Raw genomic sequence first — 288,358 nt, 5'->3', positions numbered from 1 at the left:
CAGTAACCTAACAGAAAATAATTTCTAGTGAGACTACAGGGACTCTGGTGCCTGAAACCAAAAGAGAGTTATACACTGCAATCAGACATGCAACATTTACTTTTCAAGACGAAGTCGGGCACCTAGGCCCACTCATGTCAATATTAAGATGTACATATTCTAACTAAAGGTAATAGAAAACATGTAAAACAGTTGTTTCAATAAATATAAGTGTAAAATAATGAGTGTGCACATAAAGGTTCTGGTTAAGCATGTTACGGGTTAACATTTCGTTAAGCTTAAATACATGATAGTGACACTGTGCCACCAGCCTCCATTAATGGGTCTGATAACCAAAAAAGTGTCTCATGTTTGCAAATTGGGACCCTTCTGAGCTTGTAAATACACGCTATAAAAGCGCTTTGCAAGTATAGAAGACTGAATGATTTGAGCTTGCTGCAGGCAATGCTTGTTTTAGGATCAGGGAAATCAAGTCTAAACCTGGCTCAGCAGACCATTAAACAGGCCTACAACCAGCCAATGCACTGACTAGTCAGAACAGTCTTTGGACTTATTGCCCTACAGGCCAGTCCAACCATTGGTGTTACTCTTCTTTATGACACTACCTTGTTAGGGAGGGGCCTGAAGAGCAGTCATTGAGAGATGAGAAATGGGGAAAATGAAATGTGTTTTTTATAGTTTGGACATGTGTTGCCAGGGGTGGTGCACCTCAGCTCTATCAGTACTGGATCTAAGATTAATACCGGTAGGTTACCAGGACATCATAAAACACTTGTGTTAGTGTTATACGAATACATATGTATTATCAGGAATATAATTGTCGGACCTGGTGGAGTTGTTCAAGAGACACCAGAATACATAACAGAAGGTGAGATTTGCTTTTTTTTCCGAGATACTGCAACCGCAATGAAAGTGGCACCGAAACAAAGCATGTAAACCATATTAATGGGATGCATGTTAATGTTCTAACAGTTGAAGCTTCCTTGCCTGTCCGTGCCTCTCGAAAGGAACCGTATTTCTATGCTGCACCTCAAAATCTCAGGAGAGGCACGGAAATACTTCTTAAAAACTCCAAAATATTCAAGAAGAGGGGTATGTACTACTCTAATACCAGTTCTGAAATATTTGGGAAGCTGTTTGTGAGCCTTGTTCATTTACTTCGTTGGCAGTTTTGTATAGTGACTGCATACAAGACCCAAGGGTGACAGCTTACTTTCCATGGGAGTTCTATTTTCCTTAATCACACAGGCTTCTAACAGTTAACATTCCATTCCATCAGGTTTAACACAGCTGAAGCACTAGGTGTAACATATCTCAATATTAAAATTTTAGACAAGAGCAATAACTATTGGTGCATAGTTCTAGCCAAAGTCACATCACAACAGAGTAGTAATATTTATAAAGTGTAAGGACCGAATTCACAAAAGTAAACTGAGATGAAAGTCTAACTTTACGAGTTTTGGTATTCACAAAGGGCCTTTAATTTTTTTTTGTCCTGATCTTGGGACCCCACTTGCCAGACTGATAAGATCTTTTGGGATGGAGGTAGTCTCCTACGCCGACGATACCCAGAGCCTGGTCTCCCTCTCCCAGCCTGTCAGTTCGGCTGCCTCCAATTTTAGATTCTGTATGGAGGCAGTCGCTCAATGTATGATTTACAATTCATTGAAACTAAATGGTGAGAAGACGGAGATCCTGGTGTTTGGAGGAAAGGAGGACATCTGGTCGGCGAATTGGTGGCCTGCTTCATTGGGAGTCTGCCCGGTACCTGCTGCTCTAGCTAAAAATCTAGGAGTCCTGATCAACCCTACCCTCAATATGCGTCAGCAGGTGAATAGAACAGTCTCCACCTGCTGGGGCATAATCCACGTCTTGAGGAAGATTAAACACTATCTTTCCCAGCAGGCGAGAAAGCAAGTCGTGGTGGCACTCATAGGCTCCCGACTTGATTACTGTAATGCGCTGTATGCAGGACTCAACAAGGGGTTGCTGCAGCGACTACAAATGGTCCAGAACGCGGCGGCCAAGTTTGTGTTAGATTTACCCAAACGTGCGTCAGCCACTTCCGCAAGGAAATCTCTACACTGGCTCCCAATTGAGGACAGGATTTCCTTTAAAATGATGTGCCTGACCTATGGCGCCTTAGCTAGAAAAGGGTCAGCCAGGATTGGAGCTCTCCTGGCTCCTTACAGCCCTTCTAGAAATGTGCGTTCCGCGAACAAGTCTCTGCTATCAGTACCCCGCATTCGCAGAGCTAAATGGGGTGGCAGAGCTTTTTCTACCATAGCACCAAAAATGTGGAACGCTCTACCTGTGGAAACTAAGTCCCTTCCCACTATGCAGTCCTTTAGAAAGGCCCTGAAGACTCGGCTATTCGCGAAAGCCTACCTGTAGTTCTGTTTTGCCTTCTTTGTGAATTACTTTGATAGGCGCCTTGATGCCTTTGGGTTTTAGTTGCGCATTACAAGTTTTCTTTCATTTCATTTCATTTCTTGTGCAATAAACGAGGTATAGTAAGACAAAATCCCACTTTTCGAAACTTTACCAGCAAGACCTCACCTCGACAGGTGTAGTAGTAAGCCTTCTTGCTGGAGATGAGGTTCTGTTTATGCTGTCCAAATCCACTGGGAAAATTACCTGTGTCTCCACCACTGTTAAGTCCCGGTTTTGAACTTTTATTGCAATGTTGGTAATCACAGGACTTCCCTTCCTACCATATCCCTTCTCTCTACTCTTTCATATTCCTATCCCAGATCTCCCAAAGTGTCATCTGTTTTTTGTTCTCTCTACTATGATCCACTTTTTAAAAGTTTAGCACTGATGTAAACCATTCTGCTACCATTGGGGAGTTTATAAATATCCATTTCATACAAATCTCCTGTTTAGTGTGTAGAATTAGTACAAACAGTAGGCTTTTTTGTTTATCATTTAACGTGACTAGACCCTTACTTTTTTATCACAACTCCAAAAATACTAACATCTATGCTTCCCTCTATATCTTGTCCCAGTGTTTCATTTATAACCTTACCCACACCAGACCAGAAAGGTCGGAACAGAGGACACTGCCGAAACATGTGGATGTGGTTTGCTTTATCCACTCTGCATTTTGGACATTTCTTCACCACCTGTTTGTTTATCTTTGTTAGCTTTTCCGGGGACCAGTATGCTCTGTGTAACATAAAGAGATGGTTTTCCCTAAGAGGTGCAGATTTTATTATGTGCCATAATGTAATCAAAGATACTTGCCATAAGTATTTTAAATCCCGCAAATCTCTCTCCTTTAGTTCTTTTGGCACCATAAAGCCTTCTTCCCCAGCCTGAATCATTAACCCGTACTACTTTGACACTTTCTTTCATGGTGGGTCTCCTCTTAGTTGGTCCTCCAGTTCCCTATTTCCAGCATAGCTTTCAGCTTACTTTTTACCAACTTGTCAAAGCCCCTGTTTTTTTCAGCTATCCCCACTTCTTTATGCCTGTGTCTCTTATAGAAAATGCCAGCTTGTCTTTTAAGCATTCTGGAGTGCCTGGTGATTTCCAGATTGAAGCGTAGGTGCTATAGTGTGGAATGTTTATCAATTTTCTAATCTTATACCATTGTTTAGAATAGGCACCTAAAACCTTCAACCTAATTATTTTGAAGTATTTTTGGTATCCAAACTTGTATGGAAAAAAACCCCTTCTAGTGTTGTTTTGTAAAAAAGGGGTTTAGAAAGAATAATCTTTAAAAGTAGTAATATTATATTCTGAAATTGGAAAGCGCTATAATATATTAGGAATTCAGGACCGGAAATACATCCTTGTTCTATTTTTCTGTGTATCTTTCTCCATGCTATTTTTACTCCCTTGGGGACCCAGATAAAACTGTTTAATTCACCTTGTATCTTCTGAATCCATTGTATTTTAAGTTTAAGCGGGATAGCATTAAAAGTAAAAGTGCATTTAGGTAGAATAGTCATTTTTATTGCATTTGATCTCCCCATAAAGGACAATGGTAATCAGCTCCAGACTTTTAAGAGTTGCCTTGACTCCTTCACTCTCATATCAAAAGTTGCTTGGGCTATTTCATCAATATGTTTTTGTATCACCATTCCTAGGTATTTTATCCTACTCTGTGCTGAGGGGTTGGGAGTGTGTGGGTTCCATTCCATGATTTTTGTTTTTTGGTGGCTGATCTGGTACCCCGAGACCATACCAAAATCCCCTATTAGCTTAATAATGTTGGCACATTTGGATTACTTGTAATCACCATTAAGTCATCCAAATATAATGACACTTTTATTTCCCAATCTTTATACTGACAAGGAATAACCCCGTGCCCTTCTTAATGAGTTGGCTTATGTAAAATTTAAATTATAATGGCGCGAGTTGTAAACTCCATGTAAAAATTAAATTATAATGGAGCGAGTTGGCATCCTTGGCGAGTACCTCTTTTAATTTGTATATCTTTTGTTAAATTACCATTTACCAGTATTTATTTCATTGGAGATTCGTATATATTGGCAACTGCTTTTAAGAAGATCTCTCCTAGTCCATATAGGTTTATAAATTGAGAGGGGAATGTTCTCTTGGGTGGCTATATCTACGACATCGATTAATTTATGTGTTAGGTTATGTAGCTGCAGTGCCTTGATAGACCCTTTCTGATCTCCATGGACCAAGTGACTAGTTGTTTGTCCCAGTCTAGTTGGTAGGATCTGCGTGTATATTTTGTAGTCATTATTTAAAATGGATATAGGCAAGTATGATTCACATTTCACAGGTTTTTCCTACTTTCAAGATTATAGAAATAGTAGCTTCATTCCAGGATTTTGGCAAACTTTGACCTTCAAGAAAATCTGTATTGAATAGAATCACCAATAAAGGGGACAATACCTCCTTCAAGACCTTGTATAGTTCACATGGTAATGCATCTGGGCCAGCAGCCTTCCCTCTCTTTAGTTTTTTCAAAGCAGCTATTACCTCCTATAGTGTTATCTCTGAGCTAAGTAGACCTCTTTGTTCTTCCTCTAGCTTTGGGATAGGTAACTTATTTAAGTATGAGGCTATTTGATCCTCTGAGGCTCCCAGATCTTCAGGGTATAGGGACTGAAAAAAGTAAAAGACGATCACTAAATCATTCTCCTCCAGCCTCCCCTGCCCGTCTCTCTGTATAGCTACAATCTTGTTTCTATTATGTTTAGTTTTCAGTTTCCAAGCAAGTCATTTCCCTCTCCCTTCCCCATATTTGTAGTTTGATAACACACTGGATTCCCATTTTTTCCTGATTCTGGTATCTAGCATATTGATCAGTTCTTTTTACTTTTCAGTTATTTCATCTTCTATCATTCCTTGTTCATGTGTGGACCCGGTCCCCTCCAATTTTCTATATTGCTCTAAATTTCAGCTTCTAACTGGCAGCTTTTATGCCAAGAGTTCTTATTTCTAGTTGAAGCTAAACTGATAAGAGTACCCCTAATTACAACTTTGTATGCATTCCAGACTATCTGTAAAGAGATGTCTTTATTACTGTTGATTTCAAAGTTTTCCTCTGTTATTACTTTTAAGTTGTCAATCACCTGTTGATCTAAAAGGAGGGTGCGAGCTAAGGTCCATCCAGGCTCTGCCTGGGAAATCTTAATTTTCATTGTCATAGAGACTGGAGAGTGACCAGCGAGGTGGGCAGGTACATGTTCGACTTTGTCAACATTGTTACTTAAAAAATGTTCTTCTTCCACACATGTACCAAACCCAAATCTTCTATATATCTTTTCAGCCGCATCCTCATTTTTGAGGGATTTGAGTCTTTACCTGGGAAAAGTCTGTCCTCTTTAAGATATAACAATAGATTGAAATCTTTTCCATAATTATTGGGGCTGAAACTTCTATTAGTTGAGAATATAAAGCCTGAAATGGAGCAATGTCGTCAGTATTTGGGCTGTAGTATCCTGTCATGATATATAATTTCCCATCCAATTTTACTTTGACTATCACCAATCTTCCCTTTGGATCTGCTGAACCTTCTATGATTGTTGCCTTTGCAGAGTTTTTAAACAGAATTACCACACCTTTAATACAACAAGTTTGGCTAGTGCAGACATAACTATCTACCCACTTTTGATGCCTCATAATCTTATCCCATTCTCTTCTCAGTAGGTTTGCCTCTTGGAGAATTATAACCTCACTGTTCACAAATTTTAGATACTTCAATTTTTTTTTTCTCCTTTTTTGTACTCTGAGGCCGTTCACATTCCAGGACATAATATGTATTGTATTATTTATCATGGGTCTTTTTCACAGCAGGAGTGTCATATATATTTGGACCTCGCCTTTCCTGGTTCTTTGCACATTAGACAAAGACTTTATTTTTTTTATTTTTTCCCCATTTGCTCCCACACCTTGTGAAAAAATTACACTACAATTAAGTGAACCATTCCCTCGTGCCCTCATTTGGAGAACCCTTCCTGTTTCCATCCGACAAACATTGGTTTCCCCTGTTCGAGAGCTGCCATCTCTAGGCAATCAATTAGTCTTGCTTTGTTCTGCACCAAATATCCCAACTACTTCCGTTGGGTCTTGATTAATTCAATACGAGTTGTTACCTCTTTAAGTTCCCTAATGTTGTGCATCTGATTTTTCCACATGATTCTTAGGGAGGCTGGGAATTTCATCTGAACTGTTAAGCCCAACGACCTGGGCTCCTGCATGTGTTGGCCCAGTTCCAACTGCCTGTCCTGCATGGCTCTTGATATGTCAGATCTAATTTTGAAATTACAGTCTCCTCTAATAAAGGTACCTGCCTTCAGGGCTTCGTTCAGGATTTTTTCTTTCAGAGCATACGTTTTTAAATTAACTAGGATTCTCTACACATTTTTCTTTAACTTTCCTTTCTTAAAGGGGTCTCTGTGAGCTCTTTGAATATCTTCCTCTAGTAGTTGACTACATATCTACAAGAGCATGACCTTCTGGATGAGGATAAATTTGGATTCAGATCAGAGCACAGCACTGAAACAGTGCTGAATAAGGCAACTGAGGAAATTAGAACAGTCATGGACATACGGGGCACTGCAGCCCTGATGTTGCTTGACTTGTCGGCGGCCTTCTACACCGTTGATCATAAAACCTTGCTAAAAACTCTGAATTCCATTGGCATCTCCGAAAAGGCATTGACATTGATATCTTTCTTTCTTGAGGATAGGATACAATTGGTGGCCTTAGGGAATCTGACTTCTCCATCCTTCACACTTCCCTGTGGAGTTCCAGAGGGTTCTTCCTTGAGTCCTACTCTTTTTAATGTTTATGTTTTAGAACTGGCATCCCTTATTAGATCTTTTGGGATGAAATTAACATCGTACGCAGACAATACCCAAATTGTGGTATCCGTTACTAAAAATACATCACCACCAGTAAACAGGTTTAGTGACTGCATGACAGCAGTCAGCTCATGGATGAGCTTGCACTGTCTTAAATTAAATTCCGGGAAAACTGAGGTGATCTGAGTTGGCAAATTCTCCCCTACATAGTCACAGATTTAGTGGCCAAATGATTTGGGATCAGTGCCTCTACCGGTTACCAAAGTAAAAAACTTGGGTGTGATTATAGACCAGAGACCGGACTTTGAAGCTCAAGTCAAGTCAGTTTCATCATCTTGCGTCTTCAAGCTAAAAGCCATTAAGAAAAATCCTGCCTCGGATTCCCACCGAAAGCAGAACAATGGCAGTCACATCCCTAGTCCTTTCCAGACTAGATTACTGTAATGGTCTATATCTCGGCATACTAATGGAAGAACTGCAAAGGCTCCAAATGATCCAAAATGCGGCCGCTAGACTTCTCCTGGGGATTCCCAAATTCCAGTCAGTGGGAACTCATCTCCAAAGTCTGCACTGGCTGCCAATAAAAAAGCGGATCAAGATTAATACCCTGTGTATCACATACAAGGCACTTCATGGGACCGGCCCTAAGTTCCTGAGAAATTCCATGCACTGGCACTCCCCAAACAGATGTTTGAGATCACAAGGAGCAAAAGTGATACTTTCTCAGGGAGTTTTTCAATCATACTGGGGTGGTAGAAGATTTATGGTGGGAGCCACCATGCTCTGGAACTCCCTCCCGTTTAACATCAGAAATATTCCCTCTCTGACTCTGTTGAGGAAAGCCATTAAAACCTGGCTGTTCACTGATTAATCTCTCTGTCAGCTTCTCGGTTTGCTAGCGCCAAGACACCTCTGGTAATCGTGCGCTGTATACATTTATAACATAACATAACCCAGGGATAAATTCTTTCAGTATTTTACCAAAAAACTCTTTATATTCTCACCTTCCTGCCCCTCTGATATGTTTAGGATTCTAAGGTTTTTTCATCTCGCATTGTTCTCTAATGTCTCAATCTTAGCTCTTAAGTGCTTCTCATTTGCTTTTAGGGTCAAGATTTCTCCTTGGTTCTCCCTCATTTCTTTCCCCAGCTTCTCTACCGTTGTTTCTACCACTAGAACTCGATCCATTAGTGTGTTAACTTTTAGTTCAAGAGGTTCACAAGTTGTTTGTATTTTTTCTTGATTTTTTGCTGACTTAGCAAAATTTGCCCTCATTTCTACAATCAGGGTTTCCATTAATTTCCACATCGCTGGTTGATGGTCAAGCCATGCTCCAGATTCTGGTGTGAAAAGAAAGTAATCATGTAAACATCAAAGTCCAGAATGAACTAAAACCACTCTGCAGATAAGGAAATTGCCCATTAGGCTGTTGAACAGAAGAGATGTAAAGAGCAGCATGACTTGAAACCACCTTTCCAAAGCTGGGCTATGGAAGTTTACTGTTGTTTACAAAGTGTGAGAAGATGTCATGATTTTAATGTATAGGTATGGGAAGTCATGCATGTCAAAATACCTCTCTACAAGCATGACATCTCCTGAAATGCATAGCATATAGCAAAATGAATAAACCCAATACCTCTGTGAATATAGCACGAATCAAAACACATGTGATATATGACAGAACCAATAAACCATATACAAAAACAAATGATACACAGCAGAAGGAATATACTACTTAGTGAATATTATGAATACCACATTTGCTAAATTGAATAAGGCATACACTAAAATAAAGGTCAACCATACTGAAATGAATATGTGCCCACCTCTGAAAACAATATGGCAGGCACTGAAATAAATATGACATACATTAAAAAGAACATGATATTCTCTGAAGTGATTGTCATGGCCGGAGGAATATGAATCATGTTGAGATTAATCTGATGACCTGAAATGAATATGAGTTTCATATAAATGAAAATGACTCATGTCATAATCAATGTATTGTATTGAAAATATGAAATGATGACAAGAATATGACACACTTTGAAGCAGACATTACAGATAGTATAAGGAAAATGGCTGGTATTGGAATTAACATCACCCATAGTGAATTGAATATGGCACATATTGAAATGAATATGACACAATACCAAACATGTTTCCATGAATATATGCCACATTGAAACAAATATGACTTGTTCAAATGAGTATGAGATATACTGAAATGACTACAACAAGTGTTAAATGACTGTGACCTATGCTAAAATCAGGGCCGGACTGGCTACCGAGCAGTTTGGAATGCTTCCGAGCTGCTGGAAAATTTTACTGCAGTGGAGGCTGATTTCGTACATGGAGACCTGCGTGTACTTCGAAATAATGAAAACAAAACGAGTTTCGTTTAGTACACGCAGGTCCCCATCAACTAAATTAGCCCCCAGCTCAGCAGCATTCCAAACTGCCCGGTAGCCACTCGGGCCCAGGCTTAAATTAATATGGAATGCGTTGAGAGGAGAATGTCACTCATTGAAATTAGCATGAGATTTATATTATTATTGAAATGATACAAATCATTTTAAAATAACGACGAAAATTGCTAAAACCAACAAAATTGTGGACTAAATGACTAAAGTATGCACTGAAACGAATATGACCTCCATTGGAATAAATATGGCATATATTGGCATGGTTGTCTTTTAAAAGGTATATGACATGTATTAAAACAAATAGGATTTATGCTCATATAATTATAGTAAGTGATCAAATGAATATGGCATGCATTAAAAATAATAGGACACCCTTTAGCAGTATTCTGACATGCCTTAAAATGAATATGTCATCCAATGAAATAAATATGATGATCCAAATATTAAAGTGAATATAACATGCACTGAAGTAAGCATAGCACAATTTGGAATGAACATGGCACCTGTAGAAATTAATTTAACTGATGCCAAAATAAATAGTGAAGCAAGTACAAGACACAATTCTTTATTTGCATACAAAAGATATAAATAAAGGTAAAGTTAAAATACAGTACAAGTCAATAATCCATCAATTTCAAGATATAAAAAAATACAAAAACCAATACAGAGTACTTGAAAAAACAGAGCTGCTGGCAGGATTAGTCAATTCAGTTGAGCATGCTTTCTCTTGAATAAACCAAATATTTAAAAAAGAACTGACCCATCCTCATTGTTTAACAATTGCAAATCACAAAGAACCACCCTACACTAAACTAGGCTACATTTCTTTAGTAACGGTATTAAAAACGGTTTGATAAAATCGTGTAAAATCTACAAAAAAGAGGAACCTTTCCCAGCTTCCCATTGCCCATTACAGGTTCCATACCGTCTATTTCCTTTAGGCTAAGATAATACTGCTCTGTTATTTTGCGACATTCAGTGCTCTCCCTCAAAACACGTCTGTTTCTTATAAAAAAAAGGTGTTCACTATTTGCTGTATCTCTTTATGAATGAGAGATGGTGAGTGAAATAGCTTAGGGATGAGTTGACTTAAGCAATTCACACAATAGTTGTTTCCTTATCTTACAGTAAGCAATCCCTAATAATAACCCTATTCAGATTTGCCACAGATTTATTCCAAATTTACAGATTAGTAAAAGTGTGGCCAATTTCATAAAGTCTTTCAAAAATGGAAGATCAAGCTCTCTGTGAAAAAAAAGTATGAACTGGTAGGCAGTAGTTGCAACAAACACCTAAACAGACAGTTTGCCTCCACTTGTAAGGGATGGCTATTTGAGTAACCCCAGCCACACTGAAACTCACATATGGTCAAAAGAGGAGTCAAAAACGTGCGACAAGTTAGCTATGGAAAGCTTAGAAATGCAGAAGCACACCTATAGTCCTACATAGTCTTAAAGAGTTGGCTTAGACTTGTATACCCCATGTGCCCAAGAATTCAAACATGACAACTAACTTGTGTAATGGATTAGGAGTCTGGGTCATTAAAAGTGCATCATCTGCATACAGGAACAAAGCTAGGATAGACGTACTGCCTATCAGAAGATCGTCCTTGGAAGCAATAGTTAAGAATAGACTCAAGTTGTTAATCTATAGATTGAAAAGCAGTTTTGCAAACACACAACCTTGTTGCACACTGCAAGCAAAATTGAATGGTTCGGTAAATTTCCTTTTAGGTCCAAACTGAACCCTGGCCATCAAATCTTCATGCAAAGTATACAGAAAGTGTACCAATGCTACATCCAGGCTCAGATCAAACAACAACCCCCAAAACTTACAGCGATTCACACTGTCGTTTCGTTTCAAAATGCTTTATTCGGTTTGTACAAGTACAACCATGTAGCAACACATAAATACAGTTTAAAATTCATATTTATGTGAATTAGATAATGAAACAGTTAAAATAACAACAATATCCATACCAGTCTTGTTTTGATTCAATTGTAGTGCAGGGATATCAAGTTCAAAAAATCTTTATTTAGGTAAAAGTTTACCATAAAAGACAATTTTATAAAACAATTCATTTAAATGATTTATACAGTGATTTTTAAAATTCATAAAAACATTGCTAGAAAGAAGTCCATATGTACTAGAAGCAGATCCGTGCTCAAGTCTATATTTTAAGGCATTTTCTTCTGATGGACCAGAGGGCGCCCAAGTACTTGGCCATAGCGAACACAATATGGTCTGACAAATCAGTTTTTAAGACTCTAAAAGCGTACAAACACTTCTTGAATCCCAGATTCCTACATAAGGGGAGAATCCAGTGCCTGTGAATCCCATGGTAAGCTGGACAGAAGAAAAGAATGTGGAGCTCACTTTCTTCCGAAATTCTGCATGCTGGACAGGTGCCACTTGGATCGTGACTCCATTTGGTTGTGAAAGTTCTGATGGGGAGAGATCCATGTCTCCACTGGAGATATACTTTCCTCAGTAAGGAGGGATAGATTTTGTCTAGAGTGGGTTCCATATTATAATTCACCTTGTGGGACAGAAAGGAAGCTGTCAATGACCCCAAGTGTTGGTGGCTGAGTATCAGGGAAAGTTTGCTTTCACGGTATAACCTGGCAAGATCCTTCTTAGAAATGATGTAGCACGTATTCTGGGGGTCAGACCACATAGTTGGGAGACCTAAGGCCTCCAGTTCTAGTTTGATGGAATTGAGCCATTTAATTTTTCCGGCACCTGGAGTGGCAAGAACCTCCCGGAGTCCTTCCCTGTAACTGGCCAATTCTGGAGTTGTCCATATTCTACGCCAGAAGGCCAATGGGCGTAGGGCCAGGTCCTCATCAAGCGGGCATAGGCCTAGGTCCATCCTGAGGGGGACGAGGGGGGTGCTCGGTGGTAGTCCAACAAGGTTACGAATAAATTTGTTTTCCACCTTCAACAGTTTTGATGTGTTTTCATTGCCCCAGAGTTCAGAACCATAGATGGCAGCCCCCTTGGCCTGGGATTTGTAAATCTGTAGTGGGGGGCCGATCGGCCTGATTGAGGATTTGTTGTTTGCCAGGAGCTTCATTATACCTCCCGAATGCTGGGTCAATTTCAGTGCAGCTTTCTCCAAATGGGAGCTCCAGGTAAATTTATCATTTAATACGATTCCCAAGTATTCGAAGGTTTTTACCCTTTCCAGCTTAATATGTGCAATGCTTGGGCTGAAGTGAAATTTCTGTGGGGGGTTGAGGACCATGAATTTCGTCTTAGCGGCGTTGATTTCCAACCCATGGGCCTCGCAGAAATCCACAAAGCCATCAAGGATGCGCTGGATGCCTTTTGCCGACTTGGATAAAAGCAGTGTGTCGTCGGCAAACATGATGGCTGACACCCTCTCAGCAGCCAATTTTGGGGCGTCAGAGTTGGGTACGCCCGCTAAGTGAGAGATTACCCCGTTGACATAGAGGCAGAACAGGGTTGGTGCAAGCACACAACCCTGCCTTACCCCCCTGCCAACGGGGAACTTCTCAGACAATTCCCCCATCCTGCCGCATCTAACCTGGGCAAAATTGCTAGTGTGGAGGTGGATTATCATTTTCAAAAGACCTTCGGGGACCCCCAGTTTGTCAAGGACCTCCCACAGCTTGTTCCTCGGGACCAGGTCGAACGCTGCCCTCAGGTCCACAAATACAGTGTAGAGGCTGCCACCCTCCAACTGTACTGTTTTCCAGTGAATGAGGGCGAGACTGAAGACCTGATCCACTGTGGAGACCTTCTCCATAAAGCCTGCTTGGAAAGGGCTAAGGATGTTGAAGTCCCTGATCCACTTGTGTAAGCGATTTAACAGGAGCTTAGAGAACAGTTTCTGGGAAACATCAATTAGGCTTATAGGCCTATAGTTTGCAGGGAGGAGGGGGGACCCCTTTTAGAAAATTGGCACTATTTCTGCCCCTGACCAGGTGGAAGGGATTGGCAGACCTTTCAGAATGGAATTGAATAGTACCCCAAGATAGGGAGCCCAGACTTTGGGTTCGTGCTTGTAAAGATCGCCTGGGAGCCTGTCTAGCCCCGGCGCCTTACCTGCAGACAGGGAGGAAATTGCCAGGGTGACTTCTTCTGTGCTGAAGCCATCAGTGTCAATTAAACCGTTTATGATTTTGGGGGACTCTCCAGCGAGTTCAGTTCTTCCACTATCACTGCTATGTGGTTGATATAGGTTTTTAAAATGATCCTCCCAGACAGATGGTGCTATACAGGCCTCGACTGCTGCAAATGGTTCGGCAGAGCCGTGCCTGACAATTTGCCAAAAGGTCCGTGAGTCATGGCAAGCGAGGGCAGCTGTTATTTTTGTCCAATTGTCCTCGTCCCAGTCTATTTTTGCAGTGTGGAGGGCAGATTTATAGGCTGCTCGTCTCTCCCTAATTATGTTTGGAGCATCTCGTGCTTTCAGTGATTCCAACAATAGGGTTTTTGCTTCCCTGCAAGAGGCATTGAACAAGGTCGCTCTTCTCTGTTTGGGCTTGCGAGGCCTGGCAACTGGGTTCAGTACCTCTGCAAGATTGGTGCATAGCTCCGAATGGATGTTACCAAGAATAGCCAATTGTGCCTGTGTACCCAAGCTACCCGTGGTTTTGGTCTCGGATTCGCTAGCTGGATGGTTCAAGCAGCACTCTACCTTTTCCAGGACGGGGGCGACCAGTGCGTAGAGTCTCTTAATATTGTTGTGGTTTTCCAGCAATTTGGTCCATTTTATTCTACGCCTATTGCTGGATAGCACTAGGTCGGACTGTGAGGGTGCATTATGGTCTACCTTTTCTAATTTTCGATCAGGGATCTGAATTTTAGTGAAAGAAGATTGTGGTCACTATCGTTTCTGGTGATAATTTTAAAATCTTTCACCCTCCTCCAATCCCTGGTTGGGACCATTATATAGACGATCCGTGACTCATGGCCCGGCCTATTAAAGGTGTTTTTAGGGGGTATATCACCCACAGTCCGGCCGTTACACGCCCTCATAGAGTGACTGCAGGGATATCACGTTTGGGAGCAAAATTAAATTTGGTCACTCTGTATATTCTAGCAGCAGTTATTATACAAATGGTAAGTGCAAAAGATGCAGATGTAAAGTGCAAAAATTCAGAGAACCTGTTATATACATAAAGTGCTATTGAGTGCTATTGACATGTCAAATAAATATAAAGTGCAAAAGACTATTTTGTCACTATAAACGTTATAGCAGCAGTTTGTTTACAATAAAGGTTTGTGCAAAAACGCTAGTGCAAAAACGCTAGTGCAAAAGGCAAATACCACTTAAAATGTGACAGTTTAATTTGGTCACTCTGTATATTCTAGCAGCAGTTATTGTACAAAAGGTAAGTGCAAAAGATGCAGATGTAAAGTGCAAAAATTCAGAGAACCTGTTATATACATAAAGTGCTATTGACATGTCAAATAAATATAAAGTGCAAAAGACTATTTTGACACTATAAACGTTATAGCAGCAGTTTGTTTACAATAAAGGTTTGTGCAAAAACGCTAATGCAAAAAACGCTAGTGCAAAAGGCAAGTACCACTTAAAATGTAACAGTCTGGAGGATATTCAGGGGGGAAAGAGGTCATATTATTATAGATTTTCTTTGCCACATACATTTTAGGATATAAGTGGCCACACGATAACACACGTCCGGGGAAGCCAAGTAAAACATCAGTTGCATTGCGGCTCTTGTATTGCACATGTTAAGATCTAAAAATAATTGCTTCAGGTAAAACTTTCTAAAACCAGTATAAAAATTACAAAAAAGTAAAAAGTGGCAGGTGCTCTGTTTGGATTTCCCATCGCATGGGCACAGACATGTTCCAGGTTTTTTTACTGTGGGGAAAGCCACTAGGTGGTGGACTATTCCCAGCCTCAAACGGGCTAGAACAAAACGATGGGAATTGATACTGACAAATGTGAGATAGGAGGAAAGACCTGTACTAAGATTGTATTCCATGTATAATTTGAACGTACTTTGTGTTGCATACTCCTTCATTCTGATCCCTTTTACATGGTCCAGGTAAATGGATTTGAGGTCACGCTTTGTTAAAACTGATTCTGTTAGTAAGTCTTTAAAAATGTCCTGGCCAAAAAGGGTCTTATACCAAGATTGAATGTGTTTTAGCCAGGGGATTTTCGAGTCACGGTCAAGTTTGATACAATCCATAATTACTTCCTGGGTAAACCTGGTTTCTTCTTTGGCCCATATGGACCTCCATAGGGACAGGGGGCGCAATGCAATTAAATCTGTAACATGATTTATGCCTAACTCTCTATGGGTAATCTCATTTGAAGCCGAAGCAGGGAGGCATAATAGTCGTTTTAGGTACTTGTTTTCCTCCTGCTGGATGGACAGGGCAATCTGGGGATTGTATCCCCATATCCCTGCTCCATACAAAGCAGAGGACATGCACCTTGAATTGTAAATGGAGATCATCTCTCGGATTCTACGACCCCCTAGTTTTGAGGCAAATCTGAAAATACAATTTACATTTCTGGTCATTTTCAGGTCAACATTAGATTGTTCATTTACCCATCTCCCATCTCCTGAGAAAGTGATACCTAGGTAACAGAAATATTGAACAGCCTCGAGTTTATCCCCATCTAAAAAGAATGTTTTGTTTTTCTTCGTTTTCTTTCCACAGGTCATAGTTATTATCTTGCCCTTATTGATTTTAAGCTTTCTGCCATGAATAAAAATATGAAATTTCTCAATTAACTTTTGCAGCCCATTCGCGGTCCTAGAAATCAGGATCGCGTCATCCGCGTATAGAAGGACGGGTATTTGCTTTCCATTAATAATGGGGGCATCAGCGTAAGATTCTTGTAAAAATTGGTCAACCTGGTTGATAAAAAGGGAGAATAAAAGAGAGGCTAGCACGCACCCTTGTCGGATCCCTCTGCCAATTTTAAAAAAGGGGGTACATTCACCATCTGTTCCAAATCTAACCTTACTTGAGAGGCTACTGTACATTCTAGCCAAGAGGTGAATGATTTCGGGCAGAGCGCCCATGGCAAGTAGTGTGGGCCAGAGCAGTGCGTGTTCCACCAAGTCAAATGCGGAACTTAGATTGGCAAAGCACATAAACAAATTCCCTTCCTTGGCCTTCGTGTACTTGCCGATGATAAGTTCCAGGTTCACGCACTGCTCCATAGTCCCTAGACCCCTTCGGAACCCGTATTGGATAGGAGAGAGAATGTTATTGTCTTCAACCCTGGACTCTAGTCTTGCCAAGAGTACACGACTCAAAATCTTTAACGACGAGTCCAAAAGTGAAATTGGGCGGTAATTACATGCTTCTGCCCTAGAACCCTTTTTAAAAAGTGGCACAATAATTGATTGTCCCCATGAAGTTGGCAACTTATCTTCAATAGCAGCATTAAAGTAACGGGTCAAAATGGGGGCCCATAGGGTAATCTCAAATTTGTAAAAGTCCACAGGGACCCCATCCGGTCCCGGGGCTTTCCCCCCCTTACTCATCTCAATTGCCTCAATCACCTCGCTTAATGTCACAGAAAACAATATTTTCTCCCATTTAAAACAGGTTGATGTGTCAGGTAAAACATTGGGATTAAAATCAGAAATAGAACCAGGGGTAAATTCAGAGTTAAAAATCCCTGTAAAATGTGCTATCCAGGCCCGGCAACTGACATGTGAAGTTAGCTCGGGAATGTTATCATTCTTCAAGAATGGGCTGTTTACAGTGTCCCAAAAGAGTTTGTGGTCTTTGGTATCAGCAGCCAAATCTAATTTAGCCCATGCCTCGTCCTGTAATTCCTTCTTCCTGATGGAGAGTGCAGTTTTATAGTTGTGACGCTCTTCCCTGATCTTGCTAGCGTCTCTTGGAGTAGCATCAAGTGAGGTTTTCAGCCTTTTTAGTGATTGTGCACAATTATCATCAAACCACACCGCCTTGACCTTCCTTAATTTTCGAACTTTGAATGTCAAGGATTTCTCAATCGCTTTTGTTATATTTAGGAAGTTGGATAGCAAGGTTCGTGGGCATGGATTAGAGGACAAACAATATTCAACCTCTCTGCAACAGTTTGTGATCACGTTAGCTACAAATTGGTTGGGGTCAACTTTTATCCATTTCACCCTCATCCCATTAGGTCTTTCTGCCGCGATGTCCTGGATTGGTTGACCATAGGTGTTCCTTTTGGTTCCCCAGCCCAATAATTCGACGGTTACACTATTATGATCACTGACAGTTTGTTCAATCACCCAGACGTTAATGTAAACTACGGAACAGGATATCATAATATGATCGATGAAAGACCGGCTGTTTCTCCCATGAAATGTCGGACACCTGTCATTGTTTGTGTTCTTGTTGCATTCTAAGAGGTCCAGGTCATATTTGGCAAGTAGTTTATTTAAAGCTCCACCATAGTTATTATGCGGGAAATGATTATATACATTAGTTTCCCTTCCCGTGTACTCCTCCCTGTGGCCGCATGCCCCCTTGAGAGCATAGTTGCATGTTTTGATGTTAAAGTCTCCAGCCCATAGAATTGCAGCTGGTTTGGGTGTACTTGATAAGGTCACATCAATGGCCTGCTCAATATCGGAAATGATCGATCCCCGTTTGTGCCCCACAATATTTTTGTAGAAGTTCACTACTATTAGATCTCTACATCTGCTGTGGGCCATGCGCAGAACGGAAGCGTGCTGTCCTAGTACAACATGATCGCTAACACAAAATTCGGTCAGTGCAGTGGATATCAGAGTCACTAGACCACCCTTGGCTCTACCAGCCTGGGAAGCCACAGCCTGCACATTAAAAGATGTATATCCCTCGACGTGTACATCTTCCCTGTCCCAGGTTTCTTGCAGGCAAATAATGTCGTAACCCTGTTTGATAAAGTCAGCCCAAATGGGGGTGTTGACCTTAGAGGCTAACCCAGCTATGTTCCACGTGATGGCCCTCAAGTTCTCCTCTGTAACTACATGTGGTGGGTTGGTAACTGTTATGGTTGGTGGTGTTGTCTGATTCTCCAGTTTGTTCTCACCATTACGTATGATTACATCTGCCAAGGTTGAATCATCAGAATTTACTACAGCGGTGTCTATTGGGGATTCCTCAGCTGTATTGACGTCCATCAACCTAGGTTCTTCACTTACAGGTGATCCAGCAACAACATTATCCCCCAGTCAGTCATTTTCATCTAGTGAGTTGAATATCTGGAATCTGTTAGATGTTGGGACTGCATATTGACCATAAGCGCTAGTACCTAACCCAGGAGCATTAAAGTTATTGAGATAATTGGGGTTTGATATTCTAAATAAATTCAGTGGTTGCTGTGGTACATATTGGATATTTTGGCCATGGGGAAACATAGAGTGCCCGACTGGTTGCACTGGTGCCTGCTGTACAGGTGGGTGTGGCATGTTTATTACTCTGGGGTGTTTGAAATTCTGCACTGGAACTTTAAATCCCACCTGATTCCTGTAAAAGTAGTCCAATGGGAACAGGGTAGTGTTGTAATCATTATCTGATGGGATCGATGCATTCAAGATGGAGTCTCTTGCCCATTCAGTAGTTTTATAGTTTATAATTACACAGTCCCCACTTATTTCCTTTTTGCTAGGACCCACCCACCCTACCCTTTGTGTTGAAAGAATCTGACTTGCCCCTCTTAAGGGGAATCCACAATTGTGGACAAGCCAGTGCAAAATTTTATTTTTGAGTGTTTCGTTGTTTTCAAATTGGGAGGGTTTAAGTTTCGGAACGTTAGCAAGAATAGCCACATATGGTCTACTTTCTGGCGGGAGATTAATCACTGCAGGAATGATGTTATTATATTGGCTGTGTGCTAGTGAATTACCGTTTGCTGGGATATGACCCGTTGCCTCTCTACCTCTAGCCTCAGAGTGCCCACTTGTCGTATTACTTGTGGTAAGGGTATGCAGGTTACTGGACTTGGCGGTAGTTGCCGTGGGGGCGACATTTCTTACAGAAGGAACCTGTGTGTTGGTTGTGTTAGTTGCAATCACGTTGTCCTTGTTTATATGAGATGCGTGCGAGGAGGTTGAGATGACTTGTGAACCCAGATGTTCAAGGATGTCTAACTTGGCTAGACCTAATTTCTCCAAATTCTCCACCCTTTTACAAATCTGTTCAAGTTTGTCAGATAGGGGGGAAATAAGAAGCTTCATAGCATCTACAATTTGACACGTTAGAGATTCCACATTAGGGGGCCGATCAGGATCGCGGACGGACTTGCGTCCGTCCGCGACCCCAGAGCAGGAGGGAACCTCCGCATGGGCATGCGGAGTTCCCTCCTGTGCAATTAGGATGTGACCGCCACCCTGGCGGTCACATCCTCTATTTTTAACATTGCGGCGGGTGCAGCTTCAAGCTGCACCCGCGGCAATGTTAAAAATGCACGCATTGCTTTTGCATGCAGAAAGAGGCAGGCACCGTGCGGTGCCTGCCGCTTTCTGCATGCAAATGCAGGGGGGTACCATAGGTACCCCCCATGTGCACCCCCCACCCCCCCTTCACCAAGGGGGCCCGCAACGGGCCCCCGCAGTGAAGTTCCGTATGCTTTTCCACGGCGGGAAACGCGCCGCGGAAAAGCATAATTCACTGCCCATCCTAATATGGTGGACGGTGTCTGAGAGACACCGTCACCATATTAGAGCTTTTCCGCCGCGGTTGTAAGCCAACCGCGGCGGAAAAGCTGCGGACGGAAACCAGGACCCACCAGCCATCCTAATGTGGCGGTGGGTCCTTGGTCAGTCCGCTGCGGTTTTTCCGCATCCTCGGGGCCGGCGGTGGCTTCCGCCGGCCCCGAGGATGCGGAAAAACCGCTATCCTGATCGGCCCCCAGATGTGGTAGGATTAATATCGCCTCTTAGCCCAGGGTTTAAACTTAACTGTGGGGGTGGTGGCTCTCCTCTGTTAGCCTGCTCTGATAATGACAAAGTTGCCTTCTTTTTCCTACCCCTTTGTTTCGCACACATCCTACTTGGGGCCAATAGTTTTCTATTGCGTGTGCGTCTGGATCTGCGGTGGGCAGAGCCATGATCAGGCGTGCTGTCTACGCAGCTATTGATGGGTGAATCAGTTATGGGGATAAGATCTTCATTCTCACAGGGAATCAGAACTGCGCTGGACTTAGGCGCATTACTAAGCCCCGGTGCCTCAGGTGGTGTAACATCAATCTGTAAATTTGGCGTTATGGACAACCGGATTTCCCTGTCTTGAAATAATGCAGGAACTATGGGATCTTTTTCCACATGGGTTGGCTCGGAGCCCGGGAAGACCCGTGTAGGATTGCATTAAAATGGAGTCATTTGATAGTGATGTCACATTTATATTATTTATGTTGATTACGCTGCAATCATCGGGTTGTGATATATGCTGAATTAAACAGGCACTAGGTGGTAGGGATAAACGTCTCTCAGTATTTTCAATAGCGTTCGCTACCACCACAATAGTCTGTTGTAACATGCGATCAATTGCAGTTAAAGTTGGTAGCGGTGTTTTTACTGGAGCAGTGTTCCTTGTGACAGAGTGTGTATGGATAGGCGTCTTTTTGACCAGGTTCTTAGTATTTGACTTGGGCTCCATAGGTGCCATATATGTGGAATGTATTAGGCAAGAATGTAAATACCTTATGAATGGTGGCGATTTGGCCAGGGGGTAGTGCCCAGCCCAGACTCCTCAGGCCTCTGAGGGCCACAGAGGGCCTGCCCTTTGCCCGGGCTTAGCCCCGGGCACGGCCCCGCGCGCGGTCCCGCGATGCAGGAAGGCCAGCCCCTTTTACGGCGCCTCCAGGCGCTCAGCCTCAATGCGACTTCCGGGCCAGTCGCGGAGGCTTCTGGGGGCTGTAGTCTCTACTCCCCCGCTCGGCGGCAGACCCGGTGTTGGAGGGCTGCGGCGGGGGGAGGAGACAGCAGAGGCAGTGGAGTGGCAGAAGCTGCTTTCCGGTCGCTCGAATCCCCAGGCAGACGATGCTGTGGCAGGTCAGGATCCCCAAGCGGCAAACAGCGTGCAGGTAGGGACACGAGCTAAACGCCACAGGCTCAGCCGTTTACACACCCGCTCCGCCGCAAGGCCAGCCCCTTTTACGGCGCCTCCAGGCGCTCAGCCTCAACGCGACTTCCGGGCCAGTCGCGGAGGCTTCTGGGGGCTGTAGTCTCTACTCCCCCGCTTGGCGGCAGACCCGGTGTTGGAGGGCTGCGGCGGGGGGAGGAGACAGCAGAGGCGGTGGAGTGGCAGAAGCTGCTTTCCGGTCGCTCGAATCCCCAGGCAGACGATGCTGTGGCAGGTCGGGATCCCCAAGCGGCAAACAGCGTGCAGGTAGGGACACGCGCTAAACGCCACAGGCTCAACCGTTTACACACCCGCTCCGCCGCAAGGCCAGCCCCTTTTACGGCGCCTCCAGGCGCTCAGCCTCAACGCGACTTCCGGGCCAGTCACAGAGGCTTCTGGGGGCTGTAGTCTCTACTCCCCCGCTCGGCGGCAGACCCGGTGTTGGAGGGCTGCGGCGGGGGGAGGAGACAGCAGAGGCGGTGGAGTGGCAGAAGCTGCTTTCCGGTCGCTCGAATCCCCAGGCAGACGATGCTGTGGCAGGTCGGGATCCCCAAGCGGCAAACAGCGTGGAGGTAGGGACACGCGCTAAACGCCAAGCAGAGCAAATGTCCATGAACGCCAGATAGTTAGGACAGCGCCTGGCGGTGGTGTATTTTCCCACAATAAGATGCAGGTTCAGCAACTACTCCACTCTACCCAGCTGCTCCCTAAAGGCATACTGGCTGTATGCTCTGGTCACAGGCCCATTCTGGCAACCTATTAAAAATAACTGACCGAGGTATCAATCGGAGAGCACTTGGGCTCCGACCTAACGCCCTTTTTGAAAATCAGCATGGTCTTTGAGAGGGGCTAGGATCCAAGAAAATTATTTTGGGAGATATTATTAAAAACATTTGTGTGAAGCACAGCCCAAAGCTCAACATTACATTTCACCAGGCCTATGGGTGTCCAGTGGTAGCTGGCAGAGTGTGGGGGTGGTGTGTCGGGAGGGGGAGGGCGGAACTGGGAGATACCAATTTCTTTTTAAATCCACTTACCATTTGCTGATGGTCGGCTGTCTCTCCCCTTTGGTCCATTCAGCCACCTTCTCCTCTTCTTTCGTAGCAGAAGGAAGCAGGAAGCACACAGGCTCCCTCCTCTAAGCCAATCACAACACTGCAATGCAGCGTTGTGATTGGTCTGAGCGCTGTGGTTCAGCACTCAGACGGGACTGGGAGGCTTTGCATGTTTCTCATCAGGCTGTGTAAAGCAAGCCTGGTGAGGAATATGCAAAGTGCGCAGGACTGTTTGGCCAGCTCAAGCAGTCATGCGCACTTGGAGGGGGCAAACCTTTCCAAGTGCGCAATCCCCGCCTCACACTAACCCAGCCCAAAGGGAACAATAAAATTATAATAACCAGGTTATTATCATTTTATTTTTCCGCTGCACTGCTCCTAAATCAGTGGTGTATTGGAGACACATTTGTATTAAAATCTCCACAGATCTTAACTTAATATTCTGCTGCCGGGTAAGACTGGGCTTGTACATTTGTGAGGAAAATGAATGCACAAACATACTATTGGTGCTATTGATAAAATAATTATTGTCAACATTTATCAGTTAATTTGCCTCCACCTCTTATGAGAATGACTTGAAAAGCATGATGTGCAGTGAATCTCGCCCCCGCAACAAGAGTAAGTGAAACTTAGACTCAAAAAGATAAGTCGCTTCCTTTAACTCTACCGAAGTAGGCGGAATGGCAAGGATAGAGTAACATACCTAACCTTCATGAATCACAGGCTCAGTATATCAAGTTTTCTGATATCAAATTCCTCAATGAGGGATAGCAATCCAGGTATCCACAATTTAGATCTAATCCCTGCAACTTCCCAGCTAATAACTGAAAAGCAAGCTCGATTGACATGAGTTGGTGATAAACAGTCTACAGAAGACTTGAGAAGGATAGTGAAGAATCCTCTCCCAGTCTAATAATCTGTGGCATTTAGATCTGAAAAAGCTCCAAATCGATGTGAGATGGTAGGCGGACCATGAAAAATACAAGTGTGTGTAATATGGCTGAATTGCCAAACTTCAGAGGGGGCACTGAGTTGCACATTTATTGGGTATACTGGGAATGTTAGAAAAGAGAAATATCCGGAACTACACAGCCAGAGCCACGGTTTCCGGAAGCCCGCAAGCAAGCGTGTTTGAGCCTTGCATGCCTCTTTCATACAACAGCTAGAAAAACTAGATGCTTATAAAAATAGCCTTGGGGTAGAGTAACACATTGGCCGCACGTTTGCTCCCAGCTTTTGGGGTATGTCAATACATTTCTTACATAGGTTGTATAGTTGAAATTAACAATAATACATTATCTTAGAATATCTTTTTTGGAGTGTCTCATCCAGCCCACTCTTCTTATCACGAGGATTTTGGTTACTATTAGCTTGCAGAAATGTTCTATGATTACTCAACCAATTTAAACCTTGGGAAACATCCTTTACAACATAAATGGTACAACGCGGTACCGTTACTACGCAGCTTTAACAATGAAAGTCGTTACAAAGATTTTTGCTGGAGGGTGCTCTAGGATAGGGGATAGTTTAATTTACTATCCAACACCTTCCCTACTATCCACGGGGACTGGTGTTGGAATAGTAAATTAAACTATTCCCTATCAGCGCCCCATCAACGCAAGTCGTTGTAAAACTGCGTCGTAAAGGGACGCGTTGTAACGGTACACGTTGTACCGTCATACATTCGTAAACCTTTGTTAAAAAGGTGTTCTTGGAATTCCTCCTCGTCCCTTTGGATGGCAGGGTCGCTGGCCAAAACAAGTACCTATGGGCTAGATGCCCATGGAAGATCAATAAAACACATATTACACACTTTCTTTGTGCAGTTTTGGTAACACCAACTACACACTTTACTGTTAGTAGATGATACAGGTGAAGCAGCCGCCTCTTGAGCCGCCTCTTGCAAACACTTCATTACAATGTTCCACCAGTCTTTTGTATTTGTTGATCTCTCAATTTGGTCCAGGGGACATATTTAGCCATCATTTTTCAGTCCTATGCTTCGGAATTGAAAATCTTTGTGCCGAGGTTTCGCCTAAGGTAACAGAGGAGCAACTAACGGGCAAGGGCAGAGTGGATAAGCTAATTATGTGGCTTGCATGTACTGGAAATTCTCGTGTAAAGGCATACCAATGTTCAGAGGTCTGAGGTTGGTGCATGCCTGCAAACCAGGATTCGATCATGGTGATGGGCTCCAAGATAGGTTGCAGCTCATTCAGAATGATATTTGTAAGCCTTTTGCATCAGTCCTCAAATATTATAGGTTGCAGCTCATTCAGAATGATAGCTGTAAGCCTTTTGCTTCTGCCCTCAAATAAGATAGGTTACAGCTCATTTGGAATGATAGTTGTAAGCCTTTTGCATCAGTCCTCAAAGAACTCTCTATCAGTCCTCCCCAGGTTTGTAGGAAATTCATTGAATGATTCACTTATGACTGCTGTGGCCGCCCCTTCTTTTCCTTTTTAGAGCAGGGACGACAGGATATTGAAGGGACTAGGGGCAGGTCTTTCCTTGCAGGCTTCAAACTCTGAGGTAATATGTGGGATTATCAATACCCTGCTGGGCCCCAATTCCATCCAACACAGTGGCAGTCCCTATATTTATCTCCCTCGGCATATGATTAAGCAAAGGACTATGCCCAGTCAGCATGATTTTTGATCGCAACAGACCTCTCCAGCATCTTATCAACTGTGGTACCTTTTGAAGGAGGCAGTAGCATTGCTGGTCACTTTCCTTTTCCCCATGCTATCATCAGGCAAAAACAAATAGAAAATAACTTAATTTTGTGGGGGTCAATACTAGCTGTAACAGAGCGGCCCCAGCCCATCCTCCTCCGGGCTCTGACGGTCTTCTCTCGGACACAGCCCAGTCGCATCCTGCGTGCGTGTCACGCAGCGGTGTAGCATGCCTTCTTTTGTGGTGCTTTGGGCTACCGCCTCCTTCCACCAGCAGCAGCAGCCAAGGACTCTGGGACCTGAAGTCCTTGCTGTGCCTGACACAACCTCCCAAGCAGTGATGTAGAGCACCATATTTTGTGACGTTGTGGACTCCTGCCTCCTTTCACCACCAGGACTTTGGACATTGAACTCATTACTGTGTCAGTCGCAGCATCCAAAATGAATATGATGTGCATTAACATTAATATGATGCTCCTTGAAAATAATATGAAACCCTGTGACATAAAAGTGACCTGCAGTGAAATAAATAAGGCACGTGTAAATAAATGTAACCAACATTTATATGAATAGGACAGGGTTTTGAATTGAATGTGACATGCTGAAATGTAGAGTACATGTCCTTGAATGAATATAACACGCAATGAAATTAATATAAAATGCACTGGAAAGCGACTACAACCTTGAACATGCCGCAGGAAGAGATTGTGGAACAAGAATATGCAGCAAGAGCAGTCTAGAGCACAGAAACAGACTGTTTCCCATGCTCTCCACACCACTGGAGTCAAGCTATCCCGGCTGAAGATGGCTGATAGCCAGAAACCGGTCCTAGGATGCTTGATTCCGGTCCAGTAAAGACATGGCTTGGCAGTTCGAGCTGGACTGCTCCCATGAGGCACAGGGTCAAGGCTAATTTTCATATGGCCATGTCTGAACTGGAGTGGTGTGGAGTGCATAAAAACGATGGATTTAGGCCCAGTTCAGTACAATGGCAAAACATTCACCTTCCATCATCTTGTGTGTTCTGCTTTGTGTTGTGATGCCATGAATGCGCAGCACACCAGGGTCATTGTCATGCCATGTAGTGACTTAAACATGCAGCAAGGGCACAGGTATATATACATTGAAAATTGTGAGTCTTCTGGGTGCTCAATAGGAGGTGCTAATGCATACGTGTCAACATTTTAGAAGAGGGAGATTTTAAAAAACATAGAGGCCTATTAAGATGGCGGACGGACCTGAGTCCGTCCGCCACTCTCGAGGTGGAGGGACCATCCATAGGGGCAGCGGCGGTCACTCCTTACCAATGTGGATGTGACTGCCACCCTGCTGTCACATCCTGTATCTTTAACCTTGCGGTGGGTGCTGCTTGAAGCAGCACCCGCCGCAAGGTTCAAAATGCATGTTTTGCATTTACATGCACAAAGCGGAGGGCACCGCTCAGTGCCTGCTGCTTTGTGCATGTAAATGCAGGTGGGTACCATAGGCACCCCCCATGTGCACCCCCACCCCCTGACACCGTGGGGGCCTGCAAGGGCCCCCCAGAAACAAATCTCCACATGCTTTTCCACGGTGGAAAATCCGCTGTGGAAAAGCAGGTTTGCACACACATGGTAATTTGGCTGGTGGTGTCTTGCAGACACCGCCACCAAATTGCGTTCAATACCCCGCAGATCAGTGGCAGACGGACCTGATGTCCGCCGCTGATCCCACCGCCATCATGATCTGGCGGAGGTGTTTTCAGGTTCCGTGGCGGTGAATCTGCATCCTCCGGGCTGGCGGTAGCTTACACCAGCCCTGAGGATGCAGATTCACCGCAATCATAATCGACCCATAATCAGGAGAATGTATTGCCCCTATGAACCTCTATTGTAGCAGATGGAATTCCAGGTGGGAGATAGCCAAAATGAAGCCATTCTGGCTAAAAAAAATGGGAGTCTTCTGCCTGAATCGGATGTATGCTAATGGACAAGTAGAGTGAAGAGCTTGAGCACATGTTCATACTGTCTGATGAGCTGGAGGCACATGGCAGTGAGCATTTTGAGCAAACAGGGGAGCTTGGTGTTCATTGATATACAAATGGGGGATTTGGGGTCTTTTGGATGCGCAAATGAGAGAGCCTGAGCACATAGAAATTCAAGCATAAGGAGGCTGAGTACTTGGAGCACATGGAGGCAATAGTGAAGATCTGAGGTATGGATACAGTGTATAGATTGGGGTGAATAAATATGCCACATGAGGAGCTTGAGGCACCTGGAGAGATAGCACTTGGGCGAACAGTAAAGATGTAGGGTGTGTATAAAAACAATAAAGGCAGTGAGGAGCTTAGTATGGTGAAAGAGTGCAATTAGGGCCAAAGAGTAAGTGAGGAGCAGCCAGGGATGGAAAGTGACAAATAATAAGGGTTAGGAAAAGTGAGGAATGGGGAAAAAGAATGAGGGTCATGGATGGCGAATGGAGGAAAAGAGCTTGGGGATGAGGGGTGACACATCAAGAGTGAGAGATGAGGAGCAGGGGTGATGAGTGATGGATAATAAACAAGCATTTAAGACTGAGGGGTAAGGAGTGAGAGATGAGAGGTAAGGGGTTAGGAGTGTGCGAAGAGTAAAGGGTGAAGGATGAGGCCCAATGAGAAAAACATGAGAGAGGGATGAGAAAATAAAATTTCAGAAGCTAAATAAAGTTAGATTGTATCATATATCTGTTAGAAAATTATGCTAATTATCCTCAGCATAACTCGTGTTTACTCTTGCACCCACATTTTCACAATGGCAAGTTCAAGACATCATTTCAAATGTGTGCTCTGCACCTTCACTGAACTTCAGTGTGAGTGGCTGCCAGGGTCATGTGCTCTTCAGGATGTGTTATACACATCATTCACCATGTTCCTCGTGATTTCATTCAGTCTCTTATTCATTGCAAGGACTGTGTTATTTACCTTAGTGTGCTTCATAACCATTGATTTTATTTACTTTTGTACCCGTTTCAAGGAGGGAGATATTCCCCTCAATGTGCTTCACATCCATTCATTTTACTCACATTCATAATTGGTTCAGGTTTGTTATTCACCTTACCGTTATTCATAGCCAGTACCCTGTATGCTTGTGTGACCGCTTTGCAAACCCACCTAGAAACATAAACAGTTATATAAAATATATCAATTAGTTTGATTGAGAAAAACAGGTAACCAACCAGAAATAATATTAAGCCATTTAACTTTCCATATATCAATAGAAAAAGAGGTTGAAAGCACATTATTCCAAAATGTTGAGAATATATCAATGTTGGAACCTTGAGAAATAGACATTTTGTTATATAATACAGAAACACCATGAGATAAAGTAGAAACAGTTTGAATAGATATTGATAAATCTGAATGAACATTAGAAGGAATATTATGAGGAATTAATCTAAAATAGAATTACATAAAGATTCATATTTGACAAAATCAGAAGAAGGTAAAATAAATGTTATTTGCAAAGCTTCAAATGATATGAAAGCATTATTGTAATAAATATCTTTAAGGTAAAAAATGCCAGCTTTGATCCATGAATACCAAAATCTAACATTTCTATTAAGTTTTATGACTGGATTATACCATAATAACATGTCTTCAGTAGTGGATATGGGTGATTGAACAATTAAATCTAAATCATTTAAAATTAGTTTGGTGGATTTTAAAATAACAAATGTATGGAGAAATTGAGATTTATTAGACATAGTTAGCAAAGTGAGTAGAGGAAAAGGTTCTATCAAAGTTTTTTTGATAAGAAGCCAATTCGGATGATTACTCAAAAAAGAGTGGTTAAACCAAAAAGAACTTTGTTTTAAAATAAAAGCTTTGTGATGAAGAAAAAAATCATGTAATCCAAAACCCACATTACATTTGAGTATTTTCAATTTTTTTTATAACTAATACGAGCGTATTTGTTAATTCAAAGTAGTTTGAAGAGGATCTTGTCAACAGTTTTATAAAACTGTAAAGTAAATGGAGTAGGAATCATAGCAAGGGTGTAAAAAATAAATGTGCAATAGTCATTTTTATAGAGTCCTGTCTACCCCACCATAAAAGATGGAGTGAAGACCATTTGGAGATTTTATTTTTTATATAATTTAAAATGGAGTCACAATTTATAAATATGGTTGATTTCATAGAGGAAGAGAACATAATACCAAGGTATTTAAATGTATCCTTTTGCCAAATAATTACATTCAAATGTAGCATATAAGGAGTACAATAAATATTTAAAGCAAAGAATTCCGTTTTATTGGTATTTAATTTATATCTGGGAACATTGGAATAAAATGAAATAATTTCCATTACGGAAGGAAAAGAGGATAAAGGAACCCTAATAAATAAAAGTACATCATCTGCATAAGCTAAAGTTTTAACAATCAAATCTTTCATATTGATTCCAATAAATTTGTCACATTTTCTAATGGAAGTAAGTAAGGGTTTGATACCAAGAAGAAACAAAAGCAGGGACAACCTTGTCTTGCACTACTGAAAAGAGATAATTGTTTTGAAATGTGGTCATTAATAAATAAATTGAGCAATTGGTGAAGAATATAAAGCATAAATCATACGGATAAACATGTCACCAAAATTTAACAAAGGAAGAGAACATAATACCAAGGTATTTAAATGTATCATTTTGCAAATAATTACATTCAAAGGTAGCATATAAGGAGTACAATAAATATTTAAAGGAAAGAATTCAGTTTTATTGGTATTTAATTTATATCCGGGAACATTGGAATAAAATGAAATATTTTCCATTAGGGAAGGAAAAGAGGATAAAGGAACCCTAATAAATAAAAGTACATCATCTGCATAAGCTAAAGTTTTAACAATCAAATCTTTGATATTGATTCCAATAATTTTGTCACATTTTCTAATGGAAGTAAGTAAGGGTTTGATACCAAGAAGAAACAAAAGCAGGGAAAGGGCACAACCTTGTCTTGCACCTCTGAAAAGAGATAATTGATTTGCAATTTGGTCATTAATAAATAAATGAGCAATAGGTGAAGAATATAAAGCATAAATCATACGGATAAACATGTTACCAAAATTAAATGATAATAAAGTATGAAATAAAAATTGCCAGTGAATTTTATCATAAGCTTTCTCAGCATCTAAAGCGAGAATTCCTGATGGTAAAGATAAAGTAGATCCTTGTTCAATAACATGTAGCAAAGTTCTTGTATTATTAGCAAAATATCTATTCTTCATAAAACCAGACTGATCCGGATGTATAACAGAGTCTAACACAGAGGATAATCTAGTAGCAAGTATTTTTGCGTACAACTTACAATCTTGGTTTATTAAAGAGATCGGATGGTAATTTGACACAAGAGTAGGGTCTTTCTTAGGCTTGGGTAAAATAATAATTAAAGCCTCAGTAAAAGAACCAGTAGTAATTCCCGTAGAACCAAAAACAAGTAAAACGTTGAAATAAATGAGGAATAAGTTGTAGCTGAAATTCATTATGGAACTCACTGGGAATACCATCTGGTCCAGGGGATTATTTTTTTTTAGGGATTTTATGGCTAATAAAATTTCATCTCGAGTAATGGGCGAGTCAAGCTCAATTTTATCAGATTGCTAATAATCTTCCAGATCTGTTAGCATTAAAACTAAGTGTGGCTTTAGAGTTTGATAAATGAATACCAGCTCTTCTGCTGAGGATTGAATTAAATTCATACCTAAGTTTTTGCAATTTAAATCTATATTGAGAATCATTAGATGAAATAAAAAGTCTTTCATATTTTGCGATTTGTTTCTCTAAATGTTTAATATTTGCATTAAAAGCCTTATTTTAATGGGCCATAAGAGAAATAGAAACACCTCTAATACAGGCGTTAAAAGTGTCCATCTATTCACCATGGAAGTAAAGCTTTCTGGATTAAGAAGGAAGTAATCATGAATAGCATTTAAAAGTTTAGGTTTATTATGTTTATTAAGAACAATACTTGTATTCATTCTCCATCTGGATTGCAAAGTAAAATTTGTATTCAATGTCAAAATGAAAGAAATTAAGGCATGATCCGATATATAAATAGTACCAATAATAGGAGTGACTACAGAGTCAATTAATTGTCTGGAAATAAAAGATAATCAAGCCTGGAGTGAGAGTTGTGAGGGTTAGTAAAAATATCAAAAAATTTTCTGTAGAAACGTGTAATCGCCAAATATCAACTAGTTTTGTAGTTTGAAGAAATTATTTAAAAGCAAAAAATGCTTTAGGAGGTCGAAATTTAGTAAGAGATAATCTATCTAATAAGGGATCAGCTATAATATTGAAATCTCCTCCAACTATAAGAGGAACTTTACCCAATTTCAGAACTTCTGTTGTTAGAGTGGACTAAAAAATAGGATCATCAGCAGTTGAACCATACACATTTAGTAAAAACACAACTGAATCGTGAATTTTAATTTTAGCTATCACATATCTGCCATCAGTATCAGAAAATTCACTCAAAATTTGTCAATGTAGCCTTTTTGCAAAAAGGATAGCAACACCATTTGTTTTGCCATTTGCAGGAGAAGCGACAATACTGTACTGCCCACCCACTTTTTTATCATGTAATCTAAGGCTTTATCATCAATATGAGTTTCTTGAATAAAACAAATATCTTCTTTCCAACTGCCTAAATAATTTAAAATGTTTGAACGCATAACTGGATGGCGTAACCCCTTGACATTTAAAGAGACTATCGTGATATTATGAAAATTAGCCATAAGAAAAAAGAGAAAGAAGAAGATCACGAAGAGGAAAAAGTAAAGAAAGAGAATGAAAAATAGTGGCTCCAGAAACAAATGAAAAGGAGAGAATAGGTAAAAAAGAAAACAAACAAAACACTGAAAAACGATAAACAAGAAACATTAATAACAGGAATGAAACGCATGCATGCTTTACAAGCATGACTGGAACCGTTGGAGCCCTATGAGAAAATAGACCATCAATTTGTCAGAATATACATAATAGTATTATTCAAGTAGCAGAGTCATGAGTATCCATTGAGTGCAGTGAATATTGATCCAGAAACAGTTTTAGTTCTTCAGGACAATGGAAGGATTTAGAGAAATTATCTTCCCAAATACACATTGTTGATGGATCAAAAATACCATATTTGAAACCAAGACTTCTTAGTTGAGGATGAAGAGCAGTGATTTCCTTGCAAATTGAAACAGTTTCCTTAGCAAAATCTTGATGGATAAATATTTTATGTATTGTCTGTTATGATTTTCCATATCTAAAAGGAGTGTAGACATAGGTGATATTTTCAACACAAGTGGAGTAAAAGCTTCAATTTTAACTTTATTATCTTGTATTTGAATTTAATTATCAGAGATTTTCATTGATAAACTAGCCATGTCCTTGCGCACATTTTTAATCTCTGATGCATTTCAAATGTTAAAGAAGGTTCAGTTGACTCTACCACTTTAGATTTAACTGGAGGAGGTGAAACTTGCTCTCCTTTTATTATGAAGAGAGTGAGTATTTTTACTATCCATTTTCTCGTACAAAGAATTACATTTGTAGAACAATATAAAGTTAAGGAGAAGGCAGAGTATTGTTTGAGCAAAAGCCTAAAAATGAGTCGTGCAGCAGCTAAAATAGACTGTGGGAGTGGTTAAGCCAAAGCCAGGCCCTCTCTTGAGCACTTACGCTGCCCCACTGATAGACAAGCCGGGCAATACCTTGATGCAGAGCTGGGTGCTGGAGCCTGAAGTAAGAAAACACCTCTTCCGCTGACTAAAGATGCTGGAAACACTTCAAAACAACAGGTACTGGCTTCAGAAATACAGCGACCTCATAGTGGAAACAATTCTGACTGAAATTCATAATTTATTTATTAAAAACGGGCGAAAACGAGCTGGAGCTCACCGGGAGGTGGCCATCTTGGATCCCGCGCTCACATGTCTCCTACACAAAGTCAACTTCTAAGGTCCTTCAATGATGCCACCCTCCCAGCTCCGAAATCAGAGAAAGGACCATCTCAGGTTGGCAGTCTCAGCCCGCTCCTGCACAAACCCAGCCTCCTCTGCTGCAGGATTTGGTATTGTCCTCAGCTCAGGTGACTGATTTGCACTGCACCTCAGCTCTCCAAAGCAATCAATGCAGTCCACGAGTCACCACCACACACTCCTGAGAGTTCAAGTAGATGCGGCCAGCTGCACGTTTTGGTATTGTCCTCCGTTCAGGTGACTTGTTAGCACTGCACCTCAGCTCTCCAAAGCAATCGATGCAGTCCACGAGTCACCACCATGGACTCCTGAGAGTTCAGGTAGATTCGGCCAGCCAGTGACTACTGTATTCATAGTATTCAACTTCAGCAGTTCAGGAATCTACCCACTGTAATTAGGATTTTTTCATACTCTCATGGTGGTCTCTGAAGATCACCACCATAGAAGTAGCGTGGAGGCCAGGTATCAAGCTACCTCTGGACGAGTCAGTCTGCAGGCATCTTCCTCCATGTTTTCAAAAAATGCCTGGTAATACAGGAAATTCTGATTTTAAAAGGAGATTTAAACTCATTGTACCATGTGACATTATACTTTTGAGAGACCACAACCGCAGCTCACAGCCAATCGACTCATATTTTAGGCTGGCCTCCAAAACTTCCTCTTGCCTATCTGGCATCTACCTAAGCGTGTAAAAGCATTTTGATCACATCACCATCCTGCAAGGTGGCTGAGGAAACCTTACCTATATAGACTAAGGCCCACATTAAAATCGCATCTGCATCCTCCAGGCCGGCGGAAGCCACCGCCGGCCCGGAGGATGCGGATTCTCCGCAGCGGAGCCTCCAATGTTCCTCCACCAGATTAGGATGGCTGGGGGGACGAGAAGTCCGTCTGCCACTTTTACGCCGCGGTCGCCTTCCAACCGCGGCGGAAAAGCTCTAATATGGTGGCGGTGTCTATCAGACACCGCCAACCATATTAGGATGGTGGGAAAGACATGCTTTTCCGTGGCGGCTTTCCCGCCGTGGAAAAGTATACGGACTGTCACTTCGGGGGCCCGTTGCGTGCCCCCTGGTGAAGGGGTGTGGGGGTGCACATGGGCTGCATTTGCGTGCACAAAGCAGCAGGCACCGCGCGGTGCCTGCGGCTTTGTGCATGCAAATGCGATGCATGCATTATTCACCTTGCGGCGGGTGCAGCTTGAAACTGCACCAGCCGCAATGTTAAAGATTGTGGATGTGACCGCCACCCTGGCGGTCACATCCTAATCTGCTCGGAGGGAGCGCCGCAGCCCCTGCGGACGTTCCCTACTCATCAGGGGTCACGGACGGACACAAGTCCGTCCGCGATCCTAATTGGGCCTTTAGTTTGGGGACGATTAAACCTTTTCCCATATCCTTTTGTGCTGTAAGATTTCAAGTCTGGATAGGGCAGACCTCATGCTGTTGTGCAGTGATGGTGTAGAAGAGAGTTCAGTATTCATTCCCTGCTATGATCATTTCCATGTAATTAGCTCAATAAACCACCTCCTTTATTACTGTATATAAGTACCATCTGTCACTAGTTAGTGAACTAAATTTCATGGTATGTGGTGTGTTAGATTAATAACTAGCTTACTCACTCCTACATAAACTGTGGTAACAGCTATAAGAACTTGCAGCTCAGTTGGAGTCTAGTAAGCAAAAATGATTTATAAGCAGGAAGCAGTAAACGCTGAGGAATGCCACACACTTTGAGAACCAGGCCATCAGCTGATATGGTAGCATGGCTGTTCAGATAAAAAACATTAAACAAAAAAATGAAACCAATGAAAAACATTCCTTTCGCACACGCCGTTGAAAAAGGAATGTCGACTGCAGGCAAATTGCCATGCAATCCTGCCCTGTGTATCATGACTTTCTCTCACTAACATTTGTGTGTGTGTGTTGACTGTGTGTTGTGCTCATGGTGCCAACTAGATGCACTTTATGCTATGGGTGCATGCTTGCTATACATCATTGGGATCCATCTTGGGATGCCCGTGGTTTTGACATGACACAAGATGGAGATGATGATAAAGCCTCCCTAGAAAATGGAAGTGTATTGCCTGCTTTCCTGAACTGAAGGGTTTAGCCCCACATAGAGGCTTGTGGAAGGATAGAAACAGGGCTGTCCTTAGAAATTCAATGTTGCCCATTTAGTATGGGATTTCTGATTATTAATCCTGTGCACTGGCATTTCGGTGATGATAGGGGGATAAGGGGGAGTCAGCAGATTCAGTTGCTATAGAGTAAACGTTCTTGACAGGGCCTGGACATTTTGTCTTCCTTTGAGTGGCCCATCCTGGTAGGTGATGACCGTAAGGTGCAGAGCTTCACACTCATTGTGTTCATGTTCTGGGCACTCCTGTGTGGAGCAAGTGTCTTCACTACCTGTTGGAAGTCTTAAATATACACAAAGAAAATGAAGGTATGAAACATAATCCTCACAAACTGGTTCCGAGCTGTAGACAGTGGATTCACATCACCTCCTGTCCAGAAACTATGTATAAAACTGGGCCACAAACCTTCCCATGTGGTTTCAGGTACGTGCTGCTTCCCTGATCAATGACAGCAGTACCTCGCAGAAGGCTGGCATTGCTGAGGGCCAATTTCACCAGAAGGCAGAGGACATTGCCTGAAAGTGAACGTGCTGCTGGAGAAGCTGTGGGTCTGACGTAGACTGAGAGCAGCCCAACTTGTGGAGAGGGGAGGAGAGCACTATGACCTGCAGGAGCTGTCTGCGGATAACCCCAGCCGCCGAGTACAGTAGAGGAGCAGCACAGAAATCCAGCTTGCCAATGGGAGTGAGTCTGGATTCATTTCCAAAGTAAATGTATTTTCTTTGATCTTTCTTAAGTGGCACAAGTAATGGCCTCTCTGATCCTTTGAGATGTGAATCAAGCAATATAATCTGTGTTGCATTCATTGTACCAAAGCGAATTAAAGTAATTCTGTACCTGTGACTTTGGGGAAAGCAATCCAAAGCAGTCTAAAGCCCCAATATCCAAAAACACTCCCACTTGTGAGAATTGTGTGCAGGTGGGGGCGCTGCCAGTGGTATCTGATCACCCTGGGATTCAAAGTGTATAGGATACTGATGTTTTGCAAGTGAGAAACCACTCTATTTACTTTGTTTGACAGTCATAGGCAACATTTCAGAGGATTGTACCGATATGTCTGTTTAGCGGGAGTTGATCCTGATTCACTTCAGATTGTTGTCAGTGTCATATAAACTAACAACAATTCACAGTGAGCTCTGCCTTATTTTGCTGAGTGAGATTTTCCCAGGTTTTTCACAGTTTTAATTATCTTTATGAAAGGGTGATCTGTGGGTATTTCCAGCCATATCTGTAGACTCCTGTGATGTCATCACTGGAATACTGGAGCTCATACTGAGATGAAATAATTAAACCCAGTTAGGAGTAGGAGGGGCAGGGAGAGGAGATCTAAAGAGATAAAGGGGTGGAGGTTGGAAGCTGAAGATATTATGCAGAGACACAATGGGGAGACCTTTATACAGGTAGCACTTAGACTCTTACTTTAGAGAGTTACTCAGGGCCTTTCTCAGGCTTATTTGTGAGGGAGGTCCCATTTTCCTGAAGACCCCTGATGGCATAACAGTGAACAAATCTCCCTTCCTCAGTCAACATTTTGCTGGTGAGAGGTGGACCCTGAGGAAAAACAGTACCTAGATAAATGGACAGGAGTCCACAGTTTAGCAGCATCAAGATGAAATAGTTTTTCTCTGTTACATAGGACCGTCAAGAGGGTCTGTCAGAGGGTGAAGATCAATGTGCTGAGTGGGGGTGGATGAAGGCAGCCATTAAACAAGGTTCAGAAAGCTCTACTATAGAACTGAAACAGGGACTATACTAAGCTTTCCGAAGGAGAACTGCTTCTGCAGACAGGTATAGCACTTTAACACCAAAGTAATCACCTGGGTCAAGCAGGAACATAAGTAATAGATATAATTTAGTGAGTGTCATCAGACATTTATGGGATGGATTTCTAAGCTAATTAAATTTAGACTTATCTTAAATCAAGGTTACTAGTAGGACTTTTAGTTGGTGGTTGGAAAATTTATTATAGCCATTTGTCAGAATTAAGGTGTTATGCACTTCAGCAAAATAACGTAGTAAACAAAAATGGAGAAAGAGTCTCGAACGTATGTATCTTAATTTCCATTTTAAAGAAAATAAACAGTCACAATCTTAATGCAAGTTGTGACAATCCCTACATTGTCCAAATAATCTGTCCTGAAAAGTTAAAATGGTTTGTGTGAAGAATCATGGACAACTGTTAATGGTTTGACATGAGCAGCAAGGCGGTCTTGAGAGAAAATTCAATATATGTTGCTATTGCCCAAAAAACATTGGCGTTAAAAAATAAACAATGTGAAAGTTTGAAACCTAACTAATTAAATATTGAAATAAATAATAGGAAAGAAATCATAAACAGATATAGGAATCAGAATGTATGAACATAAACTACCCCAGTGGTAAGCATATAAACCAGGGGCCTCATTTATGAAAAGTGACGCATCGCTGCGCGAAAACAGCAATGCGTCATTTTTCACTGCGCACTCCTTTCGGCAATCCTGATGCGTCATATTTAATGTATGACGCATCATGTCGCAAGGAGTTACAGATACGTCAGTATTTCAGACGTATCTGTAAGCGTAAAAGTGACGCATTGCTGGAGTGTGTCACAAAAGTGACGCAACTCCAGCAATGCGTCCTTTCACATGGGGAAAGCCCCATGTGAAAGGGCTTGTGTCAGTCTTACGCCTGCTGTGAGGCAGGGGCAAGATTTTGACGCAACAGCGTCCTAAAAGTGACGCAGTGAAATCTCATAGATTTCACTGCGTCACTATTACGAGGCTTTTTGCGGGGGAACGCCCCCCTCTGCATACATTATACCTGACGCAGGTATAATGTGGCTCAGGGGTTTAAAAAGTGACGCATCTACCTAGATGCGTCACTTTTTAAATATGGCACAACGAGGCGCATTTTTTACACCGCTGGTGCGTCACAAAAAGTGACGCACCGGCGGCGCAAAACTGACGCAAGGCCTTCATAAATAAGGCCACAGGTGTTCACTGTAACCCTCTGCAAAATGCCTACAAAATGCGAAGCCAAATGTTAAAGTGCCCGTGAGGTAATTAACTGGTACCTATGTACCATTTGTGGCAGATCAGCAAGCATATGACTGTGACCTGAATGAAGATGTTGGTTGATCCAATGACGTTTTGGACTTCATGTTTTGAAAGTTTTCTGGGGGTAAAAGATCTTTCGAACAAACCCCTAAGATGTGGCTGAACAGGGTTCCATGAGGATGGATCCGACGATAAAGCAGTCCAGCCTTTTCCTGGAACATCTGGCTAAAAGCTCATTCATAAAAAAACATTAGGATGAAGCAACTGAGATCAGGCCTTCTTTTTTCAGGTCTCCAAAACAGTTTGTCCTGAAGTGGATTTTGCTTTCAAGTCCAGACTTTGTGTCCAACCTCTTGCAGTTCTGTTAGCTTAAAGAAAATTGCCCCAGGAGTGACTCTGCAGTCTCCAACACACGTTTCTGGCTGAAGAAGAGTCATCACCACTCTGATTTCAGATACATAAGAAACATAAGAAATGCACATATAAAATGTACAGATCAAAGTGGCCTCTGGAATTAATACAAGCAAGAAACACCTTTCTGTTTTCCAGGATCTTTTACACTCATTAGCCACAGGAGGGAAATGCCATGAGGGACACACGTTAGCAATTCTGTGTTCCAACAATGCACTGAAATACTTACTGGACGACAACAGCTTTCACTGTCTCAAGACTGTCTTCACCCCACAGCCAAAGATTGCCTGTTCCAGTGGGGCAAATAAGTTTTTTTCTGGGTTAGTCCACTGGGTCAGTAATTCTTCTCTCTACAGTTTCAGGCAGAGTCTCTTTATGGAGTGGATCAAGCTGTACATTTTAAAGGACAAACAGTTAATGGTAACGAGGTCCAGCCAATTCCAATTCCAAAATGAATCACCTTACAATTTTACAACAATGCACAATTTGGAACACGCCAGCACTTTTGTCAAGCAACAATTGTTAAACGTTAACAAAAGTTCATGAATAGTACAAACAATGTAAAGTGCTTAGTAAGTGCAGTTGTACAGCAGCAATAAGGGGGTTACTATAGGAGATCACATACTAAAAATCACGTGTTGTGCTTAATATTTAAAAATGTACACATTTAAAACAAACATGTGGCAGGAAGGTCAAAATTGATGTCCATCTCGCACCATAAAATAGTATATCATAATTACAAGTGCCATGCAAAACTTTGATTTTGATTAAACATGAAATCCCCAGATATCAACAGAAAAAAAACCATGGCATAGTGCAAACACAATCCGATCAAGATGCCTCAAAACAGAGAATCTTAAATCTAATAGGCCAGGCACTTTCAAGATATCTTGCAATAGAAATACTATGTAAGGTGTACTGTTGGATCTACAAATTCTCAATACGATCTAAGATTGACCAGGTCATAACATCCAACATAAAGGCACAATCCAATGCTTACGTTGTGTAATATACATTGGACAAAAAAACAGCAGGTGTTTGTTGGATTCCTCCACCTAAAACCAGACTTGGCAAGTTTTAATTCCTTCAGTGGGGCCCTTTCACTTAGCGGTGAAACTTTCGAGAGGGAGGGCACCAAGCCTGAATCTGATATAGAGGTTCGAACCTAGGTATTGTTTTTAATCTTCAGGAATATACAGATAAGTGAGACATTTTTCGGGAGTGGATCATATACCCTCTCTTCTTTCTCCCAGAAAAGGTTCTCAAGCATATGGAAAGAAGAATAGGTAATGGACACCGGTCAGAGCAAAGGGAAATCATGCCCAGGGAGATAAGTGCCTCTTTTTCATACTTAAACCACAGGAGTGGCACTCACACTGCTTCCTCTCCAGAATATCTCTCAAGCCAGCCAGGTATGGTTCAAACTCAGCAGTATACCAAATCCTCAGCCAATAGAAGATTGGTTTGAGTCTCCCCTTTAGGGTAGTTTGAGGGCTGCGCTCAAGAATTTATTTTCAGTAACTCCTAATGCATGGATATTGCAATGACCCCATAATTCTGTTCCATATTTTGGTCTGCCACTGCTTAAACTTTCCGTAGTTCTAAAAGGGGAGATATGGAGTGCAGAGTGATATTTTTTGCAAACTTCAATGTAATTGCCGCCCTGTGATTTAACAGGAGTGTGCTCTTTCTGATCTTCCTAGTTCAAGATTAACTACTCGATAGGCAGATACCCAGATGATTACAATCTGACACTCTCTCAAGATCCACGCCCTCTAATCTTATAACCTGTCTGAAATGCCCATGTGGTTGCATTGGCATGAACATTGCTTGGCAGTATGTATGGCCAAGCCCTGTGTGGAGCAATTTTTTTCAACCGAGTTAATAAGGTTTCTATACCTTTTGGGGTTTTAGACACTATGGGCCCGATTCACACAATGAACTTAAGGCTCAATCCTAAACTTACTACTATTTTGGTATTCACGGAATGCACTTATTACTTTTGGTATTCACAGAAATTAAGATTTTGTCTTAAGTTTGTCTTAAGACAGACTTAAGAGAAACTTAAGACAGACTTAAACAGACTTAAGACAGACTTAAGATAATATCCTAACTTAAGTCTGTCTTAAGTCTGTCTTAAGTTTGACTTAAGACAAATTTAAGACAAAATCGTAACTTCTGTGAATACCAAAAGTAGTAAGTGCATTCTGTGAATACCAAAATAGTAGTAAGTTGCGGATTGACTCTTAAGTTCATTCTGTGAATGCCAAAAGTAGTAAGTGCATTCTGTGAATACCAAAATAGTAGTAAGTTCAGGATTGAGTCTTAAATTCATGCTGTGAATCGGGCCCTAACAGAGCGTTGTCCACAAATAATAATGTGAGAGTTTTTACATCCCCCCAAGACAAGTGATTTGTTATCACAATTCATTAGAAAGTCGGCACACCTATTTTGAAATAAAAGGAAAAGGTTGGGGCAAGAACATAACCTTGACTCGCTCCCTTACCACATTTATTTTATCAGTTGTTTCCCCATTGGGACCCCATTTCACTTGTGCCAAATAGTTGGTGTGTATAAGTACTACGAGCAGAGAAGGTGGAATCCCTAATTGTCTTATAGTGCACCATACCCTCAGGTCAACAAAGGCCACATACAGGCTGCCCCTGTTTAGATCCACCACCTTCCACCTTCGGAGATAAAATCTAAAGACTTGGTGCACTTTGATCATCTTAGAATGAAATCCAACCGGAAAAATGAGAGAGGATCCTGTTGTCTTCCATCCATGTAAGAAGACGATCTAAGATTCGCTTGCAGAAGATTTTCTGTGATGCATCAATAAGGTTTATTCGGTGCTAATTACCTGGGTACGATTTTAATCCTTTTTTAAAGATGAAAATTAACTCAGCTCCTTTCCAGGAGGTAGGGATTTAGGCACCAGCCATGATGGCATCGGCTACAAGGTTTAGATAAGGGGCATAGACAATGGGCTTGGTCCTTAGAAGATCCACGGGGATCTTATCCCGCCCAGAGGCCTTGTCTGCTGTCTGCAAGAAAATTGCTTGATTAGTTTCTGCAAGATAAAAGAAACCTATGTAACCATCTATTTGATATCTGTTGGAGGAGCTGGTCGTTGTGGGATCCCCACCCAAATATTCATGGGGCTCAATGGTGACACAGCATGGGCCAACAGTACCATCACTATAAAGGACTTGAAAATGGTAGACCCAGTCCTGAGGAAGAATGTCAATCCCCAGCCTCATTGTAAAGGTTTTTGAACTGTGGCTCGTTTAGTTATCTTGCAAGTCTTCTTGTACCAAGTATTATTAATAAGAGGAGGCGAACGCTTCTTGGAAAATGGTTTAGTAAAAAAAGTTTTTTTATTTCTAAAAAGCACGTGGCATGAGTGGCTATGATTATCTGGGGGGATAAGTCATGGTCAGTTAAGGCGGACAAGATTTGGCCCAGATCTAAATATATATAGGGATGGGAACCCTTGTTATTAACTGTAGATTCCCATTTTACATTCCTCCTATTATAAGTAACCGATAAAGTGACATAGAGCAGGCGTGATTGCCTATTTAGCTGGCCAAAGTTGCCCCAGAGATTAAGGAGCAAGGGAAGATGATCACTTTCTTATCGTGAATTCATTTCCATGTCAATTAGATTGCTTTAAGAGGGAAAATCCGAAGAGATGTAATCAATATTGTTTTGGTACGAGTTTATTTTATAAGTCGTGTTTCCAGTTATGTAAAGAACAGTACCACCATTGCAAGCTCTCAGGTGACAGCTTAAGCTCCAATCTATAATTTGCAAAGCTGCCTTATCAGGGGACTGTATGTATGAACCTACGGGTTAAGGGGTTCTCCAAATTTGAACTTCCTCACTAGAAATATTCTGCAAGAGAGGTGAAGGTTCAAAAGATATATTAAAGTCTCCATCAACGATGACAACTGCATCCTTGGTTAACCCTTCAATGAGGTCTCTTTATAATAGTCAGAGCGGAGACTCAGAGGCCTTCGGCGCATCTATTGTACAAATAATTTTTTCCCAATCCAGGAAGATACCGCCAACCCTAACAGATCAGGGGTGTCAATATCTAGTTGCTTGGCAGAACAGTCCAGAGTGATGTTGAGCCACAGAGCAAGTCCCCATGTTGGTCTGCCAGCCTGGGACTTTCGAGCTGGTGCAAAAAAGGTTTTATAGCCTTACCTGTGGGAAGGCACTTATTCCCACGTTTCTTTTAACATGATGATATCACTATTGTCAATAAAGGTCCCCCAATCCACTTGGACCTTCTTGTCCCTCTATGCTGCATGACATTAAGGTTAAAATGTCATCCGTAGATCAGGCTGCATCCAGGGAATGCATGTAAAAGCCAAAGCGGCTGACGCTGGAGGGCGGGGGGCGTCATTTGATCCCCCGTACTGGTGGCAGCTCAGCTCAGCATCATGTGACTTTGGGCAATAGCTGACTTAATCTCCCCGAAGGCCTCCAGCGCCTTGAAACCCTTAAGGGGTGATATGTCCGTGCTTTTTATATAGGAATTATTATTCAAAGCGGTGCATTCCTGCCCTTCCAAATTGGCACAGGGCAGCGTAGCAAAAAGACTTGTGGTGCTGCCCTACACCATTTTTTTTAAATGAGGCCCAACATATCCAGGGCAGGTATTGCCAAAACTGTGCCTCAGAAGTATCCTGCTAAGTCTTCTGCTGTTCCTGATGTCTACTTACTGCCTGCATATTGCCTCGAGGGCACGTTTGAGAAATACTTGCTCATAGGGATTTAAAGTGCACCTGCAAATGAGCACCAAAGTGCGTCATGCTACAGACAAAGCACGAAAATATGCAGATGAGAAAACATTGCTGCAGAAACAAACTTGACTACGAAGCCTTATAGTTCATGGCGGACAGTGAGAAATGATTATTCGCATAAAATCCGAACTATGGGCCCGATTCACACAATGAACTTAAGACTCAATCCTAAACTTACTACTATTTTGGTATTCACAGTATGCACTTACTACTTTTGGTATTCACAGAAGTTAGGATTTTGTCTTAAGTTTGTCTTAAGACAAACTTAAGACAGACTTAAGACAGACTTAAGACAAACTTAAGACAGACTTAGACAGACTTAAGATAAAATCCTAACTTAAGTCTGTCTTAAGTTTGACTTAAGACAAATTTAAGACAAAATCCTAACTTCTGTGAATACCAAAAGTAGTAAGTGCATTCTGTGAATACCAAAATAGTAGTAAGTTTAGGATTGAGTCTTAAAATTTATTCTGTGAATCGGGCCCTATCTGTCAAAACTGTATGACGGAAAACATAGGTGTTCCTCCAATGAAGTGGTGAGTTCTGTGCGTGGACTTTCCTGCCCAATAATATCCCTATAACGAGAGAAGTTAAACTGGTGCATTCTACGTTCTTCTTACAGTGAGCTCCTTGCTTGTACCGGTGCCAGAGTCGCCCCACCCACTTACAGCCGCAATACACAAGAATCTGTTTTTATTTTATTTATGTAGATGCACATACCGTGAACAAAGCCTGAAGGTGTAAAAGCTTTTTAGAAGGCAAAGGGCAATTACACCAGAGAAACGAAAAAGACATAAACAGTAGCAAGGAGTAATTGCAAGAAAATAGCAACCAAACAGTTATTTGAAATCATTTGAGAATTGCATCACCTTCTCAACAGTGCCTCGGGTTCACTCTTTTGTTTCTAGCAAAGCCCAGTTAGAAAGCCTGCGGCACTCATGTGCTGATTGAAACAATAAAGTAAAGATGATTAAATGAAGGGTGTCAGCAGGAGGTGTCATATAATTGCAGCCATTCTTCTGTACCGTAAGGTACTGGGCTTAATTGAGGCACTCTGGTGTGCGGCCCTTTTATTTCCTAATATACTTGAGCCTTCCATTGTCACTAATGTAGCAATCCTTTATCGAATTATTGCAGCCAGCAAAGTGTTCTCCCATTACAGAGCTGATCCTAAGCAGCATGATTAAGCCATAAATCAAGGACCCTTGGTAGCCCTTTGAGGTTTCTTTTTTTATGTCGCAACTGTAATTAAGTTTATCCCTGTAGGGAAACCGTGATATTAGTGCTTCTTTGCGGACATTGCAGTCTTGTAATCTGCCACACTGGTCTTCTGCACATGTTGAGAATACATACACATGTATGTAACAAAACACAGACACGCACCCATGGCACAGCCGCACACACAGATGCGCAGGTTCACAACCATGCACTTTCTTTGGCACTCTACATACAAAATATTATGACCCCTCAAATTGTCCGAAAAAACAATAAAGGGCAAAGCTGAGAAAGGATGTTTGTACTGATTATGTAGAGAAATTTGCTTTACAAGGGGGACATCGGTGTACATCCAAAATATGACCACATTCTACTCCATCTTGTGTTTGTGACGCACTACATCTTTTCCAGAAATCTGAAAGTGTGTTCTTGTTTTTTAAACATCGTTGTTTATCAAATGACTTCAAGTAACAGTTTGGTTGCTAGCTTATTTAGTATTTTCATTAAACAAAAAAGCAAGCATCCCAATTCGTCCATGTGTACGATACAACACATTTGTAGAATGCAAGAGCTACCTAAAAAGGTCTCCTGCCACTAGATATATAATTTCCACCTTATCCAAAGGCAAAGTAAGCTAAGAAAGGACTATTGCAGAATCAAGAAGATGTATTTTGAGCTTTTTCCTGAAAACCATTTCAGATGGACAACTTCTCAAGGCCAGAGTTGAGGCATTCCACAGAATGGCTGTCAAGTAAGCTATGGAAGGGATTTAACAATGCAAAGAGTTTGAAATAATTTATAGTTGTTGGAGTGAAGAGGATGCGCCTGGAAGCACAGCTTGAACCGGTGCTTAAAATAGAGTTGTCCCCTTGAATTAAAAATCTTAAAAGCAAAACTAAGGGCCTTAAACTGGATCCTTCCATTGATCAGTAACCAATGACGCTGATGCCAGTGACTTGAGATGGAGCACCAGGGAAGAATTTTCAAGATCAATCGGGTAGCAGTGTTTTGAATGATCTGAAGACTCTCAATAAAAATAGAATGTGTATAAGGTTAAAACCGTCTTACAACTGCATTTGTGCATATGTCACAAGACCCCCTCAACGTTCCCACTGTGATATCCATTTACTATGGTTACCTAGCAGGTGGGACTGAGTTCCCCAGGTTGTGAGCAAAAAGGGACTATCTGTGCCTTTCGTTCTTGGACTCTCTGGGTTGTTGAGACTCTTATGTCTGTGTATCATGTGTGTTAGTCAAAGACTGCAGCATACCTGCTAAAAGCACCAAGCCCTCAGCAGTTTTGTCCACCTTTTCTGGTTGCCCTCATGCTTGAATTCTCTAGTAGTGTTCACTCTATATTTCTATCCAAAGCAATCTCTGTGGGGCTTATTGAAAGTGGGTATACGCCATGGACAGTTCCCACCTTATCACTGTTAATCAACAGAAACTAGAAGACAAGTCAATGCTGCTCCAAGGGTTTTGGTGGTTCCAAAACTATTTGAAAACATTTACAAGTAAGACGATTGCAATGATTAAGCAGATGGGAATTTTCTTGAACTTGATTCCAGGATCCTCACAAAATTTCCATTATCAACTCTCCCATTTATAATATATTCATGAATTAGGAGGCCAACATAAACTTTGTGGAAGATCATTGCAGAATATGGAATGTGCCTGAATGTCACGCCTTTCTAGTAAGATCAGGGATTTGGGTTTCTGCTTTGTAAATACACAAGCACGTCAAAATATAACTACAGAGGGATGACTGAGCTTTTCCATTTCCTTTGAGCTAAGATCCTATTGCTTGATTCTTGTACGTAAAGGACACGTTATTGTAGTACAGTAATGTGTAGCTTATACTATCTTTCATACTAGGAGGGGATCTGATGGTGGAAATAAGTGAGACTGTGCTTGAGGGCCAAAGTTGATAAATTACTGAAGAAAATGCGGCCACCACTACCAAAGCCCTCATTAGCATACCAAGCTTTATATAGATGGGAGACTATTCCAATGATAAACCCAGCCCTTGTTACATTGGTGGCCCAGCTTAAAAACCCCATCCAGACCATTCACCTCCCTGTCCCATAGATTCTTACTTTCTACATTAATCAAATAAAAAAGAAGGGGAAGTAAGAAAAGTTGAATGAAGCAGAGGACTTGAAATTCATAGAGAAAAATGTGTTTTGTTGATACAGTCGTATTTGTCTGGGCGTATGTGTGAACATTACCATTCCAGAAGTGAAGAAACAGCAGCATGATTATTCTGCTTCTTGATTCTAAGCACACAAAATTCATTATGGAGTTATATGAGGGTGAAAGACAGACGCAAGAGAACATGAAGGAGACAATGATTAAGTTATCTGGCCAGACTGTTATCCAATACCTATGAACATTTAAGGAAATATTTAAAAGGGACATGAGTCAAGGAATTCCTGGATGTAGGTTCTATAAAAACATTAAAGGGGGGGGTTGCCTGTGAAGAAGGCAGCAAAAGTTGAGGGACTGCTCAATGTAATATTACCTGATCATGTTTTGTATGCATGCCCTCCAAATCTGCATCTGTACCGTGATAATGCCAGCATCCCAGAACTAAAACAGATGGAATTAGCTGCAGACCGGTGGGTTATCCAGGGGGTGAGCCAAAAGAGACAAAGAGGTGAACAGCCACATATATTGGACATGCCAAACCACCTAGACACATGCTCCGGATTTTGAGGGATTAATGGCCAAAATCAACCATCCCCTCCAAATGATGTCCCCAAATTGCCGTCTGCAGGGCCTAAGCTTGGGGAAGACTAGTACTGGGATTGCTGATGGCCTGTGGTGGTTAGACCAACAGATGGAGTTATTCTAGGTGCTCACAGACAAGATAAACAAGACTGATGACAACAAGAATTCAACATCAGCCAAGAAAGTGTGGGTGTCCCCTTTGAGGACACAGAGGACAATGAATTCTTTATATCCAAGAAAATACAGCATTTCTTGTACAATAGATACATTGACAACAAGGGAGGGTGTTGTGACTATGTGGGGAACACCAGGGCTGTGAACACATAATCTTGTATTCCTCTGCTTTAACATCAAAGCCTCTTTGCACCTATATGTCCCAACATGCACTGATATATTCTATAATCAAATATGAATCTCGTGTTCTTTTTATTTGAAGTGCATTTTAGCCTCAGTGAATCTGCTACGTTTCAAGTCTCTGGTAATTTAGGAACTGAATCAGGTCAACAGACTGTTCACACATTGTATCTCAGCTTCAAAGTTGTGCCACATTTTCTCTGTGAGAAGATTCTGCCATGTGCTCATTAGAAAAATTCCACTGAAAGTGATAAGTTTCTGTCACGTGTTTGCGTACCATAAAATTGTGTTGAGGGAATATGTATATAAATGTATATAAACTGTTTTATTTTGCATGCATTTTAACATTACATACTCCAACTGGTAGTTTTGGGTGAGAGCTCAGGTCTGTTGAAGTGGCAATTGTCTCTTGATTGTTTGCTGTGCTGCTCGTTATTTTTGCTTTAAAGGCATGCTAGAGGTTTGCCTTCCTGATGTGTGGGGCTTTATTTGAACAGGGCTCTTCCCAACATGAGTGATTAGACATACTTTGACCTTAACAGTATTTTGGACGGGTAATATGTTTACCTCATGGCAGCCGATGGCAAAAATAGCTCACTTGATCCCAGTTGCTCTTGTCTTTTTGGAGGAAGGTTTACCGCTGCACACGGAGGGTGCATTTTACAACCAAAGGCTCATTTGCAAGGTCGCGCCGCTGGTGGGAGCTTCTCCGCATTCGGCGGACAGCCTGCATGCTCCCAGCGTGCGCTCGACCTTTAAACTACCTGCTGCCTACACCGGGGGACTGCGAGGACCAGCAGCCTCTACACCTCACAGCTGGTGCCTCTTCCCCCGGCGGCCACGCCCCCCATCAGCTGCCACCTACTTACTTACTTTTCGCGACACCCGCTCCGCGGGTGCCGCTCACTTGATCCCAGTTGCTCTTGCCTTTTTGGAGGAAGGTTTACCGCTGCACATGGAGGGTGCATTTTACAACCAAAGGCTCATTTGCAAGGTCGCGTCGCTGGTGGGAGCTTCTCCGCATTCGGCGGACAGCCTGCACGCTCCCAGCGTGCGCTCGACCTTTAAACTACCTGCTGCCTTCACCGGGGGACTGCGAGGACCAGCAGCCTCTACACCTCACAGCTGGTGCCTCTTCCCCCGGCGGCCACGCCCCCCATCAGCTGCTACTTACTTTTCGCGACACCCGCTCCATGGGTGCCGCTCACTTGATCCCAGTTGCTCTTGCCTTTTTGGAGGAAGGTTTACCGCTGCACACGGAGGGTGCATTTTACAACCAAAGGCTCATTTGCAAGGTCGCGCCGCTGGTGGGAGCTTCTCCGCATTCGGTGGACAGCCTGCACGCTCCCAGCGTGCACTTGACCTTTAAACTACCTGCTGCCTTCACCGGGGGACTGCGAGGACCAGCAGCCTCTACACCTCACAGCTGGTGCCTCTTCCCCCGGCGGCCACGCCCCCCATCAGCTGCTACTTACTTTTCGCGACACCCGCTCCGCGGGTGCCGCTCACTTGATCCCAATTGCTCTTGCCTTTTTGGAGGAAGGTTTACCGCTGCACACGGAGGGTGCATTTTACAACCAAAGGCTCATTTGCAAGGTCGCGCCGCTGGTGGGAGCTTCTCCGCATTCGGTGGACAGCCTGCACGCTCCCAGCGTGCGCTCGACCTTTAAACTACCTGCTGCCTTCACCGGGGGACTGCGAGGACCAGCAGCCTCTACACCTCACAGCTGGTGCCTCTTCCCCTGGCGGCCATGCCCCCCTGCACGAACATAATAACTAGAACAGTCCCTACCGCAACGCGGGACGCGCGCGGGACGAAGCGCGGGGCGAAGCCCGGGCCAAGGGCGGGCCCGTTTAAGCCCGTTCAAGACCGGGTAAGACTGGACTGGGCCACCCTATTGACATTTTTCTCTATTTGACCCTCTTTCTAAGTGATATATTTCTGTCACCCCCTTTGGCGTTCTGTATTTCACCTTGAAATTGTATTTATTGAATTTGTTAATATGTCACCCAGAATCACCAGAAACAGCAAACCTTCGCATGCTGCCCAGGTCATAGGCCCAATAGACCAATTCATTGCAAAAGCAAACAACGCTATAAATCAAGGTGTCCTCCTGCTAGAAAGGAGGGTCTCTTTAGACCTAGCTGCAGCCAAGCGCTCCTCATTGGGACTATTGGCAGCAGCTAAAACTCCACAACGCAACTCAGACCCTGGTTTACATCAAGAGACCCACACGGTCCCAGGCACCGTGGACTTATCAGTGTCCACTGATCTTTCAGCAACACAAATTTCACACTCTCCAACATCCCATCTTTCTCCATCAATTGAGAGAACGCCAACTCTCTTTATGAATCCAACACAGGAGGAACTCCCTTCTCCTAACACTAGGGGTCAGAGGGAAGGTGCTATTCCGAAAAAAAGGAAGGGGGAAAAAAGGAAATAAGAAATCTCCCCAAAACAATCCTGAAACTCGCCAGGATTCTCTGACACAATCCACTGTTCAATCTCCTATTTCAGTCCAACATATATCCCAACCATCGATACCACAACAGCAGACTATCGCCACAACGTCAGACATAATAAATCTTTCATCTGACATATTTAACCCTACCTCTAGTGGTAATACAGGTAGTGGACGGGATCCTACCACTCACGATACTCACACACTGGCCTCTATAGAGGCATTAATTAAACTACATCTGAAACCTATTGAGATATCGTTGTCAAAAATCATTAGCAACGCTAACATCTAATTTAAAAACCAAGAAAAGTTCGATCCCTACTCCTCCTCTCTCCGTGGCCCAATCATACAATCCAAAACCAAAAAATGTGGGGGGAACAATTCCCCAACAAACACCTCAGGCCCACAAATTGGTGACTACCACTGCGGTAGTCCACCAAAAACCAATAAGCACAAGTGTGCAGCAATCAGCAACTAACACCGCTGCAAAAAAGCCTGCTACTTCCTCCCCTCCAGTTCCTCCCGTACCCACGGGTCAACCCACCACCCTACCCACTACATCGATCACAGCAAAAACACCAGCAACCAAAAATGCAGCTTATAACACAAGACGCAACGGAGCTCGCCCTGCTCACCTTCCCCCAGAAGCAACCCCATTCGTCATTATTATGACCGGGGTTCCAGCTCTGCACATTAAGTCTGAAGAACCTGGTTGGTCCTTAAAAAATAAGGTACTTCACTGGTTATCGATGAACAGGCCACTTCCCCCCCACGCCAACAATAGAGTTGTCTCAGTTCGTAGAGTCCCCTGGGTAGGGAAGGAGCCAAAAACGATCCCAGGAGATTGTGTAATAATAAACTTTGAAGATCCCCAAACAGTTGAACATATCGCCTCTTGGGGTTCTCAAATATCTCCAGAAGGAATTGGCACGAAAAGACTAGCCTTTTTCTACCCTCCAGCTAAATCCCGGGCTCCAGGCCCTGAGTGGAACTGGACCCAGGTAGAAAGCTGGAATAGAAATCCGGTTTGGTCAAACTGGACGGGTCAAGGAGGTAGAGACACCACGCCATTTCTTGACTGGAGGGGTGTTCCTACATATAACAGGTTTGATTGCTTGGAGATGGCGGACTGACCACCATCGGCCAACATTCTGTACGATAGGAACTCACCCCCATTTGGTCTATTAACTCCGAAGTCATCAAATTTCTCTCAATCTCCAATCATATCGACTAAAGAGATGCCATTACCAACTACAGTAGTCTCAATTGGTGCAGTAGATGTACACTCTCAACAATGTGCTGACATTCAGTCCTGTCTTTCCACCACATGTGATTGTCGAGGTGATATTTTGCCCTGTTCTCTTAATGCTGACTATCATGTACCCCCTAATATTCCATCCCAAAAAGGAGGTCCAGCACCTAATATTAATATTTCGTCGACCCTGCTAGTACCTATACTATTCTGGAATGTAGCAGGTCTTCGATCAAAGATCTTACTTAAATCCTGGCTGGAATTTGTAACTACACACCAGATAATTTGTTTACAAGAGACCTGGACAATTGACCCATTGCACTTACAAGGCTACAAAACATACCATTCTCCAGCTTGTCCAACCACCCACGGTAGACCTATGGGGGGTCTTGCGGTATACATTTCAAATAACCTTGCAGCACGGAAGATTTCCATCCTCTATACCACTTTGAATTATCAAATACTACTGGTTACTTTTAAAAATGGTACGCCATATTGTCTCATCAACTTTTATAACAACTTATCTCCAGTAGAATGTGCGAAAACTGTGTCTGCAATTTCTCTGTCTGTCAACGCACTAAGCAAATACCATCTGTGTGTAATGTAATATGGGGAGGGGATTTTAATGTTTCATTGTGTCCTAATTACAAGAAAACCAACTGTGGCCTTATAGATGAAAATGATTGCCCACTGACACACTTCACCCACTCCCTTGTTGGAGACTCTTTTAACGATAGTTTAATGTCTCTGGAACTGACGTATGCTAACGAACTTGCAGACCCTCCTGTGGAATTCAAACCTACCTTCCACGGTAGGGGTTGTTCTAGCACCATAGATTTAATATTGTGTTCTTATTCCTTAAAGGGTACACTCTTTCAGTTCAATACAGGATCAGAAATCTCAGGTGATCACTTCCCTAACAGTATTGTTCTTAAGTTGACCATCAACGATTCCCATTCAACTAGGAAGAGCCTACTGACCCAAAAATCATTGAGCATGGATAGAACCAACGGTTTCTCCGTGAAATGGTCAATGATTGATCCACTAATAACAACAAGTAAGGTCATTTCTAAGGCACTCCCATGGATAAATACTTGTCTGGAGGAGGATTCCCCCCCCGAGCAAATTATCTCCAGCTTTGGGGAGATCCTGAAAGTTATTCAGACTGAACTACATCGTAATCATACACCAGGTAACCAGTCTGCGCCAAGGTGGTTTAATACGGCATGTCGAAAAGCTCTAACCGCTTTAAAAAAAGAATTACACAATCCAACTAGAGACAAAAATAAAGTAGCCAAACTAAGATCCGAGTACAAACAGGCCCAAATTAACTGCTAAAAGGACCACAAGAACAAACTGTGGGCCCAACTACATGAGAGCTGCTATAATAAGGATAGCTCCCAGTTCTGGCAGGTAGTCAAATCTCCTTTCCTGCTCGAGGCGAACTCACATCAGCACTTAGACGTAGCTGTGACCGCGGATGAGTGGGTGATTCACTTCTCAAAGATCTTTAGTGACCCCCGCTCGGTCTGCGTCGCACGGCCCGATCCAACAACTGCGTCCTCCAAAAAGGGGGTTTATCCAATAGATCGTCACTTCACACTCAGTGAGGTCATACGCGCTTTATCCTCCTCTAAAACCGGAAAGGCTCCCGGCCCAGATGGTGCCCCACTCGATATATTTGTCTCCAACATCGATTTATGGTCCCCAATTGTCACTCAGCTAATGGCGGCAGTTTTAAATATCGGCCTTTTGGACTCTTGGTCCTCCTCCATACTTCTCCCAATTTTTAAAAAGGGTGAAAGAAACAACCCTGCCTGCTACAGGCCCATCTCCCTCCTGGATTCATTGGGGAAAGTTGCGGGTCACCTAGTCCTGGATCGTCTCCAGGACTGGGCGGCAGAGAAGAACATCATTACCGATCTCCAGTATGGATTCCGGGAGGGACTGGGTACTGTTGAACAGGCCTTAAATCTAACCCTTTTAATAGGAAAGTATGTGGGAGCTAAACGGGGCAACTTATTTATGGTCTACGTCGACCTCAGCGTGGCGTTTGATTGTGTGATCCACGCCAAGCTGTGGTCCATTTTGGAGGAGTTGGGTGTTGATCCTCCTCTCATCAAATTTCTACACGAGCTTTACTCCGATGCCTCGGCTTGCGTAAGATATGGCATGGGTGGAGAATTAACACCCTCTTTTCCAATAACCCGAGGAGTCAGACAGGGCTGTGTCCTGGCTCCCTTCTTGTTTAACCTATACACTAACGGTCTGGAAGCAGCCATGTTAGAAGGGAGCCAGGATTTACCTACCATTAACCACCGCCCTATCCCAGCATTACTCTATGCTGACGACTCCGTAATTTTTGCTAGGACCTTAGTACAACTTCAAAATCAGATGGATAAATATTGTAATTTCATGCATTCACTTGGGTTAAAAGTGAATAAGAGCAAGACTTTCGTCATGCAAACTGGGCCTAAGGTAAAAAGTTCTAAACATCTTTGTATTGAGCAATCCAAACTGGAACGAGTTAGGGAATACCCATACCTGGGTATTTTAATAGATGACCAGTTAACCTGGAAAAGGGCGTTGGTAACAAGAAAACTGCTTTACCAGCGAGCGACCTCTGCCCTCGTCTCATTTTCCAGAAAACTGGGTAAACCCACTCCATCTGTACTGCTTAAAATCCATCAAGCAAAATGTCAGAGCATCGCAACATATGGAGCTGGTGTATGGGGCTACGTAAATACAGTAGACTTGCAAAAAATCCAAAATGGCTTTACCAAATATCTGTTGGCACTCCCACAGAGTGCCCCTACATACGGTTGTCATATCGAGCTTGGAATTGACTACCTAGCAGATTACATTAAATGTCAACCAAAACTCCTATGGCACCGTATTTGGACTAAGCCACAATGCCAACTAACGCGTGCCCTGATCTCTGAATGTTTAGAATTGACATCTTGGAAAAATATCCCATGATTGGTGTATGTTGTCAACTTCCTGAAAGACCTGGACCTCATTCAGTATGTTATTGAACCATCATCTATTACTGAGATAAGTAGAAAAGCCTTGAAGCACCACTGTCTCAATCATTTAAGAGAATTGCGTCTGTCTGGGGAAATAGTTAAGCAATCAAATGCTCATAAATTGATGGTTCAAGTGACCCCAGGTATACAGCCTTACCTGACATTCTATATATCGAACCACGAAAAATACATTTTAACTAGGTTCCGTTTCAATCTGTTTTTCCGACTGGTCACCTTTCCAACAATGTTAAATTGGTCAAACGAATTAGTAAAATGTCCATGTGATCAGGTCTCCCCTCAAACGACTATACATGTAGTGTTGTTTTGTCGATACTATGTTGAAACGCGTAAACGTTGGATTGTACCATTGCTGCGCCAGATGGGGTTGAGGACCTGCCGCCCGGCATTTCTAGCATTGCAACAGCTAGAAACACAATATGTGGCAAAGAATGTAGCAATGTTCTTGAAATCATGCTTAACAATTCGTAAAACCATAGAAATGACGCCTAGCTGAACTTTTGATTATCTGTACCAAACTTTGTATATGACTTAAAGAGTAATCCTTTTTATATCCTTTAAACTTGTAATGTAATGATGTGATTTTATGATGATGTATTTAAATTTATGATGTACTTTTTATGATTATCAAAACGATTAATCGAAAAAAAGATTTTGAAATGAAATGATCACTACAAAAGATATAATTTATACTCTTCTCATTCTGCAGGTCAATGACTAAACTTGTGATGGTTTGTGTTGGACACAATCTTTACTTAGATTGTTTAATAGGCACAACTCTCATGGAGGTGGGAATAATGGATACTGTCTTATGGCATTCCGAAGCAGCTCACATGGAGGTTTCCAAAAGAGCCCCAGAGGGAAAAGATGTAGCACCAAACCACAGTGAACTTCAATTGCACTTGCCAGTGCAGAGTCCACTTGGTAGTCTACTTAGGTTCTAACACAAAAAGAGATGGACACCGATGTGAGGCCAGGAGAATTATTGTCTGACCTAAAGGAATGTCCTTAATAGCAAGACATCCTAAAGGATAAGGCCAAAACAGATTCGAGCTTTTACAAACATTGCAAGAGTGGCCTATCCAGATCGTGTGCAGATGTGTGAGAAATTGGGTTACTGGTTGAGGGTGGTTAAACCCTTCATATGCAGCAACCACATTACTTGCCAGGGTGAGGCACAGGCAAATCCCAAATAAATCTTTGTTTAACCCTCCGGTAACTTGGCACTGATCAGTCAGGCTTAACTTAGTGGTATTGTGTTTAGTATGCATGCAGCAATTTTAACAGTAATAAAGTGAAAATACAACACAACAATATCCATAAAGGTTTTCCACAGATCACCAACACACTGTATAGTCAGAACAAAACCAAACTTCGTAACACTTATTCTCCTAAAGAATTTAATGAACTTACAGAAGAGGACACCTCCGTTCTACTCAATAGGATAAAATTGGGTTCACCAAATGATCCTGCACACTCACAGATCCTTTCTAAAATTGGTCCAGCATTCATCCCCAACCTTACCCATATCTTGAATCTCTCACTCTTAGAATCCACTGTGTCTGCACACTCGAAGAAAGCTATTGTCAGACCTATCTTAAAAAAACTAATAGCTGAGCCCAAACAACACTCCAACTATAGACCCATCTCTCTCCTACCCCTGTTCGGTAAGGTAATGAAAGCAGCAGTTAACCAGCAATTATCAACATATCTGGAAAAAAACAACTTATTGAATCCATCCCAATCAGGCTTCCGATCCTATCATTGTATTGAGACAGCTTTAGTGGAGATCATTGATAACATCAGATTCTCCTTGGATGCCAGACAGTCGGCTATTCTCATCCTGCTAGACTTGTCAGCAGCCTTCAACACCATCTTGCAGGGCATCCTTCTGGAACATCTATGGGAGCTTGGTGTGGAGGGCCCGGCTCTGAAATGGCTTGAGAGCTACTTGTCGGAATGATCTACAAAAGTACAAATAGGGGGCTTCTGTTCCAAGAGTCAACCTATTGATAAAGGCGTTCCCCAGGGATCTATTTTAAGTCCCACACTTTTCAACCTCTACGTGTCGCCCCTGGCCAAAATTATTAGAGACTATGGGGTCCATTAGGATGGCCGGCGGACAAAGGACCGCCCGCCATAAGGGCGGGGGTCCCGTTGTGGGTATTAGGATGTGCCCGCCACATTATTATTATTATTATTATTATTATTGCATTTATTGAGCGCACAGCTACCCGGAGGTTTCCCGGCGCTTGCCTTGGGAACCCGTCCTGGCTTTTCCCTGTGAGATAGCCCCTACAGGGCATCCCCAAGGTGAAAGCCAGGCATCCCGCCGCAGGGGGGCCGTTGTGGAGATTAAGCAAGCTTAATGCCCAGAGTTGCAGAGTGAGAACCCATGACTAGAACAGGCACCGAAGCGAGAATTATCGAGTCCGTGGACATTTGAGCTCAAGACCCTGCCGCGTCGGGAATTGAACCCTGGTCCCGGGTCTGACCTCAGCTTCCGGGTCTGCCTGCTCTACACCGTGAGCCACACTTCTCCACATCCCATATGTTTTACATTGTGGCGGGCGGTGCTCTCTGAACCGGCCGCCACAATGCAAAACATAAGTTGCAGCATTCAGACATGCAAAGCGGCAGGCACCCCGCGGTGCCTGCCGCTTAGCATATGTACATGTAGGGGGGTACCATAGGTACCCCCCATGCACCCCCCGACAGTGGCGCCAACCTGGGGGCCCTGCAGGGGGGCCCGCAGCAATCACCGCATGCCTTTCCGTGGCGGCATTGCCGCCGCGGAAAGGCCCACACATTTTGCCATTGTAATATGGCTGGCATTGTCCATTGGACACCGCCACCATATACATCTATTACCGCCACGGTCACAAGACAACCGTGGCGGTAAAGTGGCAGACGGTCTTTCCGTCCGCCGCTGACCCCTCCGCCATCCTAATCTGGTGGAGGGGTAAACGAGAATGGTTGTCGGGCGGATTGCCTCCGCCAGGGTGGCGGTGGCCACCGCCACCCTGGCGGAGGCATTCCGCCCGATATCCTAATGGAGCCCTATGGCTTTGATACAGTCTCCTACGCCGACTACACGCAGTTGTTCATCACTCTTGACCCAGATCCCACTGACACACAACACAGATTTAAACAGTGCATGTCATCAGAAAATGAATGGATGTCAACTAATCATTTACTCCTAAACACAAGCAAAACAGAAATTATGCTTTTTGGACACGCACAATACGCATGGACCACAGCCTGGTGACCCTCCTCACTGGGACCATGCCCTCCACCCAAAATACCAGTTCGAAATCTAGGAGTTATCATGGATAATAAACTCTCCATTAAGGACCACATTAACTCCTTGGTCCATACCAGTTACGCAATAATGCGCTCCGTAGGGAAAATCTTTAAATGGATTCCCCTCTGCTCTAGGTTGCCCCTTGTACAGGGCTAAATCATCAACCGATTAGATTATCGCAATGCGCTGTTTGCATCCATAAATGAAAGACTCTTGTCAAAACTACAAGTGTTGTAAAACACGGCGGCGAGATTGGTCCTGAATCTGCCTTCCCGATCTCCATCAGCTCCGAGCCTAAAAATCCTCCATTGGTTACCTAAGGAGTAGGATCTCCTTTAAACTGTGTTGCCTGACTCACAAAACCTTAAACAACCAGGACCCAACCTATCTAGCTAAGAAACTGGTTAAATATCAGTCAGGGCGCTCCCTCCACTCATCAAACAAACACTTGTTGAGGATCCCCAAGGTTCGGTCTGTAAAAAATGGGGACAGATCCTTTTCTAAAACTGCATCAGAACTATGTAACTCATGGCTGCTACGATTTCGCCAGGAAAGTAACCATAAAAAATTTCGGAAAGATCTCAAAACATGGTTATTTTAAACTCTGTTTCTCCCTCTAGCTTTTTGTGTTGGCAAAGCGCTATGAGACCTACGGCTGAAATATGCGCTTAATAAATATCTACTACTACTACTACACAACACAAGAAAAATCCTACACCAATTTAGAAAAGTAAAGCAAAATCTAATGAATAAATCAAGATCAAAGCAATAAAAAGCCAATAAGTTGAACCACAGAAATGCAATTTTTAAGATTTAGGTGAAAATTGCTCCAAAGAGCTCAAAGCGTCACTGGCGGCTAACTGGTCATCCTAGACTGGGAGAATGTCACAAGATGAGGCCGACCGCATTCGAGAGCGGGTCAGATACAGTGACCAGGTTAGTCCAGCTGAAAAGTTACCTTCTCAGTTCAGCGCAAAGGGTCCTGTTTGGGGTGGAGGGAGCTGCAAGGAGCAAGAAAGCTATTTGGACTGTTGTTGATGTAGAGCAAAGATCCTGTTTTCGTCCCAGGCGGTCCGGCCAGGGCTTAACAATGGTACTCATTGCATGCAGTAAATACCGTAGAAAAAAGGGTTGGGTTCACTAAACTTCACATTGGCGGGCAGTTTGAGTGACAAGATTTTGGCACCAACCGGCCCGTTCATAGTCACTTAGAGCTCAAAAACTTCATTTCAGCTCCAATGAGCCACATCAAGGATCTAGGACCTGTGTGGCACCACTTGAGGCTCAGGGGCATAATCCAGCTGGATCTGTGTGCTGGTTCAAATAGTTGGAAGCCTGCTGTGTCCCTGAGACTCTGGAGCTCTGAGGCTCTGAACAGGAGGTCAGCAGACTCTGGGAGTACAGATGCATGTCCAGTCCCTCTGGCTCAGGAAGGCGGGCAGCAATTCAGCAAGGTATCAGTCCAGCAAGGCAGTGGTCCAGCATGGCAGCAGTCCAGCAGCAGAGTTCCAGTCCTTTCAGCAGCACAGCAGTTGTTCTTCCTGGCAGAGTATCCACAAGTTTTAATCCAAAGAAAGGGGCTCGGTATTACCCAAAGGGAAATAGAGCACCAGTATACTGTCAAGTAAAGCAAAGTTTTTTCCCAATGGGAGATCAAGTAATCAAGATTCAAAGGAATTCAAAAGAATTATCTCACTCAGCCTGCATCACTCACTCAAGTATCCACATATTGCTGGGGGAACACACATATTGCTCGGGGAACACTTACCAAAGAAAAAACATTATTTATGTAAAAATATACATTTTATTTCAATAAAAAGCACATGAATCCATGTACAGTTGTAATTAAAAACTCACACAATATACAGTAAAACCATCTAGTGTGGAAGTGGAGAAATATGGGAAAAGACTGTAGTATTTGTCTTAATCTTGTTAATTCGGACCCTTTGTTTGACAACACTGGGAAGGATTTCGCTTCCTTGTACCCAATTGTTTGCTGACAACTCCGAATTTAACCCTTCGTAAATGCGTTGACGTGTTTCGGAAGCCTTGAGTGATTATGGCCTCCTTCTTCAGGACAGTGTCTATGGTTTTCTCCACAATCAATGTATCACCTAATACACAAATAAAACACTTCTTTTAGCCCACAATCCATTGACTGGACCTTTACATGCTCTTAAAACAACAAACAATCTTTTCTCTATACAGTAGTATTCACAGTGTTTACATGACCATTGCATGTTTCCAGACTGTAGGCATCTGTGCTTCTCTAAGAGAGGCGTTTAGTAGCTGCATCACTACTCCAAGAGCGGGTTGTTCCATCTGAAGAAGCACTGTGGCTGGAAGCAGATCTCACGGAGAGCCCGATTTAATACTAGTTAAAAATTTTAATAGGGAGCCTGTGTCTATGAGATCCCACTGCTCCAATTTTAGCCGAGAGACTTCTGACCCGGTATAAATCCAGGCAGTGTTCAGCAGGGCCGGGGTTGACGCATCAATTCCCCCAAATTTCTGATGGATTCGTTCAACTTTGTTTATGAAAAACTTGGCAAGGGAATCACATTGAGGTTCATCAAGAACAGATGGACTAGGCTCGTCCCTGAACCTGCCAGGTTTTTGACCATGGAAAACAGAGTCCGCGAGCAATTTTTTGCCCCCAAAATAGACGAAGAAACATAGTCAGCACATACCTTTTTACATAAGGCATGGTATTTTTTCAGTGTGGCTTTATAAATCTGTTTGGCCTCGGGAGCATAGTTCCTTCTCCAACTTCTTTCCACCGCTTTACAAATGCTTTTTTCGGTTTTTAGTTGCTCCGTAAACCACAGCGTAGGGGGGCGATGGTCATTAAATTTTTTAGCCGAAGATGGCAGGCACGCATTGGCCGCGGAGGTAATCCAATTATAAATACTATTCAAAGAAGCTAGAGAAATGGAATCCAGAGCAGGGGCATTGTTTAACAGTATTTGATTGAATTTGGCTATGTCCAATTTTCCCCAATTTCTAGACCTGCCTGATAACTCGGGAAGCAAAGGGGGCAGGTTAAGTAAGCTACTATATTGGAATTTAACCACAAAGTGGTCTGACCAACTCAGTGGCAATGCAAGTGGACAGTTAATGCCAGGCAGGTTAGAAAAAATAGGGTCTAGCAAATGACCAGCTCTATGAGTGGGGCCATCATTGCAAAGAGGAAGATTTAGTGCAGAAAGGTCAGCAATGAGCGCCCTACTTACTGGGCAATCAATGTTCTGCAAATGATGATTTAAGTCTCCTAAAACTGTAAAATTGGCTAGCTTAAGTAGCCAAGGAGCCAGTCGGTCTGACAACTGGGGCACCCAGGGACCAGCTGGTCCTAAGGGATAATAAATCAAGGCCCTAGATAAAGTGAGTTGGGGTGAAAGCATAAGTTTAAACAAGGCAGCTTCACACTCCTGTAGAGGAAAATCCTCAAATTTGCATGAATAGCTCTTTTTGTAAATGATCGCAATTCCACCACCCTTCCTAGGAGTTCTGTCTCTCCTTATTATTGTGTAGTTATCGGGGAGGGCACATGCCACATCAGGTTCTGAACTATCATTCAACCACGTTTCCGTTATGAAGATAGCATCAGGTCCTTCGCTATGTAACAGATTGAAGACATCCTCCCTGTGTTTTGGAAGGGAGCGGCAATTAATGCTAAAAAAATTGTAGGTTTTAGTCTGCGTGCGATACTTGTTGTTTAAGCTAGGGTTATTAAAACCAAATCTACAGCCACTGCACCGAGAGTAAACCTCTAGTGGACATAGTAGATTACACTTATCACCCTTCCTACCCTGCAAGCTCAACAAGTAATCTGACGAGTATTGTAGGGTTGGTTTAGGGGGGGGGGGGGTGATTTTTGGGCATGAATCCTGACCCCTGGTCTCGGACGGTCGCAGACGGTCTTGCCTTTGTTGCGGCTTCATCACGACGTTGGCGTGACCGCTGTGCGAAACCGCTGTGCTTCAGGACCATGGCTCTTAAGTAGTAGCAGGGCCGGTGATCGTGCAAGGACTAGAACGCTGACCTCTGTCAGCGCAGCGCGCGGCAAATTCAAGATGGCCACCCGGGACCAAACCGAGTCCCCCAAGAGACCCAAGCACCGTTATGCAGCCCCCAAGTGAGATGTTGTTCAATAGTGGCAGAGGTTCGCTCCACACGGTAAAAAAACAATGTTTAAAAAAACACTACATTTGGTTTTGTGCAAGAAAGGTATTTTAAAATATGTATACCACAAATTGTACTAATAGCAATTCACAGTCCTCCCAGAAGCTAAATTCCCAATTTACAGATTCTGATATTAGCAGCGAAGCTTCAGTTAAGCAGCCTTGTAGATTCAGGCAGCAAATCTGAGAGACTATGACGCTCTCAGATATTTCTTCATTGTTCTGTGATAACTAACAGGGGACATCTCTGTCCAATGAAAGGCTGGGTGCCACCCAAACGCATGACAACTTCCTCCAAAGTGTGGCATCTTCTTGTCCCACAAAGCACTGCACTTCTAAAATCCTATATGGAGGATTTCTCTCCAGAGGAGTAAGCGCTAGCGAAACCAACCGACTTTGTGACTCATTTCCATTAGCTCTCCTCCCTGGAATTCCTTAGTGACCTTCTCTCTCTTTGAAATCAGTTTGATTTACCCAGCCCTATTTGCAGGACCCATCCTCTCCAGCTGCAGAACTCTCTCCATGAGATAAACTCTGCTCCTGCCAGGCCACTTATCACCTAATCAAAGAAACCTGGCTAAGCCTGTTAAGGCTGATCAATCAGCAGAGACTACTAGAAAGCTGGATTTTAGCTTACAGAAGGGAAAGTTCCATAACTTCTCTACTGTACTAATTATGATAAATTCAACAGTGGCAAGTTGTTGCATTTACCACCATAAATTTTATAAGTCAGTGAACAGTAGTTTCACTCCTTTCCTAACAATATCTATAGCTAAATAAAATATCGCAGTGTTGGCACATGGAGCTGAGTATCTACAATAAGGACAAATAAAGTTGGCAGTTTTTTTTCTCCCACCAGGGCATATAAATAAGTCCCTTGCTTATAGTTACATGACCCCCACCCTTGGGACACCTAGGGGAGACCCTTGGGGTACCTAATATGTAACAATAATTTAGAATATCACTTTTAAAGCACCCATGCCACCAAAGTCGAGATTGCATGCAATTTTACTTTTAAAGACAGTCTGCAAGGCCAGGCTGACTTTAAAATGACAGCAGATACTCAGCAGGGCACACATGCAAGTGCAAGAAATCTGCTGGGCCTCTAAACCTCCATGCCCGATTTTATACTAGGGACTTATAGATAAATTGCAACCCCTGACCCGATTATCTACTAGGGACTTATTCGGTCTGTGTACCCAATTTCATGTACCTTTTTTAACATAGCACTGGCCCAGGGCCTGGTTAGCAGAGCCCAGATTGCAGTCAGAGTCAGTTAACACCAGTATTGTTCAGCAGGAAAATGGGGGTGAATAGGGAAAAGGGTTGACTTTCTAACACAATGTGTAAAGTATTTGTGCACCACTTCAAACAGTAATATTGTAGAAACACAACACAAGAAGAATCCCACAACAAATTAGAACAATAGAGTAAACTTTAGTCAGTGGATCAAGCCCAAAACAACAAAAATCTAATAAGTAAAACCTGAGATATGCAATGTTTAAAGATTTCAGTGAAAATAGCACCAAAAAGCAAAAAGATCCAACTGTGGTCATCTTGTTGAAGCAGGACCAGGACTAAGTCACAGTTGCAAGCCAATCACCTTGGAGCGTGTGCCTGCTATAGGGACCCTCTTAGGTACACTGAACACAGTAGCTTAATTTTGGTTTGCTAAGATGTGGAGTCCTGCGTTAAGGATGTGTTGCAGAGCAGAACTATTGTGAGGCATGAGCGAGGAAATTCATCACCCAGCAGCAGTTCTGGGGGCTCCAAAGCTCAATACAATGTCCTTGTCTAGAGTTGTCTTGCACCATGGCAGACCCAGTGGGCTGTGTTGGGCGAGGCTATGTCCTTATGTGGAGATGTGTCGTACAGCAGTGGTTCCAATGGGTTGAGATGGGCCATGTTAAATCCTCCCATCAGGGAGGTCTGTGCAGCAGAGGCGATGAGTCAGTTCGAGTGCCCATGCATTGTGCAGCAGAGGCAATGCGTCAGTTCTGCTAAATCCACAAATGGGCTGGCAGATCACATTCAGGCCCACTTCCAAAGGTACAGGACTGGGGTGGCACCACTTGGAAGGGCAGGTCTCACAGATGGCCAAGTATAGGTGCTGGGTTCAAGGTGCTTGAAAGTCTGTTCTCTCCCTGAGGCTTCTGATCAGGAGGCCAGCCAATTAGTCCTTGGTGTCATTTTGGGTTTAGAGATGAAGGTCCAGTCCTTCCCACACAGGCAGCAGGGTATCAGGTCAGCACAGCAGCCAAGCAGTTCTTCTGGGCAGCAGTCCAGCAGAGTGGTAGTCCTTTCAACAGCAAAGCAGTCCTTTTTCCTGTCAGGGTGCATAGGTTCAGAAGTGTACTGGAAAGCTGGGTCTAAGGATCCAATATTTGTACCTGGTGGCCACTTTGAAGTGCAAGAAGCTTCTTGTGGTTTCCGCTCCCCTGAGGTGCCAGGCCTCCCCTTTCAAACCTGTCCTGGCGCAAGGTAGTCTGGGGTCCAAATGATTAGTGACAAACCCCTTGTGGGAGTTCTTAGGTAGAATATTTGTGATGTGCAAGAGTGGTAGGTGACAGCTCTTCCCCCGTTAACTCATACTAGCCTATCCTGCTAACACATAGATTCCCTTTATTCATTGTCTGTGACCAACTATCAGGTACACCTAATCATGTGACCCAGGAACAGGCTACAGACATTAAATGGTTAGGACAAGAAAATTGCACCTTTCTACAACTAGCGTTTTCAGAACTGTGAATAAAAATGTGACTTTACCATTAAAGATGGTTTTAAATTGCAATTATTAAGGCACCAAATTATACCTGTGCACCTGCTCCCAATTGGAAGTTGCAGCTTATTAAATGTAAAAAGCTCAAATGCTATCCTATGGGAGAGGCAGGCCTTGCAGTAATGTAAAACGAATGTAAGAGTTTTCACTACCAGGATATGTAAACATTTTCAAATATATTACACTCTGTCCTCTTGGCTGCTCAAGGCCTATGTTAGGGGTGACTTATATGTATTAAAAAAGGAAGATTTGGGCCTGGCAAAATGTTTATTTTGCCAGGTCAAAATAGCAGTTAAAACTGCACACAGAGGCTACAATCACAGGTCTGTGACATATTTAAAGTCCTACTTTAGTGGGTTGCACAATCAGTGCTGCAGGCCCACTAGTAGTATTTAATTTGCAGGTCTCGGGCACATCTAGTACCAGTGTACTAGGGACTTACAAGTAAATTAAATAGGCCAATTTGGTGTGAGCTAATTCTACCATATTTTATGGAGAGAACACAAGCACTATAGCACTGGTTAGCATTGGTAAAGTGTACAGAGTCCAAAAGCCAGCAAAACCAAAGTCAGCAAAACCAGAGGTTTGGAAACAAAAAGTTTGGAGAAAACCATGCCAAGGTTGCCCGGTCTAACACAAAGGTTTACAGCAATTCGGCAATTACCAGAATTCTAATTGTTCCAATATTTAATGTGATAAATGTGAATGCTTTAGTAGTTGATTTTGACCTATCATGTTCTTTTAAAGTGTTCCTTTTTACGTCAGAGGAAGTGAAAGAAAGAAGGTTTGATGGGAGTAACCCTAAACAGAGTATACATATCATAATGGGAGATAATAAAGACACACATATCCCAAAATGTGTTGACACAAGGCAATGGTATATTTCAAAAGCAACTGGTCACTATATTACAAACTCTAAGAGGAGCTCACAATAATCTATACTACTATTATAAAGCGAGAACTGTGAACCTTTGAGGTGGGTAAACTCGAGAACCACAGCGCCAATCCAAACACCCAATACATCATTGGAATTGTCAGGGTCTGCAGAGTGACATAGGCTATATACCACAAAAAAATATACGTTCCTTAAAAAATATACGTTCCAAAAAAAAGTAGTCCCTTCGAAGTAGTGCCGGCCGTGTGCGCTAACGACGTGCGTGCTGACATCATCAGGAGCGCTTGGAGGAGCGGCGGACAGGAGCGTGGGGAGGAGCGGTGAACTTTGGCGGACTGGAGAGGGCTGAGGTAGGTCAAGCAAGGGGAGGAGCGGTTAACTTAGAAGCGCGGGGAGGAGCGGTAAACTTTGGCGGACTGCCTGCGCGATGCCTGATTGCTCCCAGAGGGTCAAGCAAGGGGAGGAGCGGTAAACTTTGGCTGACTGGAGCTGGCCGTTTGGAGCACGGGGAGGAGCGGTAAACCCTGGCAGACTGCCTGCGCGATGCCTGATTGCCCCCGGTGGGTCAAGCATGGGGAGGATCGGTAAACTTTGGCGGACTGGAGCGGGCCGTTTGGAGCGCAGGAAGGAGCGGTAAAGTTTGGCGGACAGCCTACGCGAAGCCTGATTGCTCCCGGACAACGTCGGGCGGGCTGCTAGTGTTATAATATTCTGCAAATGTAACTTTGTGTGTGTTGGTAATGTTGTGCATAGTATTTAGCTGTGTGCATTTTTCAAAGTGGAAGTACTGATTGGACATTGACTTTTCCAGTGTTATTTGCGTTCTTTAATGAGTTCAGAGTTTTAATCCCACACCACCTCCTCAACCCATCCTTAGGCTACTTTGTCTCACTACCCCCAGACAACACAAGTTTGGGGGCCACCCCCTCCCCCCGTTTTACCTGCAAAAGACAAGACACTTGCAAATCGCCAGCCAGCCTAGCCCCCCCGGGAATCGCGGGAATCCACCAGCACCCCCCACTCTCACAGGCCGCCATGGGTGGCAAACGCCAGGGCTGCTACCAGGGGCCAAAGGTCTAGCTACGACACTGGGTGAATGTAGGGCAGTGGTGGCTGGTGACCTGTAAAAGTGGTGAGCATTAAAGTTCTTACTAACTTTCATGGCGTGAGTGAGGCAGCCGTACAGGCCTAAGGTGGACCCTCAAATACCACAACAACAAGGTGATGGATGCAATGCTTGAATTAATATCAGCTACTGGCATTCGCTTGGGCCACATCCTGATCCATCGTTTTTCGCCCAAAATGCCACCTCAGTTTGGACCCAGCCACCTGCAAATCAGCATTTGTTTGAACCAACTTTGTAGTAAATGATACTAAAGACAAATTAAAAAAAATAAAATGCACTAACCCCATTCACTTTAGGCCAATGTAAAGGAGAATATTAAATGTATATTTAAGGCACAGATAGCCATATTTGAGCTACATTAATATATGAACCGTCACACTTAAAAAAAATCTCTGTTACCGTGAAAGATATGCAATTCACTATGTCATAGTTGATGTCTATTTTTACTGATTACACAAAGCAAGGTCCACAGAGAAACAAAGGTAGCAAAAAGTTTATAAAAAATGTCAGGATCTAAAAAGGCAATTTGGATTGTTATTGTGTTCAGGTAAATGACGACGCTTTTCTTTATGCCATTTGCAGGCAGTTACATGGTTGGAATGTTTGTTCAGCAACTCAGGTGTCAGTAAAGGAACTGCAAAGCAGGAATCTGATTGCAAGTTGTTTCTTTTAGTTGTCACTTTACTAGTCAGACAAAATTAAACCTTGAGAAGGCTGATCCGCATCAGTGGACAAACAATGCCTATCAATTTAACTAATGGCCTCACTTCAGAGCAGGAACAGATGACAACAATTGTACTTATGGAGAAGTGCAGTTTTATGCTTTATGTTTTCTTCCATCTTCCCCTAAAAGGCTTCAGTAGGAGTGCATTACAATCGTGACTAGGCCTCACTCACGGCTATATTATGTGTGGCTAATTTAGAACTAAAATGGTCCATGTTCAAAGTGTCAAAGTCATTTTCTCTTTTTCTATATAGGCCATGTGTATTAGAAATGCAACTGACAATTAGAGGCCTATTAGGATGGCAGTCACATCCCGTATCTTTAACCTTGCGGCGGGTGTGGCTTGAAGCAGCACCCGCCGCAAGGTTAAAAATGCATGCTTTGTATTTACATGCACAAAGCGGCAGGCACCGCACGGTGCCTGCCGCTTTGTGCATGCAAATGCAGGGGGGTACCATAGGTACCCCCCATGTGTACCCCCCACCCCCTGACACCCTGGGGGCCCGCAAGGGCCCCCCAGAAGCAAATCTCGACATGCTTTTCCACTGCGGAAAATCCGCAGCGGAAAAGCATGTTTGCACACACATCGTAATTTGGCTGGCGGTCACATCCCGTATCTTTAACCTTTCGGCGGGTGTGGCTTGAAGCAGCACCCGCCGCAAGGTTAAAAATGCATGCTTTGCATTTACATGCACAAAGCGGCAGGCACCGCACGGTGCCTGCCGCTTTGTGCATGCAAATGCAGGGGGGTACCATAGGTACCCCCATGTGCACCCCCCACCCCTGACACCCTGGGGACCCGCAAGGGCCCCCCAGAAGCAAATCTCCACATGCTTTTCCACGGCAGAAAATCTGCAGCGGAAAAGCATGTTTGCACACACATTGTAATTTGGCTGGCGGTGTCTTGCAGACACCACCACCTAATTGCGGTCAACACCCCACGGATCAGCGGCGGACAGACCTGCCGTCCGCCGCTGATCCCACCACCATCATGATCTGGCGGGGGTGTTTTCAGGGTCCGCGGCGGTGAATCCGCATCCTCCGGGCCGGCGATGGCTTCCACCGGCCCGAAGGATGCGGATTCACCGCAATCATAATCGACCCCTTAGTTCCTAACTCTGACACCCATTAATATTATAGCCTTAGAGCGCGACTTGGCGGGCTCTACTGTCCATTGAAGGCACGCTCCAGCGTTAAAGGTCCGTGCCAAAGGCAAGGGCTTTTAACAAGGGAGCAGACTGTTAATGGCCGGTAGAACCCCTCGGAGGGCTCCAAGGCTATTAGATCATTCTGCCCCTAGAGCTCAGAATGTTCTAATTACTAAAAACAATGGCCTCTCGAAGCCCGAGGGGGGTTAAAAACCATAGGGCTCCGAGAACAAAGACATTGGAATGTTGGTATGCGGGCTTCTACCGGCCCGTTGAAGCCTGTAGCAATCCATTGTATTCAATGGAGTGCTCCACATTCCAATGTATTAATTTACCTTTATACGTTGTGGAATAGGTTTAACCTTATTCATGTAATATTAATGTAAGTAGGATTTGTTTATCCATGATGGCAATAATTTGAAATAATGTGTTCATTAGTCACAAATAAGCTGTATTGCAATCTGTGTGCTGTAAAGTTAGCTTTACGGTAGGCCTAAATAATTGTGAATTCATTTCATGACTAGCGCTTAATCTTTCTTTGCTTGTACTGTGAAAGGTAGCATGTATTTTGTGTTCCAACTCCAGGTGGACAAGTCACCATTAGTTAGAAAAATTGTCCATTGTTTAGTTGGCAGAGAGGCCTGAGAAGGAATGCGATCTTGCAGAAGAGATGAGTTTTCATGGGAGATAGAGATGGCACCAAGGACGTGTGGGATGTTTTACTGTGTGAAGCGGGAGGTGGAGAAAGTACCGAAGTAGGATGATGGGATGATGGAAAGTTACCCAAAGCTTGCAGGTGGTGCTTGTATTTGGTGAATGCTTTTTTATTGGCGAAGTTAGGGACAGCGAACACTTCCTTTTAGGACACCTTGAGGTACAGACTTCTCTTGGCGATTGTGGCTTTATGCTGCATGAAGTTGGAGTTACTTATTTTGGAGACTCTGACAGCTGAGACCTTTATGCCTTCCCTTGAACGTTGCTTAAAAAAGTGGTCCTCTTTACATAGTGTAGGGGCAGCTAGGGAAACTGGAGTGTTTTCTTGAAGAAGCCTGATGCAATCGAATTTACATTTTTTTCATTTAAAGACCTAGCTAGCAATAACTGAGTTCGTTGTTTTCCTTTTGTTATATAGGGTCACTCAGTTTAGGAGATTTGGCTTCATCCTATTTTCCCTGTATCTTAACACTATCATGCTGAGATTCATATACTTGAATTTGTTTCAAAACTTTCAATAAAACAACAACCTGGTTGTGAATCTGAGTTCCTGAGAATTTCCTGTCCTTAGGTAGCTAAATTGATGAGTTTCTTACCTCTCATGCTGCTTGAAAAGTACCATTGACCAAGGTTAGAAGTTGAGTTTTGGCATTTTCGCTTACAGACTAAACTAAAAAATATTTGTTTTGGCTCCTAGGTGCTAATGCAAATGTGTTCTGAGGCTCATTCAGTTATCGTTTGCGTTAATTAATTATAATTGTTTACAAGCTCTCTCTGCCCAGGCCCCTGAGGTATGTTTGTTTATTGCTTACTCCTTTTAATGGTGATTCAATTCAAGACTCAAAACGCTAGATAAATAAGAGGCTTTATCAAAATCAAATGACTGGTGATATAAACTCGTTCGGTGGCCAAGGCAGCACATTTGCAGAGGACAGGTACACCGGGTGCGTTTACACAAAATTAGGAAAAAGCCTGACAATCCTATATTTAAAAAAAAATCTAATATGTTTCTGCAACTGTTGTTATTTTTAGCTGTATGTAGAAAACAGATTGTATGACCTCCTGAATTCATAAAATCAAATCCCTTGTACGTAATATCAGTCTAGTGAAGAATATTATTAAAAAACATGACACGGGAAAAGATTTGAGAAAGCAAGTGACTACTTTGAAAGATGTCACCTCTATAAAAGCCATGTTTTAATATTTACAAACTACTCATCACTGGGGATGTGGTCACAGAGTTAGTTCCTATAGTTCACCCCCTTTTTTTTAGAATACACTTTAACATTTACATTCAAGTGACTAAGGTGCGGAACTTTGTGCAATTCCCGCCCTGAAGAAGGAGTTTTTGACTCCGAAACATGTCCATGTAGACGCACTAATGAGGTTGATATACATAATTATACACTAGCAACCTCCCACTGCACCCCCTTTTAATGATACAAGCCGGGGGCTTAATAAAAGTCTATTTTTCACCCCACGAGCCAGGTATTTTTTTAACTCTCACCACTCCACCACTCACATTTATTACCCCACACGCATCCACACATAGTCCACAGATAGTGCTCCCACGTAGTCGTCTGTCGTAGCACGCCGCATCCCGTAGAGGGGTGCGAAGACCCCGATGATGAAGCATGACATCAAGGGGCCTGTTGGTGTGTGAGGGGTAGTTAAACAACACTGTGTGCTCCCCACCATAGCAGGGACCACAAACCCTTCAGTCTTAGTGGATTCCAATTTGTTTATAAAATATACCATGGGAGACTGAATCCACTTTTTCTCTACCGCCCTCCTTTGTTATTTACTTGACTACCTACAGTCAACATAACCTAAGTAATCCAGAAATAAGGCATTATTGGAGTAGAAAGCCAGCTTCTATCTGTTGGATTCTTGAATTAAATTCTTAATGTGTTCTTTGTTTCCACTAGGAAACATTGACAATTAACTTGACAACCAGGGTTGAAGAAGCGAACACCCCAACTTGCTAGCTGTTGTATCAGTCTTTTGAATTGCAGTAGGTGCCTGGACATCAGTATCATCTGTGGGCTGAGACATTCCAGGAACAAAGGAGTTGAGACTCTAATGAACACCCCAGAAATCATAGAAAACCAAAAAGCCTATTTAGCCACGACTCTGTGCCTCTCATTCTACAATTTATGACTGCAAGCAGGTGACTTATTTGTTGAAGTCAAAGTCTTCAAAAAATGTCAACTTTATTTTTCGGTGGTATTAGTCCATACAGGTTCATTTTAGAAACTTATTGCGCATGAACTTCGAAACGCCGGAGAGTATTTGAATGACAAGGATCTTGTGAACTGTTCATCGTAGTGACTAATCCCAAATTCGAAAAAAACCCCTATTAAAACATATTAAAGCATGGGTTATTTTCAGGCAATTCAACAAAGATATGTATGTTCTACATGAAGTCACAAGTACGGCTGGAATTTTAAAGTACCCCTAGCAGCGATTGCCAGTGATGTCTATTATTGGGTCACTTGGAAATACCATTAGCAGCATCTGCACCAATATGGGATGGGATAGAATGGAATCTGTGTCCATCAGCAGTGTGGAAAGATGGCAGTTAAAACTCAGGCTAGTATTGGTATCTGTAGCAAAAACATATATTGAGAGGTTCAAAACAGGTACCATAAATCATCTAGTGCGGCTACTGTATTAGAAATATATATGACGCTATTGTAAAGAAACCAGGGAAAGATAAGAAATTAAATCATTCCAAGTAGAAGGGCAGGCAAAGCCATACTGAACAACTGGCATAGCAGTAATTCCCAGGAGAGTGGAGGATTAGGGGTTGCTTTGGTGGAGCCCGTATCAGTGACACTTTCTGGAACTGAAGAAGGACAGGGTGAAGGACTTCATCACAATCTTGCTGTGGATAATCCCCTGAATAGATAAAAATGGGGGCCTCAAGTCTCCTTTTCTCCCCATTCGCCTGCTCCCTTGGTGCCTTCCCATCTCCCATTTGTAAGGGTAGAATAAGAGTGTTATCAAAGTATACCATTTGAACTTATACTGCCAAATGGTTAAGAAACCAGGTCTGTTGAATCTTTGTGTTTGGCTATTTGCTTCGACTAGTTCAAACCAACAGCAAATAAGCAATAGCAAAGGTGAAGAAACAGTTGGTGGCACTACAGACAGCAAAGTTGCCTAGGCATGCACTGCAGTAAAGTGGCTGACACATTTCATAGTGCTGCTAGGGATATTTATGCATACTGACAAACTCCAGATTCAACCACGATGCTGCCCCAGTGACACTATGGGGGTCATTAGGATGGTGGGCGGACTTTGGCCGCCCGCCATCCTCCCGGGGCTTGGGACCGCCCGTCATAAGGGCGGGGGTCCAGTGGAGGGAATTAGGATGCGCCCGCCACAGTGGCGGGCGCTCCACCATTTTTAACATTGCGGCGGGCGGTGCTCGAAGCACCGCCCGCCACAATGTTAAAAATGCATGGCATGCATTTCCACAGACAAAGCGGCAGGCACCGCGCGGTGCCTGCCGCATTGTGTATGCAAATGCATTGGGGTACCACAGGTACACCCCATGTGCACCCCCCACCTCCCCTTCACCATGGGGGCCCGCAGGGGGCCCCCAAAGTAAAGACCGCCTGCCTTTCCAGGCATCTCCCACAGCCCATCGTATTATGGCTGGTAGTGTCTGATAGACACCGCCACCATGTAAACCCTTTTCCGCCCCGGCCGCAAGGCGACCGGGGCGGAAAAGCCACACATCTTCACAAGAACCCGCTACAGAACTTAGTAATATGGCGGGGGAAATGGGTGGCGGGCGGGCAAGGATGTCGGGCGGATCGCCGTTGCCCACATGGCGGTGGTGATCCGCCCGACATCCTAATGGGCCCCTAAAATTGGGATAAAAATTACTTTTCCCACTCCAAAGAGTGCAACAGTAGGGAAAACGTTTGACAGCGTAGGGGTAAAAATTACTATTCCAACTCCAGAGAGTGCAACAGTGGGGAAAGCTTTGGATAGCATATAGGTAAAAATGACTATTCCCACTCCAGAGAGTGCAACAGTAGGGAAAGCATTGGATAGCGTAGGGGTAAAAATTACTGTTCACACTCCAGAGAGTTCAACAGTGGGGAAAACATTGGATAGCGTAGGGGTAAAAATTACTATTCCCACTCCAGAGAGTGCAACAGTAGGGAAAGCGTTGGATAGCGTAGGGGTAAAAATTACTATTCCAACTCCTGAGAGTGCAACAGTAGGGAAAGCTTTGTATAGCGTAGAGGTAAAAATTACTATTTCCACTCCAGAAGTGAAACAGTATGGACAGCGTTGGATAGCGTAGTATTAAAATGTATTATTCCCACTCCAGAGAGTGCAACAGTAGGGAAAGTGTTGGACAGCGTAGGGGTAAAAATTACTATTCCCACTCCAGAGAGTGCAACAGTAGAGAAAGCATTGGATAGCGTAGGGGTAAGAATTTCTATTCCAACTCCAGAGAGTGCAATAGGGAAAGCGTTGGACAGCGTAGGGGTAAAAATTACTATTCCAACTCCAGAGAGTTCAACAGTAGAGAAAGTGTTGGATAGTGTAAAATTTAATTATAACATACTTATAAATCATTTTTGTATTAAAAAATAATTAATAATTCAATTTTTAACTAACTTGACATCATTTACAAATACCTATTAATAATTATTAAAAACATCATTACAATTGAATAATTAATTAACAATAAATTAACAATAAATACCAATAAATATGAATTAACACATATTAATTAACAAATATTGAACGATAAAATATTTTTCATAACAAATACATAGTAATTATTAAAAATTGATCAACAATTTAAAAATATTAAACACTAAAATGATTTTTAAACCAAAACATACTTTTTATTAAACATGAATTATTAATTAATACAAAAAAAAATCAAATTAATACAAATAATTACCAATAAAAAAATTATTTGGCAATTAAAAAAATGAATTACCAATTTTAAATAAATGATTACCAATTAAAACATTGTATTGCCAATTAAAAACATTAATTACCAATTTAAAAAAATCATTACCAATTAAAAATAATAATTACCAATTAGTAATTAATAAAACAAATGTATCAATACCAATAAATACAAATAATAATTACTTAATTACAAATAAATTACTTCCCACCCAATTCCCCTATAGACCCACAACCCGATTCAGAACTTCAACGCAAAAAATAATTAAAATACATTTATAATTCCTAAAAATTAATAAATAATTTAGTATAATTAAATTACTTCCCACCCAATTCCCCTATAAACCCTCAACCCACTCATGTACTAAAACACAAAATTGACTTAAAAAGAACATTATTAACATATACAAATAGTATACAAATAATTTAAAACCAGTAGAATACTTAACAAAAAACATATAACACATACATATTAAATACATAATAAAATACATAACAATAATGCAAATATCAATATTAGTAACATTGAGATTAGTAACATCGATATATTTGATATCGATATTACTAACTTCGATATTACTTACATCGATATAATAAAATTAGATATTACTTACCTTAGGGTCGATATTCTGCCCAACGATATTCTTGACCTTGATATTCTCTATCTTCGATATTTCCAACTTGATATTACAGTGGGTTGATATTTGGGAATCGATATTTAGACTGTGCACCCTTCCACACAATTGGCATATGCCCCACATTTGTGGGGGAGTCTCTGCCCTCGGGCGGAATCTCCACAATGACAATTCTCATTGCAAAGATTTTGCCCTGAGTGCGTAGACAAACCTGAACATTTTTCATAGTTACAGTGGAGGCTATTTTTCCATTTTGAGCATGACATGTGAAAACTAGTAAATTTAAAAAGATGAAAGCAGACTGTGTCTATCAGATGAAAAAAGATTTACCATTGGTTGTAGATGCAGAGGCACTAGTACTATTTAAAAGTTCATCGTTTCTTAAAAAACACTTTTTTAACAATCTAGTGTTTATGTCTGGCTTAACAGCTTAAGCTGTATGCTTGATATTTTGCAAATAATACACATGAAAAAGATTTAGGTCAGGTGTCATAGTTTTCTTTGTGATTACCTTTTTAAACCATCGCTGAAGTGTCAATAATCTTTTGGATCAGTCTAGAAGAGTGCATCTGTCTCCCTGTCATTGTTTATTCAGTAAATGATTGCACCTAGGGGCCGATTTTGATTCAGGAAACTAATCCGTATGACGATTCGAATTCGTAGCCCTTTCCGTACGAATCATGCAAATCCGTCGGAATCGCGTAGTACGATCCGTAGGAAAAAAATACATCTGAATCTTTGCGAACCGTACGAGAAGCAAGGGAAAATCCAGACGATACAGGACCCTCATGGTGAACCGTATGAATCGTAAACATGCTGTATGACCCGATAAGTACGATCCAGGATTGGGGAATGTGAACGCGATTCGTACGGAAAACTTTGTATGAGCACTTCGTACAGAGAGCCACACAATCACATACGCACTGTACCCCTGCAATCATGGGGGTACGCACCGTACCCCTATGCACCATACCCCTATGCACCTTACCCCCTATGCACCATACCCCTATGCACCGTACCCCTACACACCATACCCCTATGCATCATACCCCTAAGCACCGTACACCTTTGCACCGTACCCCTACACACCATACCCATCCGCACCGTACCCCTGCAATCATGGGGTGTACTCGTGTACCCAGGGGGTCTGTTTCGTACACGGTTCGAGTCAAAATCTGGGGGCCACCCCCTCCCCCCTTTTACCTGCAAAAGACAAGACGCTTACGAATCACCAGCCAGCCTAGCCCCCCCGAGAATTGTGGGAATCCACCAGCACCCGCCACTCTCACAGGCCGCCATGGGTGGCAAATGCCAGGGCCGCTACCGGGGGCCAAAGGTCTAGCTACGCCACTGGGTGAATGTAGGGCAGTGGTGGCTGGTGACCTGTAAAAGTGGTGAGCATTAAAGTTCTTACTAACTTTCATGACGCGAGCAAGGCAGCCATACAGGCCTAAGGTGGACCCTCAAATACCACAACAACAAGGTTATGGATGCAATGCTTGAATTAATATCAGCTACTGGCATTCGCTTGGGCCACATCCTGATCCATCGTTTTTACCCACCATGCCACCTCAGATTGGACCCAGCCACCTGTAAATCAGCATTTGTTTGAACCAACTGTGTAGTAAATGGCACTAAAGACAAATTAAACAAAATAAAATGCACTAACCCCATTCCCTTTAGGCCAATGTAAAGTAGAAAATAAAATACATATTTAAGGCACAGATAGCCATATTTGAGCTACATTAATATATGAACTGTCACACTTAAAAATATCTCTCTTACCGTGAAAGATATGCAATTCACTATGTCATAGTTGATGTCTACTTTTACTGATAACACAAAGCAAGGGCCACAGAGAAACAAATATAGCAAAAAGTTTATTAAAACTGTCAGGATCTACGTAGGCGATTTGGATTGTTATTGTGTTCAGGTAATTGACAACACTTTTCTTAATGCCATTTGAAGGCAGTTACATGGTTGGAATGTTTGTTCAGCAACACAGGTGTCAGTAAAGGAACTGTAAAGCAGGAATCTGATTGCAAGTTGTTTCTTTTAGTTGTCACTTTACTAGTCAGACAAAATGAAACCTTGAGAAGGCTGATCCTCATCAGAGGACAAACAATGCCTATCAATTTGACTAATGGCCCCACTTCAGAGCAGGAACAGATGACAACAATTGTACTTATGGAGAAGTGTAGTTTTATGCTTTATGTTTTCTTCCATCTTCCCCTAAAAGGCTTCAGTAGGAGTGCATTACAATCATGACTAGGCCTCACTCACGTCTATTCTGTGTTTCTAATTAGGAACTAAAAGGGTCTTTGTTCAAAGTGTCAAAGTCATTTGCTCTTTTACTATATATGCCATGTGTATTAGAAATGCAACTGACGACTAAGTTCCTCACTCTGACACCCATGTATAATATATCCTTAGAGCTCAACCTGGCGGGTTCTACCGTCCATTAAAGGCACGCTCCAGCGTTAAAGGTCAGTGCCAAAGGCAAGGGCTTTTAACAAGGGAGCAGACTGTTAATGGCCAGTAGAGCCCCCTAGGAGGGCTCCAAGGCTATTAGATCATTCTGCCCCTAGAGCTCAGAATGTTCTAATTACTAAAAACAAAGGCCTCTCGAAGCCTGAGGGGGTTTAAACACCATAGGGCTCCGAGAACAAAGACATTGTAATGTTGCTCTGTGAGCTTCTACCGGCCCGTTGAAGCCTGTAGCACTCCATTGTATTCAATGGAGTGCTCCACATTCCAATGTATTAATTTACCTTTATACGTTGTGGAATAGGTTTAACCTTATTCATGTAATATTAATGTAAGTAGGATTTGTTTATCCATGATGGCAATAATTTCAAATAATATGTTTCATTAGTCACAAATAAGCTGTATTGTAATCTGTGTGCTGTAAAGTTAGCTTTATGGTTGGCCTATATAATTGTGAATTCATTTAATGACTAGCGCTTAATCTTTCTTTGCTTGTACTGTGAAAGGTAGCATGTATTTTGTGTTCCTCCGGCAGGTGGACAAGCCAACATTAGTTAGAAAAATTGTCCATTGCTTAGTTGGCAGAGAGGCCTGAGAAGGAATGCGATCTTGCAGAAGAGATGAGTTTTCATGGGAGATAGAGATGGCACCAAGGACGTGTGGGATGTTTTACAGTGCGGTGGCAGTGCCTTACGAAGGTGGAAATACGGGGAGTCTCCGGAATGCAGATTTTTCCGGTGTGAAGAAAACCCGCCCCACCGACCTATGAAGTGAAGACAATTGTGCTTTCACATTACAACATCCTGGAAATACCAGGGTAATCCGGTAAATAACCGTGAGTCCTTTCTTTTTCTAGTACACTGAGGTCATGGTACGCCTTAGCGTGTGTATACCGCCCAGTGTCACAGTTTGGTCCTGAAGAAAGCTCGGCTAAAGAGGCCGCCACGAGCAGAAACATGTCGACCATATGAACCAAAAATCAGGACTGTTTGACTCAAATTTATTGTCAAGCCTGTCCGCCAAACCTTTTTAACATCGTGCATGCTTCAACCTTTATTAAAATTAAGTATAGGTTGGAACGCGCACTTTTTTATTCTGACACTTTAAATTCACTATCACTTTTTGCACTGCTTTTATTCTAGTAACCAGCTCCACTGCAGTTGCAGGTGTAGTAGCACACCGGGCATGCACTTGGCATACCCGGTGAACAACCCGATGATGAAGCATGTCACCCAATAGTTGGGTGAGTGAGGGTTTTATAAAAATCACTGTGATTCTTTTTCTTTTACACACCCACGTGCTTTTTCTACGTCTCATCCTGTTATGTCTGACTGTTTGAGTCACTCCTTTGTTGTTTAAAGGATGTTTTACAGTGCGAAGCAGGAGGTGGAGAAGGAACCGAAGAAGGACGATGGGATGATAGAAAGTTACCCAAAGCTTGCAGGAGGTGCTTGCATTTGGTGAAAGCTTTTTCGTTGATGACGTTAGGAACAGCGAACACTTTCTTTTGTGACACCATGAGGTACAGACTTCGCTTGGCGATTGTGGCCTCATGCTGCATGACTCTAGTTGGGGTTTCTTATACTGGAGACTCTGACAGCTGAGACCTTTATGCCTTCCCTTGAACTCTGCTTAAAAAAGTGGTCCTCTTTACATAGTGTGGGGGCAGTTAGGGAAACTGTAGGGTATTCTTGGAGAAGCCTGATGCTATCGAATTTACATTTTGGTCTTTTAGTTACCTACCTAGCAATAACTGAATTAGTTGTTTTCCTTTTGTTACATAGGGTGAATCGGTTTTGGACATTTGGCTTCATCCTATTTTCCCTGTATCTTCACACCATGATGCTGTGATTGATATAATTGAATTTGTTTCAAAACATACAATAAAACAACAACCTGGTTGTGGATCTGAGCTCCTGAGAATTTCCTGTCCTTAGGTTGGTAAATTGAGGAGTTTCTTACCTCTCATGCTGCTTGAAAAGAACCATTGACCAAGGTTAGGAGCTGAGTTTTGGTATTATCGCTTACAGACTAAACTAAAAAATACTTGTTTTGGCTCCTAGGTGCTAATGCAAATGTGTTCTGAAGCTTATTCAGTCATCTTTTGCTTTAATAAATTGTGATTGTTTACAAGCTCTCTCTGCCCAGGCCCCTGAGATATGTTTGTTTATTGCTTACTCCTTTCAATGGTGATTCAATTCAAGACTCAAAATGCTAGATAAATAAGAGGCTTTATCAAAATCAAATGACTAGTGATGTAAACTCGTTCAATGGTAAAGGCAGCACATTTGCAGAGGACCGGTACACCGGGTGCATTTACACAAAATTAGGAAAAAGCCTGACAATCCTATATTTTTAAAAAAAGGCTAATATATTTCTGCAACTGTTGATATTTTCAGCTGTATGGAGAAAACAGATTGTATGACCTCCTGAATTCATAAAATCAAATCCCTTGTACGTAATATCAGTCTAGTGAAGAATTTTATTTAAAAACATGACACAGGAATAGATTTGAGAAAGCAAGTGACTACTTTGAAAGATGTCACCTCTATAAAAGCCATGTTTTAATATTTACAAACTACTGATCACTGGGGATGTGGTCACAGAGCATTGGGTGTTGTCATTGATGCCCCCCTCCTGGGTCGGAGTGATACATTTGGCACAGTTTGCAGCCTTTTTTGTCCCCAAGGGTTCCCTACCTCTGATGCAGGCCCAAGAACAGCTGAGGTGGCATGTTACCATAATGAACAATCCCAAGAGGGCTCAGACAGGGGAGTGGGGCAATAGGGGAGGGGTTCACATACACTGTGGCCACAGGATACCCCTGAGGGGGAAAGTAAATAGGCCTAAAGACTATATCTGTCAATTTTTACTCTTAGGTGTTCATTGCTTAAGAAAAAGCAAACCACTCCAGGGAGATCTCAAATAAGCCCCAGACAGGCTTTGTTGATCCATTTAAATAGTGCAGTTTTTGATACACAAAAAGTGTCAAATGCGATGTGCAGGCAGATGCCATAGCTGGGACGCGTGCGAGAAAGAGAGAGGGTGTTGTGCTTATTCCTTGCAGCTTACTTAGTCTGGCTGGAAGACATGCCTGCAGAGGCAGGTGTGTGCTCCACTCACTCAGGGATGATCGGGCTTTGCATTGTAGCTGGGCCACAATGAAGAGAAGGAACCAGAAGATGGTTGAGTACCTACAGTCAACATAACCTAAGCAATCCAGAAATAAGGCATTATTGGAGTTGAAAGCCAGCTTCTATCTGTTGGACCCTTGAATTAAATTCTTAATTTGTTCTTTGTTTCCACTAGGAAACATTGACAATTAACTTGGCAACCAGGGTTGAAAAAGCGAACAAATAAATATTGAAAAATAAAATATTTTTCATAACAAATACATAGTAATTATTAAAAATTGATTAACAACTTAAAAATATTAAACAATAAAACGATTTTTAAACCAAAAAATACTTTTGATGAAACATGAATTATTAAGTAATAAAAAATCCCAATTAATAAAAATTAGTTACCAATTAAAAAAATAATTGCCAATTAAAATAATTAATTACCAATTTTAAAAAAGGATTACCAATTAAAAAATTGTATTGCCAACTAAAAACATTAATTACCAATTAAAAACATTCATTAAAAATTAAAAAAAATAATTACCAATTAGTAATTAATAAAAAAACTATCAAAACCAATAAATACGAATAATTCATTACTTAATTACAATTAAATTACTTCCCACCCAATTCCCCTATAAACCCACAACCTGCTATAGAACTTAAAAGCAAAAATTAATTAAAATACATTTATAATTCTTAAAAATTAATAATTAATTTAATATAATTAAATTACTTCCCACCCTATTCACCTATAAACCCACAACCCACTCCAAAACTAAAACACAAAATTGACTTAAAAATAACATTATTAACATATAGAAATAGTATACAAATAATTTAAAACCAGTAGAATTCTTAACAAAAAGCATATAACACATACATATTAAATACATAATAAAATACATACCAATAATACAAATATCGATGTTAGTAACATCGAGATTAGTAACATCAATATATTTGATATCGATATTACTAACTTCGATATTACTTACATCGATATAATAAAATTCGATATTACTTACCTTAGGGTCGATATTCTGCCCAATGATATTCTTGACCTCGATATTCTCTACCTTTGATATTTCCAACTCGATATTACAGTGGGTTGATATTTGGAAATCGATATTCAGACTGTGCACCCCTCCACACAATTGGCAGATGCCCCACATTCGTGGGGGAGTCTCTGCACTCGGGCGGAATCTCCACAATGACAATTCTCATTGCAAAGATTTTTCCCTGAGTGCGTAGACAAACCTGACCATTTTTCATAGTTACAGTGGAGGGTATTTTTCCCTTTTGAGCATGACATCTGAAAACTAGTAAATTTAAAAATATGAAAGCAGACTGTGTCTATCAGATGAAAAAAGATTTAGCATTGGTTGTAGATGCAGAGGCACTAGTACTATTAAAAAGTTTATCGTTTCTTAAAAAAACACTTTTTTAATAATCTAGTTTTTATGTCTGGCTTAACAGCTTAAGTTGTATGCTTGATGTTTTGCAAATAATACAAATGAAAAAGATTTAGGTCTGGTGTCTTCAAACATAGTTTTCCTTGTGATTACCTCTTTCAACCATCGCTGAAATGTCAATCATCTTTTGGATCAGTCTAGAAGAGTGCATCTGTCTCCCTGTCATTGTTTTTTAAGTAAATGATTCCACCTAGGGGCCGAATTTGGTTCTGGAAACTAATCCGTACGACGATTCCAATTTTTAGCCCTTTCCGTATGAATCATACATATCCGTCCGAATCGCGTAGTACAATCCGTAGGAAAAAATACGTCCGAATCTTTGTGAACCGTACGAGAAGCAAGGGAAAATCCGTACGATACAGGACCCTCACGGTGAACCGTACGAATCGTAAACATGCTGTATGACCCGATAAGTACGATCCGGACCAGGGAACGTGAACGCTATCCGTACGGAAAACGTTGTATGAGCAATTTGTACGGAGAGCCACACAATCACATACGCACCATCCCCCTGCAATCATGGGGGTACGCACCGTACCCTTATGCACCATACCCCTTTGTACCTTACCCCCTATGCACCATACCCCTATGCACCGTACCCCTATGCACCATACCCCTATGCATCGTACCCCTACGCACCGTACCCCTATACACCGTACCCCTATGAACCATACCCCTACGCACCGTACCCCTGCAATCATGGGGTGTACTTGCGTACCCGGGGGAGTCCACTTCATAAGCGGTTCGAGTAGTCGAAATCTGTTTTTACGGACTTTTTCAGCTCCCGTAGAAAAAGAGTTGTACGGAGAATTGACGTGACGAATCGTACTTGTTGGGTCGGAAAAAGCTGCTTCAATCCATACGGACGTGTACTGCGTGTTCCAAATGCGATTTGTACGGATTTTTAAGTCATATGGTCTTTCGTACGATTCGTACGGAAATCTGGTTTGGGTTTGGATCGTACTTCATTGTTCGTACGGGGACGTTTAAGATGTACCATTCGTACGGGAAATATGCTCCGTACGGCTAGTCGTAGGGGATTTTACTGAATCAGAATTGGCCCCTTAATATGGATGACTTTTACTGAGATGCATGCGGTGCATGGTGTAGCGTGGGTGGGGCCTGGGGGTGCAAAATTCTTAAGGTTGCAAAATGTTCATAGAAAAAGGTGTGAGAGAGGCTGGAGAGAAATCGCTCTTGGCCCCTCCCCCAGGTCTCGCGATTCCTGCTGCAGTTTTAACACTGTGAACACTGATAGGAAGAGGGCAGGGGGTGGTAAGCAGTGACAGCCATGACACAGTCAGTAGGTGGGGTACAGCGCCTTCATAGCAACCAGGGGAGGGGTTGTGACCCAGGGGGTAGAAATCAATAAACATCAGTCTGCAGTAGCCAATGGCTACGTCCCGAAGCCCCTTCCTCCTTTGAGTGGTTAAATGGCGTCCCTGGGCGTGTGCCCTCAGTCAGCTCCTGTGCGGCGCATGCACTCAGGATGGCTTGTGTGTGTGGTGTGCACCCCCTGTCGGTGGTGCATGTCACTCCCCTAGTGAGTGGGTGGGGGGGAGAGGGAGGGGCAGAGGCTGGAGCAGCGCGTTCCTGACCTGATCGGGTTTCCAACAGCTGTCACCCTAACCTGTCATGGAGAGTCGAGGAAGTAGAAGCAAGGAGAGGAACCTGAGGTCACTCCTGTACCCTATGGGGTGACTGCAGCCCAGTGCCCTCAGCCCAGGTGTGTAGCTGTGACATCCTCTTGGAAAAGAGCCCTTTCCATTATAGGATAGTAGGGCGCTTTGTACATGCCAACAGACCCTCGCGATTTTTAAAGCAAAAAAAAAGGTGTTATTATTGATGTTTACCACCTAAAGTTGACTTGTTTTAATGTTAGCAAATGGGGAAAATATTTTCCTACGTTTTTTTTCTCTTTCTTCCACTTTCCATTTTTTAAATGTTGAGTGTATGAGAGTACTACTCCATGTGCTGATAACACATAGGCAAAAGCAGCAAGACCCCTGTGTGCGGACACAATATGGCTGCTAGGACAAAGCAGCAAGAGCTAGAATAATCATTTTGTATTTGTTTGTTTGTAGCACGGCCTGTTATCCCTATGTCCTCCCCTTAGTCATTACTTGCCGAGTGGATCCCGCCTCGTAACAGGAAAAAAGAAGAAAGTAAAAGAAAATAGGCTTTGAGCCCTCCATAACGGGCTTCATAAAGCATAGCTTGCCTATTATCCTCCTTGAGGTTTTTCCTTTCTCGTGAGAGACAAAGAGGTAAGTAAGCATATGGGACCCATGCCGGGCTTGGATTTCCGACTTTACACGACTGAACAAGTGGCATAGCATGGTCATGACCAAAGGGGCGCAACATTTTAAAAGCAAAAAAATGTGTATTCCTAATCTGTTTTTTCCTTTAAAATTTTGCACCAAGAAGTGCTAACGGTCCACGGGTTAGGGGGTGCAATACCTGCCTTGCCCAGGGTGCTGAAAGCCATGATACGCCGCTGATTAGATGCATTGTTTTCAGCAGCTGGTAGGGACTGTTTGATGAAAAGGGAATCCAAAGAAGTCTCCTCTCTTTCGAGCAACACATTCTGCATGATGTCAAAGGTTTAATTGGCATAAGATCTAAGCACTTATGAAAAAACGTTATCAAATTTATCAGGTGTTACATTTTTCAGAGTTTAGCACTTTTTCAGCAATAGACGTTGTGGCAGCCATGATTAGAAGAAATTAAATCCATTTCAGATAGAATTACAAAGGAGAAATGATGAAGTCAACAAGTCTTCTAAAATAATGTTTTGGAGAGCGCTGTTTTGTTTATAGACATTTAAAAAAAAAAATATGTAGCAGTGGTCAAAGTGTGCCAGGGCCTACCTTGGATGAGCACTGATGAAACAAAAAAAGATGACATTGAACCAGGCCCTGCGTGTCCCTTGTCGTCTGCTCTTTGCCACTAGACTGTCTGTCACATGTGAGAGCGGCATTTCAATGTCACTGTAAGTTCCCTTTGTGAAATTGTGACACATGGATGAAGCCTTACAGTGGATACTGTTTGCCATTGTTGACCCAGATCCTACAATACAATTTCATTTTAATTCAATAACCAGTGTATCTACTTTGTGTATTTATTTCCCCAAGGGTATGTCTAGGAGGCAGTCAAGCCACCACTTACGTTTAAATATACTTTCTAAAGTGATTTATTGCTTATGCATCAGGGTAGCGGTGTTACATAAAGTTTTAAGTAAATATCCTGTTGAGTGATGGTTTTATTATTATTTGTCTTCGAAAACTATATTCATCAACTTGACAAACACAGGCTCCGATATATTAGGCTGTGTACTTGGTAACATGGTCAATACTTTCAGTGAAGATTTATTTTAAAATTCCATTTATAAAGCGCAAACGAATCACCCCCGGGACGGTCTCTCGGCGTTACTGCGTGCCAAGATAGGTCAGAAAATACCAGAGAAGTTAGAAGAGAAAGGTTTTGAGAAATGTATTTAATAAGGCTAGGTCAAAACAGGATCGTATATGCAGGGGTGTCCTCTTCCAATGATAGGGGGCCAGATATGAAAATGATGTACCCCCATATCTGGCCATACATATGCGGCGAGGTTATAGTAATGATTGCCCACCGGACCTAAGGTTGTGCGTTGGTACATAAAGCTGTAGCTTATTCCACAGACAGAGATGGCATTTCCGTAAAAAAAAACTTGGGTACTAGGCAGAGGAGAATTAAAAAGGGACACTTTTTTATTGGCAGCTAATGCAAAGATTTGGGTGTGGGCTCCGATGGGGAGCCGGGGACAGATTACAAACCGGGGGCCTCATTTATGAGGCCGTGCGTCACTTTTACGCTGCCGGTGCGTCACTTTTTGTGACGCATCGGCGGCTAAAACATGCCTCCTGTTGCGCACTATTTACAAAGTGACGCATCTAAGCAGATGCATCACTTTGTAAACCCCTTCGCTACATTATACCTGCGTCAGGTATAATGTATGCAGAGGGGGCGTTCCCCAGCAAAAAGCCTCGTAATAGTGACACATTGAAATCTATGAGATTTCACTGCGTCACTTTTAGGACACTGTTGCGTCAAAATCTTGCACATGCCTCACAGCAGGCGTAAGACTGACGCAAGCCCTTTCACATGGGGCTTTCCCCATGTGAAAGGACGCATTGCTGGAGTTGCGTCACTTTTGTGACACACTCCAGCAATGCGTCACTTTTGCGCTTACAGATACGTCAGAAATATTGACATATCTGTAATTCCTTGCGCAATGATGCGTCATATTGTAAATATGACGCATCATTGGGGTCGCAAGGAAGTCGCAATGAAAAGTGACGCATCGCTGTTTTCTCGCTGCGATGCGTCACTTTTCATAAATGAGGCCCCAGGTGGGCAGTCCTGTGTTGTACAAACTGAAGTTTGGCTAAAAGAGCTTCATTCGCTGCAACCATAAAGATGTTTACATAGTCCAGGCGACTCACAATAAGATATAGAAACAAAAATAGCTACTCTAAAATTGTAGTTAATTAAATTACGTTACTGTGTCCCTAATAGCACTACTCAATAGGAGTGCTCGGCATGTCAAAAATTGCGAAGGGCTGTCCTCACACACCATCAGGTGTCATGCTTCATTGTAGGCAGCCCTCGCTCTCTGAAAACATGGTTTGATAGGGAGCGGGCCTACACCTGAAAACAGAAAGGCACTTCTAATTATTTAAATGGGGGCTTGAGAAAGTAGTGAGTCTAAAACCAATGTAATCATCGGAGAGGTGGAGCGGATGTATCTTAGGGCCAGATGTATCAAGATTCCGTTTTGCAAATCCTAAATAGCGATTTTTTGTGAATCGCTATTTAGAATTCGCAAAACGGAATGTATGTACAAAATCGCTATTTTTTTGCGATTCCATATTATTCTTTATTTGCGAATTCGCATTTTGCGAATTCACAAATAAAGAATAATTTCCAATGCATTCCTATGGGCCAGGAGGCCCATAGGAATGATAGTGCAATAATTCTCAAATTGCGAATTCGCAATTTGTTAATCGCAATTTGAGAATTATTTCAAGGGGGCAGGGGTGTCTCAAAGACACCCTGCTGCACCCCTGAAATTTACATGTGTGTGCATGTGGCACACATACATGCCCTATGGGCATGTATGTGTATCACATGCCACCCTCACAAATGCCAAATAGGGCATTTTTAAAAGAAATCGCAAATTACCACCAAGTACAAGTTGGTGGTAATTTGCGATTTCCTAACTCAAAATCGCAATTTCAAAATGTGTCATACATATCATTTAAGGAATCGCAAAATTTGCGATTCCTTAAATGCTATGGAAAAATAAGGAATCGCAAATAATTGCGATTCCTTAAATTGCGATTTTTTCATACATAGGAAAAAATGCAAATCGACCGTTTGCGAGTCGCAAAGGCCAAAATTCAGCGAATTTCGGCCTCTGCGTGTCGCAAAAGCATTGATACATCTGGCCCTAAGTGTACAGCGAGGGACACACATTGAGGCTAGTGTGACTATAGGGGTCCGGAACCCTCCTCCATGACACCCGAAACCCGGACTGGGAGGGTCTAGCAGAAAATGCATTTCCAGGAAAGATGTGAGTGTTTCTTGATTAATGTTTCCATAATTTCTGCAAAGAAAAGGGAGCAGGGACCAATGATATTGGCTGACAGTTTGCAATCTCAAGAGGATTTGAAATGGGTTTAATCTTAGCTAATTTCCATTTTCTGAGAATAGTTTCTGCGTTCAGAGACTGGTTGTACAAGCCAATGATCGTGGGGAGAAGTGCTGGGGCCAAGGTCGCCATGATGTAAGGAGGGGGATCGTCAGGTAAGCCAGATTTGTTCTTATTTATCAAGACCAAGACTTGCTCGGGGATGACTGCAACAAAAGTTTCCAAAAGAGTGAGAGATGTCTCATAACTAAGGGGGCAGGAAAGGGCCTTCCTGTGTAAGACCATTTAAAAGAGTGTGGTAAATGTTGGAGTTTTTTTCTTCAAAATGGTACGGGAGGTCATCACAAAGATGCTGATGCTGGAATTATTATTATTATTAGGGAGTTTTATAAAGCGCCTGGTTTACGTGCACCGGCGTGTCCCCGCGCTATGGTAAGTGGGGTAAGCAGTCCAAGCAGCCATCACAGCCGCCTACCTTCCAAATAGGTGAGTCTACCTTCCAAATAGGTGAGAATGGGAGAAGCACAAGCCGAGAGTTTAGCAAATTCCTTTAGAATCTTATATAAGTCTTCTGTTGCACTTCCTGCATTATTGATTCTGTCCACTATGTGGGTCCTACTTGCCTCTTTAATGATTTTATGGTAGGTGGCTAAAGATGCTTTATAAGTAAGTTTGTAGGCAATAGTTTTAGTGGTTCGCCACTTATATTCCAACTTTCTACGGGCTGCTTTTCCTAAATCTTAGGTCACATCCATTTCGAGTATCTATCCCTTTCCATACCACTTAAAGCACAAGTGAGGCCTGGCTTTGCTGTCAATCAAAGTGTGCGTGAATCACACTCAACACCCAATACTCACTTATAAAACAAAATTAAAGCAACAAAGACTGTCAAGTTGAATGCATGCTTCTCCAAGATCAGAATGCTTCTTTCATCAGGAAGTTTAACCAAACACCAAAGGGCGGAGACATATTTATAGGATTCAAATATTTAAAAAAGGTTCAAAACATTCTTTTTTAAATCACTTACAAAGCTGATCATAAAAGATTACACATACATAAAAAAGGCAAAAAACAGTTAAAACCAACAGGTGTCGGAAATTCATTTTCTTCTAGCCACCATTAAAAGTCGTACAAAAAAGACTAATATTAATAATGCATACATAAAATACCATGAGCCAAACAACTCAATAAAATCAATAAAAAAGAGCACACATATAATAGCATTTAACCCTTACTATCTATGCAAAATATAAAACCATGTAAATAAATCATGGATTTGCAGAAACGTACAGCAGATTTTAGAAATAAACTTACAGCTGAGCAGTTGAGTTGGTGCAAATATATCAAGGCCTGTTTGTACCTATTAAATTTGAACTTGTAAATAAGAAGCACTAAAAATCGTTTTGTGAAGGGCTAGTAAAATTAGCAAAAAAGGTAAAGACAATAAAGACTAGGAAGAAATCTTATAACATGGACAGGTACAGATACTGGATATCCCATATTGACCCTTGGAAAGACAGAGTATCCACCTGATGGGTCTACCGGATAGGTCAACAACACCCGTTCTCATGTGTAGAAGACCAATTTCCAGAAAAGGCTCTATTGTCAACATTACTTGAATCACACAATATTTTCTCACAGATGGCTTTATTAGTTAATCTACCTCCTTCAGTGAGCCAACCTTTATCCTTCTTTCTTAGATTGATAGGGCTCTCAAAGATAGATGGACAACCAAGGGCAATGGTAGAGGCCTACATTTAATGGGGCCAAAGTATTCTATTCCAATTGTTACATCTGAGAAAATCTTTTATTATTTCTTTATTAGAGGCCTGCTTGTTGTAAAGGGTCTAGTTCCATCAGTTCCTCACCATATCCTAGTCCCAGTTCTTGGTGAGTTGCAAAATGTCAACTACTCAGCAGAACACCTTATGCTCTTCTACTTGAATGCAGCCCATGTCCTTGCATCCCCAAATACCTGCACCATATTTTAAAATGGGCATCATTTTTCTCTTATACATTTCCAACAGGGGGCTAATGGGCTATTCCCTATGATGGAAATGAGGGAATAAATGGTGTCATCCGACTACAATAAGTGCTTTTTCTTGTTCATAATACAAATTGCCCAAGTACAGGCATAATCATACATTATCCCCAAATAGGGGAACTGGTTAATTTTCTCAGTTGATCTATCCTTGATGTGGTTACGACTTTTCATATTTTTAGGGCAGCGCAACATGATAAAGGTTTTAGAATAATGTGACTCCAAATGTAGACATTTCATGTAGTCCACGAACAAGAGCACTGGAATCATCGCTGGTAGCCGGTTAATCACCTTGCTACTTCCACCCCGGTCCACCGCAAGCACTTGGCTTGATTGTTGTGGAGGGCGGAAACTGTTCCTGGTTGTAAATTAGCACAATTGGGCAATCTTGTAAATAGAGAGGCGCTCCGACGGTCAGATGACCTAGAGCCCGTCCTCTATTTAAAACTCATGGCAGGCAACCCGTGCAGCGGAAGCACAAACTGAGTAGCGCAGCAGCACGATCTGTAAGTGGCTCTGTTCTGTCTGACTAGCGTACCCTGGGAAGTATTACTGTGTTTGGATTTTAAAACTCCACTGTGCTCACCTTTTATATTCACGTTGCTCATTTTAAATGTGTGAAGGTGCAAATCATCGCTGGTAGCCGGTTAATCACCTTGCTACTTCCACCCCGGTCCACCGCAAGCACTTGGCTTGATTGTTGTGGAGGGCGGAAACTGTTCCTGATTGTGAATTAGCGCCATTAGGCAATCTTGTAAATAGAGGCGGAGCTCCGACGGTCGGATGACCTAGAGACCGTCCTCTATTTAAAACTCATGGCAGGCAAGCCGCAAAGCGGAAGCGCGGAGCGGTCGCGCCTAAGTCGCGCCAAAGACGAGCCTAAGACTGGCACGTCTGTGCCCGTCCGTGTCCGAACGGGCCCAGGGACCAGTCCCCCTGTCCCAACCACCCCCCATAAAATTGTGCTTTAACCTGACCAACTAAGGGAACTTCGACCTCCTCTCTCAAAAGGCTGTCAAACTCTAACTATTAAACACACAGGGACTATAACCTGCAGAAATTGCCAGCTCTCGCTCCTGAATTTACAACCGTACTCCCCCCAAAGCCAAAAATGTTGTACTACAAACGCCCGAACAGAATCCCCCACACGGACAATTTTCTTTTTTACAGTTTGAATTTTCGCTCGCTTCCAAAGCACAAACTGGATATTTTTAACCTCATCTGCGAAGAACAGCCGGATGCCCTTTTCCTGACCGAAACATGGCTACATGATAGCGCTGGCCCTGACATTGCTGCAGCCTTACCACCCAATTATGCCATCGCGCGTAGAGATAGAGCGCAAACAACTGGTGGTGGAATAGCCATTATTTTTAAAAATCACTTGCTTTGCAAATTTGATCCTTTAGACGTTCCCAATTTCGAAGCGGCAGTATTCAAACTAACTCTCAACCCAAATTTTACTTTATCAGGTATGCTGGTCTATCGTCCACCAGGTAACCCTGCACAGTAGACCAACACTGTAGTTGACCACTTAACGCCCTTTCATTTAAATTCTAAGAACTTTTCTCTCATAGGAGATTTAAATCTTCACTTAGAGGACTCATTTAACAATACCTGCACTTGCTTTATTGACGATCTGGAAGCTCATAATATGAAACTTCTCAACTCGGGCCCTACGCATATAGCAGGGCACCTACTTGACCCTATTTTTTCAACTCTTTCTGAAATGATTTGTCCCCCGGCCATCCCAGTCTGCTGGTCAGACCACTACTTATCTAAATTTAGTCTCACCGTATCCAACCCAATCACTTCATCCTTTGTGTCCTCAGAAACGGGGAGTAGGAATTGGAAAAAGTTAGACCTCGCCGCCTTAAATAAAGCCCTTTGCTCCAATGTTCCGTTAGATGAACCACACATGGAAGCTACTGCTGAGGCCACGCATTCCTGGCTTCTCAAAGCCATTGGCTCATGTCTCCCTCTATCACACAGGAAACATAATAATCATCACCCCCCTGCTCCGTGGTTCAATGATGCCCTTAAAATCAAAAAATCTAACTGCAAAACGCTGGAGCGAAAATGGCGGAAAAATTATCTGCCGGAGCTAAAAGTCATTTATAACAAGGCCAGAAACAATTATCACACCTTGTGTATCAAAGCCAAAGCAGCCTATGTCTCAAAAACCATCACAGATGCCTCCAATCGCTCTAAAGCACTCTTTGGCATGGTGAAAGAACTGGCAGGTGCCAAAACAGTGGTGACTCCCCAGCCTTTAAATCACACCCAATGTAATAACCTTGCTCAATTCTTCAAAGGGAAAATTGAAAACATTATTATGGAAATGAAGGTTCCTAATGTTGATGACAACTGCCACAAAGATAGAGCACCCCCTCCTGTCCTTATGGACCATCTATGGGCATGGAGGAATTAAAAATCATTCTTGATAAGATTAAATCAGGATCACCCAATGACCCCCTACCCATTGCCATTATAAAACAACTTGACACCCCTCACTTGCAGGTAATCTTGAACACGCTAAATGCTTCACTTTCACAATCCATTGTACCATCTCGGTGGAAACACGCAATAGGGACTCCCCTTTTAAAAAAGCCTACGGCGGACCCCGAGGTACTGACAAATTATAGACCTATTTCTCTTTTACCAACTTTTTACAAACTTCTTGAAAGACATGTCCACACTTCACTATCGCACTTCGCTGAGATCAACAACTCTCTTCACCCTTCGCAGTCCGGTTTTCAATCTGGCTACTCGACTGAGACAAAATTACTTGGAGTTACGGAAAAACTCCATCAACTTCTAGATGAAGGCCAGACCGTCGCACTGATTCTGTTGGATCTCAGTGCGGCGTTCGACACCATCTCGCATAAATGGCTAGTGCATACGTTAAAAAACTCTGGAATTGGCGGGTCAGCCCTTGATTAGATTATTTCTTTCCTGGACAGTCGCACTTTCCAAATCATGTCTAACACATCCCGCTCCCAAATCTACACTGCACCTCACGGAGTACCTCAAGGATCAATAATCAGCCCACTACTGTTTAATTTTTATGTCAGACCTCTAGCGGATTTAGCTGACCAAGCTGGACAAACGTTATTTTCGTATGCAGACGATTCACAAATTACCTTTTCCCTCACAAACTCCAATCCCCAGGTACCCTCTAATCTCAAATTAGACCTTAGCAATATCTCCAATTGGATGACTCGCAATCAGTTGAAATTAAATGGGGAGAAGACAGAGGTCCTCATTCTGGGCAAACAGAAAGATCTTTGGCAGCTTTCTCACTGGCCAACACAAATGGGTAACCTCCCAAAACACATCAGTCACGTTCGGAACCTTGGTGCCATTATTGATGACACATTGTCTATGCACCAACATACAGTCAAAGTGATGGCACTATGCTTCACCATTCTGAAATGGCTACGAAAAATATTATGGATGTTACCAGGCTGCACTCAAAAAACTGTAGTACATGCACTAATCACGTCCAGACTAGATTACGGCAACATTCTTTACCTGGGGTCAAATAAAGTCGTGGTCCTGAGATTGCAGGTAATTCAAAACTCAGCTGCAAGGCTACTCTGCAAAATTCCTAAGACCTTTAGCATCTCTGGATACCTCCGAGATTTACATTGGCTCAGGGTGGAGAACCGGATTAAGTTCAAAGCCCTGAGCTATATGTTAAAAATCAAACTAGGCATAGCCCTTCAATACCTTAAGGCCCTAGTCCACCCCTACAAACCATCACGATGTTTAAGATCCGAAACTCTAGGTAATTTCTTTGTGCCTAGGTTCAAATGGTCTAGAATAGGTGGAAGATCCTTTTCATATCTGGGCCCATCCATTTGGAATACACTCCCCTTGAGTTTACGTAAAGAAACAGACTACCTCCACTTTCGCAGAAACCTGAAAACTTGGTTGTTCGATCAAAAGATCATCCTCAGGAACTGCGAGCTCTCTCTCTTTGTTTGCTCCTGCGCCAGGAAACCCTTCTTGGGCAGCTGTGCGCAATACAAATTCAATAAATAAAATAAATAAATGGGTTTTTTATTTAGTAAAGGAACATCCATCCCTTTCGTGACAAAAACAGATTCTAACCCATTCAAATAGAGCAGGAACAAAATAAGTGCCAGTATACCTCCCTGCCAAACATCCCACCTTAAAAGGAAACAGCCTCTACATTCTCTCACTTTCCTATGTCTCACCATTGCAATATGGCCAGTATGCAATGCTCTCAAAAAATCTACCATCCCGACCTCAATTCCCACAGATAATTTGACACTGTCAAAAGCAAAGGAAAAGTACATGGACTCTAGATGAAGTGAACAACATTTAGCAGTTTTATATTTGATCACTACCAAGTGCAAATTTAAACATTGTTCAAAGGTTTCAAGGTAATTTCTGACACCATATTAGACCGCAGAAAGAACGTTATTCTTCGTGGTCCAAAACAACGGTCTATCCAAAATATTTCTACTGATTATTTCACCGTGGAATCTATTAAAGAAAACAGGGTGATAGCACTTTGACTCCTGAACACTCCGCCCACGTGGGCGATTTCACCCGTGGACGCGGATCGCATTGACGGCCCGTTCCTAGCCACTTCACGCAAATTTCCTATCAGCTGTGGCTGTCTTGCTGTCAATTCGGCAGACCAATTCCCTAATACTCAGGCTATCGCCCTTCATACCAGCCTTGCAGTACGGGCTAAAAAAGTTAATTGTGACTTTTATTTATAAAAAAAGAAGGCATATATTTGATGTCCTGAAGATGAACCTCTAATAAGTCATAGGTTCGAAACGTCGTCGACCGTGTCACATTATATGTGTATGAATTGTGTTATTTGATGCCAGCAATAGTCTGACTGTGAATTCACAGTCAATCAATATTGTCTGACTGTGAATTGTACTACACAGACTGTTCAAATTGCCTCCAACTCTTTGTTTGTCCCCTTCCTAAATGTGTTAGTTGGACATCGGCTGGTGTTCTGCTGTTATCACATTAGAATTTTTGCTAAAATTGTTTATCAGAAAATAAAACTGTCCGCTGGACAAAGAATATAGTGCCTATTTAGTCTATATTTATCTCCTAAAAATTCCTTTTGTCTAGGGACCACTGTCCTTTATAAAAAAAACTTCACAACCAGGGGCCTCTTATACCTACAGCTTCTTTAGGCATTCCGAAATGGCATGGTGCTCTGACAGATGGGATTTGTCTGACAGAGTATGGGCTGCTGGCATAACAACATCATACTGGGATTCTTTCTTGCCCCAAACCCATGGCACAGCTTATTATTAAATGCATTTGCAACAATTGTTTGTCATATTATTTTGGTTTTCTTGAATTTAGCTCCTTTGTACTCCACAAATAATTCACTATCACGCTTAGAGTTATTCAAATCCGCAAGCAAGGAAAGGCAATTTCCTGGATTTCTCATGTTCAAGCTGGGCCCTCTGAACCTTTCCTCAAGAACACGACTGAAGCCGAATTCATCAAAAGCAGTTTATTTCAACCCAATGCATTTCGGACCTGTCATGGCCCTTCGTCAGGGGTATCTGAAATGAACAATTATACATGTTGTTTAGTGAAACACGTGCTATGTGGGCTGGGCACGTCACCTGTGAGCACGCGACGTTAAGTTTTGAAGGACTAAATAAATGGGATAAACTATTTAAAATAAAGGTGTGCAACCCATACATATATATTTTGATTCACTGCTGGCATAACAACCATATATAATGAATGTATGGTCATGTTTGTGCAAATACTAAGAACACTCTACCATCTATCATACTAGACTGACTGACTTAGGGCCAGATTCTGATGTGGTTAGGAAGGCCTCCTAACGGCATTTGGTCTGTCCAAATCAGATCGGGAATGTGTCTTTACAACCAACTCGGAAAGGTTTCCAACCAACCCAGTATGTGCAAGTTAGGTGTTAGGAATATCCCAATCAAAACCCGACGGCATTTGAAATGGCCAAGCCATGCAGAGTTGAATTGTACGTCTCTACAGGCCGCGTTTCCAAACGACCGAGCACGATGCTGGATTTGGACAGCCTTTCTGAATCATGCCGTCCGACTCAAATCAGCAGTCGGAATTCGACTTTGGGGACCTGTAGTGGGCCCCCCTGCACCTGGAGCCTTCCCAATTTGGCTTTTGGGGGTACCCATGGGTCTTCCCTTACCAGCCATGCACAGTGTGGCAGGCATCAGGGGGTGCCAAATTTTCCCCAGCCACCCCTTTCTTCAATGGGAGCCTATGCATTAGGTTCGAACAAGGGATCCCTTTGAAGTCAATGGGAGTCCAGCCAAATCATATCTGGAAGCACATATATGCATCGTACTCGGCCGGTTGGACTCTCCTGATCTGATTAGTTGGAAAGCATTCCCAAACCCATTCGGTTGGAAAGCTTTCCAAACCGCATTAGAATCAGGCCCAAAGTGTCTTCCCTGATGGGTTCCCTCAGAGTGCCAATCGGCACATTGCATTTGTACTCCTTATTATCTTCTCGTTTAGTACTGAACTCTCTAATATTCTTTTTTCCATTACCAAATTATTCATATGGACATTTTTAACAAATGTATATATATATTAAAATGTAAATTTTATGTTATTGCTCATATATTAATTTTCTAATGATAACTTTTCAAGCAAGTTTTAATATATTAAAGTAGGAAAATTAATTAGGGATACAGAAATAAAGAGCAGCCTTGGTTGTCGTAAGACTTCCAACACTCAGAAGCTGTTTAGATGTGGTATAGACACCATGTGAGGACATAGTGGTTATGGTGACTGCTCTCTGGACCAGAGAGGAAAAACTTTTCCTGAGCACCTAGGGTGATCATGCTTTCTCCCCCACACTTACATAGGCAGCTTGACATGGAGACAAGGAGGGGAAACCCTCTCCCACAATATACCTTAACTGGGCAAGTGTATCCACAGATAACAACGTCACTCCTTTGAAGTGGTGTAGAATAGGTCTGACTTTAATGTGGCTAATATGTCATAATATTATAAATATTGTTTACACCAAATTTTGTCCCAATGAGGCAATATTTGTGAAAACATTATTTAAGATGTGACATTTATGACACATCATACTATGACTACGGTATTCTGTTACCAGACCTTAAAGCACTAATGCATGCAAACCGCATATCTGCTTTCATTTGTTTGCATGTGCTAGCACATAAGAGTCAGAACTATTATCTTTGTCAATGGATGTTTTAGTGTACCTCTAATGTAAGCATGCACCTATTCTTTTCTAGCAGGTAGAAACAATAATGTGTCCATGTTGACATGGTATTTTTTGTTACAGGGTATCCAGCATGGTGTTTTCCATCTAGTAGAACCAGTACAGTTTTACACAGATCAGTACATCATCCAAGATGGCATGTAATTTTTATATATGTAGCTTGCTATGGTTCAATCACATAGCCTTTCATGCAGAGCATCTTGGGAGAATGAAGAAGGCTACTTAACTCCTCTCCTAGATAATTGATTATTTGAGAACTCACATGTGAGAAAGTTTAAAACAGATAATTCCTTGTCTTAATGCCAGTGCTTTATTTTGAACACACCAATCCTCATGAGTACCTTAACATGTACTGATATGTTACTTGACTGAATTTCAATATTGGTTTTATATTAACCTGAAGTGCAAAGTAATATTAATATATGTGCAGAGGTGCATGTATTCCTGAGGCCCAGAAGCCATTTTATTCAATGTTGTACAGTTGCACACTTTATGCACTTTGTAGAAAGCATAGCCCCGATTTGAGGCTTCCACCACAACGCGTTAATTGTAAAATCATATTCTTTCACTTGAAAAGATCCTTCCTTCTGTATATTAATTAAGTTTGCTCAAAGTTATAGATTCAATTACTTGCTCACGTTTCCATTAATTGTTTTGAAAGAAAAAGGTGCGAAAGTGTGTGTAAAATATATGGATTTTAGCATTACATGCTCCAACTGCATATGATGCAGAAGCTCTGGTCTGTTGAAACAACAATTATCAAGCAATTATCAGGCTTCCCCGAAGTGATAAGTTGTAATTTACATGTCTATTGAAAAAGCTTTGATTGAAGATCTTCTCTGATTGGCCACATCAAAAAGGACTAGTCAACCCCGAATGGCTGGCCACAACCAAAGCAATATGTTGTGGCAGCCATTACAGCACTCATAGATATGGGCCATGTGTCATGAAAATGAATTATATAGGGGGTAAGGTCAGCACACCCTGACACCAAGGTGCATGTATGGGGGTCCCTTTGGTACCCCATTGATGGGCTAGTCAAAACATTGAAAACATGGTGTGGCAGCCATTACAATATTCAGGGACAGGGTCCCCTTTGAAATGCAGTGTAAGGAATGCCATGGTTCGAGGCTCACACAAAGGAGCACATATAAAAGGTTTGATTTTACTGTTAGTGCTTTTTTCTTGATATAGTCTTTGAAGGACAGAGGGAATAAGTGACATAACAATGGTATTTAGCAGAAAATGTAAGGCAGAATACTACATTTTCAAGGATCACTTAGTTTAGCCATTCCAGAATGAGTTCCTCCCTTTATGAGTGCAAACTCAGTGTTTTCTAAGTTGGGTCCGGATAAGCTGTAGACATGTTGGTGTGAATGACACCCGGGGAGGATTTGAGTTTAGCAATTTAATGAATGATTTCATATTTTGACCAATGACATACATTTCCCATGAGAATACATTTCCAAACACTTTATAAAAATCCCTTGACATCTTTTTACCCATTTGTCATGGTGAATGCACTCTTTTAAAATGTAATCCTGCATGGAAGCATGACAAAATGTTCTTAAATTAAACATCCAGGGTACAAAAAAGGAGAATTTTAGAATGTGTATGCCATTCAGTGGCTGTACCTACACATATCACTTTGTTGCATCCAATCAGGATGAAGTGCAGCCTTTAAAATAATATTGTCAGTAGAGTGGAATGGGTAAATCATACATTTGAAGAAATTAATGCTGAGATTGCATGAGAAGGTTTAATTTCAACTTCAGACTGCGGGGTTTGTGGTGCAGAGCACAAGCCAGCTGTGGTATTTTAAATGTTTATTAAGGGCCTGATTTTGGCCTTTGACCGGTGGCCTGCTGTCTGTCAGGGTGGTGGAGGACATTATGTCCGCCACCTAGCCGGACTCTGCCTGAAATATTTAGAGATCAGTTATCCCTGTGCCTACAGAAGAGACTCGATCACCGTGGTTCCTCTAAAGGCCCTCAAGATTTGGTGCATGGCTGCTGCCTTTCAGGAGACCATGCACCAAAACATGTTGCTTTTCAAACAAACTCCCAGCGAAGAATTTGATCTTAAAAAACAAATAAACTAACGTCCTTACGCCATGGGAGGTTTCTCCAAGAATGTGAGTTAATGCTCTATTACTTACCGGTAACCTTCATTACTCCGTGTCCCGTTGTCCTCGTCCCATTCATTGACAAAGTGGAGATAACCATCTCCCGACCGAAAAAAAGACAAGAGAAATGCTGGGACCATAATACTGTCCCTTCCACCAGGAGTACATAAGCAGTACTTACCCAGCATCCCTTCTGAACAACCAAGCCCACACAGGAAGGCCGGCCGCCCGGGAGGGAGGGAGGGGCGTATGAATGGGACGAGGAAAACGGGACCCGGAGTAATGAAGATTACCGCTAAGTAATAGAGCATTACCCACAGGTCTCTTATGTCCTTGTCCCATTCATTGACAAAGTGGAAAATACCAAAGCAAACACCAGCCTTCGGAACCCCCAAGCGCACCAAGGAAACCACACCAAATGCCGGCACCCAAGAAAGCACCGAAGAGGGAACCGCAGGAAGCAACCGGCCCGCAACCCAGAACAGGACAGTTGGGACACCAACAAGGACTGGACCAAGAAAAAAACAGAAGGCCAGAGCCACAACAAAGAGGCCGCCAAACAGAGAAAACCTGAGACAGAGCAACCAGGCCCAAACCCCAAAGGACACAGCCAATGAAACCTACCGGAGAGAACAGAACCATCAGGAAGGCACACAGAACCCGGCAGCCGCACAGACATCGAGCAAACCTAGGCCACACCAGAGAAAGCCAATAAACAAGCCATCCCTAAACAGAAAACCCCCAAGGAGTAGGGGCAGAGGAGGCCAACACCAAAGACTACCAGCCCCGAGATGCCCCCAAAAAGACCCATGAAACAGCCGAACAAACAATAGAGAGGCCAGCAAAGACTGGAAACCAACAACAGGGAACCGTACAGGTATAGCAAGGGCGGGACCAAGGCCCACAGCCACAACCCAAAAACGCCAACCCCAAAGGGAGGGAAAAAAAGAAAACAAGGCAGGGCGCAAGCCCAGGGCAAACCAGAACCCCGGTAGACCCCAAACCAGGAACCAACCAGGCACAGACTCACCAACCACAGAGGGCAGACAAGAACAGGCACCAACAGGACGGAGGAGAGGAACCAGAGCCAGAATGCAAAGGGCCACACAGGCCCCAACCATCAGGCCCATCACGTAGCAGAAGCAGCGGAAAAAGCGGAAGGTGCACAGCACCCGGACCAGAACCCCACCAGGCCTGAACCAAGCCAATGCTGGAGAGGAGACAAGAAACAGCCAAAACCAGGGCATCAAACAAAAAGGAACCAGGAAGCCAGGACCGGGCCCAAGCAACCCCCTAAAGCAGGGGGACCCCCAGGCTCAACCAGCCCCTGGAAGGAGCCCAACCAAAAAACGGACCAAAGCAATGGCAGAGAGGCAACAGAGACCCCCAGGCAGAAAAAACAAACAGAGGAAACAGCCAAGCAGAAACCGGAGGCAGCAGAGAAGCCAGAGGCACAAGCCGCACCAGACCCCTGACAACCAGCAGCCAGGAGAACACGCCCCAGAACCGGAAGACAACACCACCCAACCCCACCCTTACATTGGAGGAGAGTAGGGAGGAGGGGACATGCCCAAAATGCACCCCACACTGGAGGCAGAACACGGGGGAGCCCACAGCTAAGACAGCAGTGAGCCAGGACCCCAACAACAGGAAAGGGGCCAGGGATATCCGACCAACAAACCCCAGACCCAGCACAGAAGCCAAGGATATTCAGCCAAAATCCAAGAGGCACAGCCGGAGGCCATCCCGAACCAGACCCCAACTGGCAGACCAGGAGGAACTGGAGGCAACCCAAGAGAAGGTACGCAAACCCAAAAGGAAAGCAAAGTACACGATCTCAGCACCACCAATGAGCGCCGAAGGACAAGGCCGAGGCAGCACACCAAGGAGAGCCAACAACAGCCAGAAAGGACCACAGAACAGCAGGGCCCCACACAAGCCCGCACAAAGCCAAACGCAGCTCAGGGGCAAACAGAGCAGAAACGCCACCAGCCACAAGAAGGGCCAAGCGAAGGAGGAGCGCCGGGGCAACGGATGAAACCGGAGCCCAACACTAGCCCAACCAACAAAACCCGGAAAGAAACAGCGGGCAGGAAGAGGCCCAGGAGGGCACACCAGGGCACGGCGGAACACGGACGCGCCAAGCCAGGACACACAGAGAGCGCCCAGGCAAGGAAGCAGGGCCAAGGAAGGCGCCAAAAGAGGAAAGACGGAAGGGGAAACAAGCACAAGGTGAACAACCCCACCAGAACCCCAGGCATACCCCCAACAGGGAGAACAGAGGCAGGAAACCCAGACCCCCTGGGACCTCCGGAAAAAGGGAGCAAAACAGGCAAACTGCCTCACGGAATGCAGAGGGGGGGAACCAGAGCAAGAAACAACGCACCCCGCCCCAGCCCCAGGCGCAGCACCAGACCACACACCGGGGCAGGAGGAGTAAACACCCAGGGAGCAGGCACCCCAGGGACAGAAAAAGAACAACCAACAGACCAGGGCACCAAGACCCTCAACGGACAACCAGAGGCAGCCACTAAGGTGGACTGCCCAAAAACCGGAAGAAAGACCAGACAGTAGGAACAAGCCCCAAGAAAGAGGGATCAGACACCAGCACCAGCCACGAAACAAGAGGGCACATCCACCAGGCTGAAGCAGCCAACAGAAGGGGCTGAAGCAGGAGCATCCACAGGCCTGGCAATCACAGCCGCCGGAACCATGGGACAGGCGAAGCCTGACCCAAGGAGAAGGCAGGGGACACAGAAGCAAGACCCAGCCAACAAACGCAAGCAAAGGAACAGCGGAGGGCCCAGCACACCAAGAACAATATCTAGGGCAACCCCCAACAAGCAAGCGGAGCACAACAGAAGGTGAACGCAAGGGCCAAGCCAAGGAAACCACAGAAGCCAGGAGCCACCCAACGCAAAAGATAGCAGCACCCAGCCCGAAAGAGACAAGCAGCCGGACACGGGACCAGCCAGCCTGACCGCACAAAACAGCACAAAGGCAGAAGACACATACCCCAGGCCGCACCACAAAGAGGCCAGAGCAGCAGGAGGAGAAATAAGAAAAGAAAAGCCATGCCCCTCCCAAGAGGAGGCTTGTCCAGCGGGCAAAGAGCCACAGCAAGACAGGGACAGACATTGAAACGAATCCTGGATCAAGACAACAGGGCACAGCACCCGAAGACCAGCACTGGCTCAACCAGAGCACATACAGGAAGGCCGAAGTACTGAGGAACAGGGCACTAGACCCGAACACGTGCCCCACAGGGAAGCACGAAAGATAGCACCAGAAGAAAAAAGCAACCAACAGAGAGCAGGAACCCTTAGGGAGGGAAGAGCGCAGGCCAACAGGGGAACACAGCAGTAGAACAGCCGAGAGGACCATCACCCACACACGGAGGGCCTCTAACATGGGGGAGGGCACACCAGCCGCAGGCAACCCACATCGCAGAGGGCATGCGCAGCCCCCACACAACCCCACCAGCAGCCAGCAGTCTTAAAACCCACAGCACCCGACAGAACCAGGCTAGCACCTAACCAGGCACAAAGCAGGGCCGACCCAGCTTAACAGCAAAGTCAAAAAAGAGCAGGAGACTGCAGGGTGGGATGTCTCCAGTCTGGAAACCAGGACAGCCGCAAGGTCAGAACAGGGCAACCAGCAACCACTGGAGCAGGAAGCCACCGCAGCCGGCAGGCCCATACCAGGTACAAACCAGGCCCGACCCAGTGCAAGCCACAGGACACAGCGCGGCAGCAACAGGGCACTGAGCCCCCAGACTGGGCACCAACAAGCGTGACCCAAGCAACTTTGACAAAGGAGGCACCAGGGCAAGAGGCACAGAGGACCAGACATAGCACAGATCATCACACCAAACATATGCCAACACCAAGCAGCGAAAGTGCCATACCACATACTCGCCCACACAAGGGGAGCAACTGGGAACAGGTGAGAACCACCCGACAAAAGAATAAAATACAGTGGAGCAGCCGCAAGTGTGGATCAACATCGTGGGAGTGGAACATGGACACAGAAGATGCCACCGGCCCCCGTGCCACCAGACTCAACACCCAACACACTAGCGAAGTAAGGGAAGCCGGAGCCAGCCATGCAGCCAATCCATGACACACAGACTGAGAGCTGCAGAACACCAAAAAAAGCAGCATGCGGACATCAGGGACCACCAAACCCGGAAGTACTGCACCACCCATGAAGTGAAACACCAGGAAATGTGCACTGAACACGGTGAGCAAGAATCCAAGAACGTCACCACCAGGGCACTGTGACACCCCCAGAATGCACACCAGGAAAGGATCCAAAACCATCATCACCAGGGCACCGTGACGCTCAAAGAAGCCACACCAGGAAGGTACTGTGACTCTCATAGAATGCACACCCTCACAGAAAAAAACAACTGTGAGGGCGCGGCCTCTGATCCGCTGTCTGGGCACATCAAAGGATATAAAACCTGCGCAGCAACAGACAGAAAGATGTCCCAGTACTGGGACATTACACACCAGAGCAGGGGATGAGGCGCTACCTGTGAAACCACAGAAAAAGAAGACCGCTACGCAGTACTCACCCGCAGAGGGGTCTGAGACGCCACCAGGAAGACAGCCCCCCTCCAACAGCCCCAGCGATCTGACCCGGCAGGCCCATCATAGCCAGGAACGCCAGGAGACCAGCAAACATGGCACGCCTTGCACCCGGCCCGGCATCAGGAAGACGCGCACACAACCCGGAAGCAACCGGGAGGCCACCCGCAAAGGGGCGGCCGGTGAAAATCAGAGGAGTGGCAAGCAAACCCTGGAAACGAGCAGCTGACTCCACCAACTGCGAATGCCAGGGCGCCCACAGCACCACCAGGTGTGAAGAGCCACAGGGGACATATTCGGCCACGAACAGGCCAGCAACCCAGCAAGCCCGGCAGGCCAGGAGGCGGACCAGAAGTCCACCCGCCCTCACAGCCAGGCAGCAGGGCGGGGTGGAGAAAACTCCAGCCCAGCAGGAGCAGCACCAGCAAATCCACGTCCATTCTATCGACAGACAGAAATAAAGAACAGGGGGGATGCTGGGTAAGTACTGCTTATGTACTCCCGGTCGAAGGGGCAGTATTAGGATCTCAGCATTCTTCATTCATGATAATCTGATTGTCTGCATTAACTATTGCGGGAGGTCTGATATCATTACTCAAACAGTCCTACTCTGTTGGGACTTTGTAGAAAGCTTTGCAGGAGAAGACGCAGCTTTTGAAATTATGAAGATCTGCCTGACTGTAAATAGAGAGGGCAAACCATCTGTTTAGCATACCTGGCCCTATGCCACGTTTTTAATGTAGCATCCTGTGCACCAGACTCTAAATTGGGCCCAGGAGTAAAAGTGGATTGCATTTGATGTTTACATTTTAAAAATATCATTTTTTGAGTAGAGATCTCTTGAAAAAAATGTATACTTAAAAAAATGAAAGTTGGAATTTGGATAATAGATTTGCCTTAACAGTGACTTAAACAAACTGTATCTCTTTAATATGTTTGGGACAAACACATTTACTTACTCAGTTTTGATTTCTGTAACTCTTAAAACAACGAGAATTCAAATATGTGTAGAAATTCACAAAATACAATTCCTTCACATTCATCAATCTGTGAACGACTACCGCCCTTTAACTTTGAGAGTGATATTAAACAGAATTGACAGTGCCAACTTGATATAACACACACGTCTGTTTGATTGAATCAAAAATCTGACTAGTTTGGCAGTTTATGATAGTTTGTGAAAAAAATAGAGGCAAAGAAAATGAAAAGCCCACGGTACTTGAACCCAAACAGCTAGACCGGTTCCAAAATGTTTTATATTCATTAGGGAGAATCATGTTCAGGGCCTATTATACAAAGGCAGCTTTGCAAGGAAGTTGCTGTTTATTGCACTGTGATATATGTGCATATCAATAGCAGCACAAAAGCAGAAACCCACAATTCACCAGCAGTCACTAAAAGAACTCGGAGATTAATATGCATTTGACATGATACCTTTTGCAATGCACTGTGAAGGGCTACAAACTCAGGGGTGGAGATCAAGGCCCAGCCCATGCAGGTAAGAGCAGTAGGGCCAGGTTGGGGGCGGGAGGAAATTCGACAGACGGCCATGAAGGAAAATTAAATAAATAATTGGTTTTTCCTCGTCGCCGGCTGTTGATGTCCCCCCTACCCGGCCCCACCACCCAACTGCTCTTACCTGCACGGGACTCTGCCGTGGAGGTCGGCAATGGACAGCAGCCATTTCCCTGAATGGTGTCAGAGAAAGCAGAGAGTGACAACTGTATCACTGTCGGCTCCGAGCAACGTCATTCACAGTATGGATGTTGTCCAGCACGTTGTAAAACCATAGCAGCTGATTTGAATAGTCCATGAAAAGGGTATGGGCCTGCTTCTAAAATAAATGATCACACACAGCAAATGTGAATGCAGGGTTAGAGGTTTGCAGTCTCCTGTATAACTTTGCCCTGCGATGGTAATTTATGAAGCTATGAGGCTGTCTAGACCTGGGGCCTTATTTATGAAGGACTTGCGCCGCCGGTGCGTCACTTTTAACATGGGAAAAAGTGACGCACCGGCGGCGCAAGTCCTTCATAAATAAGGCCCTAATCCATAAATCTGTTTGCACTAAATACACCAGGGCCCGTATTTTGTATATGGTGCATTGCCCGATCTGTGCCGCAGTGATCCTTGAGCTGGGTGATCAAGGCTTTGACTGGGTCAGTGTGTTATACTGTAAAGAGGAGGCAGTAAATAGTTTAAATAAGGATTTATTTAAGTTAAATCTAAGGACCCACTGGAGCACAAACCCAAGCGTCTAGATCAGATCAGCTCCAACCGCTTCTCTGATCTAGAACTCAGGTTCACTACAACATTCTCCATTACATGTGTAACATTCTACAATACATATGACAGTTCCAATAATGACATCAATAGCAAAGCTAGAAAGGAAAGAAGGATATTACCACTCATACTACTGTTACTGCACTGACTCAACCTAGCTGTGATTTCAAGTTCAAGTTCAAGTTCAAGTTCGAAGATTTGTATAGCGCACTACTCACCCAGAGGGTCTCAAGGCGCTTGAGGGGGGTGGGTGCTTTATTTATCGAATAACCAGGTTTTTAGCTGCTTTCTGAAGGGGAGGTGGTTCTGTGTAAAACTGAGGTGGGTGGGGAGAGAATTCCAGGTTTTGGCTGCTAAGTAGGAGAAGGATCTTCCCCCCATGGTGGATCTATGGATGCGCGGAATTGCGGCGAGGGCTTGATTGGACGATCGTAATTGGCGGGTGGGGGTGTAGAAGGATAATCGTGTGTTGAGGCATTCGGGTCCTAGGTCGTAGAGGGTCTTGTGTGCGTGGGTGAGGAGACGGAATGTCACATCAGCCCCAGGAACAACACATTCGTGAAAGGAGGTAAGATTCTATAATGTTATGTTGTTATGTTATCAGAATCTTTTATAGCGCTCGGCTACTCCAAGGAGTGTCCCAGCGTTTTATTGTTAACCTGAAACAGAGAACGCAACAGGGCAAATAAAAGGGAACAGAAAGAAGCATAACTAGAGAGCAAAAAGCAACGTTTTAAGGCCCTTCCTATAAGCTAATAGGTTAGAGGTGCTACGCAGGGACACTGGAAGAGTGTTCCGAAGCTGTGGCGCCAGCAGCCTGAAAGACCGGCCCCCTATGCGCGCCCTTTTAACCCGAGTAACCACGGCAAGGAATAAAGACTCGGATCTCAGGGATCGAACAGGATGGTAGAAGGCTAGCCTCTTTTGAAGATATTTTGCTCCAGAAGCGTGAAGAGCCTTGTGAGCCAAGGTCAAGGCCTTAAACACTATCCGCTTCCGGATAGGCAGCCAATGAAGTGACTGCAGGAGGCCGGAGGTTCTAGCTCGCCCGTAGAGGCCAAAGATGGCCCGCACTGCCGAGTTCTGGACCACCTGCAGCCGTTGCAAGAGATACTCCGGCAAGCCGAGATGAAGGACATTTGAATAGTCCAATCTCGAGCCAATTAAGGCCTGAACCATGATCTTCCTATGATCTTCTGGGAGCAGAGGAAGAAACTTGCGAAGCATCCTGAGGAGGCCAAAACATGTACCGGTTAGGCCCAGAATCTGTGATCTCAACGTCAGGCCATTATCGATCTTGATCCCCAGATTCTTGGCTAGGTGGGAAGAGCCTCCTGGAGGAAACATGTTGGCAGGCCACCATTCCTGCCAATCTGGATCAGACCGACAACCGAAGAAGAGTCCCTCAGATTTGTCTGAGTTGCACTTGAGGCTGTTAAGCTGGAACCAGTTAAACACAGCCCCAAGGCACCCACGGATACTCTCTCTGTCGAAGTCTGTTCCCTTCCCACACGTAAAGAGAAGCTGGGTATCATCGGCATAGGATACGATCTGGGCCCCAAAAGACTCTGCCATTGCCGCCAGAGGGGTCATAAAGATGTTAAAGAGAGTCGGGCTCAGCACTGAGCCCTGCGGGACTCCGACTCCCAATGGCGGCATCACAGCAGAGCAAGGGGAGGCCCAGACCGCTTGTCGGCGGTCAGCCAAGAAAGATCTAAACCAGCTGAGCACCGTCCCCCACAGACCGATCTCATAAAGTCTGGCGAGGAGACCCTCATGGGGGACGTGTCAAATGCCGCCGACAAGTCAGGCATCACAAGCATAGCTTTGCCTCCTGAATCCAGTACCTCCTTGATTGCCTCCGACACTTTCAAAAGCGCCGTTTCGGTGCTTAAGTTGATACGGAAGCTGGATTGGGTGGAATGCAGCAAATTGTGGGATTCTAAGGAATTGGAGAGCGCCATATGCACATGCTTTTCCAAGATCTTAGCAAAAGCAGGCAGGAGAGAGATGGGCCTGTTGTTGGCAAGAGCCTCAGGATCTAAACCAGGCTTCTTAAGTAGAGGAATGATCATCGCCTGCTTCCAAGCCGGCGGGACCACCCCAGCACCCAAGGAAAGATTCAGAATGGGATTCACCAAAGGATTGATGACCTCCGCCACTTTCGCCAGAAATTTGTCAGGGCACGGGTCAAGAGGTGATCCGGATTTTAGTTTGGCCATAAGTTCCAAGGACGAGGAGACTGAAAGCGGGGGCAATTCTGCCAAAACCGGATCCGAACTAGCTGTTGGATCTGACCCGCCCTCAGTGCTGGAAGATATTCCAACCACCCTCAAAGGGAAGGAGTCCTGGATCAATTTTATCTTGGTTGTAAAAAAGTTGGCAAGGGCGCTTACCCACGGCTCCGAAGGAGCTGCCTGGGTCGAATTTGTGCGTGGGGCCATACATTCCCTCACGATAGTAAAAATCTCTTTGCACGAGTTGGAGGCAGTCTCAATCCTTTTTGCAAAATAACCTTTTTTTCAAGGAGGATGTCATGATGGTAAGCTTTAACAGATGTCCTGTAAGCAAGCCTGGCCGTGGAATCATACTGTGAGCGCCAAGCCCTCTCAGCCACCTTGCACTGCCGCCGCGATGCCACCAGTGCTTCAGTAAACCAAGGGGCAGAGACCCGTTTGGCTGTTTTACGGGGAGCCATCACAGGAGCAAGGTCTTCCAGCCTGTCTGTCAGCCATGCTTGCAGAGACTCTAGATCCCTTTCCAAGTCTCCTGACATAGGACAGGGATGATCCAAATATGTCTGTGCCAGCATTTCCGGAGTCACCCAATGATACGCCTTAGGTGCTAGACACGGCTGCCGAAGAGCAGCACTAACTGGTTTGTTTGTAGCCAACACATGAAATTTGACCAGTCAATGATCCGGCCAGAGCACCGCCAAAGGTGCCGACGTCTCTATAAAGGTAGTGGAAAAAACCTGATCCAGGGTATGGCCTTTTTCATGCGTCGGTCCAAAGAAATAAGGAGAGAGGCCTAAAGGAGCCGTAACATCAATCATTTTAATTGTGTCTGCATCCAGTCCATCCTCCATATGGAGATTAAAGTCCCCCGCCAATACACAGTGCTCGGATCTCAACACCAATGCTGAGACTACCGACTGGAGCTCTTCAAAGAAAGAGCCAACCGATCCAAGGGGCCTGTAGACTAGGAGCCCTTTAAAAGATTGGTGAGGCGATATTGCTATAGAAAAGGCCAAAAATGCACATCCAGTGATTACATCCATAGGGATAGTGAGGCATGTGGCTGATTTATTCACCACCAATGCCACACCACCACCCCTCCCTTCAACCTTACTTGCCTAAAGATATTATAATCAGGGGGAATTGCTATGGCAATATCAGGATTAGAAGCCTCCCCTAACCACGTCTCTGTCAGCATCAGACATAAAGGTTTTTCCGTGACCAGGAGATCGTAAATATCCAAAGCATGTCTGCTCAATGATCTTGTATTTAGAAGCAGACATAAATGCTTCACCCTGTCAACCTCTCTGTCAGATCAGGTGGCCGGGACATTACCTGGCAACCACCCACAGCCAGGGCACCGCCTCTTACCCCTATACTGACCAGGAAAGTCTTTGTGACAGGAACATACTAACATACTACCTTTTGCAGGGACCGGAGCTCCAACGACGTATATCGAAGCATAGTGTCGGCGCGAATGAATATCAAAAATAGACCAGCCCAACACGTCCCTCCGTCCACCTCCGGGACGCTGACGGGCTGAACTCTGGCGTAACTCCGGCGGAAAATCGGCGTTCCCCCTGCGCGTCCACGTAACCTCCTTATATAGAGGTCTAGCGTCCTTATGACGTCTAGACCCACGAGCAGAATCGCGCTGTCAGGCGTCCACTCACCCAAGATGGCCACCGAAAAACAAGTGACCGGGACAAGGGCCCGCAAAACGCGGTGCTTATACTAATAATGTGCAGGCAAGTGGGTAACGAGTTTAAAAACAGGGGAACACGCAACACAGGTAAAATAAAATAGAAAACAGGCAAATTTAAAAAGCGCTAAAGCGCGTAGCAAGCAACAGTACAATAGTAACGAGTGCAGCGCGCTCTAAGCGGTCTCCGAGAGTGTTGGTCAACAAATGGCCAAAGCCCTAATTTAGCCTCCTTATGTAGAGGTCTAGCGTCCTTATGACGTCTAGACCGCCGAGCAGAATGGCACCGTCAGGCGTCCACTCACCCAAGATGGCTGCCAAAAAACGAGTGACCGGGACAAGGGCCCGCAAAACGCGGTGCTTATAATATTAATGTGCAGGCAAGTGGGCAACGAGTTTAAAAACAGGGGAACAAGCTACACAGGTAAAATAAAATAGAAAACAGGCAAATTTAAAAAGCGCTAAAGTGCGTAGCAAGCAAAAGGACAATAGTAACGAGTGCAGCGCGCTCTAAGCAATCTCCGAGAGTGTTGGTCAACAAATGGCCAAAGCCCTAATTTAACCTCCTTATGTAGAGGTCTAGCGTCCTTATGACGTCTAGACCGCCGAGCAGAATGGCGCCGTCAGGCGTCCACTCACCCAAGATGGCCGCCAAAAAACGAGTGACCGGGACAAGGGCCCGCAAAACGCGGTGCTTATACTATCAATGTGCAGGCAAGTGGGCAACGAGTTTAAAAACAGGGAAACAAGCAACACAGGTAAAATAAAATAGAAAACAGACACATTTAAAAAGTGCTAAAGCGCGTAGCAAGCAACAGGACAATAGTAACGAGTGCAGCGGGCTCTAAGCGGTCTCCGAGAGTGTTGGTCAACAAATAAATGAGCTCATTCATCGTTCCTTTGCAGTCATCAATCTGGTCTGCCTATCAAAGCGGAAAATAGATACCTCTGCAGGCAGGTGCAGTGAGTGACTTTACTTGCCTGCTCAAGAATGTCTTGATGTTCTTGGGACCCCTTTTCCCTGCTTTATAATAATAAATCCACATTTGTAAAGCCCGAACAATCACCCGTAAGAGTCTCCAGGCACTGGGGGCCGTCAGAAAGATATTGCTCAGAGTCACATAGTGCTGGGCTAATCTGCTGCCAGCGCCGGGAATCAAACCATGATCCTTAGATTCCAGTCGCCCTGGCCGCAGAGTAACACTTCTCCCTGTGAGGATTCCCTTGAAGGCACAATGACTGTGCATCACCTCTTATGTGGCACACAATCAGTGCACCCCATGACAGTTCTTTTACCATGGCGCAGGCCCGGTTTTATACTTGGCATTTCCTGTGGTTCTCTAACCAATAAAAGACTAGTCTTGGAAATATAACTATTCTGTTGAGGATTCTGGGAGATGCCCTCCTTAGAAATTATGTGTTGGTGGTCGCTTACCCACTGATCCCATTGGATTATATTCCAGCACAGCTTGTACTAATGGCAATTTATTGGCCCATCTGGGAGCTGAATTATAAAGTAATTATTCATGTTTTTGCTTAGCTCTTCCTTAGGGTGCATAGCATTATATATTCAGGATGCGTCTAGAAGCTCCGGGAGGCCCTGGAGGTAGTTAATATTAGAACCAAGGTATTGATGGTGATCCTTGACACTCTTGTTATCGAAGACATGTGTTTGACCTTAGTCAAGCCCAACAAGAATCTTTTTAATGATATAAGGGAGTTTCTGTTGCAAGATAGTAAGCAGAATCACAGGAGTCACCAGGTAGCACCTTGGTATAATAATGCATGGAGGTTGGCTAAAACAGAATTGTTATTAGCTGCCAAGGCCAGGAATAGACCACAGCTTGGGATATGTAGAGCCAAATATAAAAATTAATTTGAGACCGCTTAAAGGAAATGGGATGAAATGATGAATGCTATGATTTTAAAGGATAATGTAAGCTTTGGCGCTTCTTTGGCATGTAAAATGACCTTTTTGTTGCCTTCCTTGACTTCCGTGGAGCCTTTGATCTTGTTCCCAAGGCTTTGTTTTGGTCAACACTGAATACGTTGTGCATTCCACCTGACTTGTTAGCGAGGTTGGTACGTTTGCATGAAGGGAACCAGGCTAGGGTTCGGTGGGGAAACCAGGGGCTGCTCAGTTCTCCAATAAGCATTTGACAAGGGGTTAGGCAGGGCTGTGTTCTGGCTCCCATTTTGTTCTCCCTGTTTACAAATGATGTGGTGAATCGGATGGAGAAGGATGGCTGTGATGCACCCTGGGGGGGGGCTGGTAGTTGAGCCTGCTCTGCTTTTTGCAGACAACACTCTCCTAATCTCCAAATCGCTCGAAGGCCTCCAACAGTTGTTGGCTGACTTCAATTTCTTCTGCAGTGAACAGGGAATACAACTGAACAGTTCTAAAAATAAGTTAATGGTTTTCCATCCGGAAAGAAGTAATAGGAATTGATGTAAGTTGTTTGTTGATACAGTCCCCATAGAACAGGTTCCTAACTTTTTTTATTTGGGAATCAGAGTAACACATTCCAAGGACTGGTCCATGCAGATCCACAAATCAGAATGTTCATTGATTCTCTATACATCAAGACTGCTGGTGACTTTTCAACAAAAAGTTATCTAAGAAAGCTGCATCTGCGTTAGAAATATATAATGTAAAAGCTCTAGGAGTCTCTCTATATGGAGCAGAGTTGTGGGGCCATGTTAATTGAAATAATTTATCAATTGCGTAAAATAGATTTATTAGGCTATTGTTAGACCCTCCAAAAAGTATATCCTTGATCCTGTTATTTCTTGATTTGTCGCTCCAAAAAATCTCATAGAAAGTTGCACTTCAGCCCTTGATCTATTGGCTCAGGATATGCTCATCCCCTGATATTGAAGCCTACAGAGAATGAGTGAGTGAGTGAGTGAGTGAGTGAGGAGGGATTTGTACAGCGCAACTTAGCCCAAGGGCATCAAGGCGCATACAAGATGGTTCAGCTGTTTGAGGTGTAAAAATGCGCCAACTACAGGTAGGCTGCTCTTCAAAGATCTATTAGGTCTGCCTAGATCCCAAAACTTACAGTGGTACATACCTGTAAGAATAATGCTTAAAAAGTTAGGGTTAGAAAAAGTTTTGGGCCAACCCAGAAAGTAATATCTCCATTAAAAAATGGCTATTAAAGTCGCACATTGGCAAAAAGTAGGTGTCAATACTGTGTGCAACAGTAGAGGTACTCAGATTCTTGATTTTATGAATTTTAAAATGTTTTGCCGTTATGAGGGAACAAGTGATGCGATCACACCACCTCTGGATTAGAAACTCTACCTTCAATTTAGATACCAAACTCTTCCTACTAGGGCATTCTGTGCGAATTGGGAGAATGAAAAATGTAACAGCACGGAATGCTCAGCCTGTAGGGGTACAGCTGAATCTGTAACTCACTTGCTATTTTCCTGTCCCTCATGTGGCTCGCAGCAGAGAAAATGGTTTTTGCCATTATAAAGGTCATTGGGTATGAGGAGACATTTGGATCCTTAGTTTTGATACCACAATGTTGGTGGTCTTCACTGTTGCGAGATACCTACAGGCTGTATCGTTTTGAAGGTCTAAGTGTATTTGTGCCTGTGTTGACACGGATCGCTAGGTTGAGCATAAATGCAAGGCAGTGTTATTTGACTTATCTAAGTACTCTTGTAACATAACAATGCATAAAGTCCTCCCTGCCTGTTCTGGTCCCTTCCTTATATGCACTTTTTGCATACTGACCTGGGCATAGCGGGGAGCGTCACAGCACGCCGCAGGACACCGCAGGACGCTCAAGCCTTTCCTTGGCTCCGCTGTTGGTCCCGTCAGTTTCCCGGCAATTGGACTACATCCCCCACAGGCCCTGAGGTCCTGCAACAGGAAGTCGCGCACGCCCTGTCCCGCCCCCGGAGGTGCTCTAAGGTCAGCAAGAGCCTCAGCGTCGCGGGAGGCGCGCGCGGGCGGCGCCGGGCTAAGCCCGGGCAAAGGGCATGCCCTCTGTGGCCCTCAGAGGCCTGAGGAGACTGGACTGGGCCATAGCCTTTGGCTCCGCATTAAGGATATTATTTATAGAAGTAAGCACTAATGTTGTAGCTCTGGGTGTTGTTGCTGAAGTGCATTGTATTAATTCAGTTAGATGTTGGTATTATTTAACTATTTTCGAGATTTAAAGTGAGCAAACGTGATGCCTAAAGGCAAAGTAGATAAATCTACCTCTGGGATGGGTACCATGGACAATTTTCTTGTGAAAAAGGTTAACCATGATTGATTGACCTGTGGGTCACTGCGGGGTAGGACTAGAAATGTACTCTTATAGTTGGGAATTCTGCTCACGCTATGCGGGGGGATGAAGGGGGTAGGCCTGGGGTTGGGGGTCGGCGTGTTCTACTAGCATCTTATGTTCTATATTGCTTCATGTCTATACACTACTATTGAGCCACTATGTTTGGTTTGGTTTTGATTTTTCATAAATGGAACAAAAACAAAAATGAACTTTAAAAGTAAAACTTCATGACTCCGATATTTACATCCTGATGGTCTGCCATATCATCCTCATCCTGTGCTGCCGGACCGGAGGGTTGTCGGCTGAATAGCTGTGTAGAAGTACGTGACATTCTGTTCTTATCTCCTGTCATGATTACTGTGTAATTGTACTGTTGTAACGTGGATGATGAATATCAATAAAAGTTTTACACCAAAAAAAAAAAAAAGAAAAAAAAAAAAAGGTTAACCAGATATCAATAATGAGAGAAGGTCTTCTTTGGGAAGGGGTAGTGTTACCCTACCACAGGTTGAGGCACCTCTTGCTGTAGTAGATATACCTATGCCTGACAATTATAATACCCCTCATGTTAGTAATAGGGATGTTGTGCTAACTACAGCTCAGGTTCATGCAGAGACACATGATGACCACCCTGATACTTCCACTGAGGAAATAGAATTAGTAGAGCCAGTGCTGCCGGTGCCGAGACCGGTGAGAAATTGTAGAAAATTACCGCTTAAAAGGGGGGGAAGCATAATAAAATAAGAGCCAATTCAGCTACACCAGTTTCTAATGGCCCTATCACAGGCTCTTGTCCTTCTGACGGAAACAACAAGGATGGTCTTAAAATACAAATTGAACAACTTACTCTCTTGTTAAGTACCCTAGAAGGAAGAATGATGGCAAAAATGGAAGAGCTGATTAGACCCCTGTCAAGTAAGCTTGATACCTTAGTCATAGAGGTTGATAGACTAGGTGGCCTAATATCAATACACCAGCCTGTGTGCCCGCCTGTCAGTTCTGGAGCTGTGGTAACAGGGCAGGGCCCTTTGAGGGAGCCGGCACAGGAGACCTGTTGTCAAGTTCCTGTAGCAGAGAACGCTCCACTTAAACCCCCTCCAAAAACTGACCTGACTGTGATTATATCTGTAGAACAGGATGGTAGGTCAGATTTCAGGCAAATAAGAAGAAGCTGTTACATCAATCTTCCACCTGACTGCGCACCTTACGTGGCTCTCTTGACTAATGTTCCAACTATAGAAGACCATTCTGGCCAGCCGCGTGGGGAAACTCATGATTCATTAAAAAATAAAGCAGTAGCCTGGCTGAACTCTAATTGCGGATTTCCAACAGCATATTCAGATCAAATACTCTCATAGAGAAGGGTAAACTGGATTGGCCCATCTAAAAAGTAAAAAAATGGGGATTGTATGGTTATACATTTTAGGCATCCCCAACATGTGGCAACAGTTTTACTGAGAGCATCATCTTTAATGCCGGATGCAAATAGCATTAGTGTCCGTCGACTTGGATATTTTTATACTCACTTGATTAAAGCCCCTGCGAGACACAGGAATTTTAGGCCATTGTTTCGACCTCAGTCCTTGGCTCTAACACCACCATACCTTTATAACGTTATCAATCAAAACAGGAATGGGTTTATGGTGGAAACACAGAATAGATTTGACTTGCTCTCAGGCCTAGAGGCATGTGATTGACTGGAGGTGTCTTTGGGCCAAGAGAATGGTAACTCTGGTGATGTGGCTCAAATGGCAAATATCCAGGTGAAATCGCAGGGAAACAATGTAATTTCATGGAATATTGCAGGACTGGGCACTAGGATGAAAGATTGTAATTGGGTGACCTATATTAAGCAGTTCCAGATTATTTGTCTGCAAGAGACTTGGTCAGTGGACTGTGACCTCTTTCTTGAGGGGTACAAGGCTTTTTATGTCCCTGCAACAGCATCTAGCATAGGCAGACCTAAGGGGGGGCTGGTAACGTTTATATCTGTAGAGTTTTAACAGTTAACCCTGGAATCATTGGTCTAGTACTAAATGGAGATAACTGTCTGTTGGGTCTGGTAAATTTTTATAACACAGTTAACTCTTGCTTGGCTCCTTGCTCTATAATAGCACTAAATACATTTATTAGCACTTCTGTGAGTGAATGTCTTCATAATCTTGTAATAATCGGTGATTTCAATGTCCATCCATGTGGGGATCCCCTGTTTAAAAACTTGTCAGACTTGCATTGTGAACGATCTGAGGGATTTCACTTGGAACATACATTGGATGGAGAAGTTTTCAACGATTTATTAACCAATTTGGATTTATCACTGGCAATGGCATTGAGGGATCCTCATAAGCGCTTTGAAATCCCTACGTTCAGGGGTCACGGGAAGGGTACCTTCATTGACTACATTTTGCTCTCTGTGCCAATGCAGACTTTTGTGGACTATTTTATCATTGAACACAGTGAATTCAGTGATCATAACCCATTGACTGTTCATTTGAAGGGCCCCTGGGTGGCCTAAGAGGGACGGAGCTGTACCAATGGCAGACTGAGTACTGCTGATGGCAGGAGGCGCCTTAAGTGGGCTATGATCACACCAGATCGGTTGTATAAAGATATTAAGGAACACTGTACTGAGGAAATTGCAAAATGTACTCAGGAAGGGCAAGAACCGTGTTAGGTTTTAAGTGCTTTTCAAAGTATTACAGATGAGGTGTCTCATTTGATGTCAGCACCAGTAAAACGCACTCAGATCTTGGGACCAAGATGGTTTAATCATGATTGCTCTAGGGCTTCACTTAATCTAAGGACAGCCCTGTCAATGAAACCCAGAATTAAGGAAAATATTCAACAGTGCAGATAGGAATACAAAACTGTTATTAATAGATGTAAGGAGTTTTTAAGAGAGGAAGCATGGAATGAGATTCTTGAACCCTCCACTTTGAAGTGCAGCTCTAGATTCTGGGCGGTAGTAAAAAGACCCTTTTTAACCCAGGATCCAGGGGATGGTTTGGAATGCTGCATAACAAAGGAGGAATAGGTAATACATTTTTCGCAACTGTATGGTGGTACGTTGAATGCTAACTCCAATTCCTCTCTAGGCAACAGCGATGAATATCTTAGGTTTGATAGAGGTGAGGTCATTGAGGGTATAATGGGGCTTACAGCTGGGAAAGGACCGGGACCTGATGGGATTCCGCCAGACTTATATAAGTCTGATCCCGGTTTTTGGGCACCAATATTGGAATCTGTCATTAACGCAGCTGCTAACATCGGCTGCCCGAAATCATGAGGGGTATCGACAATTGTCCCAGTTTTTAAGAAGGGGGACAAGGGTAGCCCCCTTTGTTATCGACCCATTTCAGTTATTGATTCCATGGTCAAAATAGTGGATAGAATTCTACTGCAGAGGCTCTCTGACTGGGCGCAGGAAAATAGCATTATGTCCATTTCCCAGTACAGCTTCTGTAGTGGCCGTTCTACAATTACACAGTGCCTTAACCTCTTTTTAATATTGAGTAAGTATACTGTTGCCCAAAAGGATACTGTGCACCTTCCCTTCATGGATTTGTCATCAGCTTTCGACTGTGTTAACAGGAGAAAGCTGTGGCAGTCCATGGGGGACAAGGGTGTTGACAGTGGGATTGTAAACTTCCTTGCGGATCTACATAGTAACACTAGTGCTAATGTTAGGTACTCTCAAAAGCTGTGTGTAACTGATAATTTTAATATAGGGAAGGGCGTGCGTCAAGGATGCATTCTTGTCACTTTTCTTTTTAACTTTTATATTAATGATCTTGATAGCGTTTTGCAGGAAGTAAAAGCTGACTGCCCAGGAGTTGGCAGGCGAGGAATTCCTGTCCTTTTATATGCAGATGATGCAGTTTTAATCTCTAGAACAGTGAGAGGTCTGCAAGCTCTACTAGATGCTTTTAAGAATTTTATGACAGAAATAGACCTCTTGGTCAACAACTCACAGGGGCATATTATCAAGGGGGTTTATCTCTGCTTTTTTGGCTTTAAAAGCCAAGAAAGCGGAGATAACACTATCTCCCTATTACCTAGCTGTCGCTAACACCAGTTAGCGACAGCTAGTAGGAGATAGCGAACATCTTGGGCCCCACTTTGCATGTCAGTGATATTTATCACTAATGACATGCAAAGTGGGCGTGCCAAGATGTTAGCGACTGAAAACAGTCGCTAACATCGCTATCTCCTATTACCAACTTTTGGAGATATTCGCGCTAAGCGCAAATATCTCCAAAAGCTAACACCTGCCATGAGCAGTTCTTAGCCATGTTATCCAATGGGAGGTGGATAACATGGCTAAGAGCATTAGCTCGGTAATGCATGAATATCGCTGACTTTTCAGCGATATTCATGCATTGCAGTGATTTTTATCGCATTTGCGATAAACCTTGGTAATACCAAGGTTTATTTGCTGTAAAAATCGCCGCAGCTCAGCAGTAAATTTTTGTCTCTAACCAAGCAATAGCGATAATTATCGCTATTGCTTGGTAATATGCCCCTAAGTCCTTTATTATGCATGTTGGCCAACAGCCAAAAAGGAACTTCTTATTTAAATTTGATAATGTAGTAATCCCTATCACAAAAACATTTACGTATCTTGGGGTCTCTTTTGACTCCAAACTTAGCTGGGGCCCACACCTTGATAAAAAGAAAAAGGAATTGATAAGGGTAAATGCCACTATTTTTAACTTCGCATCAAAACTGGGGAAAAAAACCAATAATACCATGATAAAACTTTATAATGAAAAATCTGTGGCAACTGCCGTTTATGGCAGCGAAATATGGGGTTATGTGGTCGGTGAACAGCTACAGACTGTTGAAAATTCTTTTATAAAACACCTTCTGTGTGTTCCAGCAGCCACATCTAAACTAGTAGTTCACGAAGAGCTAGGGTCGCAATATCTTTGTGATATTTTTTCATTACGTCCGCTGACCTGCAGGTTAAAACGGTGGCTGAACCAAGATATACCATTGACCCACCTGATTATGAAAGATTACTTGTCTCAGGATAAGGCAATGGGCACACCCTGGTTAAAATATTTGAAACTAACTTTTTTAAAGCTTGGTCGCTTGGATCTGTTTGAGCACCCGAGTAGGATAGTGAAGGGCGATGTGGATGCAGTTAAGCGAGCCTTCATTATGGATAGAAAACTTGAAAGGGAAGGTGTTGAGCTCCTGAAACCAAGTGTAAGAAGATATTCCATGTTAAAAAACAGGTGACACGATGGAGCCCTATTTGATGGGATCGCTAACTTCCCATGAGAAGTTCCTGTTAACGAGGTTCAGATTAAACCTTTTTCATCATCTGCTGTTTAGACCTAAAAATGCTGCTTTTATTAAACCTAACGCTCCATGTGGCTGCGACGGTATGTCTCCACAGGATATGCTGCATTTTATATTTTTATGTAAATTTTATGAATATCCACGTAAACGCTATCTGGTCAATCTTTTAAAGAAACTTCATTTTAATCAAATCAGACCAGCATTATTGTACTTGCAGCTTTTGCACAGTGACAGTATTCTCCAAGTTATTGAATTTTTAAAATTGTCCTTTAAGATGAGAAACTGTTTGGACCAATGATGGTATTTCTGTTGATTTGACTATCTGTACTAAATGAACTCATTTTTTATGAAATTTGTTGTACCCTGCACTTTTGCACTAATTGCTCGTGTATCTTAAATATTGTGTGTTTTAATATGTTTTAACTTGTAACACTGTAAATGCACTTTTATGGTTTGAATCAAAACCGAATAAAGTCTTGTTGACTGACTTGACTATATGCACTTTTCAAAAGTCGTTTTTTTCCCTTCTTGTGCATTGCTATGTGACCGCAATCATCTGTTCTTTTTATGAATTTCATTTTTCTTAACTTATTTGCACTGATACTTTATGCATCTATTATAACATAAATACCATGATGGAATCTGTAGCCACAGAAAGCAGCTTCACGGTTCTAGGTGACCTGAACTTTCACTTAGATCTAGGTCACCTAGCCGATTCTGCCGCCCTCACCGCTGATCTAGGTAACCTAGGGCTAAAACAACTTGTCACATCCTCTACCCATCAAGCAGGCCACATTTTAGACCCTATTTTTTCCAACCTAGAAGGACTGCAAATCACCAATATTTTGCCCATGCCTTGGACAGACCACTTTGCAATTTTTGCTAATATAGCCACCAACATTCATTGCAATAACAAGCCTCAACCCATACCTAAACAATCTTTTAAAGATTGGAAAAATATAAATTTATAAGATTTGAAGCTCAAACTGGAACAAACCCACCCAGTGTTCGCTTCAGACCCCAATTTAGCGCTCCAGCAACTATACGACTGGATTGGCCAGGCAACACACCAATCAGCCCCTTCCAAGGAACACTCTAGTAATAGAGCTAAACCCACCGCACCTTGGTATAATGATAAACTAAGGACACAAAAACAGATAAACCGTAGCAAGGAAAGAACTTGGAGAAAAGACTACGATGCCAGTAGTAAGTCTGCCTATAAGGAATCCTTAGCACTATACAAAAACATGATAGCGGAAGCAAAAAAAGAATACTACAGTGAGCAAATTGAGAAAGCCAAGAACTCCAGCAAACAATTATTTTTAATCACCAAAGCATTATCAGGCAATTCCCCAGACCTCACTCCCCCCCCTCACAATTTTTGTGTGACTCTCTTGCCTCTTTTTTCTACACTAAAGTAGATGACATCTACCAAGCATTCTCTTCCAAATCACCTCCGGGTTTAATCTCATCTACCACCCCCCCTCCAGCTAATACCTTCCCTTGCTTCCAACCAGTCACTCAGGACCAAATAAAAAACACATTATCGACCATCAAATCAGGTTCACCCCTGGATCCCTGCCCTCTATCCGTACTCAGACCAGTCATGGATGTCATCATACCGGCACTCACACAGGTCTGCAATTTAATATTGCTGTCAGGCAATTATCCGGATCCTCTCAAAAACACTTTACTAAAACCTTTGTTAAAAAAACCCTCACTGGACAAAAGTCAGTTAAAAAACTATCGACCAATTGCCAGTCTACCCTTCATGGCAAAGATGATTGAAAAAATCATGAATACCCAGATTTCCGAGTTTATTGAAGAACATCAGCTTCTCGACAACACGCAGTTTGGGTTCCGAAAACATCACGGGACCGAGACAGCCTTGATCAAAGCCGCTGATGATATCAGGGTCATCAGGGACCAGGGTGGCATTGCCATACTGGTTCTGCTAGATTTATCAGCGGCTTTCGACACGGTCGACCACAACACCTTGGTCGACCGTGTCCAAGGACTTGGCATCTGCCACACTGCCAAAAACCTAATAGCCTCCTTCCTTGCCAAAAGAACGCAGGCTGTCATTCCGGGACCCTTTCAATCAGCTCAACTCTCTGCCCCTTGCGAAGTCCCTCAAGGCTCATCCCTTAGTCCGACACTTTTTAACATCTACGTGTCGGACCTAGCTAAGACCATCAAAGCACATGGGATGGGCCTTACCTCGTACGCCGACGACACCCAACTAGTGTTGGCGATTAAAGGCGACGGAGAGCAAGTAGCTGAAAAATTTAAGAAAGGGCTCCTAGACATAGGAGATTGGATGGCGACAAACTGCTTAAAGCTGAATTCGGAAAAAACCAAGGTACTCATCTTTGGTCCACTCTCCCCAGCCTGGTCCACCTGTTGGTGGCCAGAGACCTTCGGTATTCCTCCCACGCCGACCTCGAAGGTCAGGAACCTTGGTGTCTCCTTTGATGATGGACTTAATTTCATGAACCATGCTAACAAAACTGTATCTACAGCGCACTTGAAGTTAAAAATGATCCGCAAAATACGCCCTTTTCTTCCTGACTCTGCTATTAAGACATTGGTTTCTGCCCTTGTCCTCTCATCCCTGGATTACTGTAATGGTTTATTCCTCAATGCTCAAATCAGAGTAATTGCAAAACTTCAAACCATTCAAAACGCAGCAGCTCGCCTCCTCACCGGCAAAACAAAGTTTGAACCCATTTCCAAAAACATAAAAGATCTTCACTGGCTGACTTTACAAAAAAGAATTCATTTCAAAGCACTCTGCATAGTATTCAAATCAATCAACAATCAAGGACCACATTTTCTAAGAGACCAACTACAATCCTACAAACCCACAAGAGCTCTACGATCAGCCACTCTCAGCCAACTGGTTGTCCCTCGTACCAAAACAGTCTCCTGGGGTGACCGACGCTTTTTGGTGGCGGCCCCCAGACTTTGGAACACCTTGCCTCTCAATATTAGACAAAGTGTTACATTGCTTCAGTTCCGCAAACTCTTGAAAACCTGGCTGTTCTCTCAGTAATCTCTCTTTCATTCCGTCCTATCTGATCCATTCAACCTATGCCCTCTCATTTCCTTAGTTAATATTGGTTTTAGCGCCTTGACGCCCACGGGTATAAGCAGCGCTTTATAAATATTAAAAATAAATAAATAAATAAATCAGCTATTTTCTCTCTTCAAAATAAGTTGTTACTCTTATTATTTTGTGTAGTCCTTGGGCAGCATTTTGGTCTGACTGGAAAGGAATTGGGTGACTACTGTAAGATATATGAATGTAGATAATCAAAATGTGCAATAATTGTTTTTATGAAATTTGCATTTGTATTGTGCTTTTATGATCTGTTTCGGATTGAAATAAAGCCATTATGAATGGATGTAAATAATTTAGCATGGCATAACATACCATAACATATAACCAAGTAAAATAGTAAGATAAAAAATACAATAATATAGTGTTTATTTACGGAGTGATGAGCATCGCAGAACACATGTCATTATTGCATTAAGATGATGCAATGGAGTGGCATGCATTGTTGTTATGAATGAAGTGCACACAGAATTTTACAAACAATGTAATTAAAAAAAGGATGTCTCACTCTTTGATCTTTGCAGATTCTTAAACAAGAATGTATTTTGTGACAGGAAAAATTGAACCATAAGGCATTAAAGAGGCATGATGTAGTGCGGTTTGATAGATGTCACATTCACACAATTTGTGTTCTTAGAAGACATAACTCTAGGCTAGTGATCTTCAAAACAATATTGGTACTGAAGAATGTCATTCGACCTGAGGGGCACTAAGATATGACTGAAACATGTAAACCCTTGATTTGATGTGGGAGCTCATAATGACTCCATGCACATCAAAAAATATTTTCTGTTTTATCCTTACTAAGGAATCCCTCCTAGTAAAATTCCAAATCAAGAAAGGAAACCTGCAAGTAGTTTTAACTTATACTAGATCCTTCAATAAAATGCAGCTACGCTATAATTGAAGCATCAAAGCACACCCAGATATGTTAGGTGTTGTGGGAACCCATTGACAAAACATGCCACAAGCATTACTAGTGGGTGAGGGTTCTTTTACCAAATCTAGGGAACCCCATCTGACCTTATTGACCAGGGAGACAGCATGAGACAAATATGTCAAAGTATGCTATCAGGAACATGTTGGCACATACGTGCCACATCAGAAGAAGGATATCTAGGGATCAGGGGCTAGATGTAGGTAATTCCCATTTACAGACTCTTAAATACCGAATTTTACTGAATCGGTATTTAAGAGTCTGTAAGTGGGAAGGGGGCAGATTTAAGTCATTCCGAATTTAGGAATACAGAATCTGTAAGATTCGGTATTTACCGATTCGGTAAATACCGAATCGGTATTGCCCATTGATTCCTATGGGCCTTGAAGACCATAGGAATCAATGGGAAATACCGATTCGGTATTTACTGAATCGGTAAATACCGAATCCTGCAAGGGTGCAGGGGGTGTCACTTTCACACCCTCTAGCACCCCAAGTACAGGCTTGTGTGACATGTGGCGCACATACATGCCCTGAGGGCATGTCTGTGTGTCAATGGCACAGGTGTGCATGCACAGATGTGCATGCACACCTGAATTCGGTATTTTACCACACAATAGGATTGTGTGGTAAAATACCTACTCTTAAGGGCCTGTGGCACTCTTAGGAGTGTCAGCTACATATGGATTTACCGATTCGGTAAATATACCGATTCGGTATTTTACCAAATCTGTATATTTACCAAATCGGTAAAATTATTGAATCAGTAAAATTACCGATTCGGTAGGTCCCCTACATCTGAAAAGCTTAAAACTGTTAATTCAATTGATATTTAGGTCAATAAAATCCCTTGTATACCAAACTTTAAGGAGGGTAACATAAAGCTGACTTAGCAAGACTGGATTTTAAGGTGCATTACAGGGCATCCATATTACATAGGATTCTGGTTTTTCTTATAACCGAGGTTATAATAGGCTTTTTGAGGTACTAATCTTAACTCTTTCTCAAAATGGGATTCCAACTAAATCTAATCACGCAAAGTTAAAACATAATAAGAGGAAACTAAGGGCTAGATGTAGGTAACTTGGAAATACCGATTCCTAAATACCGAATTTTACCGATTCGGTATTTATGAATCGGTATTTCAGATGTAGGTAAGAATTCGGTAAAAAATACCCAATTCTTAATATTCGTTATTACCGAATCGGTAATTGAGATTCAGTAATAATGAATACCTACCTGTTCATTCCTATGGGCTTGGAGGCCCATAGGAATGAATGTGAAGACATTCTGTATTACCGATTCGGTATTACCGAATCCGTAATACCGGGAGGTATTTCAAGGGTGGCAGGGTGTCCAAAGGACATCCTGTTGCACCCCTGAAATGTGCATGTGTGCACATGTGGCACACATGCATGCCCTAAGGGCATGTATGTGTGCCACATGGCACATTTCAAAAAGCAAAACAGTGCTTTTTGATAGGAAATCGCTATTTACCACCAACTTGGAGTTGGTGGTAAATAGCGATTCCATAAGGCTGAGGTGCACTGCTTTGAGTGCTACCTACATTGCATTTAAGGAATCAGTATTATGGTATCAGTATTTACCGATTCCTTAATACCGTTACCGACCGGTATTGGGCCACCTACATCTAGCCCTAAGTCTAAATGTTGCACATACCTGGTGGGATATTCAAACATATTTAGGATTTCTGAATGTACATGCATTTAGTCATCTTTTTCCATCGTGCCAGTTCCCAAGTAATTTACCAATAGGTAACAAAATATGTACCATTAAGGATTTATTACAAGAACAGGACATTTTCAAACCACTTCAAGATTTGAACTCCAGATTAAACGCACAATGGCCCAATTCAGTGAACTAACTTTAGAGAAAATCCTAAACGTATTACCATTTACTCATTTTGGTATTCACAGAAAGCCCTTACTCATTTTAGTATTCACAGAAGGCACTTACTCATTGATGAGTAAGTGCCTTCTGTGAATACCGAAGTGAGTAACCAAAGTGAGTAAGTGCACTTACCCATTTTGGTATTCACAGAAGGCACTTACTCATCAATGAGTAAGTGCCTTCTCTGAATACCAAAATGAGTAAGTGCCTTCTGTGAATGCCAAAATGGTAGTACGTTCAGGACTTTGTATTAAGTTAGTTCTGTGAATCTGGCCCATTTTTCTCTTTTCATTTTTGGGCAAATGAATGTTGTAATAGAGGTGCAAGACATAAATATCAAAATTAGTGAAGCCCCCACAATATTGTTCATAGATCCGAATATTCAGCAAAAAAACAATATCTTAATTTTACAATAAAATTCATGAGTCAAAAACCATTATTGAGTCACCTTGGGAGAAAGCTATTGAAAGGAGAAGCCTAAAGAAAATATTGTAGTCTCTCAATTCCCATGGTTAGAGGTATTTACATTGAAGCATTTCACTTTTCATCAGGAAAATGTAGGAGAGTACTCTGCAAATAATAGTAATAAATGAGATTTTCAAATGGAACCATTGTCCTTGATATGGCTCATAATGGCTCTCCATCCGCATATGTTTATGCGATGTCCAACAGTCGGAATGGAGTGGCACAAAGTTACCTAACAAATTAAAGTTACACTTAATAGGAATACTCCACTAGAAGAGGAAGTGTTGCTCTCCGATTTTAATTCTGAGCTGTAAGATTTCCTACTGTTTGCACATATGCTAGTAATGTTGGTCCCTACAGTATTTATACTCAGTATTTCAAGGTATTGGAAAACTAATAATCCACCTAATATACCCCACAGCATTTATGTGAATAAATCTGTGGTGAATAATAAATTAGCAGTTTAAAATATTCACACATTTCAAGAAAAGTGTATTGTATGACAGTATGTAAGTGATACACTTGCGGAAAGGGCACGGAAACTTTCTCACCACACTCACGGTGAATTGCATAGATGAGAAATGAAAACAGAGAACTACATAAGGCAGAATCAGAGGGTGCCTAGTGGAACAAGCTTACTTTTTTCCATACAGAGTCCAAAGATTACAACACTGTACTCAGGTGGGGGTAAACACTCATTCTTTAATATAGGGGAATGATTCCACTTTTTTCTATGGAGATTCTACAAGAGTGCCTTCCCTAAAGCAGGCCTTATGATCTCTTTCAAAAATGTATTTCACACGACATCAGGGAGAGTCGGTTTGGAAATGAATGAACTGAATAAATTATTCTCCAGCTTTTCCATTACGGTAAAATAGGGTTTGATAAAACCATTTCTGTAGAACATTTAACAGAAACCTAAATCTACCATAGAATTTGATTTTGATAAATATTACATCAGTGTGTGGATGATTTTTTGATTTATTTCCTAATACAAATTATTGATGTTATGACTTTTATTCACGATAAGGCATTTATATTAGGAAAGGGTTAACAATACTTGAAGCAGTGAAAGAGAGCTTTTGTATCATATTGATGCACAGTCATGACAATCAACTTATTAGGCATGTCCTCCTTTTGCACGCTAGGGGCATGGGCCTTGTGCAGTGGTTCCCAAACATTTCAACCCGCTCACTTGACCCTTTGCCCATGGCTCCCCACTGTAATTTTTCTGGGGAGGGTCGGGTGGATGTAAGCCCAGGCTCAGGATTAGTTGCCTTTTTCTCCCTGATAATAATTGGGACGAAGTTAATGAAGGTATTATAATCATATAAGCTGGGTGTTTCGTAATACTACGACAGTGCCTCTAATAAAATATTTATAGTTAAACTTCTTTGCCCATGCCTTTCTTAGAGTACCCTCTCAAACTTTTTTATCCCACTTACAGTGCTAGATAGCACCCCTATGCCCCTTTGCCAAAGTGTTTCTGCGCTTGAAAAATATATATGCGTGCACTTCCATTTCTACCCATATTATTTGTGCCAACACACCTGTTTTAGCAGGGTGACTCACGATTTTTTAAACCACATACAGCTTTATTTTTGCTGTCTGCTCCCTAAAATTGCCTGCAAATCAATGCAAGTCAAATTAAATCCTCAGATATTTTTTTAAACGTCCCTCTTTCTTGCTTCCAAATGTTGGCATTATGCCGAGTATGGTGTTTCACTTCCCTGTGCTCAAGGAAACAGCAGGCTTGTCTGGAAATGTGTGTGTACAGAAAGAAATGTGTACTGGAAGTACATATGATTCAAGTTCAATACTTAATAATACTTAAGGGCCAATTAGGATGTCAGTTCAAAAGGCTCCAAATCCGATTCGGAACCTATGTTTCCAACCGAATCGGATATATTTCCGACCAACTACGATGCAGGGAAACCGTTCAGAATGTCAAATTCGGTTCCAATCAGCATTTGGACTGCCCGAAATGTTCAGAGCCGAATCGTACAGCTCTATGGATACGGTTTCCAACTGAGCGATTGCGTTGTCCGATTCTCACAGCTGTTCTGAATAGGTCTGTCCAACATGAAACGGCTGTCGGGATCTGACTGTGGGGGCCCGTAGCAGGCAACCCTTCACCTGTAGGCCTCTGGTTGCCACGCACAGTGTGGCAGGCACCATTAGGTGTCTGCCACAGGGTGCAAGGTTATCCCCAACTACCCCTTTTTTCAATGGGAGTCTGTGTTCTCATTTGGAACACAGACTCCCATTGAAGTCAATGCCAGTCCGACCGAACGATGTTCAGAAACATTGTAATCGGTCGGTCGGACTTACAGAATCCGGTTCGGACAAAAAAGATTCCATAACCGATTCGGTCGTAAGATTTTCTGACCGATCTCGTAATCGGCCCCTCAGTGTGTTTAACAGACAGGACAACTGTACTTTCCTGATAACTTGCATTGGTGTAAAAGGCATTTTAAGTAAAACAAAACTATTAACGAGCCTAACAAAATAAATCAGGCATCTTCTGCTTACTTTGGGAGTGTTTGAACGTGGGGATCAAGTGAACTATGGAGGTTATCTCCCTTGGCATGCCATCACTTAAGCACTAAAGGGCAGATTTATGAGGCTCTTGCGTCTCTTTGCGCCGCAATTGCGCCAACGGCGGTGCAAACAATGCGCCCTATTTATAACGTGACGCATCTAGGAGATGCGTCACGTTGTAAAGCCCTGCGCCATAAGGAGGCGTTCCTGCGCAGGGGGGGCGTTCCTGCGCAGGAACGCCTCCTGAAAGTGGCTGAGTGAAATCTATGAGATTTCACTCAGTCACTTTCAGTACAATGATGCGTCAAAACCCTGCGCCTGCTTGAAGCAGGCGTAGGTCTTGACGCAGCATTGTGAAGATGGGGCACTCCCGAGCCTTGCTGGAGCTGCGTCGCGCTTGCGACGCAACTCCAGCAATGCGCCACCTTTCCGGCACAGATGCGTCACGCATCTCTGCCGGTTTTGCACCATGGTATGCTTTTAATATAATGTGTCTACCCACAACACTCCAGAGATTCGATCAGTGCTAAGAATGATATTTATCTTTCTAATATTAGGTTGTATGCCCCACTACCCCCGTCCTGATGAAGACCCACGTGCAAGGATCCCAACCATTCCTGCTCTAACAGGGTCGAAACGTCGACACGCTTCCTTGTCTTCAAACACAGCCTCCTCCAACCCACAATGCTTGTATAGTATGAACATTGGGGCATGTGTATTTTGAACCACTGTGTTGATATATGATCGCCTCACTGTGTATCTGACATTGTGAGGAAATATAAATTTTATGGTCAAGTTGTGTTCCCTAGCGCGTACCCCACCGTCTCCATGTACCAGCTTAAAGTGCATGTAACTTCCCTCCTGTACCAGCTATGAAGACGCAAATACATTTGCGTCCAACGTTAACATGTCCTCTTTCAGACCCACCCTGAATGGGTTGAATAGTCCGTTCCTAAGTATGCTATGCCAACGTCTTTTTGTAGTACACTTTACATGTTTTTCAGCTCTGGCAAAGTAGGCCCTGAATTTCTGCCATCGAGCCTTTTTTCTGGCTTCTGACTCTGAAAGCCTCAGCCCAGGCTGCCTCTGTACCCGTGAACTCTGACTTACTTCCAGCGCGGCCCACCGCGCTTAGCTCAGCCTGCTGCCTGCCAAGACTGACTACAACCTTCGAATTATCTGTTCCGCTCCTCGAAAAATACAGTCCTGCCTACTAGTTTAAGTAAACATCCCCCAGCTGCAGAGCCGAAGGGCCGGCCTGTCTCCGTGCAAGTAATTCATAGCCTCTGTTACCATGCTCCCATGAAAGGCCCATGCCCCCACGCTTCTCATGCAGACACTCAGGCGCTTATACACGCACTCACAGTCAGTATAGAATAGCTTCTGCCCCAGAGACCTTTTCCGTTCAGATAATATGGTTCCCAAACATCAGATATCAGATATGATAGAAGTACGAGTTGATCTGACATGCCAGACTTCTGTCTCTTTCCGTCAGTGTAAATGTCAAGTCCCCTGCACCCTCCAGTTTCACGTCAATCACACGTCATGCAGCTGCGCGCGCATCCAAGCTTCCGATTTCTGCTGACATTGCAACATTTCTGTTTAGTGCCACCCCCTTGTGACACCTACCTGTGACGTTTCTAGCGCACACCTCTAGTTCACGCCTAGTCCACGCCTTCTGATTACGTACTAGTAACACGTGGATGCTGATATCTTGTCTTCTCTCAGCTGTTACGCCTTCTATATTGGTTTCTATGGTGTAAATTAAGTATATAAGCTATGTATTGTCAATAAAATATGCTCTATCCCTTCCTGGACCCTGCGTGGTGCCAGGAACTTGATATCCAGTTCCAGAACGATTCCTTTATGGAATAAAACCCCTAAGAACTCTAACACCACGGACTCTGTTTCTTTCTTTCTGATTGAGTTTTTATTGATTAAGTACTTACCTGCATAGAAATTAAGACGGTAAATTATATATTTACGACATTTTGGCGCCCGAACAGGGACCCCTCCCCCACCTCACGTGCCGGTTGGTGCGTTGTAAGCTCTGTCCTCTGCCATCAGTTAGAAGGAAACTACGCGTACCGGCAGGATTTCCTGTATCTCCCTCTGGCCCACGGAGGTGACGAAGATTGCGATCAGTACCCAGACGAGGCGGTGAGGAGTGCGGAGGATCCCGACCAGAGCCTAGCCGAAAGAAGCAAGGTCCGAGGTGTCAAGAGGCCCACCAGTTTTCCGAAGTTTTCCGAAGTTTTCCGAAGTGTCGAGCCGAGTCCAGTCCAGTCGAGTTTTCCGAGGCCTTCTGTTTCCGTGCTTCCCGGTGAGTACCATTGCTGGGACGTATCTAGACGGGTTTGGGTACACAAGTCCGGTCTGCACTGTTTTTAGACAGTGTATCTGTGCTGTTTAGCAGTACATCCGTTATTTCAAGCTTCTGCACTGTTTTAGCAGTGTATCTGTGCTGTTTAGCAGCACATCAGTTATCAAGGGTAGTCATATATGTCTCAAATGTCTTTTCATGTGATTAATGTCGTGGTATGAGTGTGACTGTTTTTAATGTGTATTATTGTGTTCTTGTATAACTAGCTGTATCCAGTATTAAGTAGCAAGGATTGAGCATTCAGTACTAAATAAACAAGATGCCGTTTTTCAACAAGTTAAAGCAGATAGGAACTAGGAAAGGGATACTAGAGGAAGAAATTCCTATCCCCCCTAGGGACACTCCTGGAAATTTTATGTACCATAAGCATGGCATAGATGCCATATTGTATCTAGATTTATGGGCCGATTATACTAAACATCTAGACGAGAGACACAGATGGCCAGTTACTGGAACATGGGATGCCGAGTGCATCATGAAGGTAGAGGAAGCATTATGGAAAAAGAAAGCCAGACAATCTCAGAAAGACGCCATAGAGTTTTGGCGTAAGGAATCACATAAGCCTTGTGCTTATTTTTCAAGTACATTGGATTCAGTAGCCCAGGCACTCCCTGCATGCTTAAAGTCAGTAGCAGCAACAGCATTAGCAATCAGGCAGAGTGATTCAATTGTTTTAGGCCATCAGTTAACAGTACAAGTTCCACATTCTGTAGAGGTTCTTTTAAACAGAACCCAGACTCAGCACTTGACTATAGCACGACTGACAGGTTACGAATTAACACTATTCCAGCCACATATAGAAATCAGACGCTGCAGCATTCTGAACCCCGCAACACTGTTGCCTTCAATTATGACAGATCCAGCCCTGCATGATTGTATAGAGATCATTAATGCAGTAACAAAGCCTCGACGAGACTTAACAGATGTTCCACTGACAAATCCAGACCTGACACTTTATGTGGACGGTTCATGTATGAGAACAAGTACAGGAGAATTAGTGGCCGCGTATGCAGTGACCACTGAAACCGAAGTAAAAGAAACACATCGTATTGACACTCTGTCCGCTCAAGCGGCAGAGCTTATTGCTCTGACCCGAGCCTGCATACTAGCCAAGAACAGAAATGTTAACATATACACTGATTCCCGTTATGCGTTCGGAGTTGTGCACGACTTCGGAATGTTATGGCAAGAACGAGGTTTTCTGACCTCCCATGGTGCCAAGATTCAACACGGTCCCCTCATTCAAGCACTGTTAGAAGCAATACATCTGCCTTCAGGCATATCCGTCATGAAGTGTAAAGCACATACTAAAGTTACAGACTCTGTGTCCCAGGGTAACGACCTGGCAGACCAGACAGCAAAACATACAGCACTGACGCACACTCAGACAACTGACATGACAAAGACAATAGGACAGACAAATTGTATGACAGTCAGGGATCCCACATTAGATGTAATCGATATTCAGACACATGCTACTGCAGATGAAATAAAGAAATGGATTGAACTAGGAGGGATCCAGACAGATCAAGGTTGGATGACGAAGGGAAAATCTACATGGTTTCTCCCTGACTCTATGGTTCAAGTCATGATCAATACAGCACATAGTCCAGCACATCTAGGAGAAAAAGCGATGTTAGACAGTTTACAAAATCTATGGAGCAATAAACACTTACGAGCAGCAGCAAAACAGAAAGTGCGTACTTGCATGATCTGTTGTCAGTTCAATCCAGGTAAAAGCGTCCCTGTAGAGCAAGGTGGATTTCATCCTCCCGATCACCCTTTTGAAGTCCTCCAGATGGATTATATCCAGATGGACCGTTGTCGGGGATTCAAATATGTCCTCGTAATTGTTTGTGCACTATCCCGTTGGACCAAAGCATATCCAGTCCCAGATTACACTGCTCCGACCACTGCCAGGCAGCTGGTTCGTGAATTCTTCCCACGGTACGGCTTGCCTCGTGTCGTGAACTCAGATAACGGACAGCCATTCTCGTCCGAATTAATGAAGCAAGTTTCCTTGCTGCTAGGATATCAGTGGAAATTCCATTGTGTCCGACATCCCGAAGCCGCAGGTCTTGTAGAGAGGCATAATCAGACATTAAAGACCCGCCTTGGAAAAATATGTCAAGAGAAAGGGGTCGACTGGATAGTCGCCCTGCCAGTGGCACTGTTCTATATGAGAATGGTTGCCCACTCGAGATTAGGACTATCCCCGTACGAAGTGGTCTTTGGTAGACCACCGAATATGTGGGGGACGCCCATTCCTAAGAAAATTACTGATGTTGATTGCAATATGTTGACAGATTACCTTGCCTCCTTGATGTCTGCACTCCAATCATGTCGTTCACAGGTTGCCGCAGCCTTCCCTGACAACACTGATGTAAAGCCGCATGATGTCCGTCCAGGGGACCTGATTTTAATAAGGAACTTTGACAGGAAAAGTCCGCTGGAGCCCCGCTGGAAAGCGCCGAAGACCGTTCTACTTACTACGAGGACAGCGGTGAAAGTGGAGGGCAGAAAGGGGTGGATCCACACGAGCCATATCAAACTATGCAATGAACTGAAACCAGAACCAGGCTCGTCCACCCCTTCCAAAGACTGTATCAAGCCCAGTGACATTAAAGTTTCCGAACGAGAGAAAACTCCCCAAGAGGAGTACAGATCAAAGCTCCGATCTAGCAAGTCAGACAGTTTAATTGTTTAAGTCCTCCCCTAGGTGAATCGGTTAAATAGTTTCTGACATGTATCCCCTAGATCGAGATAGAGAGAGAGAGAGACAATTCAAGAAACGTACATACTGCAAATCACTACGTAGTCACTGTATAGTGACATTGTTAATAATGTTTTTTCTAAGTATTCTAATCATTGTTGCAAGTATATTACTTCCTATCTACTGTCCTATTTTCAAGCGTGAACAATCTGCTTACAATGTCTCTGCTGAACATTCTTTTAGCGAGTTACCTCCACATGAACTCTCTTACAGACTTGCGCTGCGCAACAACACTTTCATTAGTATGCTACATCATTCTCATCAGACTAACAATGCTACAAATTGCTGGATATGTGGCCGACTCCCTCCCTACCAGAATTACAAGGGAGCTCTGCCCCTCTTTCCGTATCCGTTTACTCATAACGGCTCCTGTGGTGCATGGTTTAAAATACTTAATTCCTTGGATCCTGATATTGCTGTTTTCGACGGGAGCTGGGTTTGGGGAAACTTGAACTTAGTCCTGCTCGACGTCTGTTACCCTGATAAGGAGGGACTCCCCATTAGAATAGGAACTGATCTAGAAAATGAAGTATATGGATTAAGTAATTACACAATTAACCTTATGATTCTTACAGTTGAATCCGAAGCTGCACCAGTTCTGCCTGCTATGTCAGTATTACCAGTCACTGGTGAATTATGTGTCAGAAAGAAAGGTTCAGTACACTTAGGTCATAGTAAATGTACTACTGTGGTCGAATTCAGTGATCATGGTAAATCGTCCTTTAAAGCTACCCGTCATTCCTATTTTGTTTGTGGTCATACCGCATACATATGTTTACCCCCAGATTGGGATGGTACCTGTTATATTGCATTCCTTCTGCCACCAGTTTTTCTAGCCCCTCCTGATTATCACAGAAACACAAATCTAGTAAAGAATAGACTCCGAAGAGATATCCCGCTTGTCGACTACACAGAAACGGCATGGGAACAGTACACCGATTTTAATAAAGGATTCTTTTTCTTTTTAGGCCCGTCCAAAATAGTAAACTAATACGCAGATTAACTAGAACACTTGAAGCAGTAGTGAATGAAACTGCCTCCGCCTTAGGTAACTTAACCGAAGAACAGTCCGCCATGCGGGTTGTTGTCCTTCAGAATCGTCTTGTTATTGACGTCATCTTGGCAGATAGAGGTGGAGCCTGTAAGGTCATCGGGTCAAGTTGCTGTGTTTTCATTCCAGAAAACGCGCCATCTGTATATAAAGCTATTACACGTCTTCATAAAATTGCTAATCTGATACATCAGAATCCAGGCACCTGGACTTGGTCCGGTTGGTTCTGGACAACGTTAACCGCTTGGGGATGGAAGATCCTATCCTTCCTAGGCATTGGCCTAGTCCTAGTATTCAGTTGCTGCCTGTGCCTGCAGTGTGGGCCAGCGATTTGTGGACTGTGTGCCACATCATGCATTGAACATTCCAGTTTTCTCTCAAAACGTCAAAGAAAGAAAGATGAACAAATGATGTTACAAGAACAAACTGATCGATTCATGAGGATCGATATATCATGAAGGGTCCGTAGGGAACAAGGAGGGAATGAGGAAATATAAATTTTATGGTCAAGTTGTGTTCCCTAGCGCGTACCCCACCGTCTCCATGTACCAGCTTAAAGTGCATGTAACTTCCCTCCTGTACCAGCTATGAAGACGCAAATACATTTGCGTCCAACGTTAACATGTCCTCTTTCAGACCCACCCTGAATGGGTTGAATAGTCCGTTCCTAAGTATGCTATGCCAACGTCTTTTTGTAGTACACTTTACACGTTTTTCAGCTCTGGCAAAGTAGGCCCTGAATTTCTGCCATCGAGCCTTTTTTCTGGCTTCTGACTCTGAAAGCCTCAGCCCAGGCTGCCTCTGTACCCGTGAACTCTGACTTACTTCCAGCGCGGCCCACCGCGCTTAGCTCAGCTTGCTGCCTGCCAAGACTGACTACAACCTTCGAATTATCTGTTCCGCTCCTCGAAAAATAAATTCCTGCCTTCTAGTTTAAGTAAACATCCCCCAGCTGCAGAGCCGAAGGGCCGGCCTGTCTCCGTGCAAGTAATTCATAGCCTCTGTTACCATGCTCCCATGAAAGGCCCATGCCCCCACGCTTCTCATGCAGACACTCAGGCGCTTATACACGCACTCACAGTCAGTATAGAATAGCTTCTGCCCCAGAGACCTTTTCCGTTCAGATAATATGGTTCCCAAACATCAGATATCAGATATGATAGAAGTACGAGTTGATCTGACATGCCAGACTTCTGTCTCTTTCCGTCAGTGTAAATGTCAAGTCCCCTGCACCCTCCAGTTTCACGTCAATCACACGTCATGCAGCTGCGCGCGCATCCAAGCTTCCGATTTCTGCTGACATTGCAACATTTCTGTTTAGTGCCACCCCCTTGTGACACCTACCTGTGACGTTTCTAGCGCACACCTCTAGTTCACGCCTAGTCCACGCCTTCTGATTACGTACTAGGAACACGTGGATGCTGATATCTTGTCTTCTCTCAGCTGTTACGCCTTCTATATTGGTTTCTATGGTGTAAATTAAGTATATAAGCTATGTATTGTCAATAAAATATGCTCTATCCCTTCCTGGACCCTGCGTGGTGCCAGGAACTTGATATCCAGTTCCGGAACGATTCCTTTATGGAATAAAACCCCTAAGAACTCTAACACCACGGACTCTGTTTCTTTCTTTCTGATTGAGTTATTATTGATTGAGTACTTACCTGCATAGAAATTAAGACGGTAAATTATATATTTACGACATTTGAACTCATACTAAAGTTTGAAAGATACGTGTTTTTATTGTCACAAATTCCCCCCTACCCTCACAACTTCACTTTCCCTTTACCCCCATGGGCACTAATACAACGACAATTTGTATATTTGCTTATCGTTGCCTTTTTTTCCCTATAATGTGAATTAAACATTATAGATGTATTCTTTGTTTACTGGATTTAATTACGTTTTTTCTAAATAATACGTTCTTCTCCCTCACTGGGACCCCTTTACTCATAACGCTTGTGTCTTTCTAAGCACAACTCATAAAAGTGATTTATCTAATGTCAAATGAAGGTTGTTAAACGTGTTGAAAATGGCGTCCTTTGATATGTGCTTGACACAGCATTACTCTAAGCAATCCAGAGCTGCAATAGCATGCCTGATGCCATGCTTTTAAATCATTTTTGTAGGGGCTCAAATGCTAAATTTAACTGTAATGACACTTGTGAACTTCCTGCGCCATATTATTATGGCTTTACCTAAACTATAAAAGTGTAAATTAGGTTTAGCCAATCTTTCACCATGTTAAGGAGTCAGAGCACATGCAATGGGAACTGTTGAGCCGTTTCCTAGTCCTCAAAGTCAAAATAGGTTGGTATATCCATTCTCATACGCGCAAAATTCTGAGGCAAACACACAGAAGGGGGAATTTTATTTGAAAGCAATTGACCATGTAGAGCAATAACTTTCCTACTTTCCCCACAAAATATTGAAATGTTTGATGCCATTTCCCATCCTATATTATATATGCCTTGACCCTTCAGATGTAAGTTTAAGAAGTATTTTCAGTGCACTGCTTATCCTTTTTCCTAAGTTTAAGTGTGAAGTCAGGATAGGAAGTGCATTGAAAAGACTTTATGGGTATTCATCACACACCCTGTGAGACAACTGAATTTTCCCAAAACCAGATAAGAACTGCAGTTTAAATCCAGACACAGAGGCATATATCATTATAACCCATAATATCTGCAGATCCTGTTTCTGTGAATCAGGTTTCACAATTATCATTTGTGGGAGCAGATCAGTTGTTGCTCACATAGATGTCAAATTGTTTGGTGAATGCGGCCTTTCTACAAACTGCTTTCATTCAAATATTTGGTGAGCAAACATGGATGCTCCCAAACAACATTTATTTTTTCGTTGATTAGGGCAAGTTACGATGTTCTCTATAATAATTAGAAATACCACGCTAACAAGATAGCAGAAATCGAGAAGACATGGCCCTTCATTAAACATGCACAATAAATTAAAATGTGTACGCTAAGTTGCCATCTGCCTCTGCTGTTGTGCTTTGTGTTCGACAAGTTGTTGGGAAACAAACAGCCGGAGAAAGCAGACGCTCGGTAGTTTACGTGGGAGCTCAATGCATGGAAAGGCAGTGACGTCCTCTACGGCTTGTTAAAATTAAAACACCCACTAACTTGATCTCAGGGGTTGGAAAAAAAAACACGCAGCTGAGTATTCCCTTTCACTTCGATGCAGCACAATCTTCAGGGGAATACCGTACATCGCTATGACGTGTTAATGCTGTTTATTAAATGTATGTTTCACTCGATATTTGTTTAGTAGCACATATGTATTTTACAGTTTTACTTTACCATTTCAAGCATTTCCGTAAATTCCTTCGACAAGAAAGGAAATCGTAAGAATTGGAATTAATGCTAACAAACCTTGGGGCAGATCTACAAGAAAGTGCCACAGCCTGGCACCGCAAGCCCTTTGGCTGCGCCACACTGCAGCACTTTCTGAGCACAGGAATGCAACATATTTACAATTAGAACATTGGAATGTTGGGAGCTCAATTGAAAACAATGGAGTGCTCTGGGCTTATAATGGCTGGTATAAGCCTGGAGCTCCAACATTCCAATGTTTCTTTGTTCACAAGTCTGGCTGGTAACAAAGGCTTAAGGGAGCCTGAGGGGATTCCAATCCCCTCACGCTCCCATAAGGCTTTGTTCTTTTTTGTTAGAACATTCTGCCCTCTAGTGGCAGAATGTTCTAATAGCCTTATAGCCCTTCTTAGCTGGGCTATACCGGCTATTAAAGTCCTTCTCCCTTGTTAAAGGCCCTCGCTGAACGCTGGACAGGGCCTTTAATAGCCGGTATAGCCCTCTACGGCGGGCTATAAGTCTATATATCATGTCACATTCCTGTGCTCTCCCCTGCTCTGGCACACAAACAGCTGCAAAGCGCCGGCCCAGGCACCCTTGCACCATGGTGCAAGGATGCCTGCACCATGGGGAGATTGCTTTTGTGAAGGAAGGGGCCCCATCCTGCACAAAAACAATCACTAAAGGCTTTTTCCTCTTTCAATGCGTGCAGCACACATTGAAAGAGGAAAATAGAAAACATTTATCCTCGTTGCGCCTCCCTACGCCACCTCTAGGGTGGTGTAGCATTCAGACGCTTCTCCAGATTTACAACTTCTCGTAAATCTGGAAATGTGTCTTGTTCCATGGGTGTTGCATGGGAACACCCATAGCAACACCCATGGAACGCCCCTTCAACGCAAAGTGCTGCGTGTGAAGGGACCATATTTACAAGGAGAGGAAAAGTCACGCACAGTGACTTTTCCTGTCCTTGTAAATATGGAGGAGCCCCCTGCGCCACCAGTACGTCACGAAAAGTGACGAACTGGTGGCGCAGGGGGCTTGTGAATCTGCCCTCATTTGTGCATGTGGAAATGTACACCTGAGCATTTCCTTTTTTTATTTGCGTTTCGTTCCATGTTTATCTTTCCCGATGCGTAAAAACATTTCCAGAATCCCCTTGCCCTTCTCCTCTCTCCATTATACAGGTGTTCCCTACACAAATACTCAATCCCCATTTATGAGGGCAACATCCCACTATTCCTAATTCTGTGAAGGAATAGAAGGATTTTGGCCAACGAAACACCTTATGTGTGCAGCAATGAGATGGCCCCTTTCTATGAGTCCGTTTCCCACTGGTACAGGTACATTGATGATATCTTTTTTATCTGGACCAGTGGGGAACGGACTCTGGGAGAATTCTTGGAGTGGATCAATCTTGCTGATGAAAATCTCCATTTTACTGCCCATGTCAATACTACAAAAGTTGAGTTTTTAGATATATACATTAAAAACGAAAGTAACAAGCTGGAAGTGGACCTGTATTCTAAGCCTACATCGAGAAATACCCTGCTCCATTTTTCGAGTTATCACCCTAGGAGTCAGAAGGATGGCATCCCCTTCTTACAGTTTCTTAGGGTGAGACGAAACTGCACGAGCATCAAAGATTATGATATCCAATCCGAAAAGATGAAGCAAAAATTCCTCGACAGAGGATATCCTCACCGTCTAGTTCGCGAGGCATATAAGAGGGCTCGATACTATGATCGGGATGCACTCTTAAGATCAAAAAAAGAAGTTCAGGAACCAAAACTAGTTTGTGTCACACGACATTCCACATTAAATGCAACAATCAGGCAGATAGTGAATGCAAACTGGCACTTACTAAATATAGAACCATCTAAACCCAAACTTAAAAAACCGATGTATGCGCATCGGAGAAATAAAAATCTAAAAGACCTCGTGGTGAGATCAAGATATACTGGCACTTCTGAAAAACTCCCATTTATACAAAAATCAATACAGGGTGCGAACCCTGTAAAAGACACCTCAAGATGTGGCTCCTGCCACTCTTGTGATGGCATTATATCAGGACAAACGTATCAACTAAATGGATACAATATTGAAGCGAATGATCTGTGGACATGCAACACCAACAATGTTATTTATTTGCTCGTATGCCCATGCAATATGGGATACGTGGGCGAAACATCTAGAGCCATTAAAACTCGGTTAACCGAACACAGATCAGCAATCAAAACGAAGAAACTGGCAGCCCCTCTTGTGGCACATTTTATAGATTTCCAGCATGCCCCATCTGATATCCGATGGCGCATATTGGAAAAGATTCATACACCCAGCACCAAGGGAGGTGAAAAAATACGAGAGAAACGAGAAGTTTTTTGGATTTTTTCTTTGAGGACCTTCAGCCATGGCCTAAATAATGAATTGCCTTGGGAGAATGCGATTCTATGAGAACCTGTAATTCTATAATTAAATGTTAATAAGATCCCACCTATAAATAATAAGGTCAGGTTTAACTAGAAATAACATAATTAATACGAGTTATACGAAAAATCTACTCCAACTGAACATAATCGAGTTACTCAAAAATAGGTGTTTTCTCTTTTTGAAAAAAAGGAAAAAAGGCTACAAACACGCGAAATAAATAAATGTTTTCCCACTCCCTAACACCGGGATATTTGGGACATTTATTTGATCAATTAAAGTGAAAATACGGAAATAAAGAATTTTTCGACTATCCCTTGATAGAGGTCCACTATCCCTTGGAAATGAGTCATGTGAAAATAGGGCTTATACCTTTAAGAAGTAAGGTGTTCACTAAACCAATAGAATTCGTCCTTATAAAAAGAACTTTTGAACTGCATGGCGGCGTTATCCTATCTTGAAAAACCGACCCGCCAGCTGTGTATCCTGACTCGCCATACCCTCGTGGACTTTATGCCGGTAAGAGTCCGTGTATGCTCTATCGCTTAAAATAGATCTAGATAGCGAGCATAATAATACAAGGAGTGTGCATTTTCTTTATTAGGAACAGCGTGCGAACGGCAGTAAAAAAGAATATAGAACACGACGCCATCGCCGCATATGTTCAAACCTGACCACGAGGAGAGATCTACCCATTCTTTTAAAAATACAGCGCCCTGTTAAGTTTTAGGTAAGCGTGAATCAGATGTTAGCCGTACCTGATTGTGAATAAACACGTAGTTTAGTTTGTAACATCCGTTTGTTTTATATGCTAGGACCTCATTATACATATCAGGATACAACTGTGATGTCCTTCTTATAGAGAGACCCCAGAGGAAGAAAGTATCCCTATTTATTTGGGGTAAGATAACCTATAATTGCGTCGTTCCTCAAAAATAACTAGTAGTAAAGGCGTCAAGAATAAAAATACATTCTTTTGCCCATAGGGAGTTATCGTTTTTTGGATTTATATAAACCCATGTATTGAATATCCTACTGGAGGCGTATAACAGATACAGAAACAGATACAGAAACATTTATGCAAGGTGAGCAGTAACATGCCATTTCCTTAGTGGCATCGTATAGTAAAATGAACATAAAATCACTTACCTGCTTTTTATCTTGTTTTTCTAGAAAATTTTAATTATAGTATCCAGTTAGGGATCAGGCGCTAAAGCACCGCTACATGAAAACAACATTGCCTTTGTACAAAAGTACAATTTTGGTAAGAACACAAAATAAGTTATAAGTAATACATGGTCTGTCTCACAAATCAAAATAAGGGTTAGTTTAAAAACTTGTATATTGCTTTTATAATAAGTATAAAATCTATAAAGGCATTGAATATGCATTTACAAAGGGACAATAAAGGTGTCATGAAACTGTTTAGAAAAAAGTCTTTTAGGGGACGGATGCATAAGATATTTAAAAGAATAACTTGAATAACACTTCCTCTCTTTTTCTTTCTATCTTTCTACCCCCCTTACCTTTTCAGTTAAACCTTTTGTAGGCTCTTTGTTGGAACATGATGAAGCACCTAAAACTCACATGCAGAATACCATGATTCGAGTGAGGATGATTTAAGACTATTGATGACATATGTATTATGAAAAATAAGAAATAGTCTTTGTATTTAAGAATCGGTACTATGATCATAAAAATAGCCCTTGTAGATATCAAAATGTATAAATATATTTTAGAAAAAGGTGCCAATTTTGTATCTTGGTAAAGAACTTTATTGCATTGTATCTTGCTGCCTGTTAATGTGAAACATAGCATGGCTTGTTCTTTTACCTGTCTATAGACATAGGTGTTTGACATTTGATATTTGTTCTCTTTATTAAAAGCGGTACATCATAAATCTGAAAATGATCTGCCAATAGAATGTTGTAGCAAACATGTAACTAGTTCTGTGATATTGTTTCACGGTAGGAGGCTAAAAAAGTAAAACATTATTATGATCTCTTTTACAGAAACTTGATGGTAAAAGTCCTGATGAAGGCATAGTCTTTATGTCGAAACGCGTCGACCGGATACCATCTAATCTCTTTTTAACCCTTTTTTTGTGAATACACATGTATCACTATAATGTCATTTTATCATTTTGTATCAATGCACTGATTTTTATCATCCCTTTTTAATCAAATTAAAAATGTATATTTTCTAAACTGAACTAGTCTGTTTGCTTAATCTATTGTGCAGTTACTTTAGATGTATGCCTGGGAGTGTTATTTTGCATATATTGTTTACCCTGTCCCAGGATATTGATCCACATCAGGGGGTCCTTGTTGTTAACACAGCAAGCATTCCTGTGCTCTCCCCTGCTCTGGCACACAAACAGCTGCAAAGCGCCGGCCCAGGCACCCTTGCACCATGGTGCAAGGATGCCTGCGCCATGGGGAGATTGCTTTTGTGAAGGAAGGGGCCCCATCCTGCACAAAAACAATCACTAAAGGGTTTTTCCTCTTTCAATGCGTGCAGCACACATTGAAAGAGGAAAATAGAAAACATTTATCCTCGTTGCGCCTCCCTACGCCACCTCTAGGGTGGTGTAGCATTCAGACGCTTCTCCAGATTTACAACTTCTCGTAAATCTGGAAATGTGTCTTGTTCCATGGGTGTTGCATGGGAACACCCATAGCAACACCCATGGAACGCCCCTTCAACGCAAAGTGCTGCGTGTGAAGGGACCATATTTACAAGGAGAGGAAAAGTCACGCACAGTGACTTTTCCTGTCCTTGTAAATATGGAGGAGCCCCCTGCGCCACCAGTACGTCACGAAAAGTGACAAACTGGTGGCGCAGGGGGTTTGTAAATCTGCCCTCATTTGTGCATGTGGAAATGTACACCTGAGCATTTCCTTTTTTTATTTGCGCTTCTTTCCATGTTTATCTTTCCCGATGCGTAAAAACATTTCCAGAATCCCCTTGCCCTTCTCCTCTCTCCATTATACAGGTGTTCCCTACACAAATACTCAATCCCCATTTATGAGGGCAACATCCCACTATTCCTAATTCTGTGAAGGAATAGAAGGATTTTGGCCAACGAAACACCTTTATGTGTGCACCTGTTTTACTAAGACAAATGATCTTCAATAACAAAGAAAATTATTCAAGACGCACATTTTTTGAGTCACCAAACTTTTAACGTTAAATTCTATCCTGAGTTCCTGCGACCAGTTCTTGCCACAAGGCAAAGCAAAAGGATTAATTCTGGAGTGAATGATAGTGGAACCTAAAGAAAGGTCTAAGGATCCCACCCAGGAGGGTTGATTGTGTGAGCCCTAGGGTGAGGGTTACCAGCGAAACCAAAGTGGCCTACTATAATGTGTATTTCTGTAGAAAAGAATTGGAATCAGATTTAAGAAGATGAAAAGGGAGTGGTAGAGAAGGGAAATGAACTAGATAAGATGGGTATCAGGGCAGGAGTTATTTGCCCTAGGCCATAAACGACCTCCAACCGGTCCATACATGGAGGATGCCTGTATACTATTTCTGTTTTCCTGGATACAATGAAGAACAATTCAATTAGAACAGGTCAGCGACAGAGGGGTTAAGTAGCCCAAAGTTTGACAGTGCTTTCTCGGAGGGCTTGCCGTGGTTCAGACAAACTGCTTGTGCGTGCCACGTGTGCCGTCATGGAAGTACAGACTCAATGCTGAATGCATGTGGAGTCAAAGCGCAATTCCAGTTGCTGTGAAGCAGTTGAAAACAAAAGCATTTACAGAGAATCTACCTGTCATTGGTCGGGACCCTGGTGGTCAGGCCGTACATAAAAGTATCATGCTACTACACACCATGGAACCATATCTTGAACAGAGTGAAAATGCTGCGATTGCAAGTACTGGCAAGCAAAGATTAACCCGTATCAAAAAATACAAAGTGATTATAAGTGCTGCGAGGTAGAGATCAACCAGGTGTAAGCAAGAGCACAGAGACGCTGTAAGCCAAGTGACCTAGATGCAAGAAAATGTTGTCTTTACCAAAAGTAATTAAAGAAAGTCTTCATTCTGCAGCACTGGGCAGAGCAGCCCATGGAGAAGTGCCCGGCGTTGTGCTTACACAGCTATCCATACCTGAACAGCAACCAAAGCCACTGAGTGGGGTTCTCCACTGGTCTTTGAAGAGTGAAAGACAGTGAGGGGTTTGGAATAGTAGCAAGTTATTGTTCCAAGAAAAAAAAAAGAAAATTCACGGTTAGAAATTGTGGTCTCTGGTAAGCAGTGATATACACCCTGTCCAATTAGGTCCCCATTCTTCTAGTCAGGATATGGGGATGCCATACCCAAGATAAGCCCTGCTCTCCCTTTTGGCAGGAGTAGTAAGGCCTATCTCAGAGGCAATGTATAAAGTATTTGTATTTAACACACACAGTAACACAGTGAAAACACTGCAAAGGGACACCACACTAGTTTATAAAAATAAAGTATCTTTATCTAAAACAAACAAGACAAAAATAATATAAATCCAACTTGCACAACTCGAAATATGACTTTTAAAATGTTTCAAGCAATTCTGTCCATAGAACTCTATGGATGCGTTGAATTTACACAAAGTACCTCAGATGAGTCACAATACACAAGACAAAGCAGCTTGCAGAGGAGCAAAGCATCAGAAAACTCAGCAATGCGTTGGTTGCTGAGTCCACGGGAGGCGATCCATCAGTTCTGCTGCATGCAGGAGAAGTTTTGGGTCAAATCAAGAAAATAGGGGGAAGAGATGCATTGAAATCTAAGACAGTTCTGGTCTACTGGTGATTCTCTGGAAAAGCTCGGTGCACAGGTGCAATGTGTGGAAATCCTGATGCGCTGGAGGTTGATGCGGCACCAGCTGCTCTCCCACGATGCATCAATTCTATCAGCTGCCCATGGGGCGTGCATCAGAATCCGTGAGTGAGTTTTATAATTCGGAGACATGGTGCGCGGAACTCGGGCTACAGGGATTTCTTTGCCTCCTGACACGAGCTGCATTGATCCCTTTGGCTGAATGGCAGTGGTACATGGAAAATTCTCCCAAAACTGTGGTGCTGCATTAGAAAAAAAGGCACTGGAAGGGCGATGCATCAGTTTGGATGGTTTCAAGCTGATTTTTACAGCATGAACAACCTCCAAGGGCCTAGAACTGGATTTGACACCACAAGGCAGGTCAGAACTCTCAGCAGTGGAGTCCAGGGATGCTGTAGATGAATTATGTGATGGTCCTGAAACTTCCAACAGGAGGCAAGCCCACACAAGCCCTTGGAGAAACTTCACAAGTAGGATACAAAGCAAAGTCCAGTCCTTTTCCTCTCCGAAGCAAAAGCAGAATCTGCAGGCAAAGCCAGCAAAACAACACACAGCAAAGGAGCAGTACTCCTCCTCATAGTTCCTCAGTAGAATTCCTTGGTAGAGGTTCCTCTTGATCCAGAAGTGTCCTAAAAGTCTGGGGTTTTAAGTCCAATACTTTTACCCCTTTTTGCCTTTGAAGCAGGCATTCTTCAAAGGGTTGTCTTTGTAGTGCATAAGTTCTTGTCCTGCCTGGTCTTGGCTCCAGAAGCACTCCAGGGGGGTGGAGGCAATGTCGTTGAGGCCAGGCAGAGCCCTATTCAGGAGCAGGTGTCAGCTCCTATCACCGCTCTAGCTCAGGAAGGTCCATCAGCTTGGTGATGGGCCACCAGGATATGGAGAGCACACCTCAGCTCCCTTTGCGTGACTGTCTAAATTGAATGCAAAAACAGTGTCCTTTCAGTCTAAACCAGAAGAAGATTCCATAGACAGGCAGAGGCACAGGATGGTTAAACAAGGAAATGTCTACTTTCTAAAAGTGGCATTTTCAAACACACAATTTACAAACCACCTTTACTTAAATATGTTTTTAAATGCTGAGCTCAGAGAGCAAACACTCTAAATCTCCAGCTGTTCACAATTTAAAGTTACACTTATAAAATGTTAAAAAGCAGCTACAATGATACCCTATGGGAGAGCTAGTCCTTGCAGTAGTGAAAAACGAAATTGGCAGTATTTCACTATCAGGACATGTAAGACACACCAGAATATGTCCTACCTTTCACATACACTGCATTCTGCCCATGGGGGTACCTTGGGCCTACCTTAGGGGTGCCTTACATGCAGTAAGAGGAACGGTTAGTGCCTGGCAAGTGGATGAACTTGCCATGTTGAGATGGCAGTTTAAATTGCACTCACAGACACTGAAATGGCATGCCTGAGACAAGTTTACAGGGCTACTCAAGTGGGTGGCAAAACCAGTTCTGCAGGCCCAGCAGTAGCATTTGATTTGCAGGCTCTGGGCACACATACTAGGGGCTTACCAGGAAATGAAATATGCCAATCATGGAAAACCAATCATAATTACAATTACACAGGAGGAACTTGCACTTTAGCACTGGTCAGCAGTCGTAAAGTGCCCAGAGTACATAAACCGCAAAAACAAAGTTGAGCATAACATCAGAAATACCGGAGACAGAGGCAAAAAGACTGGGGAAACCATACCAAGGATGCCAGGTCTAACAATCACCTTTCCAGTAATTATCAAAGTTGATCTAGAGGCCAGTATGTCATAGGATCTCAAAGGCAATGAGCTAGAAACAGTGGCCAAAAGACTGCCATGTCCCACCTCTGTAAGTTGCACACTGGTCTACAATGTTGCAATTTTCCTGAAATCACCATCATCATTCAATACCACCAAAATGTAAAATATTGGCGATCGATGGACTATGTTGATAGAGGCATTTGTAGAGTTAATTGATGCACTTGAAGAGACTGATAACAAAATGATGATCAAATTCCTCAAAAATCTTGATGGCGATGGAGTAAAAGAATTCATAGAGAAAATACCAAGAACTCTCCCAAGAAATCACAAACCACCAGATTAAAGAAACCTTGAATCTCAAGTTCAATCCAATCCTCAATGTTGACTATGAAAGATATATTTTCAGTCAAGAATGAAAAAAAGTTGACAAAACCATCGATTAATTTGTAGAAAAACTTGACACACTCGTCAAACACTGTAAGTTTAATGAATTTATCGATGAAAAAGCTATGTGTCTCAGGTTCATTGACTGATTCGTGTCTGATTATTCAGTCAGTCAGTTAATCATAAAAGAAGAACGAGCAATACACGGTAACATTTCATCATGACACATAGTAATACATACAAAAGAATTTATAAATTTATGAGATCTATAAAATTTATAAAAATTTATAAAAATTTTATAAAAAACCCCTAAAAACACATTATGCAAGAATAAAATTGTACCATAATCTTAAAAAATTCATTTGAATATAAAAGGTAATCATTAGTGAGGAACAGAGTGCCTGATGCTAATACGATGCTTATTTATACGTGCACCAGCAACCAAAAAACTAGCAACATGAAATGCCACTTTTAAATTGGGTAAGAGTTGCAGGAATAGCATAGCTGGTTTGACTTGAGTGAAACCCATATTGCACAGTATAGGCAGCAAGAATTTTTTTCTGCTCTCTTTGTAATGACCACAGAACAGGATAAAGTGCGTTGTGTCTTGAATAGAAAAATGGTCACAGTCACATGGATCAGCATTTTCAGGTCTAGACCACTTTTTAAAATTGCCCAGTATGAAAGGAATTAAATCAAGGCGGAATCTTGTTAGGAGGAAACGATGGTATGGTTTGTGTACCGAAAAGAGATATGGTTCAATACCTGGAACAGTTATTATCGTGCAATGTTTCCTAACCGTATGCTTGTTTAACTCTGTGGCTTCTCTCTCCAGGACATAGCGCTCAGTCAAAAGATTTTTGACTGTCTTTACGTCTTCTAGATTTATCAAATGTGGGGAGGAAAAAAGTTCAGATCGGCCGACTAGAGTTAACTGCGTCTTGACATATTTTAACCAAGGGATGTTATAAACATTATCCAAGGCTAAGCAATCTTTAAGAATATTGTGGTTTAGAGTGAGCTCCTGATTGAGCCACACTTTCAACCAACCAATAACTGGGGCTGCCTTCAGGATGTCGGTAATATAGCCCAGGCCGAGCTCTGTGTGTATTATGTATGTAGAAATAGACTGGGGGACAGAAAGCAGAGTTCTCAAGAATTTATTTTCTACTTTTTGAATTTTGTCATACTCATGATTAGTGTACCCCCAGATAACAGAGCCGTATTGGGCAACCGACAAGCATTTAGATTTGTAGACCTTTATAATGCTCTCCATGGGGCGAGCTCCAAGCTTTTTGGCAAAACCAAGCAGCCCAGCAGCCGCTCTTGCTACTGCGTTGCCTTTGGCCAAAAGCTGGGGGCCCCACTTGCCTTTTTCGTCAAAGATCACACCCAGGTAGGGAAAAGACGGAACTCTCTTAACCTCCTTCCCTGAGCAAAAGAAAGTTTTAGACTTTCTTTTCCTGCCTGCGGCTCCTGCTATCATTACGTGGGATTTTTCTACGTTAGTTTTCATGTCCAGTGAGGACATGAAATCCCCAAAAGATGAGAGTAGGTTGCTCAGTGCCACTCCAGAGCGTGCTAAGAGGACGGCGTCGTCCGCGTACAGGAGGACAGGAATCTTTATGTCTCCTGCACGCGGAATGTCCATGTGGGACGCAGCCAAAACTGCCTCAAGACCATTTATATAAAGTGTAAAGAGGAGGGGTGCAAGGATACATCCCTGCCTAACCCCTCTTCCTGATTCAAAGTGGCAGGTACATCTCCCTTCTCTGGTCACTCTGACCAATGTCTTGAGGTCTCTATGTAACTCTGCCAAGTATCCCACTAGTGGGGCATCAAAACCCATGGCCAAAAGGACTCCCCACAGCTTAGCCCTGTTGACCAGGTCAAAAGCTGAGGAGAGGTCCATAAAGGCCATGTACAGAGAGCCCCCCTTGGCTGCTACATATTTACTTATGATCAGTTCTAAATTCAGACACTGGTCTAAGGTTCCTCTTTTGGCTCTGAAGCCATATTGTGCATTCGATAAAATGCCCTTTTCTTCTAGAAGCTGAGTCAATCTACCTAAGAGAACTCTTCCCAAAATCTTGACACTTGAGTCGATTAGGGAGATTGGCCTATAACAGGTTGGGTCTGTTCTTTGTCCCTTTTTAAAAATTGGAATAATGGTAGACTTCGACCAGCTAATAGGAAAAACTAAATCTCTTGTGGCATTAAAAATGTTGGTAAGAATTTTAGCGCTTAATTCGGGGGCACTCTTAAAAAAGTCAGCGGGAACCCCGTCGGGGCCTGGAGCCTTTTTAGAATGTGTATCGCTGATAGCTTTTTTAACCTCATCTATGCTAAAAGGAGAAATGGGAGAGACTGCTAATGTGGATTGTAATCCACAGCCTGAGATATTATCAGGGCAACTGTAAATATTACTAAAGTGTGTGACCCATTGATCATCCGGTATGGTGCAATCTGCTCTCTGCTTATCTGGATCGACAAAAAAGGGATGATTTATTATCGCCCAAAATTTTGAGCTGTCTCTCTGTGTGTCGGGCGACAGCAAATCGTTCCAGGCCTCAGTTTTGATCTCTGATTTTCTCTTCCTGATAGCGTCATTATAGTTTTTCCTTAACAACGCTATCTGTGCTTTATCTCTTGGTACAGCTTTTAAAGCCTTTAAGAGAGTTGAGTGTGCCTTTGAACAATCTACATTAAACCATGTTTTGCCTTTACATGTCCGACCCTTATTCCTTACAGTCAGATCCAGATCAACCTGACTGCAGATAATACCAAATGCCTCTATCAAGGTAGGAGACGAGTTATTATTATCCAGGCTGATTGCAACCTCTCCCTCAACTTTAGACAGGGTGTCCTGTATAAAAGTGATCGGGGTAACTTGATCCCACTTCAGCCTACGGTTCTGATCTCCAAGGACTAAATTAGTTGCGCATAAGGCTGCAGCTTCTCTCTTTCCAAAAACTCCCTGAGATAAAATCTCTAAAATTACTGGGTTATGATCACTAAAAACTGAGGTTTCTACCTTATAGGTTGAGACCTCAGACAAAACACTAGACGACAAAAAAATATAATCTACTATTGTGCCAGAGTTGTTACCCACGAATGTCGGTAACCTCAGGTCCCTATTACTACTAGAGAATTCATAAAGATTAAAAGTTGCTAAAAGTGATTCCAGAGCCTCCCCACGCGGTGAGTGTTCGAAGTGCGGAATACAGAGATAAGGGGGAAAATCTTCATATTCCTCACGGCAACCCTGTCGCATGGGTGGATATTGTAATCTCCCATGAGAATCACGTCAAAGCCGTGGGCACTATTTTCGCTGTGGGTAGACAAGAAATCCTCTAAGGTTACCAAATGCTCGTTGAGCAATTGACTGACAGGAGAATTATAAAAATTAACTAATAAGGTAGGCTGTGAGTTAAAAGTAGTTAATTCAACTGCTAGTATATTTGTTGAGTTAGAGTTAATTTTTCTTGGCTTTCCCTGGACGTTCAAAGAAATATATATAGCCAAGCCTCCCTTTGCCCTTCCAGATGTGCTAGAAACAGCAGGTACAGAGAACTGGGAAAAGCCGTCTAGAGCATATCCGTCGGACGTCTCCCAGGTCTCCTGGAATACAAGAATGTCGTGAGATCTAACCATTTCCAACCAGTTCTTATTACTAATTTTAGAGCTAATGCCAGCGATGTTCCAGCTCAGGATACTGCACTCCCTGTTGTTTTTAGATTTTGGATCTAAATGTACAGGGGCAAAAAAAGAAACGGGTAAAAAATCCTCATGGTTAGTATCTTCGATATCAGTTCCATGTTAAAGTGAAGAAGATGATTGCCTCATGTCAATGATTACCTCAGAAAAGTGCGCATCTTGGACTGGCTGCATGTGAAGAAAAATGTCAGTCAAAAGAAAGTCGACATGCCAAAGCATCAAAGTCATTCAAACATTGTCAGTAAATGACACTATAAGTAAATGGTTGTACGATACCTTTCATCCTCGACAGTGATGCGTTGAGGATGTATTCTGGGTCAGAAGTCTCGCGGTTAAAACTGGAGCAGTGGGATCTGTTGGATATGGGTTCCCTATTAAAAATTTTAACTAGTATTAAATTGAGTTCTCCTTGTGATCTGCTTCCAGCCACAGTGCTTGTTCAGATGGAACAACCTGCTCTCGAAGTAGTGATGGGGCTACTAAATGCTTCTCTTGGAGAAGCACAGATGCCCACAGTCTGGAAACATGCAATGGTCTTACCTTTGTTGAAAAAGCCTAATGCAGATCCGACCATGCAATCTCATTGTAGACCCATTTCCCTGCTCCCGACTTTCTCGAAGGTCTTGGAGAAACACATTAATGGACATTCATCCTTATTCTTGGAAGGGTCTCAATTTCTGCACAACTCGCAATCAGGGTTTAGAGCAGGGTTCTCCACGGAGACCACTTTGCTGGGCGTTACTGAGATGTTACGCCAGTGTTTGGATGCCGGCGACACAGTTGCCCTTATTTTATTAGATCTAAGTGCCGCGTTTTATACGGTTTCTCATACCGTATTAATTGAATCTTTACAGGCACTGGGAATTGCTGGGACTACGCTTGGTTGGGTGTCTTTCTTTTTAGCGGAATGAACATTCCAGGTGTTCTCCACCAGGGCCTCGTCTAAGTCTTAATCCTCCCCGTATGGTGTGCCACAGGGCTCTATTTTGAGCCTGTTGCTTTTCAATATTTACGTGCAACCATTAGCAATTATTGCGGGAACGGCAGGGCTTGCGTTGTTTTCCTATGCTGATGATACACAAATCATCTTTTCCATCTTCAGCAGGGGGAAACAGGACCCTTCTAATCTGCAACTAGGCTTGCGCAGGATTGCCGCTTGGATGCAACTAAATTTGCTCAAGCTTTACGGGGAAAAGACCGAAGTACTCATTTTTGGGAAAGAGTCTGAACGTTGGGGCCCTCAACATTGGCAAGCTGAAATGGGACCTTTACCCACACCCTCCTCTCAGGCACATAATCTAGGCTTTATCTTTGACAATAAATTGTCAATGAAACAACAGGCAGTTCAGACTGCAGCCACCTGTTTTACCATCTTAAAATGGCAAAAAAAAATTATCTGGATGCTCCCTGTAGACATCCAAAGAACAGTAGTCCAGGCTTTAATAACATCTCGCCTGGACTACGGTAACATTCTCTTCCTGGGGTTCAACAGAGAGGTACCACGTAAGCTTCAGGTGGTGCAAAATTGTGGTGCTAAATTGCTCTGCGGCCTTCCCAGAATGTCCAACATGGGAAATGCCCTGAGAGAACTGCATTGGCTCAAGGTAGAACATCGCACATAATTTAAAGCCTTATGCTATATGTTCAGAATAACGATCGGCTCTGCCCCCAAATATTTACAAGATCTGGTTCATGAGTACCACCCTGACGCCTGCTTCGTTCGTCATCAGGAGAACTGTTTGAAATCCCGAGGTTTAAACTTTCGAGAATGGGAGCCCGCTCCTTTTCTCTTCTTAGGCCAACCTTATGGAATTTCTTACCCGATGCGATGAGGAGGGAGAAGCTGTTTCCCGTCTTCTGGAAAAAATTAAAAAAAAACGTTTTTTTAACCTACATTGCTAATTCCGATACTCTCCTAGCTTCTGTTATGGCCTGCGCTGGGAAACCCTTGTTGGGTAGCTGTGCGCACTACAAAATAAAAATAACATAACATACCATGTCTGAGGAGAAATATAACAAATTGCATCCCTTACCACGACATATGCCTTTGAAAGCCAAAGTGTATACATGGGCTGCTTAGACACCCTTAAAAAGTCAAGGTTCCTTTGTAGCAATGATGAAACACAAGAAAACGAAAGTTGCAAGCACCCATCCATGTGCTTCATGTGACAGCACCAAGTGCCTATCTACTCAGCTTCAGCACTGCTGCTTATATGGGATTGATTACCTTGAACTTCAACATGAAATAGTAAGTCAGTTCCCTTTTTTGCTTCATGGTTTTGGAAAGCTTACAACTATGAATGTAAAGTTGCATACTAATGGGGATGTCAATCCTTTTGCTTAACGACGTAGAAGATTTCATTAATTGACAGGATGCTGTTGAAAAAGAACTTGAATCATTACTTAAGCATGATATAATTGAGCGATCTACTGGTCCAAAGTCATGGGTTTCTCCCATCATGGTAGTGCCTGAAAAGGACATTGAAGGAGTGGTGCACATATGCGTTGACATGCATCAGGCAAACAAGGCAATTGAACAACAATGACATCCAGGTCCACACATTGCCTCTCACCAGTAAGGGTGAATATCAAAAATACAGAAATGTCAGTGATGAACTGCCCATAACTCAAGAGGGAATTATATTGCGAGGATCGAGAATCTTGATTCTGAAGTGTCTGCGGCAGAAAATGATTGAAGTGGCCCATGAAGGACATAGAATAGCTGTCACAAAATGAACATTGCGAGACCGAGTCTGGTTTCCATATCTTATCAAGTGAGTTGAGAATAAATTAAAGGCCTGTGATCTATGCAGCTGCCTGTCTACTAAAGTTAGTTCACACACTCTAAACATGACAGAACTCCAGAAGCAAGCCTGGGAGAGAATAGCCATAGACTTTTTAGGTCCACTCGATAATGGACATCACCTGATGGTGATTGTGGACGAATACTTGTGATTTCCATTAATTGGGAATCTCTCATCCATGACTCAAGACCTAGTTATTGGGAGATTGAGTGGCATCTTTGCGACATAGGGTGTTCCAGCCATGCTGAAATCTGACAACTGCACACCTTTTAAAAGTCAGGAGTTCAAAGACTTCTTGGAGCATCTAAATATAAAGAATCAAAAGAGCACTCCTCTGTGGCCACAGGCCAACAGACTGGTTGAAAGGTTTATGAGCATGCTAAAGAAAGCTGTGCAGGGTGCTACCCTTGAGAAGCTCAATTTACAGACTGTGTTAAACTCTACCATTCAACACCTCATTCGACCACCGATGAAAGTCCAGTGACACTGATGTTCGGGTGAGCAGTGACAATCAAGATACCTCAGGGGACCAATCAAAGTGACATATATGAGAACGAAACTCATGCAAGGGACTTGGTTCAGAAACAAAAAATGAAGACCTATGCTGATTGGACACCATGGAAAAAAACATTGTCTTTCAGAGACGAAACACAGTGCTCTCACGTCAGATGTGGAAAAGGCAATCAGATGCTTCCTTTGATACAGCAGTTTTTCAAGTGGTGTCGACCAACGGACACGTGGTGACTGCCCAGAGCCTTGGGAAGTCAATTACCAGAGACTCTTCTCACTTTCACACATGTTTGATTCATTTTTTACCAGATCTCTATTATGAGGGTGGGACTGATTTGGAAGCACCAGTGACTGTTGCTTTCCCATCACCGCAGATCTTGGATGATGATGGTTGCAGGTCCCAACTTCCCACAACACGCTCAGGTCAAAGAATTACAGATCCAAAGAGATTAATTGAAGAGATTTAAATGTATATATGTTATTATATTTTGTAAAATTATTATGTTTTTGTTTAACAGAGGGGAAATGTAGTGTCTTGTGAGTTAACAGTGATAGAACCCTTTTAATTGCTAATGAACTCCGTAGAGCTTTGATTTAATAGCTAGAGTGCATTGCAGTGAAGGTTGCATTAGAATGTTTAGTTCTCAGTTACACGTAGAAGAATACAGACCTGTATTACTAAGCTCTGTGTGTGATGTAGTCATTGATGAGTACCCCAGTTGGGAAGATGCTACAGAGACCTTAACTAAAATCAAACCTACTACAGTTTCTGAATTCTAGTCTGAGTAGCAGGAAAAGTCATATTCAGTGTAAATTATATTGTCATACGTGGGCCAAATATGGATATGCTACCAACTTAAAGTTTCAGCCTTGATACAGTCAGATAAAGATTACTACCTGTGTGAGGCATAGAAAAAGTAAAAGTGCACACTGCCTGACCTTAGCCCTCCAGTTTCAGGTTGTACCATGGGTGGAGAATAGGATGATGTGTGTGACTTTGCATTTTGTTCAACTCCTAAATAGGTTTAGGGCTCATTAGATTGCATCCACTCACCTCCTGTAGGATCTGCTGATGTTGTACATAATTACAAAACAATATTTCACAAATCTGGGGGGAAGAAGGTTGGGAGAAAAATAATTGGAAGGGGGCATTAGGGAAAATGTTGAAAGAGAAGCATGGATGCCAGTCATCCAGACTCACATGGATTCAGGACAACCGTTATGACAGGAAGATAGCAGTTAAGACAACTGAAAGAATTATTATTCTTTAACAGTAGTTTACATCAGGAAAATGGAAAACCCTGAAAACCCTGAAAAGGTATCCAGATCAAAATTTTAATATGGAAAAATGTAAATGTTTTCAAAATGGAGCATTTTTACATTGGGCACCTAAAGTAGGGGCAGGACTGAGCAGGAGAGCAGAAGAACAATGCAATTCATTCTGTGCAAAAAGACCAGTTGAATGAAAAGGAAGACCTCAAAAGAGACTATGAGATGAAAGCTTGAGCATGCAAAATTGAGCATTTTATGGCATACATTTCACTTCAGGCCAGTCAATGGCAGCAAATGTCCTGATGACTCAATTTTTAACAAGGACGTTCAGCAAAGTTCCTCACACCCCATTAATCCTCTTGCATTGCCACTTGACCCACTAGTCATTAATTATTGCAGATCATCTAATTTCAAATCCAGAGTAGAGTGCCTCTTCTTTTCCATTATAGCCAGAAGAAAGTAGAAGAATAGCTCCTCCTGGCTGTGGTGGACTGTAAGATATAACAAACACATTAATTAAGTGAGGGTCTAAGGGAATGTTTTGAGACCTAGCGTGGAAATACTCCCCATATAGACCGGATACTACACATTACTATCCACGGGTCTAGACAAGCAAATACACAGACAAGAGAGAACCTAAAACAGCGTGGTTGAAAACCTCTACCTAACTATCAAAAGGAAAACTTCTTTTTGTCATAAACCTTTCGAAGTACTATTTATAAGGACAGATTCCCATCACTCACCAGTAGTGACGTGCTTCATCATCTGGGTTTCCTCCTAACGCCACACTATTGACACCAAGGGCTACAACCCTCTCAAAAGGAAAGGGAAGCTTGCAGATGTTTTAATCAAGAGCTGTTAGTTGTGCCCTCAAAATTACGTGTTTTTACTATTTGACCTACAGATGTGTGCAACTTTTAGGTGTGGGAAGTAAGATGTGCAGTTCAAGAATGATTTCAAAGAAGTGAATTAAAATTGGGCAGTGAGAGAAAAAGACTTTTATTGATATCTCTCAGTGTTCAAATCTAAAAACACTGCAATTAGACAGTTTTCAGCAAATAACTGTTGTGATGAATAAATGGGTCAACATGTTTCAGCAAGATGAGGAAAAAACTAATACTCTGCCTTCTTCAGGACCACAATAGTATTGCTACCGCAAAGTGAAAACAATGTGAATCGGTTGGAATCAATACAACCTTACCACCTGAAATCTTGTGTTTTGTACCATATTCTATACAAGTGACATGATGCAAATGGCACCTGTAACAAAAAAATATATATACATATATATATATTCCTGAGACAGGGCTAATCCTATTATATGAGGTTAACATCCTCTGCACATCAGGACTCTCATTGTCATAAACCAAATATATACAATCTGTTCTTAGTAGTGATGTATCTAATCATCATCTACCATATTACCAATTTGTAAAACAGCATTACATGCTTACCCGTAATGCATGAGGAGAAGACCTCACCTCACCTGGCTGCGGCTCAGGAAACAGGAGGCACCGCTCTATGAGAAAAAGTAGAATGGAACACATCTATTAGGGTACCCTACTTATCTCTTATTACCTTAGTTCAAAATTAGCAAAAGCTATATATTAACAAACATCATTAGGGTCTTTTAGGGTACCCTACTTATCTCCTATTACCCTAATTTGTCATTCAAAATTAAAAATAGCTATATATTCACAAAAGTCTTTTCATCTTTGTCATCCTACAAAGCCCCGTCTGGTGGGGGGTCTTTTGAGGGGGGTACTGTTGCGGTCTGATTGCGTTCCCTGTTCCTTACCTGGCTGCTTGCGTATGGTTTTTGTCTTTACGCTGGGTGATGGTTGCCTTTCTTCTTTCTCTGTTCTTGTTCCTGTGGGTAGGGGTGCAGGCGGGAGTTGCATTCTGGTTTCCTTCCGTGTGCTGCATAATTTTGTTTTCTCGCGCAGCTGCGGTGGGAGAGATGGGGCGTATTTTTATGGCGGCCTCCGATTCCCTCCTTGCTTGGGTTAATTTCCGGTTTTGGCCCGGGAAGCATTCTGGCTGTTGGCGTCCTGGTGTCCTGTTAAAGAAACAGAGTCTTCGCTTCCTGAAGACCGCATTGTTGTTTCCTTGAAGGATTTTGTCTATTCCGGCTGGGGCACTGATCCTCGTTCATGGATTCCTGAGGACATCAGTCGGCATCAGGTTAGCGAGGAGTTCGGTACTCCTCTGCTTTTTTGCGAACTGTAGTTAGTTAATCTCAGTGCACTGGAGATTGTTTTTTGTTGCTCTTGGACTTTGGTTTTGCAATCCCCATATGCAGAGCAGGGTTTTTTTACGCTATGTGTTTTTTCCCGCATACCTGTGGTATCCTCTGATTGGACATTCCTTGGGATTTGTGGACAGCATTTTAGTACTTCTCACATCTAGTTGTGTCTGGACTGTGTCAAAGTTCTTGTTTCTTTATTGAGGCCATTCTCTATGAATAAGGAGGTGAGCAAGGGTTTTCGTATACCTTCTTTGTCTTCATTCACACTGTTCTATTTTGTTTTTTTTGTACTTACATGTTACACTCTTTTTTACAGTGTGTCCCTGTTGATGAGTTGCTGTATGTGCAGTCCTGGCGAAACACTGAGGGTAGCTGTTCAAACGTACCACTTCCCTTCTTGTTATTTTTCCCTTCCTATCTTCCCCCCCTGGTGCGTTGTCCGCTCGTGCTTCTTGAATTTAGCGCAAAGGGTTGACGTATTGGGGAGGGGTGAAGGGGACTTTCTCCGCTACTGCAGTGCCTGTGATTCAGGTGAGTGGGGTTGAAACACAAACACCCCACAGTCTAATGAGGCTCTACAGGGGACACAGTTCCCCTCCCCCTTTTTATTGGTATGGGCCCAAGGGATGGGATCCGGGAGCCTAATAAGGTTCAGGAAGTGGGGCTACATGCTGCCTTTCCCTCAGATTTAGGCCCCGGGTGATATGGTCCCAGGAGCCCCAGAAGGCTTAAGAAGGAGGCTGCGCTGGCCCTTACACCTTTCATTGGAACCGGCCCCTGGGATGGGGGCTCTGGGGCCAATGATCGGTTGGGAAGGGGGCTGCATGCTGTCTCCCCTTGATATCTCTGTTTTCGCCTCAGGGGGAGTGTTCCCCGGGGCCCAAAGGCCAATCCTACACTTGGCCAAAGGCTGTATATGATGTGGGGTTAGTAGCCTAAGTATGTGGCAAAAGGGCTGGCGGCAGGCCAAGCCAGTTGGCCAACACTCTGCTGCATACAGTCAAAGGCTGTATGCTGCCTGTGGGGAGTAGCAAGCAGGGTCGGGCTACAAAACAGGCCCTGCGGCTAACCCTACGCTATGCACAATCAAAGCCCATTCATGGAATGGGTTTGACTGCCTCCAGATGGCTGCCTGTGTGGAGTTGGACGCAGGGCAACCCCCCACCATGCATGGCCAACGATTTTGCCCCAAACGTTGATTGTCTTATTTCAGCTGGCACCTGATTATCCCATTTTACAAAGATTTTTGACTCATTAATCTCAAACTATAATCGATCAGGAAGGAAATGAAATAATTGGCCCCATGACAGCCCATGCTTTGAGCACATCAATAGAGATTGAGTTATATCAGCTACTAAAATTAACCCCTTGGGGATAGTTCCAGGTCCAGATGGCACCCCAATGGTAATTTTAAAGAGACTATTGGGCCATAGGCGTCAAGGCATTTTGTATTTTTTAACAAAGGGAACCGCTATTTCAGGCCGTTAGGAAATACAAAATGTCATTTTGGTATGTACAAAAGGCATTTGCAGTGGAGAAAAGTACTATTTCTATCTATTAGAAATTGCATTTTGGAAATCACTAAATAGAAAATCCCAAATAAGGATTTTCAAATAGTGAATTGCTAACGCTATGCAGAAAGGATTTCCAATTGTGAATAGTCACAAGACGTCCATTTAGGAAATGCATTTACCATCAATGTTTATTTGGTGGCAGCCAGGTGCAAACTAAAAAAAAATTGGGAGTCATTGCAGTGGCAGGAGGAGTGTCACAAAGTGCATTTTCTAGGTTTTGTCACAGGTTTCTGGGCATTATGGTTAGCAAAGTAAACAAATGCATATATTTACCAAATATGGCTCAATATTTGGAACAAACCAAATTAATGTGTGACAGGGTAGCAAAGTATTCGAATATAATAAAATGGCACAAATATTGCCATACAGCTCACTCTGCACATGAATTCATACACAGAAATTTGAAAAGCACCCATTTGCACAATGTACAGGTATAACTGAACTTGTAGGCAGATTCCTAGCCAGCACACACTACTCCTTCATGTTCTGTCACAGTGGAATACATAACCGACTGTGTCAGGGTGAATTTGGCTATGGCTTATCACATGTTAAGAGAATTGCTGACTCAATGCATACAGTGGCCAGAACTGTTTGTGTATTGTGACCGAGTGGTTTATCCTTCTAATGCTCTTTAAGGAGAAAGTGCATATGCCTTGCATCCTTGCATACTGACACTATACTTGAATCCAAGAACCAGAAGTAAATGGCAGTACAACAGGTCACATAAGACAACACGATCGATCATCGAACAGACCTTTGGCATACTGAAGTACAGGTTCTACTGCCTCCAAAAAACTGGCGGGACACTACTTTACAGACCTGAGACCACCTAATTTGGGTGGGTGGAGTAAGAGGTCAGAGTTGTTTACTGCCCCTCGTTGCCAGTAAAAACTGGCAGTAAGGGGCAGGGACAACTGCTAAATACTCTCCTTGCTATGGGAAAGGTTTAGAGGTAATTTCTAAATTTGGTGGGTGGAATAGTCTCGACCTAGTAGAAATTAAGTCCTCCTCCAGTCCAATGGAGATTACTCTTTCCACCAACAATTAAATCAGACCTTGGACAAGTAATACATTGAGGCTCTTTCAAGTGCAAGCTATTTATCAATATGCTATTGTACCCATACTATGGGTGAATCGCAAAAAACTAACGGGGATTCACCAACAAGAGGAAGTGGGGTTCGTGGTACCACAGAAGGTAACTTTCAACAACTACAACTTGGAATTGGGATGAATAGCAATGGCTCCAATGTGAATTATACCATAATGCTTGGGAAGACAATTCATGCCCCATGCTTTGCCAAGGTTCTTCACATGATAGTGACACAGTTTGTCAGCCACTGCAGGTCTGTTAAGAAATCTCTTGCTTGGCCCCAGAAATGCTGCTGTTGCATCTGTATGTACCGACCCTTCCAACTATCTGTACTGACGGTTGCTGTTGTGATTTGGGGGGTCTTGCGAGACATCTCTCTTACCCCATTCATGAGCCTTGGCCAATGCATGGTTGCTTGGCATGGCACGCGACTGGCCACTCTCTCACAATACCAGCTTAAGCACTTCTCATACAGCGGGGGAACCTGTCGACATGGCATAAAACCATCAACACTGCCTTAAATGTTGGATTCTCAGTCAGTTCCTGATCCCTTATATGTGGCAACCAATGGGGTGCCTCAGATCAGTCAAGAACATGTTGACTGTGACTCACACCTTGCAGGAGCCTCTTCTGAGAGCACCATATTACACCTGGTATCACAGCCAGAACCTCAACGAACAAGCACTGACGAATCCTCTGACAAATTTGACCAAATGCTAGAAGCAGCTAATGAACTCCTGAATCACGATCAAGGCTAAAATAGATGTAATCTCAATAGACCTAACTATCCTACATGATGACCAGTATAAAATGAAAGAGAAAGTGATGATTCATGACCTATAAACAAATGTCAAACTCAGTGCACTGAGGCTGCTTAACAAATCATGGAAACTACAGAAAGAATCATGTTCTTGGAGGGAGCACAAACAGAACCGAAGGCCCCTATTGGCGTAATAATATATGAATTATTGGCATTCCAGAGAGCACAGAATGAACTGATGCCACACTCTGGACCAGCATCCCATATTACCAGATGCTGGTATACAATATTGATAAAAGTTATGTTGAATTTTTATAACAATATCCCGTCAGATCAGACCTTGGGAGTAGTGAGGAAAATGATACTATATGAACTCGCCTAACCTAGTTTGTGTGTTTTATGTTAAATGTTTGTGAGTCTGGTCTGCCTTTTCCTAAACATCACTATATGCACAATTTGCACCTGTAGTATGACATTTTTTGTCTAGCAATTGAAGCCGCACTTCGTTACCTGTACCCACTGGTCACCATACCTGCGGTTTTTTGAAGAAGCGGACCACCACAACATTTTTTTTATCCTCTTCTCTTTTCAGGTCAGCTATCAAGCGGCGTTTTGTTAGATACATTGATTTACCTGCACTATATATTTCACTTTTTGTATTAATAATCGTCAAAAAGTAGAAAAACGTGAGTAAGGTGGGGATTTGTGTACCCCAGTCCTGAAGAAGGTTTTTTTTAAACAGAAACATGTTGACACACACAAAAAGGAGGTGATGTACATTGTTTTGCATACCATACTTCCTACACTTAATTTTAATAGCACCAGCCCGGGGGCCCAATAAAGATTTTTTGTTAACCCACGAGCCAGGTACTTTTTAACGTCACTCACTTAAGAATAAAACCTCACCACGCACTCACATAGAAAATCCTCACTCACACCACACATAGTCTTTGTAAGTGCTCCCACGTAGTCGTAGGTTGCAGCACGCCGCACCCCGGAGAGGGGTGCGAGGACCCCGATGATGAAGCATGACACCAAGGGGCCTGTTGGTGTGTGAGGGGTATTAAAACAACTAGGGTGTTCCCCACCACTGGAGCATACACCCACCACCTAAGGAGTGGATTCTCTTTGTTAAAAAAAAAAAGAAACTGAGTAGAGACCTGAATACGTTGCAGGATGAAAGTGCGAAAGACGTGTGTGTCATCTGGGGCGGGATTTTAACTCTGCACTATGCCTTCATACTGAAGGGAATACCTGTGGGATAGGATCTGATGATGGAATTAATTAGATACATTTCACACATACTATTTTCAGGGAAATTTTTAATGAAATCACGTTTTCATTTGACCTTGGCCTTCGCCAATGATTTATGCTCTCCATCAGTGCCCTTAAGTCACACCTTTAATGGTAGAAGGTTGTCTTCGACCATCAACTACATTCTCCTGTCAAATAAATATTCTAGCAAGCTTAACACCTTTACCACTCACAAAAACACCTTGAGTGATCACTCCCCATTAAGTATCTCTTTTTCACTTCCATGTGACATATTAAACACTAAGGGTTAATCGGCCGATATAGTTCAAAACGTAGCTCTGAATAAGACTAACGGCTATACTCTTTGGTGGCCCATGCTGGTTGTATTTACCAAGTCATTATTAAAAAAATTCAATTCTGCAGTTTTAGCTTGTCTCGATGAGACTACCTCTCATATTGAAATCTGAACATCTTTCTCACAGATCTCAGGAGAAGTTAAGTATGCTTTATCTGTGAAGAACAAAAAAAACACAGAGTCAAACAGGGTTGGTTCGACAATAAATGCACTAAAGCTTTTACTAAATTGAAACACGCTTTACGTAAGCCCATTAGAAACCTGCAAGAAATCAAAGAGGCTAGGGGGGAATATAAACACATCCTCAAAGAATGCAAAAGCACATTAAGCGAAGAACTATAGGAAGCTCTGCATGAAGCAACATTAATCAGAGACAAAACAGTCTTTTAGAATGCAGTGAATGCCCCTTTTTTTGCCCCTTGAGATCTACCATCCATAGAGATCTACTATCCGAGGACTAATGGGTGGATCACTATTTGAGTATGTACAATATTAACAACAACGCACATGAGATTTTAACGGCACCCCTTCACACCCTCAGGCAATATTGCTGTCACACCATCCCATTGATGTACTTTCTCTCTTGAAGAGGTTAACTGTGCCATCAATGCAAGCTTGGTCGGAAAAGCTCCTGGCCCAGATGGAGACCTTTATAAATCAAACTTGCCCCTATGGGGCTCACTGTTACCCAAGTAATAGCAGCATGTTGCTCTTCCGGCTTTAGAACAACATGGTCGGAATCAAGATTGGTTCCAATTTTTAAAAAAGGAGATCATCACAACCCCACATGTTATCGACCCATATGCCTGTTAGACTCTTTGGTCAAGGTGGTGGGATGTATTATACTGAACAGACTACAAGATTGGGCTTAGGATAAAGGCATTATAGCACACTACAATATGGCTTCAGACAGGACTAGTACGGCTGGGATTCTTAGCTAAATTTTTATCTCACCATTTTTTAGAATCCGAGGTGGACTGAATCTTTTTGTCTGCTAAGAACTGTAAAGGGATGATCACTAATTTCATACTTATGACATTTTTCAAGTGAAAGAATCAATCCAATTCCGAAAGGACCACTGACTACGAAAAGAAATGTAAAAGATTTATTACAAAGCCAAAAATATCTGGACATACAAGCACCTCAGTAAGAGGTTCAGAAAATAAACCAGCACTAATACAAACATGATCCTCCCCAAGAGTCTCAGACGACTCAAGATAAAAATCAGCGTAAGCTCAAGAAGCATTAGACACACGATTACAGTTCCTGCTTGAAGTCTCGACTGCATTTAACCAAAAAGGAAAGAAAAGGTTAGTCTGTCCTTACACTAACTCTAAGGTGACATCCCTCCCAAGCAAAAGAAAAAGGTGTCAGCCGTGAAGACTTCCTAAGAAGTACACTCACTTTCCAAAGGTAAGTAGCCTAAGCTACAGAGTTCTCTCTAAGCTGTCCCTTCCTACACCCCTCTCCTGCCTGTTTTTTCCCTAAATCTGCTCCAAGTCTACATTCTGCCTCGAGATCTGCTCTAAAGTCTGCTCTCCACCTCTATAGACTGCTCTCCTCCCCCGGGCTGCTGTCCCTAATACAAAATCCCCACAACAGTGAACACGCCCAAAACACACCATTCAGGCAGGTACAGCCTCTTGGATTTTTCCAGCAAGACTCCCCACCTTCATCCAAAAACCGTTGCTGTGTCCTTGGGTCCCAGGAACCTTCTCTGCTAAATGTAGCATCCATGCATTCCAATCCACTCCCTTCGTTCTCACTCCTACCAACCTAACTCCTAAACAATGGATTATTCTACCTAACAAGCTTTGTGTCCTTGCATCTGTAACAGAAATGCATGAGAAACAACCTTACACTCTAAGTTACACATTTCAGCCTATAACGTTTAGCTAAGCTAAGAAAATACAGTTAGGCCTCTGCTGGCTTTTTCATGTCTCAGGCCTTTACACGTTTAAATGCATTTCTAAAATTACGACATAAACTTTACATTAATCATTCCAAAACATTACATTTCATTATATTTCTAAGGCATTTTCCTTCTCATGTTAGAGCATCACATGTTTTCATTAATAAGCAACCTACACGTGCAAATGGCACGTTTATTCCTAATGCAATATTTTAAACACAAAGCAATAATTTCTGCATTACTTAAGGCATATTCTCGGTTAAAGCACTACATTAGTCTCCAAATAATATGAGCACGCTACTACATGTTGCGACATTCTCTGCCTAGTACTACATTTCTAATATTCACACATTACCATGGTCCTCTAAATAAGCGGGTGCTGACTACTGACGATTATAATGCACCCCTACAATTTTCAGAATAACATGGCGCTCTATCAGGAACCTACGCACAGTAGAACAGGGTTTAAATCTAAACATCCTTCTTGGAAAGCATACATTGGCCAAACAGGGCAGGCTATATTTGGCGTGTTTAAACCTTACTGCAGACTTCTATTGCGTCATACATGAGAAACTTTGGAAAATTCTAGAAGATATGTGGATGGAAACCCCTCTTATACTGTTACTCAGGCAGCTATACAATTATGCAAAGGCAATTGTAAGATATGGGATCACTGGGGAGTGTATGGCCTGCTTTAAAATCAGAAAGGGGGTTAGGCAAGGATGCGTTCTGGCTCCCTTTCTTTTCACTCTGTATACAAATGAATTGGGCCAAGTGCTGGAGAATCAGTGCAAGGACCTTCCACAATTAGATAGATGTTCAATACCTGCACTATTATATGGGGATGATGCAGTTTTGATGTCACGAACACAATTGGGGCTACAAAGGGCTGCCTCTTGCTTTTCAAAATTCATGCACAATCTGGGTCTTAGGATGAACACCGCCAAAACACATTTAATGAAATGTGGGCAAGATAGCTCAAAATGCTGGGATACCTTTATTGACAATATTAAGAGAGAATTCACTAAAATATTTTCTTACCTCTGCATTCTCTTTTACCATAAGGGAAGTTGGTCCCAGGCTGTGCAAGGAAGAAAACTACTATTTATGAAAGCTACTGCTGCCCTGGCCAATTTTGCAAGAAAAGTGGGGAGACGGCCGGTTGTAGAGTTATTACATATTTACAAAGCAAAATGCGTCTCCATTGCCACGCACAGGACTGGTGTTTGGGGTTGGGGTGTGAAGAGCCTCAGCCCCTACAGTTAGTCGAGAATGCTTACTTCAGATATCTATTGGCAGGCTCAAGCAGCACATCAACCTTTATATTCCATACTGAATAGTGGATGCCGTAAATATCCGATGTTATAAAAAATCAACCCATTTTCCCTTGGCACAGGGTATGGTCTAACTCCAAAACTGGTGTTAACCGGGATATCTTAAAGGATAGTTTAAAATTACACCGGGCCACAAGAATCCCATGGCTAAAATATATTTAAAATTTTACAAAAGACCTTGAGTACACAGAATACTTTGAAGACCATAGTACTTTAACTAATGTCTCTAGAATCAACATAAAAAAATGTGTACAACACTCCTTGAGACTAAAATATTTCCTACTGAAACATTAAAGATCACAGTGTAGGCAAACCAAATGATGTTAACCACCTACAATATTGAACCATATTCAAAAACAACGTATGCGGGTACGACGGGATGGTACTAGCCCGCTTTAGACTGGGGAACTTTCACAGGTTAACCAGTTACCTCAATATGAATGATTGGTCGAGCATCATGTGCTTGTGTCCATGTGACGATAAGTTTCTGCAAACAACAATGCATGTCCTTTTATTTTGCAAATTTTATACTGAACCAAGAAAGCAATGGATTTTACCAATATTAAGGTTGCTTCGTTACAATGTCAGCCAGCATTCCAAGTGTTGCAATTCATAGAGAATACCAGGTACCGAGCACGAGCGGTGTGAGTCAAACGCTGCTAACTGCGATATTTGCACATTGGTCGTTGTACCGCTATTTTAAATGATATTTTAAATGATATACGATTTGAAATACATTACTTTTAAAAACGATTTTATGTTTTGAAATTGCTTACTGCTCAGTCCAAATCCTCCGCTAAACCGCAGTCCTGCCCGCCGGCTCCCCGGTCCACCACGGGTTTTCCCGCTTGAGTGGAGGGAGTGAAGGAGGGGCAGCGACATTTTTCCGGGGTAGAGGTCGGGGGCGGGAACACTACTCTGAAACACTACTTAAACAGACTATGTGTTCAACGCACAGCGGACACGCGCAGCGGGAGCGCCGAAGGCGCGCCAATGGCAAGCCTGTCTGCGCCCGTCCGCGACCGACCGGGACCAGGGGCCACCACCCCTGCCCAAACTATAAAACCATTAACCTACTCTCAAAGAGAACTGCATAATCTAAGACCCAAAAGGCGCCAACACTGCAATACTCTGAACCCAGAGGATCTCAGGCCCCAATGCCATGAATGCGCCTTCGCCCCATCCCATGCTATGAGAGGAATAACCGGTGAGAACGGTTGGACCCAAAAGGAAAATATTGCTAATTCTAACAGCGATGTACCAGATACTTTACATTTATTAGTACAAACTGCAGATCTCTTCCAAAACACAAGGAGGATATTTTTAATTTACTAATGGATCTTCAGCCAGACGCTATGTTTTTGACTGAAACTTGGCTTAATGCCAGTTCGGGCCCAGACATTGCAATAGCTTTACCACCTAACTACTCCCTGGTTAGAAAAGATAGGGTGAGACACACAGGGGGAGGTATTGGAATTGTTTACAATAAAAATAAAAATTTCTTGCAAATGGGAAGATCTAACGATGACTAACTGTGAAGCAGGCCTTTTCAAAATCTCTCTCACACCGCAAATTACTTTCACAGGAATGCTCATCTATCGCCCTCCTGGGGCAGCAGGAGAATGGGCAGCAACTCTTCCGGAGTTTATCACCCCTTTTCTGTTAGAAGCGTCCATTTTCTCAATTTTAGGAGCTTTTAATTTGCATTTTGATGACCACAAATGTGCTATGGTGGTCAACCTTTTAGCTGATCTTGAGTCCCTTAATGTACATCTTTGTAATACAGGCCCCAGCCATACAGCAGGCCACCAACTAGAACCAATCTTTACCAATTTTGATAACCTTATATGTAAACCGGCACTCCCCTTATTATGGTCTGACCATTATCTCACTGAATATGAAATTAGATTACCCAAAAACACAGTTTAAAATAAGCCTGAAAACACTCACTTTAGGAATTGAAAAAATCTTAATATAGAGAAGCTGAACATCCAGCTAATCAACTCAAGACCAGATATTAATTTAGATGATCTCAATACTGGTGATCAAGATAAAATCATTAACTGGCTAACAAAAGCGGGTGAGACAGTTAATCCGCTAAAAAAGAAAAAAAGTAAATCTTACAGACCCCCAGTACCCTGGTTCTCCGAAAAACTAAAAACAGAAAAGAGCAAATGCAAAAAGTTGGAAAGAAAATGGAGGAAGGACTATGATACGGACATGAAAAATATTTACAAGCAAGCTTTGAATGCCTACCATCTGCTATGCAAAATAACAAAAGGAGAGTTTATCAAAAACACCATTCTAGAGTCACAAAATGACTCTAGAACATTATTTAAAATGCTAAAAGACTTAGCTGGAGCTACAACGCACCCAGAAACCCCAACGCTGTCCTTAACTCAATGTGACGGCCTTGCGATGTATTTCAATGAAAAAGTAGCCAATATCTACTCTGCTCTTGGTGTTGAAGATACTAACAACTTACCCACATTGGTAGACCCAAGTCCAAGTGAGCTCGATGAGCCGACAGATATCCCGGGGAAAACTCTGACAGCCTGGCAGCCTTTAGATCAAACCACTTTTTTAGAAACTCTTAACAGTATTAAATCAGGATCACCCAAAGACCCTATGCCAGCGGAAATCTTTAAACAGCTCGACCCTGATACCCTTAATGTCATTAGAACATTGTTGAACGCATCAATAAGAGAAGCTGTAGTACCTACCGAATGGAAGTATGCTATGGTAGTACCACTACTGAAAAAAGCCAATAGTGACCCAGAAATCTTCTCCAATTACAGACCGGTTTCATTACTCCCGATATTTTCAAAAATTTTAGAAAAACATATTAACCGACAGCTAGCAGAGTTCATTAACTCCAACAATCTTCGTCACTCCTCACAATCGGGCTTTAGAGTCGCGCATTCAACCGAATCCACCCTATTAGGAGTGACGGAAATGATTCGTCAAAAGCTCGATACTGGTGGTACGATGGCACTCATCCTTTTAGACTTGAGTGCCGCCTTTGACACCATATCCCACAAAATACTACTTGAAACCCTGGAGGGAATAGGGGTTAGAGGACTAGCTTTAGATTGGCTTAGTAATCTAGCGATCTTATCAGGTCTTCTCCAAAAATAACATCTCCAAGAATATGTCCTCCCCTTATGGAGTTCAACAGGTGTCAATCCTCAGCCCACTATTATTCAATATTTACATCACCCCTCTAGCGAATATTGCAGAAAGATTTGGCCATACTATTTTTTCATATGCAGACGATACTCAATTAGTATTATCCCTATCAACTACTGATAACAGCAACACCTCCTCCCTACGTTCCGGGCTTCAGAACATAGCGAAGTGGATGCACTCCAAAAAGTTAAAATTAAATGGTGACAAAACGGAACTATTAATCTTTGGAGAACAAAAAGAGCTTTGGGGACAAACACACTGGCCCACAGAAATGGGTCCCCCGCCAATAGCAGTTCCCTCAGCTAGAAATTTAGGAATACTGATTGATGATAAATTGACTATGCGTGATCACGTAGCTAAAACAGCGTCAGTCTGCTTCGCCATTCCAAAATGGCTAAGAAAAATCTTATGGCAACTTCCTGTAGGCGCACAAAGAACGGTAGTGCAGGCCTTGATTGGTTCAAGGCTGGATTATGGGAACATTCTTCTCCTTGGTACCAATAAAGAGATCATACGACGACTACAGGTCGTCCAAAATGCGACAGCTAGGATACTTCTGAATCTACCAAGGAGGGCGCATGTCTCTGAACATCTACGCAAACTACACTGGCTCAAAGTAGCCAACAGAACCAAGTTCAAAGCATTATGTTAAATGTTTAAGATAAACACTGGAGAAGCATCTGCATACCTTTGCAAGCTGGTCCAAAAATACATCCCTACCCGTAATCTCAGATCAACCCATTTGGCGAAATTTGTTGTTCCGAGATTTAAACGAGCACGAATGGGCGGACGCTCCTTCGGATATTTGGCACCAGCTCTATGGAACTCAATCCCACTAAAATTACGACTGGAGCCAAACTTTAGAACATTTCGAAAAAGTATCAAGGCATGGCTCTTCGACCAAAACTAAGATTCATAATTCTAGTCCCCCTGGTATTGATTGACTCGATCCAAGGCGCCAGGAAACCCTCTGGGTAGCTGGTGCGCCATACAAATGGAATAAATAAATAAATAAATAAATAGAGAACATACATTTTACAAGGTGTATTGCTTGCTATTTGAAATCTGTAATAAAATACAGGAAAACTATTGGCTTTGAACTTATAAATGCATGCTTTTATAATTATACTATTTAACTAAGAAATGATACTGTTTGTATACTTTTTATCTATTCTTAATGCAGACCATCTTAACAATCTTGTGTTTTTTATGTGCGTTTTATGATTTTATTGCAAAATTGAATACAGCTTATTTGAATTGTATTGAATTGGTGTATCTATATTAAAATGAGTGTTGTATTTGACATTATTACTGAAGTGCATTTACTGTGCGATTAGTGAATTTGCTCAAACTGTTTGTTTAACTGTATTACATGAGGAATTAATTAAACTATCCTTACTTAGTTGACATGTATTCATTATGAAGATGAAATTTGACTTTCATAATGTGTGCCTTAATACTTTGAATAACGTAAACTGTTTAAATAAATAAATAGAAACCATCCACATATACACTTGAAACGATAAAAGAATTTATGTATGCTTTATGTAATGCGAACATAATGCACTTGTATGTAGAAACAACAGGAGAGGAAGGGTTCAGGGACACTCCAATACCCCAGTCAAAATATCATTTAAACAACAAAGAAGTGACTCAAACAGTCAGACATGACAGGATGAGACATAGAAAAAGCACGTGGGTGTGTAAAAGAAAAAGAATCATAGTGATTTTTATATAAAACCCTCACTCACCCAACTATTGGGTGACATGCTTCATCATCGGGTTGTTCACCAGGTATGCCAAGTGCATGCCTGGTGTGCTACCACACCTGCAACTGCAGTGGAGCTGGTTACTAGAATAAAAGCAGTGCAAAAAAGTGATAGTGAATTTAAAGTGTCAGAATAAAAAAGTGCGCGTTCCAATTAAATTAAATAAAATTGAGTCAAGCAGTCCTGTTTTTTGGTTCATATGAACCAAAAAACAGGACTGCTTGACTCAAATTTAATGTCAAGCCTGTCCGTCAATCCTTTTTAATATCGTGCATGCTTCAACCTTTATTAAAATTGAGTTTAGGTTGGAACGCGCACTTTTTTATTCTGACACTTTAAATTCACTATCACTTTTTTGCACTGCTTTTATTCTAGTAACCAGCTCCACTGCAGTTGCAGGTGTAGTAGCACACCAGGCATGCACTTGGCATACCTGGTGAACAACCCGATGATGAAGCATGTCACCCAATAGTTGGGTGAGTGAGGGTTTTATATAAAAATCACTATGATTCTTTTTCTTTTACACACCCACGTGCTTTTTCTATGTCTCATCCTGTCATGTCTGACTGTTTGAGTCACTCCTTTGTTGTTTAAATGATGAACATAATGCACTTATCATTCATGTTCGATGGTGTTTAATTGTGCACTTGCATATTAAATGTGCCCTCTTGCTAATACTTTAAGTTGATAATTTAGGCCTATCATTCTTGCTTCATAAAATATTGTTTTCCATTTTCTGCTAACATGACATTTCTTGCAGGTATTCACATGCATTGTTAGTTGTAGAATATATACAGTTGTGTACCAGAGATAGAGAAAGAGCCTGAGAAGAAGACCTTGATGAAAGAATATGGAGCACCAGAGTGTTAACTGAAAGGAGCATTCAGAAATGTTTAATCCTGGTATGTGCGTGAGAAGACGATGTCGTTCCCATGTTTGGTGTGGGACATTTGGATATTGTTGCAGTCTGTAACATGAAAAGTGCAGAAAGAACAATGAAATTCCTGATTGTGTGCGCAAAGTGGTGGTTTTTCCCAAGACGTCTCTTTTGTATTATAACTAAGGGACACATTAGTATGGTGGGCGGACGTTGTCCGCCCGCAATACCAATGGGAAATGGGACCGCCCGCTAGGGGTGCGGCGGTCCCGTACATCCCATTACGATGCGCCCTCCACACTAGTGGGCGCATCCCACATTTTTAACATTGCGATGGGCGGTGCTGAAAGCCCCGCCCGCCGCAATACCAAAAATCCATGTTGTTCTTTTCAATGAACAACGTGACAGGCACCGTGCGCTGACTGCCACGTTGAACATTGAAATGCTGGGGGGTACTATGGTACCCCCCATGTGCACCCCCCACCCCCCATAGTCCCTCGGGGCCCGCAACAGGCTCCCCCAAGCAGATTCTGCATGCCTATCAGTGGCGGAAGGCATTTCCAAAGCCACATTGTGATATGGCTGGCCACCATATCGAACCCTTTTCCGCCCGGTCGACATGTCGACCAGGCGTTAAATCGGTGGACCGTTTTTCCGTCTGCCGCGGAACCCCCAGCCGTTGTAATATGGTTGGAGATCATTTCTGCAAGGATGGTGGGCCGATTACCCACACCTGTTGAAGTCTCAGACCCTTTCCAGGGGCCTCATTTATGACTTTTTGCCGTAGGGAAGCGCAGCAGGCCTTCCTGCTGCGCTTCCCTACGGCAAAAGAAAAGGGCAGAAATGCGTCGTATCTATAAGATACGGCGCATTCCTGTCCTTTTCCCCTCCGCCGGCGCACAATGGGCTGCCTGCGCCAGCGCAGGCACCCTTGCACAATGGTGCAAGAGTGCCTGCGTTGCGGGGAAGATTATTTTTGTACAGGAAGGGAAACCTTTCTGTACAAAAATAATCACAAGAGGCTTTTCCTCTTTCTATGTGTGCTGTAGAATGCAGCACACATAGAAAAAGGAAATACGAGGAGAAATAAAGACATTTCTCCCTGTTGCACCTCCCTTACGCCTCCCCTGGTGAGGCGTAAGCTTTTGGCACTGCTTCAGAGTTACGATTTCTCGTAAATCTGGGGCAGTGTCAAAAGGCCATGGATGTTGCTGGGCACGCCCCCAGCAACACCCATTGCATGCCCCTTTAATGCAGAACACTGCGTTAAAGGGACTGATATTTATCAGGCAGCAGTACGCCACAAAAACTGGCGTACTGCTGCCTGATAAATACCACACAGGCTTCTGCGCCACGGAACTTCATGAAAAGTGAAGTTCCGATGGCGCAAGGGGCCTCATAAATGAGGCCCCAGGTTTTTATATGCCACTTCAGATTTTTTTCTGAAGACCCTTTATATCACTTCAGAGACCTCTACTTTTCCTTGATTCTTTTGTGAGTGTGGCTTAGGCTAACACTTACTTCCATGTCCCAAGAAGACTCTTAACTGAGCTTCTGAAATGCTGACACCTTTACCACTTTTTCTTTTGGTACTTAGTAGTTATTTCCTTTCGTAAAATGCTGATTTCCAAGATTCTTCTCATTTTCAGAACCATCCTTTTAGGTAGAACTCTACTTTAGGCAATTTAGATTTATCTATGTATAGACAACAAAATGTGTGGCTCTTCTCTGAGCATCCAATACTCCTTTTGATCTTTTACATTACTGTGACTGGATTTCTTGTTTGCCGAATGTTGGTCACTCTCCATTTCTTCCGTAGGTTGGGCCTGCCTGTTATTATTCTGTACCTTTATGGCATGGTGTTAGGAGCTGTGTCTCTTAACTTGATTCTGAATTTGTAATGAGCCTTCTTAACCTTGGCTGCTAATTTCTAGTCCTCATTGTGTAGCTAAATGGGTTGCACTGATAATTAATATGACTAATATGAACTTTTAATTAATATTGATTGATGAAACACTAACTCGCCTCTCACCTGATTGTGGATAAAAAAATGGTTCATTGGATAAAGATATATGGCAAGAGAGTCGACCCCAAAAATTCTGGATCAATTTGGTAGCACAATTGATTGTTTATCCACTGACATGAGGAAGTTAAGGTGTCCTATTTAAAAATTGTCCAAGGCCAGTCCACACCCCAAAAGCCCATGGTTCGGTTAAAGGAGTGAAAGAGTCCTGATGGTTCGGGAAGCAGTGGAGGAGTGTGAGTATTAATAGGTTTGTACATAGCAATTGCTATGTGTAGATTGCGGAATTTTGCAGGTATTGTGTGGTGTTCTACAGAGATGATTCGAGTTGTTGAGTGAATGTGGAGCTTAGTGCAGAGAAGTTGAAGCGGTCATGGGGTCTGTCGTGGCTACTATTCAGTGTAGAAGACAATGGGTGTAGTAGTATGCTGTTTTTTGGTGCTGATCGTGAGACGTCATTGACAGCATTATTGAGATAGGGACTTTATCATTGTGTGATTGTGCAATGCAGTTGATACGGTAGATCTCTGTGCACATCGAGGAACTGTATCAATCCGAGTGATATCCCTCTGGTCGAGGTTTCACTTGAAGTGTATGTCAAGACAGGTCCGAAAGTATTGCTCTGAACTGTTTCTTGTGTGTGTGAAAATCTGCAATTTATGTAGAGGAGCAGACAGTTAGATGTTGAAATTGCTTGCATTTGTTTTGCTTAAATTGCTTAGAGAACGCGCTTGTCAAATTTGTAAAGGAGGGTGAGCTACTGCAAGGAGTGAATTGACATCACAGTGTGCCACGCTGTTATAGATCATTGGTGTAGAGCTACGCTGATATTGGTTGAACATGTCAAAAACAACCAAGTTGTGATTGGTTGTCATCACTGAACAGAGAATTGTGGGTGTAAATAATTTCCTTATTTCAATAAAAAATAATTTGTGAATACTGCATACTGTTGATTAAAAATGAAATTCTTTAAAGCATTACAAAGCATAGTGAAGGTAGCTGTGACTGTTAGTAAAGGGAAAGAGGCACTCCTGATGGTACACCAGGTCATATTCTGGTGATAGATGTGGGTCTTCACACTGTGTTTGGCTCACACAGTGGTGTAATATCACTGAGAAAGATGGTGCATCAACATTTCCTAGTCATGGGACATTTAATTTGAGAATTATTAAACATATAAGGAGGAAGCTGTATGAAATGAAACCACCTCACAGACCTACACAGTATGCAGGACTTAATGTGACCAAGAGAGAGATTTCAAGGAAGGGTCAATAAGGTCAAACATATTTATGCGGATGCTAGATGGGATGCAGAGTATAAAGCTTGGAGAACTGATATGATCAAGGGAGCTAGATTATATCCTGCACTAACAAGTGACGAAGAAGGGAAAGCTAAATGCAAGGATAAGAAAAAGAAGAAAGAGATAGAAGATACAGAGAATATAATTGAGGACAGCGACAGCAACTCAAATGAGGATAGTATAACTGAATTATTGTTAAAACGTCCACCTCCATATAATGTAATACAGACTGGTGGCACAAGTAATGTACCTACTGGTCAGAATTTTGATGTGCTTCGCACACCAGTAAATATGAATCCAAATCCAACGGGAGAAAATTCAGGAATGACATCTCTTTCAACTTCTCATTCTATAAATGCCCCAGATGCATTGAACTTGCCTGTTATTATTGGTCCTGTAGTTCCTTTATATAAGCCTAGATCAGTCTTAAATAATACGTATTATTGTGCTGGAATGAACACTATAGTTAGGAATTCAGTGGACTCGAAAATGAGACCAATTCCTCAGACTCCTATGGTTTTGACACAAGGGAATACCCCATGTGCTGCAAGTGCAGACCCTACAATAACTCAGACAAGGATAGACCAACTAGAAAATATCCTCAGATTGTCACCTTTCTTTCATGCCTAGAATGAATGAACTTCCAAATGTGAATTACAGTACCCCTAGGATAGAGATACCTATGAGAACACCAACTGACATGTGCCTTTTGAATTTACAACCTAATGCAAGTAGTGGTACCTATATTGGAAATATTATCCTTAATACCCCAGCAGAACAACCAGGTCTTACTGCCCATGAATTTGATGATTGGCTTACAAGGATAGACACTCATACTTCAAATTAAAAACACAGAACTAATGGAGGGAATCTTCAGGTCCTAGTGAGAGAAACTCTAATGGATATGACTACACTGAAAGTAGAATTAGAAGAAATGATAATTGGAACTCTTGACATGTCACAATTGATGGCTTACCAGGATGATGAACTATTTTTGCTACCTAGAGATATTACCAGATACACAGGATAGGCACATGAGAGATTGTCTGAATTGGCTCACAGATATGGGATTAATTTGTATAAATCTACAATCCCAAGTACCCCAAGCTTAGGTGGTGCAGTATCCTCAAGCCTCAGTGCCACAACAAAACGCAAATGTCCAGAGATACAATGTGAATCAAATTCCCAATGTAAATACAGATCCTTTTGTGAATCAGGGTGTGTGATATTTACCATAATAAGAAAGAAGCAGGTTGAAGTTGTTGATGAGAGTTTATTCATAACAGAGGATCCCATCCATCAACTGAAGCAGGCAGCACTAACTGAACTCAGCATTCCTCAGGTCTCCCTAGCAAAAACACTATGACCTATTACCATTCTAACTAATGATGTAATTTAACCTAGAAAAAGTAAACCAGGATTTGTCAAGGATATCACAGGGTGCTTCCCAACAGTAGCTATGATACAAACTGATGATGAATGCAGCTTACACCTACCACAATAACGGTGCCTGAGAGGGATGGAGGATGGTGTACTTTGGTGCACCTTTAGAGGTAGACCATAGTGATCCATTCATGGATGATGAGGTAAATAGGAATCCTGTCTCATTCCTCAATGACTGATGATACCTGGGGCCTCATTTATGAGGCCTTGCGTCAGTTTTGCGCTTCCGATGCGCCACTTTTTGTGATGCATCGGCAGCGTAAAACATGCCTCCTATTGCGCACTATTTACAAAGTGACGCATCTAAGCAGATGCGTCACTTTGTAAACCCCTGCGCTACATTATACCTGCGTCAGGTATAATGTATGCAGGGGGGAGTTCCCCCGCAAAAAGCCTCGTAGAAGTGACGCAGTGAAATCTATGAGATATCACTGCGTCACTTCTAGGACGCCGTTGTCTCAAAATCTTGTGCCTGCCTCACAGCAGGCGTAAGACTGACGCAGGCCCTTTCACATGGGGCTTGCCCCATGTGAAAGGACGCATTGCTGGAGTTGCGTCACTTTTGTGACACACTCCAGCAATGCGTCACTTTTGCGCCGACAGATACATCAGAAATACTGACGTATCTGTAACTCCTTGCGACATGATGCGTCATATTATAAATATGACACATCAATCATGTCGCAAGGAGAGCGCACTGAGAAGTGACGCATCACTACTTTCACGCAGCGATGCGTCATTTCTCATAAATGAGGCCCCTGGTCTACTGTGAAAACAGCAGAGGTTCAGAACCTACCCCTCTCAGGGCAAAGAATCCAAGTTGTAGGATTTGCAAATAAACAAATGACAAATCCGGTTTCAAAAGCATTACCTGTTAAAATAGGATCCTGTGAAGAGAATCACAAATTTGTGATGTTTGATTCGAATCCTGTAAATCTGCTTGGACAAGATCTATTGTGCAAGCTGAATTGTTTTATTTAGCGTACCCCAAATGGGATCGAGTTTCAGACCCATGATGAGGACATATATTTTTTGCACAAGGCAGCACACATGGAAAAAGCAAAAACGAGGAGAAAGATAGCATTTTTCCTCGTTTTGCCAACTTAAGGCCAGGTTTTCCCTGGTCTTAATTTAGGCACTGCTTCCTATTTATGCTGCCCTTGTAAATCAGGGGCAGCGTCAAAATCACTGGGTGTTGCTGTGGAATGCCCACCGCAACACCCCATGCTACCCCTTTTATGCTAAGCATAACGTGAAAGGGGGCCTTATTTACAAGGCAGCATTAAGCCACGGTAAGTGGCTTAACGCTGCCTTGCAAATAAGATGAAGCCCCTATCGCCATAGAAAAGTCACAAAAAGTGATGTACCAGTGGCGATAGGGGCTTGTACATATGCCCCAGTGTTACCTTTTCAGGAAAAGACATAGGTTTCACCAAAGGCGTTGAACCAGTCCTATCACAGTGAAGCGGAAGCTGAGTACTCGAGAATCCCACAATACAATCTGACCCATGTAGCCATTGCTGGAATTACTCCTGTGATTGACTCAATGATTGAGCAAGGCATTCTGAAAGAGATCAAGGGGAGTCCTTGTAACTCGCCCATCATGGGTTTACAGACACCCAGTGGAGAGTATTGTAATGTCCAAGACCTGTGAAACGTTAACTCCATTGTTGTTTCTTGATTTCCTAAGATACCAAAGCCAGCTGTGATTTTGTTTCAGATTCCATGTGAGGTCGAGTGGTTCTCTGTTACTGGTTTGTGTCAAGCCTTCTTCTCAATACCATTGCATAAGGATAGCCAGTTCCTTTTCGCTTCCCATTTCAGAAGCCATGTTTTGGCATGGTGTCTAGTCCCGCAGGGGGATACAGAGAATCCGTAAAGTTTTTATCAAATACTCAAAATTAATCCAGAGGCTCTGGTGATGCTGTATCACCCAGTACTATTCCAGTATCCAGTACATTAACAACCTATTGATAGCATCAAATACAAAGGAGGCTTACAAGAGAGACATAATTGCCTTGTTGAAGCACTTTGCTGATAATGGACATCAAATGTACCCAACCAAATTGCATTACTGTAAGAAGGAAGTCCTATATCTAGGACATCACAATGAGAAACAAGCAAGGAGGTGTCACAAGAGAGAATCTCTGTGATTCTGAAAATGAACCCTCCAACAACCCAGAAAGAAGTCAGAGTGTTCTTGGGTTTCCCTGATGGCCAAGCCTTTACAGAGGTTGACACACAAAGATGTATAAGATCTGCTACGATATGACAACAGCTGCATGCGTGTTTTCTGAGAGCGGAGAGAATGCCTCTGATGTGCCCCAGCACTGGGAATGCTTATTTATAATACATGCTTTGCTTTGTTTTGCAGTGAGAGAGAGGGATGCACTCTATCAGTGCTAACCCAGATGCACAGGCATGCTCACAGACCCAGCATATAGTTTTCTGCCACACTTGATCCAATAGCTGCTGCTTTGCCCGGCTGTCTCAAAGCCATGGCCTCAACAGGTGTCAGCATCGAGCAGTGTGAGAGCACTGTCATAGGTCATCCATTGACGGTTTGTATCCCTCATTCTGTATAAGTCCTTTAACAGAGCCCAATATCTGACTAATAGTCATCTCACCAGGTATGAACAAATCAAATTTGGAGCAGACAACGTCACATTGAGATGTACTGTACTGAATCCTGCCACCTTATTGCCCATCCCTGGAAGTGAAAATGTAAAGGGTGAAGTTGCACATAAATGTCTTGATGTTACTGAACTATGTACAGAGCCGCGACCTGACATACAAGATGTGCCACCACCTGAATCAAATTATGTGCTGTTGGTTCATGGCTCCTGCTTATAAGACCATGATGGAATCCTGAGAGCTGCTTCCGCAGTCTGTGCTGTCTCAGGTGTGGTCGAAGCCTCCTGGTTCAAGGAGTATTTTCAGCACAAGCAGCCAAATTGATTGCTGTGTTTCAGACCAGCTGACAGTGACAATTTTTACTGATAGTCAGTATGCCTTTGGAGTTTTTCTTGACTTTTGACATTTATGGTCACAACATGGGTTTATGATCCTTTTTTGTTGCCCATAAGGAATGGCAAGGGTGTTCTTAACCTCTTGCAGGCTTTACAGCTACCTGTCCAGATTGAGGTCATGAAGTGTGCCACACATGGAAACAGCACTGACTATGTGACAGTGGGCAAAAGGTACGCTTATGAAACAGCTAGAGATTGCTCTCTAACTCTTGCACCCTTAACATGGAGTATCATCATGAGGAGTTTGATGTCACAAATTGCAATCTGACCGCACGTGATACTTGGGAGGAGGTTAAAAGATTACAGAAAGAAGTGTCAGAAGCAGAAGACCAAGGATGGATTAGAGCAGGTTGTGTCAAAAGAAATGAGGACACCCTTTGGGTTTCAGGAGAGGGAAGACCTGTGTTGCTAGATAGCTTGTTACCTCCAATGGCGAGACATTATCATGGACCTGCACATGTAAGGAGAGATGCCATGGTACACTTGTTCGGGCAAATGTGGTTTAACCCAGCGTTCAGACTGATGGCTGAAGGATTGTATCACAGATGTGTTATTTGCCAACAACATAATGTAGGCAGAAGAACAGCAGTAACACAGAGTCACATAGTGAGATCAGGAGGTCCTTTCAACAGGATGCATGTGAACTTTACCGAAATGCCTGCGTCTAATGGGTTGAGATATGTCCTAGTGACTTTGCATTTTCTCATGTTGGGTTGAAGCTTACCTGACCAGGAGAGATGATAGTCTCACAGTGGCTAAGATGTTTTTGAGGAGTTAATACCAAGGTTCGGTTATCCAACTTCTCTGGAGTCAGACTGAGGAACTCATTTTAATAATGATGTTTGACGATATTTCGTGCATGACTGCAAATCAAACAGAGGCTCCACTGCAGTTACTGGACAGAGGTTTCTGGAACTGTGGAGCAAGTAAATTGCACTTTGAAATCCAGATTGGCTAAAGTGTGTGCTTTGACATCTCTGAAATGTCCTGAGGCATTGCCTCTTCTGTTGATGAATCAACGCAGTACTCCAGATAGGAGGATAGGATTGTCTCCCCATGAGGTCATCATGGAAAGGGCCATGAGACTGCCAGCTGTGTCTGCGAATGTGCTTGAGAAGATTACAGAAAACATGATTCTTGATGACTGCAAAGGACTCGTTGATGTGGTGCGTTCTTTGTCTCACCAGGCTGGAGAGTCTACAGCCCGCCTCAACGGGAGCAGTCCCATGATCTCAGTCCTGACAACTGGGTTATTGTGAAGAAGCACGTGCACAAATTGAGTTAGGAGCTTAGGTGGCATGGGCCATACTAAAGGATTCTTGTCACTAAAACAGCTGGGAAGTGTGGAGGTCTGCCTAAGCGGGTACACGTGGCTCATACTCACAGAGTCTCTTGTCCCCTTGATGGAAGAACAGCACCTGTTTCTGATGTGCCGGTAGTTATAGTGAGACATAGGGGCCAGGTTAGTCAAGCTGTTCGGGATCAGCAAGAAGCTGGGACAGCAATTGTTCAGCCTGATGAGGGTCTGAGAGAGTCAACAGATGAAGTCGGTAAAGGAGGGTCCCATCCTGTAGTGTTGACTGTGCTATATACAGACTCTGGTGAAGGGCCTAGTGCAGTAGCAACACAAGCTGTACCTGGAGATCGGTGGACAAGAATGCAGGAGAGAGAAAATGAGAGAGAGAGAGAGAGAGAGAGAGAGAGAGAGAGAGAGAGAGAGAGAGGGAGAGACTGTTTGTCTGAAGCACGTGTGCCACAAACTATCACAGATGATACTCATGGATTTGGCCTAAGTGACAGTGATGAAGAAGGACCAACAGTAAGGAGACCAAAGAAAGCTAGAGTACCTTATCGGAGGTATTCTTAACATGGATAGACATATTTAGCTGTCAATGACTGGGAGAAAGCATTGTGCTACTTTTGCTATAACAGTTTTCATCCAATAGAGTCTCCTTGAACTGAACGTTGTGGCTGAACTTAGTTTTGAAATTGGATTGCCACTAAACAGACTAAGTCAATTTATTCTAGAAGTGAACATTAGTGAGTTGGGAATGAGCGTTTATTAGAGCTAGAAATTAACAGATTTGCCCAAACTACAAAGAAGAGTACCAAGGCCTGAGTCTGCTGAAGCATCATGAGGGTGTCCTTAGGAAGAACATGGAGTAGGGCTAAGGAAGTCTCACAAAGATCATAATATATAATTTACTGGAAATACATTGGAACTTTGCTTTGCTATTTGCGCAAGTGAAAACTACCTGAAAGGACTGTGCTGCAATTTTCTACTTAAAGGATCTGACTTCAGAATAATTAATTGAACCTAACCCAAACACTAGTACACATAGATGCTTATGTGTAGGAGTATTTGTCATTGTGACATTAGTATTAATTGCATTACTTGTAATTTTGAGTTTACCCCATTCTTTACAGGTAGAGGAGCTTAGAGCTACACTTGCTCCTCAAACACCACTTCCTACTGACAACAGTTTACCTGCAATAGATGAGAAATAATTACATGTAGATGCTTCTAGAGGAGATTGCTCATTGAATGTTTATTCAAAACTACTTTATGAATATGTTGACAATATGGATGCTAGGGATTGCTACGTTTGCATGCAACTACCTGTGTCAGTTGCTGAGGAGATTATATATAATCATCTCCCCTTGACATATGGAGTTACCTGTAGCTTACTGCTGAGCTTATTCAATGGAAAGGGTCATTTTCAATACTATTACTCTGACTGTGACTTGTTTTTTTCTTAAGATTCTATACTGAAGCACTTTAATCTGCAGCCTAATGCTAAAAACTCTGTGATAGGTGGACATTTCTTCATACTCATCATGACATTAGCTACAGCTTATGCACATAGACATCATTTAACGTGTTCCTTAACTGGTGTAGAAAATAAATTCATAGATTTAGTGGAAGACAGACAAAGGGACATATTAGCTAAAGCAAACAATCATTCAGGAGTGCCATAATGGGCTAAAGATGAAAGTGAGCATATATTAGTGGGAAATATCGCAGCATTAGCTTTAGATTGGCAACATAAAGGGAGATTGTGTATACTCACTAGGAAATCCATAACTGTCACAAATATCGTAGGTAATTGTGACTTTAATCATACCTTTGAAGTGTGAGGGAATTGGGGATTATACTAAGAAGGAGCAGATCCTGTTTTTCCTGTACTTTATTACATTTGTTGGAGAAATACATTTTACAGGTTACCCAAGAGATGATATGTGACATGTAAATGGGGATAGTTTTTCCATAAAGTTGTCATGTGGGAAAACGTGATGTTTTAACAAGAGAATCAAAAGAGGTGCTGATGCTAGTGAACTTGCAGGAGACATTGCTGGTGTTCTGATACCATCTGTGATGCTCAATTCACACAAGAGTACAAAGCGTTATACTGTAGTTTATATGGTATCCACTAGTACAGTTGCAGTATTTTTAGTAATAGAAACTGAAATGGTTGCAAAAAGATCAATTGTTTTGCAGAATCAACTTCTATTAGACATCCTTCTCACAAAAGAGGGCAGAGTTTGCTGAATGTTATAAGTTCAACAATGTTGCACTTACATTCCAGACATTAAGGATTTAAAGCAATACATACAGAGCATTACTGAATTAAATAAAGATTTGAAAGCGTTAACAGCAACAAGTGCTTAGGAAGCAACAGGGAATCGATTTTCTGCTATTGGCAGATGATTTGGAATCCTAGATAGTGGAATTGTTGGAAGCATTTTGAAACCCTTAGTGCTAATTGCTCTTCGGAGATTATTCTTGTTTGTTATCCTTGCTTGTAATCTAAAAAGGATACACATATGCACAAGTGAAGAAAGGAGTGAAGAGAAAAAGAGAAGAGATAGAACTAGAAGGTAGACAGGCCAAATATTATGCTGACATGAAATTTCTGGAGGATTCCAGGGGAAGGATGATGAAAACGAGCAAATTGTGATTTGCCCATCTGATATGACATTGGTCCAATGGCTTGATTTGCCATCAAATGGGGGGGATTGGCGCAGCGCAATTTTGTCCATCCTTCACACGTCAAAAATCCATCACAACTTCATAACCAACATCTGATATGAATGTGCCTTTTGCACTTAATTCTTATATGGTCTAACTTAAAATGAGTGTTGTATTTGACATTATGACTGAAGTGCATTTACTGTGGGATTAGTGAATTTACCCAAACTCTGTGTTTAACTGTATTAAATGAGGATTTAATTTAACTATCCTCACTTAGTAGACTTCTTTTCAATATAAAGATGAAATTCGTCTTTCAAAATGAGTGACTTAATTATTTGAATAATGTTTACAGTTTAAATAATTAAATAGAAACCATCCTCATATATGTAGAATGTGATTACACTCAAAAACTATAGAGCTTATGTAATGTGAGCATTATTCTTTCATATATGACATGAATGTAGTTCTTAGCCATGCTTGCACATGATTATTCTAACAAATTTCTTTATCCTTTATGTAACGTGAATGTAGTGCACTGATCATTCGTATTCGTTGGTGTTTAAATGTGCACACACATATTAAATGTGCCCTCTTGCTAATACTTTAAGTTGACAATTAAGGCCTATAACTCTTCGTGCTGCAGAATTTTTTTTTCTCGCATTTTCGGCTAACATGACATTTCTTGCAGGTACTCACATGCATTGTTAGTTGTAGAATAGATGTATTATTGTACTAGAGATAGAGAAAAATCCTGAGAAGATGACCTTGACGAAAGAACATGAAGGACTGGAGCGTTAACTGACAGGCCTATTCTGAAATTATTCAACCTGAAATGTGAGAAGACGATGTTGTTCATATGTTTGGTGTGGGATATTGGGAAATTGTTGCAGTCTATAATGTGGGAGGCGGAGAAAGAACAATGAGACTCCTGACGATAAGTGCAAAGGGGTTTTATCCAAGAGGAACCTTGTGTGTTATAACTTAGTTTTCACCCTGTTGACACTCAGACGTGTTGCAGATTCCCTTTAGAGGCTTTCCAGATTCTATTAGATGACTCTTTAGATCCTTTCTGAAGTCCCCTTAAATCACTTTAGAGACTTCGCCAAAAATACTTAAAGCAGTTTCCCTGGACTTTAAGAGGTTTAGACCTCTATGTTTCCTTGATTCTTTGGTAAGTGTGGCTTAGGCAAACACTTACTTCCATTTCCCAAGAAGACTCTTGACCGATCTTCTGAAATGCTGACACCTTCCCTACTTATTTTGTCCTTGCCTAGTACTTATTTCCTTTAAGGAAACACTTGGTTTGTGAGATTCTTTAGATTTTTAGAACCAACCTTTTAACTGGAACTCTACTTTAGGCGATTTAGATTTATCTATATCTATGTTTAGACAACAAATCTTGTGATTCTTCTCTGAGCATTGTACACTCCTCTTGATGCTTTATATTGCTTTGAGTGAATTTCTTGTTAGCCTAATGCTGCTTCGCTTCAATTTCTTCCATAGGTTGGACCTACCTGTTAATATTCTTTAGTATTAAATCAATTTTATTGGCAGAACACAAGGCATAGCAACACAGGACAGCGTCGCCTACAACCCAGCGGGCCGGCAAACGCCTAGTCAGTTCAAGATAGCAAGACAATGAAATAGAAGCACACTCGGACTGATAATTAACACAGCATGTTACCTACAACCCAGACGGGGTGGGCCACATGCATAAAAAGGGGGGATTCGGCAAGCCACTCCCACTATTGATGGGTAACTACAAAGACTGGTGTGTCACAATGCTTGTGAGCAGTAGTAAGCCAAAAGCCTGTAACGGATAGTGACTCATTAGTGATTTTGCTTTTGACAAAGAACAACAAAACAAGGAGAGATTGGACCCCACACAAAGTGCATAATCGCGGCCTGATGTGGCGGAGCAAGTGCGGCGGGGGCTCCAAGGGGATCGTTTAAAAGAGATACGGAGCCCGGGGAAGTACGTTCATTTTAACAGCAGCCAACCACTCAAACCATGTCAAAGGCACGTGCCGCTGGTGGGCCAAGTCCTCACGGATGCAGGAGAGGAGTGCTGAATAGTTCACGTCTGCCGTCTTAGCGAGACTTTTGTGGAGGACCAACCGAAGGTATGTAATACCGTCCGCCACCCAGTCGAAGGTGAAGCGGACCTGTAGGGTGTCAACTGTTGGATGTGCTGCGTTGAGATTAAGTACTTAAGACTTCTGTATATTCATTTTAAAGCCAGAGACTTGCCTGAAGGCCCGTAGATCATCCACAATAACCGGCAATGAGATCAAGGGGTAAGCCACCGAGAAAATGACATCACCAGCATAAAGGCTAATGAGATGGCGATCTAGCCCAAACTGGATACCTTGGGCCATGGGGTTATCCTGAAGCTGTTGGGCAAAGAGCTCCATACAAAAGGGGAAAAAGCAGAGGTCCGCAAAGCAGTCCGAGAACAAGCCGTTGACCCTTACAGCTGCTGATGGAGAGCAATAAATGCTCGTCACCCAATACCGAAACCTGGCCCCCAATCCAAAACGCTCGAGTGTGGCAAATAAATATGGCCAATGCACACGGTCGAAAGTCTTTTCTGCGTCGACCGCCAGCAGTAGGGCTTCTTCTTTAGGCCGCTGCACCTTGTCGATTAAGTGGCAAATTCGTCTGGCATTGTCCCCACACTACCGTACCGGAATGATGCCAGATTGGTCTGGGTCGACCAAGCCGGGCATGCAAGGGTTCAATCTGTAGGCAGAATTCTAGAGAACAGCTGTGCGTCGATGTTCAGTAGGGAGATCGGCCGGTAGGAACTACAAAGCTCCAGGTCTTTCACCGGCTTGGGGTGACCGAAATAGTAGCTTGCAAAATAAAGGCCGTAAGGGAACCTGTGTCCGCAAAGGAGTTAAACAAACGGGTGAGCAGCGTGCAAGTTTGCCACAGAAAGTTTTATAAAAAAGAGCACTAAAGCCATCGGGCCCACAGCCCTCAGCCTTGCTGGACGGGAGAGGGGTGACTGTTGCACCCTGTAGGTACTCAGTGGGATCAGTCAGAATGGAAGGATCCGCCGAATAAAGGGTTTCACAAAAAGATCACCATCCCGGCATCATCCATAACTGGCGACCCATTCTCCCCCCTTATCTCTTTGATAGCCTCCGCCGCACGCTGGCTGCGGAGGCAGTCGGCCCACATAGTATTTGTGTTTCAGTCGGACCACTGCATGCTCAGCTCAATCGAGATCGAGACACTGATGCTTGGGGCCGCTCCTCTTCCAACTGCCGCCAAATTCTGGGTGCACCAGCGTGTTTATGATAAGCTACCGGTCTGTCTGGACTTGTGCTCATAAGCCACTATGGCGATGAGGACCCCTCTCGCGACCAATTTAAGTGCTTCCCACACTGATGACAGCGGGGTAGAGCCCACATCATTAAGCGCTAGGTAGTCGGTCAGACAACACCTGATGTTGTCCACCACTGCCAGGGATCGAAGCAATGAGTCACGCAAGCACCAGTGTGAGGAGGGGGAAGACTGCACAGAGGGAAATCGCATTGGGCATGCTAATGTGCGTGTGGTCAGACAGGGAGCGAGACTCAATGGTGGAATCTGTGGTGCAAGCCAAAGTGGCTGGGGTAACGAGGAAGTGATCTCGGTGGGCATAGGTCTTATGAGCCGCTGACTAGTATGAAAAGTCCTGCACCACAGAGTGCAAGCAACACCAGGCATCTCTGATCCCAGCATCACACAGCCAGTCGCTGCCGCTCAGAGACAAAGCACCCGCATCCCCGGACTATGAGCCCGAACGGTCCAGCCTGGCATCCATCACAAAGTTGAGGTCGCTCCCCACCCACCACCATAGAGTCAGTGTATGAAGAATGTCAGTGTTAGAACTGGGGGTCTCTAGTTGGCAATGGTATGCACCTTTGACCAAATAGGGACCCTTGCTTCTAAGTCAGGGAAAGGGGATTACATTACTGGATAACCCCTGCTCACCCCCTTGGTAGATTGGCATGAGCAGACATGCTTATCTCAGAGGCAGTGTGTTAAACATTTGTGAACACATACAGTAATACAGTGAAAACACTACAGATGGACACCACACAGGTTTTATAAAAAAAATAAGTATTCTTTATATAGACTTATCACAAGACCATGAACAACAAAAAATCCACAATACTGTAATCAATAAGAATTCTTCAAGATGGTAGAAATAGTTCAAAAATAGGTTATTCACTTAAAATTAGTCTTTAGCAACAAATAACCCCAACTGGAGTTATCACGACTTCAAGGTCAAACAGATCCCAAAGTACGGCGCTGACCGCAAGGTGCGCGGCATCGGGCCTGGAGCCAAAAAAAAACAGACCCACAAAGAACAGTACCTTGGAAAATTGAAAACAAAGACAGCTCGCAGAGTCGTTTTTGAGTTGCGGCGTCGATTCCTTACTTCGGGGGAGATGATGCATCGGTGTCCTGAATGCTTGCGCAGGCTGGGCAGGTGTCAGTTCCGGACCGGAGAGTCACAATGGCACCGAAACCACAGTTTCATACGATGTCCCGATGTCAATGGATTCTTGACCACCCACGTTGACGATCGGCTCTGCGATGACGTCAGTTTCAAAGTTGATGCGGCACAGCAGCAAGCATCGGGCCGGCATCGCAGGTCAGAGCAGCACTTAAGACTATGGCGGGCTTACGATGCCGTTTGCTGGCGTCGATGTGGCACGGCGGCCGCCGCTGGGTCTACATTGCGAGTTGGAGAAGTGTTCGCGACTTCGTCGCAGATTACGGTTTCGCTCGCCGGCATCAGTATTGCAGTATCCTTCAGTAGCACTAGAGCAGCAAGTTTCCAGATGCAGGCAAACAGAAGGGGTTGGAGTCTGATATCCCTAAGACTTCGGTCAGGAGGCAAGCTCAAATCAAGCCCTTGGAGTAATATTCTGCAAGATGATGAAAGTTCTTTAAAAGTTCCTTCTCCTTTCCTTTGCAATGAAGAGACCACTGCAGGCCAACCCAGCAAACAGCACACTGGCAGAGGGGCAGTCCAAACTCCCGCAGCTTCCTTGGTTCTTCTCCTTGGCAAAAGGTTTGTCTTGTTCCCAGAAGTGATCCCAAATCTTGGGATCTGGGTCCCCATATTTACACTCATATTGTGGAGAAGCGTGGCTCAATGGTTAGAGCGGCAGACCCTGATGCAGAGGTCGGGCCCGGGACCAGGGTTCAATTCCCGCCTCGCCGGCTCTTGGACTCAATCTCCCCGGACATGATAATTCTCGCCTCGGTGCCTAGTCTAATCATGGGTCCCACTCTGTGACTCTGGGCAATACCTTGCTTAATCTCCACAACGGCCCCAGCAGCGCTTGGATGCCTGGCTTCACCTTGGGGGTGCCCAGGAGTGGACATTTCACAGGAAAGCCAGGAAGGGTTCCACAGTGGTATGAATACAGTGCTACAAGACCTCTGGGTAGAAGGCGCTATATAAATACAAACACATTTACATTTACATATTCGCTTTGCTCTCTGAAGGCAGAGAGTCCTCTGCCTAGTCCAAATCAGTTCTAGACAGTCCTGGAGCACTTTGTTGACAATACCCCTTCTTTCCTTTCAAGGTGTAGGCCAGGGACATCAGACACACCACAGGAGGTCGAGCCAGCATTAAGGACGAAAGGCACAGCCCTATTCAAGTCCCAGGTTCCACTCCTCCCACTCATCTACATGCAGATCTCTCTATTCAGCCCTGTGCTGACTCACCCTGTATCTTGGAATCCCCCAGCCCCTGTCACTCAAACTCCAGACAAGGAATACACAACCTAGCAGAGGCTGGCTTGGATAGTTAGGCAAGAAAATACCTACTTTCTAAAAGTGATATTTTCAAACACAGAATGTTAAACTCAACTTCCCTTGCTTGCTGGCAGTTCAGCGAGTCTATAGGAGGGAGGCACAGTAGATCTATGTCCTCCTGCAGCGAACGTATCTGTCGCATTTTGCCATCATATTTAAAGATGATGCGAAATGGGTGCCCCCAGGCATAGGGGATCCCCTTCTCCCTTAGGTGTAAGGTGATCTGCAGGAATTCCCTCCGCTTGAACAGGGTGACCGCAGCCAAGTCTTGGAAGAGCAATTGGGAGTGCCCTCTGAACTGCAGGGGGTGCGAGTCTCGGGCCCTCTGGAGAATGTTATTTTAGCTGAAAATTGTGTACACATGCTAGGATATCCGGTGGCAGGGCCGAAACCCGGCGGGGTGGTCCCACTCGATGAACCCTGTAGATTTGCACCTTGGTCGTGTGCTCCGGGCCTAACACTTGACGGAAGAGGGCCTGGGCAAATTTCCCAATGTCGGCCTCCTTGGCCACCTGTTTCACTCCCCGGATGTGTATGTTGTTGCGGTGGGAGTGGTTCTCCAGGTCCTCCGCCTGTCCCTGGAGCTCGATATTGTTGCGTGTTTATCTAGGTTCCTGATCGATACTGCGACCTTATGCCCCTATTCGGCTATAAATCCATTTATTCCCTATATTGGCATAACCGTTCAAGTGTGATATTCAGAAAGTCATCTCTGGCCTCACACGAACAGAGCCACATTCCAGAATAGTTCTCTGCCACTTCCTTTGCAACCAATTAGTGCAATGACAGAGCAGAAGTCACTATCTGATATTCCTAGATTAACACTCCGAGTTCTTCAACAAGATAAAAACTCAGCAAACCTGGAAATCCCCGCTTGCTGTGTTTTGATTAGTAATGGAACTCTAATGAGCAACTGATAGCTATCACTTCCTAGTGACATCTTTAATTGACGTCTTATTTCCAGCAAACTTGCGTCAAACCAGGCACCTGTCAGGTATAAATATTACCAACGTTGCCTTAAGCAATAGCCTGTTGCTGCAGCTGGTGTCCCATTGCTGTTGTATGCTGTATGCAGTACGCTGATGCTGCTGCTGCCCCGCTGCTGTTGGTGAAGCTACTGATACCATTATCGCTGCTAAAGCGCGAACGATGGTGTGGTGAGCTTAGGAGCTGAACAGCCGTCCCTCTGCGAAGAGCCCAGCAGATGCCAAGCTGCCCGCGGACGCTGTCCCCCCTCCTCCTCCTCGACGCGCTGAAGAGAGACGCTGCCTTTCTCCCGCAGAGAAATCCAGCTCCAGCGTTTCTAGTCTGCCCTCGCGGGTGACTGGGATACCGAGTGCCTCCTGAAGGAGATACCAGACCTCCATCATTCTATTCAGAGGTATGGTGTTGACTAAACCCTTAGATGAGAATTCTTGAAGCAAACCTTGGCAAAACCAACTTAACTTAAAGCTACTTACTTACTCCCCTTCCACGTGTTAGGCTTAGGTCAGGCACACTGGGGTAGGCTTAGTTAGATGCACCAGTTGAGTATTTTAGCCTAATGTATATATGACTGTATATATATGTTTTATTACTTTTAAACCATTGCATGGCTAAGAAACCATATCAATGCTTTTACAGTATTATTTCGCAATACTTATCTTACTGTACGTACTTTTTATAATAACAAGTCTTGCAATTGTGGCAATACATTTCTCTTGTACGAGAAGAAAGACTGTTCAATAAATGTTAGCCCTTTATTGACAAACGCCCGTCTCTCTATTCTCTACATATCGTGAAAGTAAACTGCACTAACCTGACTGAGTGAAATACCTGTCTATTGTTTCACACGACCCTAGAGATTGACTCTTAATCTGAGGAGCAAAGTTGTCATGTTGCACGGTTGTTGGAAAACTGAATCCCTTCTTGTCTGTGCCAGGGAAGCTGATCACTTCCTATGCAGAGAAGAAAGTTTCCAGTGACCTCTGACCTAGTTGGTAACACACCCAATTAAGTTTAGCATAGTCAGTAGAGGCCTGGAAGATCCGCACTTCTACGTCGATACTACTGTTTATGTTATTCCAATGCGCAGGGCCTAGTGGGAAACTAGGAACTACACTACATGGCGCCCAACGTTTGGTAAGGCGATAAAACTAACGCAAGACGTTAGAGTAACTCAGTCGTGCATATTTCACACAGACCCCTTTCTCCCGTAAATACTCCAATGACGTCTGGAGTGGGTGAAAGGTTAAAATCCGCCCGAACTCAGTAGGAAGAGATTCCTATGTAAAGCTCTGGTTTATTCAACGTTGAAGGATACAGTGTTCCAAAATATTGTGCACCTAATCTTTGTCTCCTTGGAGACCAACTCCGCAAAACCTGCATTTATAAAAAATGTCAGACAGTGAAGAAGAAAGGGAAGCAGTTAGACTGGCAACCCTGCTAATAGAGGAAGACTCGAGTCTCCTACAGACAGACCCGGATGCAATTATCATCCCGGTCCACTTAAGAAAATCTATAACTTTAAAACTTATAGAGAACGGACTGACACCACAAGGTGGTACAGTAATATTCGTGATAGAGGCTCACGAATATCGGCAGACAGAGGTATTCTATTCATGGATAAACTTCCCAGCGGCAAACGCTACAACAAAAGAGTTTCACTATTATAAAATAGAGGAACCTCCGGAAGAGTACGCTCCTTTCGAGGAGATTGAAATTCCACTTAAATTTCAAGAGCACCTGCTCTGGTTTAATGGCGCCCTAAAACATAATGATCATATTACCAGGCTCGGTCCACTAGGTAGACCAGGAGCAACGTGGCCGGTTCTAGCCAGCTACACACCACATCCGGACATTGTAAAAATGTCAAAGGAAGAGCTGTTAGTACAGCTAAAAACACTAATTAAAATACATAGGCAATTAGTGCAATATGTAATGCGGACTGTAACAGTCCATCCAGCTGTTAATGTACCACAGCTGACCCCTCATCAGGGGAACACTAATAAAATTACACCACAGAACATACAGTCATGTCTTGGTAAAACACCCGTAAAACGGGAACAAATTCCTTTCTGGTTAGCACAGAAAATCACCCAAATAGAGGCAGTATTTCCTGATACTACCCCTATAGAGAAACACAGAATCTTGACAATCTGCCTTCCTATGGGAATCGCACCACACGTGGAGGACTGCGACACTTGGGGTACAGTCTTTGCTTCCATTTACACAAAAACACACGGTGTTCCGTCTATGGCGGTAATACCAGAAGTGCTAAAACAGATTCAAAATGAATACGGTCCAGAGCCCGCTTTAAATCTTGGTATGAAATTACTGAAAGACTTCAAGCAGGTCTCGGCTATATTATTAGCCAACATAAAAGGAGAAGCAGCATCTGTGGCGATCCGCCAGAAGTTGAAGGAAACAGATATAACAGAGCAGCCAGTTGAGCTTGCCAGAATCATAGAAAAATGCTATGAAGAATTAGGTAGAGACAGCTTGGGTGGAAAACCAGTAAAGCCCCAACTGCTCGAAAATCCTGAAAAATTATTTAAAAATAATTCAAACACTCCTAAAAAGAGCTGGGATGGAAATAAACAATCCACTCCCAAGGAAAAAGTTTTCCAGTCCAGAGGAAGGTCTCCTCGACGGAGGGAAAGAACTCCGACTCGAGAACACCAGTCTCCCCAGAGGGAGCACTCTGAGAAAAGATATAACCTTAGAAATAGGGATAATCTGAAAAAACCTGATAGATATCAAAGTATTGGAACACGTCCCTCTCGATCTTTTCCACAGAATTCGGAAAGAAGAGGACGGTCAGACCCAGGAGAGCACACCAAGTCCAAAGACAAGGAACCTGCTCAGAGTAAAAAATCTCAATTTCAGAAAAAGAAGGTAGCCAGTATTAGAGTAATCAACCATGCCGAGAATACTGAGGACACAGTTGAAAAACGGGGAGTGGGCATTGACAATGTTGGACAGTGCAGCAGAAATCAGTATAGCGCGCAAGATCTTGATGAGTCATCTGGAGACAGTGGACACGAATGAATGCATTCAGGTTGAAACTGCCGACACCAGACTTAGCAAGCCCCATAAAATATACGAAATAACATTGCGTATAGAGGGTGATAAGACTAGGAAAATAAGAGGTCTATTTTGGGATAAGCTCTCAAAAGGCTATGATGTTCTGTTAGCTGAAAAAGATTGGCCCCCAGAGTTTGTCAGGGAGTGCCCTCGTGGCAAAGAAGTGATTATGCCTGCCTTCTCGAATCACATTCCGAATCACAAAAAATATAATTATGCAAGGAAATGGGCAGTAGCCCAGGCACCTGCATTATATAAAAATCATGTAGGATGGGATGAGGACTCGACTCCTCACAAAATCCAATTAAAAAGTGAACCAACTGCCCAACGGCAGTATCCCATTAAGCAAGAAGCTAAAAAACAAGTCAGGGAGATCTTAGATCAACTTGAATACCAGGGGGTGATTGAAACATGCACCTCTCAAATGAACAATCCTTTGTTTCCTGTCTCCAAACCAGACAATTCATATCGTCTAGTTTTGGACTACAGACACCTTAATACATGTTGCAAAACTTTTGCAGTACAAAACTCGCATAGTGCAGCCCTAATGAATAACATAGTTAGGAAAAAATATAAAACAACATTAGACATATCTAATGGTTTCTTTTGTCAAAACATTGCACCGGAAAGTAGATATTTGACCGCTTTCTCTGCATTTGGGTCGCAGGAAAAATTCTGTCGACTCCCACAGGGGTTCAAGAACAGCCCAGGACTATTCTCAGCTAGGGTAACAGAGTTACTACAAATATATGATGATGCGGCATTATCTTACGTAGATGATATCTATCTCACAGACGACGACTTGGATACTCACTTGAAAAGAGTGAACACCATTATACTTGGGTTCGCAGCAGAGGGTTACAAATTCAACTTTAAAAAGTCTCGAATTGCCCATCTGACGGTACTATTTTTGGGATACGAATTATCAAGTGAAGGGAAAAGCCTAGCGGACAACTTCTTAGAGAAGTGCGCTGTACTCCAAGCTCCAAAAACGCTGAAGAATTTACAATCCATTCTAGGTTTTCTGAATTTCGGAAGAACTTACATTCTAAATTACGCAGAGAGAGTTAAACCTCTCTACGAACTAATAAAACCTGATTTTAAACAAATCAATTGGACTCAAAAACACACAGAAATTTTGAGATCGCTGCAAACAGACATGTTAGCAAAAACAAAATTAGAGACACGTGACAACACACGTGATCTTGTAATCCAAGTCATCCCAGGAAGATGCGGATTCACGTACCTAACCTCTAATGAGGGAGAAAAGGTACCAATTTCAATTAAATCTCACTTGTACACACAAGTAGAAAAAGCATTCAGTCACACAGAAAGAACTGTGAAAGCAGTGCAAATTGCATTAGCAAATGAACGAGAACTAGCACACGGCGAACGGATTAATATCCTTACAGCGGAATCCGCCTTCGAAGCGCTATTCAGCCCAGTAAACCTGCCTACAGTGTCACTGGATCCGAAATGGATACAGTGTGTAGATTCTCTAGGAGCGGAAGATGTGAAATACTATTTCGCCCCGCAATTCGAAGAACTGAATGATTTAGAGTATGAAGAAGAATATCCTCTGCCAATCGAAGTTCTGCCTCTCCCACAATATGCCTGTATAATCTATACAGATGGATTTGTACAGCATTTCAACGTAGAGAGAAAATCCTACGATGCAGCATGTGCGATCATTAAAGGTCGTTGGCTGTGCGGTAAATTCAGACCGAAAGTAACAAAAACTGAATCTGCAAGAAACTGTTCGGTTCAGAGAACTGAAATCAGATGTTTAAAGATGGCGCTCGAAAATGCAGAACGTGAATTCCCGACACTTATCGTGTGCGATTCTCATTTTTGCGTCAACTCTTACAACAATAAATTGCAGAGGTGGATTGAAAACGACTACAAAGATGACACAGGTGCCACAATAAAGCATAAATTGCTCTGGAAACAGGTAGCTCTTTTACACAAAGAACTACAAAAGACTCACGTGATTCACGCACAGAGTCTTCAACGTGATGGCGTTCACGTTGCAGGGAATTCATTGGCTAATACAGCCACAGCGGAAGCAACTAAACCGGCTTCCGTAGCCACAAAAAAGCGTACAGAAAAATACATAGACGGGGAAACCATGCTGGCAGTAAAAACAACCGTAAAAGGCGACTGTGCAGCACTACCCGTGAACTATCCACTCAATTATGCATACGTAATCGATGCAAACTCCGTTCCTTTTGCTCGAATCCCTGTAGTGGGGGACAGAGTAATTCCAAACAGGAGCAGGAGGGGCTTCCTCTTACTGGAAGCACACATGGGGTTGGGTCTGAGACACCAAACAATCAAGGTTTCTCTGAAAGAATTACAATCAGAGTACTGGTGGCCAGGAATGAGCATAGATATTCAGTGTTTTGCTCAAAATTGTGAAAACTGCAACAGAGATCGCAGTAATGAACAGGCCAGTGTAGTTTCAGGATCCCTGCTAGACAGCATAAGGCGGTCTATCTGCGCAATCAAAGAAGAGAAGCGCGTCCCATTGTACACAGTTAAGGCTAAACACACTTAAATAATGTAGCCTCCAGCGCTCGGCTGACGCTAGAACGGTTATAAAAGATCTGCGAGTCTTTATCGGCACATACGCAATTACCACGTTCCATTCTGACCAGGGTCCTGCTTTTAGCTCTCGAGCTTATAAGGAGGCCATGGCCAGCATGGGAATTGGGTTGCGGTATTCTTGTCCGTCGCACCCCGAAGGGAATAGTGTGGTTGAAAGAAAAAACCGGGACATAAAGCGATCTATAACAGCGAAGGTATTAGGTTCAGGCACTGGGTGGGTCAAACATTTAATAAGTGTCCAGACTAGTCTTAATAACTTGCCAAGAAATTCTCTAAAAGGTTTCAGCCCATACGAACTATTGTTCGGAATTAGAATGAACATTCAGGACCTCGATAGTCAGATGTCAGTGGTACAAGAAAAAAAACAACGCACTTCGATGTAAAGGATCGTTTGGCTGTTTTACAGGAACTGAATGAAACAAGAAAATCCTTAAGCAACATAAAGTTAAAGCAACAGCCAGATACCACTGACGAGGCACCACAAGCAACAGCCCCAGCAAGGCCTGTCTGGATTCCAAAGATTGGGGATCTAGTCAGAGAAAAGATCGCGGTGAAGAAGGAATTTGGGCCTTCTTACAGAAAAGCAGTACCTGTCTTGGCAGTCACCGGAACAAGATCAGTTGTACTACCGCCCCTTGCTGGTAAAAAGGAGAACAGAGTCGTGTCCATCGACCTGGTAAAACCACAAGCATGTGGCCTATAATCAACAGTAGGCCCAGTGGACTCCCAAGAAACAACAGAATACCCAAACTTGCAACAATCCAAGAGGTTCAAACTGAAAGACTAATCACATTCGATCAGCCTGCAGTGCACATAGAAGGACTATGCAATAATGCCATGGAACTCGTGCCTCTTGACACACAGATTGAAACAGTTCGTCAAGAAACAACACCAGTCTACACTAATGTGGCATCAGAAAGTGCTACGGAGAGACAGATTGAAAGAACAATCCCATCAATTGACAGAACTGCCTCTGGTTATTTCATCAACTTCGACAACTTCTCTGAAGATCAAAACGACCCCGAAGTGATGCCAGAAACAAAAAAGTATTCAAAAGAAAATACAACAGGACTCCTTCAACAAATCAAAGAATTATATCTGGATTCACCGTTGATTGAGCATTGGATTATTTCAGGGGTATTCATACTCCTACTATGCCTAATTTTAGTCTTAATTTTTGGAAAGTTTATTACAATTGAATGGACACAGCAAGTCAGAACATCAACCTAGTCCTGAAACCACACAGATCATCCCACGTGAAGAAAAGAGAACTGTCAACAGTAAATGTCACAGCAATTCCAATACCTGGTGGGGTAGTATGGGAGAAAACTGACTATGAGATCTATGGTCCGGTCGAAATCCTGAAGTATCCTCATCAACTGAAGGTTTCCTTAAGTGACTTTGTAAAACCTACTACATTCTCTGATGATTGGGACTTTAACAGTATTAATGACATGATGTCTGATTTAGTAATGTCAGCTAGATTCACAGAACATGATTATTTACAAGGTTCATCTAGTTATGAGCAGCTATTCTGTTACACACATTATGGCGATCATTACTTGCATAAATCTGCACAGCCTAGAAATGTTTTTATGTATAATCAATGGGAACATTGTGCTACACCACCTAAAAGCAGTTCTAAAGCATTTTTTGAGAAATTCAAATACTTCTCAGGGTTTAACACCAGTAATGCAGAAACGTTTTATTACAAACTGTTAGATAAAACAGGGATGAAAACAATGCTGACAAATTCTAAATTGATATATTCAGAAGCATTTTATGAAAAAATGATGACATTTGGTTTTGATTATTGGAAAAATAACATTGAAACGAAAACAATTTGGGGTACAAAAGATTGGCAGGTACAAGGCCTTGAAGCACTATTTAGAACCTGCATGATACCAGAACAAATGTTGTTTTTAAATGACACAATACACCAAACATCCTGTCTTGGCCTAGCTAAGATCAAAGACCTTAAAACACCGTCTATTCCAAAGCCAATACCTGAAAATACAACTACAGATATTGAGTTAGACGTATCACAAATTTTACATTTTAACAGAACACATCCTGATTGGAAAAAGTGGTTAATCTTGCCTACTGACACAAACAACTGTCAAGATAGATTCCTGAATAAAACACTGGGGTTAAAAATGACCAGACTAGACCTGAGATATTCCCAGAGACAACATCCAGGGATAATAACAACATACAGTGTAGGGAAACTCTGCCTCGAATGGCTAACATCATCCACACTGGCTGAAATTAAGCAACACTTGTCTTTACTAAAAGATGGTGCTGATTTGCGCGATTTCATTCTTGAACCACGCAAACAGCGTCAAAAGCGTTTCATAGCGACCAGTATCTATGCTGCTTACAACGAGGCTTGGAAAGTCAAACAAATTGAAACAGCTGAAAAAATACGAGAAATTGATCGTATTAATTTGGAAAAATCACTTTCTGTAGTGGACAATGGGTTAATGACTCTGTCTTCTAGAATATATTCGTTGGACAATATTGTATCATCTGCCTTTGATGTGATAGATAGAGACTTGCTAATGTTACAACATGGCCAATCTCAATTACGTTCTATTATACAATTGGGCTGGACGCTGCAAAATCTTCGTTCAGGCTATGTGCCTTGGCGTTTAATCAACACAACGTCATTATTTTCCATTTTTAACCTTACTGATAAACAGATCAGTTTGGCACAGAAAGGAGCAGACTATACAATCCTGAGCATCGAAAAACTTGAGAGATTACCATTGACAATGTCAGAGAGTCCTGTCATTGAATGGATAATACACGGAATTATCACTATTCCGATAACAACTTTCCGATTTAAAAAGTGCCTTGAATACATACCTACTGGCCAGTATGAACGATTGGGTAAAGGATATGTAAAATCTGAATGGAAATTACCATACACACATTCTTGCTATAGTGACAGCGACAAAAATGTATTTCTTAGTGGTGACAACTGTAAACATTCACTGAGCGGTACACTTTTGTGTCAAGGTATTAATTTACACGGAGCATGTGATGGAAATTCTAACAACCTTTCATGCCACCAGCTAGTCACACCTGCAACTCAGATAGAGCCCTTCTTTATGCAACTTGCAAACGGGAGTTACATTCTTAGAACGGATCACAGATGTTGTGGCCTTGTGCCAGGGAAAAGTTATCTAGTAAGTGTAACATCCATGGTCAAATGCTGTATGCAAGCATTGTTCCCGAGTGGGCCTGCAGACACAGTGACTCCCATCTGGCCTCGTCTGAATCTCTATTCTATACGAATTGATACTTTAAGCAAAATGAAGTCTGTGCTTTTGCAGACAACAGTGCCTATAACGTCATCAAAAGAGACGTATGATCTTCTAGTTGCAAGGACAGCTACTGAAGTTCATGAACTTTTATCAACAAATTGCCCCGTGCATTTCGTAGAAATGCTTAGCCAACTCCTTAACATGTCTAGTGCCACAAGCATCCCAGGCATATTTAAGACGATTTTTACGGGACTGCTAACACCTTTTCAAGCAATTTTGGGAATCGTTCCTAATTTTGTTCACTCTGTTTTTGGCGGCATACCACTATTTTTGGGACTCGTTGCAGGGATTTTATTTTTTACCCTCCTGCTTCGTTATGGCAAGCCGAAACTCAGACATAGCTCCCATGGGAATGGAAGAGACAATCCTAGCAATGCGCTACCGGGACAGGATAACTAACGTCCTCGGATTGGCCAGGCTGAGAGATCTAAACATGACCTGGTTCCTTTCATTCAGACCTATATGGCAGAACTGTATCTTACCGGTACTTCGATGTATGCTATGCGGAGATGAGTGCGTGTTGGACATCTGTCTTTCACTTCCATCAGCAGTACCAATGGACGTCGATACTTTGCTCAGTCTAATAACGGCTCACGCATTGTGTTGTCCCCAGCGGCTACCAATCCTGATCACGGCATTCGTTGAGACTCCTGTACTACGACTAGGTGGTAACAGTGGAGCGAGTGACAAAAGCAACATCACCCAGGTACGACCTTCTGTGAGCATTGCTGATCCCGACTATGATGACAGCAATCATTCTCACACCTGCCAAGTTACAGCACTATCGAATTTGGTTGAACTGTCACCTGATTTTGTAGACCAATTCTTTGAGAGCCTGTCTGATACGATGTTCTCACCCGAACAGAAACAATAACTTTTGAGAAGCTTTCCGACACACAGCGTTCCCATGAACTCTGAATTCGGCCTTCAGTTTTGATCAACAAAAACTGCTAAAAGCATTGGAACTCTATTTCCCCGTTCAAGCATTAATTCTTTTGAATTGGACGATTTTTTAATATTGACCTTTTTTGGCACGAACAATTCTTTGCTTAAGGTAAAAACTATTCTTAGAGAACAGAAGCTTCAAACTTCTATTTCTAACCACATCTAGAGACATAACAAACTTACATCAACCTCTAGCACATTTATTGCAATGCATTTATATGTGATGATTTATCTCGCCCTTCTTCTGTTTCAGAGATACTTCATGTGTAATTCGTTTTGCATAATCGTTCATTGATTTCATATGCAATAATTTTTGAATGATTTCTATGCTTCAAAAACGTACAGTACCTAAATTTCACGTATTACATTATACGCCTATTTCGAATGCATTTATGTATTTTGGGGTGGGCAATGTTACACATGCATCTAATTGCTCTAGTTTTAGTAATTTGATGGACATGAAAACGTGGAGTGGGTGTTGCGTGTTTATCTAGGTTCCTGATCGATACTGCGACCTTATGCCCCTATTCGGCTATAAATCCATTTATTCCCTATATTGGCATAACCGTTCAAGTGCGATATTCAGAAAGTCATCTCTGGCCTCACACGAACAGAGCCACATTCCAGAATAGTTCTCTGCCACTTCCTTTGCAACCAATTAGTGCAATGACAGAGCAGAAGTCACTATCTGATATTCCTAGATTAACACTCCGAGTTCTTCAACAAGATAAAAACTCAGCAAACCTGGAAATCCCCGCTTGCTGTGTTTTGATTAGTAATGGAACTCTAATGAGCAACTGATAGCTATCACTTCCTAGTGACATCTTTAATTGACGTCTTATTTCCAGCAAACTTGCGTCAAACCAGGCACCTGTCAGGTATAAATATTACCAACGTTGCCTTAAGCAAAAGCCTTTTGCTGCAGCTGGTGTCCCATTGCTGTTGTATGCTGTATGCAGTACGCTGATGCTGCTGCTGCCCCGCTGCTGTTGGTGAAGCTGCTGATACCATTATCGCTGCTAAAGCGCGAACAATGGTGTGGTGAGCTTAGGAGCTGAACAGCCGTCCCTCTGCGAAGAGCCCAGCAGATGCCAAGCTGCCCGCGGACGCTGTCCCCCCTCCTCCTCCTCGACGCGCTGAAGAGAGACGCTGCCTTTCTCCTGCAGAGAAATCCAGCTCCAGCGTTTCTAGTCTGCCCTCGCGGGTGACTGGGATACCGAGTGCCTCCTGAAGGAGATACCAGACCTCCATCATTCTATTCAGAGGTATGGTGTTGACTAAACCCTTAGATGAGAATTCTTGAAGCAAACCTTGGCAAAACCAACTTAACTTAAAGCTACTTACTTACTCCCCTTCCACGTGTTAGGCTTAGGTCAGGCACACTGGGGTAGGCTTAGTTAGAAGCACCAGTTGAGTATTTTAGCCTAATGTATATGTGACTGTATATATATATGTTTGATTACTTTTAAACCATTGTATGGCTAAGAAACCATATCAATGCTTTTACAGTATTATTTCGCAATACTTATCTTACTGTACGTACTTTTTATAATAACAAGTCTTGCAATTGTGGCAATACATTTCTCTTGTACGAGAAGAAAGACTGTTCAATAAATGTTAATCCTTTATTGACAAACGCCCGTCTCTCTATTCTCTACATATCGTGAAAGTAAACTGCACTAACCAGACTGAGTGAAATACCTGTCTATTGTTTCACACGACCCTAGAGATTGACTCTTAATCTGAGGAGCAAAGTTGTCATGTTGCACGGTTGTTGGAAAACTGAATCCCTTCTCGTCTGTGCCAGGGAAGCTGATCACTTCCTATGCAGAGAAGAAAGTTTCCAGTGACCTCTGAGCTAGTTGGTAACACACCCAATTAAGTTTAGCACAGTCAGTAGAGGCCTGGAAGATCCGCACTTCTACGTCGATACTACTGTTTATGTTATTCCAATGCGCAGGGCCTAGTGGGAAACTAGGAACTACACTACAATATGTTGGTCCTTAAGCTTCAGTATCTCCTGTTGCATCATCTCCATCTCTTCATCGCGCCCATTTTCGTGCTCCTCCAGCGTCGCCACCCGGTCCCCAATCTCCGAGATATCTTGCCACACCTCCCAGAGATGCGTGGCCAGTTGGTCTTTGAGCTCTTGAAGGTCCTTCCTGAGCACAGAGAAGAGCGACGTCATGAAGGCCTTTGTTGCTGGTGTGTCCACTACATCTTGCGATCCCCAAGAAGCCTCATCCCCCTGGCCAGCATGGCCCTGTGCGGCTTGTTTTTGCAGCATGTCCTTCATTGAGTGTTCCTTCTTGAGCCTAGCACTCAACATGAGTGGTCCACCTGGTGCCTGCATCTGTCCACTGGGGCCCCCTGGGCAAGTCGGCTTTCCCCTTCCTGTTGGAGCCAGGTGCCCCTCGCCTGGCGAGCAGGCACAGGGCCAGGGAGCTGCGCCGACGGGCCTAAGGGTGTGGTGTTTGAGGGTTGGGAGCTCCTGACTCACTGTTGCTGTGATGGCATGCCTGAACTGTAGGGGCCCCTTGCTGAGATAGCACACAGCCGTCAGTTCCCGGTGAGATGTAGTCAGGCGTGGGCCCTCGCCATTGTAGTGCGGCTGCACGAGTTCTCCTCGGGCCCTCCAGGTACCCCTCTCTTCTTCGGGGTCTCTATCACGCTGCATCCAGTCTTTGTCTAGGGAGCAGGCCCAGGGGAGACGCGCAATCCCACCTCAGGGGGCCACGTGGTCCAATGGGAAATGTTCGCTCCACGCGCTGCTCACTACCACATCGGCTGTGGGCTCACCAGGCCGTGTCCATTACTGCGCTTGAGTACTCCTTCATTATTATTATTAAAAAATTTTATAAAGCGCGTAGTCACCCGTGAGTATCCCAGCGCTAAGATCAGTACAACTGCGGGTCAGCGGGGGCAGGGAGGGGGGCAGGATTTAAGGAAAGAGGTGGGTTTTCAATAGCTTTCTGAACCGTAGATAGTTGGGTTCAGTTCTCAGGTCGCGGGGTAAGGCGTTCCAAAGGCGTGCAGTGTGGACCGAGAAGCGCCTTCCACCTGTTCGGGCCTTCTTGACTCTGGGAATGATGATGAGATGTTCCTGATTGGACCGGAGGGATCTTATGGCTTTGTATGGTTTGATGAATTTTCTTAAAATTGGGGGGCCTTTGTTTTGAAGCAGTCTGTGGGCCAGGCAAAGGGCCTTGAACTTCACACGTTCTCTTACCGGGAGCCAATGGAGAAGCTTCAAGGCTGGTTTGGCTGAGGCTCTGGCGGGAGTCTTGGTGAGGATCCGAGCGGCTGCATTTTGGATCCTTTGCAGTTTGTTCAAGGTTGCCTCAGGAGCGCCTAAGTAGATGGAATTACTATAATCGGGCCTAGATAGTATCAGGCCTTGGATCAACAGTTTTTTCAAAAGCTCTCAAGCGATACTGGAGAGGAATCAGCAGCGAGCAGTGGGCCGTGAGTTGTTGAGCGAGCGAGACACCAGACGACCAAGCAAGCCATCTGTGAACCGAGGCTTAGAGGCCCCCCCCCCCCCAAAGACACTCGAGGGGCAGGGGTAGGAAGGCGAGGCCAGAGGCGAATCAAGGACCACCGCGGTGGAGCCCAAGCGGAGCGGCGTCTCATAGGGTCTCATAGCGCCCACCGTGCTCCGTGCTCTTCCGCGTCGCCCAGCTGATTTGCCGATTAGCCTGCGGTGTCATGGGGTCGGGGATCAGGCTACCGAGTACAACAGACCGGGACTGACCGGACCTGACCCGACCCAACTCAGCAGTTGCTCCTGGTGTCTCTTGGGCATCGCCAGGTTCCCCAGCCACGAGACAAGGACCAGATCGGACCTACAGAACAATAGCAGGCAGCTAGCACCGCGGGTGAGAGGTGTGAGTACCAGCGGTGCTATCGGCAATATCAGCCCAGTAACTGATTATTCTTGAAAAACGTGTAACTATGGATAGGCCCACCGGATAAACCCAATTAACAGCAGGGGCAGACAAACAGAGTATTAAACAGCACACGCTAGAGCTCCATTACCTGCTTGGCAAAAAACTGTCTACCCGCATTTTTTTTTTTTTCCTGATAAAGCTAATTAACTGCTGGGTCAGTCTAACAGTGTGTTAAAAGTGTATGCTTGGGGGACTGAGCTCCATTACATACCATCACATACCTGGCAAAAAATTGGCTACGAGTACTATCCTAATACCAGAGAGAGCAGTCATCCCGCCACCTACCGCAACAACACCTCGCTATCTCCCTGACGGCAGCTGCCCAAACTCAGAGGGGGCAGATAGGCTTGGGAGGTGGAGCGGGAAGTAAAGCGGAGGTGGTAAAAGACAAAAGGGGGATGAGGTCTGGGAAAACACGGACAAACCCACCCAATAATGTAAGGAAAAGAGCAAAGGCCAAAACCAAATCCCCCGTTATCCCAGCCGAGGGAAGTGCGGCCGCACCATTAATACCTTCTGTATACTCAATTTTCAGCAACATGAACCCAACCGGCAAATTTACTTTCCTGAAAGACCCAATGACAGCTATTTATGCAATGCCGATAACACCAAATGGATTGCAAAAACCAATGTCACCAAAAAAAGTAGATATAAGGCCAATAGACACAAGGACTCCTCTGAGCGTCTTAAACACCAATGTAGATAGGGCCAATGGAATAGAGGAAATACCCAAGTGTACGGATGCCACCCTGGAGAAAAATATATTTCAAATTCAAGCCCAGGTGCACAAGGAAAACAAAAAGCACGACTCAATTCAAAGGCAAGGACAAGAGAAACAATTAACAACCCCTACAGGATCAATCAATGCCACGGACTGCCACGATGAAAGACACGCAACAAGTAGCTCACCTAACAAAAAAGAGAACAAAGGCGAAAGAACTTCCGTAACACTACCACTATCAACCAATGCCATAAATCAAGAGCAAACAATAACGGGAAGTCACCCGGCCCAACCTGATAACGAGGATTGTTACAACAATAGTATGTATGAATTAGCATACAAGGTGCCTCCATACAGTCACTCAACCCCAAGACTGGACTCACGCATGACCCCTGTAAGGGATAAAGCCATAGACAAGACAAAGACAAAGGAGTTTAACCCCTGCTGGGCGCCTCAAGTACCTACACTTAATAAAGGAAGAACTACAACACAAAAAGCCTGCTCGGATATCCATACAACTGAAAATAACCTGGAGGGATTGAAAATCCCCAGTAAATCACTCACCACCGAAAAGGAGGACCAGGAAGCAACCGAAAGCAATTTTGAGGGATTATAAATCCCCAACAAAGCAATCATCATCGTAAAGGAGGACCAGGGAGCAACATCAATCGGTTGGTGTACAAAAAACTCTCCAATCAGGGAGTCGCCAAGTAATAACATAGTTGAGATATCCAGTGGAATGAACCAGGAAGTGGACATTAATGCACTAATAGATTTACCAAAAGTGATTGACGTCGATGCTCAAACGGAACCTTCAATAATAGAGATCTCAAGTGTTTCGGCTGGTGCTGATGTAGCAACCACAAAAAACCCCGAACTATGTCCCGAAATACGGCAAAAAATTAAAGTGCGGCAGAAAGACACAACATCCATAAAGCAAGTTCCACAGGGATTTTTCTCCAATTGCAATACAGGGGGCCAACAACGGCAAGAAATAGGGCACGACATTAACGAAAACCTGGAATCTATAATTACATTGCACAGTGCACTGGGGTGCATATTGGAACCCTCTATTAAAACTCTCAATATGCAGTCAGATAAACTTGACATTCAGATACATTTAATGAGTACAATGGCGGAACACATATCTAACATAAATAAAAAGTTAGACATCATGGCCAGCATTCCCAACATCATTAAGGACCAAATCCGACCGTGGGCAGCATTCCAGTCATGCACCTGCCATCCAATATTGGAAAAACTAAAGGATTTGCCATCAATTCTTAAAGACATACTACAGGAATGCAAGCACGCTAACCAGAGTAACAACAGTACACCAATCGGATGTGACCTTATTTCCCTCGGAAATTGCAAGAGCACACAAAAGGAATATCCAGTTAAATTTAAAGCAGACCAAGCAGACGAATCAGCACGGCAAATAGCAGTGGAAAAAAACAAACAAAACAAACTAACAACGATATCTGACAATATAATAGAGGAACCTAAAATAATAGGTGCAACGCCTTTTATTATACAAAACAATGGTTCCAAACTATTAGGAATAGAGCATTCAAACCAAGATGGGGTAAGAAATCCAAACGACCCGAAAGGTCTAACCAAGCGGCAAAAAAAACGGGCAAGAAAAAACAGAAATCAGCTGCCAAATAGCCCACCTGCAAATAAGCAGATGTTGGTTACTTTCCCTATCTTTAATCAGGGAAAAAGGACACTAAAACAGGACCCCAACATTAAAGAGGGGACATACCAGCCATCTCTCGGGACAGAAAAAGAACACAAAAATCGGAAAAACCCAGAAGAGGGACAAATGCTATTAAACACAAGCCCTAAGGACATGACCCAACTGACAACATCAAAAAAATCTACGCATACAGAGGGGGTCGTTCTTGCTAAAATTCCAGAAGCCAGGAACCCCAGTAGCACTGATTTGTTTAGTTCAATGAAAGCCATAAATGGCACTGGCTGGAGCACGGATCAAGGGCCCAGCAACACCACACAACTAAATAAAACTTCAGATAGTCTGCCAGATGAGCCGCAAAATACTGAGTCTATCTCTCGCCAAAAATGGAGCACCACTTATGAAAAAACAAGGCTCCCTGCAAACAGGATTGAGCAACACAACAAACATGAACAAAGCAATCAGGGGCCCCATTGGGTTGTAGTCAAAGGCACGGACAAAAATCAAAGAGTGCCCTCTATTCGTGTCACTATACCAAGCAACAACCCAATTGAAGGGAAAAGTGTCACTACACCGACCGATAATCAAACCTCAGAGAAAAGTGACCAAAAGATCAATAGGCAAGTAAGAACTAAGGCGGATAGAAATATGCACGATCAAATACAACTCACGATATTTACAGGCAACAATGGTATGCAACAAACTACAGAAATCGCAAATGTGGACAGGATAGGACCATGCCCCGGGTCTGCCACTGCAACCAGTGGGCACCACCCAGAACACGCTGGCTTTAAACGATCATGCCGGGAAGTAAAGGCCATGGCGAGTATGCCACTCACACAAACTCAGAATGATGCGTATAATCAAATAGCGCAATATCTCCATCTTAATGCAAAGGATTACGACAATCACAAGTCTACAAAACCCTCATCAAATGAAAAAGTACAGAGTAGCAGTGACCGACCTACTGAGATGCAACCAGTCACAGCAGGAAAGATACTTTTTATTCCCAACTACGAGACCTCTTAAATCGAGGGAATATTCTCCATCTGACATCTACCATCCCAAGCCTAAGCCACCTAACATCCGCTGATTTACTATCAATTGAATTCATCACGTTAGGGGACAATGGGGCTAGGGAAGGCACATGTGCCACCTGGAGGAATGTAGAAGTGGTAAAGAGCATTCTAACTGAAACGCGTAAGTTCGAAGAGTGGGGAATCACGCTGAAAGAAGAAACAAAAAAGGGCTATCCGTCACCCCTGCTAAGAATATGTGGGAAAAGAGCTCCATCTGACAAAAGAGCTGACTGCAAAAATCGAACCACTCATTCGGTACTACAGGGTGCCAGGGGGGCGGAAACTCCCATCAACAATCACCAGAGACAGGCACTGGGCATTAATGGTAACTGAACCCACTGCGAGGCAGGCAAGACCAAAGAAATCCTAATAAAGTTACTCTCCTGGAACATCGCAGGAGCGAAAAACATCTTAAACCATAGTAGAAAAACAACTACCTGGGACCAATATGACATCATAGCACTTCAGGAAACGTGGACAATGGAACCAATTGACTTACCAGGAAGACTATGTTTCCATGAAAGTGCGACGCGTCCCCAGCGCTATGGGCGCGCAAGGGGGGGGACTTTCAATATATGTATCCACTGCACTGAAGATCAACGCCTCGCAAATGGATGTATCAGCAGCAGATATGCAAATCATTAAACTGGAGAGCACAACAAAAGGCAAGACGAGAACAATCATCCTAATTAATTTATACGCCCACCCGAAAAAATCAGCCAAAAAAGAACTCTTCCAACGTGTTGTTAATGTTGTAACCAACACCCGCCTTGAACAACCAAGCTGGGAGATTATGGTTACGGGTGATTTCAACACCAACCTTTTACATCAACCGGAAGATGAGGACAGCATCTCAGTAGCAAACGAAATGTGGGACATTGAACCTCAGGAGATTGTATCGGTCATGAAGAAAGATAAAGTGGGTAGGCAGCTGATGTGGGACTTTGAACGCCTTGGCCTACGGGTAATAAACGGTAGAGCCATTCACGACAAACCCCCTGCCGCAACCTATATAGGCCATAATACAAGTTCCATCTTGGATTATACATTGGTAACACTACCCCTGCTGAGTCTAATTAAAAAATTCCAAATAATCTGCTCACTAGACAGTGATCATTCAATGCAACATATCAAGATGAAACTGAATTCTTCTAGGTACGTAAAGGCGCCAACCATGCCAGGCATAATCTCTACAATTAACCTGAAGCGGTTAAAGTGGACGAGCAACACACTGCCTCAAATAGCGTTGGACGCTAAGAAATTATTTAAAACATCTATCGCAGAGTAAGACTTATGCTCAGAAACCTGGTCTGACTTCCTGGAAAAGTTACCGAGGTCAAGTAGCAATGCTAAAAGGGAGACCTATCCTATGTCCGATACCAAACTCACAAAAACTACACTTTCTATGAAGAAACATCTTCAGAAGCTCACAAGACGGGCACAAGGTCCAAAGATAAAACCAAGCCTTTGGCAAGACGTCCGATCTATAAGGAGAGAGTACAAGAAGCTGGTATGGATGGAAAAAAGGAACAAAGCCAATGATTTCTGGGCTAAATTGTTGCATAACACAAAAATATCAGAGTCCAGGGCTTTCTGTATGCAAGTCAATTCCATTAATAGAACAGCACAACCTATAAGTATGACATGCATCAATGAAAACGACTGGGCCCAACACATAGTCAACACATTCTCGACAAAACCATCGGCACACCAGATTATAACGTCAATAACGGCATCTGAAACATCAAGAGCAATGGACTAGGAAAGCATGGCTGTTTCTAGCACTAATGGCATGATCTACCGCCAGGAAGATATGGGTCAACCAATGTGGACAGATGACGATCGCCGAATATTACTAATAATCAAGAAAGGCAAGCAAGAGAGTGCGCCGGGACCAAACGGCATCCCGCTGGCAATCTATAAAGAGGACCCCAAGTTCTGGGCATGCAAATTTAATCTCTTGTTTCGGTCAATTAGTGACTCAGGTCGGGTCCCGGAAAGCTGGAGGGGTGCCATCATCAATCCCATCTATAAAGGCGGAGACCGCAAAAATCCAATCAATTATCGCTTAATAGCCCTGATCGATGCGGAAGCTAAATACTACGCATCCCTGGTGCTAGCTGATCTAGCACAATGGTCGGATATGAACAGCAAAATCCCGTTAAATCAGACAGGGTTTTGTCGCGGAACAGGCACCATGGCAAATGCAATGGCATTATGCTTGATTGGTGAAAAAAGCCTCCAAAACCATCAGGAACTTTACACCTGTTTCATTGACTTTAAGGCGGCCTTCGACCGTGTCAACAGAAAATTACTATGGACTAAATTGAAGCAGCAGGGCCTGCCAGACTCAATCCTAACGCCGATCATCGACCTGTATAGTAACACCTGGATGCAGGTAAAGATCGACAATGGACAGAGGCTAACCCGGAAGATCAACACCTCTGATGGACTAAAGCAAGGCTGTGTTTTGGCCCCCCACCTCTTTAATTTATTCATGGCCGACCTAACAGTAAGCCTTGACCGGACTAATGCTCATCCGCCGCGGCTAGGTAATCTCCGTGTAACACACCTATCCTATGCCGACGATGTGGTCCTAATAAGCCAGACAAGAATAGGTTTGCAACGTCTTCTAAACGAATTGACCCGCTATACAAAACAGAATTTGCTAGAAATAAACAGCACAAAAACAAAAATCATGGTTATAACCCGACGACACAAAGTGCCACCAACCTTCTCAATAGACAATGTTAAACTAGAAGCGGTTGGAAGTTACAAGTATCTCGGGATACTACTGGACAAGCGTCTTGATTTCAGCATGCAATTTAATAGCATGGAAAAGAAGGGCACAATACTATTGCACGCCTTTAGTACCCTAGCGACCAAACTTAAAGGTCCTTTGGTCTCCCCCTTGCTAACAATAATGAAAGCTAAGTTACTCCCAACAATAGCTTATGGGAGCGTATTACATCATGGCAAGAGTGCACAACTTCTGGACAAAGCACAAATGAAAATCTACAAGCAAGTATTCGCATTACCAAGAAACGCATCACCCGCACAAGTAAGGCTTGAATTTGGTCTGCAATCCCAAATACTGCTGAAAAAGTACGAGACCATAAAATTTTGGTACAATGCCTGGATGAATCAAGAGATAGCGGTCCATCGTGCTATGTGGGAAACAATTAGCAAAAGTCCCAATTCTCACTACGCCAAATACCTTAAATTGTCATTAGAATCAACCGACTTGGCTACTCTCTGGGAATCCAAGCTTCCAGTACTTTCCTTTAAACAGTTGGTAAAGAAGGCTGCCAACAGGCATTCGTTGCTCGACGATAAAAAAACCTTCAGTCGTCGGTCCCATGCCTGGATGACAATTCAATCTTATAAAAAATGAGTACCGGCAGCCTATCTAGACCTTGCTTTCTCACCTTTCATCAAACGTAAATACCTCAATTTAAGGCTGGGTAACTTTCCAACAAATGCCGAGACACCAAAGTGGAAGTCCCAAGAATGTGACGGATGCAGTTTATGTGGCGCAGGAAGACAAGACTTTATCCATCTGATTTGTATTTGCCCTGCTCTGATCCAGGAACTTCGGAGTGGGTTAAAAACCAAGTTTAAGGAATATGGAATACGTACCTGCCGGTCTGCGATCATACAAATGTTATGCTCAGTAGATCCGCAACTCATTTGCAGGGCAGTCAAATTCATTGACATTTTTGAGAAAAACCAAAGAATACTGGCAAAGTCTTGAATCTGGAACATGTTAATATTCAAATTTGAAAGACTTTTTCATCTTAATAACTTTTTTATCATTCGCAGAGCAGTGTAAACTTTCTGTGTTTTAGTATATTGTCGTATTTATACTTTGTAATGGTTTTTACTAACTATACAATAAAGTATTATTATTATTAACAGTTTTTGAGAGTTGGGGGGGAGTAGGGGCAGGATCTTTCGAATCGACCTGAGGAGCCCAAAGCATGTCCCGGCTACTTTTTTTGCTTGAGTTGTGAATGATAGATCCTTTTTGAGCCATACACCCAGGCTTTTCACCTCTGGTTTCGGGTCTGGGGTCGGGCCCAGACAAGGTGGCCAGATGTTCTGTGAAAGAGAGAGCCCCATCCGCCCTGCACCGTATACCGGCTTGACCAAGAGCCTCTAGGCTGCTCCCATGTGTGCCTCCTCTGGGCCTGCAGTCTGCCCCCGTACCGCTGTTCTCCCACTCACCGGTCCACTCTCAAGGCTGCTCCTATGCTGGGGATTATCCCGCGGTTGTAGGCTGTGCAGCTATCGGGATGCACACCGGCGCAGACAGGAGCAGCAGCCCTCGCCGCAATACTACGGTGTCTCACTGTCCAGGCAGGGGGCTCGAACACCGCCCCCTGTCTGCTTTAGATCTCAGTAGCCGGCGTGGACCCGCTCAGTGTGCGTTGAGGCCCTCAGGGAGATCGCGGCACTGCTCATCAGTGTCCTAGACCGCAGGTCTTACGAACTGCTCGGTCTCCATTCACTTTAAGAGATTGCAACTCTCTCCAGATGACCCCAAGGCAATCAGCGGAGTCTCGTTCTGTTGTCCCGCCCTTCGGTCGCGGGGGATGGGGTGCGATAACAAAGCTTTAGATCGGCAAAGTCAGAGGGACCGCAAGGCACGACTTACGCGGTAGACATCTTTGATATTCCCTTGTGTTATTATTCTTTAAAGCATGGTGTTAAGAGTCGAATATCTTAACTTGAGTTTGAATTTGTAATAAAAACCTCTTAACCTTGGCTGCTGATTCTCAGTCCTCATTGTGTAGCCACAAGGTAATTAATATTGATTGATGAAACTCTAACTCTCCTCAGCCCTCAGTGTGGATAATTCTTATCCTAGGGGCACTACTATATGTAAACTCGCTGAGACCCCATTAATACTTCTTCTAATTGCCTCCCCATGCTCTTCATATTCACTTGGATTGCCTGGTCTGCTCTGATTTCCCGAGTTCTCAAATTCTTTTTAGTGACTATCTGGGTAAAACATTATCTAACCATAGCCCTCTGACCTTTGTATATATCCTGGGGCAGAATTTCCACTCCCATTTCCATTTGGCAGTTGCAGCCATTATAGCTGGAGTACTGTGCATTCAAGGAGAGCCTGCATGAAACCCCCCACACACTATTTCTAAGACCATGTGAGAATGGCCTCTACATTGGTGATAGAATGGGAAGCATATAAGGCCGGTGTTTGTGGTGTCACTATGCACACTTACGACCTGATTCACAAAGGTAAATGTACACTTTTGTGTACGTTTATGATTGTTCAAGCATCCATATTAGCTAAGCTCAACTGAATAGAATTGACCTTGTGAGACCTAGAGAATTGGGCAATTATTCTGGAGCTAGATGCTGCAAGATAGAGATGGTCATGTTGGCCTAATGGAGCATGTGAGGTGCCTGGATACAGCCTCCTACATAGCCACAACGTGTGCTGAGGGTGACAGACCAAGCAGGCTTCTCGCCTGCCTGTTTTGACTCCACTACACTCTTGCTTCTTTTCAATTGGTTAGATCTCCCTTGGGAACCCTAATGGTGTCACAAAATACCATCAAAGCTATATTCAAATAGCATTACAAGACGCGGTATACATCTGTATGCCTCTCCGTTGTGCTGGGTGCTTTAGAACAGTTTATCATGGGATTAATCCTGTCACATATTCACACCGATGACTTCAAAAACCTCAAAGATCCAATCACAGAGCAGGCAATTCGACTGGCAATCTAGGCTCTTGCACATGGTAAGACCCCAGGATCCAATGGCCTACCCTAGCAATTTTTTGCAAAGTATGAATCTTTCCTAGCCCTTAGACTGGCAAACATGTTTGTTGATGCTGTCCAGCACGGATCGTTCCTACCATCCATCAGTGAGACAACTGTAACATCAATACCTAAACACAATCACGATTCCAAAACATAGCCTCCTATTGTCCACTATCAATTCTTAATACGGACAACATTTTAAGCAAGATCCTGGCGAATCAGATCTTACTCCACCTTTCTCCCATCATTCATCCAAACCATAACAGGTATGTTCGCTTATGCAATACCTCATTAAATATACTTTGCGTGTACTGTATATTTTAAGCAGCTGTGGCTTTGAGCAGTCCGGCTTTGTCAAAGGAACAAGTACAAAACATTTAAATGTTGCAAGATGGTTGAATAAGAAAGAAACACGGCACAAAGGAAATCTGTAACTAATTTATAAAAGTAGCTTTTTTGTAAATTAATTTTTAAACACCAAAACCAACAAAATCTACCATAGGTTTCCAGAGATTTAAATTACCTAGTAAATAAAAAGTCATTGATTTTCATTCAAATCACAAAAAAGCATTGTTAAATAATTAAATACAGCAGTTAGAGGTTGGTTGGAAAACTTATAGAAAGTTTTTTTAAGTTGAGTTTGGCTGCTCCAGCCAGGTGTGGGGGACCAACTCCTGCAGGGAGTGAAGTACAGGGACAAGGAGGCTTGGCAGGACAGTTACCTTGCAGTCAAAGCAGTCTCCAGTACAATTCCAGGTTCTATTGGAGAGCCGCTATAGACATCAATGGAGTGGTCCTGATGCAAGGGAAAGAGGATGTTGAAGATGCTGAAGGATGCTGATCGAGTGACTGTGGTCTTCCTGGGGATACCTCTTTGTCTTCGAAGGTGGCAGGGGGTCGAGGTCACTAAAAGTCCTGTTGAAGTCCAGCCGAAAGCCAGTTGCCACTGGTCTCCAATTACAGCAAAACCAGTATTTATTTCTCTTTAAACGAGGCTAGTGTCTCTTGTGGATACAGCAGACTCAGGTGCAACTTTTTAGTTTTGAGACTTGTTCTCCCAGACATTGATTTGGTGGTCAGCTCCTTTTCTCTTAGTTTGCCAACTTGGCCTGACAAGCATTGCCACAGTTTAGATTAATCTTATGCTTTCTCTGGTCGCAGAGTTAAAGCCAGCAAAATGTCCTTTGTGCCAGAACGCACCCTCTCAAGAGCTTCTGCTTGGTGTAGACCGAATACGATGGGTACCCCACTCTTTCAGATATCCGGGCTTCAAAATATACCACTCCCAAAGGACCTACTTGAGAGCAAACTTGGAGGCACTATACGAGTGATCTGTGCCAAGATAGCATTTTGGAATACTATACCCTTAAAGAAGACAGGGTGAATGGCCCTTACCAAGCTGGTGACTCTCCACACTTACTTTATAATTCTAAAAACCTCCCTGTCATAATCCCTGTGAAGACATTTAGGGTATTAGACAGAATTGATATGGGGTATGGGACGTTGTTAAATTACCTGAGCCAAGCTGAGACTTCCCACTGACCAAGGTGGCCTCGGGGCATTGGACTTTCGAGCCTACAATAGTCTGCATACTGGTGGCTGGACATCACCTTGCTAAGAGGGCTACACACTAACCCATATGAATTCTGGTGTGCTGAATAACTCAATTTTCACACCTTATAAGGGGTCCCTGCGTCACTCGTTGCTACTCTGGGGGCAGATTTACAAGCCCCTTGCTCCTCTTTTGTGCCACCGTTGCGTCACTTTTGTGACGCAGCGGCGGTGCAACAGATGCGCCATGGTGCGGGCTATTTACAACGTGATACATCTGGGAGATGCATCACGTTGTAAAGCCCTACGCCGTAAGGAGGCGTTCTGGTGCGGGGGGCGTTCCGGCGCAGGAACGCCTCCTAAAAGTGGCTGAGGGAAATCTACAAGATTTCACTCTGTCACTCTTAGGCCAATGCTAAGTCAAAACCCTGTGCCTGCTTGAAGCAGGCGTAAGGCTCGACGCAGCATTAGTAGAATGGACCCCCCAGAGCATTGCTGGAGCTGCGTCGCGCATGCAACGGAACTCCAGCAATACGATACCTTGACGCATCTGTGCCGTTTTTGCCCCATGGTGCGCCGCATTGTAAATGCAGCGCATCATGGGTGGCGGAGGCATGGCACACAATTACTGGCGCATCCCTGCTAATTTGCAGGGATGCGCCAGTAATTGTAAATATGCCCCTTTGACTGTGGACCTATGGTGCACGCTTGTACAGGAACATAAGGTCGTCTTCTCCAATGATGAATGCCCCCTTTGAACCACTGATCCTTTCAATCAATTTACCCTCCGGGGTTGAACTTTGCTCTCCCTCCCCAACACCCCTGCATGTATGTTTTTGTGTTAATATCCCCCCCCCCCCGTGATGACTAGTGAGAACCCTTCATAGCTAGCCAGTCGCAAGTATCCTTGTCTCTTTTTCTCTTTTTCTTTTTGGTAATGGTAACCTGCTCTAATAATATTGTTGTGATTCATTTGCAGACTTTCCTCGTAATCTTTAGTTGTTTTAGAGGGAACTGTTTATATGTTACAATGGCCAATTCTGAAATGTTCGATTGCTAGTTACTATCTAATATCTGCTGATTATTTTTTGCTGTTGACAATCAGCAAAACTACAGATCTGTATTTAGATACAAATGTAACGACGAAACGCTAAATAAAACAATAAAAACTGGCTATTTTGTTTTTCAAATCACTTATTATCAGAGCGGCAAATGGTAGAATGCACTATTGAAATGTAGTAACTATTATTGAGCGAGAACCTCATACTGTAATCGCCGTGTTGATGAAAAGTAGGCGCTAGATTAAGATCATCTGCAATATTCTTTATCTGTGATTATTATCATGGTTATTTGTTCAAATTTACATTGTAGAATTGAAGGTGAGTACATCAGCATGTTGCTTTGTAAAAATGACTGCATTCACAACTTTCTGTGGTGATGCTAAACATACTATGCATGTTCATGTCGTTAGGGATGAGGATGAGACCTAATGGATAGGGGGTCGACCTTGAAGCTGGAGAGCCGGATTTGAGTCCCGGCAGGGACGCTCAACATCCTGTGATTCTGGGTAAATCACTTAGAGCTACATGTATCAAAATTGTATATTGCGAATACCTAATTGTGAATTTCGGAGAATCTCGATCAGGTAATCGCAATTTACAATGTTAGGGGGTCGCAAATCGCTCTACCTCATTAATATTAATGAGGTAGATCGGAATTTGCGACCTCCTGGGAATCGCTAAAATAATGTGGATGGTGTCCTGCTGGGGTCGGCAGACCACCATGCCCATGATTGCCTTTAAATAAAGCCATCTTTTTTTTTAAATGCAGCCCATGGGACCACTGCCTCCTCTTAAAAAATGCTGTAACAGACATAAACATAGGGGAAGGGGTTCATTGAATCCCTTCCCATTTTCGAATGGGTTACCACCTACTTGAAGAAGGTGGTAAAATGCGAATGTTTTGCGACCTCATTTCGGTCACAAAACATTCCTACATACTGATGCGATTCGGTATTAGGAAGGGACTGTCTAAACACGCCCCTTCCTAATAGTGAATTGCAAACCCATTTTGTGATTTGGTAACAGGTTACCAGATTGCAAAATGGGTTTTGAGACGTAAATAGCCTTTTTGGCAATTGCAAACGTGACTATTCTGTGAATCGTGATTCAGAAAAGGGGGTGGTGATGAACAGAGTGTCTGAATTAAGCAGACCACTCTTACCCAGTCCAAAGATCAGGGCTTGATCCATCACCGTTTTTTAGCTCACTGCACCATCCCAAGAGTGGTCTCCCCCCTTTTCTGAATCCTATTCTGCGAATCGGACAGTTTGCGAACGCAAAATAGCTTGATACATGTAGCCCTTAATCTCCCCGTCCCTAACAAAAACATGAATGTGTCTGTCTGTAACGCCACTGGTGCGTATGCAAAGCGCTCTGGTACCTTCGGGTCTAGTTTGCACTATATAACTCAAAAACAACAACAACAACAAAAAAGGAGCGGTGTTGCTCTGCTTTTCCAAGCAAAATAGTGCAGATTTCCAAATGAGCTCCTTTTCTAACCACTTCATGCAGAGCCTTTCAAGACAGAAAGCTTTGCACGTGGCGAGAAAAAAATGGCACATTGTACACTATTGATTCTTCATTTGATATCTTGAACTGGCAGTGCATCAATGCCACGGTGATTTATGGCTTTCTGAACACAAAGAAGTGCAAATAATGAACAAGGAAGCTCGGTGCTGTCTTACCCTGTGTACTGACTGTTATTGCTTTCGAGATACACATTGCCTAATATCCTGTTTGAAAGCCAACATCATTTCATTTGGCAAACAGACACCTGCAGAATGGTAGGTCCGAAGACTGGAGCAATGCAACCAGTTAACAACAGATCAAGATCGAAAAGGAAAAAACAGACTGTGCACTTACATTGAGAAAGCCTGCAAGTGCCTTCACGTGAACATGCCTTTGCTGCTATATAATGTCTGGTTACAGTGACTATATTTTAAAATCATAATAGAAGATTTGGGTAATTGTTAAATCCTCGAAACTCTGCTTAGACCCGGAAGAGCCATGCTAGCGAAGAATGGGACATAAAGCAGCTGGACCATTGACATGATTGGGATGATGAACACATATTATACTGTGGAAAACAGACATTTAGTTTAATTATCAGCCCTGTGGTAAGGATTTCCTCTAATAAGCATATGTTTCTACTCCTACTATCAACGCTTTAATGTTCGCTCTTCTAATTTTTCCAGATGTCCTTATGCACACAAACACCATAACTATAACAGGGCGACATGGACATCAAATAGGCGTAGGAGAGTATCTTCTGTCTTTTAATGTAGTGGGTCAATCTGTTTACATTGACAGAGATGATTCAAAGTGGTCTAGAAGCCATAGGGATACTTGATGCTAATACTGATCTGCGGTGCTGCTGATATTGACTGATGTCTGTAACTTTGCCTAGTTAGCTAGCGGTGTTACTAAGAATCTGTGTGGGCAATGGGGTGTCATCTCCCATGAATAGGGGAGGGAAGCGAAAAAACGCTAAAGATCAGAAAAAACGTTAAGAATAGGATATGCCAAACTGTCCCACTTCAAACGTAAATGATCAGTGTCCTGGCATATTTGTGATGGTTGTGGACAGAAGGGGTTCTGGATCCCAAATGTATGTAATGGGGCAGATTTACAAGCCCCGTACGCCACATTTGCGCTGCCGTTGCGTCACTTTTGTGACGCAGCAGCGGCGCAAAGCTAGCGGCATGCTGCGGGGTATTTACAATGTAACGCATCTGGGAGATACGTCACGTTGTAAAGCCCTGCCCTACATGTGGGTGTTCCGGCACAGGAGGATAATTCCGACACAGGAACGCCTCGGAAAAGTGGCTGACTGAAGTCTACAAGATTTCACTCAGTCACTTTTACGGCCATGCTGCGTCAAAACCCTGCGCCTGCTTGAAGCAGGCATAAGGATTAACGCAGCATGTTAGGCAGAGGGGCACCCCAAGCCTTGCTGGAGCTGCATCGCGCTTGCAACGCGACTCCAGCAATGCGCCCCCTTTCCAACGGGGGATGCAACACGCATCTGCCCATCCGTGTGCCACGGTGCACCACATTGTAAATGCGGCTCATCGGTGGTGGCACACGGGTGGTTTGGGATGTCGCAACTGTTCTGGCGCATCCCTGCTGATTAGCAGAGATGCGCCAGAAGTTGTAAATCTGCCCCAATGTTTTCCCCTAATAGCTTTATGAGCAGCCGAGCCTTTCTATACTTTGGTTGGTTGGTCAAAAACTCAGGCTCAACAGCAAACCTTGTGAGAGAGAGAGATACTGCCCTGTATGGGAAATTGGCCAGCGCCATTATTCCTCGTATGCTGAGGAGAGAGGTGAACGGGATGAGGTTTTTGGGACGAGCAAACGGAGGTGGGGGTGCAGAGGCAAGGGAAGATGTTGAGTGCAGTCACCTATAGGGTCACACATGTGTTAAGGAAGAATGGAGTGAACAGGGAGGAAGTCAATTTGTTGATCAACCAGAACATTTGAGGATGGTTCATGACAAAATGTCCACAATAATAGTGTAACTGACAACAAAGAAACCTGGCAGTACATTACATTGTAGCATCAACACATGCAATAGTTATCAGAGATACTTGCCTGCCATCAGCCGTCACTAGAAGGTAGAAGTGTTGAAGTGTCTGCTGTCACCCCCGGTTCTATTTCAAGGGAGAACTGGATTTGTCTCTAGGGTTCGTTTGCATGATACAACCTTCACTTTTCATGGCTAGTTCTCTTTCGAAATGCTTACGACAGACACAGACCTGCATCCAGCCAGTTTGGGCCAAATTCGTCCAATCTGGCTTCTGTGTTGAGGGTCCGGCTTCTATTGTCAGTGGCAGGGTTATGCCCATTCTCCTTTCCCAAAAGCTGTCAAGAAGGCGAGCCAATTCGCCTGGGTCAGTGTAGTCCATAGACGTGCCATTTATCATGATCAATGTTTTTACAGGCTTGAAGAGACCATATTTGTTGGTCTCCACTGAGAAATATGCTGTTATTTGTACCTAGTGGCCTTCTAAATCATAGGGTCCTGTTTTTAGACTGACAATAAGATTTGGCTCTCCTGTTTATATTGCAAAAAGCATGCACTAATTGGTCTGGATCTGGATGTGATATCCCGTGGCACATCTCTGGAATGAATCCTGTGTGCACACAGTAGCTCATGCAGTGGGGGGAAGGTCAGACCAAGCACCATTGGAGCACCCACACGAGCAGTTCACAAACATCACTATTGGGTTCAATTTTTTCATGCACCCCATAAAACCATACATTACCTTGCCTCACCCCATCTTCTAAGTAAACCACTTTTTGCTTCAGTTGCCATATGTCTAGGCCCCAGGAGTCCACAGTGTCCAGTCTTTCTTATCATAGGGCTGTACACTTTTCCAGCCCCTCTATTTTAGTACTGAACGATACCAGGTCAGTGCAGAATTTTTTTCATTTCCATGTGAAGTCTGATATCCTGGTGTTGAATTCTCGTCAATGAAACTTTCTCCAGTATAAGGTCCATTGTGGCTTCCTGTGAAGGTGAGGGTGTACTTTTTGTTTGATTGCTGCCCTCCACAACTTCTCGGAAGAGCAGTTGGTGTGTGGCATTGCAGCTAGACAGGTTATTTCAGTCTTGAGGTGCGGACCTCCACAGGCAATGTTCGGTAAATTAAGGGATTTGGGCTTCTGTGGAAAAGGTCACCTCATTACTCTGGGACGTTTGCCGCCCTGTTGTACACCACCCTTCCCAACCCAGATACTATGGTATGGGACCAGCAGTTATTGCCCATAGTCCCTGCATTGAGTTAACCTTCTCCTTATGGGTACAGGGCCTGTGATTTACTTGAGTTGTACTTGAATGGCCATTTCTGGAACTTAGTTGGGAGACCTAGACAACCTCAATCAGGCCACCAATAAGTATCCGATTGACCAGGGGGTTTGGATGGTTGCCCCTATTTGATTCCAAGAAGTGGAGTCATTCTCATATAAAGGTGCAAGATGGAGGGGGGATCATCCCACTCCGGCCAAGGACCAGCAACTGTAGCAGTGCTCCAAAGTCAGATCTTAAATTGCAGCCCCTTTCGTAATGGTTCAGTGTCCTTCCCTGTTGCACAGTGAACTGGTCCCTCAGAATGCACACTCGGCATGGTGTCAGTTTGTGCTGTGTGTCCCTTTGATCCACACCTCCTTGGGATGGTCATCACCAGGAGCCTCCTTTGACCATGATATACTGCTAACAAGTGTTGCACACAGGGCATCATGGTGCCGCCAATAGACTACCCTTAAAACAACCGTCGGCCTCTGAGTATGGGTTGACTTATCAAGAACATTGCCCTCAAGACTAAGAGGGTGTCACTTCCTCCTATGTAAATTGTCATATATCATATGACGGGTCTTGTCCTCTGCTTGCAACATTGCAGGTTTGGGTGGAATTTATGCAGGTATCATGTGTGGAGGGCACACTACCCTTTGAGGCCACCTTTCTTGTGGGGCGTTATGGCCGCCCCCATTGTGCACTATTGTTGAATTCATAGCAGGCTGTTCTGATTCTCGAGTAAAAGATAGATGCAGTCCTTAGCCGTTTCCGGTCTATTTTTTCCCTTGGGTCGGGATATTGCTCATCCTCTACTGGATCTCCTGTCTCACCTTCCCCCCTGAACATGGCATGGGATTAAGAAGCTGTAGCTTTCCTTTACTTCTGTGGTGCTGCTCGACCATTCTCACTCTCAAGCCAGGTTGCCCGAGTAGCAGATCTGGGCCCACACAGCCCTTAGCACAGCTTGCTTTGGCAGCCCGGCTGCAGGAGTGAAAGTTGTTGGCAATCCATGCATGCCAGGTTCAGCTCCCGACTCTTCCTTTGGGGACTGTTCGGGTGTCACCTGGATGCCGTAATCTGCTCCTTTTCTTGCTGGCTCTCGGAGCTTTAGGTCAAGGTAGTCGGCCTCTGCCTCCTCATCTATTGATTTCTATGGGTATTTGTTGAATTCACAATGGCTGATCATGTGTGGTGCTTGATATACTCCAAGGCTGTGCTGGAGTACATTTAAGCCTGTTTTGAGACTATTAGGGGTGCAGTAAATTTACAAGTGTAGTTCGTGAATTGCAATGATCTTACTCTGTTGTAGGTGTGGTTATTTTGCAACATTTCTTTATTGATTTTTTCAATAGCACTATGTGCTTGGTTCAATTTATTAAGCATATTCTAAATAAAGCATACATTTCAGCAGAAATACATATTAAAACATTGGTTAATCACTCCTTAAAGCCAGAAATAAATCTACCATTTTAGTAAGGTAACAGGGCAGTCAAGTTCTACGCGGACAGGTGAAGGCTGTGTCCTATTTACTGAGGTGGGAGCTGCAGGAATGTGTGTTGGCTTTGTGTGAAGATGAAACTCTCCCTCAATTTTCCTTAACACCATTTATTTTGTAGGATTATTCCCCATTTTCCCACCACTCTCTCTGGTCATTTTCAAATTTACTGTGAAAACGTATACTTATGAATGCATAGCTTTTTACCTAATGGTGGGGATCTCTGAAGAGAAAAGATGGGAGGGACGAAGTTCTCCACCAGTATGTTAGTGAATTGCAATTTGTAGTAAGTAAATAGGACAGATAATGTACTACTTTACAGGCTACAAAAATGCAATTGGTGAATTGGCCGATGTTAGACCTGGCATCATTGGCATGTGTCTCTCCTCCATTTTTTTCTGTTTGCCTCCTCTATTTACGATGTTTTGCTGGAATATTGCTTTGGGCACTGTGCCACTGCTGATCAGTGCCACAGTGCAAGTGCTCACTATGTTAAATTGATACATTGATTGGATGCCATGATTGGCTTATTTGGTTTACTGTCAGTCCCTAGTAGAGTGCACCAGGAGTGCCAGGGCTTGTAAACACAAATGCTGCTGGTGGGCTTGCAGCACTGGTTGTGCCACCCACAGAAGCGGCCTAGTAAAATATGTTTAAGGTCTGCCATTGCAGAACCTGCGTGCAGTCTGGTACTGCCATGCTTACTGCGCAAGTACACCTACTTGCCAGTCCCCGAAACCTTCTCTTAACTTCATTTCTGTCACCCCTATGGTAGGCCCACGGGCATGGTGCATTGTAAGCATAAGGTAGGACAAGCCCTGATGTGTGTGGCATGTCCTAATAGTGAATTACAGCCATTTTCGTTTTTCACTATTGTAAGGCCACCTGCTCTCCTTAGGCCAGACTGAGCTGCTGGAATTATTACACTATATAATCCAAACAGACTCAGGGAGCATGGTGGAAAGTCGAGTTTAGTATCCCTGAACTCAGAATTTAATAACACATCCTTTAGGGTGGATGGTTTTTAGATCCTGAGTTTGAAACTTGCACTTTTAGAAAGTGACTAGTTTCTTGTCTAACTATTTACCGGTCTCTGCTGGTTTGGTGTGTGTGTGGGACAGGATCTGGGTGGCTCCAGAGGTCTGAATGAGTCAGTGTGGGGTGAATGAGGCATTTGCGTTTAGAGTGAGGGAAGAGTAGTTCCTGATAGCCTGCCATGCCTGACACAATACTGGCTCCACCTCCTGCCGGGCGACTGATAGCCCTGCTCCTGCCAGTGACAATACTGGCTCCATCTCCTGCTGGGCGGCTGAGGACTCTGCCCTGCACACTGAATCGGCCAGGTGCCTCGGCCTGGCAACACCCACAACAAACCCTGGATGGGGGGAATTCCCCTGCCTGGACAAAGGGATCAAAGTAGAAAAGGGGTATAAGAGAAGGACACCTGAACCAGGAATTTAGATCACTTCTGACAAGGAAACCTATACCAAGGACAAGAAGCCTGCTGATCCAAGGACATGCCTACCCCTTCTGCCAGAGTGCTGTTTGCTGGGGGGAATCCTGCAGTTGCTTCTTTATTTTTGCCAAGGAACAAGGAGAGAGGAACTGAGTGTGTACTCTCAAGCTTTGCCAAGAAAATGTCCAAGGACTGGAAGAGTACCAGTCTCCTGCTGAAGTCACAGGGCTAAAGGACTTTGTCATCTACTTGAACTGGAGCGTGGTGTTTCCAGTATTCTAAAGAAATCAGCAATCTCGACGTCAACGGACGCCGTCGAATCCAGCTCGACATCGTGAGTAACAGCTCCAGTGTCCTGCACCTTCGACGCCGGCCGCCGGGCCTGATCGGCGCCAGTAGTGACGCCAGTGAGTAGCAAGTTTGGCTCCAGCTTCAAGTGACCCTGTGTCGACGCCGCCGCTGATCGCTTCGAAGCCGCAGCCCTTCTCGACGCCGTGAGCGCTGCTCACTCTTGCGACAACGACATCGACAACGTCGCCGTATCCCGCTTCGCCACTGTGAGAACTGCTCCAGCCTGACACCTGTTGACGCCGCTGCAGATCGCTCTGACTCCGAGGCCCAATCGACGCCGAAGGCTCGACGCTGATACATCTCGACGCCATGGACCATCGTTTCTTCATTTCCAAAGGTACTGTGTTTGTGGGGTCTGTTTCGACTCCGGGCTTGACGTAGCACTCCTCGCGGTCGACGCCGAACCTTTGAGATAACTTTGCCTCAACGTCGTGTGACTCCTGTGGGGGTTACATTGTTGCCAAGAACTGTGCTTTAAAGAAGAATATTTACTTTTGTTGCTAAAGAACCGTTTACTAAGAAGAGAATTTACCTGAACTATTATTTTTCCTTCCAAAGAGTATTTATTAAGATTGTGATATATTTTTTTCGTTATTTGGTCTTGTGCTAAGCCTTATATAAACAGCCTTATTTTTATAATGCCTTCTGTGTAGTGTCCATTTGTAGTGTATTCACTTTATTACTGTATGTGGTCATAAATGCTTAACACACTGCCTCTGAGATAAGCCTATCTACTCTGCCAAGCTACCAAGGGGGTGAGTGGGGGTTATCTGAGTGTGTGATCCCCTTGCCCTGACTAGAGGAGGTGGGTCCCCATTTGTCAGAAGTGTATACCTCTGCCAACTAGAGACCAGCCGATTCTAACATTGTTGGTCAGCGGTGAGGATTTGAACTTTGCATTTATGACTCATGTGCAGTGATTAGTGTGCACTACATAGTGAGAGCAGACCATAGCGCAGCCACAATCCGTTTTTTGGTAGGATATTTTATTTTTGTTCTCCGCTTTCCTGAAGCTTGTTTTGAACACTGCCAGTTTTGAACATGAGTGATGCCGGAGTCACTACCCCTGTTGTTGTGGAGGAATTTGATAAAGCAAAGATAAGCGACTACAAAGTACAGCAGCTGAAATACTTTTGCAAACAGTTTAAAGTTCCTACAACAGGCCTCAAAAATAAGGGAGAATATTTTAAAGCCTTGGAAGCCTGGTTAGAGGCCAGAGATCCCTCTGATCCGGTGGTGGTACCGCCAGAGGAAGGGGATGAGGCAAAGCCCGTGAATGGGCCTGGGTCCTCTCCCGGCAGCAGTGTTTCCGCTAAGGGTCTTTCTCCTGAAGAATTGGAAGGCAGGGCGAAGGAACGAGCATACAACATAGAAATGGCAAAACTTAAGATAGATGGGCAATTGGAGTTAGAGAATGCAAGAAGCAGGAGAGAAGCTGATATGGAGATCAAAAGGTTGGAGTTTGAAAGAGAAAAGTTAGCTTTAGAACGTGAGAAAATGGTGAGGGAGATGGAGCTCAAAGCTAAGAGTTTAGAATTGAATCCCTCTGGTGGCAGCATTCCATCTGGGCCTGCAGAAAGTAGGTTTTATTTTCCCAAAGATGTGATAAAAGATTTTCATAAGAATGAAGATATTGGTCAATGGTTTAAAGCATATGAGTTAGCATTGTTGGCCCACCGGGTCCCTGAGAAGGATTGGGGAGCGGGGTTGTGGGGTCGCTTTGTCAATGAAGGGAGAGATACTTGTTGGACATGCCTGTTGAGGATAGGATGTCTTATACTCATATGAAAGATGGTTTAATGTTAAGGTATGGCCTAACCCCAGAAAAGTACAGACAAGCCTTTAGAGAATGTAAGAAGTTGCCTGGTACTACGTGGGTTGAATATGTGTCATTCTTTTGCAGAGCCATGGATGGTTGGATAAAGGGTAGCAAAGTGGAAAGTTATGATGCTCTTTATGATTTGTTTGCTTGGAAGCACTTGTCTAATAACTTATGCCAGAGCTACGCCAGCACCTTATTAATAGCTAGATATCTAGCCCTAGAAAACTTGCTGCGGAGGCGGACTGCTGGGTCAGTACCAGGGTCCACAAGGGTCCAGTGGGAGACTCAGCCAAAGGTGGGCAGGGTCCCCAGCAGAAGAGTGGGGGGGACAAGGGTAAACAGAGGGAGTTTCAGAAATGGCCCTAAAGTAATCCCCAAGAGAACCAAGGGAAGGGTTCCCAGCCTCCCCCAGTAAAGAAGCCAGAGGCCCCGACAGGTAAACCTGTTCCTAGGGGCCCCATGACCAGCTACGCTTGTAAGCAGGTGGGACACCGATATTATGATCCCCAGTGTCCCATGAAGAACTCTAATGCACCACCACGTGTACCCCCCGTCAGATGGCAAGTGTAGCCCTGGGAGGGGAGGAGATGGTTGCCCCTGGTGGGAAGGGTCCCGCAGAGATGTCCCTGGTCTCTTTAGGAGACATGGAAATGGTCCTTCCACCCCCTCTGCCTAGTAACACTAAGAAATATAGGCAGTGGGTGACCATTGATGGCCATAGAGTGGAAGCTCTCAGAGACACCGGAGCGAGTGTGACAACTGTCAAGTGTCACTTGGTGTCCAGAGAGCAGGTGGTCCCCCATGCATTCTACCCTGTTATAGCTGCTGACAACTCCCAGAGAGAGTGTGAGATAGCTGAGGTTTCCTTTGAATGGGGGGGGTCTCGGGTACTCTTCAGGTTGCTGTGAGGCCCGCCATGCCTGTTGACTGTCTCCTGGGCAATGATTGGGAGGAGTCCCCTTGGGCTAAGGTGGAGAGAAAGACACATTTGAAAATGTTGGGTATGCCAGAGTGGATGTGTGCAACCACTCGATCCATGTCAGCCCGTGTGCTGGTGGTACCCAAGCGCTTCAGAGCCTTCCTACTGGGTATGGCTCATTATGTGTGGGATCCCCTTGCCCTGACTAGAGGAGGTGGGTCCCTATTTGTCAGAAGTGTATACCTCTGCCAACTAGAGACCAGCCGATTCTAACAGCCGACAAAGCATAAATCAACACAGAAATGCCGAGGGCTTACCGGCGTCTTCCCACGTTTGCAGTCAAGTGTTGCTGTAGCCGCCTTCTGTTCAAGTAACAGCTAGCCGCACCCGCTGCGCGGGTGCCGCGTCGCAGTTTGGCTGAGCAAGGCTGTTGGGAGCACGTTTGCTCACAGCCCCTAGGAAGGTCATCTGGGAGCAGGGTCGCGCTCTATCCACCAGCGCCACCGGTGCCGCTGCAGGGACTCAACTAACCAGGAGTCCCTGCGCCACGGCACACCTGCAGACCGATTGCCCCTCCCACCAATCGATTCACGCCCCATAAAGGAATTCCCCTTCCCCGCTGTGCGGGAGCACGCGGGAGCATCGCGGGAGAAGCCCGGGACAAGGGCGGGACCATCTCAGGCCATCAGGGGCCAGAAGAGGCCGGGCCGGGCCACATCTTTTGGCTCTGTAAAGTGGGCACCCAGTCAACGGGACAATGGCTTCAGGTACTCGATCCTGTAAAACAAAGAAATCTGCAGGAGACGTTGTTTTAGGTACTATGGACCAATTCATAACTCGAGCAGTTTCCATAGTCGAAAAGGAGATAATTCTGGCTGAACGAAGATTATCCCGGGATTCTATGAGTATGTCCAACAAGCGCTCATCTCTGGGCGCCATTGCCCTAGCTGCTAGCCCTGGACATATCTCCCTAACTCCATTGGTGATAATTGATTCCCCAACAATTGATGAGAGAGTGAGCCGGATTAGGGCTAGTTTAGAAAGGGTAACTACCACCGCACCAAGCATTGTACTTGACCCGACACACTCCAACTCCTCCGGGGGGGCAAACTCTAGATTGCAATCCTGAAACCCATGTAGCCTCTAGTCCCCCGGTGCTATCTAGGGAAGCCATGAACTCCCCACCCACTGTAGTACACACCGAAGCCAGTACTCCCAGAGTAGTAGCTCACCAAACCATACCCGCAGGGAATCTAGTTTTAGGCCCAGTCCCACAAAAGAAGAGTAAGCGACCCGCTAGCCCCCGCAGGGGAGGCTCTCTAAAGCCCCACAGTAAAGTAAGTAGGAACATTGTATCCAAAGGGAGCACCAGTTCGAATCAGGTTCCTTACCCAAAACCATATGCGACCCTCACCGGAGATTCTCCATTGGAAGGCATTCCCGGTCAAATGGCTCCTATAGATACCAGCATTTTTCCTCAAGTTGAGAGCATAATTAAGTCTGTGGTGATGCCCCTCGTAGATAAGATCGATGGCCTCACACGCAAACTAGCCTCACTTGAACAGTCAATGCTGGACAACTTTTACGCGGTGAAATCATTAGTCAAATTTCACGCCAAGGCCCAGGTTGAAGAAAACGGTGGGCTAAGGAGTGGTGCTGTTCCCTTAGTTCCCTCTGTCACCATAGCCCACCCTGAGCCCACATCCTGCCTAAAGACGCCCGGCCTGGGAAAGGCACCCCAACCGCAGCATCCCAAAAGCGGAACCACACCCTCACTACTAACTCCTACTCCTGAGTCTAGTTTGGCCCGACCAAGGAACAAAGCTAGTACCCAGGCACCCAAGGCACTCAAGGTTAATTTTGCCGCAAATTCCAAGCCTATAGTGCCAAACACCAAGGTTCCAGGAAACATAGTGAACGCAAAGAAGGGTGATACAACCCCATCCCTCCCAACTCCTGCCAAACAGGCTGTGCCCAAACCTCCAGTGAAAACCACGGTAAAATCCCCGGCTAAAGACAGGGGAAGAAGGCACACGCCAAATGCTAGCCTTCCCCCTGGTTGTAAGCCTTATGTGGTAATTTTAACGGGGGTCCCTGAGCTTGAAGAGGGTTCTTGTGAGTTATATTCTGACCTTAAACACAAGACGCTCTCCTGGCTCAAAGCTAATAGACCCCTCCCAGGGCATATCGATGGTAGAATAGCCTTTGTCCGACGTGTGGGTTGGATTGGCAACAGACGTAAGGATCTTACCGGGGACTGCGTGTTGATCAATTTCAACGACCCCAGAGCAGCAGGTATGATCTGTAGTCAGCAGTCGCATCACAATTTCTGCGACATTCAAACTAGGGACCTGGGGTACTTCTATCACCCCCCTCCTCTAATGGGGCCCAGAAAATCTTTACAAGATGAGGGCAGAGGAGCATGGTTCCCTCATTATCCATTGTGGACCCCAGAGCAAGGGCATGGACACCTACTCAAGCAGCCCCCCCCACAGGGTTGGGGTTGGTGACTTGGTAATTTAGCGGCAACAAATGCCCCCCTTCCTAGGGTCAATACACCACGCACAGTTGGGCGGGCACCCTTGTCCAATATTTCTGTGCCCCAATCCCCGCCTAACCCAATTATGCCCTCTCTCTCAGGCGATGGGTCTGAGAATATTGAGTTAGTGGATGGAGCACAGACTCCCGGTACACAGGGTGGGAATGCAGGATGCGCCGAGCCCCTGCATCATGCATCCCTGAAAGCCATTAGTTGGAAGGTGGCAGGCCTAAACAGTAAGATAGATGTCCCAGACTGGGTGGCGCTCATTGAACCCCATTCAGTCTGCGCATTCCAAGAGACGTGGTGCGTAGAACCAAGGCACAGAGTGGGCCATGCCACCTTCTTTGTCCCGGCAGATATTCCAGCATCGGGAAGAGGTCGCCCCTATGGAGGTCTCTTAGTTTGGGTAGATATTTCCCTGGGATGGAGGGTACACCATCATCCCCAAAAATCTCCAGACTTGATGCGCCTCACTGTAACATGCCCGAGGAAAGCTGAAAAACTGGAGATTATTAACATCTACACACGAGGGGCCTCTGGGAGAGCGTTGTCACCAACTCTCTCGGACTTGGAGGTAGTCTTGGGTGAGTGCAGTAGCGATTCGTTAATTATGGTCATGGGGGACTTTAATTGTACATTCGAGCCCCTGTTGCCCGACGAATCCCTGGACTTATATGATGAAGATTCAAGGAGAGGTGTCCCGTCACTTGATCTTCCAATCATAAACAGTTGGACCCCCAGAATTATCCAGTTAAATTCTCTCACACTTGAGCACGGCCTGAGAGCAGCCAACGGGAGGACACGCTCAGACTTAGCGGGGGCACACACATATAATAGGGTTGGTCATTCATCCAGGATAGATTATATCCTTTTAAACTTCTCTTTGCGGGCTCACATGAAAGATATGATAGTCCTACCATCCTTGGATAGTGACCATAACGCACTCTCCTTGTCCCTATCATACTGGTGGAGGGAGATTCACCCAGCTTGTGGAAACCATGATATACCAGCGTCTGGGCCATTGGGAGGGGTGGTTCCATCAAACTGCCTAAGACGCTTGAAATGGGACAAAGTGGCAATAGATGAACAGAAACTTTCATGCATCAGAGCTGTTACTTCTACAGCCTGTGCCACTTTTGAAAACGAGCCTGTCAGCCCAACTCGGATTACAGCAATGTTTAGCGAGATCTCGCTGTCAATTGGGGACCTATTCAAGACCAAAGTAAAAAAGGGAAACACCAACCGGGATAAGCGGCAGGGCAAACCTGGTTGGTATTCGAAGGAGTGTCGTGCTAGAAAGAGGGCACTGATATTGGCTGTAAAAAGTGGAGATGCAACCTTAATAGCCACCAAACGCAAGAGTTATAAAGCGGAGCTTAAAACAGCAAGGAGAGACTGGGAAGATGACTTTTGGCAGGAACTCCGTATCGCCAGTGGTGGAAAAAACGCAAAAGGTTTCTGGGACTTAATACGCAAGAAAAACAGACCCCTAGATACTGTCATCACCTGCAACATAACTGAGGATCTCTGGTACTCACATTTTTCGAAACTGTATACAGCACCAGTAGCTGAAGCGATGGATTTCGCATTACCACAGATCTCTCGAGGTGATGAGAGTTATGAGGAAAGTCTGTTTACCAAGAAAGAAGCGGAAGGTGCTATAAAATCTCTCGCCCCGTGCAAAGCGGCTGGTCCCGATGGGCTTCCGGGCGACCTGCTCCGTGCGGACTTAGGCGATTGGAGTATGTTAATTTCATCAGTATTGAACGCTGCCATGGCGGGTGCTCCATTGCCCGCCTCTTGGATGGCCGCCGAAGTGGTCCCTCTGCACAAAAAAGGCTCAAGAGAAGACCCTGCGAACTACAGGCCGATTAGCCTGATAGATTGTTCGCAAAAAGTAGCAGGCAAGGTCCTCCTAACCAGAGTACAGCAGTGGGCAGATGAAAACAGGATACTTTCGGATCTCCAGGCAGGGTTCCGAACTGGTACAGGAACAATCGAACAATCGTTAAGGCTATTCATGATTCACTGGAAGGTCGTCACGATTGGGAAGGGCACTTTATATCTTGCTTTCATCGACCTCCGGACGGCCTTCGACTTGGTCCCCAGAAATAACTTATGGAAGGTTCTTAGTGATCTTGGCCTGCCACCTTACCTGCTCCACTTGATCATGAAGTTCCACGAAAAAAACTATGCCCAAATTCGCTGGAGTCCGAATGGTCAAAAGACCTCAAGAATAGATGTGAATAGAGGCGTGCGGCAAGGGTGCGTTCTTGCCCCAACACTCTTTTCGCTCTATGTTAACGGGGTGGTGGACCACTTGTCAAGGATATCAGCAGATGCACCTCGCTTGGCAGGTCGTTTAATCCCCACCCTGCTTTTTGCGGACGATACTTTGCTTTTGTCAAAATCGCCAATGGGCCTACAACAGCTTCTCTCTGGCTTTGATGACTTTTGTAAACAAAGAGGACTTTGTATAAACACAGACAAAACAAAGTATCTTATCTTGAATCCCCCGCAAAAACCTGGCCCTCCACCAACACTGGGCTCTGTTGCTCTGGATAGGACCAAGACTTTCGATTATCTGGGTATCCGGCTGGTGGATTCTATGAAATGGGACCAGCACTTGACCAAAATGCTGCTAAATTTGAAAAGAGTAACCGGGACCCTGCTGAAAGAGCAGAGAGCTGCCTCAACTAAACCTATAGCTGCAGTTTTGGACATTTACTCGGCCAGAGGAGTAAGCGCCGCTTTGTATGGGGCGGAACTTTGGGGAATGTCAAACTTGAAAGATCTTACTCGAGCTGAGAACACCTTCTTGAGAAGCTTGATGTCCCTCGGTCCTTCTGTCCCCATCTTGCCACTGCAATTGGACATGGGCTGTCGGGCGATTGAAGATCTAGCAAAGCTACGCCCTTTGCTTCTGTGGGCCCGCATCTGGAGAGTCCCTGAGCTCTCAAGCTATGCGGATGGCCTGCGGGAGATAATGAGATCGACAGGTTGGGCGAAAATAAAGTGGCTAACGGATATCAAAGCACTACTCACCAATCTGGGGCTGGAAGAAGCATGGCACCAACAGACAGCCCCGCCCAAATCAACGATAAAACAGCTTTATTGGAATTGGGTGGTAAGTAGAAGGAACTCTTCTGCCTCGATTTGTAAGTCGACCAGAAATTTTATGGAGTCCAAAGACGTCCCCATTAGAGAACTGTATCTGGACATTATCTCAGCCCCTTGGGAAAGATCCTTGTATTTTAAATTTAGAATTGGTCTTCTCCCTGTAAAGGAACTCACTAGCCACTGGAAAATTCCCTACCAGACTGCTCCATGGTGCCCCTTCTGCCCACAGCGCCATGAATCTGTCCCTCACTTTTTATTTGAGTGTCCTGCCTATAAAGTCCCAAGGATGAAATGGTTAAAACCCCTGTGTCGTACACTGGGAACTAGGCACTGCAATGAGGCACTAAGGATTCTTGTTTCAGACACTCGCACTTTTTATACATGCGCCACCTCGAAGTATCTTGGGTGGGCATGGCGGATTCGGTCAAAAACACTCAGACAAATTGTTTAATTATGTTTTTACTTTTACGGCCTGTTTCATAACCATGCCTATTTTAGGTAATTTAAATATTCTTCCCCTAAAAAAATAATAGTAAAAATTGCAGACTTAGATCATGCAAGGGTTTTTTTTTAAAAAATACGTTTTTATCTTTAAATGCTTTGAAATGAATTTTACTTGTATGTATGCTTTTTAAGATATTTTATATGTCGAAATAAAGCCTTTTTGACTTGACTTGATAAATCAACACAATTATATAACATGGTATCGGATACTAAGTTATTTTGGTACAAAAACATTGTGGCTAAAGCTTTGATTACCATAATATTTACTTTTTTAAAGTTTTTATGTAAACAACAAAAATATTGACTGCTAAAATATCATCATTCAAAACATCAACAAACAAGAATCCTGAAAACAAAAATATAGAGTAGCCAAATATTGACAACACAAAAACAAATGTAAAACTGCAAAAATTTTGATAACAAACATATCTACTATAACATTATAATAAATGTTAAACAAATGATTTCAAAACAGAAATTTGTATATAATATAGCACATAATTTTAAAAGTACATTTATCAAAATGATATAATAAATACACCATATATTAAAAGGACACATTATTATCTTCTATATATGGTAATACCTAAAAACAAATAAACCCTAATTAGAACTTCAACTGACCAAAAGCAAAATCTGTTCAAACTAGGGAAGCCAAACTCATTCAAAAAATGACTAAATACAGAACACAAGAAACACACAAACTACTGCACAGGCAGTCCACAGCAAAGGTGACCAGCATTCAAACTGAAAGACCTCCAGCAACTATGTCATCAATCTACGCAGGCATATTTGCAAGAGTTTAAAGCTGCGTTAGTGCCCTCTGTTAACGGCAGTTTCCCAGAAAAAACGACCATTATAAACATTGCCACTTCTGTTAGCGATAATGATATGCAAGGGAGGCGTTCCTGTGCAAAAACGGCCGCTAACCCCATTTCGTGATATTTACAAGGTGATTCCTGAAGTTTAGAGGACCAAAAAAACTGACGGTAACTGCAGTTAGAGGCAGTTTTTTAAGACCAGAAAATAGCTGGTCTATAAAAAGGAGATAACTTTTGGGGCCTCTTTCCAGCAGGTTTTGGTGCTGGACAGTGCTGCAAGCAATGTTGCTGCGTTGCCCTGCAACAAAAGTACAGGACAGGAATAAGTACCATCAATAAGGTAGTGCGCATTCCTGGGCCTCAGTCATGAAAAGTGTTGCAGCTCTGCGATATGACAGTGTTGCAACACTTTTCACTACGCCCTTCTTGTGACACCATGGATGAGCTGTATTCACTGGATAGCGCTCCATGATGCAAGTAATGACAGATACCTCTGGAATCCTGACGTATCTGTGCAAAAGTCACACATTGCTGCAGTTGTGTCACAGGCATGATGCAACTACAGTAATGCATGGGGCCAGCCTATACCTGTGGCACTACTTCACTGGGTTTTCTAGATGGAACTTGAGTTCGCTGAGTAGGATGTTGTCGGTGGATTTGAGAGGCTGGTATGCAATGAGGTCTACAATGGTATCGGAGAATGGGTGCCCATAGCCCCGGGGGCCTCCAGATGAGGGTTGTTGGACATGGCCCTTCTGGCAGGTTCACCCCTAAACTTTTTGCTTTTAATTGTGACTTGGTGTTAGTGATTTTTGGCTTCTGCGCACTTTACTACTGTGTCCCAGGGTAAAGTGAGTGTGTGTGGTGAGGTTGGCCTGCCCTCCCATAGGAATGCAGGGGAATGTATGTGTCCCTGGTAGTTCCTGATGCGTGGGGAGTGCAGAGTTGAGTTTGGTATGTGCGGACTCGTGTAATTAAATGCTGCGCGATGATGTGTGTGGCATAAATGTGTCTAGTGCGGAAGGGCCACTTTTAGGAGTTGGCATGTCTGTGCAATTTAGGTGAATGGCTGTCTGGCTTGTGATTGGCTGGAGCTGGCTGGTGAGCCTGGCTCCAGGAGGCAGGATGGGTCTGCCCCGATCGTGAGTGGAGAGATCTGCATGATTGATGTGAGGGAGGAGTTCACCTGGGACCTGAATAGGGCTGGGCTTTCCCCACACAATACTGGCTCCGCCCCCTGTGGTGCGACTGATGACCCTAGCCTGACTAGTGAATGGTGAGAGGGGCTGAGCACATCAGAGTGCTCCAAACCCAGCTGCGTCTGGTTTACCCCCACCCTGCAGGCACAGACAAAGGAAATGTCTGTATAAAAAGGGTCTGTAACCCCTTACAAGATGTTCTCTTCCTGATCATGTCTTGGGAGGGCCTGCTGCTGCTGGGCGACAGGAGGACCGCCACTGGGACTGCCTCCCTGCCTGGAAGGCCCTGTGAGCTGGCCCCTGGGCCCAGCCTTTTCCCCCCTTCCTTCCTAAAGGACTTTTGTTTTGTTAAACTTCCCCTGGACTTTGGGGGACCCTAGCGTTTGGGAGCGCTTTATTTATCCCTGCAGCGCTTGACTAACTCGAGGAGGCAGTGACCCCAGCCCCGAAGGATTCCCCTGCATGGGAATCCCCCTTTTTGGGCTGATTGATGGCACGGGAGCCTACCCCGCTTACTTGCCGATTTATTACGTCCCGAGCGGGTGCCCACCCCGCCAGGGACCTTGCCGCAGTATTTTTCATCACGGGTGCCTACCCCGCTTTCTATAATCTTTAATGAAGAAGTCTCACTCTCAAAATCACAGCCAGCGGCCCGGGAGCTGTGGGAACGCTTCCTCCCACCTCCTGTTGCCGACGTCACAAGGCCGCCGTGCAGGGATTGATCCCAGCCACGGGCGTTGCCTCGCAACGAAGGGGAAGTAGCAGGTGAAAGCGAGGACGGGAGCCTACCCCGCCTTGCAGGATGTCCTGGCATGGGAGAAGTAACACTGGAAGCCAGCGCCAGCTCGAGCAGGGCTCCCCTGAGGAAAGGGAGAGCCCCTTGTGGCCCCTGGAGACCGGTACCAGAGGAAAGACCCAAACGGGAGCCTACCCCGCGCTGGGCCACACCAGAAGGAAGACCGGCAACAAACAAGTCCAGGTGAGTGGGGCCCTTGGTCTTCCATCGGGGAGAGGGGGGCATCGGGGCACATTGCTGGTGCCCGCCCCCGTAGTGCTATCTTCATTGTCGGGGGCATTGTCTTTCGAGTCCCCTGAGGGGGGACTCCAACCGAGGGGGAATTTTGTTATTTAAATCCTAAGAGACTCCAATGTTGGGTGCAGTTGTTAGAGCCCACGAGAGGCTCATGGGCATTTGCTTATCTCAAGTCCCCAGAGAGGGACTCCAACATTTTCAGGGGCATTACAGAGGGAAGAGCGGCCCCGGTTGGCGGTGGGCCACTACCCCAGTGTGGGGCACAGTATTACTGAGCCACAAGGCCCCTGAGGCCCCAGTTATTGATTAAGAGCCCATGAGGTTCCAGGGGACATTTTGTTTAGAGCCCACAAGGCTCCCAGGCTCCCCACATGATTTCGGGGCACTATTGTTTAATTTACCCCCAGAAGAGAGCTAGGAGGCACGCTGGTGCCAGGCTCAGTTCCCCAGCTTCCCAGCACTTAGTGGGCAGCTGCTTCATTTAGGCCCTTGCAATCTCTTTGGTTGCCTGAGCAGCCTGCCCTGACATTGTGGACACCGTGCGTTTCAGCCCCTGAGAGGCCAGTTGGCCTGGGGGACAGTTCATGTGTTGTGCCCTTGCGTGGGGTACATGTTTTTTGCCATAAGTGAATTTCTGCACAAATGTGATTACCTCTGAATGTGTTTTCATGCATCATGTGTAAAGCTTCTTGCCTATGCCTCTGAATGTGTTTTCATGCATCATGTGTAAAGCTTTTTACCTATACCTCTAAATGTGTTTTCATGCATACAAGGTTGTTTTCCTAGTATAGGTTGGGCTAGTGAGTTCATGATTCCCTGCGTAATATTTGCCTAAGGTGTTTAGGATTGCGTAGTGTGTACTTACCTTTTGCCAGTGGTTACTGGTTGTGTGCTACATTTGCTATTTGGTGCTTCAGTTATTATATGTTCTATGTGCTTAGCGTTATTCCTACCAAGTGCTAACTCTACCAAGTGCCAGTTCTAAAAGTGCTTATTCCTGACAGTGGTCCATGTGGCCCTGTCCCATGTATATAATCCCCTGTAAATTCTGCCCGTGCCAGTGGCACATTGTAAAGTGTGTGTTTATTATCTAATGTGTTTGGTATAATACAAAGGCTATTTTTATATCGCCTCTGAGATAAGCATGACTGCTCGTACCAAGCTACCAAGGGGGTGAGCAGGGGTTATCTTTGCGGGTGACTTCCTTTCCCTGACGTAGAATGGTCGTTTCTGCCTGGCTTTGGCTCAAGCCTTAGCCAATGGGAAATCACCATTTCTAACAAGGGTGCTGCAGAGGATGGGGTTGGTCCGGATCTGGAAGTTGAGGTGTTCCATGGTCACCGTTCGGTCATTAGAGTGCGTAGTCAGTTGGAGTGTGCTTCTGTAGGTGATGGCAATGCCTCCTCCTGAACGGTCGGGGTGGTCCTTGCGAGTGATTTAGTAGCCGTCAGTGATGGTGATGTCCGGTCAGAAACAGAGGTTGGTCATGGCAGGCGATGTGGTGTACAGGGTTGATGAGGTACTGGCATCGTAGCGTTGGAGTATCTCAAAGGAAGGGTGCTTGGTGCTGAGCGCCTTCCAGGCGCATATGGATGCAGACAGGCTTGCCTTTGGCATGTGAGACGTCCATTACAATGCAGGCATTACCTTTTAATGCCTTTAGAATGTAACCCCAACAAAGCAGGTGCATTTACATCGCATTCCATACAATACCTAGTATTAGTATGCTTTGTAATGGAGTGCGATGCAATGGCATGCGTTGTAACTTCTTATATACCTTTGGCAAACCAGTTGTACACCAGCTGCATATGGCCGCCATTGAGAAGTGCCGTGGGGGGGACTGGAAAGATGGGAGGTGGGAAACGGCGGAAAGGACACTGGATGGGGAGTGGACGCGGGGTGTGTGTGCTCGCGGGTGTTGTTAATATTTAAATGAGAGAAATGTTACCTCGAGGTCAGGTCCCGTGTCTTTGTTGCTCCTGCTCTCCTGAGTCTGATTCTAGGAACAGGAACTCAGCAGCCAGGCTCCCTCCCCCAAACCAATCACAACGCCACAAGGCGGGGTTGGGATTGGTCATTGGCGCCGGGTCAAGGCGTTCAGCCAGGGGCTGGAGGGGTGGGCATGTTCTCCATGCAGGCTTTAATACAGCCTGCCTTGCGAACAGGACCGTGCGCATGACTGCTTTGGGCGGCCTGAGTGGGCTGAACAAACAGTCATTGCTCAGTTGAGTGGGCATGCCACTCCACCCCTGCCCTGCTCAGTGAGTGGAGCAGCCCTACACACCCTCACTAACTAACACACAGCACATACTTGTTTTATACATATTACCAATATGGAACTGAACACGTGAAACATGAAAAACAAACTTCAGTGCATGAGAAATAAATCTATAAATCCTGCATAAACCACCAGCAAGTTAAAAAAGAAGAAAAAGGTTTTTTGATATAAAATGCAAAAGTCTTAACATTATTTAACCTTAATCTTATAATCCTAGCGATTTATAAATTGCATATCTTTAATTTGTATTTCTCATATGTGTGCCATTTATATCTTCCGAAATGTCCAATACGCCTACCTACATAACATCGCAGGAAACTAGCAATGAAACAAAAACACTAGAAAGCACTAAGTACTTGCCCTAGCACATGTACCAACAGCAGAGATAAATAAACAAATGACATTTTGAATAGTTTCCTAGCCAAAATGTGCATTATTAATGTGGACTACCCAGCCTTGCTGCAGTGAAAGTAGCTTTTAGATGCTATGCTCTGTAGGGACATGTTTAGTACTAAGGGGCATATTATCTGCCGCTAAACCGACGATAATTTTAACGCCGTTCTTGATAATATTCCCCCAAATGTCTACATGTCCAAATTTTAAATGCATTGCATGTTACGATATGGGCTATAGGGTTTACCTAATGGTGGCATATTGATATTAAATGGAAGGTTTAGACCTGTCAAAAGGGTTTGTTTTGAAAGGTTGACTTTCAGTTTAAAAAATGTATCAGTCAGGCTACAGTGTAGGCCTGAAGCCGTGTTTGCTCAGCCACTGAGGTGAATGGCACAAGAGGTGCTGCAGTCCACTACTCGTATTTAACTTACAGGGCCTGGGTACAATGTGTTCCGTATACTAGGGACTTAAAGGTAAGTTAAATATGTCAATTAGGGCCATGCCAATTCAGCCATGTTAAATGGTCAGACAAACTAAAGTATACAAAAAATTACGGTCTATAAGTCTATTGGACATTTTACAAAACATTTGTTACTCTAAATGCAATAATTGATGGGTGATAATCACACCCTTACAGACCTTCAAGCTTGATTCAGAGTAGGAACAAGCAGAATTGGTCAGGTATTCCACTTCCAAATCAAGTGTTGGAGGTATACCTCTTTCCACAAAGACCATCTTCACATAGCTTTTGGAGGCATGAGGACCGCTTTTGATGTAGTATCTTGAAATTTTAGAAATTTAGCATGGAAGGTCCTGAGAAAATATGGCTTTCCCAAATCGCTCTTAACAATCTTACTCTACGTCCACTGTAAAATGTATCCCCAAGTAAGATGGAGGACACATAGGAAGCTTACTAAACAGATTCTCACAGCAACCGGTGTAAGACAGAGATGCCTGCTGCATGGTTCAGCTTATACATTAACAGGGTAATAGATGTCCTGGAGAAGTGTCAGAATGTTGCATAAAATTCAGCAGGCACCAAAATCCCCACTTTATCGATAGGTGACAATACACCGTGGATTTCCGGTAAGGCCATTAATTTACAAGCACCCCTGAATCAGTTTCCCAGCTTTTGCACTTAATGTGGACTCAAGAAAAATTCTTCAAAGGCCAAATGCATTATCCTAAATCAACATTGTTCATTCAGGGCCACATTGTCAGCGGGTGGGGCACTGATAAAGAGAGTAAAGAATTTTAATTTTCCCGGCATGAAACAAACTGATACTACAACCCGGGCATCACAAATAAAACAACTTTGGAGATTATTGAAGCATAAAGCTGCTTCTGTGAAATAAATGTGCTATAAAAATGCTCTATAGAGCTGAGATTTGAGGGTATGGGAAGTTAGCCCTATTGGGCACATCAGAAAGTGTATTGTTAAGGTCCCTGTTTAAGCTACCTAATAGTTCTCTTATCCTTTCCTTACTTCTTTGTTTTGCCATACGTAAGGCTGGCCTCATAGCTACCCTTAGACCACTGTTATACTGGGTTTATATTTGGTCTGTGAAAGAATAGGAGCACTGTTAGACATTTTTATACTCATAGTCCAGAGGGGACAAGAAATTACGCCTTCTCTCGCTCTCCCAAAAGATCAATTTAACTCACACATCGAGAAGGACAAAAAAAAAAGTAAACCACACATACACAAGGAGAGAGACGACGGAGGGAGGCATTAAAAACCTGGCTGTTTACCAGTTAACTTCGCTGTTCCTTTTATTCTGCAGTTATGTTTCCTCTTCTTAAAGGACCTCTTCGCTAAAGCGCCGGGACACTCCTACTGGAGTAGCCGTTGCGCTATAGAAGAACCCTAATAACATAACATAACATAACAGTTGCACATCAAGCCACATTGCACCTTGACTAATTTGTGACTACTGGGCAATGTATCCCCACTCTATCCCTGGGTTTGGACTGCGAACATTGAAACTTGGGTATGCCACTCAAAGTGTGTCTGCTAAACTGTCTAATAAGAGCAAGTATGGCCATAAACACACCCCCTATACTTATATAATGGATAACTAGTAGGGAGGATCATAAAATAGAAGGGAGCTGTATCCTGAGGATGGTCTTCAACCCAGTTGTGCAATTTAAGAGGCTGAAACATGTCGGTACGAGCAGACAGGGTAATGGAGTGGTAGGTTCTCACATATACCAATTTATAATGAATTTTTAATCCAGTCAAGAGGGACCCACAGTGAATATGTACAGGTGGGTGCCCTCCTAGGTAGTTGCACTTCTATTTGTTCACTGCTTTTTGGATCCCTGGTTTGAAATTGCTGCGTTATATATATATATATATATATATATATATATATATATATATATATATATATATATATATATATATATATATATATATATATATATTACCTACTGGCTATCGCCAGTAGGTATATATAGTTAGGATTTATTCCCTATGGGATTTTTGAAAATTCTATGTCTAATAACTTTGGCGTTTGTGGACGGAATCGGCTGAAATTTTCAGGAAAATGGCACATTTTGTTTCTGAGCAGCCCTTAATAATTTGGGGGGGTTTCATCAAGGGGGGGCCGAGAAAAAAGGGGGGTCCCAAAACGCGTTTTTCCCATGTTATTTTCCATAGGGCGGTTGGACTCACTTTTAGCTCGAACGGCTGAATGGATTTGCACGAAACTTGGCAAAATTGTAGGGACTGTTAGCCCGATGTGCCTTTGCTAGGTCTCAATATATGTGCTCCAGTAGTTTTTGAGAAATTAACGTTTAAAACAAGATATATATCTGTAACAGCGCTCCAGGCTGCGCACCGGTTCGCTTACTTTTCGCGAAACGGAACTTTGCGTGCAGAAAGCTGATTGGCTCTCCGGTGTCTGTCAACATTCTAAACAGTCCGGAGCGGCCGCCATCTTATCTCTCGGTAGGATCGAGAGAGAAGAAGAGGTGAAAAACGAACGGGGAATTTAATGAAAGGGGGCAAGGTATACCCCTCTTGACCCCCTAGGAATGTTGTTGGGATTATTAAAGGGTCCCGTGGGGAAAATAAAAAAAAAATGATTTTTCACGGTAGAAGCGCTTCACGGGCCGCGAACTGGGCCGCAAACTGGTAGCGAAACGGGAATTCGCCATTTTGTGCTTCGTTAATTAAATTACTAGGTATAAGGGGGTGCGGGAGACGTATCCTAATCCCCTATGTTTCCTGAGGGTGGCTGAGGAGGCTCATATATGTTGATACATCTCTTCCAGCGGCTGTGCGTGAGCTTTTTTTTTTTTGCTGCGTGACAGTCCAGAGCGGCCGTCATCTTATCTCTCGGTAGGATCGAGAGAGAAGAAGAGGTGAAAAACGAAGGGGGAATTTAATGAAAGGGGGCAAGGTATACCCCTCTTGACCCCCTAGGAATGTTGTTGGGGTTATTAAAGGGTCCCCGTGGGGAAAATAAAAAAAAAAATGATTTTTCACGGTAGAAGCGCTTCACGGGCCGCGAACTGGGCCGCAAACTGGTAGCGAAACGGGAATTCGCCATTTTGTGCTTCGTTAATTAAATTACTAGGTATAAGGGGGTGCGGGAGACGTATCCTAATCCCCTATGTTTCCTGAGGGTGGCTGAGGAGGCTCATATATGTTGATACATCTCTTCCAGCGGCTGCGCCATCTTGCCTTTTTTCCAATGCCACAATTTTGTCATGCACGGCAGCCATTTTAGATGCCAGGCTAGTCCCAGGCTATCACCTACCCCTGCGGATGTAGTTTATGGCCCCAGCTGTAGAGAATCCAGACATGCCAACCCTCCCGATTCAGGCGTGAGACTACTGATTTTAGTGCTAGTCTCTGATTTTAGTGCTAGTCTCCCGCCTCCCGATTTCTGCAAGCAAAAACCCGGGGGCATATTACGAACAACTAGCGATAATTTTTGTCTCTAACTTGTTTAGAGACAAAAATTATAGCCGCACATCGGCGATTTTTATCGCAGATAAACCTTGCTATTATCGCAGAAAAGTCAGCGATATTCATGTATTATCGAGCAAATGCTCTTAGCCATGTTATCCACCTCCCATTGGATAACATGGCTAAGAACTGCTCAGGGCAGGTGTTAGCATTTGGAGATATTCGCGCTTAGCGCGAATATCTCCAAAAGTTGGTAATAGGAGATAGCGATGTTAGGGACTGTTTCCAGTCGCTAACATCTTGGCACGCCCACTTTGCATGTCATTAGTGATAAGTATCACTGACATGCAAAGCGGGGCCCAAGATGGTCGCTATCACCTTTTAGCTGTCACTAACTGGTGTTAGCGACAGCTTGGTAATAGGGAGATAATTTTATCTCCGCTTTCATGGCTTTTAAAGCCAAAAAAGCGGCGATAAACCCCCTTGATAATATGCCCCACGATTCCTCGGGGGTTTCAGCTGACAGGGCTTGGTATTGTGTTACATGGTAATTTTTCCAGGAAACGTCAGAGGTTCGATGCAGGGGTTCTAGAAGAGGTGATAAACCATTTAAGCCTCATGAACAAGCGCATGGTCTTTTAAAGATTTGTGAAGTACTCGGGGCGGCGGTGTGTGTGTGCTCTCTTTCAGGAGCGGGCGGGGGGGCACTGCCAGCAACTTGCCAGGTCAGGTAGTGCTCAACACGTGCATCACCCTTTCTCTGCCTGCTATTGCGCTCCATGCTTCGGAAAGGTAAGAAAAAGAACGTGCATTTGAGTTTGAAATGTCCGATCCTGCAGCAGCACACTTCCAAAGCCCACACATGACAATAACCCGATTCAAGGCCCCATTTTAAAAAAAATATATAACACTCCAACAAAGTAAGATTATGAAACTTTATTAACTTTTAAATATAATGAACGGAACAAAAACTGTAAAAACATTTAAACATTTTTCACCCAAAAAGCAACAATGGTCAGAAGCTGTTTTTTGTGCGAATAGTCCCAAGGCAGCACAACGTGCTGAGTTCTGGACGGCACCCAGGTGATGTCGCCTGGGTGCCGCACTGGTTTTGGGATCCTACAATGCTGCTCCGAAAATTGGCATGGGGCGTCCCGGGTGGTGCGGGGGGAGGCCTCGTCAGTAGCGGTCTGTTGTGCGAATAGTCCCAAGGCAGCAGAACGCGCTGAGATGTTGATGGCACCCAGGTGATGTCCAGTAAACTGCCGCACTGGTTTTGGTATCCTACAATGCTGCTCCGAAAATTGGCGTGGGGCGGCCCGGGGGGGGGGGCGTGGGGGAGGCGGCGTGAACGGGCCTCCCCAGGTGGCGGCCATCCAGCTGAGTTGCGCCCGCTCTTGCGGCTACAGCGTCTCGCTCACCATGTTGTTGAGTTGCTCCCACTCTTGCAGTGCAGCGATAGGCGGCTGCCACATGACTCTTAAAATGGCGGACGGCTCTTCGGTTTTGGGCCTGGTCCACTGAAATGGCCCTGGGACACCTTGGAACTCGGACGCTTGCCTACTAGGGCTTGGGCTCCATTCTCGAAAAGCGTCCCCTCAGCCGTGAAGATTCTACAAAAGTCTTGGGGGCCCCCGACTCCCGCAGGCTTCCGGTGGGGAGTGGCTGCCATGATTGCTCGCGGAATGACCACGACAGAGCCACGAGATGGTGGTGCTCTCATGCTGACGCCAGCTTCAGTCTGAATGATCCAGAAACAAGGTGGGGCTTTCATCGTTTGGGAAAAAAAAATGTTCTAAACCAATGAAAAGTGTTATTTTTAGGTCATATGACCAAGCCTTCCATCTTTAGGAAACCAAAAGTAAAATGAACCAATTAAAAGTTTTATAAACAAGTCACATGACCTGTTATGCGGCATAGGGCTACAAAAAGCGTAGAAAATCCGTTGGCACGTGAGGCGGCGTCAGTAGCGGACCGATGTGCGAATAGGCCGAAGGCAGCACAACGCGTCGAGATCCGGATGGCACCGAGGTGGTGTCCAGCAAATTGCCGCACTGGTGTGGCCATCCTACAATGCTGCGCCGAAAGACGGCGTGTCCAGCTGAGTTGCGGTCACTCTTGCGGTACAGTGACTCGAACGCGCCGAGATCCGGATGGCACCGAGGTGGTGTCCAGCAAGTTGCCGCACTGGTGTGGCCATCCTACAATGCTGCGCCGAAAGACGGCGTGACCAGCTGAGTTGCGGTCACTCTTGCGGTACAGTGACTCGAACGCGCCGAGATCCGGATGGCACCGAGGTGGTGTCCAGCAAGTTGCCGCACTGGTGTGGCCATCCTACAATGCTGCGCCGAAAGACGGCGTGTCCAGCTGAGTTCCGGTCACTCTTGCGGTACAGTGAGTCGAACGCGCCGAGATCCGGATGGCACCGAGGTTGTGTCCAGCAAGTTGCCGCACTGGTGTGGCCATCCTACAATGCTGCGCCGAAAGTCGGAGTGGGGTGCCCCGTTGGCTTATGAGGTGATGTCAGTAGTGGACCGATGTGTGAATAGGTCGGAACCAGCACAAGGCGCCAAGATCCGAATGGCAAGTCCTGGATGTTGAGTGCCATAGTTGAGAGTTCTGAGCAGTGCTTGTAAGACTGTCTGAAGCTTATTTGCACCTGCTGCAGCTTCACTATTGCCCTGGTGTGGCCAAAGGTCGCACATAACATAGGCGGCCGGCTCCCGAGGTCCGGCGGAACTTTTTTCCTTTTCCTTTCTGCTTCTTTACCTACAATCCGTTTCATCTGAAGACACGACCAGGTCCCTGAATGTGTGCAGGGGGACGCTATTGATTGAATGAAAATGGCGGCTTGACACAAAGCTGACTCAAGCGTTGCTGTTGATGCTATACAGACAAAAATTTGTTTTCAGTTTGTACATTCTCAGGATTTTTTTTCCATCCAAGTCTGATTGAGAGTTTGTAGAAAAATGGCTTCAGGTTTTCCACATACTACTCTTCAACATTCTTCCTAAATGTAACAATGTGAAACTCACTAGGAGAACGGCTGTTTCTGTTTCCTTTCAAAATGCTGCCAACAATATTTTCTGAATGGAAGACACCATCTTGTAGCATAAAGGGCCGAAAGGGGTTCTGGTCTGGTCGATGGTTGGTGGAGACATTTTGACTATATCTTGGACCTGCCCGGACTCGCCCAAAATGGCGCCGGTATAAATGGGACTCGTAACTCATTGTTGTGTACTAGTTGAACAACCTTGATATCATGAGATATGAATGCAGTTTTGATGCTCATGGCGGGCGGGGACGAGAATTGATTGAATATTTCGACATCCCTATTGATATTAAGTTCTGATGTGTTATTGATTACTGTACTATTGAAAGTTTGAATTAACGTCCCCCATGGTACTTGCACGCAAATGTATATCTAGATAACTTTTTTGTAAGTGGCCCTGTCGTATTTTAATTACAAAATGTACGTCCACCGATTCCGCAACTGTTAGACACCTTAGTTCTTGCAACCTAATGGCCCGCTCGTTACGTTCCTCTACAATGTAAATGTCTCCTCATCATATACGATTCCAGTTTGCTCCGTGGCCGGCCCACGTGGTTATAGGCCCGTATTTGTATACTGAAATTTTCACAATAAAGGTTTTTAAAACAAAACATGGTAGTAGTATTTACATTGGTAAAGTTTTTACTTTTAGTCACTGTTTTCGAATCAGTAAAAGTCAAGTGAAATAAAGTAGTCCAATTACATGACGGATAAAAGGTATAATATGTAGGAACGCAGTAAAGATAAATGGTCAAGGGCAGTTGTGTTTTTCACTCCTGCAACATAAAGTGATCGATAAGAATCTGATATTCAGGCGTTTCAGCGACTAAGACAGCAGGCCGAGCCTCTTTTGCTCAACGGCTCCGTCATGGGACGAAGAAACGCCCTTTTTCTCGAAAAAGGAATATATTTTACTTGCAGGACAGTGGTAAATTTTCCGGGAAAGTACATGAGCCTGGAATAATATAACCTATATGTTTAAAAAAAATAATGTTCGAAAACAATAAAAAGCGTAATTTTTAGGTCATATGACCAAGCTTTTCATCATTAAAATAACAAAAGTAAAATGAACCAATGAAAAGTTTTATTAACAAGTCACATGACCTGTTATGCTTACGTTGCGCGCTGCGCGCCGCGCCCCGGATCACTTCCGGGTGCGCTAACGCGGCGTGTCATATAACGCATTACGCGACAACGTACGTCAAGAATATAGTCAAAATGTCTCCACCAACCAGCGTTCGGAACACAACCCCTTTCAGCAGTCCAAAAAGTTCTGTTAAATGACAACAGAGGGGACAGGCAACAAGAACCATCAGTCAAAGAGGGGACGGCAAGTTCTTCTCTTCCGGGTCATGTTGGGGCGCTACCGGAACTGATCGAATTGGTAGTCTACAGTGTTTCTGGATGTTTCAGACTAAAGCTGGCGTCAGCATGAGAGCACTACCATCTCGTAGCTCCGTCGTGGCCATTCCACGAGCAGACATGGCAGCCGCTCCCCACCAGAAGCCTGCGGGAGTCGGGGGCCCCCAAGACTTTTGTAGAATCTTCACGGCTGAGGGGACGCTTTTGAGAATGGGACCCAAGCCCTATCAGGGAAGCGTCCGAGTTCCAAGGTGTCCCAGGGCCATTTTAGTGGTCCAGGCCCAAAACCGAAGAGCCGGCCGCCATTTTGAGAGTACTGTGGCAGCCGCCTATCGCTGCACCGCAAGAGCGGGAGCAACTTAACTACATGGTGAGCGAGACGCTGTAGTAGCAAGAGCGGGCGGTAAACAGCTGAATGGCGGAAGATGCACAGTGTAGCAAAAGCGGGCGGAATGGCAACTAAAACGGTAAAGGGGCGCCCCACTACAGCGTGTCTTCAGGTGAAACGGATTGTGGGACAAAGTCCAGAATAGAAGAGTCATCAAAAGGCAAAAAGTTCCGCCGGACCCCGGGAGCCGGCCACCTATGTCGGGGGCGATCTCAGGCTACACCAGTGCTATAAGACTTGGGGAGGGGGTCGGAGCCAAGCGTCTTCTCCGAGTCCGTGCCATCACACCGTCCCTCGGGGGCCTCCGTCAAGCGGTTTAGGGAGGTACCATATAACATTGTTTTCAAATGCAGTCAGGTCCACAAACGACCCTCACTTACTTTGAGAATAGTGAAGCTGCAGTAGGTGGAAATAAGCTTCAGACAGTGTTACAAGCACTGCTTTTGTAAACATTTTTTGTTTTTTTTGGTATTTTTGCACAGTTTTATATATTTTTTTTGTTTTTGATGGAGGGGAAACAACAAAGCACAGGCATTGAAAAAGGCTCAAACTCAGAACTCTGAACTATGGCACCCAACATCCAGGACTTGCCATCCGGATCTTGGCACCTTGTGCTGCTTTCGACCTATTCACACATCGGTCCACTACTGACATCATCTTATAAACCAACGTTATGTAAATAGTTATTTAATAAAATGTTTTACCCTGTTTCTTTGCTGGTGTGTTGTCTATATTTTTAATATTTGCATAGGGTTTGTCGTTATTTTGGGCGGGATGGGTGATGGAGCCGAGCTGTCTTGCAGCCCTCATGGTGTGGAGCTCAGTTCATCTCACTATTTTCGTATTTCTCATGAAGGGTTGTTTATAATATTTCTATTTTAGCGAGGTCAAAAAAAGATCCAATTAGTGGCGTACTGATTTTGCTCGATTACTTTTATTTTTTTACACGATTTTTCCCGATCTGCAAAGACTAAACAGAGTATTGCGACTTTGTGCTTGTTTGTAAATAGAGAATGAACCAAAGAGAATCAATTGTAAAACAGTAAATGCTTGGATAATAATCAATCAAATGGAGAGACAAGCAGGCAGGACGGATTACAACGGGGGTAAAGGCCTGCGTTAACTACTCTTCAGTATCTGCAAAGAGAGAGTACTACTAAGAGAAAAGAGGGGAGGGGGGCAGCGTTCAAAGCACATCAGCGTGCATAAACACGAAAAAAGTTTTTATCTATCACGTACTTGACATTTTAAAGCTTTTCATATTTGCTATTAAAAAACCATTGAAATTCACTGAAAAAACCATAGGTTATAGTCGATATATAGTTAGGAATTTGCATTTACAAAACCTTGAAAATTCAATTAAAAAACCATTGGTTTTAGGCCATATAGAGTTAGGGATTTGCATTTACAAAACCTTATTTTACTCGCATAAAACCATTGAAATTCCATATATAGTTAGATGCGCTAACTATATATCGCGCACCCGCAATCCACTGCTGATGATGTCACATATTACATCATTCATGACATGGTAGCGAAACGGGAATTCGCCATTTTGTGCTTCGTTAATTAAATTACTAGGTATAAGGGGGTGCGGGAGACGTATCCTAATCCCCTATGTTTCCTGAGGGTGGCTGAGGAGGCTCATATATGTTGATACATCTCTTCCAGCGGCTGCGCCATCTTGCCTTTTTTCCAATGCCACAATTTTGTCGTGCACGGCAGCCATTTTAGATGCCAGGCTGGTCCCAGGCTATCACCTACCCCTGCGGATGTAGTTTATGGCCCCAGCTGTAGAGAATCCAGACATCCCACAGGTTTACCACAAAATGGGTAAGAAATGGAGTAGTAATACGTTTTTGCAATGTTTAGCAATACCAGTGCTGTACTCCTACTGGTTACCAAAGTGTGAAATGCAAATCATAAACACCATGTTGTACTCAAAAGACCACCAACAATTATAGATATAGCACCAATAAAGCACATAGTACGTCAAATGTAAAAATCAATCAGAAAATAGTGTTTTAGGAAAATATATATATTTTTGTCTATTTATTCAAACAAACATTTAATCAACACAATTACAAATCATTAAAAAACATACAATAGTATGTTGTAACATTTCATAAAAAGTTTTTAAAAAAACATCACATAAGCATCAGGTTAAAAAGTTCGAAGGAACAGGGGTCGACGCGGCGTTTCGGTTACAGGTAAATAGACAACCTTCTTCAGGACCAAGTTCTAGAAGGAAACATATAATTACTTTTCTTTACAAACCCAAATCTTCATACAGAGTCATTTTCCAAAACAACATTTTTACTTAAACTATGGCATTTGACAATCGGCTGTTCTTACACTTAAAAAGGTTGAAAAAGTGGTTGGTTGTTTAGGTATTGCTAAAGTGCGTCGCGCATTTCTACTGATACCATTTCGTGGGTCACTATGTTGACTGTCATAGTGATGAAGGAAATCACTTATGTGGGTAGGTTTTACTCGTGTTCTCCACTATAAGGTTACCTGGCATAATTGATATTACTGAGAGTGCTTCAATTCTTATATATGGCACTTGTTAATGAGGCGCAGTTTATATATTTGCGAAAGTGGATAGCTTGTGTTACTGTTAGATCCACTTAAGGAATTACCTTAATGGTTTTAGTATCCTCCAAATAAATCCAGGAGGGCACTGGGCCGGTTCTGTAATCCGGTAGTGAACTAGGATAAGTTCTCGCTGTTATGGTATAATTCGTCAAGGTATCTGTAAATGACAATTAGGATTATGTTGTATGTTTATGCTATATACGTGAAGTAATGATGGGACAAAGTTATGAATAGGAAAGTACTACCTTGAGATTAAAAAGGATAAAGCTTGTTCTGGTAGTAGGAGCCACCGATATATATCTTCTGTGTTGCTGTAAGTAAATGCCCCTATTAGTTTATTGCAAGTAAGGAGTAATATTCAATAGTCTACTGGTCTTTTTTGATGCATAAATAAGACATTTGTACTCACCCAGATTTAAATGACTGGCAGATGTATATGATACACGTGCTTATTCAATATGCTTGTATATCAGCTTTTAGCGTTCGTTTCGTGGTGGGGATTGTCCCCATATACATCTGTATATGGGGACAATCCTGACATCATCATCCTGACATGGCTTATGAGGTGATGTCAGTAGTGGACCGATGTGTGAATAGGTCGGAACCAGCACAAGGCGCCAAGATCCGAATGGCAAGTCCTGGATGTTGAGTGCCATAGTTGAGAGTTCTGAGCAGTGCTTGTAAGACTGTCTGAAGCTTATTTGCACCTGCTGCAGCTTCACTATTGCCCTGGTGTGGCCAAAGGTCGCACATAACAAAGGCGGCCGGCTCCCGAGGTCCGGCGGAACTTTTTTCCTTTTCCTTTCTGCTTCTTTTCCTACAATCCGTTTCATCTGAAGACACGACCAGGTCCCTGAATGTGTGCAGGGGGACGCTATTGATTGAATGAAAATGGCGGCTTGACACAAAGCTGACTCAAGCGTTGCTGTTGATGCTATACAGACAAAAATTGGTTTTCAGTTTGTACATTCTTCAGGATATTTTTTCCATCCAAGTCTGATTGAGAGTTTGTAGAAAAATGGCTTCAGATTTTCCACATACTACTCTTCAACATTCTTCCTAAATGTAACAATGTGAAACTCACTAGGAGAACGGCTGTTTCTGTTTCCTTTCAAAATGCTGCCAACAATATTTTCTGAATGGAAGACACCATCTTGTAGCATAAAGGGCCGAAAGGGGTTCTGGTCTGGCCGATGGTTGGTGGAGACATTTTGACTATATCTTGGACCTGCCCGGACTCGCCCAAAATGGCGCCGGTATAAATGGGACTCGTAACTCATTGTTGTGTACTAGTTGAACAACCTTGATATCATGAGATATGAATGCAGTTTTGATGCTCATGGCGGGCGGGGACGAGAATTGATTGAATATTTCGACATCCCTATTGATATTAAGTTCTGATGTGTTATTGATTACTGTACTATTGAAAGTTCGAATTAACGTCCCCCATGGTACTTGCACGCAAATGTATATCTAGATAACTTTTTTGTAAGTGGCCCTGTCGTATTTTAATTACAAAATGTACGTCCACCGATTCCGCAACTGTTAGACACCTTAGTTCTTGCAACCTAATGGCCCGCTCGTTACGTTCCTCTACAATGTAAATGTCTCCTCATCATATACGATTCCAGTTTGCTCCGTGGCCGGCCCACGTGGTTATAGGCCCGTATTTGTATACTGACATTTTCACAATAAAGGTTTTTAAAACAAAACATGGTAGTAGTATTTACATTGGTAAAGTTTTTACTTTTAGTCACTGTTTTCGAATCAGTAAAAGGCAAGTGAAATAAAGTAGTCCAATTACATGACGGATAAAAGGTATAATATGTAGGAACGCAGTAAAGATAAATGGTCAAGGGCAGTTGTGTTTTTCACTCCTGCAACATAAAGTGATCGATAAGAATCTGATATTCAGGCTTTTCAGCGACTAAGACAGCAGGCCGAGCCTCTTTTGCTCAACGGCTCCGTCATGGGACGAAGAAACGCCCTTTTTCTCGAAAAAGGAATATATTTTACTTGCAGGACAGTTGTAAATTTTCCGGGAAAGTACATTAGCCTGGAATATTATAACCTATATGTTTAAAAAAAATAATGTTCGAAAACAATAAAAAGCGTAATTTTTAGGTCATATGACCAAGCTTTTCATCATTAAAATAACAAAAGTAAAATGAACCAATGAAAAGTTTTATTAACAAGTCACATGACCTGTTATGCTTACGTTGCGCGCTGCGCGCCGCGCCCCGGATCACTTCCGGGTGCGCTAACGCGGCGTGTCATATAACGCATTACGCGACAACGTACGTCAAGAATATAGTCAAAATGTCTCCACCAACCAGCGTTCGGAACACAACCCCTTTCAGCAGTCCAAAAAGTTCTGTTAAATGACAACAGAGGGGACAGGCAACAAGAACCATCAGTCAAAGAGGGGAGGGCAAGTTCTTCTCTTCCGGGTCATGTTGGGGCGCTACCGGAACTGATCGAATTGGTAGTCTACAGTGTTTCTGGATGTTTCAGACTAAAGCTGGCGTCAGCATGAGAGCACTACCATCTCGTAGCTCCGTCGTGGCCATTCCACGAGCAGACATGGCAGCCGCTCCCCACCAGAAGCCTGCGGGAGTCGAGGGCCCCCAAGACTTTTGTAGAATCTTCACGGCTGAGGGGACGCTTTCGAGAATGGGACCCAAGCCCTATCAGGGAAGCGTCCGAGTTCCAAGGTGTCCCAGGGCCATTTTAGTGGTCCAGGCCCAAAACCGAAGAGCCGGCCGCCATTTTGAGAGTACTGTGGCAGCCGCCTATCGCTGCACCGCAAGAGCGGGAGCAACTTAACTACATGGTGAGCGAGACGCTGTAGTAGCAAGAGCGGGCGGTAAACAGCTGAATGGCGGAAGATGCACAGTGTAGCAAAAGCGGGCGGAATGGCAACTAAAACGGTAAAGGGGCGCCCCACTACAGCGTGTCTTCAGGTGAAACGGATTGTGGGACAAAGTCCAGAATAGAAGAGTCATCAAAAGGCAAAAAGTTCCGCCGGACCCCGGGAGCCGGCCGCCTATGTCGGGGGCGATCTCAGGCTACACCAGTGCTATAAGACTTGGGGAGGGGGTCGGAGCCAAGCGTCTTCTCCGAGTCCATGCCATCACACCGTCCCTCGGGGGCCTCCGTCAAGCGGTTTAGGGAGGTACCATATAACATTGTTTTCAAATGCAGTCAGGTCCACAAACGACCCTCACTTACTTTGAGAATAGTGAAGCTGCAGTAGGTGGAAATAAGCTTCAGACAGTCTTACAAGCACTGCTTTTGTAAACATTTTTTGTTTTTTTGGTATTTTTGCACAGTTTTATATATTTTTTTGTTTTTGATGGAGGGGAAACAACAAAGCACAGGCATTGAAAAAGGCTCAAACTCAGAACTCTGAACTATGGCACCCAACATCCAGGACTTGCCATCCGGATCTTGGCGCCTTGTGCTGCTTTCGACCTATTCACACATCGGTCCACTACTGACATCATCTTATAAACCAACGTTATGTAAATAGTTATTTAATAAAATGTTTTACCCTGTTTCTTTGCTGGTGTGTTGTCTATATTTTTAATATTTGCATAGGGTTTGTCGTTATTTTGGGCGGGATGGGTGATGGAGCCGAGCTGTCTTGCAGCCCTCATGGTGTGGAGCTCAGTTCATCTCACTATTTTCGTATTTCTCATGAAGGGTTGTTTATAATATTTCTATTTTAGCGAGGTCAAAAAAAGATCCAATTAGTGGCGTACTGATTTTGCTCGATTACTTTTATTTTTTTACACGATTTTTCCCGATCTGCAAAGACTAAACAGAGTATTGCGACTTTGTGCTTGTTTGTAAATAGAGAATGAACCAAAGAGAATCAATTGTAAAACAGTAAATGCTTGGATAATAATCAATCAAATGGAGAGACAAGCAGGCAGGACGGATTACAACGGGGGTAAAGGCCTGCGTTAACTACTCTTCAGTATCTGCAAAGAGAGAGTACTACTAAGAGAAAAGAGGGGAGGGGGGCAGCGTTCAAAGCACATCAGCGTGCATAAACACGAAAAAGTTTTTATCTATCACGTACTTGACATTTTAAAGCTTTTCATATTTGCTATTAAAAAACCATTGAAATTCACTGAAAAAACCATAGGTTATAGTCGATATATAGTTAGGAATTTGCATTTACAAAACCTTGAAAATTCAATGAAAAAACCATTGGTTTTAGGCCATATATAGTTAGGGATTTGCATTTACAAAACCTTATTTTACTCGCATAAAACCATTGAAATTCCATATTTAGTTAGATGCGCTAACTATATATCGCGCACCCGCAATCCACTGCTGATGATGTCACATATTACATCATTCATGACATGGTCAGTGACATCACTGATGACATCACTGATGACAACTCAAATGACATCACTGATGACATCTCATTTGACATCACTGATCACATCACTGATGACATCAGTCATGTGATAATACAATGAACCTCTTCAGACTCTAATATAATCTTACATACACTCAGTATAAACAGACACTCACAGACTGTCACTCATCCATGGAGTTACTCACACACCTAGTCAGTCATGGAAAGAATCAATCACACCTCCATTTCCTCAACTATACAGTTATACACAGCTTACTTATTCAAACATATTCTAACACATATTTACTCTCTTATACAATCCCTGATACAAGCTCACAGTGATCCATACAGCCAATCACACATTCACTGGCTCTTATCCACAGTTATTTATATATGTCAACTCTCAGATGTATTGTATTTTACATACGTATTTACTTGCACATGTAGCACTGAGATATCCATTCACTCACCAAGACACCCATGCACAGTCAACCGCCCATATAGCTGTTTCCACATGCACTCTTGAACTCATACACCTAGTGAATCAACTGCTTACACATCTATGCACAGACTGACAAACCTCCCAGCCACCCACACACATACTCAGTCTCCCATACAAATACTTGAGCAACCAATCAATAACCCATATAGTTATTCATATAGCTACTGATCAACACATGCTGTAGCTTACACAACAACAGACATACTGATGCACAAATTAAGACAGTTTAGTCACTAACCCATGCACTCAGTGAGACACATTTAATCACTCTTTCATACAGTCAGTCATGCACCTACTAAATTCTTCATACAGACACTTATACATCCACTCATTCTTCAATATGTAAAACATATTTAAACTTTACAGAAACATAGTCACTGGATGTTGTCATCAGTGATGTCATCAGTGATGTCACTGACCATGTCATGAATGATGTAATATGTGACATCATCAGCAGTGGATTGCGGGTGCGCGATATATAGTTAGCGCATCTAACTATATATGGAATTTCAATGGTTTTATGCGAGTAAAATAAGGTTTTGTAAATGCAAATCCCTAACTATATATGGCCTAAAACCAATGGTTTTTTCATTGAATATATAAATATATACATATATCCACAAAAGTACTCCATTCATCCGAATAGACGTCTCCGACATTCAGAAATTGCTATGCACGTAATTTTAATCAGCAGGAAAACAACACGTTTCGCTTTGCAGCTTGATCACGTGGTCTAGCTGCAAAGCGAAACGCGCTGTTTTCCTGCTGATTAAAATTACGTGCACAGCAATTTGATGATGACATCACTGATGACTGATGACATCTCAAATGACATCACTGATGATATCACTGATGACATCATCCAGTGAATGTGGTTTGGTTCCATATTTAAATATGTATTATATATATATAGCAATCTGCATTGAAGAATGAGTGGATATATAAATCTGGATAGTGGATTTAGTAGCAGTGTGATTGATGATTGATTATTTACTTGAGTAATTTATAGTGTCTCTCTAAATATATTGGATAGTGACTAAACCGTGTGAATATCTGTATACTTGGTCAGTTGTTGTGTAAACTGCTGCACCACTTGTTTACTAGCTACATGAAACTCTATATTAGTTATTGGTTAGTTAACTGATTATTTGCAATGGAGAGTGAATGTGTGTGTGCTTCAGTGGGGGGTCTGTGACTGTCCAAAGATATGTGAATAGTTAATTCAGAATGTATATGAGGTTAAGACTACGTATTATAATACTTGTTTGGGTGAGTGAATATCTTTATGGGTGTGGTGATGAGCAAAAACATTTCTCAATGATACATGTCCAACAAAGTAGAAAAAATAAAAGACAGTGTATGTGACAGATGTTGTATATAAATAAGTGTACATAAAACTCATTGATTGCATGAGTGACTGTATAGATAATTGTATACTTGTAATAGTGATTTCATAGCACACTAAGTATGAGTTACTATTTATATGAATAAATGAAGTGATATTTGTATAAGTGTGTAGCTGAGTAAATGTAAATAAGGTACATTGTTTGCAAAAGTGGGTAGGATGATTGCATTAACTGAATAGGATGTCTGCTGGTGTGTAATGTTAATATAAGTGTCTAAGTATATTTGATAGTATTCTATTGATCATTGACAACATGTATGAGTGAATCTATAGGTAAGTGATTAGATGTGTATGTAGATCTAGGAAATACTGAGTGGGTTTTTAGATACTTGTATTGCTGTGTCAATGGATTCAAATATGCTACTCTGTATTTTTCAGTGAGTGATGAAAGGTTATAGTAGTGTATGATGAGGTGTATCTGATTCTCAAGTGGATGATATCAACAGTGATGTCATCAGTGATCTCATTTGAGATGTCATCAGTGATGTCATCAGTGATGTCATCAGTGATGTCATCAGTGATGTCACTGACCATGTCATGAATGATGTAATATGTGACATCATCACCACTGGATTGCGGGCGCAAGAGTTACAGTTAGTACAACTAAATATAACGGAGGAATTTCAATGGTTTTGTATTTTTAACTATAACACCCCTGAAACCAATGGTTTTTTTCATTGAATTTCTAAGGTTTTTAAATGATAATTCCTAACTTTAACCTGCTTGAAACCTGTTTTTTTTCATTGAATTTCAAAGGTTTTTTATATGACAATTCCTAAATATAATGTTGAACACTTCCCTATATCTTCAACAAGAAACCAAATCTGCAATGCTACCTAAAAAAACAGGCAATAGTTCCACTTACCACTAACAAATTAACATCAACATTTAACTAGTGTAAGGAAGCCGACTATGTACTGCGTAAATTACATACAACTCACACCCATATTTAAAGAGCAATATGTGATAGAGGTACTAATTTTACACTTTGACTCCCAAAAAAATCACAATACCCAGTGCCACTACCACTACAACAACCCCTCCTGACAACTCCCTTTCTACTACCGCATAAGGCAGCGCAAAACAGGACAACAAACCTTCCCAAACTAATATATCCTCTCAACAGCACACTAGCTCAATGTTCAGAGATGTGGCAACTAACTATGTATAAGGGAAGGAATTCGCACATCAACAATAATGTACACAATGCTAACACTACCGGTGATATGCTATACACAACTCACTATACAAGCCAAAAACTTTTCCGTGTGTAGATATACCATTGATACGTGTAGTGTACTGTACAGTGGACGCAACCATATTATCCTAGACTCTGGGGAATATCTTGGTCATGTTGCTGTGTTGTCTCACCCCTTTCAAGCAGAACTGAGGTGGGTTGATCCAACGTATGCAACATCAGCGTAAGAGTATAAATAATTAGCCTATGCCTTGGGCGTGGTTTACTTCTGGAAAGAAAAAAGACTCTGCCACAGCAAAGGTCCTCACCCTGCCACGTGGCTGCCGCCATGACCACATACCTCATCGATACAGGCCGATTGCGAACTCAGCGCCACAGCACCGCAGACATGTCTGTATCAACTACTGCCTTCGATCTACACTGCGGACAGCAGGGTTCACAACTTGAATTCAGCTTTGGATCTACACTACGCACAGCATTGAAGGTATCCTTCATTTATGTAAGGCAGAGATACTTTTCTTAAAGTTTGAACATTAGGAAATTCAGCCTTCATTTATTTAATGCAGAGACAATTCTACTATGTGTCTTCAGAGTTTGTTAACATAAGTGACATAAAGCATTTGTCCATGTCTGTCTTAACAACTGACTTCAATCTACACTGCATACAACAGGGTTCACAACTTGAATTAGCTTTCCATCTACACCACGGACAGCATTCAAGTTAGCCTTAACTTATGTAAGGCAGAGACAATTTTGATAATGGATGCCACAAAAAACATTCCTCAATGTCTGTACAAAGTACTGCCTTCAAATGTACACTGCGATCAACAGAGTTCACTCCTTGATACCAGAAGCGTAGAAGCACTACAAACAACATTTAATTCAGTCTTGATTTATTTAAGACAGAGACAATTGTACTGTGTCCTCAGATTCGGTTAACTGTGACAAAATAGCATTCATCGATGTTTGTGTCGACTACTGCCTTTGATCTACACTGTGGACAGCAGGGTTCACAACTTCAATGCAGGTTTCCATCTACACTACGGACAGCATTCAAGTTATCCTTGATTTATGTAGGGCAAAGACTATTTTGTTAAAGGATACCACAAAAAACATTCCTCAATGACTGTACTGAGTTCTGTTTTCAAATGTACACTGCGATCAAAAGAGTTTACCACTTGATACCAGTAGCGCATAAGCACTACAGACAACATAAAATTCAGTCTCCATTTATTTAAGTCAGAAAAATAGTACTGTGTCGTCAGATTTTGTTAAAGTATGTGACAAAAAAAGCATTCCTTGATGTCTGTGTCAACTACAGCCTTCGATGTACTCTGCGGACAGCAGGGTTCCCAACTTGAAGTCACCTTTGCATGTATACTATGGACAGTAAGGAATTCAACCTTGATAAATTTAATGCAGAGACAATTGTACTGTATGTGTTCTGATTTTTTCAGATAGAATGACGATTGTACATGATGCATTCCAGTAGACAAGAGACATTTTACCAATGCGACTCCTCCGAACCATGAATCATCACAGAGTACGCACACGCTGAGTTCTTTCGGTACCAGTAACTCACTGCACCACAAGTCATCTCCCCATAGCCTTATTAAAGTAGAATTCACTAGGCCAAAAACATTTCTCCCAGTACAGCCCCCCTGCATTACACATTATCGCAGGTTACGTACAAGCTCAGCGCCAAAGATACTACTAACTCGGTGCACCATAAATCATCGGAAAGAAGAGTGAACAGTTTTATGTCAGCAATGAGGCATACTATCATTTTTAAGTGGAATTCATGCAGAATCCAATCGACAAAAGACATTACTCCAATTACTGCACCCCCCCACTCCCCCAGACTACGCATCATCTAAGAATATGTACACGCTAAGCACCAAATGATTATCACGTGGCAATACTAAGGCACCATTCACAACACAAAAAACATTACTATCAAAACGGCCTGCTCGGACCACGCATCATCGCAGGCTCCACAGAGCCTTGTTGTTTTAGATACCACTAACTCAGTGCAACCAAACTAAGTATAACAACTATCAAACCCTACAAAATATCCCTTTATTATGCTTCATTGAAAAACTTATTTTATATCACTTATAGATTTAGTTGAATAATAAAATGTACGCTGTATATATGTTTTATCTTCTACTTCAATCATGATTGCAGATGATACAGTCCACCCTAAGATCTACACTGAGGATAACAGGGTTTACAACTTCAATTCAGCTTTGTATCAACACTACATACAGTAGAGAATGTATCCTTGATTTATTTAAGGCACACACAAAAAATACTCCTGTGGCACTGCTAGTATGCACAAGCACCTTTAATCCCAACATCCTGTGAACTATGTTTACAAAGAAAGTACAACACAGCGCCAAAATGTACCTCCACCACCGGTAATACCAAGTACCTCCGGGGTATCACCTTTGACATCGCAACCAGACAAACGTACCCATTTTGAGAAAGTTAGAATGCACTGCTTGAAATGCAATAGTTTAATTTCTTATGGAGAGCAATTAGTCGACATAGTTTGCAAAGCAATTGATAACCATTGATGATAGCTTTTTTTAACCTCAAAATTCATGCAGACCAGTATGCAACACTCAATATTTTTAGTACAGACCGCTCAAACCACGCATCATCACAGGCTGAGCACACGCTGAGCACCACATGTACCACTAACTCAGTTCACCATAAATAATCGCCACGTGGCCTTATTAAGGCAAAATTCAGTTGCCAAAAGACATTCTTAGCAGTTTGTTCTGCTTGAACCACGCATCATCGCAGGCTCTACATAAACCGCCCCTACCTCAGTGTACCACAACTCATGAACACTTACGATAGAATCTTCTGTCTATTATTTCACATATAGTGCTCCTACCTCAGTACAGCAGAAGTCATAAACTGTTTACGATTGAATATCTGTGTATGATATCATGATTACTATTTTACTTGTTACCAACAACAACGTAATAAAATGGAGTCAAGTGCATGTGCCCATACCCACTTCAACTATCTATTTGTGTCTGTGTATTTATTATGTTTCTACAATGCTGCTCCTGCGCCCTACCACATTATATTGTGCTATAAATACACCTTGGATACTTATCTCAAGTTTACACACAGTTATAGCAAAAAAGAAGTCATCTTTTTAGATGTGGAAATCATGGTCAGTGGCACGTCTTTGACCACGAAAACACATTACAAACCCACAGCTAAGAATAACCTCTTGGAATTTTCGAGTTTCCATCCTAGACCACTGAGGGAGAACCTTCCCTATGGTCAGTACCTCAGGATACGCAGGAACTGCAGCAGTGTCATTGACTACAAGAGCCAGGCAGCAGACTTAACACAGAAACTAAAATCAAGAGGTTATCGGACCAAGATACTTGAGAAGGGCAACAAAAGGGCCAGAAATCAACCCCGTGAGGCCCTTTTAGAGGATACCATCAGGGAACCCGCGGACATACCTTTAACATGTGTCACCACTTACAGTACCCTCTCAAACCAGATGAAGAAATCTGTAAATAAACACTGGAGTATAATCTGGAGCAACAGAAAAGATTGGCAGAAACCACTTTTCTCCTTTAAAAAAGCAACCAGCCTCAAGGATACCCTGGTGAATACACGACCCAAGGTCGATAAACTGAACCATCTAAACTCTGGATCTATCACCAATGCATGGGGCCTTCCACCAATAGTAGGGCACTACCCATTCTCCAATTGTAGCGTGTGTCACTTGACGACCCACACAAAAGAACTCTCCTTAGAACCAGGAAAAACATGGTTCCAAAAGAAACATACCAACTGTAATTCAATGAACGTCATATACCTTATCACCTGCACATGTGGGAAAAGGTACGTTGGTATGACGACTCGCAAAGTGTAACAACGCATCTGCGAACATCGCAGCAATATCAGATGCCGTAAAGTCACTACAAAACTAAGCGAGCACTTCATCCCACATAACCACACACCAAATGACCTGAGATGGACCATCATAGAGCAAATCGAATCAACAACCAATACTGCGAGTATATTGTTTGAAAAAGAACAACGCTGGGTGTACAGACTTGGCACACACCTAGATGGCCTAAACGACCAGATCCCTTGGTCCACAGTACTTAAACGCTGAACTTTCCTTTGTGTCTGTGGTCAACCTCTAACCTAATGTAAACACCTGAGAATGCACATTGAACTGGGGCACAGTTTGCTAAAATCTATTGATGGTAGCCCACCCATCAAAGGAACAATAAGATTTTCTTCATGTAAATCATGTGATTACATATTAGAAAGTGAAAGCATGAATCTGAACTGCTTTAACATTAAAACACCAGAAATGTGGAACTGTAAAAACCCAGAATTGTATCTGTTTACTTCTTTGCCCATGCCAGCTAGGCTATGTAGGGGAGACGTCTAGAGCAATTCAAACTGGACTAACAGAGCATCGGTCAGCAATCAGAACAGTCAAGCTGGTAGACCCTTTGGTTAAACACTATTTAGAGTTAAACCACAAGCCAGACGATATCTGTGCTGGAGGATATTAGAAAAAATTAACCTCCAGATGACAAAGGAGGGCAACAGATCCGCAGAAAGAGAGACGTTTTTTGGATTTTTTCATTAAATACTATTAAATGTGGCCTGAATAACGATTTGCCTTGGGAAAATGCAATCATTTGAACGCATGATGCCCAAATTATATGTTGCTATTTTATTCTCATTTTATTTTATTTCATGATTAGTCAGAATGCATATATTTTAAATATAAATTTCGTAAATTATTTGAAACAGCATGAGTAGTTAAAAAGTGAACTAGGATTGGCCTTTTTTCAATTTAAAAAAACTCTATTAGGAATGATTTACGGTTCCACTGTTAGACTAATAATAGGAAATGGCAACTCAGTTCTCCTATAGGTAGAAATATCGGGCTTTTCAAAATCGTGCCATAAATTGCATCGTAAATCCAAGGATTCATAGATGACGTTTTATAAATACATGGTTTCCCTATTAAGATAATAGAACTCTGGGCATTTTACATCCTTTCACATTCATGCAACATACATTTAGACGAAACGGTCTAGTTGCTGCAAGTTATGCATTGAACTAGTGAAACCTGGAACAATAGAAGGTACGCTTATTACAATCACCTAGGACCAGGGACGCATGCTACGTTAATCACATGACCGCCTCAAACATCTGACTGCACTATTTACAAGACCGATTCTAGTCCTTCCTGGTCTATAGAGCGAGTCACGCCAATTTCGAGCTGAGAGGAAAGGAAAGGGGGGCCGCTCGGCCCTCCCGCACGTATGGTGGGGCACCCGACCTCCTTTTCCCCTGCACCCTAGGTGGTGGGGTGTGCCCCTCCGCCGCGTCTGGTTGACGTGGTGGGCGCGACTCTTCACTGATTGGTGCTGGCTCCCACATTGACCCAGAAGTAATCTAATTGCTTCCGGGTCATAGGGGAGGAGCCAGGGAGGCGGACCAGTGGGAACTGGTCTGCCCCCATAGGGGTTTAAAAGGGCGGGAGAGCCTTCTTGTCCCCTCGCTCTCCAGGCTTCCACCATGCCCTCCAAGGGGCAGAATAATCTTTTGTTTTTGTTCCTTGTATAGGCGTTTGGAGTTCCTGGACACCGTTGCTGCTGCTGCTCCAGGGATTTCAGTGCTGGGGAACTGGTTAGCTTCTCTGCGAAGGTCGTGCCGTTCACTGCGGCGGAAGCGAGGCCGAGGGTGCTGCACGCGAGTGGTATCTCACAGCGGGCTCGGCCGGTTATTCAATCGAAGTAAGGGGATGTAAGCAATATTGCGAGTGCGGGCAGATTGAACAGCTGATTAGTTTTGGCGTACCGGCTGTCGGCGAGAGTGCGTGTGTGCACATCCTTTGTTTTTATTCATTGTTGGCAGATGCAGACATCATAATTGGCAGTAGATGCTAGCGCAGGGAAGGTTTATCAAGGGTAAACAGTTTTGAGCTGGTGAATGCGAGGCAGGGTCAGGCCCGGTTAGTAGGTGGATGGGGGACCACATGGGACTCTAATGAACCACGCATCACGATAGAAGAGAGTGTTTGTTAATGCACACTGGGCTTGGCTTGCTTAACATCGAGGTCTGTGACAATACTGTTTGGATAGGGTTTTTCTGGCTGGGTTAACCACTGCTTTTATGATAGGGGCTTGTGCTTGGCAAAATTCCCAGGGGTCCATTTAATTTAAAAAGGATCTGTAAAGGGGGCAGCAATTGTTCCTGAATTGTTTGATGGTGGCAGAGGTTTCTTTGTTACGCAAGGGATCAGGGGCTGCATTTCAGCTACAAGGTGGCAAGTTGCTTTCAGGAGTGACAGTATTGTATGCAAACTCTCTTTTCATCGCAGGCCATCATTGAAGAACACTGCGGGCTGAGCATACGGAGAGTGGGCAAGCGGTCTACGCTATTCTAGGACATAGGCAGGCCTGCCTTTCACTGCTTCTGTCAGGCTGCCGGGCTAGAGTGCGCTCGCCCAACACCCAGGCTAGCTGGTGTGTCACGGTCACAGTTGCGTGGTGCTTACGGCCAGCCTGTGTGCCTCCAACTTGATACAGGTAAAAGCCAGACAGGCCCTGGTTGGTACAGGAGCACATCGTGCTCATAGGTTTGGCATTAATGTAGGTTGTTTACCTGTCGCAAAGAAAAGGGGGGTGGCTAGTGGGTATGGTGCTAAGCGTTCCCGCATGGAGATTATGTTGCAGAGCATGATGCGCAAGATGACAGCTATGGACAGGAGATTGGGGAAAGTAGACCAGTTGGGTAAGAATGTGGCGGAGCTCAGACAGAGGTGGGAGGATCAGGCGGGGCCATCTGGGAGACCTAAGCGAGTAATAGTGCCTCCGCAGCCCAGGGGGGAATTTGATGCTTTGCCTAAATGGGTCAGGGCCAAGAGGGGTAGCGGTCGGGTCCCCAAGCGACAAGTAGTAGGGGGGTCACCTGGGATGGTCCCGGAGAGAATGCTTACACCACCGGTGGTGCCTATACCTACTCCCCCAACCCCGACAAGTTTACAGGTGACACCGACTCCGGCCACACCGGCGCCAGCACCAAACATAGCGCCCGAGGTGGTCCTGGCAGTAATTCCATTGGTACCTGTGATGAACCTGGCTCCTACCCCGGTTTCCGACATGAGATCCCCCATCTCAGTCCCAGCAACTCCAGGGGTTGGTCAGGTGCCCCCAGAGCTGGCAGCGCAGAAAGCTGCAGTACTCCCTTGGTTGGTGATTGGTGGGATGTTACCTTCTTCGGTCGGCGCCAAGGAGGCAGGGGACGATCCCTCCGTGGAGGCCCAAAAAATGGTAGAAAAGATCATGATTGCCCGGGGTGGGGGGGTGCCAAGCACGCCTATTTCTCCTCAAGCAACATGTTCAGGCAGCGACACGGGAAAAGACAAGATTGTTGAACCAACGCAAGTCGCTGAAAGTGGTAAGGAGGTGACATTGCATTACTAAGGGAAGGTACAATACCCTCCAGGAGGGAAAATCTGGCCCAGCATGTTACACAAGGAGTGAAGGATTTAATCTGGGCGGGCAAATATGTCAATATCTTTTCTTTGCTGGTTGATAACAGGGAAATGGAGTATGCTAGGACGCAGAAGGAGTGGATGTTGCCTAGCGAATGGCGAGGGCAAATGGCAAGATTCAGGGTGGAAGAGACATTGATCAACAGGATTAGAGCCTTTTCTGTGTTTATGGCGATCAAAGCCAGGCGTTTCCCTAATTTGCAGGCAGAGATGGCATGTTACCAGAGTAGAATTACAAGTATGGAGGCGAAAGGTGGAAGGAGTTTGACATGACCTTCAGGAAAGCTAAAGAGTTTGACCAAACACTTTCCAGGGATAGGGTGGATCCCATTTCATGGTATGGCCAGTTTACGGCCGGGCAACCAGGAGTGCGGGCCCAAGCTGGAACAAAATCTACCCCTCCAAACCCCAGCAGCTCTTTTGGCCAGCACAGGGGGGGGGGTGACACACCACTAAGGCAGGGGGCAGTGGTGGGCAAAAAGGGGTGTGCTGGGATTTTAACAAACGTTCATGCACCAGGGCAACAGGCACTTGTAACTTCAAGCATGCATGCTCCATATGTGGCCACCCCTCCCACCCAGAAGCAACCTACCGCTCTAAGGGTAATGCATCCGGAAAAAGGGGAAAAAAGAAGCAGGATTAGAAGGGGAGGCCGGCTGGTAGCCCATTCACCCATTGACGTTCTGGCTATGACTCCGTGGCTGAACAGGTACCCAGACCATGCCTCTGCGATCCCAGCGGTGGGATATACCGGGACACCAAAATGTAGGAATCAACTGTCAGTTAGGCACAACCCAGTTGTAGTGGCGACAAGAAATGCTAAAGAGCTGCGCCTGGGTAGGATAGCGGGTCCTTTTACTGACATCCCAGTACCTAATTTTGTTTGCTCGCCCCTCAGAGTGGTCCCAAAGAAGGAGAAGGGCGAGTACAGGCTCATTCATAACCTCTAAAAACCTAGGGGCGCATCCTTAAACAACGCCATAAATTAAGACATTTGAAGTGTTAAGTATGCGTCTTTTGACCAAGCAGTGGATATGTTGAGGATCCTTGGACCTGGGGCCTTGCTTGCCAAGTCAGACATTAAATCTGCTTTACGGCTACTGCCGGTACATCCCTTAGATCAGCATCTGCTAGGTTTTTCTTTTCAGGGGAAATTCTATATGGATATGTGTATGTCCATGGGTTGCTCTGTCTCATACGCCTACTTTGAGAAATGTAGTTCCTTTCAGGACACCACCATGTCATGCATTACCTGGATGACTTTCTCTTTCTGGGCTCAGCGGGCTCACAGGAGTGTGCATGGGCATTGCAGGAATTTTGTGTGCTCATGTGGGCTTTTGGGGTCCCACTGGCACCTGGAAAAATGGTGGGTCCTGCAACTGCCTTGGAATTTCTAGGCATAGAATTGGACTCAGTGGAGGGTTGTTTCAGGTTACCAAAGAAAAATCATGACATTTAGAGCAGCTCTACAGCAATGTTTGGTTAAAGAAAAAGTGACGCTCCAGCAGCTACAGCAGACTGTGGGTCAGCTAAATGTCGCACTAAGAATAATACCCATGGTACGTCCCATCTCCCGCTCAATCTCCCAGGCCATGACGGGCCTGCGGGTGAAACACTATTGCACTAGATTGTTGGCCGAGGTTCGCCAGAACATGCGTATATGGATGGCATTCCTGAAGGATTTCAACAGCAGAGTAGTGTGGTGCGGTCCCCCCACTACATCTGCTGAGTTAGGTCTATGGACTGACGCCGTGGGCAGTGTGGGGTTTGGCACCATACTTGGAAACAAGTGGGTGGCCGGTTTGGGGTGAGGAAAGCGGCTTGACAGCTAACATCGGCTTCTTGGAGCTATTTCCAATATGGGTTGCATTAACAGTTTGGACTGCCCAGTTGTGTAACCAATCTGTGATCTTCTGGTCAGATAACATGACTGTAGTCGAATTTATCAATCAGCAGGAGGCGCAGTGTAAGTTTATACTCTGCCTCCTGAAGGAAATTGTGCTGATTTGCATGAAACTGAACGTACAGTTTAAGACCAAACATGTCCCAGGGGTGTTGAATAACGCAGCTGATGCACTCTCTACTTTAAGATGCAGGTATTCAGGGAGCATCTACCATCCGCAGAGGCGACATCGGCACACTTCCCAACAACACTCTCGCAAATTGGTGCCCCCAACTACAGAACCTCATGGCAGCTAGCCTAGCGCCCAGGACCAAAACGGTTTACGAAGGGGCGTTTTTGTCTAATGGCTCCTTTCTGGGACAGGGCTGGGCAGAGAAGTGGGATCAGGTGGGGAATTTCACCTAGTACATGGATGCATTACATAAAGAGGGGCACTCAGCAGCGACAGCTAGCAGGCACAGGGCGGCCGTTTCTTTCTTTGTGCAGCTTAAAGGGGCCAAAGATCCCATGAATAGTTTCATAGTGCGGAAGGCACTGAGTGGGTGGCGGCGCCTCCAAGCAACTGTCACTGATTCCAGACAACCGATAGGTTTGGAACGGCTGGCATCATTATTGAATGCTTTGTCTGAAACCTGTAGCTCATCAGGGGAGGTACTCTTATTCAGAGCCGCCTTCTCATTGGGCTTTTATGGGGCATTACGGGTGGGTGAACTGGTGGCTAGAAGCAAGCAGGACACGCATGGGGGTCTCCGGCGGGAACACACAAAGACACTGGACGATACGCTGTTGATTACCATACGTAAATCAAAAACTAATCAGGAGGCCCGGGGGGATGGTCTGGTACTCCACCGTGCATGGACTAATCCTTGCAGCCCAGTGTTCCATGTAGAGTCCTTTATCAAGCAACGAGCAGGTACAGCAGAAAGAGCATTGTTAATGCATGCAGACGGCACCCCATTGACCAGGTTTCAATTTCAAAGAGTGTTAGCAATGACAATTAGCAAGGCAGGTTTAAATGCAAAGGATTTTGGGACACATTCATTCAGAATAAGGGCGGCCACTGAAGCAACAGCTAGAGGGTTGCATGTGAACAGTGTAAAAAAGATTGGGAGATGGTCTTCCAACTGTTATAGGCGTTATGTGCGGCTGCACATGTTGTGAGGTAACACAGTAAGTTACGCTGAATCCTGTAGTGTTGTTTGATTGCATTTCAGTTTCTCGAGCCTGTCAAGCAGGGCGGAAACTATTACCGGATTATCAACAGCAAGTATCCTCATCAAGGCGGACCCAGCAACGATTTAGTAAAACTGGGCAGGAGGGTCCTGATGGAAGAGATAATCTCAGTAGTGAGCTGGTTAGCAAAAACACACCCAGGCAGCACCATAGTGTGGTCTCAGATGATTCCTAGACTGCAATGGAGGTGGGGGGGACTCTGTCAGGGCGTTGAATCACTCGGTAAAGAGGACCAACAACAAGATAGAGAAATTATGTCTGGTCACCTCAATTGCAGAATATTCCACATGGGTGCATCTGGGGGGAACATGTCTTCTTACAAGATGGGCTCCACCTGACTAGGGCTGGCAACAAACGGTTGATGGAGAATATTTTGGCATGCCTGGGAGGTTTTTCTAAGGAGGCATGACCTTTAAGAGTAGGAGGATTGGGGGGGGCAGATAGTCGGGCAACTATGCTGACCTGTGGTGGTAAGGTCATGATGGGTAAGCAGTTCGCATGCGTACATAAAGGTATGCTAATTGTGTGGTCTTGCAAAGTCAATTTTTTTCATGAACTGTTGAAAAGTGTATTTACAAAGCCCTCAGTATTTTAAAAAACACCACTGATAACATGCATGCTCATAACACGTGTGAAGCTGCTAGTACGAGTGATGTTGCAATTTCACATACCTGAAGTGTAGAGAACTTACACCTACTTCGGGTATTACAATGGCTTCGAGGGGGCTAGACCCGAAACAGGATTGAGTATTTTAGTTTCAGATATCAAAATACTTGCGGTTAAGTCGGGATGTCTCAGCTAATGCTGTATACCTAACACACCGCTCCTCGTGCCTTTTATGTACTTTATGTACGCATGTGAATGCTATCTTCTGTACAGAATATGAACTATATCAAAAAGCATTTGTGATTGATTTGAGACGAGCGAGTTTTCTTGATCCTGCATGACCACAAAAGAATATAGCAACACCAATATAACCAAAATCCTTTGCATGGAACACAAGAGAGTTGCATGGAGAAAGAGAGAGTTGACACTGCAAGTTGCTGTGGGCTTATAAAGTATTGTCATTTTAAGTTGCGTCAAATCTGACTTCCTGAATAGTAGTAAATTACTACTTTGTGTGTCTCCACTTACCCCTACCCATGTTTGTTTTATGTTATTTTATTTGTTCACATTGTTTTTCCACAGGTACATTGAGACCATTAAGAAGAAACAGGTTGATAATTTCCCTTTTCTCACACTTGTTTGCAATAGTACTGTAGACTTGCGCCACTCTCACTCACCACGATTGGTCCTGAAGAAAGCCGAATTCCGGCAAATGGGGCTGAAAAATGTCAGCCATTTTTATTATTCACTAAATTCCAGCGCGTTCTGAAATCCTAAACTTTTCAATAGAACGCACTATTTTTGGAGCATTCCCCTAGAGGGGCTACACGAACCCAGAATTAATAAAGTTTAATGTCTGGTTGGACGGGTATTTTTAGTTGAACACTGTCCACATCACTGGGTCACTACTGTTTTCACCATGGGTAAGATCCTCCTGGTGGAGGCTGCATACCAAAAAACTAACCCTATGATTATGCACACATGTGTATGAAGAGCAGAGATTCAAGATATACCGCTACCCACACTTCCCAACACGTGCATGAGGGTTTTTTATCAGAGACACTTTACCTTTCTCTTGCGTACCTTGGTTCATGCAGGATAAGTGATCCTTCCCCATTGATTATTTGGATTGTAATTAGGAAACTGAAGGATCAGTATTTCCTCCTCCCCCCTTTGATTAGCAAATGTTAAGCAGCGCACAGCCGTGGGAGTATAACAAGAATCGGACTCTCCTGAAATCCATCTCGGATTGAATCCGTTGCCCTGGTAAGAACCAACCATGTCGGAAAACTTCGGATTGAGTTACACGACCAAAGAAATCGACGCAATACTAGCAAAACCCCTACGGTTCCTGGAGATTGACCTCATTCAGACTCTAGCAAGCACCACAGACTGGGACAAACTTACTGAAATAAAAAAAGAGCAAGTAAGAACTGCTGTTCATGGCATAGTCATGACAGAATATCTAAGAGTAAATGCGGCTCCCAGAGGCCTCTGGGTGACTAATGCTCCCCGCATTTTTTGAAAGATTTGGCGTTCAGAAAGGATTGGTCGGCCATATCCTGGAAGTGCACAAGGGACTATTTAGTCCTAATCATCAAAAACTGCAACCAGACTAACAGATGAACTCACCATCAAGATTGAAATTCTAGAAGCAAAACTAAATAACACAGTCAATGTAACGATTTATAAAAAGAGACTTGAGGAAATTAATAAAGAGATGGAAGATACTCAAAAATATCTTACCCACACAAAGCTGCAAAAATTGGCGAAGGAACTTAAAAGATTCTCCCTTGAACGTGTACACCCTTATAGCAATAAGGATTACAAATTTAATGACAATGCATCAAACTATGGGTCAACTAGCGGATCGTCAGGAGATGGATCGGACCAGAGTGGGGACGAATTCCCCAATTACAACAGAGGAAGACCCCAGAATAGGAGAGGCAATCGCAGAGGCAGAAACTCGTGGCGTCCTCCATTCTTTCAGATGCACAACCCAGGAATGCCCTTCCAACCTTTTAACCCCCAATTTCATGGTTGGATGAATCCGTTCTTTCAAGGCCCCCCACCAATGAACCAACAAATGCCCCATCAACAGGGCCAAAATTTCCAACCAGGGGTTCCTTTTTTTTAGGGAACGGCCAAACACAACAACGAGGGAGAAAACAAGGAGTAACTTGCTCCGATCAGACCCGTCAGGTCCAGACGAGGAGCGTGACGAAAGCCAAGACAGGACCAGGCACAACACCCTCATCGTGAATTTGACGGATAAAGTTTTGACAAGAGAACAAGAGAACATCCTGAATAAGGGATTGAGATATGTACCTACTCCAAACACCGACATTTTCAAAACAAAATGTGAACTGGCAGAGTTCTGTGGCAAATTAAAGCTAAAAGCCTTTTTTAAGGATCAACCAACCAACACTCTGGACGGTGACAAACCACTGAGGAACAAATCTACCTTTTGTCCGCTGAACTCTCAGGTCCCAATCGAAATCATCACCTTTGAGCAAGCCATTATGAGAGAAGTGGATGAAATAGCTCTGAACCCACAGAGACCATTCGACAATATAACAAGGGCCGAACAGACAGCACTAGACGAATTGAAAACGATGGCCAAATCGTCATTAAGCCGGCCGATAAAGGCGGAGGTGTACTTATACTCTCTGCAGCTGGCTATGACAAGCAGTGTCTGGACTTATTGTCTGATGAGAAATTCTACGAAACATTAACTACAGATCCCACAAACAGGTTACAAACAACTATAAGGATGATGGTTGAAGAAGCTGAAGTCAACAACTGGCTATCCAAAAAAGAGGCAGAATTTCTGGAGACTAAAGCTCCAAGGATCCCCTATTTCTATTCGTTACCGAAGACGCATAAAGCGCGAATGCCACCCCCAGGACGGCCAATTGTTTTGGGAATTGGGTCAGTCCTGGAGCCGCTTTCTCAATTCACAGATTATAATCTGAAACCGATGGTACAGAAAACGCCGACCTACCTGAAAGACACCAGGGATCTTCTGAATTTATTCAAAGACGTCGAGTACCAACCAGACACCATGATGCTGGTGGGGCTCAATGTGGAAAGCCTTTATACAAGCTTGCTCCAACAAAAGACCCTTGAAATGCTAGAGACAATTGTTTTCAACTCAGACTGGCCACACAAGACACCAAGACACTTCGTCTTGGAATGCTGCCGTCTCGCCCTTACAGAGAACTACTTCCAGTACAAAGAGACTCTATACTTGCAATGCCACGGAACATCGATGGGCAGTACCTTTGCCCCTAGTGTGGCAGGGCTATATGTGAGTACCTTCGAAAAGACACACATTCACACTGAAGCGAACCCCTATTTTCGTCATATACTGCTTTGGAAGCGGTATATAGACGACATTCTGGTAATCTGGAGTGGTAATGAAGAAAGCCTGAAGGACTTCCATACCTGGATCAATACGAAGGATGACTGCTTGAAATTCACGTATAGTGCTGATAGACAGAGCTTGGATTTCCTTGACATTACCATCTGTGCAGAAAGAGGACTCCTCCAGACACGCACTTTCTTTAAAGAAACAGCTAAAAATCGTCTGTTATCTTTTAAAAGCTTTCATCCTCGTCCTTTAAGGGAGAATCTTCCCTGCAGCAAGTTCCTTAGGCTACGAAGGAACTGTAGCAAAAATACTGAATACAGAGCCCAAGCAGAAGACCTCTATGAAAAATTGGCAGACCGTGATTACCCTAGACCAGTGATCAATAAGTGCAAAAAGCGAGCCCGCAATCAAAACAGAGAGGGACTTTTGGAGACAACTACCAGAAAAGAACCAGAGGGTTTGACGACGTGTGTCACAACTTACAGTCCAGTGACTGATAAAGTAAAAAAGATTGTCAACAAGAATTGGAGGATCCTGACGTCTGGGGCACTCTCATGGCCTAAACCCAGGTTTGCCAACAAACGGAGTCGTAACCTAAAGGACATTCTTGTTCACACAAGACCATCACCAGCCAAACAACGTGAAAGAGCAAACCTATGGAGAAATGCTCCAATCACTGGCCCCTACCCATGTGGCTCTTGTTCAGTGTGTAGCCTAACCCAACCAACAAAAGAGCTAGAACTTCTCACAAACTTTAAGTGGAAGATACTAAAACACACTAATTGCAACACCAGTCATGTGGTGTACATGATCAGCTGCCCCTGTCATTTGAGATACATTGGTATGACATGCAGAAAAGTTAAACAAAGGATCAGAGAGCACCGGAGCAATGTAAAATGTAAAAGAAGCACCACAAAAATGGCCAGTCACTACTTAGAAAAGGGCCATACAGTGGAAGAACTTAACTGGGTGGTTTTAGAAACCCGAGAAAATAAGGACAGCAATGCAGAGAGAATCCTTTTTGAAAAGGAACAGCGCTGGATCTATCGTCTAGGCACGGATACCAGAGGTCTGAATGACAATATCCCCTGGTTGAGTCTGTCGAGATAAAGACCGCCAGAGTTCCAACACATAAGCGGGAAGTTCCCCAGACATAACTCGAGTACAACTGTGGTATCCTGACCATTTGAGCAAAAACCTTGATGTCGCGATTGCAAGCAGCGCTACTACAGTCGCGCGCCACTAACCTGTGAACTCTGGTCAGCAGGAACGATGTGATGATAGTCCTCCTGACTTATCTAGACACCGCATCCAGTGGCGTCATTGTGAGCACCTTCTGAATGGGTATTTGCGAGAAGCCGGAAGGATATGGCGTAGGGGATAAACGAGGTGAAGGACGTGGTTCTCTGGGTCTGAATCCGAGGAATCCTCAGTGGAGGGACGGACTGCAGCGTGGAGAAATAAATGACAGGTGTAAGTACCTGTTTCGCAAATGCTCACTTCCTTCCCCGGCCCCAATCTATGACACTTACCAAGGAACAACTCAATAGTACTTTCAAGGAAAAAACAACCAGTTCCTCTTTCCACGGAGACAGGCAAGACGATGAGAAAGTTATTCATCACTTTCCCAACGTGTCAGAGATCCTTATACTAGGCATTACCCCTGGAATAGTAGAAAAGTATTATCCTCCGTTTTTCTTGTTTCCTCAATGATGCTTGAGAAACAATAGAATATGTCTTAGCGCACTTGACCAAGATAATCCTTTAGCTCTTGGTACTACAAAATGCGCATCTGGATAATGGCAGGAAACTCGGGCAAACAATACTCAAGGAAAAAGAAGAACGATCCCGTTCTTCTAGCGTTATATTTGCAGTTGATCGGAAGTTGCTTCACTCCATTGACCACGCTGGCTCTTGATCGGAAAAGGGCTTGAAACAAGGCTGGCCACGCAGGCTCTTGATCAGCGGTGATTTCCTGTCACTGAACACGCAGGCTCTTGATCGGCGGTGATTTCCTCTCGCGTACTCCGGCGGGGAACACCATCCGCCTCAACCAAATCCACGAAAACAATTGTCAAGCGCCGACCTGTTTCCAAGGCGGAGCTATATAGGTTCCGCCTTCTTTCCTTTTCTCCAGAGCCGCTTGGCCTTCTGGGATTTGTAGTGTGAAGGGATCAATCGCGTTTGTTGTCCTTTCCTTCTTTTCTTCTCTGTAGCTGTGCAAGCGATCATGACAGAACCCCCCCTCGAGGACTGCAGTCCCGGCGGTCGACCCGGTTTACCAGGGAACCTTTCGTGAAACTCAGCAACCAAGTCCGGGCAATGCAAATCGTCCGCTGGTTCCCAGGTTCTGTCCTCCGGTCCATAACCTTTCCAATCGACCAGATACTGGACCCTGCCACGCATTATACGAGAGTCCAGAACTTGTTGCACTTCATATTCCTCCTGGCCTTCCACCTCCAGAGCAGGGGGGCGCGCCGGCAAGCGCATATTAGACGGACAGGGTCTGAGGAGGGACACATGGAACACCGGATGAATTGACCATGAAACTGGAAGAGATAATTTCATGGCTACAGAATTCACAACCTCACTGATGCCGTACGGCCCCACGAACTTAGGCTTAAGTTTATTTACCCCCTTCAGGTGGATGTTCCGTGTGGAGAGCCACACCTTGTCCCCCACTTGATACGTCGGCTCCTCGGACCTCCGTCGGTCCGCAAACTGTTTATGAGCCGCTTGCGCCTTCTCCAGACAATGTCTCGCATCTATAAGGATGGCCCTCAGATGAGCGTGATGTTCCCGAATGGAAGGAACCAAGGATTCCGCAGGCCAGTCGAACGGAAGCATGTTCGGATGGAAACCATACAGACAGAAAAAGGGGGAACACCCCAAGGTGGAATGAACAGCATTGTTATAGGCGAACTCCGCCAACCACAAGAGGGTGGTCCAATCCGAGGCATTCTGCATGGTGAAACAGCGGAGGTATTGTTCCAGGGTTTGGTTAAGCCTTTCGGTCTTTCCATCTGTCTGCGGATGATAGCTAGACGATAGTCGGGCATCGATTTGCAAGATGGCACAGAGAGCCTTCCAAAAATGGGACGTAAATTGCGTGCTGCGATCGGTTATGATCACACTGGGCAATCCGTGCGCTCGCACAATGTGTTGCAGGAATACCTTAGCCAATTCCACGGACGTAGGGAGACCCGGCAAAGAAACAAAATGCCCCATTTTCGTTAGATGATCTACTACCACCAGAACTACAGTTTGATGAGCGCAGGGAGGCATCTCCACTATAAAATCCATGGATAAGGTGTGCCAAGGTTTAGGAGGAATGGGCAACGGACGGAGAAGGCCTGCTGGTTTGGTATGGACTGATTTACCCTGGGCACAAACCGCACAGGATTGCACGTACTCCTTCACATCGGCTCGAACCTCCTTCCACCAGAAGGAACGTTCTACATTAGCCGTGGTCTTGTATATTCCCATATGGCCGCTTAATGCAGAGTCATGCGCCCACTTCAATGCTTGTTGTTGCAACTGTCTCTGGGGTACATACAACGCATGGTAATGGTATGCCAGGTCATTCTCCAAATGTCGATGTTCCGGTTCTTCCTGTATCCAAGAGGCTATATCTTGATCGGCGATGGCCACTTTCAAATCTTCCAGAAAGTCCTCAGAGGAGACCAGGGCAAGGGAAGCACTGGAGCTGTCGGCTTCTTGAAGGATATAAGGGGGTTCCTCAGGGTCAACCGTATCCTCTACTCCCAGGCGGGATAAGGCGTCCGCCTTTCCATTGCGTGACCCAGGCCTGTACTTAATTACAAAATCATAATCAGAAAAAAACTAAGTCCATCGAAGCTGTCTCGGAGTCAAGGCCTTCGCCGTTTTGAGGAACAGTAAGTTGCGATGATCCGTGATAATCTCCACCGTGTGTAAAGCACCTAGGAGATAATGCCGCCACTCTTCACAGGCTCTCTTGATAGCCAGGAGCTCTTTATCGGTGATAGTGTAATTTATCTCACAAGGTGTAAGTTTCCTCGAATAATAGGCCACTGGGTGCAACTGGCCCGTTTTGGGATGTCTTTGGGACAAGATACCTCCGAGGGCGGATTGAGAGGCATCAGTCTCGAGGATATATGGTAGCTGAGGATCCGGATGTCTGAGAATGGGTGCCTGAGTAAACCTATCTTTGAGGAGTTGAAAGGCCAGTTCAGCTTCTGCTCCCCATACAAACGGAACGTTTTTTCGCAGGAGGGATGTGATGGGATGGATAGTTTTCGAAAAGTCCTGAATAAAGCGCCGGTAATAATTGGCAAAACCAAGAAAACTTTGTACTGCCTTAACATTTTGTGGAGTTTTCCAGTTAAGGATCACTTCGACTTTGCTGGCATCCATCCGGAACCCTTGGGCGTCTATGATGTACCCCAAGAAGGCGACCTCCTGTACATGGAAAAGACACTTCTCCAACTTGGCGTACAATGAATTTTGTTGTAACTTCCGTAATACTGTCTTCACATGGACAATATGCTCTGCCATCGTTGTTGAGTAAATCAAGATGTCATCTATGTAGACCACACAGAATGTTTCCATACATCCTCTCAGCACTTCGTCCATGAAGAATTGGAAGGCAGCAGGGGCGTTGCAGAGACCAAAGGGCATTACCCGGTATTCAAATAAACCAAATTTGGTCCTGAACGCCGTCTTCCATTCATCTCCCTTTTGCACACGAACGAGGTGGTAGGCCCCCCGAAGATCGAGTTTCGTGAAGTATTTCGCACCCTTCAACTGGTCCATCAAGACCGGGATAAGGGGAAGAGGATAACGGTTTTTGATCGTTACTTTGTTAATTGCACGGTAGTCGATGCAGGGTCTCAACTCATCACAGTCCTTTTTGGCAATGAAAAACATCGGTGAAGATGCAGGGGAAGTGGAGTGTCGGATAAACCCGGAGGCAAGGTTGTCATCAATATATGATTTCAGGTATTGGGTTTCTTTCTCCGTCAATGCATAAACCCTACTGAGAAGCGTGGCTCAATGGTTAGAGCGGCGGACCCTGATGCAGAGGTCTGGCCCAGGACAAGGGTTCAATTCCCGCCTCGGCGGCTCTTGGACTTAATTTCCCCGGACCTGATAATTCTCGCCTCGGTGCCTAGTCTAATCATGGGTCCCACTCTGTGACTCTGGGCAATAGCCTGCTTAATCTCCACAACGGCCCCAGCAGCGCTGTGGATGCCTGGCTTCACCTTGGGGGTGCCCAGGAGTGGAAATTTCACAGGAATTCCAGGATGGGTTCCACAGCGGTATGAATACAGCGCTACGAGGCCTCCGGGTAGAAGTGCGCTATATAAAATACACTACATTTACATTTACATTTACATTTACATTACTACTGCAAGGGATATCTGCCCCTGGTATTAGGTCAACTCGACAGTCGTAGACCCTATGAGGTGGTAATTGGGCTGCCTTTTGTTTGTCAAACAAGGCCTTATACTCCTGGTATTCGACGGGAAGCACCGTGACACAACAGAACTTCTCAAAGGTACAGGCATTCGCTAAATAGGAGGCCGGTGAGGGTGCCGAGAGGGAAGGCTGTAGTTCGTGATTTCTGCAATGTTCTTTACAAAAGGGAGAGGTCATGTTAACCGTACGAGATGACCAACTAACTAAAGGATCATGCAGCGTAAGCCACAGCATACCCAAGATGAGTCGGAACTGCGGGGCATCTATCAAGTCGAACTGGATGTTTTCCCGATGGTTCTCACCAAACTCCATCAATAGTGAAAGGGTGTTATAAACCACCGGGCCTGAATAAAGGATGGTTCCGTAGACTGCCTTTACCGTCTCGGGGCGTAGCTTCTTCTCGCACGGGATGCCCATTCTTAACGCGAAATCCTGGTCGATATAATTACCAGTGGCCCCGGAGTCGAGAAGGGCATCAACTTGTAATTTGTTGTTTGAAGCAATCCAGAGAGACACACTCAGGTTCATGTGGGCCACTGTGGGATGAAGGGTATTGGCAAGAACATGGGAGATCATAGTGAGCTGGTATCTCGAGTCAGAGACCTCCGTCGGACTCGAGATCTTCAGTTTTCCGACGGTTCGGCGTCCTTCAGAGTAGCCTGGACTCGGGGAAGAGTAGAGCGCCCGGGAACGTAATTCCTGGCTCGACATTCCTTGATAAAATGTCCTCCTTTCCCACAATATAGGCATAGTTTCATACGTCGCCTTTTATCTTTTTCTTCTGACGTAAGGGGGCCTCTGACCCCTCCGATCTGCATGGGTTCAGTTTCATCAGACATCTTTGGTTTGTCTTCTCCTCCAGATCTTGGTCGAATAGGAGGATAGTAGAAACGGTTCTCTCCCCTGGGTTTTTCCCCTTTTCTTTTCTGCAAACGATGGTCTAACTGAACCGTTAGATCTATGAAGTCCGATACCATGGTTGGTAGTTGCACCACCTGGGCCAACACATCTTTCAATTCTCCTCTTAGCCCTTGATAAAAGAGGGAAATCCGTTTCTCCACTGGCCAATCCGTTACCACCAGCAAGCGATTGAAGGTGGTGATATATGACAGTAAATCTTGTGAACCCTGTTTTAATGTCATGATTTCTCTGTCAAGGGTGAGCATATGGGATTTCCGATCGAAGAGTTTTCTCAATTCTAGACAGAAATCAGAAAAATTGTGCAATACAGGGTCGTTACGCTCCAACAGGGGAATGGTCCAACTCGAGGCGTTTCCCCCATATAAGACATCATGAATGCCGTTTTCACTGCTTCTTCCTGGAAGACTGCGGGTTTACACAGGAAATGAAGACGACACTGGTTCAAAAAAGTTTCGAACTTGCGAGGATCCCCGAAAAACCTCTCCGGGGGGGCTAAAGGAATACCTTGGTTCTGGATCACTTGAACAGTTGGTAATGCCTCCGTGGCTGCAGCGGGAGTGGATAAGGGCAAAAAGTACCCCCCGGTTCGGGAAGAGGAAGGCGGGGGCAATGTGGCCGGTTTAAGTAAGGGTCTTACCACTGGCTCCTTCAGTGTGTAGTCAGACATCTCTTTGCGCATTTGTGCCACTTCTTGATATAATGCTTGGTTCTCGGCGTGAGAGGTAATGACCTCCTGTCGTAGTTCTGAGAAGCTTTCCAGCAGGGAAGCGAGAGTAGCGTCGGCGTCCATCGTCCGGGCTGATGCGTATTCTTGGGCTTGACAATCTGTCGCGATTGCAAGCAGCGCTACTACAGTCGCGCGCCACTAACCTGTGAACTCTGGTCAGCAGGAACGATGTGATGATAGTCCTCCTGACTTATCTAGACACCGCATCCAGTGGCGTCATTGTGAGCACCTTCTGAATGGGTATTTGCGAGAATCCGGAAGGATATGGTGTAGGGGATAAACGAGGTGAAGGACGTGGTTCTCTGGGTCTGAATCCGAGGAATCCTCAGTGGAGGGACGGACTGCAGCGTGGAGAAATAAATGACAGGTATAAGTACCTGTTTCGCAAATGCTCACTTCCTTCCCCGGCCCCAATCTATGACACTTACCAAGGAACAACTCAATAGTACTTTCAAGGAAAAAACAACCAGTTCCTCTTTCCACTGAGACAGGCAAGACGATGAGAAAGTTATTCGTCACTTTCCCAAAGTGTCAGAGATCCTTATACTAGGCGTTACCCCTGGAATAGTAGAAAAGTATTATCCTCCGTTTTTCTTGTTTCCTCAATGATGCTTGAGAAACAATAGAATATGTCTTAGCGCACTTGACCAAGATAATCCTTTAGCTCTTGGTACTACAAAATGCACATCTGGATACTGGCAGGAAACTCGGGCAAACAATACTCAAGGAAAATACTCCCGTTCTTCTAGCGTTATACTTGCAGTTGATCGGAAGTTGCTTCACTCCATTGACCACGCTGGCTCTTGATCGGAAAAGGGCTTGAAACAAGGCTGGCCACGCAGGCTCTTGATCGGCGGTGATTTCCTGTCACTGAACACGCAGGCTCTTGATCGGCGGTGATTTCCTCTCGCGTACTCCGGCGGGGAACACCATCCGCCTCAACCAAATCCACGAAAACAATTGTCAAGCGCCGACCTGTTTCCAAGGCGGAGCTATATAGGTTCCGCCTTCTTTCCTTTTCTCCAGAGCCGCTTGGCCTTCTGGGATTTGTAGTGTGAAGGGATCAATCGCGTTTGTTGTCCTTTCCTTCTTTTCTTCGCTGTAGCTGTGCAAGCGATCATGACACTTGAAATCTATATCAGATTCTGCACAAAACACTGCTCATCGTAACTGCACCTTAACCAAACATAAGAGAATTGCCGAGACATGGGAGTCCATGATTCAAGGTATCTCTCCTCATGATGATTGCCAACATTCAATAAGGGTCCACAATGAAATCCCCCATTTCCACATATCAGCGATGCGAGATATGATCGGTACTGCATCATATTCAACTTTGCACATTTTACCTCGTGCATGAGGTTGCACCTAAACAGAGCTCTGTATTTGTGAATGAAACATGAGCCTAAAGCTAGTGAGTCTCGAATCAACATTATTCCCTCTGCCCATGCTTATATCTAAAGAAGCAAGATATTAATAGCATAATATCCAAAGACTTCAACATCTGCATGCAAGTCCTTTTTCTATTTCCCTCCCTCACTCTAATATTGCAATGGAAGATGCAAGAAACTAGTTTCTGGAAATTTTTTTAAACTGACCATAAATTTACTCTTAGAAAAACGCGATCATTTAAATAATGATTAGCTTATAAACTATTATTATACACAAGCATTCAAGGTGCAATTACATTTACGAACTAGCGCGTATTCCGCTAGTCCTATCACTAGCTCTATCATCATTGAGCAGTCAAAATCAACCCGGTAGCACAGCACGGCTACTTCCGGGTTATAAGAGGCAGCTTCAGCGTAATGCGAGGCATGAGGAGCGGAGCGTTAGGTATACGGCATTAGTTGAGACATCACGACTTAACCGCAAGTATTTTGATATCTGAAACTAAAATACTCAATCCTCTTTCAGGTCTAGCCCCCTCGAAGCCATTGTAATACCCGAAGGAGGTGTAAGTTCTCTACACTTCAGGTATGTGAAATTGCAACATCACTCGTACTAGCAGCTTCACACGTGTTATGAGCACGCATGTTATCAGTGGCGTTTTTTAAAATACTGAGGGCTTTGTAAATACATTTTTCAACAGGGCATGAAAAAATTTACTTTGCATGACCACACAATTAGCATACCTTTATGTATGCATGCAAATGCTATCTTATGTACAGAATATGAACTATATCAAAAAAGCATTTGTGATTGATTCGAGATGAGCAAGTTTTTTTGATCCTGCATGACCACAAAAGAATATAGCAACACCAATATAACCAAAATCCTTGGCATGGAACACGAGAGAGTTGCATGGAGAAAGAGAGAGTTGACACTGCCAGTTACTGGGGGTTTATAAAGTATTGTCATTTTAAGTTGTGTCAAATTTGACTTCCTGAATAGTGGTAAATTACTACTTTGTGTGTCTCCATTTACCCCTACCCATGTTTGTTTTATGTTATTTTATTTGTTCACATTGTTTTTCCACAGGTACATTGAGACCATTACGAAGAAACAGGTTGATAATTTCCCTTTTCTCACACTTGTTTGCAATAGTACTGTAGACTTGCGCCACTCTCACTCACCACGATTGGTCCTGAAGAAAGCCCATAAGTCCGAATTCCGGCAAATGGGGCTGAAACATGTCGGGAATTTTTATTATTCACTAAATGCCAGCGCGTTCTGAAATCCTAACCTTTTCAATAGAACGCACTATTTTTGGAGCATTCCCCTAGAGGGGCTACCCAAACCCAGAATTATTAAAGTTCAATATCTGGTTGTATGGGTATTTTTAATTGAACACTGTCCCCATCACTGGGTCACTACTGTTTTTACCATGGGTAAGATCCTTCTGGTGGAGGCTGCATGCAAAAAAGCAAGCCCTATGATTATGCACACACGTGTATGAAGAGCGGAGAATCAAGATATACCGCTACCCACACTTCCCAACACGTGCATGAGGGTTTTTTATCGGAGACACTTTACCTTTCTGTTGCATACCCTGGTTCATGCAGGACAAGTGATCCTTCCCCATTGATTATTTGGATTGTAATTAGGAAACTGAAGGATCAGTATTTCTTCCTCTCCCCTTTGATTAGCAATCATACGTAATTTCGACCTGAGAGGAATGTTTTTTGAAAGGTTACGTTTCAGAGGTATATGAAGATAGCAAAGGTTTGAACGTAGTCTCCATCCTCTTTAAAAAAGAAAATACATTAGCCAACATTATTTAGTCATACGGTCTTCCTTTCTGTTTGTAATTAGGTTTCTGAAGTCAAGTCTGTTTTTTAAAAGGGGCCCGGAATATAAACATTGCTGTGTCCTTCGCACATTTATCTACACATCGCACATGATTTTAAAAGGTAAGCCACCGCCCCTTACGTTGTAGTTTAATACCAAGTAAGCATAGTTTTTCCCCCAACTAGAATGTTGAAGACCCCTGCTGTACTATCTGAATAAGAAAGTCGTCATGTCATATTGTAACCGATTATTTAGAGAAGACAGTTTTTTTGCGCCAATCAGAATGATTGAAAATTCCTTGTCATACATTTATAATAAAACAATCTTGACGCCACTAGGAAAACCAGCTTCATAAAAACTCCATATATACCATCGTAAATGTCCACATACATATAAAAACGTATGTTTGTTTCACCTGTCGCTTCTAGATCCTATTTTAATACATAACCCTGAAAGAGAAGTACCTTCCACTAGCAAATCCTCTACTGATGTCCTCCTTTCAACAAAGTAGGTTTGTCAATCAGATACAGTAAATAATATACAATCGTCAGAATGTTTTATGTTTAAATGCTTTTTCTAAAAATATTGCAGAGCGAGAAGTTCCCACATTTCCGAGTCTTCGATATGTAAAAGACTTAGACATCGCACTTTTGATTCTAAAAATAAACTGTAGATGTAACTCTCACAGAAATATATATCTCTGCTTAAAAACACACAATATTATCAGGTGGATAAATAATTGGGAAACTGGTCCTATCCATGTACTTCCACTCTTTCTTTATCTTTCCTTTATTTGTTTTTTCTCTTTTCCTTTTCAGCCTAGAATGCAATGCAGTTTGTGTCTATTATGTTACAAACATATATAACTTTATTAATGGCATGTATTCGCCAAAAGCAGTTCTAACACAGTGTTGTTTGAATAGAATATGAAAACTATAACAGTTTGAACTATGAGAATGAGTTCTAAATGTCCTTTTAATTATTTTTGGGTATAATTGTGACTATTCCTGACGAAGGCGCTCATAGCACCGAAACCCTCGTCGAAGATCATAACTTTGCCACTGATTAATTTAATAATATGATGCAATTTTTCAATGAACTGTAATAAGGAACAACTATTGTCATTATTTAGATTTCAATGTTTTAAAATGTTAAATATTTTTATATTAAAAAATGAATTCTTTGATATATATAAATCATTATTTTTAACTCATTTTCTCTATTTGTATCTGCTTTAATGTGATTTTATATTACCTAGGAATTATATTTTCCATTGTTGAGTCCAATTGCTGTTCGGAACCGAGTCGAACAGTAGGAACGGGTTCCGAACATCATAATTGGTTGTTCAGAAATGTTTCCAAATTGGTCAGAAAAAAGGTTTCCGAATCGGATTCAACCGTATCGGATCCTGTTTGGAGACTTTCTAAATGACATGGTAAACAACCCCTTAATGTGATTAGCAATACCAATTCCAGTGAGAAGAACAACTTGGACACACATTCAAATAAAAGACAGAATATTTACTGATTATTACCCATAAGGAATTGAATTAAGGCATTCAGCTGTCAGAAATATCTCCGGGAGCTCTCGATACAAGTGCTCTGGAAGATGTAATTGGAAAAATACTTATAGCCCCTTACTGGAAAACCTCATCATTGACCTCATTTTAAAAGTTGCATCAGTAGTTGGAGGGCATTTGGTCTAAATTTCCTGAAATGTATTGAAAGGTATTATGATTAATTATTGGGGTTGCTAGTCTCACATCGCTATTTATATTAAAAACTTTGTGTATTTCACAAATTAAGGTATTTCACCGCTTGTCTTTTGACTAATGTTCAAACTTTCGCCGTGTGTTTTTCACTTCCGCGCATCCTAACTAAAAATTAGTTAGTGAGCATTATTTCATTGTTTCCATAAGTATGTAACTGATAAGCCATTGGCATGCTAAACCACGTTTATGCTGTTGCCCAGCGAATATTTGGCCTTTTAATTTGCTCTTATGACATGAGTGAAAACTGGATGAAAAAGTAACTTGCATTTTCAACTTTTGAGTGTCAACCTTTTATCAATTAACTAGCATGGCTTTGAGAATTGTGATATGTTCCTGAATACTCTTTAAACATATCAGAATCCCATCACTCATTTCATAGCTATTTATTTGCAGGTTATTACTATGAACTGGAAAGATACCTCTAAAATTTCATACAGCGCTTGGTGGAATCTGCTGTGTCATCCCCATAGACTCGATCGTGCATTTGCTACCACCACTCCCCTTCTGATCAAGAAGGATCTGTTATGGCTACCTTTGACTGACTTTCTTTCTAGATATGCTTCATAACTCTCACTTCATGCTTATGAATTGTTTGCCTTTTCATTTTCTGTTTTCGTCCCCCCTCTCTCTCCCTTCTTCTTTCTTTCCCCCCTCTTTTCCTTCTTCAAAAAATATTTTTTAAAAAGCATTTTCCCTTAGTACAATTCTTAATTCTCCCTTTTTGGGACTTTTGTTTCCCTCATTGTATTTTGTAACTTTTTGACATATTTTCATTTTTCATTGTATTGTAATGATATTTTACATTGTTTATCTAATTTAATAAACCTTTCTAAACTCAAAAAGAATCCCATCACTCATGTTTATGATCACTTACAAACCAGACAGCAGGATAAGGATGTTATTGTCAACACGTCCGAGTCTGGTGAACTCAAGGCTTAGGCAGTTGTCCTGAAAGAGGTTAATCTACACCGAGAGAGTCATGCTCTATCTTGAAAAGGTACTAAATTCAATTCACAATTTAAGCACAATTTGGAGAACAAACAAACACCACTGAGGTCACCAATGCTATCAACTTGCATGATTGCAAGGTGGTACTCAAGCTTCTCAGCTAACAATCACATGTTCCACTAGTATGGATCTTCGCCATCATTTTCAGATCAATTGGGATGCTTTGGCAGGACAGTGGGGTAACCCAATCAGTGTCTTTGATAATCTCCAGGTTTTCATCTTGCACCACAGTTCCTTTTCCACTTTCAGCATATTATACTGTGCTATGGTATGCTTTAGAGTGGTGATACTCAAAGTACAGCCCGGGGGACGCATGTGGCCCCCTGATCTACAGCAGCACTGTGTTCAGTCAACTCAAAACTAACATTAAAACAATGTTAAATATACAGGCAAGCCATAAATTAGAGGTGAATTGAAGTTAAAGAACGGAAGTGTCTGAGTTGTCCTACACTGCTTAACTTTAGGAACACCGTAATTTCAAAGCTGTCCTGCAGCAAACATGTAAAAATATGATATGGTATCTGCAAAAGTTCAAAATGTGTATTTCAATAACATGTAGAACCATTTTACCTTAGTATATCAGATTATATCAGTACATTGAGAAGTATTTTTTAAGTGATAGCTTTCCAATATGAATTTAGAAACATACATTCTTCCCACACAGTGACAGCAATGATAACAGTGAACTAAGGGGGGGCGTGGCCAAGATGGCGGCGGAGTAGGACGTGTTTCTGAGTCCCTCCAGCGCCGAACCATCTAAAGCCTTGTATAGCACCCTCCTGGACTGTCTAAGCCCAAGACCCTCTGCCGCTCCTTCCCCCTGGGCCCCGGTGCCGAAAACGGGGACTCCCGGAGTGCCTACGGCAGTACGAGGCGGGCGGTAAAGAGAGACTGGAGCCGGCACGGACCTCGCCTGGCGTAGAGAGCTGTTTCGCCCCGTGTTGGGACAGCCGGAGCCTGCGCCCTGCTTCCCCACCTCAGGCCCTCTCGGAACGGACCCCAAACACCATCAAGTCGCCGTCTCCCGGCGACGGAGGAGCAGAGCCTCCGAGTCTGGTGAGCGCGCTGGGAGGCGGGAAGCGAGGTGGCTGAGTGGCGGCCCAGAGGGGCGAAAATTTAGCCCGGGGATCTCCGGCCTATGATGCCTGTTGGCATCGCCCCTTCTGGGACCATTGTGGTTTGAGCCCTGCTTCCCTGCCTGTGCCCGACTTGGAGCAGACCGTGGGCCACATCAGGACAGTGACTCCCCCCGGCGACACTGAGGCAGCGCCCCTGAGCCCCGTGTGAGTCCTGAGACGCGGGATCTGCCGGCGCGAAAATAGAGCCTGGGGATCACAGGCCTACAGCGACTAAGGACCCTCGGGGCAGACTTGAGGAGCGGGGCCCTGGCTTCTGCGGCGGGCCCCACCAAGGCGAACCTGCAGACCGCTTGAGGGATGGGATACAGAAGCAGGAACACCAAGATCATGAGCAAGCAGTGAGGTGACCGGTGGACTGCTGGGACCTGGTGGTTAGCCTAGCCTGTGAAGAGACCGGGCCCACTCGTAGCCCCCTACGTACAAAAGTGAGCTTCGATTGGAAAAGAAGGGCACCTGCAACTTACAAGGTGAGACGTCTTGACACGACTCCCCCATCCGGCTTCATCGGACAAACTTGCATTGTGGGGTGTGGCCGAGGTACGGAGAGTGACCAGTGCTGGGAACGACACTCGCGAAGTAGCCTGCCCTTCCATCTCCCCTACTGCTTGACCGTCCCGCGGGAGAGTGTGACCCTACTCTATCCACCTGTGGCGGACTGGGCCTCTGTGGCCTCGAGCTGACCCTCAGAGCGGGCGACGCTGGACGGAGCCCACCATAAGCTCGAAGAACGGACATCTGGCTCAGGAGTGTTGAGTCCAACTGACAGACGACTGAGCCGCTAGCTGACCAGCTTTGGATCCCCTGCACTCACCCCCTGCCCCTGGGGAAAGAAGCTTGCACTCAGAGTGATCCTAGGGGCGCGTTCCAGCAGCCATGGCGTCCAACGGGACGAAAAAAGAAAAGCTGGGGAAAGAG

The sequence above is a fragment of the Lissotriton vulgaris genome, chromosome 8, assembly GCF_964263255.1.
Source record: "Lissotriton vulgaris chromosome 8, aLisVul1.2, whole genome shotgun sequence".
Classification (NCBI taxonomy): domain Eukaryota; kingdom Metazoa; phylum Chordata; class Amphibia; order Caudata; family Salamandridae; genus Lissotriton; species Lissotriton vulgaris.
This window is presented reverse-complemented; position numbering follows the sequence as displayed.